The sequence below is a fragment of the Scleropages formosus genome, chromosome 24 (genome assembly GCF_900964775.1).
Source record: "Scleropages formosus chromosome 24, fSclFor1.1, whole genome shotgun sequence".
Lineage (NCBI taxonomy): Eukaryota > Metazoa > Chordata > Actinopteri > Osteoglossiformes > Osteoglossidae > Scleropages > Scleropages formosus.
This window is the reverse complement of record NC_041829.1, coordinates 4,649,802-4,891,112: the sequence shown is the minus strand read 5'-3', so window position 1 is coordinate 4,891,112 and position 241,311 is coordinate 4,649,802. Positions and strand designations below refer to the sequence as shown.

General features: G+C 42.0%; 2 protein-coding genes across 5 annotated transcripts; one reads left to right on the top strand and one right to left on the bottom strand.

The window, feature by feature from the left end:
* The first annotated feature begins 10,588 nt into the window (after positions 1-10,588).
* On the top strand, positions 10,589-58,524 carry pawr (PRKC, apoptosis, WT1, regulator). The gene is made up of 7 exons (XM_018755650.2): positions 10,589-10,878; positions 11,017-11,731; positions 45,914-46,042; positions 51,506-51,540; positions 53,563-53,671; positions 54,580-54,684; positions 57,330-58,524. Exons 2-7 carry the CDS (start codon positions 11,201-11,203, stop codon positions 57,414-57,416), a joined length of 996 nt encoding a protein of 331 aa, XP_018611166.1. The 5' UTR covers positions 10,589-10,878; positions 11,017-11,200; the 3' UTR covers positions 57,417-58,524.
* Positions 58,525-59,433: 909 nt separating this feature from the next.
* Positions 59,434-232,918, bottom strand: syt1a (synaptotagmin Ia). Of its 4 annotated transcripts, none has more exons than XM_018755923.2 (11): positions 232,564-232,918; positions 181,857-181,909; positions 152,719-152,795; positions 100,584-100,772; positions 87,562-87,737; positions 84,391-84,516; positions 81,499-81,666; positions 80,454-80,621; positions 75,977-76,094; positions 64,041-64,174; positions 59,434-62,841 (listed from the first exon to the last, which is right to left on the bottom strand). In XM_018755923.2, the coding sequence occupies exons 4-11, from the start codon at positions 100,744-100,746 to the stop codon at positions 62,635-62,637; spliced, it is 1,260 nt and encodes a 419-aa protein (XP_018611439.1). In that variant the 5' UTR covers positions 100,747-100,772; positions 152,719-152,795; positions 181,857-181,909; positions 232,564-232,918; the 3' UTR covers positions 59,434-62,634. The 4 variants fall into 4 exon arrangements, with proteins under 4 accessions (XP_018611439.1, XP_029104476.1, XP_018611438.1 ...); XM_029248643.1 differs by lacking the exon at positions 232,564-232,918 and adding an exon at positions 183,603-183,618; XM_018755922.2 differs by lacking the exons at positions 152,719-152,795; positions 181,857-181,909; positions 232,564-232,918 and adding an exon at positions 143,141-143,322.
* Positions 232,919-241,311: the final 8,393 nt, after the last annotated feature.

The following is a 241,311-nucleotide window of genomic DNA, read 5'->3' as shown; positions in this document are numbered from 1 at the left end:
GTCCTGCTGTTCTACAAATACAACTAATGGATCATGTTAGATCGGGGGTACATGTTGCCTTCCTGTTAACTTCAGTGAGCCTGGTCATTCTCTTCTGATCTCTATTGCATTGACAAGGTGTTTTTTGCCCACAGAGGCACCGCTGAGTGGATGTTCTTTGTCCATCACACCATTCTTTGCTCTGCAGTGTTCTAGTAATCCCAGGAATGTGGCAGTTTCTGATACCAGAACCAGTGTGGCTGGCCCCAAAATTCAAGGTCACTTAGTTCACATATCCTGTTTGTTCGAACGTTCGTTTGAACAGTAACTGGATCTCTTGCCCCTGTCTGCATGGTTCACGTACCAGTTGCAGCCAACAGGGGTCGAGCTGCCTTGAGTAAGAGCCGGGTGTACCTAATAAAATGGCCCACGTGTGCATATAAGTTTCTACTAGAAGTGTATTGTATACATGGCGGGGGTGTGGTGGCACAGCGGGTTTGGCCGGGTCCTGCTCTCTGGTGGGTCTGGGGTTCGAGTCCTGCTTGGGGTGTCTTGTGATGGACTGGTGTCCCGTCCTGGGTGTGTCCCCTCTCCCCTCCGGTCTTGCTCCCTGTGTTGCCGGGTTAGGCTCCGGTTCGCCGTGACCCCGCTCGGGACAAGCGGCTTCAGCCCGTGTGCGTGTGTGTATACGTATACAGAGTGGTCATTGATGTTCAGAATTTGGAGGGAAGAATAATTTTCAAGAATTTCTTTTGGTGGCACGATGGACGTGGAGCAACACAGCTCGACCTTTTAGTGCCCTTGTGAAGGAGACGAGGAGCCAAGTGTGGCAGTCACTGGACAGCAAACCCGTGCGCTGCTTTCTCTCTGCTTTCATTTTCCAGCCCGGGAACTGATATCGCTGCTGTGATCAGGGGACGCGTTCCCGCCCACTCTTCCGTTCTCTGTGTTTACATAACAGAAAAAAAGGAAAACCATTTTCTTAGTCTCCCAGCCAAGTGCGCCACACGTGCACATCCACGCTGCAACAGTCGGAAAAGTATTAATATTTACAGAGAGTGGACGAAACGCCGGAAACCAACATTATGTGGTGTTAGAATTCCTATAAACCACACTTCAACGTGAGATAATTTGCATTTAAAATCATAAAATGCCATTTGACGCTAACAGAACATTGAAAATTGGGGGAAAAAAGTGAGTTTATAATAGAGATTCGTTTCAAAAGTCAAACTGCACAGAAAAACTCGAGTAACATGTTTTATTTGTAAAACATGGATGTTGAAGCAGTGAAAATGCAGGTCTGATGAGTCGTTTCACACTTTGTCCTTCATCTGGTTCATCTTTCTCAATGGAATGGGCAACCATCTCATAGGAGTCATTGGTGCACTGATTTGCTCTATACGGTTATATCATGAACATGGCCTATATGATCCCATGAGCATGGGTTATAACATCCCATGGCTTTCCCAGATCTAAACATGACAATCATCACAGAACCTTCCAGAGTGCAGAACATTCTACCTTCATCCCCTCCCCCAAAGAGGAGGCTTTTCTTCCTGAGGGATGTTTCACAGTCCATCTACACACAACTCTTGTATGATTACATTCTTGGAAGGACTTGTGTCCCTAGAAATAGCTTGATTTTCATTCGTTACCTTGTTTCCATACTTTTCCTCACCCCATGTATTTGTGTGTATGCTTACTATTGTATGAGAGTAACTTTGATTTTTCAATTACTTTTTTCTTGGAACCGAGCCATTTTTAAATGATTTTGCATTCCCGGAGGACTAGACTATTATAGCTGTGCTGCTTAAGTATACCAGGCTTAAACAATGCTTTGGGGATAAGTGGTGGTATGTGCTGTAATTGCTCAAAGTCATGCAATAATCTTGTATTTTTCCATTTTCCTTCACAAGGGCGAAATTGCAGCCCATCTCCGTCTGGTTCGTGTCTCTCCTGACACACACATTCCTCAGTAATGCAGAACCTCCAGTAGATGTCGTAAGAAATAGGACCCTCACCACAGCGAGTGGAATGAGGGCCAGCAGGACAGCTGCTTTAATGATTAAAAATAGTAACCAGTTACAGGGTAATAACAGAAATAGCTGGACAAAATTGAAGTCATTAAAATAGCCTGCTTATTGTTTTCCGCTTTCACGATGCTGCAAACAGTGGGGGAATTACCATCAGTCCTCCCGTAGTTAAAGGTCCTGACTGCGTGCTGAAGAATCCTTGTCCTGCCTACAGATTTCATGCAGTGGTTTATTTTTAAAAGTTAACTCTTGAGTCATGTGATTAGATTTAAAAAAAAAAAATTTATTTGAAGAGAACAAGCAGTTGATGATGGATGGATAGATGGTAATTACAGTAATTCTTATTGCATGACTATAAATATATATGAGCAAATGCCAGTCCTGTCATTCTGTATCATGTAACAACATGTTTGTTGCCTTCTGTTCAGTGTTACATTCATTTATCAGATACTTTTCTCCAATGGAGCTTCCAATGAGCTCTATGTAGTGTTATGAGCCCACATACCTTGTTCACCAAGGTGACTTACACTGCTAGATACACTTACACTGGGTCACTCATCCATACGTCAGTGGAACACACATACACATACTCTCCCTGTCACTCACACACTAGGGGGGAACCTCAAGAACATGTCTTTGGAGTGTGGGAGGAAACCAGAGCACCTAAAGACTTACACTGCTAGATACACTACTTACGCTGGGTCACTCATCCAGACATCAGTGGAACGCACTCTCTCTGTCACTCATACACTAGGGGGGGAACCTCAACAACATGTCTTTGGACTGTGCTTGTTAATTTCTATCAACATCACAAATTAAGCCCAATTCAACAACAACGCAAACCGGCGCGCGCAGATTCCTCTGATTTTTGGCCTTTAAAACAATTTATCTGCTTTAACTGCCTACTTTTCCCTCCACTCCAATACCCTTTGATAAAAGTCAGGGCGTAATAACAGTAGACGGTTGAGAGATTAAACTCTCCGAAGTAACGGGCCAAAATAAGAAAGAAAACCGTCCCCGACGAGCCGTTTCCCAACACTCGCCGCCCACTAGAATTATTATGTCTCTGGCATCCTAATGGCTCCGGCTCCCCTGGGACGTCGGGGAGGCTGTTATCGTTGGACAGAAACGCGCTGCCTCCGGGCCTCTCCGGGACCGGTAGCGGTCTGTCTGGTTCCAGCAAGGCGAACCATTCCTGCCGCCCTGCCCTAGAGCCACACCCTCGCGAACCGCACCTACCCAACGTAAAGTGGCTAATCTCACAGCAGGCAGCGGGCTGCAACTCCCTCTAGGTGACTGCGGACGTGGAAGGCGAGATGCCGCTTCACGGGCGGAGGCGCCAGAAGTTTCTGGAAGCTGCCTGAGGGCACTAATCTCCTGGACAGCAGCCAAACTACCTTGCTGAGATCCTGGGAAAGAACACTTAGCAGGAGCTGAGAGCTTAACAAACATTTTCTAAAACGTGCTTCACCTGACATCGCATTTTAATTTGCTGCTGTAGACAATGAATGAGATGAAAATAAAAGCAATGATTATGAAATATGGATAAAATGCTCCTCCAGCGACTTACTGATTTCACGATATTACTAATTGCTCATTTAAATTTTTTAGATGCTATACTGATCAGCGCTATTGTATTTGACAAGTGGAACTTGCAGAGCGCTCCCCGTTCTTATGCAAACCTTCCGTAATTCATGTAATTCTGAAATAAGATACTTTCTGAGGGAAGCTCTAACATATGCACATTACTTTTTTCTTTTTCTTTTTTTTTTTTTTTAAAAAAAAAAAATAACTTTCAAAACACAACCCCTGTTCTCGTTCTTAAATCACGTATAAAATGAAGCTCTCATATGGGCCATTGGGCAGTCATCCTACTTTTTAAAAGATAACTTTGAGATGTCTGTGCTCATTCCGCTCGGGCCATACGGAGTGCTCGTTACAAGGACAAAAGCAGTCTTTGGGGTGAGTGTTTTAGGGAGTAGGGTTTCTGACGCAGCACCTTTGCCAAGAGCAATGTATTTTAAATAAATGTGTCCAGAGAACAGTCAGAAGTTGACACGAGCCCCACGGTACTGTGCTCACTATGTCAAACGTCAGATATATTTACATTTATTTATTTATCGGATGCTTTTTTCCATAGCGACTTCCAATGAACTCTATGTAGTGTTACCAGTCCACACACTTTATTCACCGTGGTGACTTACACTGCTGGATACACTACTTACAATGGGTCACTCGCCCTACATCAGTGAACACGCTCTCTCTGTCGCGCACACGCTATGGGTGAACCTGAAGAGCATGTCTTTGGACTGTGGGAGGAAACCAGAGCACCCGGAGTAAACCCATGCAGACACGAGGAGAACATGCGAACTCCACACGGGCCGAGTGGGGATCGAACCCATGTCCTCTCGCGCCACCCACCCGCTGTGCCACCCCAAGACTCGTTGCTTCTAGTGTGAAAGCGCAACCCGGCCCAATCCTTTTGAAACGTGCATCGATGGAAGCGTATGATGAGTTATGTAAAATGCTGATGCTGATGAAAGATCGTAGGAGTATTAGCGCAAGTCAGTGGCTCCTTCCCTGTTCGACAACATTCGTTCGTCAGAGTTTCGAGATGAGTGCAGTCACACCGGTACGTTCGCCTTGTACCATATATGATACACTGAATTTAGGAATAAGTTGAATTAAAGAGTTACTTTGACCCCTACATTACTTTGAGGAGCCTTTTGCGAAACAATAATATATCCCTGAGAGAAGTCACCACACAACTCCTTCAGTATTAAGTACGAAATATAAAAGTGGGATTACTTGCAAATTTTGTTAATTTCCAAAGTGGATTGACGACAGACCATCCCAACGCTTGTATTTTGTTATGTTTAATTAACTTAGAACGACATGTACAACATTTGTCAGCATCTGGCCACTTTCAGTTTTCTTTATTATCTAAACAAGCAATAAAAGAGCAGTAACAGAAACACAGCTTGATTTATTTGCTGGAGAGCTTCTGTAAAAGTCCTGGATACAGCTATAATAAATAGAAAATATGCTCTAAGACTTGTAACGCTGATATTATCCTTGAGCTACACTAAAACCGGTTTAAATGAGTGAAAATACAAAGATGTCATTTCTACAGATTCTTCTTTAACTGTGATTGTTGACTGATTTATCCCACAAACACGTACAATGCTTGTCATCTTCTTACCGAACACCGATGCTCAGAAACACGAGATACGAAGCGGAAACGCTGGAAATGAGTTGAATCGTGCTCATATTCTCTCTGAGCGCGTTTTACCGACAACTGACGTCTAGACCCGTGTGAAGAAAATGCTATTAAAAAGAAATGAAGACAACACTTGATCTGCATGAGAAGTCAAAGGAATTTCCCAATGTCTCGACACCCTTTTGGACGTTACCAGACAGCGTTACGTGATCGCGCCTGGGAAATATTGTACCCTTTTGACCTTCTGGCCTTGTTTTACGTACGTGGACATATTTGCAATATTTTGAGTCTACTATTTCCATCTCTGTTGCTGTGACCCAGAGCCGCTCACAAAACGCATGAAAAAACGCTCACGTCCTCAGTTCGCAACTCGAATGATGCTTCGATAGCGCAAACGCCCCACGTACGAGAAGGTCCTCGTAGAACATGAAGATACCTTAAGATGCCATCATTAAGTGATGATGAAGGAAAGCTTTAAATATAGAGAGGTGTAATTGGTGACTTTAGACTTTAATCTAGTCCTTTAGGGTATATACTATGTTTTACCATGTATACTAACGTCTTAACTGTAATCTGTTGAATCAGCGGAAACTTGATGCTCATTGACGTTAACTACTTAATTGCCTGTGTTCAAATGCGCTATAAAAATAAATAGAATTGAACTGAAGTGTGTATATGGCATAATATGGGTGATGATGTTCACTTCAGAGGTTAATAAGGGACACTGCTTGGGGGAAAAAGCTGCTGCGAATGCGGACGTTCGCATACTCTATGTGCTTAGTCCTTAGTTACTACGGTTAGATGCTGCAGAAGGTATTGTCTTTACGGTAAACTGCCTGAAAAAAATACGATCCCGTTCCCCTCGGATCACGCGTCAGATTTTTCACGCGTCTAATTTCCCAAGCGAATCACAGCACCTTTGTGTTTCCACGCGGGCTGATGATAGCGGTCACAGGTCTCTCTCTGTCAAGCTGACTGAACTGGTGAGCGTTTATGGTTGCCAAGACCTTAATTGTTTTATTGAAGTTGTTATTTGGGCCGGAAAAGAAATTACCTGTAATTAAGCGAGTTAGTGAGCGGAAAACTGAAAAGAATCCTGGCTGAAAAACCCTCTTGGAGTTTGAAAGAGCTCAAGAGAAGGATTCTTGTGCATGACTTCCTTCCCCAGTGGAATTTCTTGCTTTATTTATTGAAGCGTGGAATGTGCGAGCACGGTCTGTACGCAGTTACAGGGAGTGCTTTCGCTGGAGAGCGTTGGCCTCGGTATCTTGCCCAAGTCGTACAGCAGCGGCAGTAATTACTACCTTTTGCTCGTCGGACGGGTTGAACGCCGAGCGCCGGACCGCAGGCCCCGGTCCGTGTTTCGCACCGCAACGCGGCCGAGGAATCCGTCCCCGCTCGCGTTCTCATAAACTGGCCCGTCACCCAGTTTTAGGCCTCGGTCTGCTTTTTAGTCTCACACACACATAGTATTTGTATTATTATCATGTCTTCAACAGTTTTGTCCATCCCTGTGTATTTGCGTGCAGTTATGATCACTATTTGTTTATTCCTTTTTACTATTTATTGTAGGGGGTGCGGTGGCGCAGTGGGTTGGCCCAGGTCCTGCTCTCCCGTGGGTCTGGGGTTCGAGTCCCGCTTGAGGCGCCTTGTGACGGACTGATGTCCCGTTCTGGGTGTGTTCCCTCCCCCTCCTCCAACCTTGCGCCCTGTGTTGCCGGGTTAGGCTCCGGCAACCCCACATGGGACAAGTGGTTCAGACAGTGTGCGTATTTTCTTCAGACTTTGCGTTTTTAAGCAGCGCAACGCTACTCTGTTATGCGAAATGTGTCGGAATGAACATCCATCACGTGAAATTCCTCGTACGCGCGCACGTACTCGGCCAGCGAAGCGTCGAGGTGTTTCGTCTCAATCAAAGCCGGAAGGCTGAAAAGCGTGTGATGCAGCCCTCAAAGGGTTAACAGCCTCTGGGCGAAACCCTCTTACGGTCAGACAGCTCGCCAGCCTCCCGGCACGCTCTGCTTTCTCTCATCCCCGGTTTCTGACAAACTTCCTTCCTCGCCGTGGTTCATTTTTTCTGGCGATTCACCCGCGCATCCGTGCCGGAGATGGCGTACGGGCCTCGTCTCCTCCGCCCCGCTCCAGCGGCTGCGGCTCCGGCTCTCCCTCCGAGTCTCACGGATGTCCTCCAACCACCTGCCAAATCACAGCCACTCCATTCATTATGTCCTTTCACAGCGCCGATCAGCCCGGCCGAAGGGACAGGGTAGCAATAACAACGAAAAGGAAAAGACTGCTTTCGCACAACGTGGACAAGTGTGACTATTTTTACAGTTACATGTCACACGTGCATCTAGGTCCAAATATTTTACCGTTACACTTGGAAAACAATACTGCGGAAAGTAAGACGTTGGCGAGCAGAGTTATCATCAAATTAATGATTCCACTCCTTTCGACGAGCCTTCACGCTCTTCTTCTGCCTTATAACTGCTTTTATGGCAGTTCTCTTCGAATTTTTCATTTACGCCACTCAATCTCGTCAGGTCGCCATATATTTTTAACGGCGAGCTATAAAAGATGTCATAAAAGCGCTCGTTCCATCGAAGTAGCCGCTTGCAGGCCAGCGAGGTTGGTCCTGAAATGCAATATATCGGAACGAAGAAAGTAAAGCAAACATTGCGCTGGCTTCCGCAAACGACGGGCAGCAAGACGACCGTTCCGGGTCCTCGTGTTTTTCTTCCAAAAAACGGAGCGGAAAAGGAATGTCGAGAACGCGTCCGTGTTTTTAACACGACTTCGGTATTTAAATCGGGCGCTATATTTAGCCCGGCGGCCGAGGCTTTCTCCTTGCTCAGCTCCAGCAGACCGCGCTCCGAGAGGAGCCGCCGGAACATAGCTGCGCTCCTGGTGTCAACACCTGGACCAGGCGGCGAGTAACAATCACCAACCGACCACTTAGACTGTGCTAATTCAGTTAGACTGATAGCGTTAGAGCTCCATTAGGACACATATAACATCGGGGAGACGGGATAAGTGCAGCCCGGGGACGCATCGTGGACAGCTGCCAGCATGTAGTTATACTGCTGAAGTCATAGCGCTGCTTCAGTGATGTGTGAGATGGGCCAGCTGGTAGCGTTGTGGTCAGAGCTGCTGCCGTTGGACCTGAAGGTTGTAGGTTTGAATCCCACTTCCACCTGTAGTACCCTTGAGCAAGGTACTTACCCTAAAGTGACCCCGCCGTGTAAATGCACGCACGCTGTTTGAAACCGCTCGCCCTGAGTGGGGTTGCAGCGAGCCGGAGCCTAACCTGGCAACGCGGGTGCAAGGCCGGAGGGGGAGGGGTACACCAGGATGGGACGCCAGTCCATCGCAAGGCACCCCAAGCAGGACTCGAACCCCAGACCCACCACACAACAGGTGCAGGCCAAACCTGCTGTGTAAATAGGCACATAATTATCAAGACCTTAACACAGCGAGGAGTTTTGGAGAAAAATATCATCAGGTGATCTAAAGGCGGAGGGTTCGACTCTTTTGCGCTGAAGGCGTAGCGTGTGAACGAGGGAACAAAACGAGTTTAAAAATCCGGCCCTGACCGATAGCCACGGAGCCATCGGCCGAGAAGAAGTCCGACGCGTCGCCCGCAACGCCATTTAAAATTATACCTCCCAATTCCCAGAGCATCACTCGGGATTTTTATCGTATTAATCTCAAACGCACGGCTACGGCCCCGCATGAGCTGAGCGGCATTGAAAAGTACAAGCCGACTATTAGAATTTTTTTGATTTCCCCGGTGGATCCGAGCTTGTTGTAGGGGAGACGGAGCGCGGAAGTGCTGGAGAATATTGTCTGCTGAAAAGCAGCTGGGATTTAAGAGTCTCCGGCTCATTAGAGCGTTCTGTTTTTCTTGTGAACGCTTACTGGACTTGGGGCCATATAACTGACTCTGGGTTCAGGTCAACACACGATGTGGTCTTGGTGCCAAAGCCAATGAAGTTGACGGGCGAGGAATGTTGCCTGTTGTCACTTTGTAGCGAGCAGGAGCTCCGCCGCAATGCACGACGGGTAGATCTACTAGATGATCGCTCTGCGGAAACACGAAAAAGCCCCCCGAGTGAAAAACACAGTTACGTTCAGTTCTAACTAACACGCGTTTAAAATTCACGATGCAAATCCTTACCGTGACGTACTGCGAATAACCGCCAGAAGAGCACGGAACAGGATACATTCGGGGGAGTTGTTCTTACTCTAAGTCCAAGCAGCTTTACTATCTGAAATCCAGCAAACGCCTAGTTTATTCTGCTGATGGTTTCAAGAAATTTTAAAGCCGCAGAGTGACATCCAGATAAGCATGTGCTGAATAATGACTGATTCATCTCTTTTCCAGTTTCAGTGTTTAAGATGCTCGAAATAATCCATGTGTCTCCCTCCCTCGTTTCTCTCCACTTTTTTTCCTGTCGCTCCCACTGTCAGGCTTGAGACTCTGGTTTTGACCAACAAGACGGTCAAAGGATCTACACTCCGACACCGACGAGACCCCATCGCTCCCTACACCCTGGCAAGAACATTATGCTCCCCCAAGTCCGGCTACTCGGCGGTCCCACTCGCAAGAAGAGGTCGAAAAAACTAATGTCTAGATTCTCGCTTTCGACTCTTACGTGGTCGAATGAGCTCCCTCTGTCCCTCAGGACTGCTGAATCCCTTAAGCATTCAAAAAGGCTTTCAACTCTTCTCTTTCAGTGCCATTTCTCTCCTCATCTCCTAACAGCTCCATAAATTAACATTACATTCACATTTATTCAGCAGATGCTTTTCTCCAAAGCGACTTCCAGTGAACTCTATGTAGTGTTATGAGCCCACACACCTTATTCACCGTGGTGACTTACACTGCTAGATACACTACTTACACTGGCTCACTCATCCATACATCAGTGGAACACACACACACACACACTAAGGGGGAACCTGAACAGCATGTCTTTGGAGTGTGGGTGGAAACCAGAGCATCCAGAGGAAACCCACACAGACTGGGGATCGAACCCACGTTCTCTCTCACCACCTCTACGCAGCGCAACTCGCTCGCTGTGCCACCGTGCCAACATCACGCCATGTGTCAGGACCACCTTTGTATTTCCTGCCAGAGTCAGTTCTATGCGCAGTAAGTAAGTAATGTGCACAAAGACAGCGGTTTCATACCAACCAGCGGGATCAGGTCTCGTTCCTTTCCGCGCGCTTCCGCCCCAGCTCGCGCTTTTCCGCGCTCCCACTTCGGAACTTTCCGGACGTGTTCGCTACCCAGAGAGCTGCGCTGCTCATTCCCCCCCCCCACGAGCGAATCGGAGCGCGTGTGTCAGTCCGGCGGCGCTCGCACACCTGAGGAGCTGTTTCCACCAGCGGCGCGCAGGTAGCTTTCGTTCGGCAGTGAGCGCGTGGCAGATACGCGCGGAAACGTCGTAAGAAGCGCAACGGCCGCAGCCGGAGGTGTTTGTCGCGGACTCTCGACTCGAGGCGGGAGAACTTTGAGTTTGAAACTTTGTGAGGCGCGAGACGCGCGTGAGAAAGTTGGCGAACTCTCTGACTCTGAGGCGAGGCGAAGTGAAGTGAGAGAACCTGTTTGACGAAACTCCTCCTCGGACACGGACGCAGGAGGTGGGTTACTTACAACCTTGTAACGTATACATTTTTTTTTTTATCTCAACAAAAAAAACACACTTCAGGGCATTTATTAATGGCGTCAGCGCGTTTGTGTTGGTAAATTCTTTTCCGCGGTCTGTTTCACGGCCTCAGGCTCAACTCTCGAAGATGCGGACCGACTGACTGACTGACTGACTGAGTGCAAAAGAAGAAGAGAAGCGTAATTTTTTTTCTCTTTTTTTTTGTCAGAATTTTTGGCTGTTTTACGTCTTTTCTGTTGCTTTCCAACCTGCCTTGGATTGTTACAGCGCGGTTTGCGGAGTAAAAAGTGAGCGCCATGGCCACCGGTGGGTTTAGATCCAATACCACCACTGGCACCACAGACTTCCTCGAAGAATGGAAAGCCAAGAGGGAGAAGATGAGGGCCAAGATGCTGGGCGACATCGCCGCGGCGTCCAGCGGGTGTGCGGTCAATGTCTCGGCGCCCGGAACCAGCAATAGGAACCCTGAGGTGAACAACAATGGAGGGTCCTCCTCTTCCTCCGCCAACTGCGCTCCCGCCAACGCAGTCGTGCGCTCATCCTCCTCGTCCGCCCTGAGGAGGCCCGAGGACGATCCGCACCAGGGGTCCGCACCTAGGTGCGCGGATCCCCTGAAGAAGGTGCCCAGCACCTCCCAGCTGGAGGGCAACGGCAATCTATGCGGGGACAACGAGAAGGAGAGCCCCGCTCCCGCAGTAGGCTCCGGAAAGGGCAAGGAGAAGAGGAGCACGGGTCCCAGTGCCAGGAAGGGCAAAGGGCAGATAGAGAAAAGGAAGCTGAGGGAGAAGCGCAGGTCCACTGGTGTTGTCAGCATCCCATCGAACGAGGTGAGTCCGCTTTGCTGGCACCCATTCCAGGGATGAGCAGAGAGCCGTCTGCTAGGGTGCCTTCAGCCTGACTGAGCTGTCAGACCGGATGAGAGTCGCACCTGGAAACCCACAGCGGTTTCCTTCAGAATAAGCACTTCGGCTTTGAATCAGAAAGGGAGCTGAAGTTCGTCTTGGCCGGAAAAGTGTCCTTATTCTTCCTCTCACACTCAGCCAATTCAGAGTTCACAGCTTTTCTGAAGTGTCACAAAACAAAGAGATCCACATGATGCTACATTTTCGTTGAAATGTTTATCCGACACCTTTGTCCGAGGTGAATACAATGTTAGGTTTATACACTAAGCTTCTTACAGTTATTTACCTATTTTCACAGCTAGGTAATTGTTAAAATTCAGGGTTAGTACCTTTGGATTTTAACCAAGGACCTACTGATTGCACAGTGTCAGATATAACCATTTTGCTTTGAACGTTTGAATTGGCTTGAAATGTTTACTGTAGTTAAGCTTTGGATTGGTTGTTCAGGCCACCTTTTTCAGAGACCTGAGGGAGGAAAAGATGATTGTCTCATTGCATATTCAAAAAGAGGTAGCAAATGTATCATCTGATCAATTTTTTTTTAGTTTTGAACATTGTTTTTGTTGCTTTCCCTCGATATCTGGAAAGCGAGTTTACAGGATGAAGGGGTGGTAGGATGTTTGAGGCTCTGGAGCTGGCTTTGCACCCCACTGCTGCATGCTTTACCTCTTGTCAACTGGACAGGAGCCATGTGCTTCTGGACAGTTTCTGGTGCTGTTTGAGCCATACCTCTGAAGGCTGTAATATCCTGTCATCAGGCATTTGACAGTGCCAGACTGAAATGGTCACAAATTGGGCTTAAGCCAGGCTCTAATGCTAGGTTTTCATAAAAATGGTACATCGTGCCAATATCTCATTGTGCCTTGTAATGCTTATGATCTGCTGTGTGCTTAGGATGATGACTAATAAGAAATTACCAGCTATTTATCTTATTGTTTCACTGTTAAAAATGCAGACCTGGAGTTTGAAACCTTTGCAGCACTGCATGTATTGAAGGTAAAGAACAATGGTAAACATGTTTCTATCCATGAGTGAAAAATCTTTTTTTTTTTTTTTTTTTTTTTTTTTTTGAACAAAGGTGAGTAGATGTTTTAGGGCAATAGTGAGGCTAGGGGTCAGGCACTTTTACCTGTGATTTACAGGTAATTGCTTTTCTGCCAGTGAGACAAACTTTCAGCCCCTGCGATTTCAGGCTGACCTCAGACATTCCAGGGAAGTGTCCCCTTACGCTCTCACCCTTCCGGGTCTGAATGAGATGTGTCTGTTCTGTCGGAGACCTTTGACCCAGACAAAAAATGCGGATGGCACGAAAGACTCGCTCCCACTTCATTTGAACCAATAAGATAGGTAGCGCTCCTCCACAGCAAGGTGTGTGTCCATTGTTTAAGTCCTTGCACAGTGCCATGACTGGATAGCTATTTATACAGTCTCATCTGGTGGTTGTGTTTTATTACATACCAAAATCTCCAGGAAGAATTACTGTATTTTTAGTTTCTGGAAGGGTGTTTTGATTTTTGACTCCAGTAGACTTTTTCTTCAATGTGTGTGAAACTTCTGGACCTTTATAAACCTATTTGTCAGCAGGAGAGATGTGCTCCATCTGATACCCATCTGTGCTGACAGCCATAACAGTAAGCTTCCTCCGCAGCGGTCCTTGTATGTGCGTGCAGGCCTCTCTGCACCTGTGCCATGAATCCATGTATTTATTTATACATGAGGTGAAATACATAATTCACATTCCTGGGTAGAACTGTGCTTCAGGGTTCCTTGCAATCACTTCCTTTTCAAGGAAGTAACAAAAGTACTAGCTGTTAAGTTTATTTATTCATAACTTTACAGATACATTTAATAGGTGAAAGGGCTTTCTGACTGCTTTGTTTTTTGATCCATTTGGAATTATACAAAAAGCATGTTTTTATGGATGGCAATTAAATTCCCTGCAGAAAATCTCAGTTGTAAACAAGTATGCCAAAGTTGTGCTGTCGTGCTGTGACCTCAACAAGCAGACTTCTAATTTATATCTAGACTTCAGTGAGACTGCCATGAAAATAAATGTTTGACAGTGTAACCTAAGATACTAGCTGTAACATTCTTGAGGGATAGAAGGTACACCTCAGCTTATTAACATAATTGGGACTGAAAGTCTCTTCAGAACTCAATTTGTAAATACAACCACCCTGTCACAATAAATAAAAGCTTTTTGAGATGGATACTTTACACATGAATACAGTGAAGTACACACAACAGTGAGTGAGAAATGAATATAGATGGTGATAAAACACAAAGCAAGTACTGACAGAAAGGAGACTGAAGTAAAAACAAAAAATTTTTAAAAAGTAAATCAAACACTGGTGACTAGTGCAAAAAAAGAATAAAAGGTACTGTTAGCTCAGCACCCCTTCAAAAGTCCGAGGACTCATTGTAGAGCCTAATGGCTGTTAGAAAGGGGGGAAAAAAAATCTGAGGCTACAGATGTTCTTTGATTTATTTGCAGGCTAGGTTTTTGTTAAAAAAAAAAAAACTCAGGTAAATCTATATATAATTAAAAGTTTCTTGTAAGAATTTATTCACTTTCCATCAAATGCTCTCCTTGGAAAGGAGCACAGTGTTATAGAGTCTATCTTGGAAAATAATGGTTGAGGAGGGGAACACTGTGGTTGGGACACTTTTCCAGTAAAAGACTCATTTTGATACAACATGTGCAGCATTTGTCAACAACTAGTCACTTTCAGTTTGTTTTATTATCTGTACTATCAAAAAAGTGTGACAATAGCGATGTTCCTCAGTTTATTTGCTGGTTAGATTTTGTAAAAGTGTTGAATATAGATATAGTAGAATTTGCACTGCAAGGCAACAGTTTTGTTGTCTTTGAGGTACATTACAACTGATGTACGGTGGCGCAGTGGGTTGGACCGTAGTCCTGCTCTCCGGTGGGTCTGCGGTTCGAGTCCCGCTTGGGGTGCCTTGCGGCGGACTGGCGTCCCGTCCTGGGTGTGTCCCCTCCCCCTCCAGCCTTACGCCCTGAGTTGCCGGGTTAGGCTCCGGTTCCCCGTGACCCCGTATGGGACAAGCGGTTCTGAAAGTGTGTGTGTGTGTGTGTGTGACTACAAAATCCTGTTGAATGCTTTTTTTTTTTTTTTTTTTTTAAAAAAAAAAAAAAACTGATTTACCCCATCAATATTTGCAGTGTTTGTCATCTTGTTATGGGTCACTGTTGCTGAGACACATACCAGCTGTAAATACTGGTAGTGACTTCACAAGGGGCAGTTCCACACCAACCTGTTTGTGTGCATGTTTTTTACAGTCAATTAAGTTGGCTGTGGAAATGAAGGTGGCAATTGTTCTGAAATGAATAGATGACGAAAATACAGTTTACTATAAATAGCATTTATCAATTTAAAGTTAATAAATGGAAAAATGTTTTTATCTTTTCATATTTAGCTGAAGCTTTTCTCCAAAGTGACTTACAATGTTAAGCTATTTAAAGATTTTTGCCCATTTATACAGCTGGGTAATTTTACTGGAGCAATTTTAGGGCAAGTACCTTGCTCAAGGGTACTACAGCTGGAAGGGGTAATTGAAGCTGTGACTTTTGGGTCCAAAGGCAGTAGCTTTAATCACTATGCCACTATTTTCAAAACTTCGTAACTCAAAAATTTGTAACGAAGACCTAGTGTACTTTTACTCAAGTACAGCTAAAATGGAAGAATGTATGTTTTGGTCACTTTTTTGTTTTTCTTCAAATAATTTTTTATCCCTAGACACTATTTGCAGAACTGCATATTTTCTCTTTAATTCTCGCCAGTTAATTTACTCTTTTAAAGGGTCCAGATACCGATGTCTTTCTGCATCTAGAAACTTTTGGTTACCAGATCAGTTCTTTAAGTAGTACTGAATATTCAGCCTGTGTCTTCAGTGTTTAATACCATGTCAGTATTATTGGTGCCGTCCGTTCAGGTCAATTGAAAATATCTGTTTCTCTGGGTTGTTTACATGACACTTCCACTGAGAGATGAAGTAGCATCTTTGAATGAGTCATTTTTTCCAGAAGAGCTGATCCCTAAATCAGGTCCTTATAGCCCCTTTCAATCCTACTGGGTATTTGTCATATTTTATAGCTACACCAAATGCACTCATCTGGAGCCTCTTGTAAGGGGGGGGTGCAGTGGTGTGGCGAGGTGGGCCTGTGCCTGCTGTGTGGTGGGTCTGGGGTTCGAGCCCTGCTTTGCTTCCGTCCAGGGTGTCTCCTTTCCCCCTTCGTCCTTGCACCATATAGTGCCGGGTAGGTTTCGGCTTACCGTGACAAACATTGGTTGGTTGGGTAGAGTGTCTTGTATTCTCTCTATAAGGCTGGATGAAATTCATAAATGTACACCTTGTTATGTCGTTTAAATTTTGAATCCATGCCTTTTTTATACAAACCCAGACTCATGCTTACAAACCGATATTCCACAAAGATCATATTATCGATGAATAAACTGAGCTCAGCTAATCTCCATATGTTTTAAAATTCCTTTTTCTCTATTTTTTGTCCGATGTTGATTTTGATAAAAATTTGACCTTTGGCTACAAATGGAAAACAAATGAATTTGTTTGCTTTAGGGAACTGGGTACCCAGATAAAATAACTGGGAAATTTTAGGGTATATTCCTCTAAAGAGCAGCAAGGAAAACAAAAATGAAAAGTAAAATGATCAAGAAGACTAAGTGTTGTGGCTTTATTTTCAAAATACACATGTAAACATTGGTGATCATCAGTTACATTTTTCTAAACATTAAGAAGCCTTTTAGAACATATGTTATAGTGTAGTGACCCTATTGTTTAAATTTTTTATTTTGATTAATGACATTTGAAACTATGCAGCCTGTATCAGGGGAAAAAATCATGCTTATTAGAAGATTTTTGTTATATGAAATGGATTATCACAATTTCAGCCCCAAGTGTGTAGTATGTTTGTTCAGTTTTTCTCAAAAAAGCTGATGCAGATCTGTTTTGTTGTTTAGTGTGATGTGTTAAAAAATGGAACATGCCACATTTCAGAAGTAGGTAAAGCACACATGAAAATCCTTTATCTAGAATGAGATCTGTTAGGAATCCTGTTAAAAATCTGCAATGATCAAAACAGATTATAGGTCTGGTAGTTTAACCCAGAAATCACACAGAATTTTAACAGAAAGACAGGGTTACTTAATTTGCTCTTAAAAAGGGCATGAAATATAAACCAATAGTCATGACAGCCTTTTAGCACATGACATTCGTGTGTAATATAGTGTGTGTTGTTGTAAAAAAAAAAAAAAACTCATTTTCCTACAGTACTCCCTCAATGTGCCTGACATTGTGACAGTGGCCAGCCTAAATGTTATCACAGAGGACTGCGCACTGAACCAGTAAAAATAGATCTTTCCTGCCCAGCCTGTTTACACTTGCTGTTGACGTGAGAAATTACTTGCCACTCCGTCAGTGATGTAATGATGTAACAGCAGCTCCTCCCATCTGCTGCCAAGGAAACAACAGTTCCATTCTTATTTTCCTGGGAATGGTGACACATTGGGAGCTTGTGCTCTGCAAGTCAGAACAGCATCTGGCCAATTAAGAGAGTGCACAGTTTTGGTCTGAAAACCCATATTGTGGAAATGTTAGTGCATGTTGTTGGCAGGAGTAAAGTTTGCTTATAAGATGAGCAAGAAAACATCATGAAGGTATTACCAGTGAAGGGCTGGCTCTGGATGAGAAAGAGCATCATTAGTTGGCCTTTATAAATTGCAAGTGACCCTTAATTCTTTCAAGGGTTGTCCTTTGGGTATGGAATTTATGTAATCTGATAATTTGCCGGGGCGGTGCGGTGGCGGAGCGGGTTTGGCCTGGGGCCTGCTCTGTGGTAGGTCTGGGGTTCGAGTCCTGCTTGGGGTGCCTTGCAGCTGACTAGCGTCCCGTCCAGGGTGTGCCCCCTCCCCCTTTGGCCTTGCGCCCTGTGTTTCCAGGTTAGGCTTCGGTTCACCGCGACCCTGCTCGGGACAAGCGATTGTAGATGTGTGTGATAATTTGCCTGGGATTATTTTAATATTTTAATTATCAGACAGTTCTTAAATGTGACAATGTGCTATAGATATTTAACACACCAGACACAATTCCATCTAACTCTAATAGCACTGACTTCAATGTACATAATTTCTTTTGATAGAAATGGTAGATTTTAAGCACTACGATGAAATAGGCATCGATTCTTTGATATTTATAGGCAGTTTGCATTTTCATATAGGAGTCTTCGTGGTATCCATTTGAATGTGCATTGTTACAAACATTCAGGTTAGAAATTTTATGAAAATTTGTTTTTCAAAAATTTATTTTAAATGTATTTTATTTTTAAATTTATTTGTTGCATTGAGTATCCTCTGCATTTCTGTGTCCAATTTAATCTACCTGACTTGCAGTGTTTACATCATGTGTCTTGGGTATTGGAGGTCAATTACAGTATCATAAACATTGCAGATGTTTCTGGGATAGGCTCTGGAACACAGCAACCTTGCATAGGATAAACAGTCGATGAAACCCGAATAAGTTCTCCAGTGAATTTTTAAGTAATTAGAGCTTCATCATGAGGTTTTACAGAGCCTAGACAGAATTGAGGAAAATCTGTATTAAGCTTTTATTGATAATGACACAGTGATTTTACATTTAAATTTATTTAGTAGATGCTTTTCTCCAAAGCAACTTACGATGGATACTACGTAGTGTTACCAGTCCACCCACCTTATTCACCAAGGTGACTTACACTGCTAGATACACTACTTACACTGGGTCACTCATCCAAACATCAGTGGAACACACACACACTCTGTGTCACTCACACACTAAGGAGGAATGTGAACAGCATGTCTTTGGGCGGAAACCGGAGCACCCGTTGGAAACCCATGCAGAAACTGGGAGAATAAGCAAACTCAATGCGGACTGAGTGGGGATCGAACCCACGTTCTCTCGCACCACCCAGGCGCTGTGAGACAGCAGCGCTACTCGTTTTGCCACTGTGCCACCCGTTTTATGAACAAATAAAGTTATGAACAGACCTCTGGTCCCAGTTGTGTACATAAGTTGAGGTTGCTGTATATATATTTTTTGAATGTATAGTCTTGCACCTACAGTGCCACCACAAACAGCAGTCAGGCTTTTCTAACGAGAACATGCCTTCAGGAAACTGGTAGAAGTAGCAGAATGAGCTGGTAGGGTGTTGCAGATGTACATGCCTTTCTGAGTGTCTCTCTTGCTCTCTCTCACACACAGTGAGAGACAGACAGAAGCATGCATGAGGTCTCGGGGGACAATGGGGGGCTGGATTAGAGGCTGAGTGCTGATTTGCTGAATCCAGGCCGTGTACTGAACCAGCCGCGATGTAACACATTTGTTCCCCTGGGTGGAGAGTAAATGTAACTTGTTTGCTCAACATTCCTGTCTGTTCAGCGGCATTAGGTGAGACTAATGTGTGTGGAGATTTGTGAGTCAGCGCTAATCGAGCCACTTTGCGTGATTAGGCATTGGAGCTTCTCTGTTTGTATTCATTACAGTGGGGTAATGTTTCTCTCCTGGTCCGGCTGCGGCCATTACAGCCCTCAACCCCTCAGCAGGCAGGCTCTGCATCACGGAGCTGTCTCTTTGGACTTTGAACATATGCAGATGTGAGGCTGCAGTTTGCTATGTACCAGCAAACATAGGAGACTGTAAATAAATGATTCAAAGGCTATGTGCTTTTTTTTTTTCCCCCTTTGTCTGTGGGCAGGTGGTGTGTTGTCCATGAAAGAAGTAACGACTAATGGTGACCTGCTGCTTAGGCAAACCTGTTTTCATTCTGAAGTGCTTTGCATTCCTGTTGTTGAGAGGCTTTAGAGGAGCTTTATAATCATCAAAGGGATGTTCAGTCTGTGTGTCCCATTGCCGGAGGATTTTATTTAATTTCATTTGTGCATAATCTGAGAAACGTGCTGAATTTAGCCTTCCCTTTGAACTGGCCAACCATTTTTCCTTTCTGCATTCTTTCTTGGTTTAATTGTGCTGGCTTGTGGGCCTTTAATTTTGGGGAACTTTTTCTGTGCTCTTAAGAGAGTGAAGTACATGGGCCTATCTCACAAGTTATAGTCATATATCCTGGATAAGAATAAAAGTTAATCTTTGCACCCTGTTGTCTGTAAGGTTAATTTCTTTCAGTGTGTCTTGTTTTCTATTTTTGAGAGGGATAAACTAACCTGAGGGCAGAAGTAGTGTTATGGCCTTTATAAGTGATTCTAGGAATGAATATGGGGTACAGAGTAGGTCAGAAGTTTGACCGCCAGGTTACCTGAAGGAGGGGAACTGAGGCCGTGTTCTTCAGATAGAATTTTCTCTCTGGAACATTCCTGGTGTGTCTACCTAGAGCCCATTGGCGAAAGGGTACAATGCTTATGAAAAGCGAGGCAAGCACCCAGTGCCTAGATCCAGCCCACACCATCCTGATCCCCCATGCTGAAACTGGGTCATGAACCATCAGTATTGCTAATCCTTTTGGGTGTGTCCCTCATTTCTGTGCTGCAGGCGGGGATTGCAGGTTTATGAGCAGGCTGTGACCTTGCACTCCCGTCCTGGAGGATACTGGGAGGCACGAGACATGGCAGACCTAAAGACAACAGAAGCACAGAGCAGAACTCACAAAGATTAAGTCTTTTTCAAAGGTCCAAGCCGGCAACTCCAACTCAGTGGAGCGTGAGTTGCTGCTTCCACTGAGCAAACCTTTTTTTTGCTGAGGCCAGCTAGCGGAAGGAGGCTGCAGCCAAACACATGGAGAAAGGGGTGTTATTTCTCCACTGGGCAGAGAAGAAAATGGCAAAACAAACAGCAGCTGACTAGAAAAATGGCCAACGTGAAGAATCTTAACAATGTTGACACACCCATCTAATCTATAGCTGCATCGTGGCTGTCTCAAGTGGGTGTACAAGCATTGCAGTTTTGTTTCCTTAAATGGACACGTTTGGGAAGTGCCGCTGTCGTCATTCCTCCAACCCTGGCTTTTGTTACCTCGCAGAGCATGGCAATTTAATGACTTTCAGTGGTGGCTCTTTATTGTTATTTAGTTTGGTAGCTGACTATTTATCCAAAGCATAGCATGCCAATGTGTAACACACTTTTACTGAAACAATTCCAATTAAGCACGGCTCAAGGCTACACCTGGCACATGGACATGGAAACTCTTGCTCATAAGAGTAGTTCCATTTTCAGTCTATTAATCAGCTGATTGACACACATTTCTCTAACTTGTGGTTTTTCTACTGTAGAAAGTACTGGCTTAACTGTTGACCTTTAATTATGCACTCGGAGAATTGATGAAACATGAAAATACAGGAATTAATATTGAAGGACATAAAGTGACTGTCTTAAGACAATTTTAATCACGTCTTCGTTAGCCTGATAAAGTGAAATTATGAAGTGTGTTTCCCTCGAGGAGGAACTGTTGGCGTAAGCTCTTATACCGATGGGACTTGTTCGGAAACTTTTGTTTACTCAGCCAGCTTACCCAGTTGTCTGATTACAGCTGGTATTTAGATTTTCTGAACCTCTAGATGTTGCTGTCTTTCAATGTCTGTGTTGGAATAGACCAGTTCTGTTTTATTTAGGCCATTTTTCAAAGGAAATACCATGTCTTGTGCCTTCATAAAATCCAGGAAAGTATGTGCAGTGTGTCGAAACTGGAACAACCTATCTGTCGGTGCCCTGATGCCAAGTCAGTTTCTGAAGGCTAGCATACAAGTGTGATATGACCCCTGAAAAAGTTTTGCTGCCTTGGTTTTGCATTTTATTGTGAAACTGTTTATAGGTTTACCTTTACATATTGTGATGCATTTTCTTGTGTGTAGCATTTGCCAGACTATATTGTGCATTTACTTTTTGTATTCCTCATTAGTATTTTGCACCATACAATATATTGAGTTTAATGTCAAGAAGTTTCAATACTTTTGCCAGAAGGTCTACACCTGGAAGTTTGTCCATGAAAATGTCAAATTCATTTGTCATGGGTCTTTTGTGCTGAATGTGCTTGCACTGCCTTCTTAGGAAGTGGCGCATGCAGACTTGAAACAATATCACGGGCTCAGCCCTGTTCATTGGCAGGCATTAACCTTTCAGCACACTAGACCCTTAAGAAGACCTTTCGGCAAGTCTGGTGATCCTCCATTGCATAGCAGGTTGAATTTCGTCTCAAGAGGTGCTTTATGTGTCCATTGTTTCTTTTCACTGTTCAGAATCAGAACAAGTCTAATAAGAATAGTTACAGCAAAACAAATACTGATAAACTGATCACAATATTAACAAAATAACATTTGTAAATAGTCAAAATCACAGATTACCATAATGAGTCTGCTTTTCAGCTTCAAGCAATTTCCTTGTTTTATTGCACTGGACAACAAATGCTTTGCTTCCTAAAAACTTCTGATTTTTTTTTTTTTTAAAAATATAGACAGCTTCAAGCTGAATGCAAATGTTTTTTCAGATTGACTGTATGATGTACGAGTTTGGAGAAACATGAAATTAACTTTTATTGAATTTAGCATGTTTAATCGCATAATGATGTTGACACATTACGTTAGTTCATCTGAGCTTTTCCATTGTTCCAATGTCCTGGTGAAACCTTTCTCAGTGTTCCATTCTCAGAAAACCTTTGTTCGGTTTACAAGTAGTTTACGTGCTGGGCAGGTTCAGAAAAGTGTAGCACATGAACCAGTTTTCAACCCAAGAAAGATATTTTTGCCTCCTCTTTATATAAAAATCAGGCGTATGAAAATGAAGTGATGAATAAGGAAGGTGAAGGATTTCGATATTCGAGATATATTTCCAGGAATAACTGCTGCGAAGATTAAGTAGGGCATATCTGTTGCAATGATGGAAAAGCAGAATCAGGGCAACTGGAATCCATCAATACTGGCCGACTATTATTGGGCACTGAAATGAGAAGCATCACATGTTGAGCGCAAACGAAAATTAGGAGCAAAACCTTTTTTAGTTCAGATAAACTAATGCAATGCGATTAAACATGCTAAATTCAATAAAAGTTAATTTCATGTTTCTCCAAATTCTTATGTGATAGAAAATCTGAAACTACAGTTGTGTTCAGCTTGAAGCGGTATCAAATCACAAAAGTTCTTCAGGAAGCAAAATTTCTGAAAAAAAAAATGTGTTGTCCAGTGTTAATTGCATAGTAACTGAATAGTACTTGACTTATCTTTGGGTTCAGATTTGCCCCACTCCATCTAGTATTTCTGTTAAAACCTCATAAGTTAGTGCTGAAAGTAGTAATATAGTTCAGGGCCTGACATCAGCTTGGATTAGGATGTCCAGGGCAACTCCTTTCGTCTGCCAGCATGCCTGTGTTTATCTTCCCCTCTTCTGATCGATAGGTCACGCAGTACAAAATGTCTCCAGACCCTCTCTATCTGTGGGACGGGGAAGTGCTTTGGCTGGGGAATTTGCTCTTCGCAAGAAAGTGATAATGCCTAAAGCATGCAGGTGGTGGGGACTCTCTGTCTGCCCATTCTGTCCGTTCAGTCCTTGGGAAAACACACAATGTAATGTCCTAATTTGAATAGTTTCAATGAACATTAATTTTTCAGGGGCATTGCCAGCCTCTGTTTACCAAATGGTATCAAGCTGTTAATACGACTTAAAAAAGATTTCTATCCACCATGTATTTTTACACTTATTTATTCTTGTATTTTCTCCCTATTTGTGTATTTGTTCCTGTAGCCTTATGCAGTTACCTTCAGAATCTGTAACATTTTACCTATTTATCTAAAATATATATTAAAAAAAAATTTACACAATGCTGCTGGAAGTCCAGGTGTGTTAATTGTTTTAATGTCTGTGCCTCCAGTTGTGGGGGTTCATCCACGCCATTAAAAATTTCCATCCGACCAGAGAATCAGTCCATTGTTGTGGCTTTCCCTAAACCTTCCGGCCGTCTACCAGTGGTCACATTCAGACATTAATGAACCTGTGACTCACTGTCTCTGCTTGTGGCTGTACAATGACCTCAAAACAAAAGCGGTTTTAGTGGGATTGTATAGAATTCCAGTATTGAAGTGTAGTACTGGGGAACCCAATCCTGGTCCTCCAGGGCTCTGTGTGGCTTGTTCTATTTTTTCAGAAATAGACAAGTAAAATGTTCTTGATGCTGAAGGAAATTGCATGAGTGGCAGATGAGACTGCAGTAACAGGAAAATTAATTAATGAATCGTTCAAAAATGGTGGATGTAAGTAAAATAAGTAAAAAGCAGCTCTGATAGCTCAACACCCCTCAGTAAGAGGACTCATTATATAAAATGTGTTATGTATATTATTTTGATAGGCACCAGATTTACACATTAAACTTCAGGTGAGGTGGATAGATCATTCGCATGAGGCAACTAAAGGACCCTTAGATTTTCAGTGATACATTGGGTGAAATATGAGGGATTATTTTTTTGAAATCACATACCTGCTGAAATATTAACATGTCATAACTGTTCAGAAACATTCACACAATTCAAATACATTGACTAATACCTTTGTCCAAGGTGACTTCCAATGTGTAATACACTACAAAAAATATACACAAATGTACATGCAACACTACATAAATGTAACCAAAATTCCAACTAACCGGCTATAGCACCGAATAATGTTTTTCCACATACGAAACTTGAATTATGGGATTTTTTTCCACTATTACAGTGATGTATTTAAGTTCATGTAGTAGTTTAAGAATTTAAAAATATACCCTAGCATCTTTCATGAGAGTGAAGGTAGCAGAAGGTTGATGACAGCCTGTCACCTTCCTGTTCTCAGGGAAAGTTAATACATAATAGTGAGGTGGTTGAGTAGGCTGCACTGAGTGCATTGTTGATCATCAGCATGTTTTTGCCTTGAGTCAAACTGCACAGTGAGGGTGGTTTTCCTTGCCCAGCCACCTTCTTGCATATTTCAAAACAGGCTTAGGCACCTAACCTGTGGGGAACCTCTCATTGTACAATGAAGTCCTCGTCCATGGGATTTTACCCACCCTAAATAACAGGGGAGGCCCAGCTTGCCTGCACATGTAACGAGACAACACATTTCACGTTGTCATGCTGAAACAGCTGCTGTGATCTGTGAGTTGTGCAGGCTAGTACTGTGCCACTCAATGCTGATGTGTTTGTCTCAGGGACTGTTAAGGTAGATATATTTCCAATTATCAGCTTAATTCATTATTAACATAATTTGGGACATATAGTATGCTCTGCCAATTTTTTCATACACTGGATCCTCAAGTTACAAACACCAGTAGTCTGTTTATACCTCAGTTTGTTTAACCTCAAAGTTATGTTTGCCACCAAGTCACAATCAACAAAAGCTGAATAACACATGGGCTTTTCCACTTAACAGGTTTTCTCCTGTACAAACATCTGACAAAGCTATAATTAATTAAAAGTACTCTAACAGTTCCATCCATTCATTTCCTATTACCACTTACCTGTTGTAGGGCCCTGGTGTCTGGAACTTATCTAGAAATCGGAGGTCTCGGGACAAGGTGCATTCTGGATGTGGTGTGCCACTATACAGTATAATACTTTTCAGTTTTAGTTGGCTCAGTTTCCTCTTGCTTGTCCTAAACAGGGTCACAGTAGCTGAACAAGCAGGCCCATATTTTTCCTTCCCCCGTAACACTTTCCAGCTCCTCCGCTTTCCGGATCTCCAGGCTAGTGGAGAGATATGATTCCCACAATGAGTTCCTGGTCTACCCAAGGGTCTCCTCTCAGTAGCTCCTGCAGAGGCAAACCAGGGGATGTTCTGACAACATTCCCAAACCATCTGTTGACTCCTCTCAGTCTGGAGGAGCAGAGACTCCAAAGCTTTCCCTTTCTACAAGCTACTTACCCTGTCATGGTGAGCGAGCCATGTGATTCTGTAGAGAAACCACATTGATTTGACAGTGACAGTTGATTTGATACCATTTTAAGTAAATATCATAGTATGTCTCCATGGGAAAGTACTGTATGTGCTCCATTTACTTGGTTTCTGCTTCTCTTTTAAGATTAATTTTAATTCTGTTTTTACTGAACTGAACATAGTAGCTGTCAAACTTGAAATGTTTTCATATGAAAAATGATTTGTATATTTGCCACGGTGCACTGTTCTCTGCAGTCACTGCAGATAGTATGGCTTGGCAGTCATGTTTATAAGGGCTGCTTTAGTGCTCATCTTAAAATGCTGCTTTATACTTCTGTGAGCAGATCAGGTGAGACACACCTCAGAGGTGTGGTCTTTTCAGGACGCATGGCTGAGGTGAATACAGGTTGAAATGTGGCTTTTGTTCTCCCACTGAGCACGAAAATATGTAGTATAATTTGATCATGTAACTTGGCCGTTCACATGAATTATTAAAATTACTTTCTTTTAAAGCCCTGTAACATAAGATATACAGATTCATAAGCCTCTTTCCTTGTGTTTTGAATTGGGGACCAATAGAAAAAGATTTCAAAGAAAATTTGTAATCTGCCAAAGTGTGGAGACAGTACCAAAGCACCAGTGGTGATCTCATAGATTCAACCAACTTGTAGTCAGCAGAAGTACCAAAGTCGTCGTCTTCTGTGTACTGCCAGCCTGAGAATAGGAGTGTTTGGACCCACCATCTCTATTTGGGTCACTTACATATATAATTTGCATGTGGACAAATAAAATACATGTTCTTAAGAGTCACACATCTTAATTCTTGAGTGATAACATGAAGAATTCAGTTTGCCTATAATATACAACTGCTGCGTTTGTGTATAACTGAGTGTAGGCTGCTCTTTACGGCACTATTTTTTTTTTTTTTTTTTTTTTTAAGTCAGTGGAGGTGTCGTTGGAACTTGCAGTCTACTGGCTATTGTTGTTCATCTGTTGAGGACTGCTGTCAATGATAAGGGTCCAAAATTTGAATTTTAAGAAGCATGAGGGTCTCTGGTCTGCCGCCTCCTGTGGCAGAATGCTAGTTTCCTGCTTTGATATTTTTTTTGAAGGTGATTGGTGAATGTTCAGTTTCTTCATACTTTTAATAACTTCCTGCAATCAGGTTGTGAATGACTCAAAGATCTGAGTGCCATAATGAGGATCAGTTACATCATATGTTGGATGGTTACCTTGATCATCATGCACCCAGGTGCGATTGCTCTGTCTTTGCCAAGAGGTTGAGTTGAATGGCAGGTTTGAAGATGCAGGTAATGACTTATGGTGACAGTGTATGCATTTCAATTTTACATTCTGCTTCTTTTTAAGCAAAGCTTGATGAGAGCAAAGGCTCTTGTGAAGCAGCGAGTTTCCGGTAATAAGTATGCCTATTTCACATACTCATTTAAATGCAAATGAGTTTATGAGGTATGTCGAGAGTCATCGCTAAATGGAGGTTCAGTGTTGCTTTTCAAAAAGATGTTTTTGCTCTAGGATCACTTGCCAGCTGAGTAATTATGCCATTTGAACCTCACTGCTGTGAAACTGCATGATGTTGTACCCTTTTGCTGTTCAGAGGATACCCTCGTGTACAAAATAAGTCCCAGTCTTCAGTGCTCTTCCAGCAGTATACGGTTTAGTGACTTAAGCTTTAAGACATCAACCCTTTTTCACCCAGGATTACTATATGCAGTGTTAATCCATCAGTTATCAATAACTGTGTGCCCAGTACAGGTTTACGGTGACCTGGAACTTGTCCCTGAATTGTAGGATCGGAGGCAGGGTACGCAGTGGATGGTGTGTTACATCATCTCAGGGCAATCACACACGCTCATTCACTCACACAATCACACACTTTAGACTCTGAGAGGAACCTGAATACAAACATCGGGACATCATGCAAGTTCCACATTGAACCTTATTCAAACCCTCATCCCTGAAACTTGTGAAGCAGTAGCACTACCCGCTGTGCCACCCACTATACGTAGTAAACATGTCAGCAGTATATGCCCTTTCCTTTTGCAAACAATAATGGATGGTTGCCACCAAAACTTTTCTCCAGATTTTACTGAGGTCACTTTGTGTTCCCTAACATTTCACCTCTATGATGCCAAGTTCATTATTTCTTCCTCCTGCCTTTGTCATACAAAAAGTGATCACCCCCAGCCACTAAATATTTGCTTTCATAGTGTACTACAATGGCAGTAAATTGACTTTAAGACTAATTATTTCCAGATGAAGAGAGGGAAGAAGTTTAATTCAATGGATGCAATTAGTTTGATTACTTTGCCAGAAAAGGATAACAGTGAATACCAAGCAGCTGTCTTGTCACACTGTTTAATTTGTTTTTACAAATTATAAAAAAAAGCATATAGTTTTAGTTGTTTACATATTAATGTATTCATGTTGCTGCGTTGTATAGACCAGTGTTGAAAAACCCCAACATACAGCTGTTCCTCACATAATTGGGAAATTTATTTTGTGACATCACCCTGTTAGGTGAATTCCCAATGTGAGGAATTACTACCTTCTTCTGGAAAAACATTAATTGTTTGCTGGATGAAAAATATCAACTAAAATTAAGAAACCAAAATAAAACTCAATCTTCAAGATAATCAACTCCTCGCTTTCCTCTGGCTGCTTCCCTTCTACCTTCAAAACTGTCCTCATTTCACCTCTGGTAAAGAAACCCTCTCTGGATCCTAACTCAGTCCAAAAGTACTGGCCAGTCTCCATCCTCCCTTTTCTGTCTAAAACTGTAGAACGGGTGGCCTGTAATCAACTATCTGAGTTTCTCACCTGGAACCATCTCCTCGACAGATATCAGTCTGGATTCAAAGTTGGTCACTCCACGGAAACCGTTCTCCTGGCAGTGTCTGATGCTCTCCAGTCAAACAGAGCGGCCTCCCTCTCCTCAGTCCTCGTCCTCCTCCACCTGTCTGCAGCATTTGAGTTTGTCAGCCACCGGATTCTTCTTTCCTCTCTTGGTGAGCTTGGCATCGAAGGAACAGCAGTAAGATGGTTTGAGTCTTCCAGTCAGACAGATCCTATCAAGTGGTTTGGCGGGGCTCTCATTCTTCTCCCCTGCCTCTCTCAACTGGTGTCCTGCAGGACTTGGTACTGGGCCCTCTTCTCAATCTACACCTCTTCCCTCTGCCCTGTCATCGCCTCCTATGGATTCAGATGCCACTGTTATGCCGATGATACCCAGCTCTTCCTTTCATTTCCACATGGAGCCTCAGATATCTTCGCTCCCATTGCTGCCTGTCTGTCGGACATCTCTGCATGGATGTCTGATCAGCACCTCCAGCTCAACCTCTCCAAAACAGAGAGTCTTCACTTCCCAGCTGGCCTGTTCTCCTGTCACGATCTATTGATCAAACTGGACAACTCACTCATTTTGCCTACCTCCTCGGACAAGAGTGTGGGAGTAACGATTGACTTGAGTCTGTCTTTCTCTCAGCGCATTGAAGCCACAACTTGGTCCTGCAGATACATCCTGCATAACATCCGCAGGATCTGTCCTTATCTCACAATTGACTCAACCACTTGTCCAGGCCATGGCGATATCCCACCTGGACTACCGCAACTCTCTCCTGTGTGACCTTCCTGCTACTGCCATCAAACCTTTATAGCCTGATACAGAACGCTGCTGCCCGAGTTGTTTGACTTGCTGAAGCATTCCCATGCATCTCCCCTCCTTGTCGCTGTATTGGCTTCCTATAGCTGCCCAGATCAAATTTAAGACCCTAGTTACGGCCTACAAAAACATGAATAGAACTGCTCCCGGATATCTACAAAACCTGAACATCTGCTACACTCCAAACTTCTCTTCCACATCTGCCCACTTGGTGGTCCCATGCATGAAAAGTAAAGCATAAAAGTTCTCACTTCTGGCTCATTTGTGGGAGCACCCCCTCTCACTCAGAACTGCTGAATCTCTGTCCACATTTAAAAAGGGTCTTCAACCTCACCTCTTTCAGACTCACTTCGCCCATGATCTCTTAAGTTCATTTAATGTGTAAATGTTCATGCACTCTAACTTTGAGATTGTTCCTGTTAATGGATGAACCTTTATGCAGCTACTCCTGTAATTTAATGTAAATGTTCATATAAAAGAAAAAATTATTACTAGGATGGTGACTAGGAATCATTGATATTCGGATAAGTTTTATGCAGCTACTCGTGTGAATGACATTGGTTCATATGGAGGAAAGAAACTAACTGCACTGAAATCACGTCTGCATCTATGTCTCTGCTAATGTAAAGCACAGGTTGTATTTTCTATGAGATGTACGTCGCTTTGGAGAAAAGCATCTGCTAAATTATTTTATTTTTCATTTATCGTATGATCAAAGACATCTTCAACAACATAGGGCAAGCTTGAAGCTGTAAAATTGGCTTCATGTAGTCAAAGTTTAACATCTGTATCATTGATGTTCGTCACATCCGCTAGTGTGGGTGTGTACGTGGGGCAGCAGATCCAGCAGATGTTTTGCAGTTTGCTGCTGCTCTCCACATGGGCGTCCAGGGCTGTCTGGCTAGTCCCATTTTGTACATATGTGCCCTGAATCGGCCTTGCCCGGTGTGTAATTGGTTTAGGTGCTCCCAGCAGTGTTGGTGTAGTTGGCTTCCAGGCCGTTCAGAGGATGGCACTGGGATAAATCTGTGTAGCCATGAGTCACTGTCCTTTGTCCATTGCTTTTGCCACTCAGCTTCCGCCCAGGTCTTCGGTGACATGCCACCACTGCTGTCAAGCAGCTGCACCACGCACAGGTGCAATGGCCATTGAGATTTCAGGCGGAGTTGCTTTTGTTGGCCAGAGGTAATAGCAGTTAGGTGACTGTGAAGCAATGAGCTTTTATTGTTTAAGGAGTGTTTTGCTAATGCTATGCATTGTGCCTTTCTCCTGATATCAGGAGGAGGTATGCTGCTTACAACAGGTAGGTAATTTGTTGGTGCGGAGTGGATGCTAAATGAATAAATGTTATCACTGCCATGCCTAAAAAAGTTTTACATTTACATCAGCCTATTTTATAATATTTGTAACAAAATGATATCTAACTTTTTTTTTTTGTTGTTGATGTTATGCATTCATTCATGATCAATAACTCCTCAGCCAGTGCAGTGTCTTGGGTCTCCAGAATTGATTCGGAAAGCATAGGACATGAGACAGTACACCCTGTGCAGAGCCATTTTGATGATTTGTCTCGATGTTTATAGTATAAAGAATTGCATTTCACAAGATTTTGGCCTATGTCTTTCACTCTGCAAAACAGACATTATGTTAAGCGGCACTGTGTAGTGTTTCAAATGAGGTTAGATAGTCTTCATTTGATTTTAAGATTAAAGTGTGGTTGTTGCCTTAAGCTGTTTACAATATAAATAACTGAATTTATAATTATGTTTATATTGAAAAATGTTCAGTTTGTCTGTGTGCACTGCAAGATGCCAGGTTCAAATCCCTGCTCCTACTGCAGTACTCTTGATCAAGGTGCTTGTGCCTTGGAGAAAAGTGCCAGTTAAAGGAATGTGTAGTAATAATACTTTTAAATCTGCTATTCCTGTTGTGATTTATTTTTACCTTAATTAGTGTGTGCGATGGGGGGTGCGGTGGCGCAGTGGGTTGGACCACAGTCCTGCTCCCCGGTGGGTCTGGGGTTCGAGTCCCGCTTGCGGTGCCTTGCGGCGGACTGGCGTCCCGTCCTGGGTGTGCCCCCTCCCCCTCCAGCCTTATGCCCTGTGTTACTGGGTTAGGCTCTGGTTCCCCACGACCCCGTATGGGACAAGGGGCTCTGAAAATGTGTGTGTAGTCGTGTGCGATTGCTTGAGATTGTTATTGTGGCAGTAAGAAGTATGTACTTTTTTGTGTTAAAAAAGTGACTTGTGATAAACTGAAGGAAAGCAGCCATGTTTTCACCACAGAGAGAGAGTCAGAGTCTTTTGGGTTTTGACTCCTTGTATCTCTGTCCTGAAATATCTGATAGAAGAGGCTGATAGAAGCTGTTCCAGAACTGGTGTTCTGTTCTGTTGAAGTAAAATGACCACACAATAGGCATGTGCTGTTCTGCTAAATATTTAGCCTGCTGTATTAAAAAATGATTTATGTATGCTCATAAGCCACTGTAGCAGTTTTTCATTGTGTGGGACCCCCCTATATGAAAACTAAGTATAGTGCAAATTCTGTCAAATATCCTGATAATGTCCAGTAAGCCAGCTCTGATTGTTTCTAATTGTACATGCAGTGCAATGATGATGCAGTCTGTAGTTTCTCTGGTGGTTGGCATTTTGGTTGTTACTAAACTTGTCTGTCTTCACAACTCCTCAGAGGATCTTTTTTTGCCCATTTTGAACATTTAACACTTATATTTTTCATTAAGTATTTTCAAAATGTTTTTTGGATCGTTTTGTATAAATTCCCTTCTGAAGGATTACAAATTTTACTTTTTAAATTCTTGTGCTTTCTAGTCTGCTGCTTTGTATAAAGGAGCTTTTAAAAATTAAATCCAGGCTTTATAAATTTTGAAATTCCTAATTAAATTTATTAAAACGTTTTCAGGGTATTTTCCTTCTTAGCATTTTCTGTGTTTTTTGTGTTTGATTCTTTCAGTGTTAGCTCTTATTTTGGATAATTGCATTTTAAAGATGGTAGTTACACAGTGAGAGTGCAAACTTGTCCATGAAGACTCCATGCAGGGCAAATGAAGTTTGTCCTTATTGTGTTCTGGTGTTGCACTTAAATGAATCCAGATCAGTTTCAATTTAGTCATTGACTAAATATCTTCTTAAGTGGTTTAGTATAGTTATTATTATGGGCGGCACAGTGAGTAGCACTGCTGTCTCACAGCGCCTGGGTGGTGCGAGGACATGGATTCGATCCCCACTCAGTCTGTGTGGAGTTTGCATGTTCTCCCTGTGTCTGCGTAGGTTTCCTCCCACAGTCCAAAGACATGCTGTTCAGGTTCAGCCATAGTGTGTGAGTGACAGAGAGAGTGTGTTCCACTGATGTATGGATGAGTGACCCACTATAAGTAGTGTATTTAGTAGTATAAGTCACCTTGGTGAATAAGGTGTGTGGGCTGATAACACTACATAGAGTTCACTGGAAGTCACTTTGGAGTAAAGCTTCTGCTAAATAAATAAATGTAAATGTATGTAATGTAGTTGATTGTTGAAAAACAAGCCCAAAGGTGAACATTCCGCTCAACACTCATGCCTGCCATTAGCCAACAGTGGCATTTCTTTAAAAATACAGATAAACTGTCACGTTTTGCTGGCAAGTGAGTCAAAAGCCCCTCCTGACAATCTTTATTTGCCATTGTTTTTTAGGAAGTGTATGGAACCATAGAACCAAGAGTTTTGCAAGTGCTTTTATTATCATTAGAACATCTTAGAGTTTCCAAAAAGGTGACATTAAAAAAGTCAAACCTCATATTGCACATTATCAAATAGCACATGATGACCCAGATCATATGAGATCAGTGTTTTCCATCTGGGATTTTATTGCTTCTGCTGTTTTGTAAATCTCTGCTGAGGGCTGACTCCTTCAGTTTGAGTCACTGGGTAAGTATTTCAGTGAATGCAGTTACTTATTTACTGTTTTGCAGAATGTTCTTCACCAGGGGCTAAAATAAAACGTGCCAGATCTTTGTTTACACTGTATTAGTATGAGCCTTTGTTTCGGTAGCTGGAAAAACAAGGCAGTTGTGGATGTTGCAGGATGCTGCAGAACTGTGTTGCACTGTTTTTAACACGTAATGGAATGTGTGCTGTTGCTGAGTTTGTTTCATAGATCTGCTCCTAACAGTCCATGCTGCAGCTGCAAATGTAGCCTCATATGTATCTCTACCTAATCACATGTGTATCACTGAGAAAGTCTGTCATACAGGTAAATATCTATCTACATTTATATCTATATAGTTCTTATGAATCACCAAGACTGAGAAGTGGAGAAGTTGAAAGAAATCTCTGTCCTCCTGATATTGTGCAGAGCCACCACCTGCTCGCTTGATCCCATCCCGTTGTCACTCCTATGGAGGAGTTCCCCGCAACTCTCCACCTCCATCTCTAAGATCATCAACTTCTCGCTCCCCTCCGGCTGTTTCCCAGCTGCCATCAAAACCGCTCTCATTTCACCTCTGTTAAAGAAAGCCTCCCTGGATTCCAATCTGCTCCAAAACTACAGACGGATCTCCCTCCTCTCCTTCCTGTCTAAAACTCTAGCGCGGGCAGCCTGTGATCAGCTGTCTCATTTCCTCACCTAGAACCATCTACTCGATGGTTATCAGTTTGGTTTCAAAGTTGGTCACTCCACTGAGACGACCCTTCTGCCGGTGTCTGACACTCTCCAAGCTGCTAGAGCTGCCTCCCCCTTCTCGGTCCTCATCGTCCTCGATCTGTCTGCAGCATTCGACACGCTCAACCACCGGATTCTACTCTCCTCTCTTAGTCAGCTTGGGATCACAGGAGCGGCACTAAGATGGTTTGAGTCCTACCTATCTGACAGATTCTATCAAGTGGTCTGGCAGAGCTCTCGTTCTTCTCCTCTGCCTCTCTCAACCGGTGTCCTGCAGGGCTCGGTTCTGGGTCCTCTTCTCTTCTGGATCTACACCTCTTCCCTTGTTCTGGTCATAGCCTCCCATGGATTTAAATACCACTGCTATGCTGATGATATCCAGCTCTTTCTCTCCTTTCCACCTGGAGCATCAGACATTTCCGCACACATTGTCGCCTGGCTGTCGGACATCTATCTTCATGGATGTCTGATTACCACCTCCAACTCAACCTCTCCAAAACAGATTCTTCACCTTCCAGCTGGCCTGTCCTCCTGTCATGATCTGTCGATCAAACTGGACAACTCACTCATTTCACCTACCTCCTCGGCTAAGAGTCTGAGAGTAACGATTGACTCGAGTCTGTCTTTCTCTCAGCAGATTGAAGCCACAACCCGGTCCTGCAGATACATCCTGCGTAATATTCGTAGGATCCGTCCCTACCTCACAATTGACTCTGCCCAACTACTTGTCCAGGCCATGGTGACTTCCTGCCTGGACCACTGCAACTCTCTCCTGTGTGGTCTTCCTGCTACTGCCATCAAACCTGATAGAGAATGGAAAGCTGATACAGAATGCTACTGCACGAGTTTTAATTTGCCAAAGCGTTCCCATGTATCTCCTCTACTCATTTCTCTGTACTGGCTTCCTATAGCTACTCGAATCAAATTCAAGACCCTGGTTATTGCCTACAAATGCATCAATAGAACTGCTCCCAGCTATTTACAGGACATGATCAACTGCTACACCCCAGCCAGACCCCTTTGCTCGTCTACATCTGCTTGCTTGGTGGTCCCGCGCACAAAAGGTAGAACACGGAGGTTCTCGGTTCTGGCTCCGTTGTGGTGGAATGACCTTTCCCTCTCACTCAAAACTGTGGAAACTGTGTCTACATTCAAGAAGGGTCTGAAAACTCACCTTTTCCGGACCCATTTTGCCCAAGATCTCTTCGGCTCATGTACGGTGTAAATGTTCATGCACCGTAACTTCATGAGCATCCTCAGATAAGCCTTTATACAGTCGCTACTTCGGCATTGTATGCGATTGTTTGTGTATCTTATTATAAAAAAAAATGATAGGTTATCGGGATTCATCTGTCCTGCATTTTATGTAGCTACTTGAACGATGAACATCGGTGCATCAAGTGGAAGGTAACAGACTAGGTCTACTTCAGAGTCATATCTACAGCCACGTCTCTTTCTCTTAATGTAATGCACAAATTGTATTTTTGCTGAGATTTACGTTGCTTTGGACAAAAGCGTCTGCTAAATGAATACATGTAAATGTGAAGTTTGTCCACTTGTGAGGGAGATGAGCAGGCGGTGCAAAGACAGTAGTGTTCTTTCTGGGGTGTGAGGACAGATCAGGTTCTGTAGGTATTGAGGTGACAGTGTTTTAACTGTCTGGGAAGCCATAACTTGAGTCTTGAGCTTGATGCAGGAATAGAGGAATGCTCTTCTGCCACAGTGTTCTGTAAAATTTGAAGAGCCTTGCTGGCATTACAACTGTTTAACTGCCTTAGATTCTGGATAGGTGGTTCAGTAGTATGTTTTGCTGTTCTCCCACTCGTGTAGGCTACCAGGTTTTTCCCAGATGGCTCCTCTGTTAACATGGAGGGCTGGACCTAGAAAAGGAGAATAGGTAAATATAAAACCAGGTGCCGTTAGTGGCCCTTATCTAGATGGCAGTTGTGCATTTTATGTGCCTCTGTTTTCTCTGCAATGTCTAGGAGTGAACCGAGAAATGGCAGGTCCCTTCGCTGCATATATTACTTGAGGTTATGTACAAACTCTGCCACATCGCATGCTGCTGAGGAGAACCTAAGCAGATTCCTGGATCGTGTATTAGATAAAATAGCTTGTTTGACAGATGGCTCCCCACTGAGCTGGCAGAAAGGCTGGCAGCTGTGGATTTCAAAGCAACGCCTGACAAAGGGAGCCGGTTTGGATTTGGCTCCCTGACTATTGTTGAGTTTTAAATCTCTCTATTTGGAAGTGTTAAGAGGCAGTCCATTATAAACACAGTGTGTTTGTCTCATTTTGCACAGACGGTCATCGCTATGGTAATGGCCTCAGTTGCAGCAGAGATGAAATTCTTAAAAGCAGTGTTTAATCTCAGAGTGCCAAGTCCACTGTTGTCAGACATGGGTGTCCTGGTTGTAACCTGGAATTCAAGATGCTAAATTATTATGTGGTACAAATTTAGCAGTCTGCTGAGGCTACAGTGTTTATACACACACACTCTCTCAGCCTTGGTGATAATTATTTGCTTTACTTGTGTTGTTAATCACAAGAATTACTGGTCATTGTAATTTCAGTGCATGCTGGGATGGTATGATTTCCTGCCAGTTCATGGGTTTTCCCTTATGTGTCTGGGAATTAGTTAAATCAAAGTCTTTCTTTAGCTTCTCTGTCCAGTTGTGTTTTTCTCCTAGACTGAACTCTGACACTCACCGGCCTTTGAAAATGACTAAATGAATAAAAATATAACATTAAAAAAGAAGCTAGAAATTTTTGTTTCAAATAAAAAATATTATGTAGCCATTATATATATAGTATATATGTGTGTATATATACAGTATATGCATATACATACACACACACATTCGTATAAAATATTATATTACGAATACAAACATTATAAAATGTTGACATTCATGTTTTGGTATTGTCATTCTAGATGACATTTTACATCCAAGATTTATTTTGACTTATGACACAGTTTTAATGTGATGTCCTTGAATGGGAGTTTCCTAATGCAATTCACAGGAAAAAAAATTGAAAATGAAGGATAGAGCTACTTTTTTGTGTATGCCTGTAACTTTTTTTTTAAACACAGCACCCCTTCACCCCCAAATGACCATCTTAGTGGGGTTGTACTAACTCCATGCAGCTGTCTAGTTTCTACACAAATCGAATCCATGCACATTTGGATGCAATCTGGATGTCACGTCCTCATTGTTAGCCCTGTTAAATAACACCAAATGTTTACAGAATGTCAGCACATCAGTTGCCACCTCAGCACTTAGGAGGAGGGAATCTGGCCATTTTCTGCAGGTGTGTTCATTATGGTGAAATGTCCGGTCTTCAGCAAGACAAACCTGTTCTCTGTTGTCATCATAATTAAGTTTTTGGGAACAGCCGGTCTGGACTTCTTTGCTGTTTACTTATGTTTGAGAGCTAATGCTTTTCTGTACTTCCTGCACAGAAGGTTCTCTCTTTTTAATGAGAAAAAAAATTGCTTCTTTTTCGTGATTAAAAGGAAAGAGCAGTGACGCTTGAGTGTAGGATGGCAAAGCTTGAGAGATACTCCTGTATTCCTGAAGGGCAAAAATAGTTCTTTGCCCATTTACGTATTTGTGATTACTCAAGTAAAGGATTGGCCTTCATAGTCTTCGCTAGAATCAGAATTCAAACTTGGAATGGCTGTGTCTGTATGACTTACTTGCTGCTCAGTATGTCGACCATGAAATTAACTATAGGGCCTCGGGAAATATCAAGACAATGGCTGGTCTCTGGAAAGTTTGGATTTTTGGGTACCTATTTCTCATAGTAATTATTTTAAGGGACTTCCCCAGTGCTTAAATACTGTGGTTAGACAATGACTGTAAAATGTTTTAAAATTGGTTTTTAGATGTGATATGAGGTGTGTGTCACGTGTGACCATCTCATATACTTCCAGGTGAAGGATTGTGTGCGGTTGGTCTCATTTCAGGAGCTCTATAAATATGTATAACTGTGACCCAGAAGGGATTTATGAGATGCACTATAGCCAGCAGATGTCATTAATTATGTGTAATTTTCCTGGACTTCCTCATACAGGCAGTTAGTAAATGTCACCCTTCCCTTGTGCATTTATGGGTACAAAGGACATATAATTCACAGTATCCCACATGGTTTGTGTGTGGCCTTAGAGAAAGAACATTTTCCTTTCCTGCAACCACACACAGACAAAATGTGAAGCAAATAAGCATATTTTAAAAGAAATATGCAGTCTGTCACTGTTTTGACTTTTGTTTTTGCATAATTCATGCGTGCTAGTAGTGAATATTGTAACTTTGTTTAGTATGTTGTGCTTCAGCGCAAATGGCCTTTTATTTGTTGCATTTGACTCATTGAATGACCCCTGTGACTTTGTATTAAGTATCATTACATCCATCCATCTAGTCACCCAAGAACAGGAGCAAAATGATAAAGGGCTGCATTAATTACATATCAAAACAATATTTTAGAAGCTTGCTTAAGAACATTCTGTTGCTTTGATGAGGTGATGAACTTCACTTTAATTTTGAATTCAGTTATTGTAATGGTGTCACTCCCCTGCACTTATTGGTGCATATTATCTGTCATACTGTTAGAGAACAGGGAAGATTGTCGGAATGACAGAATATTGGTATATTTTTTTTTATGTACAGCATTTTGCATGAGGGGGGCGCTTGTATTTATAACTGTTAAGTAAGCTCTGTATATGTTTATATTGTGAACTCATACGGTGATTTGGTTGTTGACCAGATAATGGACTTTTTCCAAGCTTCTCCATCTCATTTCTTTGTCAGTATATTAGCCCATTGTAGTTTTGGTTGCTACAGAGGGCAGAGCTGCATGGTTTATAATGTTCAGATGTATAATGTATCAGATGTTTCCAGTTTGCCAGTGCTGTATATTGTGCTTTTGTCAGTCTGCTGTACAGACTTGTGCTTGAACTGTTAGCCTTTTGAACTGCTTCCATTTTTGTGTAAAAATGGTGTGTTTCTTTTTGGTTCATGTAGCGGTAGTGTAATAATGGCATCCACCCAGCTGTTTTTATAGTGGTTGATTTTGTTCTGTACATTTTCCCCTCTCCAATTTGCATCCACTTGATTGTGTTTATATGGTTGTTTAACATACAACATAGCTGGGAAAGCACATTTTTCTTCCGGAATAAATCAAATCAGCAATCGCAGCAACCCCAGGACAAAGTGAGCATCAGAGTTGAGTATCATCTTGCTTAATCAGGTGGTACAAGAAGATGGTGAATTATGGCTGTAGCTCAGCATCTCTTTGGAGCTTTTGAAAGCTCTGTGAATCTGGGACAGCCCCCATTTGTTGCAGGACACTTGAATGATAAAGAGTGTCTAGTCAAGATTTAACAAAGTCCCAGGCTAAAAATTCTGCACAAATAAGCCAAAGCTTGGTGTCTGCCATGTGCTGCTGCCAGTGCGTGCATTGTGAGGTGCACATGTGATCTCAATCAAAGCATGGAAACAATGAAGGGTTTTATCTGCTTCGGCATCATAAGCCGGAGTTTCATAAGACGAAGTTCCTTTGCCAGCATATCTATTCCCGTCTTTGGCTTTTGTTACCTTAATCCACTACACAAAGTAAATGCCATGTTACATTGTCAGTTTATGGTTCTATGCTCATTTCAGTCTGTTTTGGTTTGTAGAAAGACCACAGGTGTTGAAACCTTACAGATATAGGATTGATCAGTGATTATTTTGGGATGTCTGAAACTGACAAATCCTGTTTATTTTGAAGGTGAAGTATAGGGTTGGTCTTCTGTGGGTTCCTAGAGCATCAGAAGTTTTTTTTTTTTTTTTTTTTTTTTTTTTTTTTTATAGTGGAAATTTTTTAAACTTAGCTTGTCTGTTACATAAAGTTGGTAAATTTTGGTGTTAACTGAAGAGCCGCATACCCCTAGGAATGCCACAGATTCCAAGGATGTAGAGTTGAAGGTTGTAGAGTAGTGTTCTGTTGCATAAAGCTGGAGGTCACACCTTTGAGTGCTGATAGAAACAGAAGCGTTGGTCTGTAGATAAGCAGTCTCAGAGTGCAAAGTTAAATATTTATTCATCCCGTCTGGAGTCAGCGGCCAACTAGGAGGTGATCAGTTCTTTATTTTGGAGTCGCAGTGTTCAGTTTTCTCAATTTCTGTGTCTGCAAGTCAGCAGTGGCAAAGGTAGATTCTTGCCTTCTCGGACAACTTTGGCCTTTCAAGCAGTCTCCATTCATTTGTCCCACCTGGCCCAAATGTTGGGCATTGATAATTTCCTGACTTTATGAAGGCTGAGTTATATTCAACTTTCCTTCTGAGGCTGGCATAAGAATGTTGAATATAACGCTATACAGAATTACTGTCCAGGGCTGCAACTGCACAGATCCGTGAAGGTTGTAAAGCAGTGGAAGCATAACCTACCTTTCGCCACGTTTCCAAATTGCACGTAAACATGAATGTAAACGTGCTTCTGTTACACTGCACTTTAATTCCTTGAGCCACTGTGCTGCCTGTCTATTTCATAAGAAAATAATTTTTTGTAAGTTAGTAATGTGTCATTATCCAGGGTGGAAAGAATCCTTATTTTTAATGCATAGATATGATTCAGCCAAGGCATGTAAATATTGTTGAGCAAACTCTTCATTGCTAAGCAGGACCACTCGTGCCACCTGTGCAGCACAACATAATGCTCCTACCAGTCCACCTTAAGGGTGTTAATTTGCTATAAGCCTTTTAAAGCAGGCAATGTTAGGAAAAATGTAAATGCCTAAGCATGATAAGTAGGTACTGGGATTCATAATGTCATGATTCATAACTGAGACTGGCATGTTAGTTGATGTAATTTAGCTGATTGCTGAAAATATGGTGTTTTAACCAGCATTGAGCTGCATGAAAGTGAAGGAGGAAATATGGAAGAAAGCTAAAGAGGCACATAAATTAACTGCAGCTCTTTTCTACAAAACAGCCTCTTAACATCTGTTTTATAGGTGCAACTTCATGCTTAGAGCATCACCACTCTGCAGGACTTTGCACATGCATGTCTTCCATGTTTACATTGTGCACTGTACACTTTATACTTGTACATAATTCTGTCTCTTGTGTTTGCACTAATAGTTTTGTAAATTTGTAATTTATGTCTTTATAATTTATGTCATAAGCTGCTGGGAGGATTCACAGAGTAAGAATTTCATTGTATGGTGTAACAGACTGTTTACTGTACATATGACAACAAACTCTTGAATCTTGACTCATTGTTAAGTCACAAAATGCTGGTGTCCATAGTCTTAGCAAAAGCTTGACAAGTGCCATGGAGGGATGAATATATTGTTACCTAAAGTAATGTACGAGTTTTGTTGTCATTTGACAAACACAGTTGGCTCTTCCATCTTGAGCAACTAACATTCTTCCTATTATTTGGTGAAGTCCCTATCTGTACTCTTCAACATGGATCTTCAGCGTTCTCCAATTTCAGTGGGTCATCCGCTAATGATGCCTGTGATTAAAACTCTTTTGTGTGTATGTTTGTACTGTCTTCTTCTTAAGCCTTCCACACCTCCTGGGGTATTCCCTGCCAGCAAGGGTTCTCCAGGCGTCACTAAGAGCTGAGATGTCATGAAGTTTCTCTGTTGATGTTTCTGTAGCTGGCAAGGTTCTTACGGTGTGGGGTAGCTAGCCTAAAGCCCAACCCTCCTCCTTTCTCAGCCTGGCTTGGGGCTGTCCTGACGGAACTGATGCTTGTACTCTACAGCAGTGAAATCTCTTTAGGAATGCTGAGGATGCCTCTGCCAAAGCGTTCTTATACCCATGGCTATCAGTGCAGGAGATTCAAACTAGGTTGAACAGTGTTGAGGAGAGTAACTAGAGTCTGGTCTACTGCATGTTTTTTTATTTGTGTTTCTGCACCAAGCCATTAATCAAAAACACACCAAAAAAGAACAGAAGTTTAGGTCTGCTTACATTCAGCTCTTTCACAGTGTTTACACGGTCATTTATGGTGTTCCTGAGTTTCAGTGATTGGTAAGAAGATGGAGAACATTGCACATTGGATGAATAGTCTTTTAATGGCATTTAATACGAGTTTGTGGAAAGTATTGTTTTCAGTCAACGGCCATGATTGATTAGGAAGTTGAGGAAATTCTGAATTTTTCAGTAACTGTAAAGTTTTTGTTTGAAGTTAATAAAGATAATAAAGTGAGCCTTATGTATTTTTTAAATTTATTATTGCTTTTTCTTAGATTTTAAAGAACCTAACTGGTAGATAAGATTTCTATTACTTAGCTTTGATTTGTTGTGAATTAGTGATTAACTTTACATTTACAAGCAACCCAACATACAGAATTCTGGTCCCAGCTGTATTCGGAGTAGGTACATTGCATACCTGTTGCCATATTAATAATGAAAGGAACTGCCTCACTCTCTATGATCAATTCTGCGATCATTACTAACATTTATCACGGATCAGTGTAGTACACCATGATCTGTGCATCAATTTCTGAAACGATTTCTACTCTTTAAAGCTATCCTTCTGAATAGCTGTGGTGTTGTATATAAACTGATTTAGAACTGCCATGAAGCCACTGAAGTTGTGCTGTGCAGATCCTGTGTTGCACAAGATGACTTGACCATGCCTAAAAAATTTAGGTGTGGTATTGCATTGATGTTCTGAGTAGTTTGGCTGCAGTGATTTCCACAGTGAACTTTGATATTGAATGGGATTACGCTTGATTATCTGGGAGATCATGAAAGGAAAATCCTGAAGAAAGCTTCACCCCTTGAACCTTTATACATCCATTTATCACATAACAGGGTTAATTTTATAATTTTATGCATAAAATCAGTCAAACTTTTGAAATACTTTTTTTTTGTTTTTTTATATCAGAAAAGGCAACCTAAAATTAACTACAGAACCTGAATAAAAGGTATTTTTATGCTTGCCAGTAACACCAAAATATTCTTGTACCTTAATTTCTATATTTTCCATTCATTTATTATCACTAACTTTGTGTTCAGTGCAATGGAAGTCTGTCAGGGAAGCATAGGATATGAGGCAGAATACACACTGGACAGGGGCCTTTTGTCCTTTTTACCCACAGATGTTTATGATATATAAAAATAAAGTCAACAGGATTACTGTCTATGCCTTTTGCTCTGCACTGTTGTTAGAGGTGCTGTGTATTTGCTGGCAATAATGAACACTACATGATAATTTGTTTGGGACATTGACTTTATTTATGCTATTGTAAAGGAATCCATGTTATAAAAGCTGTTTATATGATTTGAATACCTCTGCTGCATCTTAATATATATTCATTTAGCTGATACTTTTCTCTAGTGTTGTTTACAATTTCAGGTTAAGTTAAATAGCTTTGTCAAAGGTATCGAAGTAGGTGGCATTTAGACCTGTGGGGGGAATGTTATAATGTATGGTGCTGCTATTTAACACTGCTGCAGCTTCTATTCTTACTTGCAAAATAAATGCAGAGTGTTGTATTATATGGACATGGACTATTTTAGTGACTTTTGGGGAAATGGGTTTTGGTTTTCAGGTGGGCTGCGAATGCGTTATTTTTCCCCTTACCAATTCTTATAGTATCTGAAAATTTGATGAATGCAATGTTTTCTGGAATGGGTTAGTTTTGTAAAATGAGGGGACACCTGTACAGTAAATAGGAATTATATGCAGTTGCTGAATTTATAAAAACATGTGAGCATGCTTTGCACAGGGGTAGACATGGTAGGCAGTGAATGAACTACCTGATATGGAAGTAGAATGACCATTTAACCCAGCAAAAACTTTGCTGTAAAAAATTATATGCCTATTACATTAAAAATGGGTATATATTTTCATAAGCTACTGTGTGGAACCCTGTGATATGAAATCTGAGTGTATTTAAAACAATATGGAAATGAAGCTGTAAATTGACTAGTTTTGCTGGCAAGTTCTATATTCCACATTTATTGAAAGCTTGGCCTGGTAACATTCAAAAATTGCTGTCAGTAAAAAGTTTTTGTTACTAATTTCTACTATTTAATTATTATGATTTTTATTATAGATCGAAGTTGCACCTATACACACACCTTCAGTAATCTGAAAGGCCTCAGTAGTTTCTTTTTAAATTACTCTGTTGATAAAAGGGCAGATTTTTCCAAAGACCAGAAATTTTAGTGTCAACAGACCTTGTAGGGTCAAGTCAGTGTTGCCATGCAAGTGTAAACAGGAAGGAGAGGGAGTACTGAGTCAGCTGGTGGTTTCCAAGATTCCACCCCCTTTACAGGTTTTTTTTTTTTTAAATCCTTCATCAGCTGGCTTTGGTTAGAGGAAGTTTACAGCTGAATTTCTATCCCAAGATAGATTTCACTGTCTAGCAAAGTCAGTTCTTGTATGTGTCTGTGGGTTGAATATATTTATATTTACATTTTTTTTCATTTAGCCAATGCTTTTCTCTAAAGTGAATTACAGTATTAAGCTACTTTAAAATTATTTACCCATTTGTAAAGCTGGGTAATTTAGCTGGAGCAATTTAGCGTTAGTACCTTGCTTAAGGGTGCTACAGCAGTATGTGAGATTCAAACCAGCAACATTTGGATCCAAAGCTAACAGCTCTCACTACTACACTATCAGGTGTACATAATACACTGAGTAATAAGGTTTCATTGAAAAAAGTGTCCATAAATGAAAAATAAAGGATTTTTTTTCATTGTTTTATGTGGGACTTGAAATGCTGGCATTCGAGTACACAGCTTTCTGAAATCAGCTTGATTTCGTGTTTCTAGGTGTTCAGTGCTAAGGCATGCATGTTTTGAAAGGTTATTTATCATTGCATCACATGAATTCTTTAACGTTGAGAACAGTGAATTCCATGAGTAAATTTTGTTTAAAAAATATTTTCCGGCTAGAGATTCCTTGCTGCTCTCATGCATATTTGGGGCGATCATGAGTGTGTAAAAATGTGGGCTATATGATGACTTTTTTTTTTTTTTTGGGGGGGGGATCTCTCTGTACTCTGTCAGATAATGATATTTATTTATATCTTTTTAAGCCATGTTCAGTTGTAGTATAGCAGATCTCCCATATACATAAACTATATATCTAAAATTTTCTAAAATATTTAAAAAATTATGAGCAAGCAAAGAAGTACTTTTTTCAGTAAATTTGATTTACTAAAATTCATAGAGTAGTGTAGAGTATTGGTGTCCTGTCCAAGGAATACCCTACTTATCGTTGTGCCTTGTGCTTCTGCGGTATGTTCTAGGCCACCAGGATCTTGACTTAGACAAGTGGTTAAGGAAGGTGAATAAGAGGGTTAGGGTCCCAGGGGCATAACCTTTATACATCTTAAAAACTGTCTCTTCACCTACTCTTCTGTGTTGTTTTATCTTCTTATGTCTCAGTCCTGTCTTACTTGTTTTGAGCATTGTGTTGGGGGCTAGATTTTACATTTACATTTAGACATTAGCCTGTTCTGTCATGATCTATCAATCATGTTCATGCACTGTAACTTTATGATCATCCCCAGATAAGCCGTTACACAGCTGCTACTCCTAGATTGTATGTAAATATTTGTTTACCTTAAAAAAAAAAAAAAAAAATTCTTTGTAGGAAGGTTAATCTATCCTGCGTTTTATGCACCTGCTTGAGTGAACATCGGTGCTTCAAGTGGAAAAAAACAAATTGGGTTTACTTAATCACATGTCTGCAACTATGTCTTTCTCCTAATGTAATGCACAAATTGTATTTTTGCTGAGATGTATGTCGCTTTGGAGAAAAGCATCTGCTAAATGAATACATGTAAATGGCTAGATTTTCAGAGAAAATCCTTGTGTTCCTCTTTTGGTGTGCTTCTAGAGTTTGGATGAGCTGGATGATGATGAAGGTGGTGAGAAGGAGAGGAAGACGGAGGAAGAGCTCACACAGCACAATACTGTTCAGAATGAGGCTATGATTGCTGACACCGGAGCAGCCCACTTCTTTCAGGTATGGCAGCCCCTTTCATTGAAATCCTACCCTGCCAAACTGTGCTCCATGTTGACAGAGCATGGTTTCCTTGCTCAGTCTGGAGTTCAGCTAGCAGTCATGTTATGTTTTGTAGAAATACAACATGAAACCCTCAGTTTGCTGCTACATGATCATGGAAAGCAGAGTTGCAGATTTTCCTACACTAACAGGTTTGCACAAACAATGTAACCAAACTCTGTCTACAGGGACTGTGGTTTTGTGCTGCCACTATGAGTTAAGCTCTAACACACATGTTCTGAGTTTTATTAATCATGTGCCAAATGCCTTAACTAGATACTCTGAATGCACTTTACTTCAGATCTGTACCTGCTCCGCCATCTGAAGGAGTAATGAATATCGACAATGTGTGTCTTAAATGTATTTTTGATCCCTGCTTCAAGACCCTTTCTCTAAAGCTAGAGGTTTAAAGAAGTGCTTTAGAGGAAGTGGACTTAGTCTTCTAAGTTGTCAGTCTCATTCTAACAAGCTGCAAAAGCTTTATATATTAAATGACTTTACTGTTACCATAGCATCTGGAGGTGTCTGCGTTTACACAGATATTTAGGTTTATTTTATGGTCTGGGTTACTGATTTTCATTATTTTTGCTGCGCAGACCCCATGAGAAGGTTTGTTATGTATTTTCCTGTAGAACCTTTGTCTGTTGATGTCCTTCAGCAAAGCACACATTCTGTTCTGAAGAGTTGATTGTGAGCCTCTCGTATTACTTGTTAGGATTTTGGTACGGTCATGTTCTCAGCCTCAGTTAAAATTTGATTTTATTGAGCATCGAGCATGAAATTGATGAGCAAAATGAAATTAGAGCGTACATAATTTGACTGTTCAAGTGAATTTCTTTAAAGCATTTATGAAACTCAAGTTTCTATTTGTTAGGCTTTCTTTGATTTACTGAAGAGCTTCTTCAAGTGCTGTCAAATTTAACAAAGGAACATTGATTTTAATGTGAATTTTCAAAAGGTGGAGAGGCCCGGTCTCACTGGTTTCAAGGAATACTATGTTTAATTCTGTTATACATTTTACATACTCCTGAGGAAAAAAAGGCTACATATTAGCCTAACATTTCCATAATCAAGTTAAGTGTAATACCCAGGCTTTATTTGTCAACATACCAGCAGATAGTACCAGACTGCTTTGGAGAAAAGCATCTGGTAAATGAATTAATGAAAATGTTTCTAAAGCTACTGGCCTGGCAGACTTAGACTTAAGCACATTTTAGCCTGTGGTATTTTGCAGATGCTCCTTCTGGCAAAATGAAGAAGCACTTCTTAAGCCAGCCATCGAGATATTCCTTTATCCAAAGGAATTCATCACTATGTCTTGGTACACTGGCACACAAAACGGCAAACTAAGAGATAATAATACAGGTAATAAAAACATGATGGGAGATAAAAAGGAGCACATATCTGTTACTTTAAAATGATTCTGAACTATTCTTTATTTGCTGTTTTTAAAGGTTTCCAGAGTAAGGAATTGTGTGATATTTATTGGAAGGGGAATTTAACATTTTTGGAAGCACATAAGGAAAAAGTCCTACAGTATTTCCTATTAGAATGCAGTTTAAATTGAAGGACATGTAAAGGACCTTTACTTTGTAAAGGTTCCAAGCTGTGTAGAGCTTTATAGGTAAGCATGACTGTTCTGAAAAACTGGGTTTTCACAATGCTCTGGATGTGTGTATCAGATGAGGCCGGAGTCAAAAAAGTATTCCTTTACTGAGTCTGTGTATGTGACTGTGTATGTGGTACACATCGTTCAATGCAATGATGAATTAAAGACCAGTCATTTGAAATGAAAAGTGTCGGTCCCCACATTACTCACTTTGTTGGAAAGTTTGTACTGACGACACTGGTAAACAGCCAATCCGGGGATCCCTTCCCTTGCTCTGCTCTTTGTTGCTGACTTTGTATGTTTATTCCGCAGATTGCTTATTTAGGTTGGTGCCTTTGTTGCAAGTTAAGTAAAAGGTAGGATCTAAGCAATCCACTGGGCCCTAAACACCAGGGATCAAGATGCTTGCTGAAGATTTATCACTAGTCAGATGAAAACATCAGTTATGACTCATATAAATCCCCAAAAAATGCCCAGTTTCTCTGTGCACAGAAGGAATACACAGTGTGTTTCATGTAGAAAAATTTAAAGCAGTTTTTCTACATGAAACACATTTTTCAACCTGTTAGATTGGGGACCTGTCATATGTGGGGAAAGTGTTAGTATGTTGAATTTAAAAAATGTAGAGTTTTTTTAGACGATGTTTAATCTTCATGTGACATATGCAGTTGTTAATAAGGCATTTAAAAAGAGATGTGTAGTAGGCTGTACGGCCCTTACAAAGGACTGGAAACAGGTTTTTTTGGTTCTTTGACTCAGAGATATCAGTAGAGTTTTTGAATGTTAAATTGTTTTTAGGCAGAGTTGTTCAGGGTTGTACTGTGAGTAGTGAATGAGTTGTAGTAATGAACTAAAGATAAATCAGTGAATTTCATTGCAGCATTCTTTGGAGCATCCTGAATTCATAACATAATTTTGTTCTTCCATTCTTCATTCCCTTGGGTGTATAATTTTGTACCTTGCTGCAAAAAGGACTTGATGTCTTTGATTGATTGACATCTATGCTGCTTGTTTAAATTCTCATCTGCCATAATGGCTGCATTACTCTTTGGCTTCATTGTGGTCTCTCTGGCTTTCCCTTCTCTGTGGTTCCAATTCAGACCTTCAGTCCCCATGTGAATTGCTGTCTGCACCAGCACTGATACATTTTTCTTCACCAGGGGAACAGACATTCTCTTCCATTACACCCCATGTGTTCTCACTTAGAAGGCATGGTTTTTCCAAAGGCATGCAAGCTGTACAGTGAAAACACTTTTCCTAATCCTGTAGTGGTTCTAAAAACAAAGTAATGCAGAACATTTGAGGACTTCATCTGCTTCCAATGTGTTACCTGATCAGGGGAATAGTTCAATCGTCCATGTAGTCCACCTTTGTTTCTGCTTGATTTCTAAACTGAGAAAATGCTCTTGTAATTCTCAGACGGTTAATTTAAATCCAAGGACCGTTTCCATAGAGATGGGAAATTGGCTAGCTGCATTGTGGGCCATTCTGGAATATTTTTTGTAAACAAAATTATAAATGGTTTTTAATTGGATGTGTAATCAGCAGTAGTTATATAATTGCCAAGTGCAAATAAGATGGTCTTCTCTGTTTGTAGTGAACATCCATGAGATGGAGAAGGACCTCTTTGCTCTCTGTTAATAAGAAATGCATTTGAGGACTACAGGAACATTTATTTCCACTGTTAAATATAAAATCAAAAATTTCTTGTTTGTGCTCTTGCTGAATATGTCTGGTGGAATCTGTATACTAACAGATTAAATTCAGAGTTTGAACACTTTGGAAATATTAGGGAATGTAAAATATGTTGTATTGTTTTATGCTGTGTCCCATCATATGTGAAGAGAATATAAATTTTAATGGACAATTATGTGACAAAACACTAAACCTTATTTAATGCATTTTTAAATATTTTATATTTATTTGGTTATATTTGGCTGCAGCTTGCTGCAGCAGATATTTCAGTTTCAATCTTTCATGGGTACTATTTACTGGGAAGAAATTCAGATGTCCTTAAACTGTATTAACTGTAAAATATTCTCTATGATTTCTGGATGTTGTAAACTTTCTTTGTAATAAAAGATATTTTATGGTTTATCTTAACAGATGTTTTTACTAAACTCTCAAATTTTAAGGAGGCCACTTACAGAATGACTTGATTTGTCACTCCCTATAGAATTTGATTGTATGGTGTGTTCATGTATCTACAATCACTGAGAAATGCACAAATCAATGGTATGAATGCCTTTCATCACTGTGCTTTCTCTGACTTTACCTGACTTGATGTTATTTTTGCAGTTCTTGCTGGTCTTGAACATGAATTGTGGTGGATCATTGTTTGACTGGATAAAATATTCCCACACTAAAATATTGTCTCAAGTCTTTACTTTATTCCAGTTAACAGGACAGTACGATGTTTCACAGAACCTGGTATTTCAGTGCCAGTCATGAACTAAAATGTTTTATTTAAAGAAAAAAAAAGGTTCTGCACATTGAGGACCAGAGTTCTTTTTCTGTTACCACTGTATGAAATGCATCAAGACTACACAACAAACTTATCTTGCTCACTTCTGTTGATGCAAGTTTCATAAATAATGATGTAGGTAGATACACAAAGAAGTGTGTTTTTGAGAATGAAATAAGCCCTGGTGTAAATTGACTATAATGAGGAACAGGCCGCATACTCCCCACACCTGGGTATGAAATATGAACACAGCTTGGATGTGCTCAATTTTAAATACTGTAATGCTCTAAGTTCTTGACTGTAAGTAGAAGTATTTGCACTTTGTATAAAGATGTCTGGAATACTTAGGTCATGAAGGACCCTCCATTAGCATAAGTTTGTGTGAAGTTCAGTAATGGTGTTAAACAATAACTAGCTTGACAAGGCACTGCTCTTGGTAAATCATTAGATGTGTAATGAAACACAGCACCTGTATATGCTCTCAATAGTGCCCCTTCACCATAAACATTGTTGCCATGCTGATAACTGGGCAAAGCACTTAGTCCTTTGTGTATCTACATTAATGTCTTAATTTTTCAACCTTGTTATCTAGGGTTGCTGTTACTTCTTTATATACATTTGAATATCAGTCTTTCATTATGCTACCATGCTCCCATGTAGTCTGATTATATTGGTACCCTGGAAGCAACCAGTGTTTCTGTGTATGCTATATTGGAACAGATGTCACCCCCAAACATTTCCCAGTTTCTTTTCATGCAATGTAGTATAGTATACCACATTGCCGAAGTGCACACAGAGTGAGACAGTTCTGCCGTGTGCTTATTTAAATGTAAACAACAAATAGAAATGTGCTTATTCCCTAACAGCTCAGTTAGTGTTTGACAGTAATACAAACGAAATGGGGTTGTGTAGGAAGTGGGCATGCTTCTGACAGAGTTTGTCAGCAAAGCAGACTGCCACAGTTCAGTGATTCTGTTTCTGGTATGCATACTGACCTTGAGGAATTCAGCCATGTTACATTTGCAAGATTTATTAATTTCTGTGTGTTATCTGGTTGGTATTTGATTCCAGCACATGAGTGCTTAAACGTTAACTTCAGGTTAGTTTTAGAAAAAAGAAAAGTAAAGCACAAATTCAATAAATGATCTGGGAAATGTTGGTATGTTTGAAAATGTACAACTTGAATGTTTTTAACATGAAGACCCAGTGTGGTTGACATTTGAATCCGCAAGGCAAATTCAGTTGTGTCCTTTGTTGCGCTCCATTGTCCCCACTTTAGGGTGTCATTTCCCCACAAGATCAGCCAGCTGTGGCTGCCACTCATTCTCCCTGTCTTGCTTTTGTTTTCTAGGAGACTCCGAGAGGGGTGACAGGCCGTTACAGGAGGTAAGGCTCTCGCACACATCTGTTTTCCATGCAGTGCAGAAATTCTGTTCATCACACACACTTCAATGATCACTGACATCGTTAGAGCAAATGCTTTTATAAAAAGAGCAAAAGGTAGCATTTACACCATTTCATTTATTATCCAGCCTGTTTTTACTACTGACATTTCACTGTAATTTTTCTCCTTTTATTGTGACAAAAAAAACTGGCATTAGAGTAGACAAACCATTAATTTTACAGCTCCTGTTAGTGTTTGTCACATCTAGGATCATTTTAAAACAGTTTCTTTTGTGCATCGTAATGTTGTTTTTGCCATAAAATAAAAACATAAATCCTATTCTAAAAAAAGGCCATTTAATTTATAGAAAACAAAATAGGCCAAAAAAAATGCTTAATTAACTGCTAATTTTTGACTGTAAGGAACAGCCTCAGATCTATCCAGTGAAAGCGTTTAAATAAGATGCAGCATCACTTTTCACCGATCAGCAGGTTTACTGTCCGCATAATTTCTCGGTTCCCTGTTTCACAGTGAGATGTTTAGAGGAAACGTGCTTTAGTGTGTGGCTTCTGTCCACATTGTCACTTAGCTTCCTGCTGCTGTGCTTTTGTACACTATTACAACTCCAGTCCTTTTATCTGAGTGCAGTGTGTGGTGTCCTTTCAGATGGAACTTGATGCAGAGTTTGGCACAGCTAGATTGTGCCTCAGCAACAGTGTGATTCAGTGCCATGATTTGTAATATAGGACGTCTGTGTTTTGCTTTCACACATTGCAGACTTCTGAATGATGAGGTCAAAATACAACTCCCTTGCTGGATTATTTTTGTGTGGCAGTCCGTGAGGGTCCACAAACCTTTGCAAGTTTGTGGAAAATGTCTGTCAAAACATCCCTTGTAGATAGCTCCGAAGGTGGCAGGGTTGGCCGATTTAAATCACGCAGATTGACATCATGATTTAAATATTTTTTTTATGGTAAGTTATATATCTAAAAACTATTTAACTATATAGCGTTATATAGATGTTGCGGAAAGCAGACCAGAGACCCGGGTGTGGATCCAAATGCGGGATTATTCAGGGCATGACAATACTCTGTCGGGACAAGCGTGGTTCAATCCGAGGCGCACACTGGGTCTGGGGAGAATCCGAAGATGTGGCCGATGACGCGAAGCGTGGTTTGATGCTGTAGGAAGCAGGAACAGGAACAAGGAGATGGGTGAGGGAATGAGGAGCAGGGAACTCGGAGGAGTACGGGTAAGGCGCTGAGGAGGAGTCATGAATCCTGGAGGGACGGTTGTCTCAAAGAGATTCCGTGACTGGGAAGGAGCTGGGGATGGTTTTTATAACTGACTACTCCGATTGCCTTCAGGTACTTAGTCAGGTGCTGCTGGTTGTGGCGCAGGCGTGGTCAAGACAATAGCTTATATAATTTCATATATCTTTATATAGCTGTATAACAAAAATTAAACTAATCGTGTCAACACATTTTCAGAAAGAACACAAATATTTTGATGAGTGCCATAAAAACAATTATGGAGAATGCTCAAGATTTTAAAAAAATCAAAAATCCGATTTCAAAAAAAAAATTTAATTTTTAATTTAAAAAAACAAAAAACCAACCCTGTGAGGTAGAAACTGAACACCTGGGTTGTCTGATTTTAAATCATGCAGATTTAAGTTTGTTTGCAATGTTTTAGCAGCGATCTAAGAAAGAAGAGTGTGTGTCTGTGTTGCACGTTCATGCTTGTATGTGCGTAGGTTGGTGTCAGTCCAATCCCTGAGTATTGAGGAGCCTGATGGCTTGGGGGAAGAAACTGTTACACAGTCTGGTCATGAGGGCCCGAATGCTTCGGTACCTTTTGCCAGATGACAGGAGGGTGAAGAGTTTGTGTGAGGGCTGTGTGGGGTCATCCACAATGCTGGTGGCTTTGCGGATGCAGCGTGTGGTGTAAAGCTTCAGAGGAGGGGTTACTTGCGGGGGGGGCTTTGGTCGGCATACATTAACATACCAAAATTCACCCTACAGCGAGGAAGAATCTGGGGGCAACAGCAGACATCGGCAAGGACACAGTCGCCAAGGCAAGGACACCAGCGGCACCGGCAGCATGGAAAGAAGGGTGGAGGAGCTCGAGAAGGTACAGTGTAGGCACAAAAAAAGTGGGGAGTCCCCATGCTGTATCCATATACAGTCACAGTGAGGACTGTGCATTTATACCTACGGAATTCACGCTGCTTTTGCGTCTAATTCTCACTTAAGGGGAAAATCCTAACGTGATTGTTGTTGTTTCAGTTGTTGCACATGCTTTTGCTTAAAGTGAAATACTGCATATGCTGTAGCTTTCAACTTTGAATTTTGTCCATTTTTCTAACTCAGATGTCGTTTGAAAATTAAGCTAATTCAGAAAGGGTTCAATAGGGGAAAACCACAGCTGAACCTTACATGTGTAGGTCAATTCCTAATCTGTCTTGCTGAACTTGTTGGCCTTTAACCAAGATCCACAGTCTTGTGCTAACATGGACCCTGGCTTAGGATCCTGACAGCACTAACTTCTTGTTTTGGTCTGTGATAGAACTGCTTCTTCTTTGTGGGTATTGTCCATGACTGTTTTTGTTGCGGAAAAAAAATGCTTTTCTTAGTTCTTAATCTTACTTTTTGTAGAACAGTCAGTCTTTGTGTTCCCATTCATTACGATGAGAAGTTGTGTTCTATTAAACCTTCCATGAGCGTACATTAAAGTTTGTTGGTTGACAGAAATGAAAACATTTTTACCACTGATTAATTTTTTAAAGTTGCTATGGATAAAGGAAGACATCAGAGTGGAAACATTTCTTATACCTACATCAGTGCGCAACATGAATCCTTCAGAAAAGCATAAATAGAACATATTTTGTCCAGAAAATGATAAAAATTAAGCATAGAATGAATTGCAAGTTGATTTGTTGCAGAGAGAAACTTTGATTCTAGGTGACGTACAGAATGAGCTGGTCGAGGTGGTACTAGTACGCACTCTTGACTGACGTTTTTTCCATTTTGTCTGTACAGGAACTTGCCATAGAGAGACAAGAAAACATGCTGTTGTTGTCAGCCAATAAAGATAAAGATGAGCTGATTGGCAAGCTGAAGGAGGAGATTGACTTGTTAAACAGGGTAAGTGTGTCTAAGGTGAATTTTCTTTGAATCATCACTGGGATATTTATTTTAAAATGTTAAAATAGCTGTTGATCACTGTTTGTATTAATTTCTTCTTTCACAGTTTTTCAAATTTTTTTATAACCAATATGAAATACTGCTAATCAAAGCATACAAGGTGTTACACAATATCCAAAAATGTCATGTAAAGCAGTTCGGTTAACCACTTAATTCAGCCGTCTACATTTTCAGAGAACTTCTAATGGGTGACACCATGTAATACTGTTTGTCATCGAGTTGAACTCTGCATGCTATGAGACGTTTTAAAAATACATGTATAATACATGCATGCAAGAATGTTTGTCCTTGAAGTATTCAGTCAGCCTGCATCACTAAGAAACTTGATTCAATAGGGAGGAGCTGGTCGTGTAATGGTTAGAGCTATTGCCATGTGCCTGAAGGACCTGGATTTGAATACCTCCTCATGATGTAGTATGCATGAGAAAGGTACTTGCTCTGAATTGATATAGTAAAAATGACACAGCTGTATAAATTAATGTATTACAATAATTAGTGTAATGTTGTCCTTTTGGAGAAAAGCTTCAGCTAAATAAATGTAAATAAGAGTACTGTACTCTGTTTACAGCCTTTGTGACTCCAGTCACAGTAGGGCACTGTGACCAGTGAAAGTACTTTTTTCGTATTTCAGCAATGATGAGCATTTGGTTGATGGCAGGAAAAGTGTTCACCTGTCTGATATCCCGCAGTATATACTTTAAGATCTAATTCAATGTAACTTGTAGTGCAGTTTCCTTGAGTACAAAACGCTTTATAAATGTCAAATCTGTAGCAGCTCTGAGCCTTATCAGGGAGTATCAGCCCAACAGACAAGAAGTTCTAGATGGCCGCCTCCTGTCCTGGGGGTGCAACAAGCAAAGTCTCTGACCTGCTCCTTGCTTGTGCGCCACAAAGCTTCAGAGAGCTACTTCAAGTCTTTTCAGCAGTGCTGTTTGCTTGAAAAAAATTGATATTTTTAAATGTTATTAAATTTAGTTGAGAGCAATTCTGCAAATGCTTTAGTGGTGATAAAAAGATTTTGACTTTTATGGTTTGTGGGTGCTTGTAGATGTGGTGGTTATTAGGTTCCGTCTGTTGCCATGTGCCCCACAGGCAGGTATCAGATCTTTGATACTAAGTGGTGTTAGTTTTTTCTTTTTTTTTTTTTTTTTTTTAATTATTATTTTGTGATTATTTTTATCCCATTTGTGTTTCTGGAGATTTACAATATTCTGTGAAATGATATTCTGTGATATGCAGTTCAGCTATTTGATATTTTTGAAGCAAACCTATTGTGCTTTTTATGTAAGTAACAGTTATTGAGAAACCAGTGTAACCTCTCCGTGATTCCTCCTAACCCAGGTGTTTGGTAGATTTAGAGTTATTGCATCATATGAAAGATTTGCCAACGCCTGGGGGCTCTGTTCTGGAGGTCCCGGGTTTGTGTGCTGAAGACCTACCCTCATTTCTAGCTATACAAACAGGACACAAGAGATAGGAGAGACACCATTCTTTGTATCTGCTATTTCTCTCAACCTATTCTATTTATCTGCACCAAAGGCAACATGGGTTTTCCAACATCTTATCTGAGGTCACTTGCATCATAAAGATAGACTGAGGAAAAACTAGTGGTGAAGGGTGCTGTGCGAAAAGTAGCAGATCGATGACGGTTGCAGGTGTTTCATTGTTACGTGGACATGCTTCCCCAGGATTCTAAGGTCACACAGAGAGGAGTTTGCAGTTTTAAATTGTCCCTTTGCTACCAAAGCATTGTTTAGTACAGAAGTTAAATTCACAAGAACACTTACTACTGCAAATTCTGTACATTGTCTGATGTTTGTTTTTCCTTTCTTTGTTGTAATCTAAAACATGAAGTATGCGTCAGTCATGTGGAAATTATTTGTAGATAATTGTGAGCTGTATTTTCCTTTGACAAAATACTGAACTTTCATGTCCTTAGCTATGATGCTTGTTGCTACAGCATTTCTTGTATCTCTGTCTGTTGTTTTTAGTTTATACACCTGAGAGACTGTGATAGAGATAGCACCAGGCTCACAGGAAGCTGATTATAAGAGAGCCCCATGTATGGACAATGTAAATGTAAATTTCCATAGAGATGTAGGAAGTAGAAAATGAGAATTGTATTTTTTTTTTTATTTAAGGCTTTGATGCTATTCCTTGATATCTTGGATTCTCTAGAGGTTAATTCAAGTTGTTAATATACACAATAGCTTTTTGGGAAAGCAGATCCAACTCCACCTTTTATTTTGCTGAGTGTACTTGAAATGTTTGTCATCCTGTTTGTGTAATCTGTTTATGAATGCAAAAGAAGAAATTATGTAGGCTTCTGTACTCATTTTCAGTTTTTGCTTTGGATAAACTGCATGTTTTCAATTGACATGTAAAGAAAATTCCAGTTCAACCTGGGTGTTGACCTCAGGTAGTTTGATTGTTGCGAGTATTTCTAGCTTTGTACATTAATCAGAAGTTCATTATGATATTCAGTGTTTTTCTTTCTGGGATTTGAATGTGCTACTTTGTCCTTACCCATTGCTCCTGCAGTACAATGGCATGATCCAGTTGCTTAATGTCTTTGGTTTCTGCAGGATCTTGATGACCTTGAGGATGAAAATGAGCAGCTGAAGCAGGAGAACAAGACCCTCCTGAAGGTAGTAGGCCAGTTGACCAGGTAGAACTGCAGTGGTCAAAGGAGCTACAGAGGAGCAAATGCCCCCTCCAAAAACAAACTTGTTTCATGTCTGTGCTGTTTGTTTGTCGAAAGAGGAGATCCTCAGAGGTGAGCATTTTGGATTGCTGTGTTTAGGGAGGTTACAGCAAGTGAAAAGTGTTATTCAGAAGGCTCTGTGCTTTTATGGGATGTCTACATTACTTTATTGGGTGATGTTTTATATGTATGATGTAAATGTGTTGTACAGTGGGTTAATGAGGTTTGTTTCTGATTAACCTGTAAACAAGGGGACTGCATACAAAGCACTACAAGTTTGTAGAAGCTGTTCAGATTAGCATCACTCTAATGCCTTGCACAGTGACCTCAGACTTGGAGTAAATGTGAGGGTATCTTTTTGTGATATTGACTCAGTGGAGTGACAAAGGTAAGAGAATGTGAATGCAGTTGAATGTTGTCCTTGGTTCTTTGGTGACATTCTGGCGGTGAGAGCATTGGCAAGAATGAAATTGTTTGATTAAAAAAAAAAAGAAAAAAACAAAAAAAAAACCAAAAACTTCCACCAACCAAAGTGTCATGTTTTTTACATTATATGAATCAGTCTGCAATTGTCATTCCTTTAGATGAAGTAGCCAGCTGCTTGTCATAGTTAGTGTGTTTATGTATTTATGTTCTTTTAAAGTTAAATTCTGGGTTTATAGTCCTTACTACATATGACCTAAGCAAAATGATTAATTGTGAAACTATTTGGGAAAACAGATGGGTTTCTAGTGGGATTAAAAAGGTTTTTACTGGGTAGTTGGCAGTGCAAAGGATATGTATCAGAGGGTTACAAATTGCAGTTATATTATGATGGATTTATGAGTATTTAGTTAGCATGAACCTGTATTTCATGTGCTTACAAGTGATTTCAATATTGACAAATATAGTTCAATTGAGCATGAAAAATAGAGTAAGCTGCTGTAGTCTTTTTATAATCATTTCAATCAAATCTATCTGGAATGCTTCTCTAGGTTCCTCTTGCTTTAAAGTAATATACAACAACAGGTGCATTATTTCAACATGCTTTGTTGCTTTAACTGCTTTAGTATTTGGTTACATCTTATTTTGTATTGATTGTGCTTTAAGTTCCAGCAATACTCTGTCATTTGCATATTCCCTTTTTTTTTTTTTTTTTGTTTTTCTTCCTCTTTACAGCTTCCAGGTTGTCTGGCTATATTATTTTTTGGTTTTCAAAAGACATTCCTCCTTAGAATAACACATGTACATAAGTGGACGTCATCCAATAAAATTTCAAACACATTTTTGTTACTGTATTTATTGAAGTTCAAATCGCATACCATAGTTTTATTTCTTTTTCTGTATTAATTGTGTATGCAATTGTTTTAAATGCTAAGTATCAAGATATTTGACAAAATGGCATTTCTGTATAGTTGTTTTTCAAATAAATACAGTGACTAATGTAACATTTGCCAAGAAACTTGTGCACTACTAGTGCACAGTTTTTTTTTTGTTGTATGGCTTTGTGGAATTGTTCCCTTTCATCAATTGCTGTAGATTCTCCGAATGCTTGACGTGTTTCGTGTTGCTCCTCTTTCATACGGCTGCGTGAGCTTGAGGCTCAAGTGTCTTTCAGAAGCTCTTCAGCTTTCCCAGGAATGTACTCTCCCACAGTGCCATCTCTTCCCTGCCCACTAGAGACAACCCTGGAGGTGTGTGGACCACCCAAAGACCATTGCAAGGGGTATGAATTTGCTGCCTACAATCTTTTTTACAGTCACACTTTAGCACCCCTAGAGTGGAACTGATTTTGTTTCTGTACTGCAAAAGATGTGATTTTAGTTTTACACTTGCAGTAATTTTTAAACACCCCATGCTGACAGAAATTGAACTGCTATGATGGATGAGATGTACTTTGGTGAAATGGAAAATCATGTTTTTATTAGTTGCAAAGTGACTTAGTCTTAAGTGTGCTCTTTAAAAAATTGAACTTTGCACTCTACTGACAAATAATAGAACACACATTGTTTCATACATTTATTTATTTAGCTTTTTTTTTCTTTGCTGATGAAGGTTTCAACATTTTGGAAAGTCGGTGTCATTCTGAATGAACTGTTTAGGATGCAACATGAAAGGGGTGAGGGGCTTCACTAAGAGGAAAAACAAAATAAGACAGCACTTGGAAAGGGTCCACATCAACAAGAAATAAAACATGTTTATTGAACATACTCTATATGAAGTTGTATAATCAATCACAATCAAGTAACCTCACAGAGTGACTCACTACACACAGTGAAACAAAATTGTAGAACACCATCAAAAATTAAGGTACACACAGCAATATAACCTCTTGGCTCGCTGTAATGGCAGGAAAGAACACCCAAGTTATTTCTACAAGTTACAGAGAAAAATTTTCCACACACAAACATAGTCAAGCAGGCAGTTAATATACACAAAGGCAACTAGGATCTTTCTACAGCATCAGATTCTAATACTTTACACAGCTTTGTCTGAAAGCTAAATGTGGCTTTTGTTAAGGAATGATTCTTCTTGGTCACATAACATTTATTCATTTTAAAGGTTGTAGGGTTTCCTGCATGTTTGGTGGACAACGGCAGACATGACATTGCACCAAAATGCAGGTAATGGCTTTTCTTCAGGTACTTAACACACCTGGCAGTCTGCCTATGCAAACCACACCATGTCCATTTACAGTACTACCTGATGTGTTTTGTTTTTCAAACAAAGTAGTTGAACATTTTAGTCCCCAGAATGCGCCATTATTTTTAGACTAATACTAAGAAAGAAAAAAAAAACCTATTTAATAAATAAGCTTAACGGAAAAAGTACTGAAGTCCCTCAAAGTGAATACAGTGTAAAGGCAATGTTTTTCCATGGGCCTTATATAGTACAGTATTTAATAGGTATACAATAATGGGTCTACGTGTGTTATGTTTATTGCGACAAAGTGCCACATCGATGTGGGCTCACAAAGGCAAAACAGAACACAGTGCGGTACATTGAGGCACACGGAGCTAAGAACAACAGATGAGAAAAGGGTCCATGAAATAACTCAGTAATAAAGAGCTGCAGTCATACAAAAAAGGATGTGGGTTATAGTAAAGCAATTATTAAATTCCAATATTTGGAAAAATATAAAAGTATATACAGTATATTTGGTGTTTACCAATGTATTTCCTGAAATATTGTAATTTGGATCTTTATGAGGAAACTGAAAAACAGAACAATGAAAGGCGCAAGTAGGTAAGAGGAATCCTATGGCGGTAATCTACCCTGGCTTGTCATGTGCTGTATCCTAACCAGCTTTTGGAAAAGTTTCCTCAGTGGGCAATGTTGTTGTTATGAACGTACAGTGTATTGCACAGTGCTCAACAAAATGCTATGTGATTGGACCCATGTGGGCTCAGCACTCTCGTTTCCCTGTGTACAGTCGGTTAATTCCTGAAAGGCCCACGGTTATGACACCTGCTGGTGCACTAGGAGGGAATGGCAGTATTTTCTACATCGGCACTACAGAACAAACGGTTTATCATCTATTAATCTACAATTTTAAGCGCACACAGCAATACACAAAGCAGTCGTCAAAGACTCCTATGGAATGACAAATAGCTTCATATTAGTGCTATCAACTACATAACATTTAAAAAGTCCTCCTCAACTAGCATCTAGTACACATATGATTCCTCAACGATGAAACTATTGTAAACCCTCCCCCACTTAAACCTGTAGTAAAGGACACAGACTATGATTCTCTCTATCATTACAGACCATTAACTCCTACGGTTTCTGTTAATCTGTTTTGCTTTAAAGAAACTCGCAATCTACCATGTAGAACAAAACTCTTGCATTAGTTTTTTGGTGTATTCATTCATTTTCTTTCTTTCTCCAAGATGTATCCCTTGACTTAAGTGTCTTGGGAATAAAACACTGCACTGAACTTGAGTCAGGCATCAAAAGAGCAAGGCCAGAATTGTCTCCTAACAGTTACAGTGCAAAATTTCAGCCACGGTGAAATTTAATTTTGGCAGTGAGATGGCAATAAAAGCAAAATCTGCTTTTCACAGCACTACTGAACAAATAGCTCCTAGGCTGAGCACACAGATGAATGTGTTTTCTTAGAATAGTCACTTCCCTGAAATTGGCAGTGTTTTAAACTGAGCTACTGTCAATTACTTCCAATTAGTGTTTCTATTGCAGGCAAGGGAATCCTATAAAAAAAGGAACTACAGAATAAGCAGAACTCCCCATCCCACCTTTCATGAAAGGTTCTTGAAAAAAATTATGCAGTTACAAAAAATACTGACATTATCTAGAAAATCTTCATACGGGCTACTGCATGTGAACAAGTAAAAAAAAAAAGTTAGTCTAGCTATTTATTTTGTTAAGACACAAGGGCAAAACCTTGTTTCAGATATTGTTGGGAATTGTACTCAAGGGACGGACCTGTTTGCTCAAAAGGAGGACCTACTTCCGGTAAAAGCAACTCAGTCTAAAAAGAGAAGCTTAAACAATGAAAGACTAGTCTTGTGAATCAATTTGGAGGAAGTCTCAAGGTAAACTAGTATAAAAAGTTTTAAGAAACCGTGTGCTTATCATATTCAGCAGCATATTCTCCATGGAAACATATTAGTTAATGGCCTTTTAAATCTGTTTGCCTCTTTTTTTTGATGGTAAGTAAACATACAGACTGACACCGTCCTTTGCAACTTGAGTATACCTCCACTAGCATCTTGTTGGTTGGAATTGTCTTCTCTGGAATGCAGTAAGATTTTTAATCCTGTTTATATATATATATATATAAGCTCTCCTATATCTCCATTTACATCATTTAAAATAGAACATCTTATTAAAAACATCAAGATATACACAGATTAGGAAACGCTAAACAACATACAAACACAAATTATAAATCATTTTGTCTGCATACTGATATATATACAACTGTAGTACAATAAATAATTTGTCATGCGCTATCTATACAGATCATATTGCTTAAAAGAAGGGGGCGTGTGGGCAGATGATTGGTTTTAGAAGGTAATGTGTATATGCCAGTGAAGAAGAGTGGGCTTTTAAAAGGGCCTATACACCTGCAGGATTTCAGCGGACGGGGCAAACGTGTACATGGGGGTGAGGACTCGTATCACTGAGGTATTTACAGATACTAGTTAAGGGACATTACCAGCACACATCTTGAAGGGCTTCCCTTATTTCTTGGCGGAGAGCAAGGCATCCACCTCCTCCTCAGGCTTGAGGACGTGCCACTGGGCGATGGGTCTCCGCGGGTTAGCCAGCATGTCCGACCAGTGCCGCAGCTCTGTGCCCGTGCTGTTGAGGCCCACAAACACCTTTCCAATAGCATCGTTCTTCCCGATCTTGTCATAGTCCAGAACGGTTACAACTATCTGCACTTTCTGTAAAGGGAGGGAGAGAGAAAAACATGCAATTAAAGGGCAGCTTCCTCTTTATCTTACAAAGAGTTTTAGAAATTTGCTTCACTCCAAAACATTATTTTATCCTTGCTATTGGACACTTAAGATGTATTATTCGAGAGCGCCAACAAAATGCACATTTCCATAAAACACTTTCTTAGGACCCAGAAAGGATTTTTTCTACTGAAACCTCTATTAGACTTTCGGCCAATTTCATCAGGCATAGTAATATAAGTGCACTTTCCTGTTACACATAAATGGTCCCGGCTCAAAAGAATAAAGCACAGTTCAGAAGGGCTTTTGTCTTGAAACATCATAGCAAAATTCATCTCCTCCCAAAGGAGGTAAAGTAGGCTGAAAATAAAAGAAGGGGCCTATACCAGTGATTATTTCACAGAGCAACCTATTCAAGAAAAGAAAAAAAAAAAAAACTTTTCATCTGTATCTTGCAACAGAAATTGATGAGGCATATTTCACTTTTCATTACATCTACAAAGGGGCAAAAAATGTATGGAAAAGCAGTCTCTCAGCGTGTACTAACTGGAAAGAGTCCATACATCACATCTTGATTTATTACATTCAATCTGCACTAAGAGAAGACAAGCAACCATTTCAGTGTGAACACATACCTAATTTACTGTATAATAGAACAGCAAAGTGGAATAATTGTGGTCAAGGCAATGCTGCCATGTGCATTAATTTGCTTTTTTTTTTTTTCCATTGACTGATTCACAACTGAGAAGCAGGAATTTTGGTTTTAATTTCCATGTTCCCCAGTAACATCCACCATGTCTGCTCATTCAGTTTAGAACTATTAATTATTGCACCAATACTCTTCCTCTCTCCTCACCAGAATTTAAAAATCCCTTACATTTGACCCCTAATGAATTCAAGGGCTTTCATGGAAATCATCTAGCAGGAATATGATAACTGAGCAAGTGTTTGCAAAAGGCGTGACAGCACTGAGACAATTGCACTAAAAACTACCCTGGGCAACCCTCTGTCAGTTCATCTACCTTTACACAGCTCTCAGCATTGTCTTTGCATGTACAGAAGTATTTATGCTGATATATAAATTGTAACAGTGTCCAACAAAGAAGGTCCTTTTTTTTTTTTCTCATGCAGACTCCGAAACAATTGTCAATAAATCCATAATTACAACTTCAGCATTGGAGCCTCACCTGGATTTGTTCAAATGGCACCTCAAAGCTGAAGGACTCATTGTAGTACGGGTTAAGGGTGTTTTTCTTAATTGTCGTCTTCTTTTTCTTCAGCCTCTTCCCATTCTGCATCAGGTGAATTTTGACATATGGATCTGTGGAATTAGCAAATGCATTTCAAATAAATCCAGCTTTTACAGGATCTGCTGGATTTTCATGGTCCTTCTCTGGGCTACTTCCTCCACAGAGTCAGCATCACCTGTAGAAATGCCACTGGCACAGTATACAACTGCAGGGAAGACCACACTCACTATAGGCTGGAAGAACATCTCCACGTGTGACCTGTGTATCCCAAAAGCCCTGAGCCTCCTCACAAAGTCAAGGTAATTCTGTCCTTCATCAAGCCTCCGATACACAACAGTCAGGTGATTCAAAATCCAGGATGTATGGTGTTAATGTACCAAAGAAGTTTTAAAAAAGAAGTCATCCACTCCAGTGTGGTCCAAGGTTTGAGGTGTGCCAAGACCAGCTTTCCTAGTAGCTCCGTGATGTATGAGCACAGAGAAAACAGGCGCTAGTCATTTACAGAACTGGAACCAAGCGAGATGTTTTCCACACCAGGAGGACCCTTTTCAGGCTCAAGCTGAACATACACTGGAAAACTCTGCACCCTTGGACTAATGCCATAAGTCTCCTCATCTCTTTACTTGATGTGCAGCAGGAGACTGCCAGTGCACACTACCTGCTCAACAAACACTCACGTTCACACCTCCAGAGGCAGCACACAATAAGTCTTTTAGTAATCAGATGTGAAGGTGGCAATGGCACAAACGGATGGCCGTGTATATAAAGGGTTATTTTGGGGACCAGCCTCTTGTGATCCAATGCAACGCCAGTGTAGCCAGGTGAACTCTGAACACCTGCGAGTTTTGTAGCACTAGCAAACATTAGCAAAGCCCCAATTCCCCTAATCTTTTACGCAACTGGGGAGGATTGACTACCTTGTGTGCTGGTGTAACAGCTGGTGGGAGGAGAGAATGGCTGTGAGCAGTTTGTTACAGCACAGTCCTTGCAGACACTTTGCTGACCAAGCACTAGCAAATAAACACATTCTCCATCATCTCCAAATATTGCCGCTATCCCCCCAACACTAGTCAACATCTTAATTTTTCAACAGACGTTACACGTGTTATGTAACCTCTTTTTATACGTGTCTTTTCATCAGCACCTGAGCGCACGGAACGACTGTGAGAACAGTACGAGATCAAAGCACATCCCCCATCGTCTTTTCATTTAGAAATTATGGCTGATGTATTTTAACATCAAAGGCAGAGCTCTCGCAGGGAGCGCTAACCATAATCTGCCATCATGACACATGGCAGCCTGACAGTCTGCAGGGTAGTGTCTCAGGGAGGAAGTGCACCCAACCAGGGCAAACACAAGGGCTACATGTGTAACCAGGTGCATCAGGAGAAAAACACCCTCTAATGGAGGTTCCTGTTCAACTCTTACAGCTCCACCCATTATCAAAACCACTAATTAAAATGTTTGTTTCTCATCATGGATACATGGCATATTTTCAACATACAGTATACGTAATGTCAAAAACTGATTGGTTCATTTTAGAATGAGTATTATGAAATATAGTAATAGAAGCCACTGATACCTACTGTATTGTGGGCTAAAGCTGGCTGGCGGATAGATCGCTAGAATCAAAGAGCAAACCAGATAGGGCACTCGGAGGGAATTTTTCTGCATTCTGATGACTGTGTGAACATTTTCCTTGGCCTCCCCGTTTCAGGTGCCTTAATGTCCAGTGTGACTGTACTGCTAAGATCCACAGGCAGAGCATCACCATTAAGAACTTCTGCACATCTGTGTGTCAACTGCACCCCCTACCCGTTCTTCACAAACACCCCTGAGCACTTCATCTCTCCCTCACATTTGGACCATCTAGAGCCTTTTTTTTCTCCTTTAAAGTCTCCACAGGAAAGCAATTGCAGAACATTCCTCAGCCAGAGAAGCAGCGTCACTCGGGCTCTTACCATATTAGGAGTGCGGCAATGTGAAGCTAAGCTGTCTGCTCCTTCCAGAGGGTCTCCAGCCCAGAATGCACATGCCTCCCAGCCAAAGGAGCCCACAGCGGGATCAGAACATCCGGGCTGGTCCTGGCACCTGTTCAGCCTGCTCTTCGTTCTGCACAATTTCCTCCAGCTTTGGCCCTTATCGGCATCTGTGGCTAATAATTAAAATTTCTAGGGGGGCTCAGTATGACTGATTTATTGTGACCTGTGGCACCACAAACCTTCTCTATGGCCGCTCACTAACAAAAAGCCTGAACTGAGAGCGGCCATTCGTGAGTTAATGTTAACAATCTCAAGCAACACCTGCTCAGTCCTCCAACAGAATGTCTTTTGCTGTCAAATTATTTGCATACACAATGTATTCATGCAGATAAATCTGACAGTCTCTGTGTATTTGCATTTCCTGCGATTAAACGTTACGTAAGTCCTACTCTTTAGCCATGGTATTTTTGCAGACAGTCATTTAACAGATCTCTTATCAATACAAATGGGTATATTAAAGAATTACAGCGCCCCCTGCTGAAGAGCTTTTGTACCACACTTGACCTGAAAAATGTACATGTTTCCAGGCATTTTACAATAATACTTTTATGTACACAGTATTCAAGTGCTAGCGATGTACTGCTCTTTCTTTATCATCCTTTAAAAGAAAAAAATAGAAAATGCATAACATCAGTTCTCCTCCAGTATATGATGGACGTCCAGTGTGCAATGGGGGTGGTTGAATGGTTGAAAACCTTGAAACATAATGATTTTTATCAAGACCAGTTTTAATAAAACAGCCCCGGACTACAAATCCGTCCCATTTCTGCATTACTTGCTTGAGAGCAACCCACTCGAGAAAAGACAAAGTCCTGCTCTCTCAGGTTCTAATGAGCAAACTGTACTTCGAGAGCCGACCCTGGTGAGCACATCCAGGGACACAGCTGTTAACCAGCACTGGTCTAGAGAACAATGTCTGACCTTCTGCTTAACATCCACTAAGTTGTGAAATGGAACAGTGCAGCTTCCTTGGGCTCAGATGCTCTTGCAGGCAACTGAGGCAGTCGGAACAAACTTCCAGTGAGCTGACTGCTCAACAGTTTCACATCTACAGCCATCGATGTGGCCCCAGTCCTCGGCAACATGCTGACCTGCTAAGTGATGAAGAGAAGTGCGAACGAAAGGCACTTAAGCGTATGGCCACTTACAGCACCGCTCGGTTAGTGCCGGAAAGCTTTGCTGGAACAAACAAGAGGTAAAAAGCACTGTGGCATTCATTCTGACTTTGTGTCTGGAACTTTCATAGCTTGTCCCCATCCTTTTGACAGCAAATTCGCTGTGCAACGGTCAACTATGGACACCACTGACCTGGGGTTTGACAGCTGCCGTCAAGCTCTTAGATGCAGGGGTCAAAAAGTCCAGACAAAAAGTGGAACCTCACAAAGCCAGAGCCGCCCACCAATCGTTCAGAGAGGCTGTGCGGTGATGTCTGGGCCACACAGGTGTGAGGATAGAGGCGGAGTCTCAGGATCAAACCAGGGAGTCTTGCGTGACTGCTACGGTGCTGTCCACTGGGGAAGGACGAAGCTCATGCGGAGGACACTGATTTGCAGAGGGCACGTTGTCAAAAGAAAGGACAACGTGTGGCTACAGTTGTTTACACTTGCTTGCTTAAATCAGGAACACGGGGCAAAACCGTGGGGTCACATTACATCAAATTAAAGAAACGAGTGGACTGTACTGAGGGATAGTCTCTGTCAACACCTCTATATACATAGAATCCAAAGGCCTTTCTACCCATAATGCTCCTAGGTAAACGCAGGTCATATGGATGACAGCAACTCGCTTTTTGCACGTTTCACATAACTTTGGAAAGCAAACAAAACAGGAGACGCTGAACCAAAGGTCTTTGGTGAAAAGTCATCCATGTGAGACGCAACGCTGAAAGACTGTTGTAAGAGTCCTGCTTTGCTCACGACAAACCGGCAATAAGGCAGAGCTGCTGCTCCTTTTCGTTCCAGAACTGTGGCTGCCAGCAGTAAGTCTTGCTTTATGTCCTGGAATAAGACTGTTTTGAAACCTTTTGGACACATTCAAGCGCTTCCTGCATTGTATTTCTCATATTCCCAGCCTGTGATGTTTCTTGATTTGTTTTTGGTTTTAAACTGTAAAATACACACAATACCTTCCGGTGACAAGTTGTTCCAGGTAGGTCCTTAGAAGATCTCACATCTCACTTTTTGCTGACCCCCATATCCATTTACTTAGAAACTGGTAAGTGCAGCACAAAAAAAGTATAGCCCCACTGTAGGAAAGACTGTCAAAAAGCTTCCAAACGACTTGTAATGACTTCACTTTGAATGGGGAACAGCAAAGGACAAATCATTACGACACTCCGATGTTGTTTCTTTCCAAAAAAAAAAAAACATTTTCCATTTTGATGAAACGGGGAGCAAATCAATAGCATTTGCAAGGAAAAATGGATTTCTAAATTCACAGAATCAGCTGGTTCGTGAAAGATTTTGATGGGACACAAAGCTGTTTGCCATTCAGAGATAATGAGCAGCTGAGGTGCTGAAGAGGTGCCTTTTCGATCCACGGTCATGAGCGAACTGTGATCAGAATGCAATCCACAAGTTTGAAAGTGAACCGTTGGGTGGAAAAATTGATTTTAGGTGGGGGTCCGGCTTCACACCTGCCTTCCTCTTAAGTGTTGAAGCTAATATAATGCCGCAGGTTTTCCAATAAGTTACTGGATGTGAGAGGATCCAAAGAACATGCCTGGTGTACCAATGCAATGTAATGTGCGCGGATTACATTTACATTTATTTATTCAGCAGATGCTTTTTTCCAAAGCGACTTCCAATTAACTCTATATAGTGTTATCAGCTCACACACCTTATTCACCATGGTGACTTTGCTAGATACACTACTTACACTGGGTTACTCATCATACATCGGTGGAACACGCTTTCTCTGTCACTCACACACTATGGCTGAACCTGAACAGCATGTCTTTGGACTGTGGGAGGAAACCCACGCAGACACGGGGAGAACATGCAAACTCAACACAGACAGAGCGGGGATCGAACCCACATCCTCTCGCACCACCCAGGCGCCATGAGAGAGCAGCTGTACTCGATGCGCTGCCATGCCATGTCTTCTGCACATAAGCAGAAGAGTCGCTGGAGTGTGACTCAGTCCCACTGTCATGCCGTGTGTCCTTGGCTCTGACTAATGAATGACAGGCTATGACATTTTTTGTTGGTTTCCTGCCGCTCACACAAAGTTCTATTCATTTCATGGCACCAAACTCTCTCCTTTCAACTCAATCAACGTGAAACCCATCTGAAATAAATCTTTACTCCACTTCTTTTATTATTAATGTGTGTGTGTGTGTATTTAGAGGCCTGAAAAACATTCTATTAGCTATCACTTATATTTACATATTTATCTAACAACTTAGTGTTAAGCTGCTTACAATTATTTAACCATTTATACAGCTATAAAGTGTCACATTGTTCTTTAGTTATGACAACATGTAACCCTTTGAGTAAAGGCATTACAGAAACATGGAACTGCTGATTTTCTGAGACCTTGACAGTCCATTCCAGTGGCATTTCAGAACCAGCCTTTCCCATTACATTAGCAAATATGGCATTATTTCTATGGTATTTATTATTCTTTAACTAGCTGACCCCTTTGTCCCATGTGATTTACATTGTTAAAATCAGCTTCACCCTGATTAGCTCATTCTCATAGCAGGAGAGGGTTTCCACTACAAGCAAGCAGTACTAACCCTAACCCTAACCCTACCAGATGACCAAAACAAAACCGCTTTGGACATTTTCTAGAGCTGAAAATAAAGGTAAAAGCAAATGACATCACACATCCACTAAAATACTATGCTCAAAACATACAATTGCACCTTCTCTCCTAGGGGGTCCTTAACCACTGCTGGACTTGCTTCCTGGACACACAGATTGTTCTAAGGGGCCTTGGTCACTTAGAGTCACCCCCCGGTGTCAGTCGTCAGCATCACAAAGGCAGGATGGGGCACCTGTGTGGCAGCCACTCCACAGAGTGCACTGCTGCACTGCAGACATACTGTTCCCATTCTTCTGAATCGAGTCTGATGTCTTGCTCCCACCTCTCCATATTGACAATGTGATGACTTACAAGATGAGCTATTCACCAGCTCGAGAGGCCTAAAGACAGCCTGGCTCCCACCTCGGCACGTCTTATTTACCAGGGCTTCATCGCTGCGGAGCTCCATGCTGCGCTGGCTGTCATTCTGGTTTTGTTGACTCGGGCGACATAAATCACTCACACACGCCACCTTCCCACGCCACCCCGGGGGCCTTTGGAAAACTCCATCAGCACGGACAGCGGCAGCTTTGCACTCCTCAATCACCTCCAAATTGCTTTCTCACTCTTCGCACCCATAAATCACTGGGACCCAAACAGCCCATGGCTCCTCAGCTCAACATACAGCTCCAAGCCCTTTTATGTGAAGCGCTGCACTGATACGGCAACAAGGTCTCCTAAAGGTGGAAGGATTTATTCACAAATAAGACTAATATGCCTGAAACTAACTCTTTAGATGCCCAAACGTGGCATTTGTTGATATTCATAAATGCACATTCAATATTAAAGTACAAAGATGTTTTACAAAGTTCTATCAGAAAACATTTCTATTTATTCATTTAGCAGACGTTTCTCTCCAAAGTCATGTACAAGTCTGAGAAAAGGGCGCATCACAACAGATGCGGAGATTGTTGAAGCAGTCGGTCCTATACCGCTGTCTGTCGCAGCACAGTAAACAGGTCGCAGCCTAGAGACGCTTGTAAGTCTGACAGGAAATACAAAGCTGATCATGACAAATGGGATGAAAGTTGATGTAGCTGTTAGATCAGGACAGTAGTGTGTTTGAAAGAGATTAATTTTGAGACCTTTCTCGACAGTTCAAAAGAATTCAGCAGCTCTGAGGGACAGAGGGAGCTCATGATCCCCAAGGTCTTCATCCTCTCTGCTCTCACTGCCCTAAGCTCTTTTCACACCCCTACTACCCTGACTTCGCTCCTCAAGATTCTTTGGCAATATCTGACACTTCAACACAGTGAGTGCATTAGAAGTCCACAAAAGCCAACAGTGCCATCAACAAGGTGATACACACCACTGACCTGGTAATGAACTAATAAACTCCCACCCAAGTTTTGCAGACTTGACCCTGTCCATTAGGAACACACAGAGCTAGCGGACACTAATGACTATTACTTATCACAAATTCCTGCATTACTGCCTTCACTGCTTCCGCTTTTCATTTTAGAACCCTGTGGGACTGGTGATGAGGGGGAGGAGGTTACACTATTACTGCACCAATATGGACCGAAGTGTTAACCAACAACCCGATTCCCTCAGTTCTTTCTATCAACTAAAAAAGTGACACGTTTAGGGGAGGGTCTATGTTTTGAGGACTGCGGCATTTCCCCATTAAAACTCTTGTGATCCTTCGACGGCACTCAACAGACACGGTTTCTTGCAGTGTGAAACAGACTATCTGGCTTTTAAAAAGCTGTGTTATTTTATGAATAAGTTCTTATATAAATAACCAGTTTGGGCAGTACCTAGTCTTTCAAAATATGGCATTAATTAAAAACAGGGACATTTACTCAATGCTCAATTTTGTGTTTCAGTTGATTCGTGATGAGCATAAGTAATTACTGTAATTATACATGCTACCTATTACATTGTCTGACTCATGCCTGAAGGCTCATTACAGTCCATTCTCTTAAGAACGATGACATGCCTTTGCTTTCAATTTGCGGTGATCATACAAACGCCCAAGTTGAGGGAGACTAATAAGTCTGTGTCATCACGGTCCATTTTTATGCCTTAAAGCATCATGGTGAATTTACACAAATTTCATTCTGTTTCGTGCCCAAATGCAAGACCAAGAACATGTTGCCCTTTTGTAAAAATGAAGAGGAAAAAAAAGATCTGCTACAAATTTACAAAACATCACCTTTTATAGTTCTTACTCTTTTTACATCATATCAGGTGTATGGAAAAGCATATGAAAAATGTAGCAATTAACAGCTGCGAGAGAGATAAAATAAGCCAGCTTCCTTCCTTCCCCTCGCATGGCTTTTGCTGTGGAGCGTGTCTCATCTAATCCTGCTTCCACTGACTCAACATTTGACGAGTCCAGCGAACATCTTTCAGGTAAGTCCACTACGGCTCAAGACCCTTTCCTTCCTATTTATAGCCTATTTATAGCCTATTTACGCTTACAGTAATGGACTGTTATTCCCTTGGCCCAGGAATTACCATATTATCACTGAATGTTGTTATAGCTGGTCCCCTCCCTCACCATTTACTTACAATGCCATGCATTTACATTTTTTTCTCTTTTCAATTATTACCGGGGTTTTTAAATATTCTGCTGAAGAAGACAATGTGCAGAATTCTTGATTGAATCAGTGGAAAATAACTCGATGGGGAAAAATGTCCATAATGTTCCACTTAATGTCCCCATAATGCCATAATTACATGCATATGAAAATGAAAACTGACTTGTTCATTACAGCTGAGCAAATATGCTATTAGTAATTAAATTTAAGGCCTTATGGCTTGGTTTTTCAGTTTCAACCTGAATTAAAATAGCACTCCATTATTATTTAAATCGTATGAAAAACTGAAATTTGCTACAGTTTAACCTGTATACACAGGGCAAATAGATTAAATATGTTCCCTATTAATCATGCAAAATAAATGTGGGCAAGAACAAAAAGGCCCCTTCCATTGCCGGACACTGTTTGAACGGTGTATGCTGTGAGATGCAGGAGCTTCGCCAGCCCGTCCTCCTGATGAAGAGCTGTGGAAATTTACCGGCTCGCGGACTACCTTATCGGGAGGGTAAATATAAAACATGTGGGAGATCAAAGTTACCAAAGCACTGTGATGAGTGCATAAGTGCAGTTACACGCAGGGTGGTTAAGGTCTGTGGGCTGGGTGGGTTGCCGTGTCGGGTGCATGCACGGCTGCTGCTGCCGTTGTCGTTACAGCTGCCGAGATTCAACGGCATGGTGAGGAGCTCAGGTAACTCTGCATCCATGATGGAACGTATTGGTAGCGTTGCAATCCCAGCACAATGTCAAGGTCTTCACTGTAGCCCACACAGGACACGAGTCCCTACTGTCACCTGACACGTCTATCCCTAGGGGCAGCGCTTGCTTGGTCCGGCAAGTTCAAGAAAATCTTGGACAGCAGATGGCACTGGGGTTAGTGTTGCCATCTTGAACTCGAAGGGCCCAGGTTCATGTCATACTGTCATACACCTCATACTGTACTTGATCAAAGTACTTACTCTGAACTGATACAGTAAAAATTACAGAACTGTATAAATCAATCATTAAATCAGTGTCAGATACTTTGGAGAAAAGCATATGTTAAATAAATGTATGCAGGCCATCGTGGAGGGCCTCAGAGAGGAGTTGTCCATCTTAATTTGCCTTCCCCTCCACTGTGCGGTGCTGAGACTAGCTACATCATGTTTTGTGTTTTAGGAGGATTTTAAATTAATTAGAAAAAAACAAAAAAGGATGTGACATTTAACACATCAGTGAGAATAAGTGTGAAACACCACTCCATTGTATTGCAACACTTCAAAAGAGCTGGAAAACAATTCATTTTAATCTTGAAATGTATGATGGAATTCTTAATCACTTTGCACGGATTTAAGCACATTTTGTATTGTAGACTGCAGATGTAAACATTTCCTCCTGACTCCAATGGGACTTTAGATTTTACTGATTTTTCCATAAGGCTCCTGCATGAGCAACAAGTACAAACGGACATACTACCTGCAGCTGGACAGAGGGATGGAACGTGGCATTCTTGGAGGTTAGCATACCCCCGTGCCACTGCTCAGGCAAAAAGATGAAGCGGCGAGTCACGAAATCACCAATAAGGACACCTGCTGAGTCGCAGAGGGTGAACGGAAGATGTGGTACCGATCCTCATGCAGGGTGAGAGATCTAGTAGTGCCTTTAAAAAAGAGGTCTGTCTAATCTGGGCTCCTCAAGTGGTCTTCTCTGATCATTACACAGCGCACAAGCAGCGAACGGCAAAGAGCGGGAAAGCCGAACGAGCATTACCCTCTGGGAACAAGGTGCTCCAGGTTTACCGTAAGCGTGGATGCGGCTGTGCTGTGAAGCAGCATGAAGTGCTTGTCCCTCCTGCAATGCCTCCCACACACACCGGCAGATTCACACCGCCCACAGGCCATGTCTGGCCAGTCACGGCTAAAAACCAGCGCAACTTTGCTAACTAAAACTGATATCATCATCATCATCATTCATTTTGCAGGTGCCTTTCTCCAAAGCGACTTGCAGTGCTGTACGACTTTATGAAATGAAAAAAACACCTGGGTGTTGGTGGTGGTGTAATGATATGGGGATTTTCTTTTTTGGCACATACTAAGTTTTTGGTACCAATTGAGCATCATTTGAACACCACAAAGTACCAAAACACTCTAGCCTTTCTCACAGCACCTTGTTGCTCCATCCATACTGTTCTGGAAGGAAAAGAAGCAGCTCATCAAAATCTGCAAACTCAAATGTGGATTAAATGTATGAATCCACATGGATGTAAATTTGGTTTTTAATGAAAATTAAAATGAAAAGTATAATTTTTACTAATCCGCATGTACGCATAAATTAAAAGATAAAAAGTACTATGTCATTTCAACTTCACACAGGAGAAATTTTTCTTTTCAGCAATTCAAAAAACACTGGTTTATACTCAAATGAAATATTAGTAAGAATATAAGCCTTATTTATATCAGTATGAGTATTTCAACTTTAAAACTCAAAACAAGCTACATATGTGAAAATCATGTTATGCTACACAAAAGACCACAGTAACATACATTGTATGCAAGGTTTTACAAAGTAGGTCTAATGCATTTCACTGCTTAACAGCAACAGATACACATATAAAATAAAGCTTATAACGAGTTGCGTTGCTTTGACTACTTTTCTTCCCCCACATCAAATTTGCATCTGCCGAAAAAGTGTTGACAAAATTTTGACAGATTTCGGTTCTGCATAAACATTTGGAGTTAGACAACGCTCGAATTCGAACTTCGTCACATCCCTAAAAAAAGGTCCCACCTGGTACTAGCTACTTGCGCCTAATAAAGTGTTCAGGGAATGAAGCAGTACAGCTATGACTGAGGTATAAAACGAGGTACAGCCTAGATGGAGCCTGTTACAGCACAGACTGCAACAAGAACATGTAACCGAAAAGGCACAAACAACATGTCTTTACATGGTGTCGCAAGGGCAAGGTACTCAAAGAAAACGTACACCGTGGAAGGACAAACCAGCTGCACTCACACACAGTGTGTGGACTTCCAAGAACCCCTCAGTGTTCTCCTTCGCAGAGTCTTTCTTTCAGAATAAACAAGAAAAAGCATTTGTGGTACATTTAATAACGCAAAAGAATTAAAACGGCTGAGCACTGGTTAGATGCAAGAGTTACGACAAGCATTAATGTTCTTTCCCCCTCGCTTTGAAGACCATTTCCCCCCAAGTTCCTTCCCAACCACGGTATGAGACTTTTTTTTCAGGGTAATTATGCTGAGTTTGAGTGATGTGAATGCAAAAAATGCTCAGCGCACAATGCTCTGCTTTCATCACGAGCCCTTGCCACCTATAATTTTCTTTCTCGCGACGAGCTGCTGGGGTTCACAGTGCCTCGGCTCTGGCCTTATCTGAAGCTACCAGCCAGGACTGGATTCCAGTCTGACTTACCATCTCCACAGCCTGATAGGCCATATAGTTGCTCGCTTTAAAAAGACAGTAAACACCCCCTACTATCTCTCACCTGATAAGCCGCCCACGTCCATCTTCTTCAGGTTCTTGGCCTCCAGGATGACAACGGTGAGCTTGCCGGCGGTGGGAACGTACCGCAGCGAGAAGCATATGTCACCCAGCTTCTCTTGCTGTGGGAGGGAAACGGAAAGGATGCGAGTGAGCTACGGTTCGATGGCCCACTGGCGAGGACCCACAGGTAAGTGGGCGGCTCACCAGTGGATGCTCAGCAAGCCCTGTTGATAACAAATACCTTTGTTTGTTGCAAAGCAGAAGCTTTTACACACAGAAACCTACACTGTTCGACATTCCTCACTTTGGTGGTTGGACATTTTTAAGTATGCAGTCCATGTTGCTTTCTCTACTCAAGCCTGAACCAGCAACTTTTTGGCTGTGTGATCCACCACTTTGCTTTCACACACAATAGTGAAGGGAAAATACTTATTTTTCTTGCCCTCTTCTTACAAGAATCCACAAAACAGAGCCATGTAACACACACTCGGATCAATTTAGAGTCACCAGTCCTCTTGTAACACTGTTTTGCGCATAAACCCACAGACAGGGTGTCTTGTCTTTGGACTGGGGGAATAAACTTGAGCACCCAGAGGAAACCCAGATGAATATGGGGAGAACATGCAAACTCCACAGAGACCGATTGGGGATCAAACCCACGCAGCCCAGGTGCTGTACAACACTTACGCCATCTGCTGTTCTACCAGGCCCAGTAGCGCAGGGTCTCATAACATTTATATTTTTTTGAGAAAAGAAGCATTCCTAGGTGCAGTTTTTTTACAGCAATGACCAGTGTTTTTCCATTCTAGGTAGGATGGACAGTGATTTCTCCAAAGTGACTTATAGTGTTAAACTACCTACAAATATTTACCCATTTATACAGCTGGAAAATTTCACTGGAGCAATTTAGGGTAAGTACTTTGCACAACGGAACTACAGGTGGAAGTGGTTTTGACTTGCCGAAGCGTTCCCATGTCTCTCTTCTACTCATTTCTCTGCACTGGCTTCCTATAGCCACCCGGTTCAAATTTAAGACCCTGGTTACGGCCTACAAATGCATCAATAGATATTCCTCCCAGATATTTACAAGACTCGATCTCGCTACACCACAAACAGACCCCTTCGCTCGTCTACTTCTGCTTGCTTGGTGGTCCTGCGCACTTCTGGCTCTGATGTGGTGGAATGACCTCCCCCTCTCACTCAGAACTGCTGAAACTCTGTCCACGTTCAAAAAGGGTCTGAAAAGTCACTTCGCCCATAATCTCTCAAGCTCATGTACGGTGTAAATGTTAATGCACCGTAACTTTATGATCACGCCCAGATAAGCATTTACACAGCTACTCCTGTAACGTATGTAAAAGTTTGTGTATCTCAAAAAAAAATTATTAGGAAGGTGATCAGGAATCATCAATGTTCTGAGTTTTATGCAGCTACTAGTGCAATGAACATTGGTTCACATGGTGGAAAGAAATGAACTGTACTTAAGAATTACACGTCTGCAACTATGTCTCTTTCTGCTAATGTAATGACACATTGTATTTTCATTATATTGTACATCTGTGAGATGTATGTCACTTTGGAGAAAAGCGTGTGCTAAATAAACAAATGTAAATGGGATTGTACCCTTTGGATCTAAAGGAAGCAGCTCTAACCACTACTTTACTAGCTGTCCCATTGCACTGGCTGAAGGGTGGCAAACATTAAAACTCACATTTTGCACAAGCTATAAAATATATAAAATACTAAACTGAAATGTGTCTAACTATTCATCTCTAGGGGCGCGGTGGTGCAGCAGGCTTGGCCGAGTCCTGCTCCTGCTTGAGGTGCTTTGCAACGTAACTGCTCCCCCCCCAGCCTTGCGCCCTGTGTTGTCGGGTTAGACTCTGGTTTGATGCAACCCTGCTTGGGACAAGTGGTTTCAGCCAGTGTTGTGTATGTATTTATCTCTATAAACTGCATGATATAATTACTGCGACAACTGTTATTTAAAAATCCATTCATTAAAAGTTATAGTAATGGAAAAAATTAGCAAAAGAATCTGTCACATACTCATCAAGGACAGTGATATTTAAAATTTAGAGACCACATTTTAACGACAAATTCACAGAGCCTACCTTCTCTGGCCACTTCATTAGGTACATTTAACTAATCCCAGGTGGAATGCAGTTTTGCCATCAGAGCAGACTTCCCTGATTTGCTGGATACATCGCAGTGCAGTGAAATATGTCCTCCCCTCTATCATAAATTATGTTTTTTAACATATGCAAGGACCTGTCTTCACTGGAGACTATGGCTGTCATAAAACTGAAATGACCTCCCCTGTTGGCTTCACATTCTGTCAGAGTACTCATCAACAGATCTGCCCCCAGGCCCTTGTAACTAGAGACGGGAGGCGGGGGATAGGGGTGGGATTCGTCACCTTACCACGGTACCCACTGGGTGTAATTTATAGTTGCTGCAGGCAGTGCAGCATGAGGCAGGCCTGTCAACAATGTGGAGCCCACTGAAAGCTATCCAGAAAAGCCATGCAAAGCCCACCGCGCGACATCTGTGTCGCAAATCCTAATGAGTTTCACTTTGGAAGGCCACAGCCATGAGTCTTTCCTTTTCACCACCACAGGGGAGCACGTTTATGGAAAGACAGAGAATCTTGTGGATTACAGAGAAGCTAGCCATGTCTGTGGGTTTATGTACATAAGCTAATGACATGCTGGACCTGAATCCTGGAGACACAAAGCTACACCCTTCTACTTGAACCCAGAGCAAACACAGTAACGGACAGTACGAGTACAAGTAATGTTCAACAACAAGAACGACATACCATAACATTTCCTCCTTCCTTTTAATACAGAGTAAAGTAACTCTGTAATGTACAAACACAACTGGAACCAGAATATTGTTCATAACTTATTCGACAAAATCAATAAAAGTTTAATAATGGAGATGTTCATCAATTTATTCGTCAGATTATTGAAGCTGTAGCTAAGGTTTTTACATCATTTTTAAATGACTTTCATTACCTTTTCTTATTTTATTCTATTATTTTTAATCAATTACTATTTTCATTTTTTAATTTCAAGTTACTTTTAAACTGAAGAAAATAACTTTTTTTCTGGCTCCATTTTGGTCTTTACCTCCAGGTAACTATCCCAGTTACTGACAATCAAAACTACCAGCATTTAGAGACACTACACAAAAGATGTAAAAACACACACACACACACACACACACACACACACACACACACACACACACACACACACTTTGAAACCACTTGTCCTGAGCGGGGTCGTGGCGAACTGGAGCCAACACAGGACACAACGGAGGCAACACAGGGCGCAAAGCCGGAGGGGGAGAGGACACACCCAGGACGGGACGCCAGTCTGTCGCAAGGCACCCCAAGCAGGACTCGAACCTCGGACCCTCCAATGAGCGGGACCCAGCCAAACACGCTGTGCCACCACACCCCCACTGAGGAAGTGAGTTACATTAATCATTCTATTTCAGTGCAGTTTACTGCGACCTTTCACCTGGGAGTGTAAATGTAGGTTATGTTCACTCCACTGGAAACACATTTTAGAAAATAAGCAATGTGTAATTTCTTCAAAAACATTTTTGAAAAGGTGAAACCCAACCACCTGCAAATTGAGGAGCTAGCATATAGCAGCATTGTGTTTGGATCTGTCCTTGTCGAATTAATGGAACTTTTTTGCCATTTTACAACCATGCTGCTGAAAACTGGCACTTCCCCAGATGAACACGAAATGGGGAGTGATACCACCACTGACAGACTTTTAAATGGAGCTCTATGGTGTTCCCAAATATGAATTAAATTATGGAAGCTTAAGACGTTGTCAAGTACTTAATCTCTGTATGAGGTGCATCTACGTTTATGTGATTACACCAGCCTCCCAACACAGACACTCAATAAAACAACAAATATGGATTATCCCTAGTTCATCTCTCACAGACAATGTATCATACAATAAAAGATAGGTGTCCACTGTTATCAGATATTTCACATGTTCCTCAATAATATTTACTTTGCCTGCTTAAAAAGGGTGGGGGTTTCCATGGCAGCCCAAGCCCGCATCACATGCACCATGACATTTCCCACTAAAATTAAATTCCATTGAAAGTCACACATTGATTTATGGCAGGATGAGACGCCTGCTGAGTTTGTGAAAGCTACAGAAGAATGACTTTTACATGCAAGTTCACTGTGGATCACTGGCTACATGGTTTTATTATTGCTGTTAATACTGTTAATACCACCCATCACTCACGTTATACTGACATTCCTGTAACATAAAGACCGTATTTCATACACAGTACTAATACATTCAACTGGGTGGTTTGCGAATTTATAAAATGTACAGAAATACACGAGTTCTCCTCAAAATGGGGTATAACTGAAGCACTGACAAAGGTAAATACTCCAGGATGGTAACCTATCCTGCGGTTGGTGCGGTGCTCACCTCCTCCTTCTCGGCACTCTCCAGGTCCCTCCACTCCTCTGTCACGTGACTGAAGTCCACCTTGTTCATGGGCACCTTCACGTCCCCGATGGCATCGTGCTTGGAGAAGCGGTCAAAGTCGTACACGGTCATCACCAGTGTCTTTCCCCCCAGCTCCGTGTAGGGCACCTGGCATGGGGGTGGTGGCAGATATGTTCTCAACTGATCAAACACATTCTTATGATACCCAATGACTGTTGCCTGGCAAGTTAACAACTCCATCATCACCCACTGCATTTAATATTGATCATTTAGTACTTGAAGACAAATCAACAGGAGAACTTAAAGGTAGCTACAGATAATGCTTTTCCTCATGTCCTTGTACTTCACATTATCAGCTTTACCACACGCTCATGTCAAGAAAATGATACAAATGCATTAAAAATTGGCTTGATACTTTGTACAGTAAGAATACTGCACAGCTGACAGTACTTCAGTGAATCCTCAACATCCATCTATCTAGTACTTATATGCGGTCTACAACAGAGATGTATTTTAATGAAAACATATTCTACGATGCTGCAACAAATCCATGGCTGTGTATGTGCTTTAGGCGACCATTCACAGAGCACACAGAATGTGGGATCCAACAGAAATGAACTAACCTAACCAAGCTGGCACCTCTCAGAGCCACACACGCCTTAGCATGTGTTACTAATACACCATTCATGACTGTGCAGGACCACCTGGATTATAGTATTCATATTATTTTTATCTGTGTCTACCAATGCATCTGCTATGGCAATGCAGCACTGGGCTAATCTGGCTAGTTTGGCAAAGAAACGGAGGCTATGAAACCTTGTGAATCGGCCACCTGGTGTTTGTCCTGAGCAGTAAGGCGCATATCAGACATCCAAGCACCACTGGTTCTCCATGCTAACTCGCTAACGAGGTGTCCCGAAAACAACACCCAACAGAGTAGGATTGTGTGTGGAAACGGTTTGGAATATTTGACTACAGTATTAGGAAGGAAATTAGGAAGACTGTTAAGAGTCGTAGGCCAAACCTTGAAGATGAACTGCTCGTTGAAGGTGGGGTTGAGGGTCTTCCTGTGCACCTTGGTCTCAAACTTTTTCTTCTTGTCAGGGAGCAGGTACACCTTGACGTAGGGGTCTGAGGTGCCGCCCATGTCCATGGCGGGCAGTTCTGCTGCCTGGATGATCCCCACGATGAGCTAGGAGGTGGGAGGGCACAAGGAAAGGACTTTAGTGGTGCTCACGTGGGAGGGCGGGAGAGGGGAGACTGCAAAGCTGTTCCCAGACTGCACGTTCACATCCTACTGAGCTTTAATCAAATTAATTACCAAGGCGGCTTATCTGGTCCCTGGAGTCGAAAACATGAGTGATTTTGGAGCTGAAGAGCTTTCACATGACCTTAAAAGCGGAGAGGAGACTCCCTGATTTGTCGTATGAAAATTGACTTGTCATACAGATTATACATTAGGTGGTAATTCCAGCCCTTGGAACAGATTATTTTTTCTACATCATTGCTATGTGTTGAAGTAAGAAGACTGTAAACCCTTGGAATGTAAACACCCTTCATTTGGGCTTTTATCTGCCCAGTAAAGGGATGCCTTGAAAAAGGTGAATATAGTGGTGTGGGTAGTTACAAGGCGCTGACTGACACTGCAATCACTGTGGCTTCTTCTTGCCCTCTTTGCTCACTCAGTTGAGGTCATGGAGTAAATCAAACTCCAATCAGACACTCCTCAGCAGACAGGCTGAAGACGGCTGGGATCTCCAGCTGCAAATGGAAGTCAAACCGTCTGCAAGTCCACCTGAAAGGACTTGTACAACCATTACAAAAACTGTCATAACAGCTTGCCGTTGAGCCTGGCCTGTGGGGAATGAGTTTTCCTGGGTGAAGGTGGGATGCAGGTGAGGATGAACCGCACCATCAGGTCGAAATGACTGCAGATTGCAATGTTCACTCACGAAGAGCACTGCGAGTTGGAACTCTGCTCCCTGCAGATGACCATGATGGTCCTCTAAGACCCATCTCAGTGTTCAGTGAGAAAACAAAAGGACAATTATGGCACAAGTTAGGGACAGCAGGTGGTGTAGTGGTTAGAGTTGCTACCTTCCATTCAAAGAACACTAGTTTCGATAATGCCTCTTGCTGCAATATTCTTGATAAAGGTACATTCCTTGAACTGATACAGTAAAAATGACCCACTTATATAAATCATTTTGAAGAAAAAGCATCATCTAACTGTTGTTGAATACATGTCCCTTTTTTTGCTCCACTTACTGATACAAAGCAAGCAGGCTGTGAGCACAACAAAAGAGCAGTCCCCACAGCGGTGTGCTGCTGAGCCAAAGACCTCCCCTGATGTTTCCGGCACTGGACATGAGCATGGGGGGGGGGGATGCTGCAGAGCACATTAGCAGGGTGCCCAGCCCATGACTCAACCCCTAGGGGCTACTGTGTGGAATTTCACATGTATGGCACCTCTCCACAGGCCTTGTAGACTAGCCACCCGGAGTTTGGCAAAGCTGCTGCATCCGTCCCTCCATCTGCTCCCACGGGGGAGTCAGTCCAACAGAGGTCAGTGATGTTCTGCAAGCAAATCTGAGGAGTCCCCCGAGGACTGCACCTAGTTATCCAGAGCACAATAAATAGCACCAATACTGCAGGTCCCTTTAAAACTGTTTTTGATTAGGAATACTAGAAACCAGGGCTAATGTGTCTGTACTCCATTAGAGACCAAATACATTAGCACATCTCTTTGTGTTATGTGTTAAAACTCTTTTCAGACCACCTTTGCTGCTGTACATCTTCTGGACATGGCCATTATGACTGGGATAATAGGAGTTACTGAATGGTTCTTTCAAAGGCAGACATGACCTTGCCCTTTAGGTCGTGTTCCGCCTTGAGAAAAGTTCATATGGACTGAGAAGCAGCAGCCTCTTTATTACTGATTTTGGGTGTTTTGTTTCCTTTGGTTGCCTCACAACGTCTGAGTGGGAAGGTCAGATTACCTTAAACATTTGCATTTATTCATTTAGGAGACGCTTTTCTCCAAAGCAATGTACATCTCATAGAAAGAACACCGGTTCTTTCTAAACAAAGCATGGACACTTCCTGTGCTCGAGCACAAATGTGAGAGGCTGGCCAATGATATCTCTTCATTTGCACTGCTGAGTAATTTTTATTGTATCAGTTCAGGTTAAGAGTACTACAGTAAGAGATGGGATTTGAATCTGGGTCCTTCCAGTGTAAAGGGGCAGGACTGCATGTGTATCCATTTCAATATGTTGTCAAATGCAAAACTGTCTGCATAACTTGCAATACTGGGTGCAAATGAATATACATCGGCGAGGTGCCCGATATACAGTATGTGGGATGCGTGGTGTTTCACACACCCTCCCGTCAAAGATACAACGCTTTAAAAAGCGCTAATTATGGAAAGTTCGGAGTCTGACTTGGGTAATGGGCGCCTGTCAGGTTTGTTTATGGCAGGGTGCTAGCGGCTGTGCCACACACCGCTTCTGTTATCTGTCAAAGAACATCTGCCGTCAGCAAGTCGACTCGCCTCTAAAGCCGTGCTGTTGAAAACCTGTCTGCTGAGAATGAAGGCAGATGGATTTCAACGACAAGTTATTCTAATTTTTTTTTATGTTGCTTTTCTTTCTAAAGTTCATTTGACTCAATGCAGATGTGTACTATGAATGCGATGCCTGTTTCCCGGGCGTATTCTCCAAATTAAGCAACAGCAACATTGTTAGAATTTCCTGCTGAAACAAAGCGAAAGAGCGGTTTGACAGGGAAAGAATGACAACGAAAGTGAAATGGCGGATGTACTTATGTCCGAATGAGTGACCATACTTACGAGGGAGCGGGGTGGGGGAAGTGGGGGACGGACACACGGACAGCAATCCAGAGGGCAGGTCCTTACCTGGTTTTCGGTGAAATTGTAATCCAGGGAGTACTGCAATTTGCCCAGTTTCTCCTGCTCCTTGGGCTCCGCCTCCTTTTCCCCGTCTGTCAGCCCTGTCTCTGCGTCATCCTCATCCTTCAAGGCCTGAAGGAGACACCCGCCAGCCGTCAGTCCTCAGGCAGCCCTGCGGCGGTCCCGGCCGGTCCCACTTTGGAGAGCGGCTCTCGGGGCGGGGGGGTCAAAGGGCTAAATAACAGCGGTGGTTATCTTCCTGACATGCTCAGTGATGCACTAGCCTGGCTGCTGACCCTCACAGTGTCTGTGGATGTTTTGTCTACAAAACAATTTTGTTTCGAGCATGGGGAACTAAAAAAATAAACAACACAAACAAAACCAAGCGGGCAGGCAGCTAAGAAGGAACCAAAAGGTAACGGCAAATGGATTCTCTCTTCAAAAACATACAATTCCCTCAATGTTTTTTCAAGCAAACCAATCGATGGGGAAATGTCAAAGATGGTAGTAAAGGAAATGGGAGATCCTCGCTAGCTGCTCTTTTGGTGGAGGGGTGGGGTCTTGTCAGTGGACAGCATGCAATTCAAAGAGGCAAAGACTGGGCTTCCAGTCCATTCAGTGTGAAGTCCACTTGAGGACATGGGACTCGTCCACATGCAGGGCATTCTTGCTCTAAATCACTCCCTTCCCAAACGCGGAAGCTGTAGCACAGTCACGTCGGCGTGGACCTTGGCTGTGTGCGTTACCACGCCAACGGAAGCTACCGCATGTAAGCGTCATGCCAGCAGAAGGTGTCGGTCAGGAGGTTCAACATGTGTCCTGGGAATGCTATTAGTTCACGGCTTGCTGGTGTGAAGGCAAAAGGCTGAACAGAATTGATCTCCTTTTCAGTGCCCCCCTTCAATGAAGTAACATCTGTGCCATGTGAAAACATATGCACACCACGCTTAAATGTATGTATGCAGTGGTGTACACATACACAGGTATGTTTTTCCCAATTACTTTGGAAGGAATATGTGCACACCAAATCTTTCAGTGTACCATTAAGGAGATGCATAGAATGATTCAACCCAATCACAACCATTTCAATAATTCTCTATTAGTTTAGCAACAGTAATGCTACGATCACCTTAACCAAACATTACCAAATAAGCCTCATGCTGCTTTCGGCAAGATTCTAAGCAAAGGCGCAGCGCATTTTGTTTCCTGAGGCACTTCCTCTGCAATCCGCAGTTTAATCATTGTATGCTTTTCTAAGAGGCACACAATCAAAATGCAAATAAAAGTTTTGGCACAAAAAGAACTGTTGAGAAAGAAAATCAATTAGGTTCAACCTTGTCAAAGCGCACCAGATATTATATATGTGCATAGGCAAACACACATATATATGTAGGTATACATGTACTGTATGCATAGTTACATATATGTTGTTGTATGGGAACTGGTTGCTGTCAAGAGGCTAAAGATCAGAGCAGCAGGCTAAGAAAGACCCAACAGCAATTTGGGACCTACCGCCAGTCACCAATCCCGTACAGTCACCAGACACAACACAGATAAGGAGGACATGGAAGGAAGAAACAGGAATTAAAACAACCACACACAACATCAGACGTCCCTGGTCATATCAGGAGGAATGACGACTGTAGTACCACTGTAATACCACTGTAAGCAGCGCACATCTGACTTTGTACACCTGATACTGTTCATGTAGGGCTGGGGTACAGGACAGCTTGAAAAGGTACAACTAACTGCAGTGAAATTCCAGTAGTGGTTCACCATGTCATCTTTCTACATGGCTGTAATTGACTATCTGTTTACCACAAGTTTGTTATTGAACATGTAGATCATGGGTCAATTTAAATATAATTTATTTCAATCATAACTTTGGTACTACGTTCTCACATTTTGAAATTAGTTCAGTTAATGGAGTGCTTAATTCACTTGTCAACTAAAGAACTGCTTGTCAGTCTGATATCATTTATATAGCAGATTTAGATTATGAATGCTGACTTTTGCCCCACTCAGTTCGACAGCCTCTTAACTTGGTTACTAAACATAACCCAGTCATGAAGCCAAGTAAAGACACTACACTAAATCGCAGAAGCTTCAAAATAGTAAAATTACACTATAGGTGGATCCAGTGTTAACTCATACACAAAAAGAAACATTTTATTCAATGCACTGTGAGTTCTCTGAGAATTTCTGTAACAAATGGTGCCATTAGTACAGGTCATCGTCTCTTATTTTACCTTGAGTTGCACTGGTCTGTCCTCAAAAGTTTAATTACATGGATTTTGTCGATTATTTCATCAGAACCGAGGCACAGCAAACCACACAAATGCAATTAGTATGGTAACCTGAGGTAAAATGTGTGTGTTCCACATAATGTGCTCGGGCATTAAAAGGAGGGATTGAACTAATTATCTGGCAATGATATAATTAACCAGCATTGCTTCTCTGGGTTAATACCGATTCTTTTAAAATTACACCAGACTCAGTATTGTACTATGTTGTAAAAAGCAGAGCCCATGCTGTGAGAAAAGACAACTGTAGAGAACATTTTCTGTAAGAGCTGTGCGAGAATTACAGTGCTGCTCTCAAACACAGTTCAGGCGTGTTAACACGCAAACGTCAGTCAATGCCAGGCAAACATTCCGACTTCCTTGGGGGCCTTTTATTTTCTGCTGCAATTAGAGTCAAAGATAGAGTGAGGTGCGCAGAACAGACCACCAACAGGCTGACGGAGGGGGCGAACACGGCTGGCCAGAACTAGTGCCGGCAGCCATGTTTGCTACCAGGACGCGACAAGTCCTTCGTTCTGCACCGAGTGCCAGCTCAGAGCAGAACATTATGAGGAATCTAAGGGATTCAGAGGACCCTCTGGCTGTCACAAAGTGACTCATTTTGCCTGACAGTAATCACCACGGTAACGTGTCTGTTTTGTTTCATCTGTTCAAACTGAGGGAAACTCTACACAAACAAATCAACAATACCAGAAGAAATCAGCGACACCAACATTGGCACGTACATTTAATGTCTGCGGAACAAATATTTGAAAACTGTGCTCTATGTATTAGATGAAAAGATTGTAAAATAATTGTGTCTATTCAGATCAATCTGTTTTTTATTGCAATTTTTCCATTTTTATTGCAAGCAGCCCGAGGTACATCCGTTTACCTCCATTTTGGCTCCGTCTTTGACGTCCTTCATGTTGATGGCGGTCTTGCCACCCTTGTCCTTGCCCTTCTTCTTGTTCTTCTTCTTGAATATGCATTTCTTGCAGAGGCAGAAGCAGCAGGTGAGGATCAGCAGGATAGCCACGAAGGCGATGGCGATAACAGCCCATGATGGCACTGCAGTGACGATGACAACATGGGATGATGGTCCAAAGTAAGCTCCTGGCTGTACATTTAAGATCAATATGTATACTTTCTACTATGCTCTTGGCACTTTAACTGGAGTCAACTTAAGTGAATGCCATATATGACATGTCCATGCCAAATCTGCAACAGGGTCTATTGTAACGATTAGAGGCAGAGTGACAAAGAAGAACTAGCTGTCTGGATGTGTCTGGAGTCTCTCAGTGAAGTGTTGGGTCCCTGAATCCTCCTGTGTTACCGCACGACAGGGATGTGAACTAAGATGGAAAGGGTTATGAATGAGAAGAGGTGAGCCAGGCCACTGACCAACAGAACACCCTCATCTCACCTCTCATCACTATGTGTATGCCTCATGTAGAATCAATAGCAGAAAAAATATGTAGAACAGAAATGCTGCATCTGATTCTGTATAAAGGTTTCATTTCTATGTGTTTGTGCTTAGCAGATGCACAGTCATTGTCCTGTACTGAGACAAGACAAACGAGGACACAGAAATCTCAAAGCCTAGCAGAAAAAGTGATACAATTGAATTGCATTACTATAGCGATCAATAAAACGGAAACCAAAAAGAGGACCCTATCTCGCAATTAACCATACAGTAACTACAGTATACAGTACTACAACACACTCCAGTATACACTGTGTAATGTGCAGGACTGCTGTCCCTCTCACACAAAAATCAAAATACAAATCTTGGTCAGAGATTCACATACAAATAGGTCAATGAACAGCACAGCTACATTCAGACTATGGACACCAGCTGTTTGACACCGACAGCTGTGCGTGCAGCGTTAACATGTCTGCTATACGAAAAGGAACCTTGACATTTGACAGGGAGCCTGAACTGCTGGTGATGGAGTCCATGACAAGGAGAGAGGTATCACAGTAATAACGGTGCCAAGCAGCCTGCCATGCTGTCAAGCACAGGGTGTGGCATACCCACAAAGAGATGCCTGAAAGTGCTGTCTTGAAAAGAGCAATTAAAACACACACAGGCACGTGTGCTGGAGCTCACGTGTAGACACACCACAGAACTGTTTCAATAGAGCTTAAGTGCAGAAGGCTGCAGTTAAAACTGCTGGAGTGGGAACACTGTGGCCCATGCAGGCAACCGTGGCGGAAATAATGAGGGCGGGAAGTGTCGACAGACTGTGCCATTCGGAGGGATAATAGCGGTTGTGTTGGCAGGAAACCGGGCACCCCCCGGCCGAGCAGCCGCTCCCCCCGTCGATACTTGCAGACACGAGGCCGCCAAGAAAAGCCATTGGTGGGGTGCGCTCACATTGCCATTCCAAAGGGGTTCAAGTGATAAAAAGACCAACAAAGCACCGAGCGGCTCACAAAAACGGCAGAAATTCCACGTGGCAAATGAACACGGCGTATTACAATGGAGCCAGCTGTGGAGCGCTGGGCAATTACAGCGCAGTCTGCATCACAACGCTCCCAAATCCTGCTAAACAATCGTTGCTCATCATGTGTGTCTAGGGGAGAACAAACGGGCGAGATAATAAAATGTCACGGAAGAGCAGTGTCAGACTTCAACTGTATCAGGGACACCGCAGTTCATATCTACCCAACTTTAGCTTTTGATATACAAGTGTTACTGTGTTACTATAAGTATTCTCCATCTCCCTGCTAGTCTATCCATCCCTCTCAAACTCTCTATCAAAGTGTATAGTTTGCTTCATCGGTCAAGAGCCTGGAGGTAACAATCGACTTAAGCATCTGCTTCTCTGAGCACTTTGAAGCCACAACCTGGTCCTGCTCAACATCGGCAGGATGTGCCCTTATCTCACAACACATTCTACACAGTTCCCGGTCCAGGACATGGTTATGTCCTGCCTGGACCACTTCATCGTCTTCTGTCTGATCTTCTGGGAGCAGGTGGGAAAGTTGAAGCTTGCACTGGAAGGACTGAGGATTGAATCCACCTCTACTGCAGGACCCTTGACCAAGGTATCTACCTTGAACTTATACAATGAACAAGCTGTATAAATGGGTAACTCTTTGTAAGGCACTCTGGAGAAAAGCATCAGCTAAATGAATAACGTAAGTAGCTGGCCTATGTCATCGAGCTTATCAAAGTGATCCAGAATGCTGCGGAAGAAGTTGTGTTCGACCTGCCAAAATGTTTCCACGTGCCTCCCCTCCTTGTCCCTCTCCACCGGCTTCCTGTAGCAGCCCTTACCATGTTCAAGACTTAAAAGATGGTCAAAGGAGCTGCATCCTGATACCCACAACACCTGATAACCCCCTACACCACAACAAGAATGACATGTTCCTCCACCTTTGGCTGCTTGGTGGTCCCACTCTTATCAGGTCTGATCCTCAATTTGAGTTCTGATGTGATGATATTAGCTCCTTCTGTCCCTCAGAATTGCTGAACCCCTTTCAGAACTCAAGAAGGGCCTTAAAACTCGAGTCTTTCAGACACCCTTCTCTTCTAATAGCTCCATGAATTTGCCTCACACCATCTGTCATGATCTTTATATTCCCTGTCTCACTCAATTACATAGGCAGCGACTAGTGTAATGTGCTTCAGCAAAAACAGTGGTATCAGTCAAACTGATGTGTTTTGTATCTACATCAAAATGCACTTTTGTTTGTGTACCTTAAAAAAAAAACTGTAGAAAGGTTATCAGGATTCATCTATCCTATGTTTTATGCACTTACTCGAGTGATGAACATTGGTGCATCAAGTGGAAAGTAACAAACTAGGTTTATTTAAGAATCGCATGTCTGCAGCCATGTCTCTTTCTCTTAATGTAATGCACAAATTGTATTTCCGCTAGGTGGGGGTGCGGTGGCGCAGTGGGTTGGACCACAGTCCTGCTCTCCGGTGGGTCTGGGGTTCGAGTCCCGCTTGGGGTGCCTTGCGACGGACTGGCGTCCCGTCCTGGGTGTGTCCCCTCCCCCTCCGGCCTTACGCCCTGTGTTGCCGGGTTGGGCTCCGGTTCCCCGTGACCCCGTATGGGACAAGCGGTTCTGAAAATGTGTGTGTGTATTTCCGCTGATATCTATGTTGCTTTGGAGAAAAGCATCTGCTAAATGAATAAATGTAACATGATGTAAATGCTTCTCTAGCTTTTATGACACCTGCCAAATGAATAAATGTAAATGTTAGTATATTATTCATTTACGTTTATGTTAATTCGTTTAGCAGACACTTTTCTCCAAAGCAACTTCCGATGAACTCTATATAGTGTTATCAGCCCACACACCTTATTCACCAAGGTGACTTACACTGCAAAAATACACTACTTACAGTGGGTCACTCATCCATACATCAGTGGAACACACTCTCTCTGTCACACACACACACACACTATGGGTGAACCTGAACAGCATCTCTTTGGACTGTGGGAGGAAACCAGAGCATCCGGAGGAAACCCATACAGACACAGGGAGAACATGAAAACTCCACACAGACTGAGCAGGGATCGCACCCACATTCTCTCGCACCATCCAGGTGCTGCGAGACAGCAGCGCTACTCGCTGTGACACCGTGTTGCCATTTTACGATTTAATTTGGTTCAGTATATTTATGATTAACATGTGAGATTCGACAGTCCATTTATAGTTCTAAACAAACTGGAAACACCAAAGGCCAAGGACTGCCACGCCACAAACTGAAAGACAAGGGGCGGGGATAGATGGGCCATGAACAACATCAATGAGTGGCTAAAAATGCTGAGTGTAGAAATCTTGAGAAACTGAGAGTGAAGCAGAGTTTTGTCTTGTTGCTGCTCAAACAAGACCTGATGTTCCCAAGACAACCTACCATCCTAACTAGGAGACCCCATGAAATATTAAACCCATTACTATGGAAAAACCTATGGATCTAAGAGTGTCTAAGATTTAAGTTACAATACACATTCTAAAAAAATGTAAAAATGAGTCATGATTTAATTTCCTCAAAAATGCCTAGGTAGATAGTGAAACACTCCTGAGCTTTCCTCATATTATGCAACGGATTCTTTAAATTTCTTCTACAGCACAAAAACAAAGATTTTTACTTGTTACTATTCCATCAGGCCAGAAACTCCCCTCATATGAAATGAAACCACTGTGACATGTATTTCTCTCCATATCATAATGACAGCTGAAGAAAACCCGTATCTATTGTTCCATCAATTTATAGTGACTTATACAGAAACTAATGATGGATAAAGGGCAAGCTGTCAAGCAGATCTGCCATCACAAAATTCATAGAGTCACCCCACAGAATCATTCTGTAGCTGAGATATGACACACATGAATAGAACTTTCACCACATGCCCATCATCACCTACACTAATGACCCTATGAGAACATCATCACTTCCACCAAAAGCTTTGTCCCATTGGGGTGGGTGACTGGCCTTGGCTCCGGGTTACAAGTAGACACCGTATAGGTTTTGTCTCACTGTGTCAACACAGGAGTGACACCGGATATCTCACTGCTTATTAACAACAGTCAAGAGATAAATTAATTGAAAAAATGTGCTACTAGTTGGAAACTACTTGGAATGTAACATTCTGAAATACATTTAGTGCAGCCATAAACTGACAGACTGATACCGTGCAGGCACAGACAACCAACTTTGGTGACCCTAAAGGAAAGTGAGTGAGTGTGTGTGTGTGTAAATAAATATAAATGTATACATGAAATAGGCGCAGTGGGTTGGACCGGGTCCTGCTCTCCTGTGGGTCTGGAGTTCAAGTCCCGCTTGGGGTGCCTTGCAACGGACTGGCGTCCTGTCCTGGGTGTGTCCCTTCCCCCTCCAGCCTTACGTCCTGTGTTGCTGGGTTAGGCTCCGGCTCCCCGCGACCCCGTATAGGACAAGCGGTTCAGATGGTGTGTGTATATAAAACAAATGAGTGACAAAAGACACCAGAATAAATATGATATTTAGACAAGTATATGAGTGCAAGTAAAACAGAAGTCTGTACCAACAAATATATAAAAATAGTAGTAGAATTATATGAATGGCAAAAAAGAAAGTAAAGAAAACTGAAAAAGGTAACAACACAAAAAACACAGAGCTGCAACTGTAGTGGTACAGCCAACTTGCATTATATCAGTTTAAAGTTTAAAAAAAAAAAAAACTGACGTAGAAAAAAAAATTAATTTCACTTTCATATTAAATACACTGCACAGAAACAGTCTCTTGTCGATGTACTGCCTGGAAGACAAGTTGACAATATTTCAGTTACACCTCATTAACTGGGCAACATGGGCTTCTATCTGTATCTATGTGACATCATCATCATCACCATCATCACCACCACCACCACCACTTTACTCCCAGTACTGTGGGACACCTGCTCTTCTCTAATGGCAGAAAAGTTTGCACAGAAACTCCCAGAGTGCCCTTCACCCAAGGTGCTCTGACCCCCAGCAGTTGTGAAAGCAAACATTTTCCAGTTCCGTATGGCTGACCCTGCAGTACGGTTGTGCAGTGTTGACTGAGGACCTTGCAGGGGGTAGGATGTAGCTTCCAGATGCCGCCACGCTTGCCATGCAATGCTCAGGAAGATTATCTCTAATAGGAAATGTCAGGTGTAGGGAAAGCCTGTATTTCAGACCCGAAAGGGAGATGACAAACCACTGTCACGGTAGGAGCCACAGTCATGCCTTTTTCGTTCTGCAACAACATTGTGCACAGAAAATGAGACTGAGCGCAGCAGGAGTCTAAACAAATTGACTCGCGCTGTAGCAACGCTCAGCACTGTTTCACTGGCGACAGGAACTTAGCTGAAATCGGTTACCAATCTGCGTCCCTTAATCATTCTCCATACACGTCCTCCCCCTGGGCCTCCGTATCATATATGGGTGGAACAGCTCCCATCCCTGGTGTGAACGCCACACTTTCCTGGATAAACCCTGGAACTTCAATTAATTGGCTTGCCAAGTGAGATTTCCATTACAATAAATGACTGAATGAATGAGTAAATAAATAATATAAACAAATGATTTAAAAAAACTAATTCCACATTTATCAAGTCAAAAGGAAACACAGAACACTAAATTAAATACAACAAAAACAGCCAGCGTGTGCAACATCAGAAGTCTGGTATCTTACAGTACCAGGCACTGCATGCTGCTCAATCAAAGGAACAAGAGCATTAAAAGGTCTAATGAAGCAGAAAGCATCACGCAACCTTAATACTACAAAATGTAAAGCACTGGGGCAGCACCTTGATTTAGTACTTACTTCCCCTAACATCTGCGCTCAAAAGAGCGTAAATAAGGTAAGAGCACATGAATGCATGAAATGACAGCTGTGTCGCTCCAGCTCTAGCTCATCCTGCGGCCACACAGAGATGCGAGTTTGTGGAAGCGAGCCTATTCCCAGCTACATCCTATGGTACGCACCATCGAACTGAAAATGGGATTCTGCAGCATGGCCTTGGCGAGGGAGTCCTCTTTCACAGCTTCGGAGGTGAAAATTAAATTCGTGCCATATTGGGGATTCTTAACGAGGAGGCAGCCCTACTGCCATAGCGCAGGTGTCTCTTTGTGTAGACTAACTGCTCCATGACACACCTATTTGTGTGCTAGCTGTGAATACCACAGAGCGATCGATTAGCTGCTGTACAGTGGTGTCTCCCAGCTTCTCTAATGGACACCTGTTCTGACATTCAGCCTCAACACACAAATTTACCATGGTATACATTAAGCTGATTAAAACTGATCTACACTAGTTCTTTGCGTTACAAATGTCTCAAATATAAGAATTTGTGGAGACAAGATACTTTTATTCTGTTTGAATTTTAACATACCTCAAACTTCAACATGTTAAAAGTCTTGTTTTAGCATGTATTGATATTAACGTATTTTTATTCATTGTATAGATAATAAAAGAAACAAAGTGGCAGAAAGTTGCACATACAGTTTCAAGTTAATAAAGGATAAGTCCTGTAATGGTACGACATCCCAGTCACGGTGTTTCATGCGCCGTGTTTCCAGGTTAGGTTCTGGAACATTGTGACCATGCACTGAACAAGTGGCTGTTGAAAGCTGAATAAATAAAAGTCTTAGAGTAAAATTTTAATTAATTATAGTGTTATCGGAAGTTTCTGCATAAGCTAGAGCATGAATACATCGAGGGATGTCTATATTAAGGTTTTGAAACTGTGGCCTAGAGGACTGATTTTGGGACAATTTGAGTTATGAAAAAACGTGGTCCCATTTGTGTTGGTAAATCTGAAAATACTTAAAAAATAAGAAAACCGTAATACAGCACACAGTAACTTTGCCAACTCTTGACATTTGACTCCATGTTGACCTCTGTCAAACAAAATTCTGCAATACCATGGATCCTCCATGTATTATAATTAAGGTCTTACTTGTAATTATAATTAATGGCTTTATGGTATGTGTAGCCGTGAGAAGGAAGAAGGCCATTATGTCACGTGACATAGAAAAATAATGAACACTGAACCGACAACAGAGATGCAAAGTGCCAGAGCAAGGAATGAGTCCTGAATTTTAGAGCAAGTTCCACAGCTTCTTGCAGTCAGTCCTATTAAAGAAAATATGTTCATTGGACAACAAGAGATAATAGATCTGAGTACTTCCCCAATCATGCTAATGAATGTGTGAACTGAGATAATTAAACATTCTCCCTGGATCATGACGGCGCCTTGGATGGACTGAGACAACCCGCCCACAGCCATGACTTTTACTGCAGTCACAATGCTGTACCACCTAGAAAGCAAAACTGATCAACTGGACCACCTTCAGTCAGAGAACAGTCACAACAGCATCATCTTCAGTACAAAATGAAACCCATGCAAGAGTCCAGGTGGATGTGTAAAGCAAACAATGGGAATCATTTTTATACACGTGCCATTTAGGCTGAGTTTTACCCCGTGGTAAACAACTACAGGCACTGCTTGCACTCCTGTGAAGCACTGAGTAGCTTACATGAGCAGTCACTCTTTAGTAGTAACTCAGTAGGTCATGGTATGTACCAGCATTAATTTTATACTCGCACAGCTTGAGATCTACTTAAGACATTTTGGTAATTTTCTGTAGGGCATGGCTGCAATGCTCCACTGACAGTGTAACTTGTAATTGTTCATCCCACAAATCCAACTCCTTAATGCTGTAGATCTCCCAGTACATGGGCAATTAGTCTAATTATGGCTTCTAGGATGACTGCTTTACGACCAGTGATATACAGTGCCAAAGTGCTGAAAATCTCACTAAAACCACAAAGAATAATGTACACTGTGGAAACACTACGATAAAAAATTACGCTGCCATTGCATGTTCTCCATTACATGTAGAGGTTCTCTCTTTACTCTATAGACATGTCTTGTAGAGGACGTGTCGCAAATAAAACTCACGTATTCCTCATTAATACGAGCCAAAGTACAGCAATAATTTAGTGCTATTAGGGCTTTTATATTCTCATTCTGAGTCCTGCTTTCAAAGTCAAAGATGCACGTCAGTGAATGGCGCACAAGGGTTTCTAATGCATGCAGCAAATGAAACATCCCGGCGCGAAGTGACCTTGGGGTGGTCCCCAGCGGGCCGGGAGCTTAGCCTTCCCGAGTCTGTTTGTTTGTTTGTCTTCCCCGCCTCAACACGGCGCAGGACCGGCGATGTGTCCGTACTCCAAGGGAGAGCAAATCGGGGGGTGGAGTGGGGGGGTCAACGCGTGGGACTGCCGTGATGGAGCGCTCCATCTGTCAGAACTTGGCTCTTGCAGGAGCTAGCTCACCCCCCACCCACCCTCATGCACATGGCTGAAGGGTATGGGAGGGGGGGGGAGCAGGCAGGGGGCCTGTGGGCTGAGAGGCACTTAGCCAGGAGAGGAAATGCACAGGACTGCTAAAGGAACACGGTCCCAACAGCAAGGCTTCAAATAACCAAACTGCTACACTGGCAGCAAATATTTTCAAATACTCAAATATTTTCAAATACTCAAAACGCCTTTTTTTCTTTAAATTCAAGAATGCAAACATTTTTGTGTTCTTTCGATCCAATGTATTTTCTTCACTTGTCTATTTTAAAAAATTTGTGGCACCCCAGTGCTAGTTGGCAGTAAAGAGCACCCAGCCGGAGTAGGAATATGGGACCGAATTAGTTCAGCTCACTTCCACAGCATGTACAGGTCATGTCTTGCGTTGCTGAGTGGTGGTGATCAATAACAGGACGAAGAACGCTGTACAGGTTTACTGGATAAATCATTAATCTATTGACATTGAACAAGAATTTGTAGAGATATACCTTCATTTTCATTTACTTGAACTTAGTTGATGAATGTTATAAATACTGTTTGTTTCAAGTTAATAAGAGATAATAAGAGTCTTGAGACGCACTGGTGTCTCACCCAAGGTTTTCCCTACAAAATGCTGTGCTTCCAGGACAGGCTCTGTAACACAGTGACGCTACACAAAACTAGTGATTCATGAAAATGGAATAAAAGTCCTACAGTAAATTTTTCACTCACAATATCTTTGTCTTAAGTTTTTACAAAAAAAATTCTCCATTAATAAACTGAGGGACTTCTGTTTGATTAAGCTTTTATTGTAACGTAGTGAGTAGGGGGTGCGGTGGCGCAGTGGGTTGGACCACAGTCCTGCTGTCTGGTGGGTCTGGGGTTCGAGTCCCGCTTGGGGTACCTTGCGACGGACTGGCGTCCCGTCCTGGGTGTGTCCCCTCCCCCTCCGGCCTTACGCCCTGTGTTGCCGGGTAGGCTCTGGTTCCCCGCGACCCCGTATGGGACAAGCGGTTCTGAAAACGTGTGTGTGTATAACGTAGTGGTCAGATTTTACAAAACTAGAGCCACAAACAGACTTCCAATCCCTACTGAGTTGGAATTTTGGGAACCTGGTGTAAAAACACACATTAATACCCACACTGTATAAGCTGAGCTGTGTGTACAATTAAAAAATGTTCTTGCATTTTAAATCAGATAACAGATAAAAAAAAAAAACCGTAAATCCATCATCAGTACTTTTAGTTAAACAAAAGGGATTTCAGACTAAGGAGTTTATACAGTGAGAATTCCTGTTCAAAGTAAACCTTTAGGGATACTGGTATGGCAACGGCGTTAAAACGTTAATTAAAACCTGCCACTCTCTTTGGAATGGGTGTGTACTGCTAGCCGACTGTGCAGCTGCAGCTGCCTGCAAGCCTGCTGCCCGGGGTCAACTGTCCGAGCAGTGCATGCGCCTGAGGTCTTTGTCCGGCCTGTGGCAGAGGGTCCAGGGCTGACTGCACCATAGAGCGACCCCCCACATGTTGTAATCATGTCGTAATTATGCTAACATAATTTTCCAGCCCACATGAGCGACCCACCACGACTGGCTATGTGCTAACTCCCCCATGGGCGGAGGGCTGCGTCGTTCTGCATGTATAACAGCAGCTGTCCATAATGAAGATTCACATAATAAAAAAGGATTTTCAGGAGTACGGTAACGCACCTTGTACCACCTCCAGCACTCCAGCACACAGCCAGGTAATCTGACTCCAAAGAGACGATTGTGGTTTTCCATTTGAGCTGATTTCTTTGACTTTACTTTTCTACGCTGCTTTTATGGTATGGTGCAATTTTCATCTACAATGTCCCTGGTCTGTGCATTTGCATATTAAAAAAAATAAGTGTTTAACTGTCAGACCTTTTCTTGAAATGAGGTCCATTTTGGACATATTTCGCTGCTCAGTGCTTGTCAATTTGAGGAAATCCTCCAGCAGCCACTTTGCATTTTGTGCGGGCAGTGTGATGGACAAGGCTTTGGAACACACAAGGAAATAACATTTAAAGATTTTTTTTTTTTTTTTTTGCATTTAGCCTTCCATACAATTAAGATAAAATGGCAGCCAAACTTGTGGGTTTGTAGACTGTTTGTTGCTGACAAGGAGTCAAAACAGGGTACTTCAGGTTGGACAGCAAAATGGTGCTGATTACAAAGGTCAAAGGTCATTCAGGACGTGACACTGAGCACTGCACCAAAGCCTGCAGAAGGACAAGGGACAAATGGAAAAAAGATCACAGAGGCAAGAGAGATCTACTGCAATTAATTGGTTTGGCAGCAAGCGGCATAGAGGTTTGAGCCATCACCTTGCACATGAAAGAACCGGGTTCAAGGCCCACCTCCTGCTGCAATACTCTTGATCAATGTACTTATTTTGAATTTCTCCAAACAAAAAAACTAGCTAGCTATATAAAAGAGCAAATTATGGTAAGCAGCTTAATATCATGAATGACTATGCAGAATAACATCAGCTAAATTAATAAATGTAAAAATAGATAATTACAACCTCAGCATTAAAACGAAACAGAAACACCGCATTACATTTGCAGAAGCTACCTGTACAAAGGAGAGAAATACAATGGTAACAAGAGCCGATTCAATGAATAGCAAGTGGATAGTGAGGACTGCTGAAAAGTATTCAAATAAAGTCACTCAGTTTTTTCCGTCTCTGTATGTTTTGTTTTTCTTCTGCAACAGCTGTTATTCTCACCTTGTTGAAAATGCAGAACACAAAGACAGGTTTGTCAAAGGTATGGGGGAAAGGGAAAAAAAAAAAAAAGAAAAAAAAAGAGCACAACACATCCTGCTGTTGACTTTTAAGCAAATCCTCCTCGAACTAACCAGACATCCTCTGGAGACAATGTACACTGATTGCTGGAGTCGTCAACATCCATTCAGGTACACCACCATCCAGCCATATGTTCTTTATTAATGAGTCAAGAGCACTTATTAGACACTATTTGTATTTTAAGACATCAGCGGGTCCTGTGCTGTGGGACACTCCCCAGTGGGACAGCTTTCATTGGCAAAGACGCTGGTTCGACTGACAGAGAAGAAAATAAAAATTCATACCAGCTGCATCAGTGCCTTTTGTATGCTCTGAAATTCAGACTGAATTTCTGCCCTGAAAGGTACGTGACAAGTCCATAATTTAGTGGCTTTACGTGCCATAACAACATACTAATTATTCATGAGCCAGTTTGGCAGTGAGTCATCTGAAGCGAAGTGCTGATGAAAATAGATGTCAGGAGGGGTAAACTTCTTCATTTATCTGGGTGTGGGCTACTTATGGCCACTGTGGGCAAAAAAAAATAAAAAAAAATTAAATTGAACACACTGAAAATGCTGTAGGAGCACGTCTAAAGCACCCAAAGCGACTGGTTTGTAGTAGCATGTGGTCCGAGAGACCCCTTGAACGATCATTTCTAATACGAAGGCTCATTACTCTGAGCGGCAGGAGACTCCAGATGACGACCCAGGGAATGGCTTCCATATGTTCCTCAGTACTTTATCACACCACCATAGCTCCTGTGACGGGGCTTCAACATAGTGCCCAAAAATGTTTCTGCCCTCCTCGATTTCATCTGCCAAATTATTTCTTCCACTGTCTGTGCCAGACCAACTGGCACTGGGTGCTGCTGTTTAAATAAGCCTTCATGGGGGTTTCATTTTTCAAGGCAATAACACTCCTTGATGAGTGGATCAATAGAAATGAGGATGGCTGCACCATAAACGACAAGAACAACGCAACGTGAACGTCAGAGGTGGCCTTTCCAGGAAACTCATCAGATACGGCCTGTCTGTTCACTGTACCTACATAGAATATTGAGTCTTGACAAGTTGCAAGAATCCTCTAATTGGGAATTTTTCTGGAAATTAAAAGGTAGATCAAAACACGTCAAGTCTGAAGGTTACTGAGCTTCAATGGTCAGAGCACAAAAGGTTCTTGTGGTTGACGGTTTATGTGGACTTAAATCCAGCAATGGGAACGTGATATGTGATGGATATTTATGCATCAGTAATGAGCTTTGCCAGTGGAGGAGCTCCTTCTGTACAGGATACTCACGTGGGATCTTGTGGAGCTCATTCATGAACTTGTTCTTCAGCTTGGAGAACGACTCATCCTGCGGCTTGGCCCCGGCCGGTTTGGTGACTTCTGTAGCATTGGAGCCGGTGGGCGTGGCACCTGTGGGCTGCTGGTTTGCCGTCATGGCTTCCCTTCGGCTCATAATCACAGCGTGATGCCAGGCAGAAGCTGGTGACAGAGAGAGAGGTATCAGAGGTTCAAACCCACCCACAAGCACCCTCCCCTGTCTGTACGCACACCTGGCAGCTGAGTAAACACCGCCAGGTTCCCCGGTCCGATGGCGCCACACGCCAACCCAGCAGCCTATCATAAAAAAGGCTTACAACATCAAAGCTGTATTTGTCCTAAGCTTATTTAACGCTCCACACACACTCATTATTAGCCTTATTAAACAGTGCGCTGGATTGTCTCTTCCAGAGGGAAGGACGGTGTTTCAACAAATTAATGCGTGCCATTCAAGTCACGCAAGGATAACACAGAGCAGTACCCAAGTAGGATGCAGACAATGGAACTTGTTGCTAGTTGCAGAGAGTTAGTTGACAGTCTTCGTCGCTATAGAAACACAGAGTTACTGCTCCACTGAAAGGCATATGGAGAGATGGGTGGATCTTCCACAAAGGGTGGAAGGTCACCCTGAAATGACACCCTGTTTATCTGCAATGGATGTGGCCTGTGTCTGATACACGTGCCCAAGCGCTCACATGCACTCTGCCATCTTCCATTATAGAAGCCCTAACGCACATATCACACATATGGGCAACAAGATGGCAGAGTGAGTAGCACTTCTGTCTCACAGTGCCTGGGTAGTGCGAGAGGATGTGGATTTGACCCACACTCAATTTGTGGAGTCTGCATGTTCTCCCCATGTCTGTCCTGGCTTCCTCAAGGTACTCCAGTTTCCTCCCACAGTCCAAAGACAGGCTGTTGAGGTAAATTGGTGACTTAATCACCCATACTCTATGAGTGACACAAAGAGTGTGTTTCACATATATATGGACGAGTGACCCAACAGTGTATTTGGCAGTGTATTGGATGAATAAGGTGTGTGGACTGATGATACTACGTAGTGTTCACTGGAAGTCACTTTGGAGAAAAGCTTCTGCTAAATGAAGTAACGTAACATAACACATATATTTAGCTATAGAACCAACTGCCAACCTTAAAAAACCTTTTACCAGATGTGCAGCTATAGCATATCCAGGTGAACGATTATAATTTTGTACCAAATGGAGTTCCCCTTAAAAAGCACTGAAGCATTTAAATTAGATGCTAAATAATTCAATATAGTGTTTTTTTTCATCTTACACAATTATCTTTCCGCTGCAGTAGAAAGACTACAACTCTATTTAAAGGCAAGCCTAAGACACAGTTAATGAGCTGAATAATTAGCACGGTGGCGACACCAACAGAGTGTCTCACCAAGGCTTTCCACTAACTTTCATACTTATTTTCTATTTTGACTTTCAAAGCAAATGGGTAGCATCCCTGCCTGCATACCTCCCTCCCTCTCTCACGGACGAGCAGCTGCCATTGCTGCTCTCCTCTTTGAATGGTATCCTCTGTGGCTCCTGCATTTAGAACAAGCAACACTTGGAGCCCCTGGATGCCGGCCAGGCAGCTTTGAAATGAAAAAAGAGTGCATGCGTCCAAAACGGGACAGCGACTGATGGTGAGCACGGGGGGGCTGGCCATCGCTTTACAGAGCTGGGTCTGTGTGACTCGCACCACGCCCTTGCACCCCTATCATTTCGTCTGGGAAATGTTTTGTGTCGTCCCTCCCCAAAACGACAGCTATGACTTCATTTGAAGAAGTGCATCAAAGGCTACACGTGTCATCCAACTGCATCTGTTGACAGGAAGGACACAATGGCATCCGCAAGTTAAAAACAGAGTGCTGGAAATAACATTTGCATTTATTCATTGAGCAGATGCTCTTCTCCAAACCACCAAACAATGATTATTGACCAGCATTTACCTGACGTCTGTGTCCAATTTACAGTGCCAGACACAATGAACTTGTGACAGTCTTTCACCCAACTATACAGTAGTGCAACGTAACACACACACACACACACACACGCAAACACACACACACGCATAGGCACACACACTGAACAGTCTGTCACCCATCGGGCTAAAATGCTACATGAACACAGGGATAACAAGTAAAGTCCACAGAGCTGGATTCAAACAAACCTCGAAATGCACAGCCCAGGTGCTGTGAGGCACCAGTCATACTTGCCACTGTGCCAACCACATCCTCGAACCCCTGCTTTTCTGCCCAAATTAAACCTCTTACTGTAGCAAACCAGATCGCGCCAACATTAAAGCAACATCCTGGCCAATGTCCAACACGTCTGTTTCTGTGCTTCCGACAACAGCTCTTGTTTTGAGCAGAGGGTCTTCATTTACGGTGCGGAATGTCACCCGGCGCACTGCCTAGCAAGGTGGTGTTAAATTATTCAGGCTGGTGTTCCTCCTCTGGCCAGAGCCCAACAGCTGTCACAGTTTGGAAAGGCCGCTAGTTCAGGCTGCCGTGTAGAACGGTCCCTTGCTGTATGTGTCACCCACCGAACACCAGGAGAAGGTTACAAAATCAGCGCTCACTGACGTTGGCCTCCGCGCTCTGTAGAGTCTCGGCCAACTCAACAGCATTGTCCTCCAGCACACAGCATGACGACACAATCCTCCTGTCATGTGCTACTCTTTACAGCCCAAACTGATATTAGCTCATGGCGTATGAATCAAGCACCCAGAAGGCCCCCTTCAGAATCCAATTGCCCACTGGAGCCTTCACCTATCAACTGCCAGTTTCCTCACACAAAGTGCAGCTGAAACGTGTCGCCATCACCCATACTTTCCGATAACTGTCCTGTGCAGATGGGCAGTTGTACCTAAGTATTTAGTGAACAGCTGTCTGTAGGAGACACTGTCTGGAGGTTAGGAACTGAAAACATTTTAAAACGTAGCGTTGAACTTGAAGAGCGTAGAATCCCTATGGAACACGATGCCTTTTGGTTTGGACAGGGAGTGCAGGTAGCGTTTCCAAGGGGAAAGAAAAAGCCACTGTGTTGTCATTTCATGTTGTTCAACATTCATTTGACCATGTGTAATGCACACCTGCCAAGCTGCTCTTCCACATTCCACAGCGAGAGCCATGACTCACGGGTCCTGTAAGGCTGCAGATACAAGAATGGAAAATAGAGGAACTTTTGGACCACGGTACTGCAACAATGCAATAGTGACCCTTCTGTTAAGGCAGTTCTGATGGCAGCTTCACCATGAATTACTGGGATGGGTCTTACAGCGCTTCAACCCTCTTCCTAGAGTTGAGCTGGAACACTTTCACTGCAGACACTGTACAAAACTCAGTGTTAAACAGCACCATTGGATTATTCATTCACTTTGTGACGGGGGCATAGTGGCTAGTGCTTCTATCATACGGCCAAATGACCCAGACCACCTGCTCTAGTACTCTTCACAAGCTACTTACCCTGAATTGCTACAGTAAAAATTACCCATATGGATAAATCACTATAAGCATCTTAACACTGTAAACTGCCTTGGGTGGGGGAAAAAACTCAAATGCATTTAAATGTAAATGTATGGACTAGGATTACATACATTAGGTATTCATTTAACACCTGGTTCACTGGAATACTGATCATGCTTCTTACTCATGAGAGTGAAGTTTACATTTGTGAAGTTACACTGATTCTAAATAGGATACAAAAGTAACTAAAGCAAATTTCACCACTAAACCAATCAACTCTTTTGAATATGAGCAAGACCAGCATTTTTCTATTGCATATCTCAAGGTAATCAAAAGCTTGCTAACATTATTATTCCCACACCCTGTCATGGCAACAGTCAAGGTCAAGTCAAAGTGAGAAGTATTATTATTATAGTTGTCATGTCCTGATCTAGTTTAAACCATAAATAAACCCAAAGAGATTTTTGGATTATAAGCGTAAATATTGTCATATAGACTTTTGGATTTTTTCCACAAATTCTTGTCTAACAAATGCATTAATATTTAACAGCCAACAGCAATGACTCGTGAACACTTTCACATTCTGAAAATTACCTTTGAAATGCAGACGGATTTCCAGGCGGGTGGGAGCTTATTGTTTTTATGAGACTTGAAAGCAACACTGACCTTTTGCCATCAGCGTGCTGTCTTCATCTAACTGATCATATCTCTATTTCAGCATACAGCCAATATTTAGGACCTTTTTCATCTTCATAAAGAGCTATCTCACCACCTCCCTGCTCATAAGGACATATCACACAGACCTCATTTCCTGATGCAGGCTGGGAAAATGTTGGTCTCCTATAGAGCAACTCCTGGCCAGCAACGCTGATGTACCACCGTCATATCGCAGCAAATCTGTCATGAATTTCCAGTAGTGCCTGGCTGGTTGCATCCTGTTCACAGTAAAAATCACCTTTTGCATGCGACTGCTAAAGCATCTGCACCTTAGAAGTCACACACATTCTCTATCCCTTTTAACTCTCATGTGAAAGGAATAATAAAAAGCAGAGCATGGCAAAATAATAAAGAGGGCTAGGACTCTTGACATCAACTGGCCAAGAAAAATGAGTAGCAACATGCTGTTTTTACGAGCGAAAGTCAATGTGAATCTTTTTCAACTGAGCCGACATCCTAAAGATACTGATTCCTGGAGGCACGGCACACAGTCAGGAAATCAGAGCTGAATTCAGGCTGCATCCCAGCACAGAGAGACACTTTGTTCTTTATTTCTGCTCAGATATGTTCTCTCTGCAGTTTGCCAAGCAGGTGTAAAAGCCTCTCCCAATTACGGAGCAGACAGATGGCCCAGCAGGACGCCCATCACACCCTCGCCTGGCGTCAGCGGTGCCCCCCGCCACTCTAACTAGGTCACGGAGTTAGTTTCCATCTCTTGTAGCTCCGCCCCTTTCTCCCATTCCCTATCTTAGAAACCCGGGGGTCGCAAATGCTGCATCAACCCAAGTGCTTAAGAGAACAGACAAAAAACCCAAACAAAAATATCAGACATTTTGCTCTGATCACGTGAAGCCTTTCTGTTTGCACTTGGGATGCCAGGAGCTCTCGTGTCACACCTTCTACAAATCCCACAGCCTTCAGGAACACCAGCGCTTGTGGTGTACAGCGCTCCTGGGCTAATTCCATTGGAAGAAATTAAGTTGCTAAATCCTCAAAAAAAGCAGCTGAGGCAATATCTATTGCAAAGAATTTCATCATTGGCAGACAATGAATTAGTAACAATAATTGAGAAGAAAATAAAATGAAAAGGAAGGACACCCACATATTTAAATGTCATCCAAATATTAAAATGTGTCTGTAGAATTTGGTTTGTACAGCACAACTGGCACAAACTCTTACCTAACAAATGCAGCTTCAGTTGTTTAACCATACAATCAGGTGCAACAATTTCTCAGAAAGTCTATCAGATGAAACTAAAGATTAAATACCAGATTAAAGATTTAACAATACCTGACAATAAATGAAGATACAGAGTCTTCTATGTGCATAAATGTAAAGGTTCCTGGTTTGAATCCTCATTTGAATCCTGCTCCAACTGTTGTGCATTTGATCAAGGTACCTACCCGGAATTGATATCGTAAGAATACGGTGCTGTATGAATGAGTTAATCATTATAAAGGTGGTTACCCAACATTATAATTTGCTAAGGGCTAAGGAGTCAGTTGTACAAACAACGAAAAGTCTGCAGTTTACTTCCTGGCATGTGTAGACTTTGTCTGTAATGACACCGAACTTTGGCCATGATGCTTCTTCAATACTTCCCCTATTCTATACAAATCCCATCTGCTGAGAGATGTTCTCGCACCATAGAAAATTTAAAGACTCCAGAAAAATCATTAATGCGGCCAGTCGTGTGAAGCCAGGGCTTTAACAGCCAATGAAACAACAGTGGATAAAAGAACCAATAATGTACATTTGTTTAATCTGGAATCAAGACGGCAACAAAAGTAAGAGTGAGACAAAACAAAACACCAGCCCCAATTATTGCCTGGGGGGGAGGCGCATCTTGAATAAATGCTACCGTCAGGATCAATACTTTCAGTCGATAAGAGCAAGCGGGCACTCCGCTAAGCGCTAGGGGGAAAGAGAACATGCAGCTAATCAAAGGAGCGGCTACACGCTCGGCATCGTGAGCAACCCTGGCACAGACCACTGAGAACAGGCTAGAGAAGAATCGAGGCAGAACATCTTGCCAAGAAGAAATCCTACTGTGACTGGGTAGGTGCTCGTGACAGTCAAACGGGTCAAAAGCTTGCTTCTTAAAAAACGTTTTTGGGAACAACCATCTCCAACGGAGCATGTACAGATACCTCTCCTCGGAAAAATGAAAAGCCTTTGAGAGAATAAGTACCGATAATTGCAAACAGGTGTGAAAAGGCTGAGTTAATCTCCAACTTGATTACAGCTGAAAACTCTCATAGTCTGTACCGTTCCAGACAATATTGTACTGTACTAAGACAAAAGGCACTCAGCCATGCACATATGCTCATTGAAAGGACACTTGTTTTGATCTCTAAGGAAACTGCGACAATGCAATTATGTTGAAATGAATGAACAACAACAAAAAAAAAAAGGATTGACGCATATAAAACAATAATGCCACATCCTAATAATTAGCTGCACTTAACAGTAAAACAACCATTAAGCAAATAAAAATGAAAAAAGGGTAAAGTAATGCAGGAGACCATTTGTTTAATATGTGGGAGGCTTTTCATTTTCATAATGGAAATATCTGTTTTTTTTTTTTTTTTTTTTAAATCATTCGCTCTGGCATGTTTTTAATCCAGGTTAGTTGTCCTGAGTTCTGTCATTAGACTCTGCTGTGTGCAGCACCACTCCATCCAGCCACAAACCAAGTCGAGAGCTTTCTTTACACAATACGGGTGCTGGGGAACTAGTGCAGGGGGCCAAAAAACAGGGGTTCCACATGTGCAGGGTGGCTGATACAGCGATCAGCTGAGATGCCCAGGCTACTCAAAACGTAAACTCCCATGTTGGAATGACAAGCAAAGCACAGAACAGATCAAATACAAAACAACATAGTGCTGCTTTAAAAAGAAAACAGAAAAAAAAAACACTAGCTCCTTAACACTGTCCACAAATTGGAGTGACACTCTGCTACTACTTCAATTTTGTTGTAAATCCTGTGACTGTGTCAAGCTTAATAACTCTCCTGATTGATTAGAAGGGCAGGTTCTGTAAAAGCCTCAGATAAAACTGTAATGATTTTTTTTTTTTTATAATTGTTTTAAGACTTATTTGTTGCAGTTTCATCAATCCCTCATCCTATGGAGGGTCACTGTTCCAGAGCCTCTTTTGGAAACAGACTGTTAGCAGGGAACACCGAGAATAAGATTTCAGTCCATAGACTTTTATCAGCTTGAAACAAGATGCACAGCATTCACCAGCACCTGGCCTCTTGAACTTTCTTTATTATCTGTACAATCAATAAACGTGTAATAACAGACACAATAGAATTTTTTGCTGGGTAAGTCTGGTCTTAGATACAACTATAATGAATGTTATTTTAGCTTTTTTTGACTTTCAGCAACATTAAGATTAAACCTTATTTAAAATAACTGAAAATAAAAATACATTGTTCCCAAAAATGCCTATTTGATGCAGATTATTCACTTTTTTAGCCCATAAACGTACAACTTTACAGTAACTATTATTAATCTATCTGAAGTTTTTCTCCAAAGCGACTCTCAATGTTAAGCAAACTGAAAACTTTGTCATTGTACTGGTGTGCAATAAAACAAAATTATAGTGGTACTCCTTGAGTTCTTTAGACAACAATATAAAACACAAACACTTAAGTATAAAAACAGAAAATTAAACAGTTTAAACAGATAATACAGTAAATAAATACAGTGTAATATAATAAAAAAATCAGGCAGTGTTAAACTGTTTCTATTCTATTCTATTAATCCACCTATAATTATTTACCCATTTAAACAGCTGGAGAATTTTACCGGAGCAACACAGGGTTAGCACCTTGCTCAACGGTAATACAGATGGAAGTGGGACTTTAGGTCCAAGGGCAACAGCTCTAACCACTACGTTACCATCTTCGTCATCTTGTTTTAATCACAAGTGAACGCAACAGACATCACAAGCTAACTGAATCAGCTTCATTCCACATTCTTGCTGTTTTCATATTCCCCAGTTTAAATTTTATTTAATTCTATGCAGTGGTTATTCTTTTGTACCCATACACTAGGCCAGTTCAAGAGGAATGGATGTGAAAAAGTTAAGAAAAAAATGTGGCTTTTGTTGGTTGGCTGACACAAGGACTGGAAAAAAAGGCTGATTCTGATACTGTTTCATGGTGGTTTGGTGCCTCAGGTGGTACTGGTGGTGCCTCACAGCTTCTGGGCTTTGTGGAGTTTCCATATTCTCCACATCTTTACATGATTTTCCTATGGCTGCTCTAGTTTCCTCCCACAGTCCTAACACGTGTTTCAGCTGAAATGTTGATTCTAAATTGCGTGTGTTACACCACTCTACTGCACAAATGGGTGAATGATTGCAGGGAAGTTACTGTGGTATATCTAGTACTGCAAAGCACTTTGCATTAGGATTTAAGCTAATGCAAGTTCATGTCAAAAAGGGCAACTGACTGGCTGTAGAAAAGCAAGTGGAGTTTGATCCTCAAAAACAATTGAAAAGTGAAAACAGACAAGTGAAAAAAACAACATCAAAAATGAAGAAATTTAAAGAAAAATGCTGTATTCGTAATCCGAACAGAATATGAGAACACGGTGTACACAAAGACACGTTCAAACCACAAAAGCAGTAACTAATGAAATTCCATGCAATATATGACTGAAACGCCATTGGAAAACAGGGACTGGGTGTCCATACAGTACAGGACTTTACCACTTTTCAGGGGAAAACCAGGGGTTATGAAACACAAGAACAGTCATTACACCAACCCAGCTGAGGGAACAAGACAGCTCTCATAATGGAGTGTGCAAAGGATCCCTATTTCAATTACAGACCACACAGTGCAGAGGCGGAAAGAAAAGGTCCATAGATGTGGGGGTCGTAAAGTACTGCAGATGGATTTGTCACTGTAAATCAACTTCAAATTGAAATTCCTCCCAGGTTTAAGAACTTCCTTCATCACCCTTCATATCTAGAACTATTTATCCTCATAATACAGAAAATGCCCCAGAAATGAAGATCTTATCAGTGGAGATCCAGAGTCCTTTCCCATCAGGGATCCAATTTGGAGTAAGTCGGAAACCAAAAACAAAACAATTATATTTTTATATATACACATATATGTTTACATACATACGTAGACATGCATATATACACGTATATATACTGTACATATATACATATATGTTTTTCTTTCACTCCTAATCTGCTTTGCTGCTGCTATTTTCATTTTAGCATGAAGGAGAGTGTAGATCCTGGCATGTCCTTCAGGCTGGGGTTTATTTACTCCATCTAAGGATAGAGAGGGTTACCAAATGGTAATGACTTTGCTAAAAGCACTGCGTTTAAATATCAAAATAATGAGCATTTACATTTCCAAACCAACGTAGTCTTATCATTGCTTACGACTAGCGTGGGAGGAATCTTTTTATGCAATCTCAACCCGTGTTTTCCAAACACCTCAGGCATATTCAGGGCTCCCGTTTGCATAAGAACCTCGGCCCCCTTAAGGGATGCTTGCTTTACAGATGAGTTTGTGTTTCGATGGAACCCTTGCTATCTTCGCTTCTTTACTGATGGATAATAAAGAGCTGCAAGGAAGGCATGATCAAGAGTCTTCCTGTCTGATCTAACTCTGCTGATGTGCCAAAGGGTCTAAATACAGCCTAATTCTAATCTCTTATTTTTAGAACACGTGGGAATGAATCTTTCTGACAGAGCGTCACTTTTTTAACTCAACGTCAAGCCAGATCAGACCATGCTGCTAGCAAAGCTGCAAGCTAGGTGTGCGTAGGGGGCCCTAAACAAGTCTCTCTTCAAATACAGCAGGAGGCAGGCGAAATGCGGACTGCCCTTGGGGTGTTTCACAGTAAGGTCGTTTCCAGGAAGAGGCCTGCGTGATGACCCCTGGAGAGGTTCTGTTGGCAGGGATCAGACTGAAAAGGGGAAAGACCAATGAGTCATGTCATGGCAATGTGGCTGGTCCTGCTCATTGCTGAAGAAGGCCAACCAGCAGACCTAAACAAAAGCCTCCTTGCTCTGAAAAACCTCAGAGAAGCAGGTTAAAGGACTTCAATGGCCTCAGCACACAAACATAAATCATGCTTCCCAAGGTTGACCTTCTTTTGACTGTTTATTCCAAAGGTAAAGAGATCCTCCACGAAACATGAAGAAAACAATGTAGATTGATATTGCTGTGTGATTTATATTCTGACATCTCCAGCGTCATGTTTTTTCAGGTATGGCATGGCTGTATAAGTGTTATGGAATAGAATGGGGATCACAGCTCTGAAACTCTAGCATAGCCATTAAATACTGAACTCAGTCCCACTCCTTGACATGGAATTAGTGCCTCTGACTAATGTACATGTCTCCTCCATCTCCACTAATATCTAGTTTTCATTTATTTACTTATATGTATTTAATTTTTTCTTTTTTTTACATTTTGCATTTACTTTACATTTATTTATTCATTTTATTATTAGCACTTATTAACTGGATTTTAATTTATCTGGATGGCCATGTCTGGTCTGGTCTAGTGTGATAAACTGAGACCATATTTGCAAATTTCCACAAGAGGATGTGTGAAACAGACACACAATGCATTGCAGGAACCATAGACCCACACTCTCAGATACAGTCTGGTACTCTATGGTCTCATGTGCATGCTCATGTATTTGTGTGTTTACAACCTGTTTTCCACCACTGGGGTTCGAGTCCCGCTTGGGGTGCCTTGCGACAGACTGGCGTCCCGTCCTGGGTGTGTCCCCTCCCCTCCGGCCTTACGCCCTGTGTTGCCGGGTAGGCTCTGGTTCCCCGCGACCCCGTATGGGACAAGCGGTTCTGAAAATGTGTGTGTGTGTGTGTGTGTGTGTGTGTGTGTGTGTGAGAGACATGTAGCTTTTTTCTTCCTCAAGCCACTCCCTACACATTATCATAAGTATTTGAAACGACTTTTTTATTTTACTATATAATGCTGTTTGTTCCATTTTAACACATTAAACCACTCTTTCCTTTTGATATTAGGCATTATTTAGGGTTATTTTGAGATGAACTTAAGCGGGGCATGAAACACATTGGTTTTTTCCCCCCGTTAAGAAAAATGAAATAGGTAATTTAATTTTATTCATCAGATTTTTCGATATTTGCTCCATTTTCAAGAACAAATTAGGACCAGATATGGGACAAGTGTACTTACATTAAAATTGTCCCAGCACTGTACAATGGAATGACAATTTTACATTTCCTCAAATACAACATCTGCCACCTATACTAAAACAGTAATAAAATAAAGTTGGAACATGCCAAGAATTATTGTGAATTCTGGAATTTAAGCACAAATCACCTCTTCAACACTACAAAACCATTACAACGATACAATACTGGCAATGTAAAGAATGTGAACTGCCTTTCCCCCCCAGTTTTAATTGGTACTTATTTCTCTGTAGTGGGTACTCAGTTTTCCCCCTAGAGCAGGCCAGTTTGACAGGATTGGATGCGGCTTTTGTTGGCCACTGATACAAAGACTGGCAGAGAATACCGCCAAGGCAGGAAGTGTCCTTCTGTGCGAGCCCTCCCTCCCCCACTCCCTCAGTGGCAGGACCCAACAGAAAAATCCAAAGTGACAGGGTCCTGCAGAGCATGTTGGGAATCTGCTCTGGTCCTATATAAAGAACACGATTGCGTAACATGAGCTCATACCAATGGAAGACATTGACAACAGCATGCTGCTAACTAAGCGGGGGAGTTGACTATTAGGTTAATTTAACTACTCACAGGGTGCACAGTTTTGGGGAGAGAGAGACAAGCTTTGTGTGAAGAAAACAAATTTAATTGAAGCTCTTGACTGGCTGTGGCCAGCTGCTAATCCCCGAAAGCAGAATGCAGTGCATGAAAGCCAACTTGAAAGCTTCTCCTTCTGAGCACTTTGCAGCATCCGCTCAGCCTAGGCAAGCGAGACTGACTCCCCTCCAGGTAATGAGTTAGATGAGAGGTCCATGTCGGTGCAGTTTCTGCCTAGGAATGACATTTGTGCAGTCCACATTCCCTGTCAAGATGGTCCTTTAATGTGTAACTTGCCATTTCCTCTCCATTATGAAGGCATGCACTGCACAACATACTCCCATGCCTCTCTGGAAAGTCCACGGAAAACAGTCACTACTCTGTATCCTTTGCATTATCCTGTATATCTGAACATTTTTCCCCCAAGAGCACTGAACATCAGTCCAGTGCAAAGTCAACGTAATGTATGTGAGAGGTGAGTCCCTCTCTGCAAGGCTGTTTTGCTGTACCAAATGAGCTCCGGGACACCCAAACACAGATTCATGAAAATGAAATGCTGCGATTCGGATTGTGAGGAGCATCTTGCTGTCCGATGAAATCCAGGAGGGCATGTGGAAGGGCTGCCTATTGATATGGGTCCTCCAACGCCCTTTGGGGGTTTCAGAAGCAATGGAGAGAGTGGGTTCAGATGGCCTCTAATGCAAGGTTACCGCCCAATCCTCACGGCTATTACTGTCCTTCTGAGATCTCGGCCACTGATTCAGAAGAGCATTGGTCTCAGACAGAAGAATACAAAACGTCAATGCAGTGAACAGCAGTCAATTTCCCCACACTGACTGTCTCTAACCCCAACTCCAACCCTACATCAGGACTTCTGGAGTGGGTTCAGATTGGAAAGAGGGCTGATAAACAGACCTGCTGTTCAACTTTTCCACTCATATTTCTCACTGGCTAGAAACCATATGTGCCCTCTCCCAACAGCCCCTAGGGCTGCATTTGCTTTGCGTTTATCAGCCCAGTTGGTCCTGCTCACGACTGTACGGCGACAGGGAACAGACTGCTGCAAATGTGCCAGACTGTGATGTAAAGTGCATGAAATCAGCTCAAATCCAGTGGGGTTGCCCCAGCTGCAAATGACAAGCCTCATAAGGTGGGTGCCACGGACAGCATGCCGCTCACATTAGCCGTGCTGGGTAGACGGCACCATCTTCATATAAGGATGTAAGCATCACGAAATCAGTACGTTTTGCTTTATTTGCTGCATGTTATCTTTATTTAAAGAATAAATAAGCTTCTTATGGGAAAATCTGCTAAACGTATGGGCCATCAAGGTCTTCGCTTCCCAGAGGTACAATATCAACATGAGTTATATATTAAGTAAAGGGAAGTATCGCAAAGGGAAATCAGCAATAAGGACTGCCCTGGACTCCCCAGCGTGACATCAATCTGAGATGCAACGCTTACTTGCAGGTGAACTGCTTTTCAGCTTTATTGGGGACCATTATTACACTCCTCCCCTTAAAAGCAAAAGCAAGAGTTTCTTGATCACCCAATTTTCCTGTTTGGTGAAAGTGACATCCTGCACAAGTGAAAGCAATCTGGAAATGGAGGATGAGATTGCAAACATCTGACATGGATGCTAACAAAGCTAGACGCATCAGGCATTATACTGACCAGGACACAGAGAGCTCGGTTATTTGTATAATTGAGATTTGCTCCACACATTGCAAACTGGAAAAATGCTTTGGACCTTAAGTCTGACAAGCTTCCTCAGCCGATCTGATCTGCATAAAAATGAATCTTTCATGTTTTGTTGATTGCAGTTGAAAGCAAAATATCTACAGCAAAACTAGCATCTGAGTCCTAGTTTCCAAAAGGTCTCTTCCAGTCCTCTCTGATTCTATGGTTTTCATTCAGTCAATGATTGGTTTAAAGAAGAGCTCTTTACAGATGGGAACAGTCACTATCATGCGCAGATGAGGCTTTTGGATGAACAACCACAGCGGAAATGTTGGATACACTGGATCAAAGCTCAGAGGTTCAGAGAGACTCAGAGCCGTGCATACAAGTCACTGACAATCATACTTAATAAAGCAGAAATAACGGCTATCAAGATCACAAATGAACAAAATGTGCATAAAGCGAGCTGTCCTTATGAATACTCAAGCCAGGAAGGTATGAATGAGAATAATTACATGATGAATTAATTTTATATCACATACTTTTATGGTGAGGAAATGAAGGTAATGGCAGTCATAAGTTATGCAAATCTTTCAGAGCTGGGTGTGCTGTCTATGGTGCTGATCAGCAAGTTTAGGGTTCTAATCTCTGACTCCCTCCCCCTGGGATCAGCCTTCGGGATCTGAATCCCTTCCTCTGTGATGGACCTTGGTTTTAAATCTTTACCCCCACCCTCTGCAACACCTGTTTCTCTGCTTCCAGCTCCTCGACCTTTATTGTTGTCCTCAGGGGGTGCTAATTTCTGTCGTCTGAAATCTCAATCTCTGTCCGGTTAAAAGTGATTCCGATCGAAAAGAATTACGCTGCTGAGCGCGGTAATTGGAGACAAGCCAGACAAGTGTATCTCAGTCAATAAGGAGTGCTTGTAACATTACGAAAGGCCTTTCACATCTGAGGGCGCAGTGAAGCAGAGGCTTGCACAGTGGAGCCCTTCTTGAGCTAGTGTACTGAGCTCAATTTTATATGTTAAATTAAGTGTTTTTCAAGAGGAATAGATTCCAGGAAGTATTTTGTAAGTCGGGTCTCTATGGCTTATTGCCTTAACAAATATAGAGGAACAATTCAATAACTAAACTACAGTAATTTCAGCATTACCATCCTACTACTGCGATCTAATGTTAAAGGTCAGTGGTGAAATTAGAAGTCAATTAATTGCATAAATACATGTTTCATGTAGTTTTCCTTTGTATAATCGATATAGAGTATCCAAATGAAAAACATCTCATTTCTATCATAGCAATTAAGAGGTAATTAAGGAATGATGTTTTTAATGGACAGTTTATATTCCCCATATAGAACTGAAATACCTAACCTTTTGTTAGTTTTTAGCCAAACAGTCTGTCTTTCAAGTATAGACATGGTCCAGTACCTCCTCCAGTGCAGGTGGGCAGCTGTTCATACGGGACAGAAGTGCCGGTGTACGTTAATGCCCCATAAAGAAATTGTTAAAGGAACCATGACAAACACCAATTCCTAAATGGAAATGATAAACTGAAGATGTTTATCTGCTCCCATTCTATAGTTTCACCACAATGTTAATTATCAATTATGAGTGATAATTAGAGAAAACCCCCAATGATAATGCAAATTATCAACAATCAAGTACTGTATGTTTTGGTTTAGATTGATTAAATAATGACAGCCACCAGTATTCCGTTTATGATAAAGCAATTTTTATTTTATTAATCTTTAGCTAAATTATTCCTTTGTGCAAGGAGACTAGCAATGTTAATCAACTTTACAGTGATTTACCCAGCTATACAGCAGGGTATTGTTATTTCACTTCAGCGTAATTACTACAGAACACGTGGGATTTTAACCCAAAACTTTCAGTTTTCCAAACAGCCTTGACCTACATTGCAATTTTCTGCCCTCCAACAATGAAACAAGATATTTGGACCAATTGTAAAAATTATTCTAGTAATATGTTTTCCCCAAATTTCAGATCACAACACCTGTTATAAGCACCTTACAATACACGAAATATACAAAATCAGTGTTAATAGGTCATATAAAATAATAATTTTTAAATTGCTACCAACATCAAGAACTGGGCCAGGCAGCCATGAAACTAGACAGATTTACTCAGAGAAGAACACCAAGTGCTGAGAGAAGATAGTGGGGCTGCGAATCACTTTCACGGTTGTCTGACCATCTCCTCAACTTTCCTTAGGAATGGATCACAGGCTTGACACTTATAGCCTGTTCAGAGATGAGAGGTTTTGGTGTGACATTTCTTCTGGCACAATTAGAGGGCAATTACAGGCCCCCCTTGCCGCCCACAGCAAAGGGAGGGGGTACCTGCAGGCCTCTTCCGAGGGCACTGAGTCACTGAAGCCCCACTCGGCCCAGACAGGTTCACAATCTACACAAACACTTGACAAGCACTGCCCTTTTCAACTGTAACGGACAAACAGGTCCTGCTCGTAGATTTATCATCGCTGTTTAGTTGCTTAGCTGACAATTAAGAATGTTACCCCTTTGATTCAGTAGGATATTTTTTACTAGAATAACTGATGTTAAGTAATGCACCGAAGGGCGTTATGGCAACCTTCAAGATGTCTCCATAACCACTGGATCATCTGTTATTTCACCTTGGCCCAATTATGTGACCTAGTGAGCTACCAGAAAGAACCTCAGGTAAGATGGAGGGTATGAAGAGAAGGCCAAATTACTGCTATGTAACTACGTATGGATATGTGCATTCATCAATATATGTATGTATCTATCAAATCCATCTTTGAATCCATCTAAAAGTCAACCAGGCAGCTTGTATAAACACACTACAGATCTCCCATGCTGTAATTCTATGAACAAACTCAAAATAAGAAATACAATCTCTGATATTACTGCCGCTTCTTCAAAAACTTTGTGCTAATTTTGAATTTTTTGTAGAAAAGCTAGAGGGAGAAAATAAGGATGAGTGCTTTAATTAATTATATGTACCTGAATGCCTTTTGGTGGTTTTAATTAGCAGAGACGACAAAGTGAGGCCAGACTGGCTGCTTCTCTGATGCCTGCCGTCGGTAAACAGCTAAGGGAGGGGTTGCGGTCAACAGCCATTATATTCCTGCAGGGCTGCGCTGTGGAGACTCATTTCCACTTTAATTGAATCCCAGTTGGTCTGACCTCAGAAAAGGGAGCAGGCTTCCCCCAACCCAGCACCACACAGCCCAGCCCGCATGGGGTCAGCAAAACTCAGAGAAGAACCTGTGTGTCCATGACTTGGCATCCAAAGGTGAGAAGACAGTAGGCCTTGGATAATTCGCTGAACTCTATACCACGGTCTGCATCATGGTAAGGCAGAATATTACTGTGGCTCCCTCCCGTTTCATAGACCAATGATTAGAAATAAGCCTGTGGTTCATTTTTAGGTCTTTTTACAGCAGAACAAAACCACTGATTGGACCGGGTGGATTTCTCCAGGAGAACCCATAGATGTTGTCCCGTAGGAGCCATTTGGCCCATATTACTGCACTGATCTGAATCCCTGGGAGGGTGTTGTGAAGAGATGGGGATATAGAATGGGCCATTAACATCCATAATATGCGCTCACCCATACATATTACAGCATCAGCCTTGGAGATGCTGGAAACACTGGAAACCTTGAATTCAGACTCAGCTTTCTTCTCAAGAAACCGACTATGAAACTGGCCTGTTCACTGTTAAATAAAGATATGTACCAAGACACAAAGTACATGCATGCATGCAAACACGCACGCGCACACACGACTGCCCGCTTCACTCCGAGGTTCTGCATATGGAATCCATTAAATATTTGATTACATTACAAGAGAAGCAGAATACGAGCATGTAAATCACCTCTTCCAGACTCACTTCGCCCATGATCTCTTAAGTTCATGTAAGGTGTAAATGTTAATGCACCGTAACTTTAAGATCATGTCTGGATAAACCTTTATGCAGCTACTTCTGTAATGTAACATAAGCATTTATATGGATCTCACAAAAAAAAAAAAAAAACACTAGGAAGGTGATCAGGAATCGTGGATTGTGATAAAGTTTTATGCAGCTACTCATGTGATGAACATCGGTTCATATGGTGGAAAGAAACTAAATGCACTTAAAAATCACGTGTCTGCATCTAAGTCTCTTTCTGCTCATGTAATGCACACATTGTGTTTTCTATGAGATGTACCTTGCTTGGAGAAAAGCGTCTACTAAATGAATGCATGTAAATGTAAATCTTAATGACACTGAATGCGAGAACTGTACACAGTGGTGTACCCTTCTGTACATGTCTCAGTTCAAAAATAATCCTGTTTCAATTTAAGAGTGCACCTGGAACATTCAGAGGATAGAAAATTTGAACGTCATTATTTAATACAAAAAATTCAATTTCTATTCATTTTACATAATGAAAAGAACACAGTAATAGCAGATTATGACTAAGTCAAACTAAAATGTGGTATTTTGACTAAAAGGGTAATGTTAAATTCTTCAAAACTGATAATTACATGGACGGTACCTGTATATGTCAATGCATAAATGACCTCTAATGGCCCACTTGGATAAATCCATTAGGTGACCTCTCCGAGGCCCAGGATTACAATACTGTAATTACAAAATATAAGAGATCACATTTCCTAAAGCACACATTCCAAAGGTAAAAAGAGATGATACTATTCAATTTGCAGTGCCCACTACCGTGTTTGAGGACCTGGGGATACTTATACTCTAGAAATGTCCAGAATATTTAAATATGACAGTGTCTTCAAACAGCACATGGAAAGAAAAAGAGATCAAATGGAGGGCAGGTAGACAGAAAGAGAAACAAAGAGAGAATAAAGGCAACAGAAGAATGACAAAATGAAGGAAAAAACACTGCTGGAGGAAGGAAGGAAAAAAACACTGTTATGGTCCCTCTATCAATTAATATGATTTCAGCAGTGGGCAGCTTATCCGTCAAGTTGTTCTATTTGAGACACAAAGGGCCTCGGAGTCAGGACATATTCCGAAGAAGTCTGTGTTCCACCAGATTCATTAATCAAACTGACATGCTTTAATCCTCAGACCTGGCTTCCCTGGCAATGTGTTTATTTGTGCTTTTTAAAAAAATCTGTAAATTACATTATTTGCATTGTTATGTCACAGCTGTCGGACACATCAACAGAAGTGGCGGACAAAGGCAGAAATCCATGACATTTCATTAAATCCACTGTCAAACATACGGCCACAATATATGCAAATGACTCTGGCTCGGTCTTGGCTGTCAATAAACAGTGGATTAATTTTAAAGGGAGAGAAACAATATTGGAGTCATTTGTTAAGGGTCCCGGCGCTGACTTTCAAGTGGATTTCAGAACTATTCTACAACTAAAGTGAAGGACTGTCAGAAGACACACATGACAGAGCCAATTCTTATTGTGCTTGTTGGCTTTAAAAAAAGAATGACAGTATCAGAATAAAATATGAAATATAGCTTTAATAAATAAAACTGAATGGAAAACATGAATTTTACACAATGTTGAACTTAAACCACATTTCCATAAACTTGTACTTAAGGCGAACTGACGACTGACTCAGCCCAACAACATGTGCAACATTCAGCATCTTTTTATTGACCATCAACCTTCTTGTTACCGACAAGGCAAGAATTATCAACACATCTGGTCCCAATTCTCTTTGAGTGTGCTTTACTGCCAATGGTTGAATGAAGTAAAGCTGGCCCACTTCATTCTGCAGCAAACAAAAATGTATGAAAATAGACAAGGAAATGCAAGAATAAATAAGTAGGAAAAAGCTAACTAAACCAATTCCATACCATCCCGTAAGTAACCATACTGACCTTGTGAAATGACAAAGGACAAATTGCATAACAAAAGCCTGCAGAAATGCATATTAGCCTGAACTGATGTCTTTGTCCATGGCAACACTTGATAAACACCTTTACAATGTTTAACCCATTTACACAGCTGGGTAATTGGTACTGTATCACTTCAGGGGAAGTACCTTGAACAAGTATACTGCAGTATAAGGTGGGATTTGAATTGGCAACATTCACGCTTCAAGGCAACGACTCTAAATCCTAATCCACCTTTCTGCCCGATGAATGCCATGTTAAAAAGCTTCAACATTTTTAAGTAGACATGTTTGCCCCACACACATCTGTTTCACATTTTGTAACGAGACAAAAGCAGCTCTACATTGGTAATTAACAGAAAAACTTCACATTCACGTTTGTTTACTTGATGAGCTGCTGCTTTTCATCAAAGCTATCACGTTATAAGCAGTTATACTCAGAGAAAGTGCAAGCAAAAAACACAGAGAGGAAAGACATAACTATGTGAACCCCTGTGGAAGTGTAGAGTTTTCACAATGTTACATTATGCTTTTTCAAAGGGTCCTGAATAAACAACAGGAACTGCCTACAGCAATCTCATGTTTCCTATCAGTTGATGAGTTCACATAATTAAAACTAAGCAGTTAAATTGGAGGAACCTAAATTACCGGGAAAAATCGAGATCAACAGCAAACTGCAGCTCGTTCTGTTTGAGTCTGATGCGACGACAGCTTCAAAATGCTTGATGGATCTTGTCCATTACACCCATGCAGAGCACAAACCACTATATACAGTCAGTGATGACACTGTACTATTCAGTGTTTCTTCTGATTTTAATCTAATTTTATTATTGCACCCTCTATCTTTCTAGGTATTTTTAAAGGTGCATTATAATTTCTATTATTGCAGAAGCAACAAAAAGAAAGGGAATCCTGATAAAGGAGTGAAAAAAATCATAACAGGGTCAAACATACGACTAATAAAGGGGAACACTTGAAATACAAGTTGTACAAGCACAGTGTCCGCTCAGTGGATACTGGGAGTTCTTCATCATTACCGGATTTCACGCCTCACGTTGTCGAATATCCCCTCAGTCACCATCCGCATCCAACAGTGCACTCCTGAGCAAGCTGTCACTCGGGCACAAAATAAGGCCACGAAGAATCCGCTGTGCAGAAGTGCTAGTTTCGATGGGAGACACCCAGCTTTGCCACTGGTCTCATAGACAAAACACTCAGGCATTCGCTACTTATTTAGTTTAGCTCCAGTGCAACTTAGAATGTTATGCAGCTGAGTAATTCTTACCCTATCAATTCAGGGTAAGTACCTTGTTCAAAGGGTATTACAGCAGTAGATGGAATTCGAGCCTTTGTCCTCTGGGTGTAAGGCAGTGGCTTTGACCACTATGCCACCTGCTGCCCCACATCACACTATTAGGTGTTATCATACTACTCTATATGTTACACATAAACCAGGGAGAAGCTGTCTAATATTAGAGACACTGATCTAAAATGTGTCCTCTATTCATTAATTTTCTCTGAAATGTTTACCCAAGTATAATATGTCACAATTTTCCTGACATATAAATTACACAGTGCAAACAGGCTGGACAATGCGCTTTCACATTTTCATTTAAAAAAAAACTCCTTGTTAAAAGTGAAGTCTCTGTTCTGTTTCAAACAACTAACACACAGCATAGCACAAATTGTAAATGGCAACATTCGTTCCGATGCAGAGCTCAACTGCAGTTAACATTTTTTCTACCCCTTGCGTACTGGACCCCAGCAGATATTATGTTCACTCTTTGCTGGGGAACACTGCAGTTGGTGCTATTTGTTTGAACACTGTATTTTAAAATGTCATGGAGAGAAGAGGAAACTGAGTCCAGTGTGTATTTGGAAGATCACATATGCAAGATCTGTCAGAACACAGAGAGCAGCATCTTACCTGCAACACGGCAGTAAAAATACCACGAGATCCAGGCAGCAATAACATGAAATACCTATCATTAAATGGTATGAGGGTTCAGTTGTTAGCTTGAGAAGTCCTATGTAGACAGTTCTAATGAACCCATTGTATTCAGAAATTTTATTCCAAATACAGCAATATGAGTGACACAAATGTGTTTGTCAAAAGGCTGGAGTCGAGTTTTTCTTAAATCTGTATATGAAACAGGCATAAGTCACCAGGAGCAGCAAGTATTTACCACAGCAAGAGAGATGATCACCTCTTTTCTGCCTCATTGATAACAGATTTATTTAAATAGCAGCCTGGTTTCGGCTCTATGAAGAACATTAAAGTGGAGAAACCCATTTGGAATACAAACCAGCTCTAGCTATTCCCCCTTCACAAAGAAATAAAGGGAAAAATAACAGTGATGGCCTACATTCACAAAGCAGTTATGGCATATCTTGGGAAACAGACTCCTAATGCACAAAGGTTGGGTCTCAGGTGAAAAGATGATGCACATGAATACATCCATTGGATAAAGAAAGTGGCAATGCTGGTAGTGGTGGTGTGGGGATAAGAACTTTAGAGTGGAGAAGTATTGTTTGAAACTGGAATACACCGAGTCCTCAAATTATGAGCACAACTGGGACCGGAAGTCTGTTCATAAATCAAATTGTTTTGTAAATACAAGTACTCCATCACAATTAAAGCGTCATAATACAGACGGTCCCCGAGTTTCGACAGTCTGAGATATGATTTTTTAAACTTTACGAAGGTGCGATAGCAATACACACTCTGTAGAAAATGTATTTTGAATTTTGATTTTTTTCCCAGGCAAGCGATATGTGGTACAATACTCTCTCAAGATGCTGGGCAGTGCTCCGCACCTCCCAGTCTGCCATGTGGTCGCTAGTGTATACAATCGATACTCTACAGCGTTCTGTTGTCAGCATATCTACGAAATGCCCATCCATGTCTCTTGCCATCGCACATGAACTAGTACTTTCGCAACTGATGACCTCGACCATCTTAAAGGATAATTTTAACCTACGATGATGTTTCGTAGGTTAGATGTATTAAATGCATTTTTGACTTAACGATATTTTCGACTTACGATGGGTTTATCGGAACATGACCCCATCATAAGTTGGGGACCGTCTGAACTACTGAAAAAAATTATAAATTCACTGTAAGACTTAATTTCACTTGCAATTATCACACGCAAAAATCTTGTCCCAAATCCCTGCTGTTTCAGGTGTTTTACTCCCAACTAATGGACACGAAGATGCTGAGAACATTCACTCTGCAGCAATCAAATTCAAGAAAAAATCATAAATAACCGTAAACAGAAAGTTTGAAAACACCTTTGGAAATTAATAAACATTTAACAGGAAGACTTTGTGTATTAGACATTGCAGAAAAACAGCAAAGCCTGACTTGAAACCTTCTTGGGATATTTGGCATGATATGCATTTCACAACAGCTTCATTTACAATGCAATATTGTGATCAAGCATTACAGATTCTATACACAAGAGCATACACAAACATTCTCAGACGGATGGCTAAACCAGCACAGCTAAGATGCAGCACGGGTCCATGCAGCAGTCTGAAATATCCTGTAAGTGTCCCTCAAGTACTGCCTACCAATTCCCTACACATGCTACTGCATCCTTCATAAATCTACAGGAAGACTCCATAACTTATTAGTTTGCCATGCCTCTGACACCTTCTTGTGACCTTGAAAGATGCTTCTACACTCAGAACCATAGCAAAAAAGCATTATAAGTGGCATAATAGAAATGAGACATCTTATATATTGACCCTAAAACATACAGAAAAAAATGTCAATTTCAGGAATTCAACAGTTCATTGTTGCAGGCCTTTAAGAATGTATTGCTACAAGAAAATCAAAGATGGTACCTAAGCAAGATAACCTTTCTTCTGTTAAACAGGCTATGTCTGGAGATTATCTTACAGCCCTGGAAAGGATTAGGAATAGTGACTTCAAGCCTTATTTGATTTATAACCAAATGGATTATAGATGTGATGCCCTCAACATTTCTACATGCTTGTGAGTTTGCTTAATGAACACCTGAATTTGCTGCACTTCAAGGGAATGTCACTGTACTCAAGCAACACCAACATCTACAACAGCTAAATGCTCTTTTAGTGGAAGAGTCTTGTTCAGTAGTTGATTAAAATGCAGGCTTCTCTTTGAATATGTTAATATATGAAAAACCTAAATTGAATCACATGAAAAAAAACTACACTTACTGGCCAAATTATTAGGTACACCTAGCTAACACAGGTCAGACCCCCTTTTGCAGCCCGAAAACGTACAGTACACAATTTCATGATGATTTTACAAATATGACAGTGCCTTAACTACAGTGCACTGTAAAAAGTGTTTGTGAATTTAACGGTAAAATACCGTAAAAATGCTACAGTAAAAAAAAAAAAAAAACATTTTACAAAACATACAAAAACCATAAAATTTACAGGGAAAACGAATTTGTTTTACAGAGTACTACATTTAACAGTAAAAACATGAAAATATGGTTTGTTTTAAAATGAACGTAGCAAAATATTATTTACTGTTATATGGTATTATTTACTGTTAAAAATCTTATTTTACAAGATCTTAGCATTTCCCTATAATTATATAGACTTTTTTGGCTTTATGTGCAGTGTGCACTTAAAGGGCATACCACAATATAGGACATAAGACAAACAATATGTGTATTAATATGATTTTTGTGCGATAACAGCAGCTACTGACCTTTTCTGTGTAAAGTTAACCAATTTTTCAGCTTTACAGTAAACCCTAAAACCACTGTAAAATCAATTTAAACTTTACAGTTTAAATAGTACACAAGTTTTAACAGAAAGATTGAAATAAGTACTTTTATAAAATCAAAGACAGCTCTCCTACACTGATCATAAACAACTTAGATTTTATTAAGATGTGGAAAACGTTTTGTGTAAAATTCTGAAAGTGAAACTTTTGAAAGTCAAAACTTGAAAGTCAAGTTTTCTTGTCTCTGCAATCTGTGAAATTTCAAGGTGAGGAAAAATTCCACAATTACTGAAAAGATGACAGTTAAGCATCATCCAATCAAAATACATTGCACGCTTTGGCTCCAATTGGCAAAGAGTTCGACAGGTTGAATACATTTTTACGCGGTGCACAACTTAACGTGTTGCATTCCCGCATTTAGCGGTGGTAATGGCTTTTCGGAGCTCACTTCTGAATCATTCGTAAGACTGACTGTAAGATAAACGTTATAAGGACACTTTGGTAAGTAAGATTTAATCATCGTAGCATTGCCGGGTTTGAAATATAAGTAGCATTCAGGTACCCTATTTTCACGACGCAGAAACATGTCTGAGCAACATTTGCAGTCGGCCTTGCAAGTTCAGCTAAGTCCTGTCTGTCCATGATATGAACCCAGAATTCGGGTGTTTGACACAGCGGTTCAATGTGTGTTTTTTTTTGTGTAGTTTCAATGTTTAACTGTCATTTCTGTGGAACAATGACGCAAACCTTAAGGGAATATGTTTTATACTTCACCGTAATGAACCACATTGTGTATTCAAGTGCGTCGCTATGGATTGCCACGAAACGTTTCGTACATATGGAGCATTTAAGGCTCATTTTTACCACAGACATAAAAAGACAGATTCACATGTTGCTACCACAAATGTCCTCACAATGTTTACATGTAATATATCTATGTGTCAGTGCCGTCATGTCAAAGCACTAACCACTCACTTAAAGGAACATATTGCAGAAGGACGTGCTATGAACTGTCCCGTGACAGGATGCAACAATACTTTCACTGTAAAATCATCATTTACTTCCCACATGTCCAGGAAACAGACAGTATTCTGTGGGTAGTCTAAGCGAACTTTATAAGGAGACAGCTTCTCAGTCCTCTGTAACTGAACCTGAAGTTTCAAGTCCAACAGAGAGATGTAGTGAGACTGATGAAGGTGAAGTACACCTTTCAGAAAATTTCCATGATCTGTTTCTCAGAAATATTTGTCTTTTCTACTTGAAATTACATGGGCAGTTTCTTTTGCCAGCTTCAACTATACAAAATATTGTTAAAGAGATGCAGAGTACACATGAACTGGGGCAGACATACACTTCAAACTGAATGCACTCCTGAAACATGATTTATCGTTAACAGATGAGGACATTGGTAGAATGTGATGCTGTGAAGGAGTTGGACCTATTCACCATTTGTCATCAAGACCAATGAGAACCGCTTATTCAAAAACTAAGGTTTTTAAAAAGATTTTCAAATACAGAGAACCTGTAAAGGTTTAATTAGAAAGAGATGAAACAAGGTCACTGAGGTTTGCCTACTATGTTGCTTTGAAAGAGACTTTAAAATGTTTGTTGGAGTCTGACCTATGGCAGAATTGTGTTGCACAGCATATATGTTTGCCATGCGCAGATGTGCTTTCTGATGTCAGTGATGGTCAGGTATACAGAAACAATGAGTTGTTCTTTCAAAACCCAACATGTCAAACTAATTCTTTATCAAGATGCATTTGACGTGGTGAACCCATTAGGCTCAGCAAAAAGCAAGCACAAAGTACAAGCTGTGTATCTTTCTCTGGCCAATTCACCACCTTAAATAAGATCAAATAGAAATCACGTCACTTGTAATGTTGTACCGAGAAAAAGACTTCTCTTACAAAAAAGGCCAGTTTCTTGTGACACAGAATGTGGACTCGATTGAGTTTGGAGAACTTGCACTGATTCTGATAAAAGATGAAACTGTTCCATCTTCTGCTGAGAAAATTTGTAGCAGAGTTCATTCCTGAGTACAATTTGCATGAATTGAAGAAACAGACCGAAATAATGCAATGTGTGAACATCAATTACCTGGCAGATTTCTATCCTTTAACATCATATATGATGAATGAAAAACTGGTAATTCCACTGAAGCACACTGTGTGGTCACACAAAGTGATTGTGGAACGATATATTTTCATACATGTGGTTTATTCATGTTAATTCTTCTTATTTGGTTGTTTTTCAGAAATGGGTGAATCAGAGCTGAACATTCCAAACATTATCAGCAGCATTGCTGCTGTTTTACCTGACCTCCCAGTCGCAACTAAAAAATCTCTTGAGGACACCTTAAAATCGCTTGGAGACCCCAGAAGATTTCAAATTTCTTGAGGAATCAGATCTGGTTGCTGCACTGATGCCTATTCAAGCCAGAAGATTTATTTAAGCTTTGAAGGAGACCAGTAAGTCCATGTATTTGTTTCAATTAAGACCTCAATTAAGTATCAAATATTTTGTTAAATTTTAATTCTAAAATTGTATTTCTCATTTTCTTTAATTTAACAGTGAGGTAAAACTGGTCACAGCAGTTAAAGAAACAGTTGACCTGAAAATGTAAAGTCTGTCATTTACTCATCCTCTTGTTATTCCAAACCAGCACTGGTTTGGAATGCCCTGAGGGTAAGTAAATGACAGAATTTACATTTTTGGTGAACTACCTGTTCCAACTAAGTACATATTACTTTTTTTTTTTTTAAACAGCACAAAGTTCAGAAGCCCTGAAGCAGTCTATTCATCTCCAGGATCTTCCCTGTCCCAGAGTTCTTCCTGCTCATCCCCCAGCACCTGCTCCCCTCCTACTGTTAACTGGGATGACAGCTTCAAAATCCCAAGGAAGAAGTTTCCTGAAGAATTAATGCAGGCATTTGAGAGACAGAAAAGGCCAAGTCCTTGCTTACGCAGGGAAATGGTGAGCATTGTTATTACATCAATGATGAACGTTTGTGCTTGTCCAAGTAAGAATTTACTGGAAGTTACCAAAAGGATGGTTGAAAAGTACCCAAAGTCTTTGTAAGATGTGACTGAAGAGTGTGATTGGTCCTGGATACTACTCCTTGGTGAAGCAATTTCAAGCCCGAGCTGAAAATGCGAGAAGTTCCAGGACACCAAAAAATAAGAAAGCGTGTTTGCAATTCAGATGAATGCGACAATGAAGAACTCCCATCTGAAAAAAGAGCTGCAATTCAAGATACGTATGGATGCATCAACTGGGAAGTTAAATTTATGCCCCTCAGTGAAACTGCTGAAAGTCAGCAGTTGTAAAAAGAACAGATGAAGAGTCTCTCACAAGCTGAATGGAATCAAGAGGTGAAAGTTCTAATGAAGTCTACATACTACAGTCAACGAAAAGATATCAACAAAGGAACAGGCATGAAAATCCTCACTGATGAGTGGCCATTTTTGTTTCAGGAGAATGGCATGGAAGTACACTTTAAAGAACTCATTGGGATATCACTTAGAGACCTTCCTGAGTAGCACTGAAAGAAAAGGAAAAAGGCTGCTGGACTTCATGAGGAAAGTCTGAACAACCAAGAACAAGCGTGTCTTACAGGCTGTCACAAAACTACATGTTAGAGAGAACAGAGGAACGGGTGCTCAGAAAATGTGACATACACTATTCTTCTCCTTTCCTATTTTGATGAGAAAGAGCAGCTCCTCTTTCATTATGCGGAAGAGACATGCCTCGCTGAGGATGTAGAAGAGTCAGAAAACCTACCCGTGACGCCATGCATTGTTGTGTGTGGTAAGTACAGGTTTTGTTATGATAGCACTCCCAAGCTTATACTGGTAGAATTATTACAATGCAGCTCTGTTTGGGTTAATGTGGATTAAATAATTATAGGAATACAACTGTACACATATTATATATATTGTTATATAACTATGTGTGAATGTATATACAACACTGAAATTTTGTTTTATCCACAGGACTCTCCTGCTATGTTGGTGTTCAATTCATGCTGAGTGTGGACCACAAGATTGTGAATGATGACATCCCTACTTCATCTCCGCTACCTGCCTGATGTTCGGTAGTTATTACTTTTTCAACATTCACTACCTTTCACAACTGGCCTCAGTGCTAGAGTTCCTGCAATGGTACGCAAAGTAGTTTTTTTTTTTTTTTTTTGGGGGGGGTTACTATGTAGGTTCATTTAAAGAGTTTTCACAGAATAATTCTTTTCCAAGGTGTTATTTTCAACATTAATTCTGAGAAGGGCACAAAAGTTGAGGAGAAAAACAACAAAAATCAAATTCCAGTGAACCCAAGAGTCTTCACCTTAATCTCAGACCTTTCTGATCATGAGTGGCCAGAGACATTGTAAAGGTGGACTGGTTTTGGACAGTAGACTATTTCTAAGTTCATGTTGCATTAACGGGGAAATGTGTTAGTGACTTGCGTTGTATCCACAGGATAGCAAATTTAACAGTAATCAAAACAGCTGGATTGAATTACATGTTTGTAGGTTTGTTCTATTTTGGTTTTTACATTGTGACATGCTGTTTTAAATTATTTACTGAGGTTATTTACTGATATAGTAAATTATGGAGTCTGGAGTCATTGTTTATTGTATTATGCTGTGCCTGATTCTATTCTAGTTTAATTGTATAGTTCTTAAATGTGCATCTGTGAAGGATTTTCCTCATAGGACGTTAAGTAGAACAGTGTCTTCAAACAGCCACTTTTCACTCTGATCTTTGTTCAGACTAACTTGCAGTGAACATTTTAAGAGGTTTACTTAACCTTTACTGTACTTAACTTCACAAGCTCTGTTTAAAGTGGCAGTGGAGTAGCAGGAGTAACATTTTAACTTCTCCAGTCTGAAAAGTCTGGACTGACTAGAGCATTCGTGTTTTGTTTAAACCACTGCCTGCTTCTGTTGAAAAACAAAAACGGAAAAATTCAGTAATACAACATATTCTGTTTAAATTCTCTGTCTTAATTAAAGATACTTGGAACCACACTGACGTCACAGTCTTTTATGGATTAGGTTTTGATTTAGGTTTACAAGTTTAAGATATGTCAATTAGTGTAACAGTAATCTTAATAGTCTTAACCTTAAATCAATCTGTGTTTAAATTGAGAACGAGCATTGTTAAATTATTCAAAAGTTTAAATTTGTCAACTGTACAATCTGTAGCTTATATTTCTTGAAGCTACAGCTTCCAGCTAGTGTGATATGCTTTCACAGAAATATCTGTATGAAATTTACAGTGCTTATTTGGAATTTATAATTATAGTTTTTAACCATATTATTACAATGTAAACCTTTTCAATCAAACAGTTATGAACTAATTATTACAACATAAACCTTTACATTAGACAGTTCTGAACTGTAAAATAGACAGTACACTAAGTGCCGTCCCATACAACCTAAAATGTTGCTACCCTATTTTTTAAGGTAAAGTTCTGGCAAACACAGCTGCTGATTTTTTACCATAAATTTTTTTTTTTTTTTTTTAAACAGTACAGCATGTGATGTCAGCATATCACAAGAAATACTGGGATTTAACTGACCAGGCAATTTTTTTTTTTAAAAAAAACTCTTCAAATATTCAGTTTTGGTGACTACTTGTCCACTGGAACCTCATCTTTTTTTTTTTTCTGAGTTCACAGATGATGAACCTGACACGGTCTTCTGCTGCTGTAGTCTATTTGCTTCACAGTTAAATGAGTTGTGTCTTCAGGGATCCCTTTCTGTACACAGCTGAAGTATTGAGTTGATACTGTATTTTTTTGCACTTGTGGTCTTACTGTTAGGTTTAAAAGAGTTTGGTCATTCTCCTCTGACCTCTCCGTCATTAGCACCATGTTTCCATTCACAGAAATGATGCTGAGTGGATGTTTTTGTTGTGTGAGACATTTTCTAACAGACAGAGTTACTGTACTGTCTCTGACATGCAGGAACTACTGGGTCTGGCAGCACCCACCAACCATACCGCGTTCAAAATCACTATCATCAAGCATCTTACCCACTCTAATGCTTAGGCCAACAGTTACCAAACCTTTCAGACTTGTCTGCATGTTTTGATATACAGAGTTACAGTCACATAATTTGCTGTTTGAAGGAGCAGACTATGTATTAACGAGCAGGTGTATCTAATAAACTGGCCAGGGAGAGCAGATGAATCCTTAAGTAAATGGATATAGTACTAGAAAAAAGATACTGCTCGCTTTACGGTTTATTAAAGTTGTTCAGACTACAAATCAGGCAAAAAATGAGCACACATCCTCATATATTCTTCCAAGCCATTGGCATTTGATCTTTATGACAGAACTTTATAAAGAATTGGAAAACAGAACAAACAGAAGCAAGTTCAGTACATCCTTTGCTGCTCCAAACCACATTCAGTCTGAGCTTTTGACCTGTGAAAACATGCCAGTCTGTATCAAATCACTAGTTACTGCATAATCATGACACCAGATGCAATACTTGGCACATTAAAAGAAAACAGGCGAAGTTTAAGAAATCTTCAGTACTTCCTGTTGAACTGAAAAACAAATTACACAGAAAGTAGTTGCCTACCAGACAGAATACATGTAACCAACATCTCCTTCTCTCAATATTAAGACAACAAAGGGTGACAAATTGAACCCAGCGGATCGACAAAACATCATTAAACCTACCGAGTACTGGCTTGTGTTGCCACAATTTTATATAATAATGCTTATTTTATATAATATTTTGCTTGAAAAATGTAAGATTTAATCTATATCAGCACAAATCTACAAATAAGGTGGTAGACTGTGTCAGATTCCCATTTATTCTGTAACAATGCATGCTCAACACTTGTGGAGGCCCATAAACTGAACCTTGAGGGTTCCTGCCTTTCACGGCAATAAGAGCAGGAGGAGACCTCTGCGTCCAGTGGTGATTCCAAAATGGAAAGCTATAACGGCCAGGCATTTGAATATAAGGAAAAATGTTGACTTTTCATACAAAATCAAGAAACATGGCAGCATTAGTGACAATATTTAGACAACACGTACAGAAAAACTTATATTTGGAGAAGGACGCAACCATTTTTCCACAGGAATGCTAACTTGGAAATTTCTTTTCTTTGGGCATTTCAGAGGTAACTTTGTAAGACTTCAAGACTCGACATTACAGTTTGCTCAAAAGTGTATTTGAAGGCAGACACAAGAGTGTTCATAATGTAAGGATAAGGAGGAGGCCTATATGTACCAGAACACTGTACGGTTTTGAAAGGAGCTTCAGTGTAACAGGGTTATGTGTCTTCCAACAGGGAAAGAGCCAAAAATGTCATACAGAACTAGCGAAGAAAGTGACTGACAGAGGCTGAACTTTTCTACTTAAACTTCTCAATTCCAATTTATTTCCACTAATTAATTAGTGTAATTAAAGAGCAAATAATGAAAAACAAAAAGTAGGGGGGAAAAGCAGAGAGGTTTCTCCCCAAGGGCAGCTCAGCTAAGGAAATGTGAAAGGAACCACTAAAATGTAAAATCGGGTAACCAGTCTTGCCGAGCCTGTGATTCAAAGAATCTGATTAGTTCAACCATGGAAAGAGGGAAGCACAGATGAATGAGACAGCTAACATGCTGCGTCTTCGGAACACCAAGCATCAGCATCGGGGGGGGGGGGACTTCGACAACCTTCCAGGTAACAAAACCACATCATCTCTGATCAGGGGAATAACAGAGCATTAGAATGACACTGTAATACATGGCACAATATTGTAGATTTATCATCATGTGGGAGTGAAACAGCACATATTTGGAGGAAACTGAAGCAGCATGATATTAGATTAAAGGCCTCCAGGTTTTCTTCAGACCAGACAACATCTAATTTACCGTGAGGGGATGAGACCTCGAGAAGGCACAGCAGTACGGTCTGCTGTCTGTTAAAGCTCAAAGGAAAAAAAATATCCTTTTTTGCAGTACATCCAACACCCACAGTGGGCGAATGCCTCGCTGATCATGCATTTATTCAGGCTCATAAGGGCAACAGCCATTTTTACTCATTTATCAAATGCTCAGTAAAGTGGATGAAATTAAAGGAACAGCTACTATACTGAGAGCAGGCTACTTCTATGGGCCTGTTGAGCTGAACCGCAAAGCACATCTTCTACACGTTTAGGCATATGACGCTCAATTTGCCACGGTGAAAAGATATCATAATTCCGAAGATCAGCTATAAAAATTGGAAGGACTACATTTTCACAGCTATAGGTGGAATCCGATTATAATGCCGACATCAGGGTTGCTATAGAAACCATGGATCTTACACAGTGCAGTCTTAATATCCCTTTGCATTCAAAAATATAGGAAACTACAATAAAAAGTGTTTTGCCAAAGTAACACAAATATATTTGAAAAACAGGCTGCAACAACATCCTAGATGGAACAAAAAGCGTCAACTGTAAATAACACAAGTGTGTAATCTATTTTCTTGATTTTCCATTTACAAGTAAACATTTACCAAAGGTTATGCATAAAACAAAAGAATACCTCAAACTTCAAAAAAAAAAAAAAAAAAAAAAAAAAAAAAAAGGAAAAAAAAATCTGTAAAATTCTGAGCTGTAATCCAGGTTGTAATCATCAAAATATATAATACTGTTAAAAGTTTTTATTTACATGATGTTTTTCTCCAAAGCAGCTTACAATTTTTTATATGTCTCACTAATTTTTACCAGAGGAAATTCAAATAAATACCTCCATTAAGAACACTACAGCAGGAAGTGGGATTCAGACCTTGATATTTCAACTGAGAGGTGACAACTTAAACTATCATCTTAACCTGCTGTCCCTGGATATAAAAATATTGTTCGCAAAATTCTATTAACATAAACACATTGCAGAAAGTCCACTGTCAAGTAAATACAACACTTTACCAGCAGAGAGTTACCTGTATCTTCAAACCCCTTCCCAGACTCGCAGAGACTCCCTTTAGAGAAACATCCCAACTCACTATAAGACATACTGTGTTTTCCCCCACCTCAACTGCAGCCTAGTGACATCATTCAGAATGCCATACAGCCTCAACAAGGACCAATATGAAGCATCAGCTAAACATACCGGGGCTGATCTCCAAAAGGGGGAGCAGATGGCATAGTGGTAAAAGCTGCTGCCACAGAACTTGTAACTAATGTAAATAAAATGCTTACTTACACTGACCACTGAAATTTTTTAACTTCCGTAAAGTCAGAGTTTGAATTGTTGCTCCTGAATGACACAGAACAACGGGAGATGTTTCACACCTTCAGTGTGTTTTGCTGCTTAGCAAAGCTGGGTGCTCTTGTTGGCCACAAGGCCAAGAACAGTACAGCTAAAGGAATGGACCACGCCCAAATCCCACCACATTCAAACTGTGCCAAATATGGTACTTGTAAGTGACAGAGGGAGGGGACCCAAGCTCGAGGCAGGAGTGGAGCATCAGCTGCAGGTTTCACCAAAGCTGCATTTTCATGCTTATGGGATACAGGGATGGGAGGGGGTGTTAGCTGTGGAAAACTGACAAAGCTGAGCGCAGAAGACTGATGCAACAGGAGCATTTACCATGAGGAAGCAGATAAAGCATCTGTGAACACACGCTGAAAGCTTATTTTCTCCCAACTCCTCTCAGAGTAAGAAGGCCTTTGTTTCCATCCCCTTCCTTCATTATTCTATTAAATTCCTTCATTATCGTGCAAATGTAGGGCTAAGATCTTGCCGGAAAGCCCTGCTTCCCTAAAGTGAAACTACGCATGCTCAGTGTCTTTATTCTTAATAGGCAAATATAACAGAAGACTTTTGTTAACCTTTACAGTGGTAAATCAGATTAATGTACTCGCCAGCAATGCAGTTCACAGGCTATGTGGACTGATGTAAATCACACAGTGGTCTCATTCAGTTCAGCCAGTGGTGCAGTAAGAAGTGTGGAAGCCACATCCTCTCAGCATCTTGGAAACACTCCTTTTAAAATTCATTTGATCTTTTATCCCATTCTTTTGGTCCATGAAACCTGAATACATTAACACAGTGTTTTATTCTTTATTCTACACTCTATCGTTACTTTATTTTCCATTTAAAGATCACATTCTGCAAAACAACAGTGCAGTAAAATAACTACTGGGTAGCCTGAAACAAAGTCTTACAAAACATTATGCAAAACCTGAAATGGGGAATCCCTGCAGATGTAACTGAAATAGCCGATATTCTCAGTACCAAGGGGGCTGGACAGATACTGTTACATCTAAGTATGTAATGATCTAATTCTTTTCTCACCCTGAATAAAATCACTGCTTTTCTCAAGATTTGGCTCAAAGGAACTGAAATCACAGCTTGAAAGACTACCTCTTTCATAGGAAACAATTACCCAGTATTATTAAAAACTAAATATGGACAGAGCAGTATCTAAAGATGCTGTAAAATAATAATCTAACCTCAGTGGCATATGGTAGAAGGTCAACTGCAAAATTTACACTCACTGGCATTTTTATTAGGTACACAAGACCATTCGTACAGACTGGTGGTGGTGATGTAATGGTGTGGGAATGTTTTCTTGAAACAATTTAGGTCTTTTACTATCTACTGAGCATCATTTGAAAACTGTAGAGTACTACAGCATTGTTGTTGACCAAGATGCCTCCCTTGTGGACTAGAATTTCTGAAATCAATACTTCCAGCAGGGTTATAGGGCAGCTCACATCTCAAGATAGTTAAATATTACAGTGCCTTACTCCACTGGCCTGCACAATCCCCACCTCTAACTCCATTACAACATCTTTGTGGTGAGGTAGAATGGGATGTTAGAATAAATATGTCATCAAAAAACCTGCAAAAACTGTGAAGCTGTCAAGCAACATGGATCAAGAACCCTGTTGCTAAATTCATGCTGCTCTGGAGGCAAAACAGGATGCCACCAAGTACTAGCTAGGTGTACCTAATAACACGGCCTGTGAGTGTACAGTGCAACATTCTCACAATGTAATTTAATGTTGGAGGAGCCCTGCTAACCAGTGGCTCAGCACTGAAATACACATACATTCCCAGCCACAGGCAAGCGAACACAGATGTACACTAGGACGCACGTTAATCAACTCATGAAAACACACCACACAGGCAGCATTCCAAAGAGAATGTTTGTATTCATGTATGAAGCAACTGATCTGCTTCAATGAAGGTAAAGGCATCGTGGTGCAATATCCCCTGACATCATGTCAACTTGGGCCACGGGCTCAAACCCTAACGGAAGGGGTCTGCTGATTACCACTGCCCAGGCCCTACTGCATGGCGCTCCAGGGTGTGACAGTGGACAAGTAGCATGCAACAGGGCATGATGTGGGGAGAGCTGACCAGAGGTGTCACTATCTAATACAACAAGCTGTGGAAACAAGTCTGCCTGCCCAATCCCTCCCCCAACAGCCCCCCTTCCTGCAAGCCACTGCCCTCACAAGGTTTAAAATGCATGACGACCGTACAAATTTCCCAGAATTCCCAGATGGATTTGGAATCACATTCTCATCACACATAATGTACAGGGTTCACGAAACAGGCAAAACCAAGCAATTTCCATAACATTACCCTACTGGTGACAGATTCTGTGGAGTTGATCAAAAAATACAACTGACACAAAAATTTTTTGGCCTTAACTGACAAATACATAAGTGACAGAGAAATAATTCATATCAATAAATGTGGGAAAACGTCAAAAAAAGGGATGCGATCATATGCTGCTGTACGCTCTTTTACACACAGGCTCCTCTGTCTACAATCCTCCTTCTTTGCCTTAAGTCTTGCTGCAGTGATGTCCCAGCAGCCCCTGGAAAGGCGGCTTCGGCAACGGATGCTGGAGTCTTAGCGACCTCCACACTGGTAATTCAATGAACCTGCGGATGAGGGGCATTGTAATCCAATATCTCACTGTACCTCCGTCACCATCCTGGTGCATCATGGGTAATTAACTTTCCCTTGGGGTTTATTGTATTATAGGTTTATTTATACTACCAGACATATTACAGGGATAATATTTCTACTACTGCCCTTGGCTGCCGAGGTAGAGTTAGGCAGTTAATTTGTCCTCCGGCTGCAGTTTCCAGATGAAACAACACTGCCTGCTACGTTTGTAATGGTGTCTGCACTTTTTTCTGGCCAATTCAAGAATTATACCTGGACACAAAAACTCCCCAGGGAAGCTGTTTCAGAACAATTCTACTTGCAGTGGAGCAGTGGTTAGCAAAGAAGTTGCATTTTCCTGGAAGAATCGACAATCACTAAGATGGCTGAAGTTTTCTGGAACAATGCAAACAAAATCTGTTTTGTTTAGTGCTGACAAAGAATGAATATATCTGCTGCACTCCTGCACTTTAATCATAGTCAGTCATCCCGAGAAACAGTGACTGGGAAGATTGTCAAAGCTCTCGCAATTGCATGACTGCTACTGACAGCCGGTGGCATAGTGGCTATAGCTGCTGGCTTGCCGAGTTCAAACCCTACCCACTCCCTGTAGTACCCTTGATCAACGTACTTGCCTTGAGTTTCTCCAGTAAAAATTACCCAGCTACATAAATGGATAAATCACTGTAAGCAGTTGGCAAGTCACTCTGGAGAAATGTGTTAGCTAAATAAATAAATCTAAGTGTAAATGTCATTTCTTTAGAAATTTTAGCCTGGACATGTCACATCCAATCGGCCTAAGTAGAGTGTTTTCACTTATATTGTTCCAACTGGACTGGGAACCCTTGAAGATCACAAAACAGAAATGGGATGTAAAACAGAAGAAAAGCAGCATTGGCTAGCTAGAGAAAAATGGACATGGGACATAACATGTCAGATAATGGGGAAAAAAGTTTGAAAACTTTTGACATTTATTACAAGATGTCCACAACAGAGTGGTAGAGAACAAATGAAACCAAAGAGCAAGTGTGAGCAAGTAACTCCAAATTTGATAAAGGGAACATGGGCAAAACATAGAGGGCCATTCTGCAGAACCTGATCTTCAAAGCAAGGGCCTCGATGATAGGATTTCTTGCAGCACAAAACAAAATCCCATAGATCTACTTTACAGAGTGGCCATTATCCCCACAGCAGGCAATCTACTGTTATTCTTGGCACGTCAATAAAACGTGCAAGAGAGAGGAGAGGGATGGGAAAAGATAACCACAGCTCTCACTCGGCACAGTCAATAATGTGGTGGCACATAAGATCTCAATACGAGTCGAACCACTGATAGTACAGTAATATTTAGTTAAGACAGTTCTGTTGGTGATAAGGAGCGCCAGGGTCCTCAGAGGTTACATATATGATCCCTCACTTAAATGCAACTGCCTAGACCGACAGAGGCAGTCACCATAGAGACCTGGTGGGAATCACGCCCTCCTTGTGCCCCAGCTCTATGCTGACCTGCTCACCCTCCTGTCTTGTCACCATCTACCACCTCTGAAATCTGGAGTTGGTGCACCCATCAATACTGCTTAAGAGAGAGGGACCAGTCTTGTTACAGTTCTTTAAGGGTCGCATAAATTCAAAAGACAATGATACGCAGAAACCTTCTGCTTTTCCTCCATATGGAGACACGTGGCCCTCATTTATTGGTTGAGTATGAAGAACAATGGTGCCGTACAAGGACATATTATGAAAGCACCGTTGAATGGGGGTGCGCTTAGCAACCGCCGTGTCGTCTCTAGGGATGGACAAAGTGCGAGGAGCGATGAGCATGAAGCACTGGCATTCAGTGGGTCTTCTATCAGGTTGCCCTACTGGTGTGGTGGCACTACTCTGGGAGAGACAGGATTGGGACTAGATTTAGCCAACAGGTTAGGGAAATTCTAATGAGCATGGAACCCATCTGGTACATAACAAACTAAGCAGCCCCCATGTCCTGCTCTGGGGGGGAGGCATTAACAACACGCTGCAATACAAAGATGACCACTGGAACTCACTGGGATTGAAATCATCCTACCAAACCATTATATCCCTTCTGACCACAACTACCAGATGCAATGCAGCATGGGAAGGTTTACCCTTTACAGGTGCATCCATGTGCAAGTATATACGCAATTTCTAATTTTGAAAATTCAGAGCTCAGAAGTCTGCGTTGAGCAAGGATACATCAGTTGCTCCCCAGAATCACTGTGTGTGGTCAAAGTGAAACCCGCACTGGGCCTTTTCTAAAGATTAAAGGGTCTCTAGTCTGTTAGAGCACAGCACAAACAACAGAATGTGGTAATACACACTCACACACAGCCACTCTGAGCATTTCTTAATACTTGCTGTAATTTGCAGACATCAAAACAACCCGCTACTGTGTGAATTGGGTTGATTCAGTGACCTGAGGGACACCAGAAAATATCAGAGAACACTTAGGATGCAATTACAGAGACAAATTTCCATGGATTGCTAATGGAGCCTGATATACAATACCATAAGTTATAATCAGTGAGCTTCACTGTCCTCTTTCACAAACTATATGTCTCCCCTATTTTCTACAACATAAGGTGTGCATCAAAATCAATAGGAGGCATCGACAAACTTGCATCGACACATTCATCAAACACAGTTCTAGACAAACTAGATTAATTGCACTGACTCAAAATATGAAGAGAAGCACAAACGTGTTTGGCGTGTCGGGGCCGCTACAGGCCGACTCCCAAGCACACAGAAAACAACTCGCACTGATTATCAATGAGTAGGAAGTGTGTAACAGGGACCTGCGTTAATGTGAGCAATGCTGTACGCAGCATGGAATCTCAACACCTGACAGCAATCAAAGCGGAAATGACTGGGCACACATTTGCGGTTGGCTGACTATGAGTTAACCTGAGCACACCCAAGGAATTCTACATTCACATTTACTCATTTATCTCCTGCTTACAGTGTTAAGCTGCTTACAATTATTTACCTATTTATACAGTTGGGTAATTTTTACTGGAGCAATTCAGGATAAGTACCTCGATGAAGGCCACTACATGAGGAAGTAGGGTTCAAACATGTGGCCCTTCAAGCCCAAAGGTACTGGCTTTAACCAGTTGGCCACCAGCTGCCCCAGAGTGATAAAATAAAATGATTAGTAATTGCTAAAACTTTATTTTAAACATTGACACAGAAATGTACCCAGACGCACTGAGAAGGATTTAGAGAAAGTGTGTTTCATCTTGAGACAAATGTGAAGTGAGGGCAACCTGGACGAACACAGCAGCATCTCAAGGAACAGACTGGTTCAGTTGTATAGTTTCAAAACGCCACCTGAGGTCATTCCTGCCATCAGCGATTCGACTCAGTAATGAATTGAGGTGCCCCCTTTCTGTTGAGCCTTTCACTTAATTGCATTCGCTGTTTATTTTTGCACTGTTTATTGCACTGCCTTCTGTCACTGCTTTGTTGTATAAATGTTCCTGTAGTTTCATGCCATTTCCTTTAGGATAAATAAAGTTTTTATCCATCAATCCATTTAAAGCACTTCAGAAGCAATTAGTATCAATGGAAGTGCAAAGAAACTGTGTAACTCAAAACTATGACGAAATTACATAAATTATATTTTAAAAAGGCTTCTGTAGAGTCATTTGTTGTTGGCTACATGATTTGAAGTTAGAGCCACAACACAGCACAGCCTCCAGCACCACTCTCTGGCAAAGGCCCGACTCTCCCCGCCTCAAATACGGATGGGAGGGTGACAGCAACGGAGCCCTGCCAGAAGCTGGGGGGTCACCTGCTCTAATGAACCGCCTGCTGCCGAAAGTCACCTCAAGCCAAGCGACTGGGGCGGCGCTGTCCAGTGGAGGTGGTTCTGAAAGTCACCTCTCTCTCCCAACAGCCAGCAGCATACAGCGTGAGCGGTGCCAACAGCCTGTGGACCGCGGAACGGATAGGGACCGAGTCGTCTGCGTTATGCAGATGAGGCAAAATCTGCGCTACTGCTTGCCTGCCTTGTTTGCTTTCAAACTGTCACGTGCGACGGCCTCCTCTGCAACAAAGGTAATGTGGCAGTGTTTGCGGTGTCACGCAGATAGGACCAGTCAGAGTATGACAGAATCAGCAATGGTGAAATATCTGTTCCTCTCTGTCAACATTTAAAAAAGGAGGGGGAAAAAAAAAAAACAAATACTGTGACAGGCCAACTTGGGTCAAAGACAGGAGTTTATTATAAAAAAAAAAAAAACTGCAATTTGTACTAACAAAACATCGTAAATTATTTATCTGTGACCCATGACAGCACTGAGAGTGAAAATGAATGTCAGATGAATTCAGTGGAGAGAGGCCCCGACACCCACAGTCACGTGATGGCAGCCGCTCTCCTTTGTAATATTTCAGCCCCCAGAGTTGAGGAGGAGCCAATCAGAGATCACGAGCGTATGAATCATCCCCCAACCGCACTGGAGCGGAATAAAGTGTAGTGTGCTCCTGTTAATGGCTTACATGTTTAAATGCACGCAAAGGGCAAAGCCCCTGCTGCCTGGAGTGGCCTCACCCACTTGGTCAGTGAGTGACTCCCACATCAGGAAAGCCCCACCTACCCAAGGGTAATTACAGAGTAGTTGGAGTGGCAGGAGGTGGGGCTGTCAGTCCCCTTAACTGCTGAGCCACAGCAAATAAAAGGGTAAAACACAAACCAGGAGGACGAAAAGGTGGAAGAGGCTCCTACATGGAACCCTATTAAAAAGAGCTAACCGGGGAGAGCACGTATTGGGCTTCATACTGTTCAGATGCCATTTCATCCACAGTGGCTCTTTACAGAGCCGTCAATGTAGCGTGCAGGGAAGCACTTGCTCAGAGACACGTATCGTCCTCAGTTCAGCTTCTGTCAGTTGTGCTGAGTATGGACGGCCAGGGAGGGGCCAGAGCCGCTGTGCTGTCAAGAGTGGCTGTGAACGTGATGCCGGACCCAGAGTCAACTTCTCACGGCGCAATCAATGCGTCTTTACAGCGATGACAAAATAACCAATGGAATCCCCAGTGACAGGAGAAAAGTAAAAACATGCTTTAACATTTAAAACATTCATATTTGTTTTTGTTTTCTACAAAGCGAATTACAACATTCATGACAATTATTTACCTATTTATACATCTGGGTAATTTTTATTGTAGGCATTTCCTGAAGGCTATGAGCAAAAACACCACACTTCAAACTTGAATCTGCAATATTCTAATTTGTAGTTCAGGATGGCTTAAAACTGAAATATTGTTTCAAAATTTATAAAAATTTATTTAGGTGACGCGTTTCTCTATAGAAGATTACAATGTTATGCTACTTACAATGATTTATCATTTCTACAGCAGGGTCATTTCTTTATCAATTTGGGTAAATACCTTGATAACTGTACAACAGAAAGTGGGATTCCAGCCTGGAAACTGAGTGCAAGGCAACTGTAACTACTGTAAAAAATAAATAAATAAAAAGAAGACCAAACGGTTCATATGAAGTGATCAATATCCAAACACAGAAGGGAAAGCGCAGCTGAAAACACTTCTGCTCTCACCAGGCTCACATCAGTCGGGGAGAATTAACACGCTCCAGCTCTCCGGGAGAGAACATGCTCGGCGCGCTGTGATTTCATTACTCCGCAAGTCATGACTAAATGACTGCGCTGATAGTGTTTTCTTTCCCCTGCTCACATCAGGTTACTGGGAGGAAAGCAGAGCCCAGGAAGGGGTGTGGGCAGTGGGTGGAGTGACATGCGTACCCCTCCCCACAGTGTCCTAGATGCTGTCTCTGCCACAGGCTGCGGGTTCCAGGCTCCTGTTCTCAACCTGGCAACCCAGCTGGTGCACAGCAGCTCCATGTCAGCTGTCCGAGACAAACTAGGGACAGATTGCTCCTGGAAACCAGTACACTAGTCTTTACTGGAAACTGGTATAGCTAATCACACTGGAAACCAGTATACTTATCAACACTGAAAACAGTACTCCAAACGTTGCCAGACCCCAGGGTACACACACTAGCATCTGCACACGTACTACAAACCAACATAACTCACACTGCTACAGAAATCAAAGGCAGTGATGCCGAGCAGAAAAGAGAAGTACAGACGGAGTTTATGTGACTGAGTTGAGGTGCGCTCTTTCACTACGTGTCTCCGCCAGCAGGCGTTGGACTGGACATGCGGAAGGGAGACATGGATGCTTCGGACAGGTACTGCTGAGGAGGACGCAACAGAAAAGCGGCACGCTGAGCGAATCCTTCCTCTCTCTCTCTCTCTCTCTCTCTCTCTCTGCTGAATGTAAGTCGGAGGCACCTTTACCTGAGCAGGGGTCTCCACGCTGAAGCTGGCACAGGGCTCGTCCCCAACTCCTGACTGCTGCGCAAGTGATCAGAGAGGCTTCCTCCACACGCCTGGCTTCAGCGAGCACTAATGAGTGTCTTCGGCTGGCACACACATGCACACTCGCTTGCTCTCCTCTCCCGCTTGCTGACTCCAGCTCCCTCCTCCTCCCCTTCAGCTCTCTCTCCCTCTCTCTCTCATACACACACACTCCCTCCCCCTTTCTCACTCTGTCATTTTACACACTCCACTGTTCTCTCACTCATTCTCGCTCACTCACACATACACTTCCTTACTTCCTGTGCTCTCCTCCCAACCCCCAATCTGTGTGTGTCTGGCTCAGGACCGCAACTCCAACGCATTCAAGGGCATCCCCCAGTATGTGCCAATGCTCTGCTCACATCGTGCTCCTCACTTGTCCGAGGGTGGGGGGGTTGGGCGGGCATCATGATAAACAGGTAGAGGACACATACTACATCCTTAAGCATTTGCATGCGCGTTGTATTTTTTAACTGGCTCTGCGCATTTTTCTTTTTTTAAGTGAGGAAAGAAACATTGCTCATTGTATTATATACTGTTCAGTAATCATATCCTGCTTTACCCACAAGGACACGAGACCGCCGCCATGGTGCCACTGATGTATGTGACTGACTGGGGCTGCACACTTCCTGTCTCCAACTCCGGGTGTGTCTTTGATCCCGCCCCTCTGCACTCCTCCTGGGTTCCAGCGGTACCTATACCAAGTGCACCATATGTGTGTATGGGTGTGCGCATGTGTGTTTTATTACTGCAGTTTGGCCACAGGCAGATGCTCCTAACAAAGCACCCTGGTCACGTGACCTTCGTTATAACTCGCTTGGCAGAGCAAACAGCAGACAAAGAGCAGCCAGCTGCTGGAGTTAATGATCACCTTGACAAAAGCTCCAGCTGTCCACAGGTGGGGGTGGGGGTAAGCATCAACTGGGGGGGTCAGTACCAGGGTACAGATCCCAAATGCACACACTGGACACACTGTGGGTCCCTGTGGGCCGTGAGGCTGTGGAGAGTTAAGTTGGGTGAAAGAAAAGAGGGGCTAGGCTGCGTCATCCGCACATTTTCCTGGCGATGCACAAGCATGAATCACGAGTGGTGCCCCCTCCAGGTAAACAATGGACTTCCACAGACTGAGCAAGTCAGCCCATATGTCAATGCCAAGCAGTGTTTCTCACACACGTGACAGAGCTTTTACAGTTGCGGAGGGGGGTGTCCTTACATTATGGCTGCAGATCCAAATTGCAGGACTACTAGTGCTTCGTGCTCAAAGGTGTACAAATGCAACTGCATGTGATGCGATGAAAATCTGGCAAAGAATCTATAGGGGTTCAATGGTAACACCACAGTTCTAAGGGAGTCAGATATGCACACAATGTTCACTGTGTATCTGATGGACTTCATATGTTGACAAATGTATGGTGTGGTCTATACCATTGTGTCCTCATGCTTAGGGAGTAGACAGAGCACTATAACATGAAAAACGCAGCTTCCATTGTGCTTCTACAGAGGGGAGGATGCAGGGTGTCTGAGGGGAAGAGAACAGCAGCTACGCTCATCTGACAAACAAAATTGTCAGCAAAATGAAGAAAAAAACTGTGATAAAAATACGTGCACACACCTGGGGTGAGCATAATCAAAACTCTACTTGTTCCAAAATTATCAAATGACCACTTTTGTAAAGATGTGCTGTTATATTGCACTAGTAACTTTTCTTGCATTTTTTTCCTCTATTGTGGCAACTCTTGAACAGTTTCTGAATGACAACTGTCCTTGAGCGTGTTAGGCAATTTTAAAACATCTTTGCCAATGATTTTCTCCCAAAATAAGGATGAAATGCTGAAAGCTGGAGAAGGAACAACAGTAAATACGATGAGGTGCCAAGGACCTCGAAGAGGTGTATGTGTATGTGCATACACATACACATACACGTGCCATTCCAAGCATTTCTTTGTGACCACCCGTGTGTCAGCTCAGCCCACTCGACAGAATCTGAAAGGGAACGAGTGGCGCTCCCATGGCCCGGCCCAATCCAGCGCCCTGGCGATGCCAGCTGCTTTCCCTCGAAAAAGAAAATTAACAACACGCTTCTCTCCTGCCAAGTTTCGACACAAGTCCCAGTCGCTGGCAGCTCCTCTGGTCTAATCAAACAGCCCCAAACTTCTGCAGCTGCTTCTACAGGCATGAAGATTGAGCCATCAAAGCAGGATGGGTCTCATTTCACTTTTCACTGGATTTAAATTTTATGCAAGGCTCACCTGGGTGCAAATTTTCATTTGTCATTTCATGGTGAAGAAATATTGTTGTTCCTCCAGAAGACTAAAGGTACCTTTTCAGTCCAGGATCCTTAAGGCCTTATCAAACTCTGGCATATTTTCCCACTGCAGCGTTAAGAACTGCCTGTATCATCTAAGGACAAAATGACTCAAACAATGACAAAAAAAAATCCTCCTATCTATACTGAGTCCCTGTGTTGCGATCCTTCTGGCTATGATATCAACCACAGGTGAAACACTTTAAAATTAAATGTGCATTTATGAATACCTGTTAATGGACTGTCAAGCACTGGATGGACCAAAAAAAAGTTAGCAATACCACTCAACAGAGCTATACACAAATACTGGGGACACATTAAGCTTGAGTGACAACTGGGGAGGTACATCACCCAGGGAGACTCACGTGGAGAATGGACATACATATGAGTGGGTGGGAGGACTCTGTTGAGAGGAAGGCACCCGGTGCCAGGTCAAATGCCTTCATTTCATACAGCAGACAACAGCCAAGATTCCACAGATTTGCTGACACACAGACAAGAAAGAGATCAGCACTGATAGACTCCAAGGCCAAAGATCCGTTTCCTTCACTTCCACCTTCCACTCTGCTCCTTGCTATCTGCTGTTTGCACTGCTTGCCTTGGTCCAACTGTAACACGGGACCCAAGCACTCAATGAGCACACTTATATAAAACCGTTTTCCCCCTCAAGCTGTGACAGTTATCAGCCTCAGAAGTGCACATTATAATCCATATACACACTTGAATGGACATCAAGATTCCACTGTTGGCATCCAGCTCCAAAACTGACAGAACACAGCCCACACCTTGCGCTGTTATTACCCACTGGTGGCTTAATATATCCTAAAGTAATACATTAATCAGTTATTCCTATTTATATTTAATCCTGCTGCTATTCTCATTTCTCAGTGCTCATATTACTGAGATGCAAATACACATCCTTGTAAATAACCACTATTTATAAGGCATTTACTATATTTCCTACAAACTTTGTTACTTTATACTTGCTCTATTACTACTTCAATGCTGATCTGTTATGGTAAATGTGATGTCCACCATATCCACTTCCTTGTATGTGAAAATGTACTTGGCCAGTAAAGTATCCTACTTATGCAGAAATGACATGACAGCAGGAAGTGACTCCTCCCGGCCTGACCGCACACCCAAGCTAATCTGTTGTGTCACCATGCCGCATTTTCCATTCTGATCCAAACCACCCTTGTCAGCTTCACAGTATAAAGGAAAAGTGACAGCATGAGGCAACTCTCCCTCTGAGTCTGAATACGTTCCATAGAAACTTTTCTTAATTATCAGTGATGATTTAATTACCCACTTCTGCCATAGCAAGGCAGCAGGAAGCCTGTTTCCAGCTTTGCTGGGCAGCTCCATCCTCTACGTTGCCCCATTGCCTTGTAGGAGCTGGTTCCTTTCTCACCAACCAGGTGCACCTTTCACCGCAACCGGTTTGCTGAAAAAAACATTTGAAAAATAGACGAGAAAGGGACGAGGAAGCAATGCAGAGGTGCCAGCTGAATGTGAGGTGAAGGACCTTTTTTGGAGAAAAGAAAAAGAACGGATGGATCTGATAGATCTGTGCCATGTTACCACTGAGTGTGATATTCTACGTGACAATTCGAGGGGGTATAAACTATTAGACAACTGTCTAGATTATGGTGGCTTAACGGGTAACGCTGTTGCCTCACAGCACCTGGGCTGTGCATTTGGACACAGGCTTGAATCCAGTTCAGTCTGTGTAGATGTTCTCCCTATGTTAATATGGGTTCACTCCAGGTGCTCTGGTTTCTTCTCAAAGATATATGTTTCAGGTAGACTGGTGATTCAGTAAACTGTCCACAACATGTGTGTGTGGTTTCATTGTTCCACTGTATAAATGGGTGAATGCTTCTAGGGAATTTTATGTATAAAACACTAAGTGACTTTAGAGAAAGTAATGAGCTAAATACTAGTATGTAATTTTTGTACATTAATTAGGAGAAAAGTGTCTTAAACTAATAAACAAATATGTACAAATGGATGATTATCAACCGTTATTTCTCCTGAATCCAAGCAAAATGTATTTCTCGTGGGTGTAAAAGATGTGCATCACTTTGGAAAAAACCGTCTAATAAATGAATAAATGTAATGTATATATAAATGCAGTGTATCTAGAGCGGTTCATCACTGCTTCTGGCCACATCCTCTCCAGGTCCAAAGAAGCTCTTCCGTGTCTCAGTTCAGGCATCATCCTCTCTGTCCTCAAAGTGCTGTGTGCACAACCAGAGGCAGCCATCGCCCTACAATCATCCCATTACAGTAACCTGCACAGGCATTATGGGAAGGTGACCCGTCTGACCACAGTGACTAGAAGTCATGCCCCCTGCCACACACACACAGCAATGAAGGTAGACAGAGGTGACCTCTGCTGCCTCCCATCTTGCTCGGGTCACTAGACTCTCTGTTTGCGCAGACAAAGGGCAGGGCAGCGAGCAGCTAGATGAGCACACCGAGCTTGAGGTCTGGCGTCACTCCGTGGATCTCAGTAGGGATTAGGGAGGATTTGGAACGCAATCATTACCGTTACTTCACAAGTCCTGGTAATTGAATTACCTGTTGCCCCCTAAACACAACACAGAATGATAAAAGGATGGAATATCGGAAAAGAGTGGACATGTTTATGGTTATACTAAAGGAATTCAACTAGTGGACAGTATTATAAAATGTACAGAAAGTTAATTTATGCTTTACAAACTGCAAAAGGCAACAGATGCACACATACAACACAGTGTGAGAAACTGGAAACACATGAGAAGTATATAGATATCACACTCAAACAGATAAAACAATGAATGGTTGAATAAATAAATGGAAAAAAAATTAAAAACCGTATTACACCCCACAGACAGTAAGAAGCAAGTATCCATGACGGTAAGAGGATTCATTATAGCGCTAACGTGATGGATAAGATATAGACAGACAGATGACAGGCTGTCAGATAGAACACACATAAAGCACTGTAAGGTGAGAAATGCAGTTTCCACTGTAATTCTACAAGGAGGAGGATTCAGGACATCTGAGGGGAAGAAAAAGGCAGCAATACTCATTTGACTCAGGACTCTGGATGCCTTTGCTGATTTCGGGGGTTTGACTGCTGTTCAAAAAGACAGGAGAGAGGAGGACAGCAATGAGGGGTAAATAATGCAGAGGGGAAGACTAAAGAACTGAGAGGATGCAAGGGGACAGGGAGAAACAATAGATGGCAGGGTATGGGCAATGTGACTGCTCTGCCCTTAACTCTACTTATCCTACACTTGGGTACACATACACAAAGACACACAAAAAAAAATGCTTGCATATGCTTTGAGACCAAAATCACAGTCCATTTAAAATGCTGCTCATTTGCACAGTCATCACACACCATGCCATATACTTACACCTGCCGACAAAGTGATGACAGATCTTGGGACTGGAATTACCTTTAGCTCTACAGCTAAGGCTTAAGGTGACATCCATCCACACTCAGATATGTAAATAGGCGCCAGTGTTACTCGCTAAGCCACCTGTCAGAACCCAGCAGCTTTGAATGAACAAAGATCAAGTATAACTGACATCATATTCTTTTCTAACACTGTCTTGGAAATGCCTCTAAATATCTCAAACTTTCATGCTTTGAATACCTACTAATTATTATGTGTGGAAGATCTGTCAGTTCACTCTGTGCTCATGTCCTGCTCCACCCTAGACCTCCTCCATAATACTGACAAAGAATTTTTAAAAAAGAAGGGACAAAGTGGAAATCCTGCTAAATCAGCAGTACTGGAGCTGGGCTCAAGCAGGGCTCGAAAAGTCAATGCACTTGATCCTAACTAAATTCTCCTCGTCTCCTTTCACATACCCTACAGGAGCATCAACTAAAGAGGCCTTAAACCAAAAAAGACTAAGTTCCCTGCCACTGTTCATTAACTTCCCCAGCATCAAGAATCAAGCTAAACATTATAGTTTGAACAAATCGTAACTTACTGAACCTGCACTGAGTATGTGGAAAAAGGGAACTATCAGTCAGCAGCACTTGTCCTTGTGCTTCAAAGCTACAAGTTTAAAGACAAAGCAGCATTAACTAGGACCCCCTTCCAATATAATTTGTCTTTTCTGTGAGCTTAAGCCCGACACTGTTAAGAATTTCACATTTTCCTCAGATGGCAGCGGCGCTGTCACACTAATCAAACCTTTAATTACCTGTCACTCAACAACAATTAAACTGAATTAATAGAAATCCGCTTTAGCTGCAGACCATGCATGCTAATTAGTGCAAGAACTAAAAAGCAATTCAAATTGCGTGGACACAAGCCGTGACGCTGTTCAGTATACTTTTCCACTGACGGAGGGTTCGTGGTACTACATGCAGCATGTACAGTAAGTTAATTATCTGATAGGATCTGTGGCAGTGTTTCGGTGGAAAAGGGCCAGGGCTGATTGCATTAAGTCATGCGCAGCACTTCGGCAGCATTGTCTCTGACAATGAGTGTGTATCTCCCACCCATCTGTTGCTGGGGCTCGCAAAATCTCCATCTGTTAAACTGTGAAAGGCCTAAGCTTCTGGTCGAGCATTCTTTTTCAAACCATCCGCCGGGTACGTTGTGCACAAATCAAGACAAGTGACCTCAAGGTGCAATTGCAGCATAGCTTAATGTTACCAAGATACCACAGTGAGATTTTAAAGGTGTTACACTGTACAGCAAGCATCACCAAGTGTCACAACTCCACCAGCTATCGTAACGGTTAGTGACGCTGGAACTATAAGCTGCCTAAATTCCCCATATCTTATTGTCATAACAGGCAAACGGATGCAAAAAACATAACATACTTATGCTGCTATAAATCAAAACATTACCTTAAGTGTCATAGCTCAGATTGGCTGGTTCCCGCTAAGCTATGCTGATTCAGGCTGTCATATATATTTTAGGTCCAGTAGAGGACTATAAACAACTTTACATCCTGCTAGTGGCAACATCATCCTGTGTGTTTTAGGACAAGTTTGATGTTTTTTGGTAAAGTAAGTCCTGCTGTGGCCCACTCTTAGCAGCAGCCAGAGAAGAGATTTCACTTTCATTGCTTGACATCTCTCCATCCTTGCACACCGGCTGCCCCTCTGCCTTCCAGCTGGGATTCCAATATGCTCCTAAGTCTTTGCAGCATCCGAGAATAGCAGACTCCATAATTAGCAAATGTATGACAGAGCGATAAAAAACAGGAGAGCTGTTCATTTGAGTGTGGAGCTGGGGGGGAGGGGGGATGCGGTCCCATCTTAGCAAGCAGTCACCCTTCAGCACAGCTCCCTTCCAGCATGTCACATGGGCCAGCCCCTGTCCAAGTCACCTTCAATGTGTCCTTGATGACACCCCCCTCCTCCTTCTCCCAGCACACACATGGATACCCTCCTCTTCGGTGGGCACTCAGTTAAAGCAAGGGGGGACAGCCGGACTAATGTAGGGGCTCGACTCAGCCATGTGCACCAAATTACCATGTTGACAGTCTCTTTTCTGGATGAACCACCTCTTCATTGTCCCTAGACAGAGGCAAACTGGAGGAAAATCATAACATGGCTAGGGCTATTGGGGTGGGGAATGCGGCTTGACAATTTCCCAGTCCCCTCAGCTCAGTGGCACCTTCCATCCCGTTCCACCCTTCCTGATGAAGAGGAAACCCGCCCCATACTCATGTAGCGGAGAGGTGCTCCCCAGTCGAGATGGACTCCCCAATTTACCTTAGTCCTGAGTAAATTGCTGTTGTTTCAGTGCGTTCACCGTGGCCATACTTTGGCCAATGGGAGAAAATAGGAGAGAAACTCTTTCATCTATCTAATGTACACGCCCCCCTCCCCAGCCCCCGCATTCTGCCACTTCGGATATGTCACGTGTAATAAGCAAGAAAAATTGCACTGCGCCTCTGGCATCCACTCTGTGCCTGGGCTCGGGAGTGGTTCCCGCCTCCTGTAGTGCAGTGGAGTCCCCCGTGCCGACAATACAAGCAACTCACGATGTATCAGCGAAGCATTGAGAGAAGATTTTTTAAAAAAAGAAACTGCATTAATTAACATCAGTATGTGCTCATAATTTCAAATGGTTATTAAATCAACAATGACAACAACCAAGCCATTTTGATCTTCACCACTACAGCATAATTTCCTGGTGTTACATACATCAGGCTTGTTTCAAACATTTAAATTAACAGCTGCAGTTAATACACCTTTTGCTCTTCATTTTTTGCCAAGCAGCAGCAACACGGACAAATTAAAATTCATTAAGCCATTAAAAATTAAAAACAGGAAGTACATTTATGGAGTGTCATTTCCTGTGCTGAATTTAAACCTCAGAAATAATCATACATGGAATGACAATACACCAGTGATGGTGTGATGGCACAACTGTCCACCAATTTGTGAAGTTCCATAAATAAACCACACCGCCATTTTCCCCTTCACTTGCCACCCTAATTTTGCAGATGAGAAGCTGCTATAATCTATTCCAGAGTGTATGATGTCCCTAGCTTTCTAAATCTCTGAGTGCATGCTATAATTTTGTATCTTGCCCTCCCAGAAAAGCAAAATCAATATTTCATTAGTGCAAGTCTTTAACTGGGGAACATCGTACAGTCACAGAGGAAATGTCTTTTTTTTCCAGCACCTCTGTCTATAGAGCTTCCTCATTTGCATCCCAATGCTCTATTTTCACTGTGTGTGTTATTACAAATTAAATTTAAATCTGCAAATGGCAGCAGGTGACACAGTGGTTACAGCTGTTGCCTCGCACTCAAAGAACCTAAGATCATATCCCTCCTCGTGTTGTAGTACACCTGAGGAATGTACTTACCCTAAATTGATACTGCTGGCACACATATAAATGGCTAAATCACTGTAAGTAGCTTTGTATAGAAAGCTAACATCAGAAGTTGCTTTGCTGTTCTGAAATTACACATGTATCACTTAAATTAATGATTAAATAAGCTATAATGTGGATTGTTTCCACAATTACGAAACCAAACTCTGGACAGATTTGCTGCAAAAGGTGGCAATTAACTGTAGGGAGCTGAGAGAGGAAGCTACGGGCTGAGGCAGTATGGAAAGCCTGCAGGTCGCACGCAGCAAAAGAGGCCGAGCACCTCTCCCGACCCGCTGGCATTTCTACGGAAACATGGCCCCTCCCCTCGCTGGTCAGGCTTTGAGAGAAGAGAGACTAACCTTTAATTCAATAGCAGCCGCTGCAAAAGCTTCAGAAATGCTGTTTGGCTCCAGTCAGTGCCTCGGCCACAAACTTCCTGTGGAGGTGAAGGAGAGATCAAAGGGTTATACACCAGACGGAGGGGCACGGAAGCAAAGCTGAATGACAACGTGTGGCAGAGCCCTAGATCTTTATCCTTGGATATGGAATAGGGATATTTCAAACTGCCTGCTCAGTACAACAGCAGTACGGGTGCAAATGCGCGTGACGTACTTGTCCAAGTCTTAAAGGTCCTCAAAGTCAGTCTCATCTTCGATTTCTATTTACCCTCACTGGCTATTCTATACACTTTCCACCCTCAGCTAGTTCCAAATAAGATGCTTCTTTTGCCTCCAGAACAGCACGGATTTAACAAGGTGTTGGACACATTCCAAGGATTCCACCTCACCCCAAACATGCTGTACTGGAATGAGAGGTGGGGACAGTGCAGAGCACTGGAGTAAACAAAAGGTACCATCACGTTTGTGGATCTGGAACTGATGTGTGCTTTGTGACACTGCACATTACCCTGCTGGAAGTATACAATTTCGAAAGGCTACACTGGCCTTGATGTGAGGTATCTGGTCAGCATCAATGTTTTGGTACTGTGTGGATTTCGAATGATGCTCATTTGATACAAAAAAAAAAAAAATCCTAATCTGTGTCAAGAAAACATTCTCCATACCATTACACCACCCCCACTGCCAGTCTACACCATTGGAAAGGATTACTTAAAGTGGCTGATGAGCACCTTGCTTTTTACACATATTTCCTTTGAAAACTCCAGGGAAAAATACACAATTCCCCAAAGTGTCCACATTTCTAGTTCAATCATTTTCCCATGCTAATACTTCCATGTTATGTCCAGTGTTCTTTCTGGCTGTCTGAATATTTTACGCATTTAATTGTTCATATTCTGTCAGGTATTCATCCAATAAACTTCATGAAGCAGTAATAAAATTGTATACACACACATTTGTTTGTATGTGTATCACCTATACAATATACAGTATATAACTGATGCTGTTCCTTGGCCTGATTAAGTTATTCCATCTCTGTGTATAAACTGTATGCACAAGCATACACACATTCATTTTTAGAATCTCCAATCAGTTTCACAGGGTAAGAATACTGAAGGCTCCTTGGCACAATTTACGCAGAGCCATTGCTGATGATGTGGTTTCTCAGCAGATTGACTGGTCAGACTCATTATTTTGAGGTGAGGGGAGACACGGCAGGAGCAGCTGGGGATCTCCCTTCCACTACAGATGCCTCCTGCTGGCAGACAGGTGTGTGTGTGTGTGTGTGTGTGTGTGTGTGCGTGCGTGCGTGCGTTTGCACGTGCACGCGCATGCGTGCGTGGGAGGGGGCTGTACCACCTGTCTGCTGGGCATGGAGTTGTGGTCCTGCTCAACACCAGTTCAATTTGCATCATGCTGTAACAGTTAGGATTAAGGTCCAAGTCTGAACAAATCATAGGTTTAAACCTTTCACTGCAAGTCAGTCATTATACTTGTTTACCTCAATCTTCTAAAAAATAAAATGAATGTACACTGTGTGCTCAACTTACAACTGGAACTAAAAGTTTAAGTAACCAATTATTCATAAATCCATGGAATAAACACAATACAGATGCTGACTGACTTATTCACATAGCAAATTCTGTAAAAATCTCAGAGAAAGTTTTAATGAATTAGAAGTAAATTAGAAGTATAGTAACACTGTTTGTTCCACTTTTAATGAAATGCTCATCCTGTGAAGGGTAACATTCATCATCTTATTGTTGATAGAGATAATTAGGAACACCAAATGTGCTGTAAACACTGTGGAGATGAGCTGAATTAATCCCATTCCACACTTGTACTCTGGTTGGGTGCTTTGTACTGAGAACTAATGTCTCGACATGGAAATTATTCATTATTCTTTAGGAGGTCCAACGTGGTTGACAATATCAGGATGACATGAATTGATGACAGTGACAGAAATACACTAAAAGGAATGTGTAAAATGAACTAGGACTAAGCCACAAGGCACCCAGAACAGACACAGGCACAGTTCACCAGGGAAAGAATGCAATTAAGAACTGGTATCTTTCACTCGGGCTCCCCTGCTTATAGACTCATACTGAACCAAAGACCCAAAACTCCAGATCACCTGTAAATCCCAGCAAATGTTCGCATTAAGCAGTTCAAGGACTGGGGTCACTCCCTGCTGATATTTATGAGACTTCACTTTGGAGAGACGTAGCCTTTGCGAAGTGGTCTATAACAGGGAGATTGTCAGACAGGTACACTGTTAACCTTGACATACTGAGGAGGTCATCTCTCACTTACCTTCCTCGAAAGGTCACCATCTGAAACTCCCAACATATACAGTACTCTGCAAAAGTCTTAGGCACTTCGATGTTTCACAAAAATATTTTAGATGGTTATTTAATGTCTTATGCATTAGTGTCAATTAGAAAGAGCATATTTTAGATTTCCAAGGATTCCTTTTTGCAAAAAGTTACAGTATTACAGTAACAGTTTGTATGTCGTTAAAGAAAGTACACACAGTCTGAAACTACTTATCCCAAGCGGGGTTGCTGCTAAACTGGACCCTAACCCAGCAACACAGGGCTCAAGGCTGGGAGGGGAGGGGACACACTCAGGACGGGATGCCAGCCCATTGCAAGGCACCCCAATCAGGACTCGAACCCCAGACACGCCAGAGAGCGGGACCTGGCCAAGCCCAAGGGGTTGACGACAATGGATGGTTACTAAACTTTGCAGGAAGTTCATTAATTAAGAGCATTATTTTTGGAGACATTCTCACTTTGCAGGTTTTTTTCCCCAAGCAATTGCCTAAAACTTTTGCACAGTACTGTATAAATGCTCATGCTTAGATGAGAAAGAGATGGTTCTACAGTCCTTGCATCCTTGAGAATTTCAGCACAGCACTTTTTCAAGTTTTCAAGTCATACTGGAGAGTTACGGCCTGTAGGTCCTAGAGCCTATAGATCCTCTGTGCTTTCCCAAAATGACACTGGTTCTGAGTTTTTCCACTGATTATAACCATTATAATGCTCATAACCGGGTTGCAAACACTTAACATCTCCAATTGTGATTAATCTCATGCTGGTTTCCAGAACAAAAAGTCAGTGCAATGGATGAAACACCCTAAAAACACCTACTTCAGAATGGCTACCACACACTCAAATTTAACACATTTCTTAGAAATGGGAACTTCCATTACATTTAACCAGTCACAACTTGTCTGGCAAATTTGATCTACTTTTTAGAGCCAAATATGAAAATACATTTAAATGATTCTCAAGCAGCTAAATGAAAACAGCACACTTATATAAGCAGTTCTGGACCAAAGCATTTGGCAAGAAAATAAGGAAAAATATTTCCCATTAAAACATTTGCATCTCTTGCATTGACTTTTCATTTGGACATTCATAACAAACGTGATGTTTTTTGAAAATGAGACGTCTAGTTACTTGGATGAAGTGCAAGGACATGTTCCATCAGAAGCCATTTCTAAATGACTGTACAGTATCAAAGAGAGGTGTTGGCTTTGTATCAGAATAAAGACCAAATAGTACACAAGACAAAAGGAAGAGGAAAGCCACATGGTGATAAATCCTACGAAGCTGCTGAAAGCAAGGTGATTGCGAAGGGCGGATAATGGAACAATAATCGCATCTCTTCAGCCACCGTTGAACAGAGCAACACAGCTGAAAACCGCAGTGGACTCTGGTCATTATATGAACACATTTCAATAGCTGGATAGAACAGAGGTCCTGCTGAAAAACTGTTGGGCCTGTGTATTGTGTTCTGTGTAGGGGCAGCAGCAAATGGCAAATCAAAATCGCTGAGTTTGCAAAATGAGCTGTGGGGCACTTATACACACACAAAAGTTAACATTATAGTCATATTTATTCATTTACTTGACACTTTTCTCCAAAGTGATTTACAGTGTTAAGCTACCAACAATTATTAACCCATTTATACAGCCAGGCAATTTTACTGGAGCAATTTTAGGGCAAGTACCTTGCTCAAGGGTACTACAGCTGGAGGCGGGAACTGAACCTGCAACCTCTTGGTACAAAGGCAGCAGCTGTAACCAGTACACTATCAACTATCCTAAACCTTTGCTTATCTAAACCTTCAAAAAAATAAAAATTGATGTACACTGTGCTCAACCTACAAACACATTTGGAGCCAAGAAGTCCGTTAGTAACCAGTTAATCATAAATCCAGAAAATAAAGGCTTTTGTTACTATGTTCACATGTACATGTAAACATCTGGCAGACACTTCTCTTGGACACATACACAAATCCTGAACCCCAGCTTGTTTGTATCACAAACATTTTAAGGTGTCATACAAATAGGAAAATAAGTACAAAGAGATCAACAATGAAATTAAAACTACCAAGTACTGAGGGACACACAAAAGTTCCAAAAGTTTATAAAGGAAATGGGTCTGAATCATTTTTCAGAAACTTCAATTCTGGAAGGGATTCGGCAGTTCTGAGGGACAGAGGGAGTTCCTACCTCCACATCAGGGTCAAGGCTGAAGAACGCTGTCTGCAGCTTTCAGTTTCTTTTCTTTTTTAAAATGTTAAATGCATCCCAGTGGACTCAGGGTTGCAGTTGTCATCAGAACTGGGTGGACACAGTTTGTGGGGACACATAACCCACCTCCTAAATGTTACATGCATGAACTAGCAGGTAAAAAACAAGTAGTTTTGGGTTAAAAATATTTACATGTATTTATTTAGCTGACATGGTTTTCCAAAGCAACTTACAATGTTAACATGCTTACAATGATTTATCCATTTATACAGCTTGGCGATTTTTACTGCATTAGTTGAGGGCAAGTATCTTGAGCAGGGGTTGGGATTTGAACTTGGATCCTTAAAGTTAAAGGCTACACCTCTAACCATTACGCCACCTGCTGCTCATACAAAGAAGATCTTTTGTAAGTTAACGCTCTTCTGTATGTTATTCATATTATTTACAGTCCAAATACACAGTACACTGGGTATTTACTCTGTCCTAGTTGACCGATCACCTTTCTTGCTAGCATCGTTCCAGAGATGTCTAACGCAGCTGTTCGAGTTCTGACAATGAACACGGCAACTCCCAAATGCAGATCCCTCAGCGTGCTGCAAATTCATACGGGGTCGTAGGCCACCTCTCTGCTCTGAGGAGTTTCATGACATGCAATACATCTGTATAGTTTGTGCTGCTATCACTGGGACTCTTTGGGAGGCATTCTGTAGACAGGGCACCCTTCCCTGAAAAATTTATTCCACTGTTTATCTGCCTCCTTCCTTCTTTCCACTCCTTTTCATTGCCTTTCATTGTTCTGCCTCACACCAGTGTGGAAACAGAACCCGAATGAGCCTCATACATATTCACAGGAATGAACCTTTACCATAGTGAGCCCTGCTGTGTCATTTCTTTTTTTTGTGTGCCACGCCAAGCTATGCCTGACTCACAAAGTACTGGAGTGGGAAGTAAAAAGAATGTGAAGCCTGGTGTTGTCTCCAAAATGCACCCTTAAAACAGCAAAATACAAAAACTGAAAGGGGGGGGGGGGGGGGGGGGGGGGGGGTTTGAATAAAATTAAATCCAAAATAAATCAATTTAAGAAATCTGTGCATTCCTCTGAATTGTTCTTCTCAAAAGGCTTTGTCCCACAGCCTGATTATAGCTATTTGAGTTATATTTACAATGATTTACCCATTTATAGAGCTGGGTAATTTACTGTTTCAATTCAGGGTAAGTTCCTTGCTCAGGGCTACTACAGCAGGAGGTGGGATGCAAAAAATGGGTCTTACAAGTACAAGGTGGCAACACTAACCACTATGCCACCTGCTGCCGCTGTGAGACATCCCTGGCCTGGAATTTAGCTGCTGTCAAATGTTAATCATCCCAGTCAAGTTATGGGCCAGAGCTACTAGATGGCATACATTTTATTTGTAATATCATCCAACTTTTGATGTGTATGTACAGAATAACATCTACATTTATTCATTTAGCAGACGCTTTTGTCCAAAGCGACGTAAATCTCAGCAAAAGTACAATTTATGCATTACATTAAGAGAAAGAGACATAGCTGCAGACATGTGACTCAAGTAAACCTAGTTTGTTACCTACCACTTGCTGCACCGAGGTTCATCGTTCAAGTAGGTGCATAAAACGCAGGATAGACAAATCCTGATACCCTCCCACCAATTTTTTTTTTTTTTTTAAATATTATAAGATGCACAAATAAGCAAATACATTGCCAGAGTAGTGACTGAATAAAGGTCGTATCTGGGGATGCTTATGGAATTACAATGCGTGAACAGTTACACCGTAAATGAGCTGGAGAGATCTTGGGCAAAGTGGATCTGGAAAAGGTGAGTTTTCAGACCCTTCTTGAAAGTAGACAGAGTTTCCGCAATTCTGAGTGACGGGGAAGGTCATTCCACCACAATGGACCCAGACCCGAGAACCTCCGAGCTTTACCTTTCGTGCGCGGGACCACCAAGTGAGCAGAATCTATTGATGCATTTGTACATAGTAACCATGGTTTTGAATTTGAGATTCAGGCAGATATAGAAAGCCAGTGCAGGGAAACGAGTAAAGGAGATACATGGTACACATGGTTATCCTTCTTTTAGCATCTTCTCATGATATCCAGCTCAACTTGAGCAAGGGCAACTTCAAGCAGCTGGGTATTGTCAGCCGACTGCAGCTCATGCTCTCTGGCCTGAAGGCCCCTGACTGCACTCAGAGCAGATAGGCTCTTGGCCGTGTCGAGCTGCAGGAAGATGGACGGGAAAACAATGGCGCGGACACATTACCAGATAGGAGCACCCAGAGCCTGCCAAGCTGACAGCCGTGATGCTGCAGGACTAATGTGGACTGAGGCGCAATGAGCCGACTCGCTCGTTCCCCTCTTGTGTCTGAGCTGAACTGTTATTAAAGCTGAAATCCAAGCCTGGTATATGACTTCTAGATTATTAGGCTGTCAGTGGACAGCTGCATCATGTCCAAATACATAAATATATCTCATATTCATTAACATGCACGTGAAAAAATGAGAATGCAGATAGCTGTCATTACCAGGTTAATTTCATGCAGGTATGTCAATGTTCCATGAATGGAAATGTTACATTTTAAATTCATAGAACTGCATTTACCAGAAGCAATAAATTGTACACAATAGAACAGAAGAAATGGATAAAATGCACTGCATGTGTTACTTTTTTATATGACAGACAAAAAATAATGAAGGGTTCCACTTCTTAAGTCTTACCTTGGTTCAACGCTTTCCTTTATGTACCACGCTGACGTGCAGCTTCCAAAGCCAATGTACTATGTACAAAAAGTTAGGTTTCTGGGGTCACCAGAGTCCTACTGGCCTGACACAAGGGACAGGGTACGAGACCCCGGAGAGCTCTAGTTCCTACCAGCAATGAAATGGCTCTTACAGGCCTTGCCAGGCATCCACCTCCTCACCCCACATTCCCACCAGGAAGCTACACATACATGCTGGGGTGCTTCTCACAGCAGCTGGCTGAAACCATCCCTGTGGTGGCCTCTAACTCACAGGGCTCAGTTTCCTTCAGTGAGGGATTTTATCTGAGTGTCTAGGGCCTTGAGGAAAAAAAAACACGGTGGGGGTTTTGGGCTAAGCTCGCAGCCATACTCTCTGTGATCTGCCCTTCCTGCCAGCCAGATGGGACCCTGGTGGCTCTGAGCTCTATCTCCCAAGGACTGAGGCTTTCTAAGAAAGGGCCACTTTTCATGTTACACTCACTCCTGAACAGCTCAACATTTTTTACCTCCCCTAATTTTGATTGCCAATTATTAGATGGCCAATACATCTAATTATTAGATTATTAGATGGCCAATACATCTAATCCAACCAGTGTGCATCTGCATGTTCAAATCTATATGGTCTTCTAGTTCATGGTGCTTTAATTTGAGCGCGCAAACAAAGGTGAGCATGAACGCTAGTTAACCAAGGCTCACACGGGTTATAAGTGGAACCACCACCGATACTGTTAAATGTTCAGGGGATCAACTCCACCCATGGAAAAACATCAGTGTGTGGCCAGACCGCTTGCATACATTGCTAACTTTGTGCTTGGAATTCTAACAACTTCAAACACTGGCAACTGAAATAGATGCACAGCATTGGCAACATTCCTCCACAGCATTGCAGTGTTTCATCACAGAGTCAGTTATGTCGGGAGCTGTAGGTCCAACAAAAACAAACATCTCAGAGAATGCCTAGGAAAAAAAATAAGCGCATCATCTTCATGCCACCAAGAAGTTTACAATTTATTCATTTAGCAGACTTTTCTCCAAAGCAACATAGATCTCATAGAAAATACAATGTGTGCATTACACTACCAGAAAGTGACATACATGCAGATGCGTGATTCTTAAGTGCAGTTAGTTTTCTCCACCATATGAACCGATGTTCATCCCACAAGTAGCCGCATAAAACTTGATCTGAATATCAACGATTCCAAATCACCTTACTAGTACACACACACACACATTTTCAGAACCGCTTGTCCCATACGGGGTCACGGGGAACCGGAGCCTACCCGGCAACACAGGGCGTAAGGCCGGAGGGGGAGGGGATATACCCAGGACGGGACGCCAGTCCGTCACAAGGCACCCCAAGCGGGACTCGAACCCCAGACCCACCGGAGAGCAGGACCGCGGTCCAACCCACTGCGCCACCGCACCCCCACCTTACTAGTAATTTTTGATATATATGTGTACATATATATACACATACATGTATACACACACACACACACACACACACACATTTATATTACATAAGTTTACAGAAATATTCCACATTCTGCTACTATTATATCAGTATGAGCTCTCAACATGGTAAACTAACAGGGTAGTCCTTGGAGTAATGTCATTCTGTTCTCATCGCTGCACATACATACTGCTTTAGTAAGATTAAAAGCTGAATGAAGATCATTCAGTTCAGCTGCTCTTTGAAATGTGGAGAGCATAAGAATTCCAAGGTATCCTTTTATTCTCCAGAAAACCTTCTGAGGCCTAAGCAAACATCACCACCTTGATCAGCCACTTCTTGTTTATCCTCTGACTTCAAGCGCTTCCGGTGATTCATGGAGTCCAGGGGCTTTTAAGCTTTACAAAATGGGTTTCTCAGGATATAAACTCTGACATTTGCCGATTTAAGAAAACTGTCTAACTATGAATGTGTTCTGATACCTTTCAAATCCCATTCAAACGTCTACAGGTCAGAAGACATTTACAATGACACAAAGAGGTTACAAAAGCTAGTGACTGCATACACAAAGCATATATGCACCAATCACATGAATACAGTACAGAAAAGGGCTTATGTCCACAAACAAAACATATGAACTGCTGAGAATATATTATACCTGGACCCCAACTTATGAACACAACTGGGACGAGAAGTCTGTTCATAATGGGATATGTACTAAAGCCAACCACTGTGTCACAGTCCATAATAGTTCAATAATACAGATATGGCTTGATTTATTCACAGGCCAGGTTCTGTAATAACCTAAAATGGATGAAACATATATTGTAAGTACCTATTTTTTCTACTTTCATCACCTGCTCAGCCATCCATCCATCATCCACCCAATTTAAATAATTGTTTGTCCTAAGCGGGGTTGCGGTGAACCAGAGTCAATCCCAGAAGAACTGGATACAAGGACTGATCGGTCAGTTTAGAGTTTCTTTTATTTAATAAATTTTTTTTTAAAAAAAACATTAATTTAGCTCACATTTTTCTCCAAAGCAACTTAATACATTAGGCAACTTAGAATGATTTATCCATTTATAAATGGGTACATTATACTGGGACAGTTTAGGGCAAGTACCTTGATAAAGAGTACCGCCAAGAGCAGGGGAGACTTCCACCAGAAACCTTTGGATGTGACGGCAGCAGTTCTAACCACTCTACTACCAGCTGCCTGTTATTTGCAGCATTCAAGAACCCATCTTAAAAATAGTGTACAAGGTAGGGTATGACACAGAATTTATTCTCATATTAACTTGAAACATTAAGTCTAATTTAAAATTACTGTAAAAATTTGTTTTCCACATCGTACCCAGTGTCAACGATTCATCATGTAAACAAGTGCAATGTTCAACATTTAGTAACTTTATTTGCTATTATCTATGTAATCAATAAAATCCTAATAAAGCACAACAGAGAACCTGACAGGAGCGGTAAGCAAATTAAGTTAGTTCAACCAGGTTCCAGATTCCCACTCTGTTTTGGGTGCATTTTGTTGCCAGTTAATGGGTGGACATGCAGATGCAGTTGACATTTGCAGAACAAAAATTTTATTTTTTTTTGTTAAATAGTCAAGCGAAGAAAATGCTATTAAAAATAAACAGAAAAATGTATGGAAAACATTCATAACAAGGATCTTGTGTATAGCTTTTTTTTTTTTTTTTTTTTTAAGAGCGCCTGTAAATATTCTTGACATGCTAATCTGCTCTACACTGGAGAAATACTAACATGTTGTATGTGCTGAGATTGGAAACAACTGGAACCAGCCATCAGCGCAGCTGTGTTACAGCAGAAAGAGCCAAACAGAGCAGCCGGTTCTGGCATAGCCCACGTCTTCCAAGGTCATGCAATGTCCTTCCCCCTCACAGTTGCAGCTCCATTTCTCTGCTTCCTTTCCTTCCTAACATGTCTGCTGGACTGCCCTGGAGTACTAGCAGGTCACCTCCTTGTCCTGGCATTAATGGACATAATGGAGATCAATGTCTGGGTGCAGGGGAACACAAATACATGGTGGCACCATGAGCAAACTCTGTTCCCCTCAAGAGATGATGAACTGGAGGACTAGCTTCCGGATATCGGACTCCCTCGCTGCGCCACCTAGTGGCACACCCAAAAAGCAAAAGTTTGCATTTGTCAGAAAAGGACAACATACATTTATAAACAAAATTCATCACTGTCTTCCTGGTCTGCTTTAGCTCTGATTTATAAAAGCAGATCAGATGAGGTAAAGCAAAGGAACCCATGGTGTATCCCACAACTCCTTTGGAAGAACACAGAGCATGAGGATAAATACAACTAGCCAATTTTGTCTTTTCTATAAACATGGGTATGTGTCATCCACCTCCGAGACTAACAAGTTTGTCTTTCCGAAAGACAAGCTCAATTCAAAGCAATAAACACAATTTCCCAGGGAAAAGATAAATATCACTATAACATTCATACTCATACTATTAATCTGTCTTCAGAAAATTATGCAAAATAAAGGTGTCACTGAATATTTGTGCCAGCAGTCTTAATATCTTCTTTTCATATTTCATTTAAGGGGTTAGACATGGTTACAAAAAGATAAGCACCATCACTGTAAGTGCATTATTAAGCAAAATGACACAGGATGACTTACAAGCTGCTTTGTTAAACTATGTGCAGTACTATCGTAAGGCCAACTGCCAGCGCTTTATTAGACACTCAATGTAGACAGCAGAGATAAAAACGCCCTAAATGTACAGCGCAAACAATTGAATTTCCACAAGGGTTCCATGGCACAAAATAGATCACAAAGGCCTCAAAAGAAAACGTGCAGAAAACGGCCCTGAAAGGCCACTTTTGTCCGCTGTATCGATTTGTCTGATGGCAAAATGTCATTTTACAAAGGCTGTGCAGATACGATCTGACCCAGTCATTTTCACAGAGATGTGTAATCTGAGAGGCAGCTCTCCTCCAACAGCCTGCTTTCTCACACCCTCTCCCTCCCACCGACTCCTCTCCTGCTCAGAGAGGTGTAAGCAACAGTCAATCCGTCCACCTAAAGCAAGCCAGCATCCTGTACTGAGGAAGAACATTGTCACTGGAGACATGCAGGTTAAGCACAGGAAAATTACAGCAGTGTCTCCTATGGGACCTCAACCAGGAAACTTCAGTTCATATGGTTAAATCCATGACCTGAACCACTGAACTTGGTGCTGACCCACTTTCTCTAGAAATATGAAATCTCAATCTCCTTTGGGTGGAATTAAAAAAAAAAATTCAATCTCTTATCTGTCATTTGTCTATAGCTGTGCCTGACTTGAATATACAAACCCCTTCTCTTAAGAAGATACTTATAAGAGGACACCACCTGTTACGCACATACACCTTGTCTGAACCACTTGTCCCATACGAGGTCGCAGGAAGCCAGAGCCTAACCCAGCAACACAGGGTGTAAGGCTGGAGGGGGAGAGGACACACCCAGGACAGGACGCCAGCCTGCCGCAAGGCACCCCAAGCGGGACTCGAACCCCGGACCCACCAGAGAGCAGGACCCGGTCCAACCCACCGCACCACCGCACCCCCCCTTCCACCTGTTATATTCACATGCATTCAGCTCAGATATAAAAGTCAGACTGTCATCTCAGTCTCCTCATCGCCCACTGCAAGACCCATGTATGGCTCATGCGCCAAACTAGCACAACACACAGGCTGCACTGCAGGTGCAGAATAATCACATGATAACAGTCAGATACATTTCTGCAAATCCCATCTATACATGTGCCCTTGACAGATACCTCAGTAAAGTGCATTAACACGTGAAAGAAGTTTTATCAGAACTACGCAAGGGAACAGAGAGGGGCAGGATCCATGAAAATAAATGATGGAAAATTTCTCTAAGTATGGAATTCAGTCAGAACTATTACAGTAGCATTGCAACTGATACAGACAAGGCTACAAGAGCACATGTACAACACAGCAGTGGCAGAAGACACTGGAAACACACTAATGGGTGAATGTACACTTTTGTCCTTGTCCAGGTGTCAAAACAGTAAACTGCATATAAATAAGTAGCAGCACTGACAACTCAGCTGGATCAGAATGCAATAACGGCAATGGTATAACTGGGTTATGTGCAGAGCATCGAGTAATGTAACCCTGAACAGCATTTGCAGTTAATATTGTTTTTCTGTTTAAAAAAAAAAAAAAAAAAAAATGTTGTAAGAAGATCATTTGTCCCCAGTGACAGATCTTCCTAAGATCATGTGCAGCAACGGCTGCAATTGCCAGCTGTGCTTGGGCACTGGGACCCCAGCTGGTCCCCTCTGAGAGATCTGGAGAAAGGTCCCAGAGAGGCAGCCAGGTGAGACTCAGGTGTGGCCATGGGGTCACCTCCCTTTCATCTGCACCAGCAGGTTCTGTGTTCGCCTCTTATGTTCTCATAGGGATAAGTTAGAGGACCTTGATGGTGACAAACCTGGGAAAGCTATCAGATGTGGGGGAGCAAGTTCGGCCCCTTTGATGCCAGCTGTGCTCAGCTTGATCACTAGGGACAGGGAGAGGAGTGGGTGGAGCCCCCTGCCCTTAGAGGGTTACTTCAAACTAGGCTTAGATACAAATATCCAGATATTTTTGGAGATATTTAGAACTTTGAGATATTTAGAAAAAGACTGATATCCTGGGATATTTAGAAAAATTAAGCATAGTTTTGAGTCTACTTTGAGGGTTTCTCTGCATTTCCGTCGGTTTTACTGAGCCGGCAAGCTAATCATCCAGCAGCTTTACTATTTCATAATGTATCCCACAATGCCTGGTGGAATCCAACATGGAGGATACAGATCATGAGGACAGGCTAACCCCCGAAGCTCAAACTTCCAGTACTACTACAGCAGTGAGGGAAAACTAAATCGTGTCCATTTAAGACCGTCTCAAAGCTCCAGGGTTTTTGAGAAGGTTTTTTCATTACTGGTCACCATATTTGGCGAACAACAGCATGAGGCTCTAGAAGATTCCAATGAGGCGGCATTGATGCTACGAGTTATCAGTCGCTGGAACAGGACTCAATCTAGTTGTCCGCTAAGCATTTACATTGACTACTGCTGTAATGATTATTAGGCTATCAGTAATGATTGGTCCAATGCTGATCCTTAGTGTATAAATCCAACAATAGCCAGCCTCTGTAAACATGTTCTTTGTTGTTTTCGATTTGACACACTTTAATAACTTTTCTGCCAACCCACTGGAACACCGGAACCTGAATCAGGCATATAAGTTCCGAGATTCAAGTCATTTAGGGCTGTCACGATTACTCGATTACTTTCAAGTATCCGGTTTAAAAAAATCCTCGAGTACAATTTGCTGTGTCGAGTACTTGGCAAAATGGCGGAAAGGCGGGGCTGCACAGACAAAGGTCCGTGCAAAAAACGTCAACGGTGTGGGGACACTTCACGTTACAAGAAAAAGAATAATAGTTGTCTGCAGTCTGTGCAAAAACCAACTTAAATACAATAACAGCACATCTGCAATGCTACAGCACCTGAAAAGGCGACATCCAGGCGTAAGACATGCTCTGCCAGCACAGTAAGTTCACTACTAGCTTTACTTTAATCATTCTGAATACTATTAATTTGCACGCCATTTTAAACACAAGACCGAACATGATATATGTATGATATATTTGCATCATAAAGAGTTTCACCACTTAAATACCCGTCAGAGAGCAGAATTTAATGGAACGTAGATGATAATAAACTGATGAAATGTAAAGTTAAGGCGTGAATATATATATCCATGTTTCAAAATGTTCACATTACTTTTCATCGCAATTTCATAACTCATAAATTCCCACTTGGGTTAGCATGTTTGATGGTTACTAATCACACAAATCAAGGAATTATAACCCTTACAAAAATTAGCCATGGATTTATTTTCAATTTTGAAATGCAAAGCATGATATGTTGTTGTTCACTTGATTCTATTTTTATCTAATTTATTTTAAAACAATTACTCGAGTACTTGCCAAAATTGTCTGATTACTCGATTACCAAAATAATTGATAGTAAGACCCTATTACTCACCTAAAGAATTGTCCGATTACTCGATTACCAAAATAATCGATAGTGACAGCCTTAAGTCATTACAAGTACATAATAAAACCGTTTTTATGCATTTATTTGTCAGTCTCATCCACACATAATCTTTAAAACAATATACTGTAGATATGTACGTATATAGATATTTAGGCATTTTTGAGGATATTTACAAAATTTTATGGGATAATTAAAGAATTTTGAGATATTTAGAAATTTCTTCAGGAATTTCCGGAAACATATTTAGGCCAATTTCAGATATTTGTAAGCCTACTTCAAACATGAATATATACCTGGTACAGGATAGGTGGGGACACAAGTTGACAAGAAGACATCTCCCACCTCCATCGCTTGCATTCTGCTGTCACTGGTTAATTAATTACAATTAGTGCAATAGCTGAATTTGTTCATAGACAACTATAGTATTAAAACACCTTTTAGGATGATTAATACACATTTTAGGGAATGATTTTGATTAACTCAAAAGTTTACCATTTACTCAGACAGGATTTACATAAATCTTCTCTTAGGCACACCATACCATACAGCAAGAGGGAAAAAAAAATCCTTAAACTGTAACATTCTTATGAACTACAAACTTCACTATAAAACTGAAATCAAAACTCCCTAAGTTCTCTGTTTTGGCTCAGGTGTGGTGAAATGAGCTCACACTGCTCCTCAGTACTGCCAAATCCCTTCCAGCATTTAAGAAGAATCTCAAAATGCATCCCTGTCAGTTACATTTTGCCTCCAACTGCTCCATAAATTCACATCATACCAGACTCAATTGTATAGCGAAAGACTTCTATAGTGTGCACCAGCAAAAATGGTGGTATCAGAAAAATTAGTGCTTTTATAACTATCTACAGCTTTTAGTGGTAACATGTACTTCTGTTTACTGTAAGTAGTATGTGGTTCAACTTCTGTTGAACATCGAAAAACAAAGCTCAGGAGAAATAACAGATGGGCTTTGGGAAGAGCTGCGTGACCTTGGGCTGCTACGCGCACCAGGCCCAAGGATCGCAGGATAGCCTGATGCCGCGGGCCAGGATAGAGGGCGCCGGAAATGGTGTGCGAGGCAGCAGAAGCGCGGTAAGCGAGCCAAGCAAGCCAGCATTCGTGCTAGGCTAAAGGCTAACCCCAGCCGCCCAGCTCTACCATCCATTCTCTTCTCCAATGTTCGCTTTCTTGACAAAAAACTAGACTTCCTCAGACTACCGCTAACTACCTAGCATGAAGTCAGAGACTGCTGTGTTCTCGTCTTTACGGAAACATGGCTCAACGACAGCACTCCTGACGCATCCATTCAGGTAGCTGGACTAACTGCGCATCACGCCGACAGGATAGCATCACTGTCTGGTAAGAGTCCTGGTGGCGGTCTGTGCGTTTACATAAACAACGAATGGTGCAGAAATGTTGTTGTAGTCTCTAGCTACTGTTCGTTGCTGGTGGAGTTTATTATTGTTAAATGCCGGCCATACTACCTGCCCAGAGAGTTTACCGCTGTGCTCACTGTCGTGGTGTACATTCCACCTGATGCTAACACAAGGGAAGTACCAAGTGAACTCTACAGGGCTATCAGCAACTTACAGACAGCACATCCCAATGGATTTTTCACTGTTGCCGGCGACTTTAACCATGCCAATCTGAAATCAGTTTTGCAAAAATTCCACCAGCATGTTGATCTTGCAACCTGTGGTACAAACACTTTAGAGCTCATTTACACAAACATTCCTGGTGCCTAGAAGGCTGCACCCTGTCCCTAGCTTGGCTACTTGGACCACATCATTGTTATGCTAATCCCAGCATCCTGAAACGTGCCAAACCAGTCCTGAAAGAGGTGAGAACCTGGTCTGAGGGAGCCATCTCAGCACTTCAGGACTGCTTTGAACACACAGACTGGAAGATGTTCAGAGAGGCTGCTACATACCATAACATCACAGACTTGGAGGAATACACAGAATCAGTGACTGGCTACATCAGCAAGTACATAGATGATGCGAGTTCCTTCAAGACCATTACCACACGTGCAAACCAGAAACAGTGGATGACTGCTGAAAACCCGAGACACTGCCTTCAGGTCTGGTGACAAGGCAGCGTACCACACAGCAAGGGTCAATCTGTCCCAGGCTATCAGAGAGGCGAAGCGCAACTACGCAGGATGAATCCACCGTCATTTTGTAAACTTCAAGGACACAAAGCACATGTGGCAAGACATTCAAGCTATCACAGACTACAAAGCTACATCAGTTGCCCATGACGGCGACGCCTCACTCCCAGACGCGTGGAATGATTTCTGTTTGAAGCACAGAACAACATGCCAGCAGGTAAGGCCACCCCAACTCCCACCGACCGGCTACTTTGTCTGTCTGCAGCAGATGTCAGGAAGACACTTCCCAGAGTCAATCCACAGAAAGCTGCGGGTCCTGACAACATACCTGGCCAGGTACTCAGGGAATGTGCTTTTCAGTTTGCAGATGTCTTCACAGACATCTTCAACATTTCCCTGAGCCAGGCAGTTGTCCCTGTGTGCTTCAAGACGTCCATCATCATCCCTGTGCCAAAAAATCATCTGTGTCCTGTCTGAATGACTACCAACCGGTTGTATTCACACCTATCACCTATCTCCACCAGCAGACTCTGGAACAGTTTCTTCCCTGAGGCATTCAAACTACTCAACACCCAGCTGCCTCCCAATGCTCACCTGGCACTGTCAATTACAGATTAACTGTACAACTGTTAACTGTTAAACAATTAACTCAGCACTACACTACAACTGCCTACAGCTCGCAGCCATACATACCCGTGTCCACGCCCTGTCCTGTGTATTTATCTATTGTCTTGTGCTATGTTCTGTGTTGCATCATGGTCTCCGCAGAAATGACATTTCGTTCCACTGTAAACAACCTGTATAGAGGAATGACAATAAAAACTACTTGAACTTCTGCTGCAGGGCAGTCATGTTTCTTCACCTTCATTTCCATGACATTACATTTACATTTATTGATTTAGCAGATGCTTTTCTCCAAAGCGACTTCCAATGAACTCTATGTAGTGTTATCAGCCCACACACCTTATTCACCAAGGTGACTTATACTACTAAATACACTACTTACAGTGGGTCACTCATCCATACATCAGTGGAACACACTCTCTCTGTCACTCACAGACTATGGCTGAACCTGAACAGCATGTCTTTGGACTGTGGGAGGAATCCCATGCAGACATGGGAAGAACATGCAAACTCCACACAGACCTAGCAGGAATCGAATCCACGTCCCCTCGCACCACTCAGAAACTGTGAGTCAGCAGCGCTACTCCATGAGCTACCACCAACAAATTAGTTTACATAAGGACAAACATCCCTTCAGTCGAACCATCATGACTGTATTCACAGGCCCTGTGCATTTACAATTCCATAAGCCATTTAATCTTGCTATCTTTTACTTCCTTTACAAAGACATAAACAAGAAAAGGAACTGAGGGACCTTTGCCCACAATACTAAACTAATCTGTGGTGACAAGGTTAAATGTTACTGGAAATCATATTAGCAGGATCAAAGCAAAAAAATGTTTTCATCTGCCTGTAGCTTTTTTTTGTAAAATTAAGGTGCATGATCCTTAAACTGCAGCACAAACAGCCGCTGTCTGACACATGCGCACGCTTTGAGTTTAAGCATCCCCAAAGCCAACTGCTGCAACAACATAACGATACTTGTTTAACATTAATTTTTAATGTCACTCCTGGAACAGAAACAACAATGGAGCATTGTTTTTAAGTTTTTCATGCTGACGTAATTCTGACCTCTGCCCCTAATGGGGTCATTTAGAGGACTGGTGTTGGGAGGATTCATGCTATGACTGAGGAAATTGTCAAGTCAGCTTTTATTAGCCATTTTTAAACTTTAAACTACATTAGTAGCTTCAAAACTACTGAAAATAAAAATGTCATCTCCACAACAAACCATTTAATGCCAATAAGCAATCCTGTAAGTATGCCCAGTCTTCATCAGGAAATCCTTTAAAATTATAGCTAATTCAAAGTGAGGGAAAATAAAAATAAAAAATACCTTCTCCACAAACCTCAGTATATAGACTGATTTATCCCATAAACATGTGCAACAATCCTCTTTTTTTTAAAAAAAAAAAAACTGATCACCAACACTGGGAACACCAGACAAAAGCTGTAGACAAATGAGCTGAATTAATGTGCTCTCACTCTGTTGGCCCATTTTACTGTCAGCTATTTGCTGGATATAGAAACAGGTCACTTTCAGTCTGCAATCAAAGAATTTTTAGGAAATGAACAAAATAAAAAAAAAAATCCAGAATTTTGCTTTTTTTTTTTTAAAAAAAAAAAATCAAACACAGGTAACATGAGGCAGCAGTGTATTTAAGAGAATAAAACCTTGAACTTGGTTCCATTGTTGATGCCTATTAAATACATTGCACAACTGGAGAGAACTGTGGGAATAATGTACATTGGTTAAAGACGACAGCTTTTACATTCTGGCTACTTTCCACCACAGACTATGTAGTTTTGTAGAGCTGCACCCTTAACTCCCGCTGTCAAACAACCTCCTATAAAAGTTTGGCAGGAGAACTGGTGTCGCCTCAGCGTGAATCACGCCCTCTGCATGACAACATGTGGCAGCCCTGCGAGATATGAGTCACGCCAGGTGTCCACCTCGCACTGGAAAACGGGTCTCTCCTAGTTGTCAACAGGGAGTAGGAGCTCTAATTCCAACAGACGAGAGAGTGTTTTCAGCACCATGGACAGGAGTTATGGAAGGAGCCTCCAGATGCTCTTTCAATGGTGAGCTGACTCAGAGCCATCGTTAAATTGAATATCAAAACATAATTTCAGCGTGCACTTAGAAACAATGGGGCCGTCTGTTACAATCACATTAATAACATGCTGGCTTTCAGGGGAGAGACTGCATCTGAGCTGCCAGTGTCCCACACATGTATAACAGATTGAAAATTACATTGCTTTTACTGCAAATGCAATGATTTCTGGAACCTTGATCGTAAACAGACAACCTAATACCACTCATATTAATACCAACAAGAGAATACATGAGGTGACTCAGTCAAATTGTACAGAAACAGTCACCTTGAAATAAATATTTACTTAATAAATCAATAGCATGCATTAGTGTAATACAGAATTTAGAAATTGCACAGGGCTGTTAAGAAATAAAAATGCATATAAACATTCATTATATTCTAGCATCCCTAGACATTCGCAGTGTTTTTTTTTGTCCCCTCATCATTTATGACATTCACACTTCTGAGAATAAGAGGAGCCAACAAGAGGAAACAAAGTAAGAAAGAAAACAGACTTCTTTAAAATGCATTAAGATCTTCACCTCCTACTCATCTCACAAAACAATCATGGCACACATTATCCAGCACGTATACAGTTTTGGCTTTCATAAAACTCTTTTAACCTTTTTCAATGTACCTGCTTTCCTTCACAAGTTTCATAAGTCTCTCATATCTCAGACCAGGGACAATTAATACTGGAACCAGAACTTGCTGCCTATAACTGCTTATCCAAGTTCATATAGTGGAAGCACATAGTACTTCGTTGGGATGCCAACCTGAAAGAGATCAGTTATGATGCTGTTCTATCTGACTCCCCTGAAACTTTTCCTTTGAAACATCCCATACAATGATAAGGACTGGTTCCTTTGTAAACTAAATTATTAATATATTGTTGCATGTAATGAAGGGATTACCTACAACAGATTACGTACGTTATCCTGTAAAACAACTTGTATAAGATGCTAGTATCATTTTAAGACATAGATAGACACTTGGTGTTTCAGACTCAAAACATTCGTGTTCCATTACAATTGGGCTATTTTCCTTCACTTTAATACGGTCAAACTTCTAACGTAACAAAACCAACTATACTTCCCGACTGCCTTCCACAGTGACAATCTCAAACGTTACAAAACATAAATTAAGGTAACTAGTATCATTGCTGAAATACCAGACTCGGTACTGCAAAGTCATTTAGCTCACAACTCTCCAAAACAACTACAAGTGTTAGGCTGCTCACAGTGATTTACCTATTTACGCAGGATCTTGCTCAAGAGTACTACAGCAGGAGTCGGGATCAAGAATTTTAATAACCTGTCTTTTCATGTTATAGTTACGTTCATCGATAAGCTAGTAATCATCTGTTGAAAATATTATAAAATTTGTCATCACTAAAATACCTTTTACTTTGGTATTTTATTTTACATGTTTCTTAAAATATATTCAGGCAATTAGACCCTCTCAACAAAAATTTGGCCGATGAAACAATTTCATAGCAACAATCAACCTTGTTATGGTAGGAATTGGTGTATCACCAAATGATACCTGATGTTTACTGTAAACTACCAGGCTGCAGGGACTGAATCCACATTTGGAATTATTGTCATCACAACAATATCCCTGTGGGGATAACAAGAATCCACCCTTCTCTATAAAACTGCCAAGGACACCACGATGCTGTCCTGCTCTCCTCAGTCGGTGAAGAGTAAGCGATAAGTAGACACCTGGCCCTCATTTACTACAGGCAGACAAAAAAAAGCTATCTGAGCAAAGTAAAGGTGATGAGTTACAAAAAGCACAAACAAAACTAAATCAAGAAAATGCTTTTCGAAGGAGACTCTGGTTTACAAAAACCAAACAATGGTTATTAAGTGCAAGTACATCAGATTATTCTCACCACATTTAGCAGCTGTTCGAGAAAGATGCTTGTAAAACATCAAAAACACACGATTGGACTTTGACTCTCCCTGTTTCAGTAGGTCATACTTCCCAGAAAGAGCTCATCATCCACATGAAGGTGCATCAAACATTGCACTCATCCAATAAATTTCCTGAAAACCTATCGGTGTTTGACATTTGGTCTTTATGCCCATAGGCAACTGGCTGACTGAAGTGTGAAACATTAATACACATTGAGAAATGAGTCCAAACATGAAATGCTGACTTTCTGGTGTGAGAGTGTGAAAGAGTACATGCCCAAATACTTGCCTTCACCTGTTCTTCGACAGCCAAACAACCAACTATGCACATAAGCAGACACCCCCTGGCTTTTCAACTTGGTCAGTGCTGCACCATCACATCAAACAGAATTGCGGCAGTGTAACACGTGAAGGTTCAAAGTGAAAACAGCTTTAGCTTATGATCTGCATTTTAAAACATATCCAGGTAAAACACATCAAATCACTACAAACATTTTGCAGTTTAAAAGACATAGCTGTTCTGTCCACATGAGCATGTACCTTTTCTGATGACATGTTTCTCAAAAACAGTTGATACCTATGGTTAAGAGTAATCTGATATACTTAAGTACAGTTGGGTTTGTGAGAGTCAGACTGTCCTTAGAAAAGCATTTTCTTTGCAGATTAAGTGATTTTTTTTATGAATTCAGTAACTCATCACTGTTACTTTTAATTATGTGCACAAAAAAGTCAACTTTTTAGACAGAAATACTAGAATTATCATACTCAGTCTTCTTTGTAGTAAACTACACAAGTCCACGCAGATTCACTTCAAGCAATTTGGGGAGGGGGGAGCATGTGTAATGTACTATGAAGAAACTAAGAATTAAAATGACCTTTCTAGTACTTTTGTCTAAAAAGTTGATTTTTTTCCATGCACATAATTAAAAGCACTTGAAGCCTGTCTTTCCAGGTGTTTCCACTGCAAAATGCTGCTACTGAAACACATCACCTGCTCTTCTTTTTGATGAGATGCTTTCCCAATGCCTACCTAATGTCTCTCAACAGCTCCTGTCCATCCACAGTTGCAAGGGGCTCTTGGAAGAGCTTAGTGGCTGTTCATGCTCATTGTGTTAATTACAATAAGTGTAAGAAACACGTGAGGACTAAACCACTCCCAGATGGGTGGAGAATCTACAGTATGTGTCTAAAGCCTGGCCCCATTTCTACAGATGGAACCTTTATGCATTCCAAAAAAACAAACAAACAAACAAAAAAAAAAATCTATGCTCAAATCTGCTTGTCCCATTTAGTGGAAGCCCTTCCTCTTCTTCCATCACAGAGTGGGTGGGACATGAGCAGGTGCCGATGGCCCTTCCTCCCGTTGTCATGGAGACTCTGCTCAGCCCCAGTAGGGATTACCTACCAATATGTATGATGTTGTACACATGCGTACAAACTCAGTTGCTCATACTGTCTCACATACAGTCATGCAATACCTTCATGCTGACAACTGGTTTACTTCCATTCTGATGGAAGAAGCAGGCACTATTGCTTAATTATCCTCCCTGGCTCTGGTAACGATGGTTTCTTCAGCACTGTCATGGGGAGCATCTCAAGCAAAATGAGGCCAGCACTTCAAACTGCTTCAGCTGTGAATAATGGCCAGTGCATTCCCTACAGCCCACACTTCTGAAAGAGTTAATTACTTATTGTAAGCAACGACTCCCTATTGGAAATATGCAAGTGAAAACATGCTGACCCAATACAGAGCAGCAAAGAGAAGTCAGAGGAAAAAAGTGTTAAATTTTTAAAAAATCTATACTAGATCTTAAACTTAAACACAGTTGGGACCACAGGTTTATTCGGAACAATTTGTTTGTCAGAAAATGCTTATCGACGTTCTTTGATTTAGTCATGGGTTAGTTTCTGTAAAAACCTCAGATGCAGCAAAAATGAAATAACTTGCTGTCAGACTTTGTTCCATTTTCGTCAACCGCTCATCCTGTGCAGGGTCTGTGGTTTAGAGTCGATAATGGAAATACAGGGCATGAGGAAGGGCAGACTGTCGATGCAACACGAATATCACAGGCTTCTCATTTTATTTTGTTTAATAAGCTTAAAATAACATGTACAATATTCAGCAGCATCTAAACACCTTCATTTTAATATCCACACAATTAATAAAAAGCATATAAGAGAGACATACTTTCATTTATTCACTGGATAGGTTCTGTAAAAGCGTCAGATATACTGTAATTTTATAAATGAAACATAAGCTGTTAGACCTAACATTTTTATTAACTTTGAGTTTCATTCTAAAGAGTTTGTAATTCAATTTAGGCCTTTTTTCATTCATTTAAATAATTAAATGAACAAAAAAGTATGTAAACCCTTGTAGCTGAAATATTTGTAGCATGAGCACCCAGTGTACTGTCAGAAAATTCATCAGAAAGGTAGCATGCTGAGATCAGTACAAAGTGATGTTACAGAAAAAATCATCAGATAATTATGTAGCATTCTCACACAAAAACAATCCTAGAACATAAATCAACTTGCAGGGAAACAAGGCCTGCCTGATCTTCGTCCACTCTTACACATCCGACTCGGCTGTACTTTCTGGTTGAGTTCACTCAGGGTGATGATTCATTCAGAGTTGAGAAAAGGTGCTTACCACACCAACAGAAAGACTAGGCCTACCACCATCAACAAGAACATGGAACTGCAGACCAGTGGGAACCTTAACTTTTACTAAACAGCAACCTGACCTTCTCTCTGCAGGTCAGCACACTTTGTCCATGAGCTAAAATGATGTGGTGGGCTCCCTGTATCACAGAGTCCCCCATGCCAGCTCCCACAGAAAGTTCATTCCTTTGCGAATAAACGCAGAACGTCTTGTTACGCAACATACACATAATTCAGGCTCCCACACAGAGGGCGAGTTACATCTGCATCACACTGACTCACTGCAGAGATGGGAGGTGAAAATCCTTGAGTGAAGATGCGCTCCAATTGATGTAGTCTGCATTCCAACAAGTGACTCCCAGTGGTGTCAAGGCCATAGCAGGACACGGTGCTGAATCTTGGTCCAAGCGCAAACAGATGACGCTGAAGAAACAGCTGGGAAGTCAGATGAACCTGCAGCATCTGGCAACAGTTCAGCACCCAGAGGGCTGAATGAGCATCCCTTTCTGCAGTTAGAGGCCTCAAGGTCAACTCAGGCCAGCCAGGGATCTACAGGAGTTCTGGGCAATATGTTCAAAGATTCACGCATTTCAAAAAGGAGGCCTTCTATTCCTTTTTTTAACACAGCCCGTCACAGTCTAAGGGAAGAGATTTGCAAATGTAGACTGAATACAATACTCCCACATGTCTTGCCTCCTCATCTCTCTCCTTTGGCTTCCTGTAGTTGCCTGCATTAAGTTCAAGACTCTCATCACGACCTACATGATGATCAAAGAATCTGTATGGCAAAATCCATAAAACCGGATCACTCACTACATCCCATCAAGACCATTAACACCTTCACCTCTGGCCCCTCCACAGCCCCACTCACATGAGGCCTAAAATCTAAAGTCTGTAGGTTCTCAGTGTTTACATTTATATTTATTCACTTAAGAGATGCTCTTCTCCAAAGCAACTTACAATGGATGTTATGTAGTGTTATCAGCCCACACACCTTATTCACCAAGGTGACTTACACTGCTAGATACACTACTTACAATGGGTCACTCATCCATAGATCAGTGAAACACACTCTCTCTGTGTCACTCAAACACTAGGGGGGAACCTGAACAGCATGTCTTCGGACTGTGGGAGAAAACCTGAGCACCCGGAGGAATCCCAGGCAGGCACGGGGAGAACATGCAAACTCCATAAAGACTGAGCGGGGATCACACCCACATTCTCTCGAACCACCCAGGCGCTGTGAGACAGCAATGCTACTTACATTGTGTCACTGTGACACCCAATGTTGACCCTTGTGTGTTGGAATTAACTCCCTCTTTCCCTCAGAGCTGCTAAATCCTTTTTAATACTCAAGAAGGGTCTCAAAAAGCATCTCTTTTGGACATAATTCTCTCTTATCTTACAGCTCCACAAATTTGCTTTGCTCCACCTGTATCAATCACCTTCATATGTCCTATTGATAATGGGGAGTTACCACGATTTTTGCTGAAGCAAACTGTATGAGTATCAAAGTGTTTCAACAGTCACGCGTCTGCACCTAATGCTCTTCATCAGCTGTAAAACATACTTGTGTACTCAGTTGCATGTCGCTATGGAGAAAAATGTGCTAAATCAAAAGCGTAACTGTAACAATGCTGGCATAAAAACATGTGAGCCATCAAATGGAGAAAGAACCGGTCCTCTTGATGGTCTCTGCAGATTCCAAAGCTGCAGACAGTATAGTTGAACACAAGCTACAACCACACGAGTGGGTTCAGGGATCTTAATCCAAATAGATCTTGCTATGCGACTCAAGTCTGATAACACCCACTGGCACTATGCATCAAGTCACTAACACCACATTTTTCTTCAGTTAGCAGCTGGTTTTATTTGTGTACACAGGCCACGTGTTTTGACGTTGTTACTGAGTTAAAGCAAAAAGTAACCAGGTACGGTGGAAACTGAGTACATTCCAGATACAAAAGTGCCTTTTATGCAACTTAAGTCATGAAAATTGACAGGTGAGCAGATTAAAGGAATCATACTCCAAAATGAGAATTTTTCAGTAAAGTCAGGTCTAAAATAGGAATGCTGAGTACATTGTGTCCAGTGTCTCTCACAATTTCAGCAAAAATCATAGCAGGACAGTCTGATGGGATTGTGACCTGCTTTGAACACATTTTACCACATGGAATCCATCTCACAGCTTCAAAAGGGGATCAACATAATATAGACATACAGTATGCCCCCCCATTACCTGTATAAATTTTCTAAATGTGCTTATTTACTTCTAACCTGATTCTAGTCTGACCGGTTTTTATCTCACTATGTTGTCATATGTATACTGATGAAGCCTTGTGCAGTTTCCTTTGGGATCGCTCAAGTTCTCCATTAAATCATTCATTCATTCACTGAAACCTCTGATCAAACCAACCATTACAAGAGAAAAAGTAACTTAAACCTAAACCATAACCATCCTCAAAGATCACTAAATATTTACTCTCGCAACTCTGAAAATGGGGGAAAAAAAAGCAAAAATTAAAAAAAAAGATTGTTAAAAAGTAAAGATAAGGCACCATCTATGAATGACAAAAATGCATGTGAAAACAAAGGGAAGCATTTTAGATTTGGCAGAGAACAGCAGGAATCAAAAACAACCTCCAATAACCAGCGAACTGGTTTTAACATTCACAACCATCGCTAACACTGTTAGTCATCCTAGACATGGGAATATATAGGTTGTCAGATCAAGTGCCACATTGGGCCTTGATATTGCACTGCTGAGTGAGATACTGAACCTGAATGGTTGACATAACACCCCCAGCTGTTTAAAATTGCAAGCCACTTTGGACAAGTGTTGGCTAAGCTACAAAATCACAATAAAATGTCATCTGCAGTATCATGTTGCACAAAGTGGGAGGGAAGGCACAGCATGAGAAGCTTTAAATATTGTGGAAGATGAATTAATCTGCTCTCGCACACCTACTTGCTCTTACTGCCAACGAACATCTGGAAATGCAACCGCAGCTAACACTCGTTCTGCAGCAAACAATTTTTTGGAAACTGACAAGTGAAAAAAATTTTAAATTTGATGTCTGAAAATTCATAACGAGTGTTCATAACATGAGGACCTGGCATAGCCATCCCAAAAGAGGCAGTATAACAGCCCACAAATGAGACCCCTGCTTCAGGGAAACAGCTCCAGCCTACCTACCAACCCTCAAACACACCCCATCAGGTTCTGAAAGTTTTATTTTGTGGAACCTCTCTCATATTTGAGGGGCAAAAATGCCATGCCTTTTTTCAATCGTAAGATTGATCTCACCCCAAAACAACTATGTCATTAGCATCGCAGAATTAATTTAAGACGTAAGCCTGGAATACGGATCACAGAATGAGCTTCCTGCTCGCAATCCCATTGTTTAGATTAAACCTTCTGATGCTCTACTGGGAGGAAAGAGGCACTTAACTGACTGCACTGGCAATATCTTTTTACGTGTTTATGACCTTATTATAATCTACTGCATTTACGGTATATCCAGACCTCTTCGGAGAAATATGCCGCCTGAATGAATAAGTCTAAATGCATAAACATAAATATACTGCATACACCTGCCAGCCCTTCCCCTGATGCCATGAAGCAGAAGGCTTCCACTCATTCTGATGAGGGCCTCTCCTTCTGGGGATTATCACACAAAGGATTCCATGGGATTACGACAGAAAGGGACAGGCAGCATTGCCTTGGGAGCCATTTTAGTGGCGGAGATATGAGATTTGCTCCGCAGCCTCCAGCCCTCATTAGCATCCAGGAAAAAGGAAAGTGTCCGGGTTAAACGAGAAGCCGTAAGCTGTCAGGTGTCCAGCTATATTTGGAATTCCATTTTAACAGCCATGCTGTGATGAATGAGCACATCTAGTGATTCCATAATTGTAAGGCTAAGGAAACTATACGACTTCCCACAAGACTTTGTTTCCCCTCAGTCCTGCACTACTGTCCCAACGACAAGGCAGAATACTTGTGTAAAAATTTACACTGGGTCCTCATGTTACGAACATCTGAGCAACAAATTTTCAAAGACATCAATATTTTTTTTTTTTTTAATTCAATTAATTGCATTTTCTTCATTTATCTATTATGCAAAAGCGTGTCACCTGTGTTTCAATGTCCAGCTTTCAGCTGGCAGTGCAGAACACCCAACAAAGTAGGGATGTCGGCTTATTTCAACTCATTTCCACAGTGTTTACAGCTCATGTCTCTTGTGGAACAGTGTTCAATTAGATGATGAATGTTTCATAAGTTTATGCGACAAATTGGTAAACAATGCGCATTAAACCGGAAATGGTTTATACCTTTTTAAAAATAAAGTCCTAGTGACAATAAAAGAAAAATACACAATGTCCAAAATTTTTAAAAGAACTTGTGCAATGAACAGATCAAGACAGGTTTCTATTGAACATTTAACAACGCATGAATAAAGATGCTGAAAAATGTTACATGATCCAAATTAACAAAAGACAAAAATCCTGAAAAAGACTGCTGCCCTGTTTAAAGCATTTTGTGCCTCATGTCCATGATATTACAAAAATGTAATAAAAATTCGAATTACAAATTCTTAATTCATTATAGCTTTCTCTAAGGTTTTTATTAAACGTACCCTGCGAATAAACTGAAGGACATTTGTATTAAGTTTTTATCTATTGTGTTATACTGCTAAAGTGACACTGGATTTATGAATAAATTGAGATTTTGGGTCCCACTGGTGCTTGTAACCTGAGGACTCGGTGTAATCTAATGTGTTACTGGACTCCAGACAGTGTCAATGATTGCATCACTAGAAAGCAACACTTACAATGTCTTTAAATTCTCCTGTCCAAATGTTCAGATCTTTCTTCAGTTTGTCCACTGAAAAGAAAAAAAGAAAGAGTAACACGTGAGTCATTGCAGAGGAGAGATGTGGCTCATGTAGGGGGACATATGGTGAAAACTTTAAGGTTAATGTAATTGCATCTTGGATAAAAGGAAACGGTCTGTAAAAGGCAAGTGCCATTGTCTGAGGAGGACCTCTAGAGAGCACCCATCTGCTGAGAGACACAGGAAGTGCAGGAAATGCATATAAGGAAGAGTAATACTCCATTTCACGGGCGGCTGGATCCAAGTTGTCCAAAGACGCATATAAAAACCTTGACACGAAAACCTTAAATGGCCCATATGTCTCACTCAAGCTGGTCTTCTCCAAGGCATATATACACTTACACTGTGTATTTAACTGCTTCTACGCGTCTAAATGTTTCAAGCAATGCGGAGACCTAAAAAAAAAATTCCAATATTCACGGAAATATAACAATTACTATTATTAATTTAGATGACGCATTTCTCCAAAGCTAATGCAATATGAGCCTTGTACACTTAGCTACTTACAGTTATTTAGGTTTAACACTTGCCCAGTGATTCCCTGTTGAATAAGAAAACACTGGCCTAATCTGAGCACTCAATTAACAATGTTTTGAATTACAACTACCAACTGGCCTGTGGGCATGTTGTAAAGCGCACCACTATTATTTTTCATTAATTAAAACTGCACTAAATATATATATATTTTTCAAATTACAGGACATGCAAGACCACGCTAAGCAGGAAAGAAAAAGGAAAATGCATCTGGTCACTAGAAAACAGATTTAATAGTGGCTGACTTGGATGATTACAATTATGTTTTATATATTGTTTCACATCTGTAAAATGTATAACTGTGTGATAAAAAGTTTAAATTATATAATTTGTAGGGAGACGAGCAGCCAGGGCTACAGTACCTAACTATGCAACCTAAGTAAGTTACAGGTCTGGGTTCTGCCTTGATACCCTGCTGTGTAAAAGAATATGACTCTTACTGTGAAGTTGATTACATAACATACTGAAGAAGCCTAAAATATACCATCACTATAGTCGACACATCGTTATATATAAATATGATATGAAGAGGACTCCGTCCATGATTCTGTACTGTAACTACTATCCATTTCAGCTGAACCCAGTTTTCTTCTCTGCGTGCGAGCAAATGTTTTCCCCAAAACTTATTCATTTTTGAAATTACTGACTCGTGAAGTCTGCGCGCTTGTCCATCTGACAATTAAATATTATTTTATTTACTGAGTCCTTACACGACTTCGGAGCTGTCCGTCAGTGGCGTCACACACACTCGACACGACACACACACAAAGCTGCGCTCACACAAGCGAACGGATTCGGTTACTAACTTTCCTCCGGAAATTTCTCTCTACAAATTCCTCAAAAACCTTCACTCATCGCCACACTTCACCTACATTTATTTCGAAAATACGTGATATATCCCACGGTATCGAGGAGTACTACTAGTACTAGTACTACTACTCCACTTTTTATATTTATGACGGGATTCCATAAGATGTCCAAGTCTTTCACCTGCAGATTTATAATAAATAATATCGACTGAACAAATTAACACAAATATATGTTACCGCTTTTGAAGCGCAAACTCGCACCAAAAACCAAACTCGAGTCGCAAAAGGGGACTGAAAACACATTTTAACCGCCCGGAAATCAACTCGCGTCGTAGACTCACCCGGCGTCGCAGCACGAGCGGTGCAGACAGCGCGTGTGCGCGCGCCACTCTCTCGCGACCCTCCCATGTGGGAGCGCGCGCAGGGCGGGGACGGCGGGTACGACGGGCACGACGGGGCTGGAGCTGGAGCTCCGCACTCGCTCGACGCGAATGTAAAATACCGCACACGAAACCGGCACGAAAGTTGCACACAGTAATTTACGCCTGTACAGTATTATAGGTGATAAAACAAAGGAAGTAAAAACAAAAAAAAAACAAACTATAACAGAGATAACATTACTGGCATCAGCAATTTGTGTTATCACATTTGGGTGTAAGAAAGAAGAAGCCAGGATGATGGATTACGTACAAAATAATCGAATTTATGGGGGGTTTTTTATGTGGGACAACGCAAACAACACCCATTTGGTTGTTTATTGGGATAATATGTGCCGCAGTACACGTTTATGTGTACAATATTATGTGAGCAAGGCTGTACGGACTAGTATGGTATAAATATTCACTTGTCCCGCAGCACCGAATGTGTTTACTGCTGTCAGACTGTCAGCGGCCCGGTCTGACGCACAGCGAGCAGAGAGCGGGACACACTCTGGACACACCCTGGACACAGCGAACCCTGTCAAAGAGCACATCTCTCTCTCTCTCTCTCTCTCTCTCTCTCTCTCTCTCTCTCTCTCTCTCTCTCCACCTCTCAACACACACCCCTCGGTCTCTCCTCCGTCCCTGTCTGTCTCTCAGTCCTTGTCCCCCTGTCTCACTCTGTCGATCAGCCTGCCTGTCTCTCTGTCCCTCTCTCCCTGCCTCTTTGTCTCTCTGTCTTTGTCCTCGCCTGTCACTCTCTCTTTATCTCATCTGTCTCTCTGTCAATTTCAGTTCCAATTTAGCGTGCTTTATTGGCATGACAATTTTTGATGGGCCTTTCTTGCCAAAGCCCTGTTTCAACAATGGTATAATGTTTTTAAATTATAATAAAAATAACAACAATAATAATAGCTTTTGTCTCTCTGTCTGTCTGTCTTTCTCTGTCCACTGTAAATTATGCACAAGGCGCGTTCATCATTCTTGGCCGGCGCGCCGTTTCGCAGTCCGTACGAACGTTGCGTTTGTGTCCTGAGCGCTCGCTGGAGCTGGAAGGATTGTGATGTTACACATGTTTTACATCATCGCTTGTTTTAATACCATTAGAGTTCAGCAAAGCACTGAGAGACTGTAGGAAACTGCACTGAGGCCATGAAGCAGTCAAACGAAGGTGACTTAGCTTTTCTACTCAGCTGGACCTAACAACTCGGTGGAGTTTTGAGGGTGACCTTCTACTGACACAGTAAAAGTAGGATGAAGGTGATTCAAGCCCTGTGAAAATGCCAGGAAGTGCTATCAAGACCTTTCAAATGCTTGTAATTTGTCGGTGCAAATCACCAGGCAAAGATAAAGTTAGGTTAATGACTTAAAAAGTACTGGCATTTTAAGCAAGTGACAAGTCATCTGGCAGCAGTGCTGTACTCCTCTGATAATCCTCTTAAATACTACCAAAAGGATTTGCTGAGGTTTCATGTAGACATACATGCTGAATTTATAGTTATTAATATTATTACTAAATATGGACACACAAGGATATTGACAGGCAGGAAACATGAACATTAAATTCTAGAATGCATTATTTGCATTATAAAAATGTGCAGGAACACATTTGTATTAATGTATGTAGTTTGGAGAATTACTACTCATTATTTTAATTAAGTGGGGGTGCTGCGGTGCAACGCATTTGGCTGGGTCCCGCTCTCCAGTGGATCTGAGGTTCGAGTCCTGCTTGGGGTGCCCTGTGATGGACTGGCATCCCATCCTGGATGTGTCCCCTCCCAAGTCTGTCTTTCTCTCAGCACATTGAAGCCACAACCCGGTCCTGCAGATACATCCTGCGTAATATTCATAGGATCCGTCCCTACCTCACAATTGACTCTGCCCAACTACTTGTCCAGGCCATGGTGACTTCCTGCCTGGACCACTGCAACTCTCTCCTGTGTGGTCTTCCTGCTACTGCCATCAAACCTGATAGAGAATGGAAAGCTGATACAGAATGCTACTGCACGAGTTTTAATTTGCCAAAGCGTTCCCATGTATCTCCTCTACTCATTTCTCTGTACTGGCTTCCTGTAGCTACTCGAATCAAATTCAAGACCCTGGTTATTGCCTACAAATGCATCAATAGAACTGCTCCCAGCTATTTACAGGACATGATCAACTGCTACACCCCAGCCAGACCCCTTTGCTCGTCTACATCTGCTTGCTTGGTGGTCCCGCGCACAAAAGGTAGAACACGGAGGTTCTCGGTTCTGGCTCCGTTGTGGTGGAATGACCTTTCCCTCTCACTCAAAACTGTGGAAACTGTGTCTACATTCAAGAAGGGTCTGAAAACTCACCTTTTCCGGACCCATTTCGCCCAAGATCTCTTCGGCTCATGTACGGTGTAAATGTTCATGCACCGTAACTTAATGAGCATCACCAGATAAAGCCTTTTATCAGCCACTACTCTGGCATTGTTTTTGTTTGCTTGTGTATCTTATAATATTATGAAAAAAAAATTGGTAGGAGGGTATCAGGATTTGTCTATCCTGTGTTTTATGCACCTACTTGAACGATGAACCTTGGTGCAGCAAGTGGTAGGTAACGAACTAGGTTTACTTGAGTCACATGTCTACAGCTGTGTCTCTTTCTCTTAATGTAATGCATAAATTGTACTTTTGCTGAGATGTATGTCGCTTTGGACAAAAGCGTCTGCTAAATGAATAACCGTAAATGCAAACAAATTTTTCAAAACACAAAAAAATCTACAGAAAAATGCATCTTCAAAAAGTAGCAACTGTATATATATCTGCAAAAATCGTCTTGAGCAATGGCTTTATCTAATAACAACAACAATAATTATGGTAAACATATTTTCTGATGAGGGTCAGCCAATGGACAAAGTGTACATAAATGTAAATATATGTAAATCTGTTGGTCTTAGCCATTTGCCAGAGGCGGGCAGGCTGGACTCCAGGGGGACAAGGCAGGGAAAGCTTGTCTCTCCTGCTTATTGGTGTCACTTGCGCTTGCCCCTTTTCAATCTACAGCACATCAGCTGCTACTGCTCCCCACCGCCCAACCCCCATCCATTTGTAGACACTGGCAAAATCACAGTTTTGAAGTGGGCAGATGGATCCTTCCTGCTGAAGCCCCCTTAGAAGAGACACACTGCTCATCCTGAACGCTGCTGCACGCTTTGCAGACTTCCATTCCCGAATGAGGGAGGCCAATTTGCACCCTTTTCCAAGCCTGTGCCTTCTCACGTGCTGTCATGATTGCACACTGATATGCCCTGCTTTTATCATTATTTTCTCTGCCTGTGCTCTGTTGGGTCTTTATTAAGGTCCTAAGAAAGAGAGTTTGAGTAGCTCCTGTGGTTCTTTAAAAACCAGAACCCCTCCGTAATGGCACAGTGAATAGGGCCTATGTTTCCCTGAGAGCAGTGATAATAATACATCTTATTTACTGCACGCGTGCAAATGCACAATATTTCTCAATAATTTTATCATGGGGGTGCTATCCTATAGTTTCAAGCACCCACAAATGTGTGACTACTGAAAACATCTAACCATAGAATTGTTTTATACAGCATGTAACACGCCTCAGGACACGCTGTCATTTCCTCTTAAATTAAAGGCAAAAATAAAGCTCATACCTGCAAAATGAGCAGAGCTATTTGTGAGCCTTCCTAGCAGAAATCACTTTAAACACTATTTGGTAATTAAAAATAAGATTGCAGGTGGACAACGGCATTAGAGCGCAAACAAACGGACCTGGCCGCATGCAAATAGGTGGCCTGGTGGCGACCTGCGTTTCAATAAAACATCATTCGCACCGAGCCCCTCTTTCTGCCTCTCCCAGCACCGGCTGTGGTTTTAAGGGTGTAGGACGCCATGCATAAACCATGGCTCCATTTGCACAGAAGCGCCGACGCCATAATGAAGCGGGTGCAGAGTAGCTCACAAAGGCAAAAACCACCTCTTAGTAGTGCGCGATCCGCGGAGGAATAATGAGCCGGAAAACTGTGATCGCACACTTCAGAGTTGCCCATATATCAAACTTCTTTACCAGCACCGGTAGAAAACTTTCCTAATGATTTCCACAGATGCAGCAATTAGCGGACTGATTTCGAAGAGTACCAGTAACGTCTCCGGCCCTGGAACTTTGCTGAGCTTCTCTTGATTTGCACCCGATTACCGAAGGGTGGGTGAAGCTCCGGATGACTTTGGGATCAAGGTCTTCTGAAGAAAGGGCATGTGCCAAATTACATCTTGTAACCGGCCGAGTTCGTGGGCTTAAATAACGACCCTTATAATTGGCTTTCTGGGAGCTCTTGGAGAAGAGAGGAGAAAGGGCTCACCGGGACAGTAACATCTGAAGCATCAGGCCTGTATCAAACCCACTCTGACAGGATCTGCTCCTGTTGTGAGGGAATGTGGGGTGATTAGCATTTTAAGTGGCTCTGGCAAAGTCTCCCCTACTCACTCGAACCTCTCTTTTTTTTTTTTCTTTTTTTTTTTTTAACGCTTCAGCTGTCTGCGGAACCAAGATCTCAACTCTGGCGCTGACACACTGGCAGAGCCGACATACACAAGAGAAACACTGTTTTTGTTGCAACTAAGACATTTAAGAAAAAGAAAAACTAATCTTTTAGCAACGTAGGCAGTTTCTCACAGTGACAATAATAATAATAATAATACAAAAATCAAAAAAATATAAGACGCTATTCTAGTGAGCCAACTATCAGCATTATGGAGGCAGGAATCCCTTGTAACCAGTATCTTTTCAATATCTAATTTCATTTGCTCTGATCCCACTCAATCTCATTTAAGATGATTTTATGACTATGCTATTATTTAATCTACCTGAGGGCTGAAGGTGGTGTAGTGTTTGCAGAACCCATTTAAACTGCTCCAGTAAAAATTACCGAAATATATAAATAGGTAAGGCACAGTAAGTAGCTTCCCAATGTAAGCCACTTTGGAGAAGCCTGCCAGATAAACAAAGGAATATAGAAAATGTATTGTGTTCAGTTTAAAGTGGGGTAAAGCTTTTACAGAAACATGGTGACTGGTCAGCAAAGCTTTGAGCAGTTCAGAATACTTAACAGTACTTGAAATAGGGTCCAGCTGTAAATTTATAATACGAGTATTAATGTATGGTCCAATATAAAACTTATAACGCCTTTCTTATTGCAGTCTCATTATATAATAAATGTCGCATTTTACAACTCAGAAAAGTGTTCATACAAATAATCAGAAGAATAAAAATTTCGTTAATTATTTGTCCGGGGGGGGTTGTCCTATGCTCACTTGGAATGGCCGTAACAACGAGGACATAAATAATCCTGCTGTTTCCTGTCTATTGTACTCTTAACAATTAACTGAGAAATTTCACAATTGCGCTTAATACATCACACTGTTTGTGGGCCACCTGTCAAAACTGATTACATTGTTTTGTTCAGATGTAATATTAACACACAAAAATGCACAGGAGATGACTGATGTAGAGCATTATCACATTTACATTTATATGTTAAGCATTTCTCTAGCAGATGCCTTCGTTCAAAGCTGCTCGGAAACCTGGAGCAACTCGATGGTACAGCAGGTAACCTCACAGCTTCCTGTGCCATAGGTTTGGCTGAATGTTTAAATATCATTCAGACTAGGTGGAGTTCACCTGTGGGTTTCCTTTTGGTGCTCTGGTTTCCTCCAACAGTTTAAGGACATTTGTTTCAGGTCAACGGCAGACTCTACATTGCCCTAGGTGTGTGTTCAACTGCAGGAATAAATGTATGTGATGTATCCACCTGCCCAAGAGTGTACTGCTTCTCACACTCTGTGCTTACTGGGATAGGGTCTGGATCACGGTGACCCTGCACTGGACAAGCTGTTGCTGAAACTGGACTGATGGAGAGACGTACTTCCAGTTCTTAATAACACGTTAATAGCAACAGCGATGGTAAAAAGAACACCAAGGGGCAGCATGTCACGTTGCGGGTAATATTGCAGCTTTGTAGGACCCTACCTCATGTTCCCAAGCAGAGTATTAGCTGCTGAAATTCACAATTCACATACTTGATCAATGAACCTCGGTGCAGCAAGTGGCAGGTAACGAACTAAGTTTGCTTGAGACTATCATATCTGCAGCTATGTCTCCTCCTCTTAATGTAATGCATAAATCGTACTTTTGCCAAGATGTACATCGCTTTGGACAAAAGCGTCTGCTAAATGAATAAATGTAAATGTACAAGCAGGAGCGCTTTGAACACAACTTCATTGACTCCCCTGAAAATAATTTGTTAATGGGGGGCGGTTCTTTATTTTGTATATCTGTAAATACAGGGCGTACCCTCGGAGTGTGACTAAGTCGGCGCTAATCCTGACATTGCTGCTGAACGACAAGGCGAATTAAACGCCATCTGCAAACACTGAAACGTTCCATGTCAGGAAAAGAAGCAGCATGCAAGCCGGGTCTGAATGTATATAATTTGTATGCTCTTGGCCTGGAGGTTACACAAATTGAACAGGCACGCTAGAAGACCATGCGCATCACCATCTTCCGAGGCAGGTCTCAGGTGTGTCTGTGAAAGTGTTTCTCAGACTGTTCTCCAACATCGAGCCTAGCAGACTCGCCTAGAACCCACAGGGTCAGGTTGTGGAGGGAGCAAACAGGGAGAAAGCATCTGATCTTTGATGCCTGCCTTACATTTCCTGTATCCCCTCCAAAATGATTCATCATTCAGTCGAGAATGCCGTCGAAAGCCACAAAGGAAGCATCGAAGCAATCACGACCTACCGTGCCTCTGGTTCCAGTTCTGGGACCAGCTGTCTGTGTGCACTATAGGAATTGTGGGTTTCTCTATGTCATCTTCCCCAAAGAAAAGCTCCCTAATTACCAGCATAATTGGTGCCATTGATTTTTAGAAGGGTACTGCTGGCGCTTGGTTATCTAATGGATTCGTCCTCATTGACAGAGCTCCATTAAAACACGATGTTCTGGCTTCAAATCCTAAATGACAAGAGCTCTCTATTGTCTTACAAATGAAATCCAAAAAAAAAAAAGAAAAAAAAAAATCACATTTTGGGGTTGTAAGATACGGAATATTCAGATTGTCTGTAAAAAGAAGCCATTTCTTTTCAGACTATATTAAGTGCAGAGTGACACATTGCAGTAAAACCTGGTACATTTCAAAAAGAAATCAGAAGAATAACCCAAACAGGTAGGCAGCGTGGGCCATGAACGGGCTGTTTGATTACACATTTGGAAGCTGTTTGTTAGAGAACGAAAGGTGTGGGATGTCAATTCAATATCTTGGGTCGCGTCTTCTACAACTCAGCAGATGTGAGGCGGTGATGCAAGTTCAGGCAAGGATGAAGATCCGGAGAGTTCTGGTCTGTCTGTGCCCTACATCTCTTACACTTAAATTTGTCTGGGAGAGATAAGGAGCCTCACATCTTAAAGCATCACCTTTGACTGAAACTTCCTGCTAACAGTATGAGAATAAACAAAAACGGAAGATGTGCAAGCATAATTGGAATCATCGAGTGGAACTTCGAAATTTAGAGTTACAGCCTCTGAGAACTTCAAATAAATGGTTAAGGACATTTTACCTGTGGTCTTATCCAGTCTGAAAACATCAGAGTTTCAGGTTTTTTTGCACCAGTATTAAATCTCCCATGTTGACTCCGTTTGGTCAAGTCTGGAGAGCAATCAAGAGTAAACCAAAGTCTTGCAGGGCAAGATGCAAAGGGGGCGTTGCCCCTGTACAATAATAAGAAAGGGAAAATTTTAAATCCCCAGGCCGATTAATTTACTCTGGACAACGGCATCTGATAGCAAATTAAATATTAATAATAAAGATTCTAAGCAATTATCATCTAGACCTTTGGAAAACAATTCCTTGTATTACTATGCATACGTTGTTTTGGTGCGTCTGATGTAAACAGGCAACATCTGGAGGTCTTTCCATGCTCCTCAAGGTATAAAAAAAAGAAAAATCAATTGCTTGGCCAACCAGCAGGTTCCTGTTACCGACATCACACATAACCTTTGAGTATCTTTCGCCAAATGTTACCGCACCTTTCATACTCCTAATTAAATGTCACTGGCACAGAGGGAGACAAGGGCTTTGAGAGACATGGATTTGGTGGTGGATTTCTTCAGCGACCTCCTCTCAGCCTTGTGACACGCTGTGTGGCAGGGTTCAAGTGGCTGCCCCCCCAACTCCTATTGCTTGGTTTAATCGAACATATATTGCTGTCTATTCTGGGCAACCAGGGGGCATAATCTTTACAGCTGTAGCCTTATAACTCGAAGAACCAGTGTCAGATCCCATCTACTGCTGCTGTACCCCGAAACATAGTACTTACTCAACTAATACAGTATAAATTATCCACCTGTGTAAATCGGTAGTTCAGCGAAAGTAGCTTAACACCATGAGTCACTTTGGAGAAAAGTGTGAGATAAAGAAATGCAAATAAAAGACAACGGAAGCACTGGCTTATTGAGAATGTTCATTTAGGGTTTCCCTACATGTGGCTATCTAAATCATCGTTGAGTCAATCAAGACGTCTTTCCAATGAGACGCATTGCACTTTGTCACCGTTATGCAAACAATGGCAGGAATCTCAGTGAGGCAGATGGTCTCAGGGGTGGAATGAGCTCATGTACAGTGACCTAACACAACTGTTGCTCTTATGACACTAAAGGCATTTTCAGTCAGAATGTGGGTATCTAACTGGTGACAGCAGAGCACGACCCCTGAACAGGAGGATGCTTTGTAAGCACGGCTCCACTGTCCCACTGCCACACTGCTTGTTGCCATGCTGTTAAAGGCCATGACCTGGATTAAGTCAGCGAGAATCCGTAACAAGGCTGTAAACCACGCTGATGTCCAGTTTTCACTGCTAAATTTACTATGGTCTGTACTGGAAGTTGGTGGCGAAGTGATTAGAGTTGCAGCCTTGCAATTGAAGGACCAGAATTGAATTCCATCGCCTGCTGCAGTACCTTCGATTAAGGTACATACCCTGAACTGAAAAGTAAAAACTACCCAACTGTATAAGTGCTTAAATCAGTTTAAGCAGCTTAACATTATACAGTACTTTGGAGAAAAGGATCAGAAAAACAAATGAATGTAAATGTTTTTAACCGCAATGTCCTGCTGATTCATGCACTTAACATCTGGGAGGTGGGGCAGATATCTCCCCTGAGCTTTTAAAAAGTTTAACATCCCCCCTCCCCACACAAACCATATTGTGTGGGGAGGGGGATGTTAACCATATGTCCATCATATTGTGATGAGAAGTACACCCGAGTCTACTGGAAAGCAAACTGATTCAACGGGTTCAACTATTGACCAGAGGGGACAGACACACATGTATATGACAAATTGCTCCTCCTACTGCGTGCTCACAAACATTGGAACTGATCTATTTTCAACTAATCGGAGCTTCACAGGGGTCTCAATGATGAGGCACAATAAAACTTAAAATGGTTCATTACATTTCTGCGAGAATCTAACCAGGTCGTTGTATATTCCGCTGTGCATCCCTTCGGTCTTTAAATACTCCCCGAAACTTGCTTACCTACTTGCACCAAAAAAATAAGACCATCCAAGGTCTCCATTATCCAATCCCAGTTAAGTGGAATATACCAGTAAGAGAGGTGTTTTCTACCAGAAACTTGTACCACTTGTACTACATATATGCCTGTGATATGGCCTGCTGTGCAAGGGTGGCACAATGAGTAGCTGCTGTCTCACAGCACCTGGGTGGTGCGAGAGGATGTGGGTTCGATCCCCACTCAGTCTGTGTGGAGTGTGCATGTCCTCCTTGTGTCTGCGTGGGTTTACTCCCACACTCCAAAGACATGCTGTTCAGGTTCAGCCATAGTGTGTGAGTGACAGAGAGAGAGAGTGTGTGTTCCACTGATGTATGGATGAGTGATCCATTGTAAGCAGTGTATCTAGCAGTGTAAATCACCTTGGTGAATAAGGTGTGTGGGCTGATAACACTACAGAAAGTTCACTGGAAGTCGCTTTGGAGAAAAGCATCTACTAAATGAATAAATGTAAATACTGATGTAAAACAAAAAAAAAGACATCAAGATGAATACTATAGGATGAGTACTATAATAAAAGTTCAAGTTCCAGGTTATGCTGACCCTCTGCAAGCCAGTGAAACTCTGAACTACATTTGTGCAACCCCTGTGGAAGTTAAAAATATATATCTACAGTGTATGTGTGTGTGTGTGTTTTAAATCACATGCACAACATATGCTTATGTTTAAATACTCCAAACCTGGGATTTAAAAAGGGAAATCAGGTCACAGTGAAGCAAAAAATGTTCCATCACAAGTCAGTAGTCTTATTATATGGAAAACAATTGTCCTGGCAACTTCTACCCCGTGCTGCTGTCCCACCGCAAAGACCTCATTATACAATATACTGTATCTGAAAGCTCATTTGGCAGATCACTTCTAGGAAAATCTGCTATCATTACCTATGAAAATTGAATCCGAATGTTTGCCCCGGTTAACATTTCCCTCTCAAAGACAACAAACTAATTACTTTAGACTTCAAACGCCAGCTTAGACAGAGCAGATGATTCACTTCCAGCTGAAGATCTCAGGTAATTGGACAGAAACAGGTAGCGAACACTTTCATATGCTTTCACACACCGCTGCATAATTATGCTTAAGGCACAAGTCTATTTTAGGTGTCATATTTCTCTACCTGTGATTCATTCCTGTATCTTTTAACAAAAATGGTACCTTGCGTTTGTCTGACACCATATTCGCTGCGGCATAAATAAAAATAACAGAGTAATTAAAACATATGATTTTTACTTTTACGCCATTTTATAAGTCAGAAATGAGTCTCGCACATTGTTTTTCAGCGTTATGACAGATGTTGAGATACCACAGCCAGTGCTGGACAGCACAGATGCGAGCATCTATAGTAATTCTTGCGTCGAGGTAAGAGGAGTAGTGGTTAAAGAACTGAACTTCGGAGCAAAGGAATAATAGTTTAAAGCCTCAGGCTAACTCAGGAGAAAAGCAAGCTCTGTCCAAGGCTGCAGCAGTCACACATTTTTGACATGGGTTGCTTAAAAGCACACACACACACATTTTCAGAACCGCTCATCCCATACGGGGTCACGGGGGAACCGGAGCCTACCCGGTAACAGAGGGCGTAAGGCCAGAGGGGGAAGGGGACACACCCAGGAAAGCGTTCCCTAAATTGCTATGAAACAAAGCCAATTTTAGAAGGTGTTAAAGTACAGAACAAGACCACTGAAATCATAGTTCTAGAGTCTGACTTCGGCTTTCATGTTCACCTGGGCAGCGATGCACCTCATTCATCCTGATGTCTCGACAACCTGTTTAACTACTTTCCTGAGCTCTTGGTGGTGTGAAGAGAACTAGAAAACCCATTGGCCTCCAAGACTGAATTGAGATTCCCTGGATCAGAAAAAAAAAGTTCTTACTCAAGACGGTGGCGTGGTAGCATGCAGCGGCCACTTCGAGTCCTCAAACATCCCGTGTAGTTATTGTGCTGTACTCCTGTTCTGTGTTTTCCTTGGTCTTGAGAGAAAGGACATTTCGTTCCATTGTATACAAGCTATGTAGAGGAATGACAATAAAAAATAACTTGGAAGTTGAACTTGAAAAGCGGTGCTAGTTTTTCAACAGCTATAAAATTCAACTTGAAATTGTGGTAGGGATTTAGCTGGCACATTTCTCCAAAGTGTTAACGATGATTTACCCATTTATAGCCCTGGATAATTTTTAATTCTCCAGTTTAGGGTACGTACAATGATCAAGGGCACTGCGGCGGAAGGTGGGATTCGAACCTGGCTTCAGCAGCTGCAACCATTACGCCACCTGCTACTAACGCCCAAGTGACACATCCCTGAAACAAGAGCGTGAATAAAATCCGTAACGAGCGAGCTGACAAGCAGCAGGGAAGCAGTCTTGTTTTAATTTCAAAAGTGTTTCATGCTATCATCATATTCATCTCTTAACAAGAGCAATGACACACATGAACCAGGACACCATCACGTCCGTCACTCCCTGGAAGGAGCCCGAGTACAATATCCTGCCTCCGGATATTGCTTATGAGTACTATGAGCCTCCATTGTCATCCCAACATTGTGCTTCAACGTTTCTGCTGTTATCTTTAAAGACACATTGGAGAATAGAGCGTGTCTACATAGCCCCCGACACCACATTAGAAAATCTTCCCAACAGGCTGACTGGAGACCAAGCCCATAGTATTGAGCTTGGCAGAATAAATGTGACACTCAGCCCTTATGAATAAGGCAATTATGATCTTCTCCTAGTCTGCCAGCCCGTTAATAAAACAACTTGCAATGTGATGAGGGGATAATAGATTAGTAGTGCCCCACTGGATTCCTATAAAATTTCAATGGCTTGTAGTTGAAAGTGATTTGGCCAGTAATCAGAAGCCTTCGCGATCTGCCGATCTTCTCGTTGCATGGTGAAAATAGGCAGTTTCTTGTATGAAGCACGGCAGTGCAAAGCAATCAATTTGCATCCAAAGCTTTGCTGCTCTTGAAAGGTAAAAAGCCATTTGGGAGCGGACATCGAAAGCTGATAATCATTCTGAGTTCAAAAGACATGATAAGAAAAGTCAATGTATTTTTATATTTATTCATTTAGCAGACGCTTTTCTCCAAAATGACGTACATCTCTGGGTAAACAAGAGTGCATCAACAAAGCTGATGAGCTTTCGATGCACATTACGTGAGCAGCTGCCTATAGAATTAAGTCTGATAGGAAATTAAAACTTTGATCATGACAGATGGTGTGAGGCAAATACATGGAACTGTTTGATGATCAGGAGAGAAGTGGGTTGGGAGATGAATTCCGAGGCCCTTCTTGAATGTTGAAAGCGATTCAGCACAATGCTCTTGTTGGAGTGCAGGGAGCTGATCGCGTTCTGCAGGTGTCAGCATGCAGATCTTCTGAACTTCTATTGGAGTGCTGAACTTACTATGAGCAGCCACAGGAAGCGTATGGAGAGAGAAGAGGAGGAGAGACACATGGAAATGCTTTGGCAGCTCAAACGCAACGTGTGCAGCATCATTCTGAATCAGTAGGAACATAGTTAATACCTGACAATGCCCACTTGTTTCAGACTTAGACCTTGGGGACATGTTGCTGGTTGAGCTGGAATATTAAAGCTCTGTCACTGTATCATTCCTTTCCACGGCGTATGCTCTGTGTCTAATTACTTTCCCTCCGCTAAATGCTCCATTTTGTTTGTTCAGTGAGCTGCGCAGAGATAACAGAACGAACCGTTTATTAATATTGAGGCGAGCTTCGAACGGTTTGGTGAAATTAAATTCGAAGCATAAATTCTGGTCCCAGCGCCCAATTGAAGACGGCGTGATAATTAAAAAGGGGCGAGACGTCCGCAGGGCCTTCGCTGTGTGGAGAATGACGCGTGCCGACTGCTGCGGGCTGTCAGGTCGCACCCTTCCCCTCCTTCAGCATTGAGGCGCCGTCTGCAAAAAAACACCTCCAGAACAACAACTGGAAAAAGTGCGCTGACAACCTTATTATCTTACATGAATGATGTCATGAGAGATTTCACATTTAAATCTATTTAGATACACTTGTTCATCATATATACAGCTACGCAACTTTTTCTGTAAAACTCAAGATAAGTACCATTCTCCAGGGTACTACTGCAGGAAGAGGGATTGGACCTTCATCGTTTGAGTGCAAGGCAGCAGCTCTAACCACACCACCACCTGCTTGATCGTTCTGAAAGGCATACCATTAATAAAATATTGCAAATGTTATATGTGTTTGACACAACACTATAGGCTTGACTGCTGTAAAACCCCTAACAGGTACAGATGAAATGCAGTCATTCCTTTACCATTTTCATCGCATGGGTTCTTTCAAGAACCCAGCATTTGTATCTTGAAGACGACGAGAGAAAAGAGAAGGGAAAAAAAAAGGAAAATATAGAGAATAACCACTCGGAGTAGCGACAAAGACTTTACGAAGATGCAGTCAAGGTAAAAGGGAGCATAAAAGAGCATCTTTTAAGTGAGTCCCAGTTGATTGGGGCCGGTGACAGTGACTAATCGCCAGCGATGCCTCGCGTTCGCAGCTGTTTGCCGTGGAGCGACCAGCAGGTATCAATCACGCAAGAGCAGCCTGGAAGAAGAAGCTCTCCATTATAATGAGCACCACAGCAAAGTCAAAGACCATCAGGTGTGTCTCGGAGGAAGGCTGAGAAGCATATTGTGCTGGTAGAAACAAATGAGCGCCTGTGGCTAATTGGATACGGTTTCTGACACTGACAGTGTATGCTCAGAAGGACGCTACCCGACAATGTTTAGGTGTTTCCTTTTAGGAAAATGCTATTGGGATATAAAAGATGGACTTAGACAAGAAAGTACTGAGAAGGTATGGCTGCTTTAGTCACATGATTATGAAAAAGATGGTAGAGCACACATGGGCTTTATGATTTTATTTTTTTTTCAGATGCCTTTTGGGCAGATGCCTTCAAAGTGCTTTAGTCACATTTGATTTATTAATTTAGAAGATGTTTTTATCCAAAGAAACCTACAGCAGGAAGCTATTTATATACCCATTTATACAGATGGGTTTTTTTACTGTCTCAATTCAGGGAAAGAACCTTGATCAAGGGTACTAGAGCAGGAACAAGGTTTTGAACCCTCATCCTTTGAGAGCTAGGCTGCAGCTCTCACCACTGTGTCACCTGGTAGTCAGAGCTGAGCTTAGAAGGTTCCTTATTCCGAAAGATGAACACCACGAAGATTATGATGATACCACTGCGATACTACAGTCTCTTCCTTCCCAGAGGTGGAACATGAATTTGTCACCAAGGTGGCCATGGCGAACCTCCTGCTACCAAGCAGGAAGATTAGAGTCCAACAGTGGCATCCGCAACTCATCCTTAGAAGGTTGCTTAGCCAGAATCTTGACCTTGTAGGATTTTTGAAATCCTTCACAGGCCAAACAGAGAATGCTATCTGGCAGAGGGAGTATGTAATTGGTACTGAAGACTCAAGCACGGTGGCGCTTCTTGTAGGACGAAAACGTTCCCCAGAGCTTTCGATCCATCAGCCATCTTGGCTGAGAGTGTGGTTAGGGATTGCTGTGCAGCCACTCGCAGCGTGACCTACTTTTTCCAGTTCCGCAGGTGGAACATCGATCAAGTGGTGTTCAAAAAACACCGTGGTGCGTGGGAGGCAGCGCTTAGGTGAAACCTTCTGGACTGAAGCTTTCCAAGCAAACCACGGTGCAAACAAGTGAACCTTAAACCAAAAGTGTGCACACAGCGATGGCACCATGAGCGTGAAACTTTGGCACATACCTAACTGGACACTGTCTAACATCACATACAAAGGGACACACTGTATGTGTGGTGTGGGATTATAACTGAGCACAATCCATTGCATGAGTTTAATCTGCACAGGATCGTCCAGCGCAATGTGGCAACGGGACTTGTACATGAGCGCCTAGCAGGTGCAATGTAACAGATGTAGATTTAACTATAAATCGACCTGATTTTCCTGTCTCTCTTAATATATTTAACTTTAAACAAAACCTGCGCTGTTTTCACAGCCCTGTCTAACACACCTGGAGTGCTAATAATATGGAATCACAATATATACAGTCGGCCCTCGGTAATCTGAAAATTTGCAAATAATTTTTTGACCCGCCAATGGATCGCCTAGATCCCACAGTTCTTTACCGTACTTAAGCTTTTAAAAGTATCAATTAAATAACATGTAATACTGCATAATACCCTGTGCTTTTATGATTAACTGAAGGTTGTAAGTTTTGTTTACATTTTGCTATGTGCGCGTTGTCTGCAGTTCATTGCATTAGGCAGCAAAGCTCAAAATATATCTTTTTATAATATGTTTCTGTACTGTATACAGTGTTGTATACATAAAAATAGAATAAAAATGCAAATTTTATAAGCTTTCATGAATTTTCAGCCTGCGAGAGTTTTCTGCGAGGTTGCAGAAGTCCAAAAAAAATTCCCATTTAATTATTGAAGACCAGCTCGGGAATAATCAAATTTGCGAATATGACACTCGACTATATTTCTCAAGATTTGTATAGGTATTATGAGAACAATTTAACAGGCTTTTCAAGAAAAAAATGTAACGTAAATACAGAAACGGGAATAAGAGGTTTGCCTGATGGCCGCATGAGGCCGCAGCAGCAGCGTGCAATGGTTCTGTTTACCCTCACCTCTGTTGTTTCGCTAAGCCATCTCTTGTGTACATGTGTTACAGCAGCACAGAACACATTGTGTACAGCGCCGACCTCCGACCCACTGCCCCCGAAAGTGTCGAGAGTGTTACTCACCTCCGTGTTTTTAACAGTCCAAACATATAATGGCTGCTGTTTTAAAATGTACTATAATTACACCTGTGTGTGTTTTTATATGATGGTAGATTTTTTATAATGTGGTTGCTGGCTGAAGAGAGATGGATTTTAAAAAATGCCCCAAATGGTGTTTGAAAGAGAATGACTTAATGTGAATATGTGTTTGGGTGTTTCTTAGCAACATTCACTAGTTTAGTCACTTGTGCACTCAGCACAAAAATATATTTATTAAAAAAAAAAAAATTTGATGTGTCTCAGATGTGAGCTGTGGTGGCCAACCCTTCAAATAAGCTTTGTGCAGCAACTGGATTTGGTTGATTCGGTTTGTTGTTGTAACAGCTATTTACTCTTCTGCTTGGGTAGCTGTTGGAAAAATGGAAGTGGCTCATCTCGATCGCCGAGTTCCGACCGGGTGCGTGTTTCTGGTGGCTAAAGGGAGAAACCCCATGGATGGTATGAATAAACATGAGGCTATTTTTACTCCCTGATTCAGATTTAACCAGAGCTCTCAGCCCTCCAATGTTACTAGGCTTGAAAGTCACCCTGCAAAAAAGTAAATAATAAAACACAATGCTATAAATGAATGATTTTGAGAACAACTCACACTCAGTATGCCAGTTCCAAAATGAAAAGAAGAAAAACCACCATAAGAATACTACAAGAGCAGAAACAGAGCATTACATTCTGCCGACATTCATTCGTGTCATCCGCAGACAGACGTAATTCAGCCTCTCTGCAGTATTAAGCAATCGGTAGGAAAAGACGGTTAAGACGTTGCGCCGGCCTTACAGACACGACAGTACAGCGTTCGGCAGAAACGTGACCGTCAGTGTAAACAGTGAGAGAAAGATCAATAAAGAAGAGTTAAAAGGGCACAGAAAGAAATGCGTACCCTCCAAACAGATCAAAGCTGGCTATTGATGATAATATACATTTCGGAAATTGCTTTTTTGATTCCTGCGAAATGACAAATACCATTTCTTCCATTATTTCAAAGGGATACCATATGTCTTTGTATTCTGACAGCCATCTTCTATTTCTTCACAACATCAGCGCTTCAGTTTCATTACAGCAGACTTTCCCTCTATATACCACCTCCTTTGATCTCAACCTTATAAAGAAGAAGAAGAAAATGTCAGAGGTACAGTGACACAATGCAAATCGGCATGAGGGTAATGCTGAATAAAGCTTTAGCTATTTCTCAGACAGCACAGCCGGGACTGGCAAAGTATGGCTCTCGCATAATAGCATTGCCACCCACTGACTGATTCTCGTCACACAATGCTTGTGTTTTGCTCGTTTGCTTGAATTTAAATGGAAAATTAATATCTGAAACGCGCAAGGCTAGCCTTTGACTCAAGCCAACATTGTCAAATGTCAGCCGCACAGGGAGAAAGAGGGACCGTTTCCGTGCACAACAGGTTTCCCGCGCTGCACGCGGAAACACAATATTGTGCTTTGCACAATAACCGCCGCGGTCTCGCAAATTAAGAGCCCGACAATTGTTGCTCGCAGTGCTCGTTAATATGAAACACTCGGCGAACAAATATTTTGCCTAATTTTCTCAATAGAAAAGTTCAAATTGCACAAGGGGCTCTCTCGTAATAAATGCTCTCGAGTGCTTCTTGTTTCGGATCCGTCAAACGGCGGTTTTAATTAGCTCCCCTGGAATTTCGATCCTGCGCTATACGATCTGCGTTCTGCCGACTCCTGCAAACGCGCGCACGCAGGGAAATGTCCACAAACGCACACGAAAACATTAAAGGATTAAGTTATATGAGAACCTTATTAATCCCAAAGGAAAGTGAAAGAAGCTACAGCAGCTCTACTCATAACATATTGACACAACAACGCTGGAACCACACTGTAAGTCAACAAGTACGTGTGTGTGTATGTGTGTGTGTGTGTGTGTAGAGTGTATGCACATATAAGCCCGCAGACACTCAGATGCAGATGGAAGCTCTCGCTTGCTGCACCGGGAAGATGTTGGCAGACAAAGCAGACGGCCCAAAAATGAGGTGCCGATAATTCGACACACAAGGCAAGCGTTTTGAGAATTCATCTCAAATATGTACATATTTAATCACATCTCCAGTTCACACGAGCTTCCTGTAAAAGTGCGTCAAAATCACTCTTGTACTTTTCAGGACTTCAATGCATGTGTGAGAAACGCTGTATGATTCATATTTCATATGATAGAGTTTTCCGGGATGACGCCGGATTACACCGGAAAGAGAGCAGTTCCCCTCAGTACAACAACAGATATACAACGACCACCCTAAAACATATTTAACTGCCCAGTTTCACTTAGAATAACTACAGACAGCAACAAACTTTAAATTGAATGACACGAGCCCAAATGGCTGGAGACATGGAGACGTTACCCGTTCCCCTGCTCGAGGCTCTCGCGTTCAGTCGACGGGAGAGAAACTTGCACAGCGGTCTGTAAAATTAGGTCTGTCCAGCTTTCACATACATGTGATTTATCATTTTATCTAATCTCACAAAGCTACTCGTAGCCTCCTTCCATAACATTACTATTACCGCGCACCACCGCTAACATCGATATAATCTCATTTTGCACTTGGCCAATGCACCTTCAGGCTTATTTTTATAACCATAAATGTCATACAAGTTAGAGACCTGTCATAGATGCCAGTGGGTTATAATAAAAACTCTGAATGTTCTGCATTTGAGGGGGTGTGGTGGTGCAGTGGCACAGTGGCGCAGTGGGTTGGACCACAGTCCTGCTCTCCAGTGGGTCTGGGGTTCGAGTCCCGCTTGAGGTGCCTTGTGACGGACTGGCATCCCGTCCTGGGTGTGTCCCCTCCCCCTCCGGCCTTACGCCCTGTGTTACCGGGTAGGTTCTGGTTCCCCACGACCCCGTATGGGACAAGTGGTTCTGAAAGTGTGTGTGTGTGTGTTCTGCATTTCCACTCAAACCTATTTTAATTCTTTAAAATCAGGGTTGGCAGTTTCTTTCTCAAGAAGCGGAATTCCATATCCTCCTTAAATCTAAACGTTCACGTACTTATTACGCTAAATTACGGGCAAAAAGGGGGGCAAAGCAGCGCAGCGGGTTTGGCCGGGTTCGTTTGTGTGTGTGTGTGTGTGTGTGTATATATATTATGGGCAGCAGGTGGCGTAGTGTTTAGAGCTGCTGCCCTGTATTCAAAGGACTAAGTTTCAAAACCCTGCTCCTGCTGTAGTACCCTTGATAAAAGTGCTCACCCTGAATCGATGCAGTATAAATGGGTAAATCAGTGTAAGCAGCTTCAAATTCTGAGTTCCTTTGGAGAAAAGTATCAGCTAAGTAAGTTTTGATGAATTAAAGGCTTTTGCCTTTTAAACGTCTGGCTATTTCTACCCAATGGAATGGATGAATGGGTCGTCACATTGTGGGAATGTACAAAATAGATGAGGTAAATCTGCTGGATTTTACATTAAAACTTCACTGTATTCTGAATAAACGTGGTTATAGCCCAGCCCATAAATACACACCCAAACACATTTCTGTAGTTATTGTTTTTAAATCTTTAATACAAGTGATAGAGGGGGGTGCGGTGGCGCAGTGGGTTGGACCACAGTCCTGCTCTCCGGTGGGTCTGGGGTTCGAGTCCCGCTTGGGGTGCCTTGCGGCGGACTGGCGTCCCGTCCTGGGTGTGTCCCCTCTCCCTCTGGCCTTACGCCCTGTGTTACCGGGTAGGCTCCGGTTCCCCGTGACCCCGTATGGGACAAGCGGTTCTGAAAAAACAAGTGATAGAATTACCTCCTCAGAGTGCCTGGGAGGAGCACCTGGATGTGGGTTCGAATCTAAGTCAGTCTGTATAGAGTTTGCCGTTTCTCTGTTTGCGCACGTGTTTTTTCCAGGTACTCTGGTTTCCACCCACAGTCGAAAGACGTGTTTTAGGCAAATTAGGGAATCTAAATGACCCTTTGTGCGTGTGTATGCATGTGTTACGTTGATCTGTTGATCTGTACAGATGGGTGAATGTTATCAGGAGTTTAGGGCAGTGTACCTAACACTGATAACAAGGCATGGGCGAGTTTACAGTAACGAGAAAAACAAATCAAGGAATAAATGTAATATACAAGAGTTGTCGGTACGTGGCTTTGTGTTCTACACACACAATTTCCTTTCATCCTGTCAAGAACAGAAGAAAAAAGGCTGAGCCACTGATTGCATATCTCAATCCCGCAAAGAGCAACATTTCCCCAGCAGGTGAGACTCCGGTCGGTGACAAGACACGGCCCACTGGGGGATGTTCGCAGCGTTCACTCGTGGCCCCGGCTACAGCGTCACTCCCGTCTCGGTCGAACTGATTAGCTCGGAAAAGTCAGCGTGGAGCCGGTGCTTTCCCGCGGCGACCAGGTGTGGCATGAAGCTCACACTCTCTCAGCAATGACACCACTTTTTGAGTTTTATTAAATGATTACGTGGCTGGGCGATGCTTCGAATAAGGAGAGCGACAGCAGGTGCGCCCGTAACTTTGATTTATTCCGATCCCAGGTGCCCGCTCAAACTCGGGCTTTCCTGACCTGTGGTTGTTTTTCAAGAGCAATTGTGCTCTTTAAAGGCTCGTAACAAAGTGCTACGGAGGGGGAGCCTTTGTTCCCGCAGCGGAGGACTCTTTCAGGAATCTAAATCGCACACATTATTTTATTTATTTTTTTCAATGGATCAGAATGGGTCACCAGCCCACCCGAAGGTGTCCGGCTCCACGCACTGTCTAACTCGACAGGAACGAATTTCTCCATTCATCATTTGCGGTAATTAAAATCTTTATTCAATAAATTACTTAATCCTAAAACTGCCATGGCAATAATAAAATTTTTAAATTAAATAATAAAATCAGTAAGACCAACTAATATAAAGATCGCATGGCAGAACCTTTAAAACACTAAAAAACCGCTCAAGATGGGCAGTCCCTTGGCCTGTTCCCAGGGTGTTACCATACACCTTACCTTGGCAGATATTCAGAGAAGAGCATAGGCCAGAGGTTCTCAATCTCATGGTTGTGACTCGGATAAGGGTCACAAGGGTGTTACTCAGGGTTGCGGGACGTTCTCAAAAAAATAAATACATAACGGTGTTAGAAAGGGATTACTTCATTCGTACAATAGGAAGTAATAATTCACTTAAAAACCCTTTTAAAATCATTATGCGCTGGTAATTAATGCAACAAAAGAGTATGAGCAAACATGCTATATGAAAGTGTTTGGTCTTTAAAACTACACACGCCAGTGTTTAGGACCACCGGTCCAGCGCTGTACTGCGGGATTTCTGTTTAGAAAGAGAACAATGACTGCAGGGTGGGTGAGGACAGGCGAAAGCGCGAGGGGATAACACGACGAGGAAGCCAAGTTGGAGGAGGTGTGCAGGGACGGCGAGCGCCCCCGATGGGAGAGGTCATAATGAAGGGGAATGAAGACTATGCACATTCTATAAATAAAACTGCAGCAGTAATAATTGGCTGTGGCCGACCGCCTGGCGACTGTGATTCATCCGAGGGCGCGCTCTGCTGACCCGGCTGTTTGACGACGAAGGTGCCTTGATGTCTGCGGAGGACAGTGACTCCAGCAGAAATAGCCCGGTCACATAAATCTCAGTGTGCCACTCTACTCATTCAGACCGAGCAACCTTATAGAGGAAGGGAAGGTATTTATGGCTTATTTTGTCTGTTCTATGAGCAATTCAGATCCTTCTGTGTAAGAGCTGAAATTGTCCATCGTGGGACTTTGCGTGGTGGGATTATCTTTGAAAAGGTAAAATCTTTTCTTGTGGACACTCATGTGTTCATCTTGTACAGCATGTTGGAAGCACAGCCACAAACACCAGGTGGGCAAGTGAGGGAAGAATTGTAGTCATGATGACTTCCTTTAATACATTTTATGCACTTTGTGAAATTTTAGCATGTGTTTACCAGCCTACCCTCCCCATCGCAGAGTGCAAACTGGGGGTTCAGGGACAGTATATAATCACAATAATATCGTGTATATGGTAATAAAGGCGATGTTGGAGAGGTGTGTGTGTGTGTGGGGGGGATAGGTAATGTAGTGGGTAGAGCTGCCACTTTGCACTTGAAGAACTCAGGTTTGAATTCCCCCCACTACAGTACCCTTGATCATGGTACTTACCCTGAATTGACCCAATGCTACTTAAGAAATTAACAAAAATCTTTCTCAAATTAATAACTTAAACATTTGTTACATCTGATACGTGAGGAGGCAGTCTATGTGGCGAACAATGTGTGTTATGAATTCGGAAGGCAGTTCCCTCAACCCTCTCACTTGCAGCAGGGATGGTAAGAGCACGCAGTGAGCTCCACGCTTAGAGTGGCGCTGATCGAGATTCTCAACTCCACAGCTCCTGATTCCCACAAGGGCGTCAGTGACAAACCACCGCAGCTCCATAACGACGGCAGAGTCCTTCGCTGGCACCCAGTGTCACACTCGCACATCATAATTTGTACAAGGCATCTGCAGCAGAAAAGCACCACTTTAATGTATTAAATCAGCCTCTTGCAAGGCTAATCAGTTTCATTTTAGGCATCTTGTATATTTTTCAGGTTCTCTCACATACAACCCGTAATTAAACCCCTTTGTGTGGGGTTCGGAAAAAGCGGCGTGGACCGAAATGGAGGAGAGACGTGGAGGACCGAGACCGACGACGACGTAGATGGGGGAGAGAGATGAATGAGTGATGAAGGACTGAAATAGGAGAGAGATTTATCAGAGATGGTTAGCAAGAGATGGAGGAGAGAGACGAACGAGAGATGGAGGAGATGTATCCATTAGAAGGGTGTAGGGCTCAAACCAGGGCCAGACACCAAAGCAGGAGATGGTCGGATGTAAGAATCCCATCAGTTTGGGTGCTCTATAATTAAACTTCGCAATTATTTTTCAAGCTCAGAAGACACTTTCCAACCATCTTGAGTTGCATACAACCATTTTCTATTTTCACATTTAATTTTGCACTTATTTATATCTGGAAGAGGCAAAACAATTATTTTCCAGAAAGCTTTTCTGGAGTTCTTTGGTGCCAATCCTCAAAAGCCTTTACAAACTGCTATGAAACATTATTACAGCTTAATACATTTAGCCTTTCATGTGGCATATGGCAAATTAAATGTCACCCGGTTCTGCAACACAGATTCCGAGCTTGCGTTAGAAGGCTTTGATTAGCTTATCAATCAAATAAAGGCACTGATGGTGAACCAGCTTATCTGAACCAACACAAAACTCCACCCTTTCTCAAGTTGGGTTTTATCCAGAGATATTGGTGGAAAAGCACACGAGTGCGTTATAGTGCCAAAACAGCAGGGGGCATAGTGGTTAGAGCTGTTGACTTCTCAAAAGACCCAGGTTCAATCCAAACCACATAGGACGAGATACATTCCATGAACTAACATAATAAATATTACTCAGCTGTATGAATGGGTTAATCATTGCAAACATTTTGGGAAAATGGGGCAGCTAAATAAATAAATGCTATGTGCCTTTCATTCCGTTTTTTTTTTTTTTCTTCATATCCTTATAGGCACTGGATTTCCAGAATATAAATATGCAAAAGAAAAGCAGGTGATCTTCAGGGTAATGAGGAAAAATTATGTGTGCGTGGTATCATTTCATTGACGCACTTGAGCTGATCTCTAATATTAATCACTGCGCTTGCAGTTTGTGACTTCATTACACAGCTGCATTAGAACCAATCAACCCAGTGAAGGTGATGAAATGAGCATCTTATCCTGGAGCTGGCGCATCTTATCCAAATGCATTATTTTTGACATTTTAATCACTGGAGTTTTTCCAGAAGTAAAATAAGTTGCCTTTGTTGAGGAGACTTTAAAAAACAGTTAAGGAAGAAGTGCACTTCCTGGAACGTCATGACATTTAGACGTCTCAAGCCAGGCCTCCACGAAGGCATTACACCTGAGTTCTTGCCAGAAATCGAGAATGGTGGGAGCGGGGGAAGACGGTGAATGAACCAATCAGAAGGCAGCAGACTAATTCTAAATGCTAGTAAAGGTCAGTGGTGTTGCGCTTTAATTGGAAACAAAGGCACCAGGTGGTACTTTCCAAAAGCATTAAACTGTTCACGCACTGCATGAAATTAAAGACTGTGAACAAAAACATGTAAACGTTGCCCATGCTGCTGCAGGAGGACACTGGGTACGATATGCACAGGGGAAAGAACAACAAAGTATGCAGGATTTAAATGATTGCTGATGCACCTCAACTCAGAATACATGCACATACATTTACTTAACAGACACTTTTCTTCAAAGTGACTTCCAACGAACTCTATGTAGTGTTATCAGCCCACACACCTTATTTACCGGGGTGACTTACACTGCTAGATACACTACTTACAATGGGCAATCATCAATACATCAGTGGAACGCACTCTCTCTGTCACTCACACACTATGGGGAACATGAACGGCATGTCTTTGGACTGTGAGAGGAAACCAGAGCACCTGGAGAACATGCAAATCCCATACACACAGAGTGGGGATCGAACCCACATCCTCTCGCACCACCCAGGCACCGAGAGACAGCAGCGCTACTCGCTGTGCCACTGTGCCGCCCACTTATTCGCACACTTGTATTTATTTATGAATATGATGCTTTTCAGCAAAACCGCTCCCCAGCGTTAAGCTACAGTGATTTGAACATTTTTACAAAAGGGTCATTTTTACTGTTTGAATTCAAGGTAAGCACCTTGATCGAGGGCACTACAACAAGAGGTGGGCTTTGAAGCTGCGTTCTCCAAGTCCAAAGGTGGCAGCTGTAGCCACTACGCCCCCTACAGCCCAGTTCTTTCTCTTTGCTGTGTCCGTATTGAAAAATAACAACAGCGCCACGTCTTCGCCGAACCTTACCTAACTCCGGGTGTTTCACTGTCTGACGCCGTGTGTCAAAGTTTGTCGAGAGCGCTTACCATCCTTGCTCAAACTTTCAGCGTCTCCACATTTCTGTCAAATTTGACAGCGTCTGGTGAACGCACCCCGTCTCAAGGGAGCAGTGCTGAGGCACTAATTAAAAAAAAAAAAAGACAATAAGCTGCGTTATTCCTCATTCTCCCTCAGCTACGCCGAAGATGCGAGAGCAGCGGCAGAGATGTAACCCCTGCGCGAGACTCCCAGAGGGCCGTTCCGCCTGCGCGGAGCTCTTGCTTCGCTCCCAGCCCGCCGCCCCGGCGATGTCGATCACTTCAATACCTGCATGTCATCTCTACCGCAGGAACACACGCAGAAAGGTCAGCCAAAGACATCATTATTACCTGATTACTGTAAATGGTGTTTTAATGTGGAATAAGATTATTGTCAACAGATGGTTGCTTATCAACAGATAATAACCACGTGTCTTTAGACACGAGTTTCTGCAATGATATTATGGCCTTTTTTCTCTGCCTTAGACAATGCTTTCATTTGAAGGGACTTTCAGTTTTGAATCATGTACAGCTCGATTTTTTTTTTTTTTTTTTTTTTTTTTTAAACAAAACGAGTTCCAGCGCGGTACAGCGCATGCGCCGCACAACTACTGTACCGTATTCAAGAGTACAACAGCTATGCCCATCGTGGGACTCAAAGCTGCATCCTTCAGATTAGTGTCCTTAACTACTGCCTGATGTGATCGATGACTGTCTTCATTATTCATTCAACATTGCAGGTGAGAATGCAGGGCCTCCGCACGCGTGTTACATCATTCACATCCCAAACAACAGGCGGGATCCGATGCTGAGTTTTTAGAAAGTGTTGTCTTCTGGCTACGAGCCTTTCCTTGTGTGTAATCAGTGTCGAAGCATCCTTTCATTCCATGGTGGACAATGTCCCGCCTTAATTGTCATATAAAGGCAAAAACACAATTTCAAAAATGAAAAGTGTAATTTGCTGAAGCCATGTTCCACTCATTATCGGTGCTTAGTAAACAAAGGCTTTGGCCGGTGCCGTGCCAACGCCGGAACGAGAAAGCCCACGCAGACATAACCGTATTAGCATTTTTGTAGTTCAGAAATGTCATTTGCATAGCTGCCGCCTCGGAGAATCAAGTATTGATTGTTCATTAGCACTAGATGAAGTAATTATCCATGAGCTAATTTATTAAAACATCTTCATCATCGCTGATACATACCCACAGGTTCTGCTCAAAACACCGAGACAAACGGCTGGAGAAGGCAGCGGCTGCACGGGAATCCTACTGCTGCCACTTGTATATAATGTATTTTTAATGTAGATTCTCAAGACACATTACATAAGGCATCAGCTACGTCACAGCAACTGGCTGGCTCTGGCTCCGGCTCAAGCTGCCGGCGTGATTCCCTTCACCGCGGTAAAGTACAACTGACATCAAGCGAGGATGATTAGAAAAAAGCGGCACGAAAACGAACAACTTATTAAATCCTTTAAAAACGCTTAACCAGAAATGCATCCAGATAATCACCGATGTCAAATTTCCTGCGCTTTGTTTTCATTCGCTGACAGAATCCGTCAAGTGTAAACACTAACAATATTAATCATCCATACTAAGCACTTGTGTTTATTTCAACAATTGACAAATGAAGTGGCGGAGGTTTTGCGTGATGTAGCTGTTGTTCACCGAAGCCTTAGAAGAAACGCTTTTACTCTGGCACGAAACACTCCTCAAAGCAAACTATGCTCTCGTGCTTGTACCGTGTTGGTAGCACGTTCACGGTTCGTTGACCACGGCGTTTTGAAAACCTGACGGTACAAACCTGCATCCGTTCATCCCATTTCAACGGCTTTATGAAAACAACACCCTCCAGCAGGGAACCTGTGCTGTTGAGAGGTTCGAAAGGTTTCCCGATCACCCCATCCGGAGCAGCACATCAGAGACCCCCCTGACCGAAGCACCGATGTAGTTTGTAATTCGCGTCTCGCGATGAGAGCATGCGGGCCCACCCACGGAGCACGACGTTTGGACCCGGATACCGTGCTGCGTTCACCAATGATTTAAAGCATGCATATTCAGCTCGCTGCTTTCGCATGTGTGCAAGATGCGCATACATATTTAAGAGATGGATTTTCATATGCGCAGGATGCCTCCCCTTCCAAAACCTTCCAGATTGTGCTCCCGATTAAAGGACGCCCTCCCAGATGCTTCAAGAAGATGCATCAGGTGTGGCCCTTCTGCTGCCCATCGACGTGGCGGCGCTACGAATGACCGTGCCATCGCCATCTTTCCGCACTGCACGCAACATAAAGCATCTCAACGATGGGGCCATGATTGTCACACGTTCAGAATCTGTTCACGAAGCCTTTTCTCACAGCTCGGTCATAATTGCTATTAATTCTTAAGTGACAGGCACACACACTTCTTAGACTAAACAGCACAGTTTCCCTCATTGTTAAAGAGAATATTTCCTGGACCTGCTTTCCGGACCGAGCCCGTCGCTCGGTTTCCCACGTGGACGCACCCCGACAGGCCGGTTCATGCTGCCTGCTGAAGGTGCTCCAGCTTCACTCTAACAAACTGGTGAAATGTGCCCGGGGCTCTCTTGTCTGCATGGTTTGTCACAGGCGCTTCAGCCCCTCATTATCCCTAGCAGAAGAAATACAATGGCATAAAGAGGCTGAAAACAGGCAGCGGCAGAGCACACAAGGGTCCCCGGGCCCCCAGCAGCAACCCTGGAAACATTCTCCAAGGCTCAGACACCCGGAGAAGGAAGCGAACACCTGAGACGTGACCTTCGCCGAGCTGCACGTCATTTACCAAAGATGCCCTGAGTCTCTTTTCCAGTTCTTCCGGGAAGATTTAAATATAAAATCATAGATTCAGTCCAAAGACTTGCATCCGGGGTGGACAAGGGTCCACACGCATGCCGTGATGGCAAAGATAATACAGAGAGAAATCAAGATGTTCCTTAACTCCCATCTCTGCGCTCCCAGGGCGTAGATAAGCTGACTGAAACTGATTGATGAGGACAAGGACTGGTAAATAAAGTCGAAAAATTGCAATGATGCAATAGCAGTGGAGATGACAGAAGATAAAGTCAAAAAACGACAGAAACCAGGGAGGCTAAGATCAGAAACCTGCACCGATGACCATTTGTTGGGAAGACGATGAAGCACAACAGGTACATTACAGGTCAGGTATGTTACACACTGGGAGCTATTTGTTATACACAGCACTTTTACTGTACGTTGACACTCAAACTGCAGGGACCATACGGATGAACACAAAGCATCAAGTTATGAGTCCCTCTTTCACGTTGAGACTCCTTTGACTATTGTGCGTTTTAGTTTCTCACAGAAACAGCGAGTAATAACTTGCAAGCAATAATATGATCAAACCAAGTTTGTGAGTTTTTCCACCTGAAATTTGTAGCTCCTGGTTTGTCCTCCATACCTACTGTCACGCATCATTCTCATTTCTACTTCTAGCTCGTGTTTTTTCTCCAGAGCGACTCAATTATTCATCCATTTATGTAGCTGGGTAACTTTATTATAAAAGTCCAGGGAAAGTACCTTCCAGGTGATTTTTTTCGAACCTGGGTCCCTCATATGGAAATCCACATCTGTAACCGCCGTGCCACCTACTGCAAGGGTACTACAGCTGAGCTGAGATTTGAACTTGGGTCCTTTTAGGAGATCAGCTTCTACCCAGAAATATTACATTCATTTCAGATTGATCAGTCTGTAGATAAATGTTATAAATATGGTGTTTCGGCTGGTTTTAACGGAAGGCTGTCATAACTCCGGTTCTTCAATACGTATGTTGTATTTGGGGGTTCTGCTGACCTGCCGCCATAATTGTTTTGTTTTTCTACTCTTTGATGGAAATAACTACACTCAAAGTTTCTTTTAAAAAAACATTCTTTTTTTTTTTGTTCTGAGCAATTTAACTGATGTGTTCCTGCGAGAAGTGCTCCCCTTTGTGATGGTTTTCCCCTATTTGTGAGCTCTCAACATCGGTCTATCCGCCCTGTGCAATTATGGGATGTCTTCCAAAGCTCCAGAAGTGTTAAATGGAATATTGATTCAGAGGAAAAGAGGCTGGTGTGGTATTTATCCCCATCCCCTGGAATACTGCGTAGATGCTTTCATTCCCAGATAGTACACTAGTTTATATAACTAGACTTAATAAAATGTTTCAGCATTTAATTTCCTGAATACGTGTCAAAAGTGTCATTTTGCTGAGAAGCTACATACTGTCTGGACTGGTATGAACCATGTCTAGATAGCGATCCCAGTCTCACCCGACAACCCCCGCTGTGTGTGCCGGACGTGTGGGGTGATGGGGAAGGGTGGAAAACAGACAAATTCCAAGATCTCCACCAAGACACTGAGCCGTCCTCTCGCAGGAACTCTAGTTTACATTTTTGACGTTTTGTGCGGGCAAAGTGAATTGCAACTCAGTGGGAGGCGATCTCTTGTAGAGCCTGACCCAGAAAAACAGTGACAGCAGGAACTGCTTGAGAGAGACCAGCATTACTCCAAATATAAATAACCCACTTTTCACCAGCTCCATGCATAATGACTTGGGGATGAGATGGGGAAGGGGGTGGGGGGGGTTAAGCACACCGGTGCTGTGGATAAAGGAATGCTTTGCCATTTCGAAGTGCATCGTAAGTCCCGTTTGTGCCACGGGATGTCGAGGTAGCTCAGCTCTGTTACGCTTCTCACGCCTTTATGACGCACAATAGAGAGACGCTTAGGGCAATTTCAAAACAAGGACACAGATACATTTACGAATGTGCAAAGGATTCCCAAAAAAGGGCTACCGTCACAGTTCTGGCCCTCATGGAACATCCATGTTCCGAAAACACGCTAGATAACGTGCATTAAAAAAAATGCTCTGTGTTTAGGTGCAAAAGCACTATAGGATGGTTACGTATGAAGAAACTAACTTTTTATTTCTCCACCTTTACAGTGTTAAACTGAGGAACGATGCTTTTGTTCATCTATGGGTTGTGGGATTTACAGTACCACATTTCATTTACATTTATTTATTCATTTTACACAAATGTATATATTTGTACTGCCACATATTTAGACATTTATTTATTCAGCTTATGATTTTCTTTAGATTGGATCATGTAACGTTTTACCCATTTATACAGGCAATTCAGGGTAGGTACCTTGTTCAAGGGTACGACAGCAGGGGGCAGGATTCAAACCGGGGTCCTTTGAATGCAAGCCAGCAGCTCTCACCACTACGCCACCTGCTACCCCTTTTTCTTTCGTGTAAAAGATTTACATGAACTTGTGTCCCCAGCCTCCCAGAATGGCATCAAGCTCTACAATCTCAGCGCCAGTTACGAAGTAAAAATGTACTTTGAGAAACGGAGCGAAAGTGGCAGAAGGACTCAGCAGCGCTGCAGATACTGAAGCAGGGAGACAATGCCTCCCCAAAAGCAATTAATGGCATTTTCCATGGTCCAACATGGCTAATCGGACCCACTTGTAATTACAGTCTGACCGCGTTTGCTCAAAATGGGAAATTATGAAGGGGGGGAGGGAGGTTCACAAAGGCACAGGTCCCGTTTAATTTCATTTGCTTCAAAGGTGGGGGGAGGAGGTGGGTAAGACACTGTGCAAGAGAGGGAGGCTCTGAGACAGCTGGGGAAGAGAGTTGGATCAGCGCCCACAAGGACAGCCTGACCCTCTGCACCCTAGGCAGTGGGTAGCAGGAACCCCAACAGGCTGATCCCGGCAAAGGGAGGCTCCACAGACACGGAAAACACTGCCACTGCCTGGCCCTCCGCCGTCCAGATTTATGGATGCTGACAGGCTGGGGCGGCTGCCATAAAAATTAGCGAGCCTGGTGGTGGACCTATACTGGTGGGCACTGACAGGCTCCGTTTCCCCCAATACAGGACGCACCTGGAGCCACGCTCCCCAGCCCACACTGGGTACTCTGAAGGTAACCCACTACGCAAACTGCAAGGTGACATCGCACAGGGTCCCGATTGAGTGGGGCTACTGCTTGGGGGGCAGGCTTGTAGTTAAGGGCAGTTTTAAATTCCACTAAGGCAATGGCATAAAAAATTTCCATGCTTTGATTTAAAGAATTAAGGGAGAGCTAACAAGCTTAACTCCGTATAACCATTCAAAAACGATGTTTGCAATTAGATATTTAGAACACGTTGCCATGACAACCTATGGTGGTACCATTGTGACAAAAAAACACTAGGTCTGTTTTAGGGAAATATACGGTCATCACCCAGTATTATACAACTGCCTGCATTTTAAGTCATGCATCCTTGTTTCTCTAAATAACACAGCACACCGGTATGCAATAATAATAATAATATTAATGCATGTTCTGCATACATACATAAATATCATGGCTCTTGTCAGCTGTGCAGGGAGATATGTGGAATGGTAGTAATGATAAGGCTTTATATTTTTCATCACAAAGGAATTGCAAAGCAAAGTACGTGACAGGGAGAAGGCTTTTGGGCAGAGTGTCACTAATGGTCAGGCAGACAGGGACAGACAGGCCTGGAATGCAGTCGACAGGAAGCAGTTGACACTTCTGTCTCACCGCTGCTTTGCAAACTGATTTCGAGAGTGTCCGTTCAACACCCAGATAGTAGGACCGATTGCTGGCCGCTATCTGTCCAATGCTGGACGTGAATCAACGACACGCAGGTCGAGGGCTTTGTGCGTGTGTTGGGTGTGTGTGGAGGTGTCACTCAGACCCTTTGCTGGCAGCTGAATGTGAACAAATACTCTCTTCCTTCACAGCCTGTGGGGCTGGATTAGAGTTGCCCCTGTCTGTAGGGTGTGCTGGGTTAAAGGGCCTTGATTTTCCAGCTTGGATGAGATGACTGCTTTCTGTGGCACAGTGAAATGCCTGCAGCATGAAGCGTGACATTCTCCATGTTAAGGGATAGCAACATTAATAAAATCGGAGTGAGAACTGGGCACAAAAAAGAGAGTATGATAATTACCTTAGCGACTCCAGCAATAATAGAGCATGTTGTCAGAGAGGAGAAGGTTATAGAGTCAATCTGTCCACCCTATTTATTTGGACTACAATTTCCAAAAAGGACAAGTGGACATTACACGTGGCACGTTTTTATGCAAATTTAAAATGTAATATGCACAGCAGGGAATGTAATGACTGCAGCATCTTTAAAAAGGCTTCGACACAGTAATGTGAATGATTGGGACAGCAGGGGGTCTACTGGAAACGATGAAGGACAAAATCTGAAATCACTGCTGCACCACTAAGTCTCACTTTCAGCAGTAAAGATCCAGCAGTAAGAATGGGTAAAATATATCCGAATACAAGCATCTACCAAGTCATAATAGCAATAGTAGCAATAATATTGAAAATAACGTTTATTTACACTGGATCCTCTTGTTTCAATGTTTGAAGTCACAAATTTTCAAAGATATGCTTTCCTGTTATTTATTTTAATTGTGTTTTTTTGTGTTTACTTTCTAGAATTTCTGCCTGTTGCAAAACAAGAGAGAACTGGGTTTCCATGTTCAGCTTTTAGCTGGCAGTAAAAAAGTACTAAACACAAAACAGAAACTGCAGAAAAAGTGGTATCATCTTTGTTCAAATTGCTTCCACAGTGTTTACAGCTCATGTCTGGTGTCTGAGTATTTGAATATTGTTATTTATTGGATGAATTGTTCAGCAATCAGTAGATATTTTAAGCTTCGGCAATATTAAAACACTTTTAATTTGTTGTTCAAATTAACAAATAAAAGTCCTGTGTTGCTAAGGACTGGCATCTAACAGTGTACCTGTTGACATCCACGGGGGCCATGCTCTGCAGGACTGCAAACCCTCCAACCCACATCTGCACTACATCACAGTCATGAATGTGGAACTGTGTATGACATCTCACACTCAACTGACCATTGAAGAAACATTCCGAATTCTGTACGTCACACGTCGCTTGTGAATACACTTTGCACTTGGGCTTCCCCCCAATCCACACCACATGTATTTGTAACAGTACCCTGCCTGACACCTTATGCTTCCAGCAATTCTTCAGTGGAAAAAGCTGTTATTGATAACGAATGTAAAAATGAAAGTGTTACAAAACATTGTTGAATTTATTATAGATTTCTGTGAAGTTTTTGTAGAACCTAACCAACTAATAAATGGCATACATCTCTATTATGCTGGTTTTACTGACTGTGACATAGTGGGAACTTCAAAATTATGAGCAAATTGATTAAGAACAGCTCTGCAGGCCCAGTGGCACAATTATACTACAGAGAGTATGTGGTCAATATTAATAATTAAAATTTATTTTCTGAATAAAGATTCTGAAACAGCTCAGTATTGAAACAGAGGGTCTGGTCTTTTCCGACACTGTTAAAGAAAATTTTAGGTCTGAGAAAAATCTTCGGACATACAAAGCACTGCACACTGCTAACACACAAGGCAACTGTTCTCGCGATGACTTCAATTATGTTCTATGTGTGAGGCAGATGTGTCCTTCCTGGGCATGAATTCTGAGTGTCATGTTAGTGCTTTGAGAGGCAGGTCTTTGGGATTCATTCCCAGGATTCATTCCCACGACTCATTCAGCAGCCCTGCTGTGTTGCATTTAGCCTGTGGTTGCCCAGCTGCAGGTAGCAGGCTACCAGCCAATGCGTCAGCTTAGTTGAGCCCAAGAAAGGTGCCAAAACGAAGAACCTGTTTTCAGAAGAGGAAATCAGGTGGAGGCATAAGCTAATAGCTGTACAATGTGGTGAGGGCAGGAGGCATCTCCATGCTGGAGCTCCAGATGGGACCACCATTGAACACAACCAGCACACCAGAGATACTGGTGAGCTCAACGCTTGAAGTTTCATGGTCTAACTAGGTGACAGACCAGGACTACAGGATCTGCCAGTCCTCTGGTACCACAATTTATTAACCTCAGCTTTTAAACATGATTATCCATTCATATGATTTATGTATTTTTTGTGAATGACTAGAGCTGTGAATTCAGTAAAGATGTGACCGAGGATTACTTCCTATGCATATCCACCATCAGAACCTCAAACTGTGTAAAGAACTTTTACGTGTGAAGGTGGCGTGCCTCATTTTAACAAACGAGTATGCAGTAATATGTCAAGTGTATCTGCTTGCTGGCACTTAATGTTGTGTAAATAATACTGTACCTCTATTAAAGTGACTGTAATTCTTCAGTGAACTCAGACATTGCAATGCAGTCACAATGTGAGTAATAATGAAAATTTAGAGGTGTGCTGTATAACTGACAAACTGATGAGAATTTAAAAAGACACTATGAAAAAAACTTGCGATTAATGCTAAAATATATGATAACATAGATGATAGCAAATGTACTGCTCATGCTTAGTCGTATTTTTGGATAACACCACGGAGCCCGTTCATAACACATAAACAAATACGGTACACGTAAGACTAAGACCAACGGGTGCTAGATTTGGTTTTATTTTCAGCCCTGGCATAGATCAGTGACAGTGGAAGGCACAGGAAATATGGATATGTCCTTCAACAACTTGAAAACCATCTGTCCTTAATAATCGACTTAATCTCTCCAAAGCCCATCTGCTTCTCAAGATTTGTTGAAATCAGCCTGAACTTCAGATGGCAGGAAAGAATGGGGTTTTTTGCAAACAAGCATAATGAAGTCATGAACATCTTCATGCAATTGAGCATCAAAGGGGCACACTTTTGACTTCAAGGTAAGCAATGAACTGATCTGGTGTAACTGAACAACAGCATTGTACACGGTCAGGTACGTTATCAATAAATTGAGGCTCATTGAGTGTTCTGGGTCTTTCAACACTATCTAGTTTCATCCAGGTCACCTGATCAGGTAGAACTAGCTGGAATCCACAGCTTATCTCTCCTGATCCAGAGCCATCTAGATGCCTTTTCTTCAGCCGAAATAAGACCTTTAATCACCGTTCTTTTCTGACTTCTTGTGTACCCAACTCACTGTAGCCCCTGTACATTGACTTTACTGCAAAGCCTCTCCAGCCTGCTTTCCTGCTCACTGCTCACCTCCTACTTCTCCATATTTTCTTAACATGGCCTTATCTTCATCAAAATGACTTGTCTACAACCTTCAGACAGCAGGATGATGTTTGATCCTGCAATCAGACCCTTTGTGATGATGACTTAATACTTCTACTGATCAAACCATTTGAAAAGACAACTGCCCATAATATATCACTTCTTTTCTACTGGTGTTTCCAGGTAGTGGAGGATTGCTTTGCAGGTTAAACAACAATGACCTGAAGAAATCCAGCAGTGATAGTTAACAAGCAATATTGATCTCAACTTCATCCCCGAAAGTATATGTGAATGGAGCCTGTAACAATTCCAAGTCCAGCTGGATGCCTTCCTAGGTGTAACCCCTAGCACTGGCTGGTCTCGGAGCCAACAAGCAGAACAACAGGACAGCCGGAGAAGGTCAGAACAATGACCTGGCCAACATCCCACAAGACCAGGGGAATAACAAGCTCTGGAAAAATGACACACAATGATGACAGGTCTTGGAACGCTTCAGCGCTTCATTTGAGATGGATACAGGAAAATTAGCCGGTCATGCCCCAATGGTCATAACCCTGGAGCCACTTAGGGGCAGAGTCAGTGTGGCTCACCTATGGATACAGAACGTTGAACTGCGTACCTCTCCTAAAATCTTCCTCTTCTTTGTGTATAGTCTATGCAAAAGACATGAAAATGATAATTCAACCATCCATGCATACAGTGGTCGACAGTCAGTTAGCAGACTCTCCACATATTACAGCTTCTTTAATTCTTTGCTAAAAAATTTTATGACAGTTATCGTTTTAGCATTGCATGTAATGGTTAAGATCACAAAAATTGTATGCATTTATATATGTATAAATTCATATGTATACACCTACAGAGTATTTGTATTGATTCTTCCTGCAAGCGGTGTCTCACATATCCCTTTATCCATGCATGACAAATAGGGGACATTAAAGTACAAAAAAAAAAAAAAAAACATATGCTGGACATAAAGGTAACAAAACTATGAAGCATGTCTTCATCAAAAAAGATGACAAAGGTTTTTGGGCTACAGTGGCTCATACTGGGACACATCATGTAACACTCATGGTAAAGATATGCTAATCATGGTAATACTCTGGTAACATGATGGGCCAAGAAATGTCCCTTTTGCATTTAGTTTGCACTTTTTTAATTGTATGTGTGTATTTAAAAAAAGTAATGGAAAGATAAAGTTGAGAAATAAATTTTGAAACAGCACTTGAACAAATTTCTCTACAAGCTTTTTGGAGCAGCTCACTGTGCTTGCTGAGTGACAGCTCACTTCAGTGGCACTGCCATTATTAAACATCATCTGAGTTCCATCAGCTGTCAGCCTTCGAGAGGAACAAAAACAGATTTCCTCTGGGATTCAAATTTATGCAAACAGGTGTGAGAAGTGATTTCTTCCTGTCCGTAAACGTCACTCTTAATGAGCCTTTAGTACGTCCCTTTATCTCCGAGGAAAGTCCTGGACTTTTCTGGACTGCCTTCAATAAGAGTCATTAACATTGTTTTTGTTATATGCAAGGAATAAGAGGAGCCACAGACCATTATAATTACGATGTTAGGAGGTTATTGCACTGATAGTGCTATCTCATTCTCTCCGCTCAATAAATTATTCATGAGAGATCTGCCCAAATTGACAGGGTTAAGGGTGAGAAATGCCATTAGTAGTATCCATACTTTTGCATTAAATGTTTAATGAATACTTTTCACCCAAGTGCTCACCTTGTGCCTAGCAGGAGAGAGACAGACAGAGTGGATCACTTTTTACAGCACTTGAAGCAAAAGTACCACACTGCAGTCTTTAAGCGGCAAGTCTCTCTATGTCAATATTGCCTTCTGGATGGTTTGTCTTTAAAGTATCTGCAAAATAAGCTTCCTGCAACGCGCTGACTGCTGCGGGGGCCGATTGTCAGTCAATTCGAGGCTTTGATCTCCAGCTGGTTGTGATCTTTAGAAATGCTGCACCGTTTTTCATGTGTTTTTTTTTCCTGTGTGCAATGCAAATGCACCAAAACAAATCACTTAAAAGAACAAAAGGATGTCTGCTTTTCCCTGCGATCCTTCCAAAATTTTCAAATTTAGAAAAATGATATTACATGTATTACTTTATGCAAATACACCAGGAACCAAAAAGGTGACTGACATGTGTTTACATATCTAACAAACATGCTTACATCAAAAGTATATGTCGGTTACTTGCATGATTTGAATCCTGCAGAATGACTTTTGGTCAATAACAGTTTAAGAATGCTGAAATATGAGACCTCGCTGAGATGAGCAGGAGGGAGACAGGATCAGATCCCAAGTCTGGGATCATATGGCATTGGACAGTCACCCATTTTCACATCAATGACATTCAAGTTGACTTGTGTTTTTTTCCCCACACGTGCAGCAGTCAGACCCTCGGAGGTCAGATGAACAGCCTAGACTGGTCTGCATAGAAAAATCTGTCAGCAGGCTTTTGATATGTTCCTACTGTTCAAGTGGAATCTACTGGAATCCTACCACAGTAAACTGATGTGTTGACAGTAATGGTGAGTGGAGCTTGTTCTGGAGAAGCTCAATTAACATATTCTTATACATTGCCTTAAATTGGTGCTTTGCCCTCATAATCCCTGGAGAGTCCTGAGTATGTGGCTTATTGTGATTCTAAAGAGTGCTCAAAAAATGAAGTAATATGTACAAGTAAATAAAACATCCTCCACACATGCTTTAGATATGTCAAGTTAGGCCAACTCAGTACATGAATTCAGGCAATGGCTAATTAATGCAATATTAATTCGCTACAAATTCCGCGCTTCTCCAAGAGCATAGTTTAGAACCCCTCTCTAATATATGTAATAATGTATGTAATGCCAAGCTGGAGGAGAGACCATGTGCCAAATTAAATTTTTGCTTCTTACATTTATTCATTTAGCTGAGGCTTTTCTCCAAAGGAACTTACAGTGTTAAGGTTACAATTATTTACCCATTTATGCAGCTGAGTAATTTTTATTAGAGCAATTTAGGATACATACCTTCCTCAAGGGTACTACAGCCGGATATCAAACCTACAACCTTTGGATCTAAAGGCAGTTGCTCTAACCACTACACTACCAGCTGTCACAAATTTTCCATTCTTATGAGACTTTTTACCCTAGGACAAAATAAAACGGACCACTGCAATTTTTTTTTTCTCCAGATACATTCTATACCCAAGAGCCTTCTGGGAAAAAATCTTGCTTTACAACTGGACTGACATGTTGAGTGTCTGGGCAGTACAACTCCATCCACCTGAACCCTGGGTCCAGGTGAAATCATGGCTTGCAGCCTTTTCTTTGGTTGTCAGGTGGTTAAGATATCGCTTTTCAGTCCATAATCCTGCCAAGCACAATGAAGCACAGAGAGGCCTGCTATCAGCTGAGAGGGTCAGCTGTTCTTATTCTCTTTGTCATTGTTATTTTTTAAGATACCAAAACAGATAGGCAGCAGTACACATGCAGAAAGATCTTGAGACATTCTGTCTCCATTACACTTCTATTTGCAGTTTCCTTTGGGATTAATAAAGATCTGATTTATCTATCTGTCTATTTGCGGTATCTGAGGCAGGGGATCAAATGATGCCAAGGAAAGGGTGGGACCGGGCGAAAAACAATGACATGGACTCTTCCATTTATATGCTAATCAGTCAATGACATCACTTCCACCTCAAGATACTGCTGAGACTCCAGTAAGGGCTCTGATTATAAGGTTTCCGTGTGGAAATTGACAGGAAAGAATTTAACTGGCTCCATGGTTTGGGCACACATATAGAATAAAAGAACAGACAAGGAGGAGTTGACAAACTCATCTCAACGAGGTCTCATATTTCAGCGTTCTTAACTGTTATTGACCAAAACTGTTTGAAGTCATTCTGCAGGATGCAAATCATGCAGGAGTTGGCTGTTTTGTCTGGATTTAAAACGCAAGGTTCTGGAACCATTTTCTCCAGCACATCAAAAAGAAGGCACTAACAAATAAGAGTGACATCAACGCAGATATCATTCACACAGCACACATTCACCTAAATTTAAAAAGCAATATATATTCACATATCCTATATTTTAGAGGGAACACTTTGAGTTTAGAAGCAGATCTGAACCATGAGAGAGCTGAACACCAAGAGCATGTGAAGTCAGCGTTGTGTAAACACCAGATAAAAGCTCAGTGACTTTCACCAAGATCTGCTTTGTGCAGCACATGATGACTACTCATTCCAACATGGTCACTTAAAGATTCTCCGCGTAGTATCAAAGGACAAATCATCTTCACTTTTGATAATAGCTGTTATGTGCTCTTGAGTTGATATCAGCCAAAGCAGTATTTTTTAAAACTTTGCTCATATTTCCTGAACTCAGCTGAATGACAAACACCTCAGGCCATCATAAGACCCCTATAATTTATACTTAATATTAAATTAAATTAAAAATTCCAGTAGTCACAAGAGGACCTGATGTGAGGTACAATAGAAACAGATGAAATTTTCTTGCCATATAATTATTTATTTGCTTCCACATGCTTTTCAGAGGGGTGAAGATCTTTACCCCATCATCAGCACCCCTAAGTGGTAATACCAAGACAATACTAAACAGATTTAAAAAAGCTCTGAAGATCATTAACTTTGCATCCATTCTGAGAAGCACAGGGAATGAGGGAGCTGTCCATCAACATAGTGCTGAAGCCAAATGTACGTACACTGGTTGTTTTTATGAACATTCAAATTCTGAATTTTCAGATGCAGATATTTTCCAGTTCACTTTTGTTAGTGTTCTCTTCACCTTTTTTTTTTTTTTTTTTTTAAGTCTATTATGGAAGACATCTGCATTTGTGCATCCAGTCATTAGTTGGCAGTACGTTTCACTCAAACAGAACAGAATCAAAATAGAAGGGTGAGATTGCCTTCATTCAACTCACTTGCACAGTTTTTATGGCCCAAGGAACATTGGACATGTTTGAGGTTGACCAGTTGACAGTCTGCACTGAACAAGGGTTAGTGGAGGGAATGTAGTCAGTGTCGGTTTTAATGCACATTCAGCTTGTTTCTCCCATCCGTGAAAGGACTGCCCTGTACTCTGAGGCTTTGAATAGCAAAGTGAATGTCGTAACCTCAACTGGCGCCAATCCTGACCTTTTCTTCATGACCCAGGACAGGAGAAAATGCAGGGCAAACGGAAGCCAGGGAAAGGGTGGGAGGGGCATTTGATCCAGAAAAAGATGCGACTCACTGAGATCCTGTAACAGGGATAAGCTAATGTGCATAAATGCTTCAATGACAAAGCTCCCACCCTCAAATCCTCCAACACATAACCGGCACCTTCCACAGCCTCTGCACAGCCAGCAAGCTGACAGGTTAGGGTCAGGGTTATGGTTGCGGAGAAGGATGAGTCAAGCAGGGCAAGAGCTGAGGTTAGAAGAGGTCACACATTTTCATTTATTATTTATCTTTCAGTGAATACCTGCTGGTTTACCAGCTGCTCCATTATATATTTTTAAATTGTATCAATTGTAACATCATAACCTCTAATAAGTGCTAGTAGTCAATAAAATTATATAATCACAACTGCTTATGGTAACACTTCGGTTATGGCAAGACCAAAGTTGATATTTTTTTTTTTTTTTTCCTTTGAGAAGTACAGACCACAGATGTCCCTTCAGTAAAAAGAGTTAGGTTCTGTACAACCTTCAGAGAAAGCTACAATAAATAAGAATTGCTCAGTAAAAGTTCTGACCCTGTATTATTAATAACTACTTGGCCAATGCAGTCACAGTGTAGGCGGTGCCACTCTCCTACTGTGTTCTATATGAGCGTGCTGTACTGCTAACTAACGGCTGCACACAGAAACACAGGTAACTTCTGTTCTGCAATTTTTTTTTTTTTAAATACAACAATGAAGAGACAATTAAAAATAGAGAGTTCAACAGGTAGTGCAGCGGTTGCAGGATTACATCCCACCATCTGCCGTAATAGCCTTGAAAAGGGTACTTACTATAAATTGCACTAGTTAAAATTATCCTAATGTAGAAATGGGTAAAACATTGTAAATCTCTTCAGAGAAAAGCATCAGATAAATATATAAATGTAAATAAATAAATATACTGGAAATTTCTCATATCTTTGAAAATTCCGAACTGGAATCGATGTAATAGAAAGAACCAGTATAGCTGGTGTTTAAGATGGTTCTCATTTCCTCATTTATTTAGAGTAAAAAAAAAAAAAATAATAAAAGTATACCAAGTTTTCAGTCTGTACTCTATTTCAAAAATATGTTCATAAAGGGGTCAGAGACCCTGTATCTCCCTCATCCCGTGAATGAATGTGTTCAGCTTAAAGCCCGCAACTTCACAGTGGTGAAGTGACACAGAGCAGTAATCTGTCATCTGGCACAATATCAAGACTAGAGCTTAAAAATCTGCTTCAGTGACACTGCATATGTGGCCAGTTGAGAGATTTTTAGGTTTTAGCTTGTTTTCTATTTTCCTCCCGTTTGTTTCAGCTTACTGCAGTGCCTAATCTTTTATACAGCATTAAATCTAATGTTAAATAACATTACAACACAACATCGAGGTTTAGCCACTGAGCTGGATAATGCAAAAGCAGTGAGTGGAATTTTCTGCTGAGATTCTTTGATAGAAGGTTCTGAAAACAAAGAAATAACACAATATTTCAAGACATAGCAAACGGCAAGTAATTTTCCAACATGTTTTGACATCCACCTATTTGTACATTCTCAGCATCTTTTTAGTCTGACACCTCTGGTCTTTGAGAAGAGGACAATGCCTGTGAGATGGTTTCTCCATCAGTGCCCGAGGCAATGCTTTCAAAGGAAGTGGAACACGAACAATAAGTCAAATCAATGTCAAAGGTGGGCTTGCAAAAGCCCGGTAAACAATACTTTTGCATCCGGGGGCAACCGCACGAGGCTGTGGGATCGATGGCGGAAGGGCCCAGATAAGACAGTGTCTTCTTTCTTACTCAACAAATCTGGTTTGCGAGCGCAAACCCGACGTGAAACAACACAAAGTAGGAGAGTATGGCTGAAGGGTACGTCTAGGATCACGTACACACACGTGTGCAGAGACAGGCACATGTGTACATATGGACACGGGTCTCACTGGTTTAACAGTGAGCTCTTCCTTGACTTAGTTTTCAGCTGTGCCAAGGAGCTCACCATTCACCTCAACTTTGACAGGAGTGAGAATGAAACGGAAGCACTCACCTTGTTTCAATACACACACATAATTACAGAAAAAATTAAAGAATATCCTATCGTCGTCAGTAACAATCTTTAAGGCTCTCCGTGAGGTAGCGTACTGAAGAATTCCCAGGATGTGAAATGTTGCCGTAATCTTGTAAAATTTGGCCTGATATAAATTTAGCTGAAAAGCCAAAGTGCAGGACAATATCACTCACTATCAATAAGCGCTCGTCCAATTCGAGGTCACGCTGGTTCAGAGTATATTATGCAAGCAGAGGGTGATATGGAAGGCAGCATACACTCTGGACAGGATACCGGTATTTCAAAGGGTAGATTCTCTCTCTTTCTCTCTCTCTCTCTCTCTCTCTCTCTCTCTCTCTCAAACACACACCTCACATGAAATTCACAGTCACAAATCTGCCTGAAATGTGTCTTTGGACTGTGGGAGGAAACCGGAGCACTCAGAAGAAACCTACATGAACACAGGGAAAACATACAAACTCCATACAGACTGTAAGGGGGTTAAACCCATACTTAGTCGCATTGCCCAGACACCGTGAGGCCCCAGCGCTATCCTCTGAGCCACAATGCTACCCAAATTTATAACCTGTGTAATAAAAAGAACTGCAAAGCATGTTTGATGGCTAATATGTGGGAAGTAGGGCATCAGTGATTCTGCCATCATGTGACATCCTATTGACAGTCCACTCCGCCTGACTCCATCCCCACTCTATCACCACCACACAGGCCATCTCTGATCCCACAACCTGTTTGTGTAGCAGATTACAAAAGTGTGCCACGGGAAACACGAGTGGTGACGTGCCTCCAGAGCTGCTCTCATTTGTACCTCCTCACCTCATGCGGGAACCACAGCAACCCTATGCTTCTCCTATTGCTCTCGGTAAATGCGAGAGAGGGCAGGCGATGTTTCCATGAAGGACAGTGGGTACTGAAGGGATTCTGCATACTCCTGGGACCAGAGGAAGGGGCAAACTGAGCTTTAATAGGCTCTTCTCTTCAGGGACGCCAAAAATACGTGAACCCACTCCAATCAAACGGTCCGGACACACAGATAAACAAGTAGAAAAATAGTCTCTCTTCAATTTTTTATTATATCTTTTTAAGTGCGAGACAGATTTGCTCTACATCGTTTGCAGAGCTTCCATTGAAACTGATTACTTATGCTGCTTTTCTTCCAGCTTATATTGCAATGCGTGTGAATAACTGCAGTGGTTATAGTGTAAAATAATGGTACGGGGCAACGGGGAGACTGAGGCAAAGATCTGGAGGACAAAGGAGACAACTCACTCAGGGAATGAGGTGCACTACATACAACAACATACAAGGACATGCAGACTGTAAAGAACATACTAATTTAAGGAGGGTCAGTAATATTCGGAGTTTGGTCGGGGGTGGGGTGGGGGTCTTTCTTACACCGACAGCACTCAACAGACAAGGACCTTGGTTTCCATGGGGACCAGAGAAGATGTTTGCATCCCAGTGGATCTCGGCACACGGCCGCACGCACTGTCCTTTCGCCGCAGCTGGAAATTAAAAGGCCCTCCTGTGTTCCTTCACAAAAACAAGGGAAGATATACCTTTCAGCAAGCAACCCTCCACAGCGGCCCCCATGGTGCTTAGCTGGGTTTCCCTATTATGAGGAGGAACTCCAGCTGGCAGCAGTCCACGAAAGATGGCCAATGCAAATTACAGCCAAGGTGGGAAGACCAACACTCCAGCAAGCAGGGCAGCTGGAAACTGGTTGATCTTCCAAAATAGTGTCCTAGGGCAATTTTCAACTCCTTTTAATTAATAAAAAGCATTACAGACCTCTTTCTGTTGGCCACATTCCTGTAAGCATTAAGAATTGTAACTTGGAAGGTGTGTGGATACAAGGAACTCCATGAAACACCATAACTGGAGCAGCCAGTTGATCCATTGGACCATAAAGCAGCTCATATTCTACATGAAAAAACATTTCCACTTATACCAGCAGAACATGCCCATGTTGTAATTAGGTCATGCCTTACTCAATCAATTTACACAATAAAACCATTCAGGGATTTAATCCAGAAAAATTTTTATTTCATCCTGCTATGAATAACATTTGTATGGTTATTATATACATGAGAATTTTACATGAGCAGTCCTATAAAGTCCAGTACAATAAATGGATTGTTGAAATTTTAGGGAAGTAAAGGAACAAATTATACTATGAAATAATGGCACAAGTAGTACTTAAAATATTTAAGGTTATAAGTGTGCACTTTGTTTACTTTTTGCCTTATGAAATTCACATTAAGTCCTTCCACTTGTTTCCATGTATTTGATGAGATAAAGGCTTACAATTCACCTTAAACAGCCATGTCTTAAAGAAGCTTCTTTGCAAAGGTTAGTGTATCTCAGGTTGTTAATCTCAGTGAGACACCGTCCAGGGAAGTGCAGACAGGTGAGAGTCTGAGCTTTCAAAAAGACATTGAAAAAGAAATGATACCAAACAGGCCAAACCCAGGGCCCTGTTGGAACAACACAACTCAACAATGCTATGAAGCACTCATTCATTATGCATTGTCCCTAGCCAATGTGACTTATTGATGGTCTTCGCTGGAGACCAGCCAGAACCAAACAGGTGCATTATGGGATGCTGGATTTTCTCCCTCCAATTTGGCATAGGCAATTTGCGAGATCATTTTCTGGACAGCGGGAACATGTGGATTACCATTCCTCGGCATGCTGATCCGACCCTTATTGCTTTCATGAAATATTAAAAATGTCCTCCAGCATACCTCTGTGGCTCCTGCTGGCCTTTAGTAATAATTAATCCTGCTATGCCAACCCTGCCCTTCGGTAAACAAGCAGGGACGAGGTGGAGAGCAGGTCTCCACCTGGGCCCCACTGGGGGCTCTGGGACATGCAGCTTTTATGAGGTTTTATAACTTCCATCACAGCCACTCAGAAACAATGTGATGGTGCCATGATGCGCTCATAAAACTTCAAAGGTGACCCTAAACCCAGTCCAGCATGTAATCTCGCAAACGCTGCTTGTCTACAAGTGTCAAATTACTCAGTGGTTTAACATTATTTACACCACAGTGTAATTTGTCACACATTTAAGCTGCTTATCTTTTAAACAGTAGGCCTTTTACACACCTCATAATGATGTTTACTGGTAGGAAAAAGTGGTGTCATTATTTTATCTTAACTTCGTTTTATACCTTATCAGACAGTGGTCTTCCCACTTCCCCGTATTCCACAACTTTGTCTTATTGAAAGATAGAGCAATCAGTTTCGTACGGAGACTCTAGGTCTCCGGAAGCACCGAGCCAAGAGACAGACTACTGTACATGAGGCGCACGTAAATACTTGTCCTGATCTTCGAGAACTCCTAGCTGGAGGAGTGGTCAGTGTTTATGGATCGACTGCTCATGTGAACAATGAAGTTTGATGCCTCTGGTCCAGTATTTAGTACGGCTGATGTGTTTTCCTGTGCTTGGGCACCATCGAACATGTGGCCCAGTAAAGAGAGGGCCCTATAGTACCCGAGCTCCAGAATATAGTTCCCTTCTAGTTCGCAATTTTCATGACCTACCCATTACTTCGAGCATTACTAAGTGTCAAAATTGTAGTTTTTAAACACTTATTTTTAAAGAGGCTGGAAATTGCAATTGGCCACCGTTTTGCCTGTGAAGCCAGACCACTGCATACAGCCCGAGGGAGTAATATCACCAGTAACTCAAACATGATCTTCTGCAAAACCGAAAAAACTTCTACTGAATAGGCAACAGTCCTGGTGAGGGTAAAATTGACAGAGGTAGACTTGGTAGTCCTTTAACCTGGATTTGGAATTTTGAGAACATGAAGGACTCTGAAGGCATTGACCAAGGACAAATCTACCACAGTTTAGGTGGTACGCAGGACGAAAGGTCAGAGTGTGTTTTCACTAGGTGTGTATCAACCTGTGTGGACAAAAGCAGAAACAACACAATGTTTGGAAATACTGACATTGCCATTTCCTTGCTTTAGGAAAAAGGAGTCACCCCTTTCCAAATGGCAGCGCAGTTTCTATTGATGCGGAGGATTAAAACCTGTAGCCATGGGGAGAACACATTTCATCTGGTACAGTCCCTTGGTATAAGACTGGATGCAGCGAGCATGGCTGATATACGACGACCGGAGCCCAAGCACCTCACCCTGATTCCATACTCCTCGTTGTGAAAATGACCTTGGACTGGCCAATGTGTGCTGGTTGCCCACTTCCAGTGTTTCTCAGGGCTGTAGCCATCAATCAGTCTTATTCTTCGGCACATCATCAGCTACACCACACAACGAGGACAAAGGTTAATAGACGCTTCAACCTTGCCTTGTCTAAATTGATGTTGATTTTTAGTTCATTTCTTGGTTTATCACCTTGCATGTCAGCTTCAGCAGAAAAAAATAATCCATATTTAATTTCGACTGAGAACAACAGCAGAAATTGGAACTGACGAGTCTTTCGCATCAATGTCAGAAAACACAATCTCAGCGGATGGAGCATCGCATGTGGAACTTATAGGGAGAAACTGTTGCCCAGACCAATTAAATGAATGCAGTTTCAAGTTTCTGATTTTTGCAATGATGCAATGACCTCTCTCTCTGGATATGTGATGTGCAACTCAAGAAAAAATTACCTTTGCAATAGAGAAGCTATATATGCCATGCATTACAGGCAATGTGCAATAAATAACACAATGAAAGGTTATAAACAAGCACCATGTGTCAACTTGCCTTTGGGCAACTGCTACGAGAATACGTTATCAATAATTTCAATGGATCTACAAGGTCAAAACACCAGGGGACAGTATTTTAGATATACAACTGCCCGAAAAACAGCTCTTTGGTCGCTGCAAGATATTTCTACCCCCAGCAACACAGCCAAAGACCGAAGCGTCAACTCATGTGAAACTTGCCCCTGCAACCACCCTTTCCATAAACTTTCCTAATTTTAAGGACACTTCCATCAAAAGTCCTAGAGCTCAGTGAAAAAATATATTCATACAAATGAAATTGGAAGTGCACATATGGAAACGGTACTGGAACTATTTTTTTTTTTTTTTAGTTAAGAACATCTGCCTCCTGTTGTGATTCTTGCTGCAGCTGTGCCAGCCACAGAAAAAAATGTCACAGAAAGAGAAGCGTAACGCAACCGGTTTAACAATGTGAAGGCAATATAGCTGGAACCTGTCAGCGGGGACAAAAATGCAGTGGTGTGGATGGAAGCTGAGAAGCAAAAGGACTGTCCCCAAGGAGCTATTATTGATTACCTGTTTCCACACTGATCACTGACCAGCCCCCATCCATGACTAGTTACACAATTGCTGCTAACAAGGAGTTATGTAAGACAGAAGCAGCAGCGGGGAAAATGTTCCCGGTAACCAAGCATTGCGCCAACTGAGGTACGAACTAATCCGAGTCGGGCAAACAAGCCCTCCCGCGGGGAATTTTGCACGCTGATGCTGGGAAAACTGATGAAAGCGGGGCTGTGTGGAACAAGGAGCAGCGGTTACACGAGAAACTCCGACCGCTGGTCATTAGCACATTTGCTCTGTGCGCATCAGTAATGGATGCGAGCTGAGATTTTCCTCCGAAAAAAACATATCATTTTTATATACTCTACGGCCTTTATTTATTAATCCTCGGCAGCGGCCACCGAGCAGGTGCGGCAGAACTGGATGTGGACAAGAGCTTGATAAAACAATTCCTTTACATTCAAGTATAAGCAAGTGAGCATTGTTGTGTTCATTTTCGATACCTCTGACGTTATGGGAGTTGCTGCACCTGCTGATGTTTAATCACACATTAAGAGCAAGTGAAGCTCATGAAGAAAGGAAGAGTTATTCCCCAGAGAGCTCTGGTGCCTCTGAAAAATTAAGCAGTCTCCATCTCCCTTCCCTGACAGAGGCAGATGTTACGATGTGATGATGGGACCCGGGGAGTTTAGCTCCGAAAGAAGTGGGCAGCTGAGACACGCTCCTGGTTGCCCACCCCCTCTAATCTCATTCCAGAATTCTGCCTCACTGCACGTCTGTCACCCTCTAGCTGCCCATGCACTCCAAAAAGCACAAAAATGGGCGCCAAAAGATGCCTGAAAGAAACACCGAGCCGGGGGGGGGGGGAACGGGGGGGCCAGGGCAAAGTGAACACGTCCCACCGTTTCACCCCCTCGGCCGGTGGTGCAAGCGCTAAGGTCCACGCACTCAAACACCACAGCGCTCCGCGGGAGAGAAAGCACCTTACCTTGTACGCCGTCTCGCCTGGGCTCCGCGTCGGCTGTGGCTTGCCGGCTTCGAAGGCGAGCACGTCCTCCAGGCGGAAGTGTGCAGAGGAAGGAGGTGGTGCCTGGTGACAGGGGGAGAGAGGCGGGTACCACTTCTCCTTATTCTCTGCCCAGCCCCCGGGGAGGCGCACACATGGCGATGTATTCTCCCTCCTGCAAAAAATAAATAAAATAAAAATAAAAAAGGAAAAGAATAAAAAAAAGCTGAAGCGATGGTGGGATCTTTGGCTTCTGAGAGCGAGAGAGAGTGCAGGAGAAGGCTGAGCAGCGAGGCGAGCTGAGGGAGAGACCCGAGACTGCTTAACGGAGCGTCATCACGTGGCGCTTTCTTCAGGGGCCCTGCATCACGGAAACCTTTCCTCTGATTGGCCCGGAGCAGGGGAGATGCCTGGAATATGGAATCTGGCAGCAGAAAACTGGGATGACCCTCTCGTCTTGCATTAGTGCGCACACCCCTCCTCGCGGTCCCTGTCCCCCAGCCCCTCCCCAAGGCAAGGGATGACAGTCAAGAGTGACATCAAACGGGATTTTTTCCCGAAGGGAGGCGCATCGCAGTGGGCTGGGTGAGCGCGTGTGGATGTGCGCGTTGGCAGGGAAGCGGTACAGTCCGTAGCAACCCCTCCATTTGCGCGCACGCACGCACACACGGAGGCAAAGGTCTCGCCGGAGCGAGTGTGCCACAGCACACCGTGGCACGAGTGATCTCCCCTGGCGATTTCGAGGATTCCGGCAATAACGGTCTGTATACGGGGCATGTGTTCGCGCACACAGGCCCGACATACAAGGGCAGCGGTTTGCCACATGAATAATTAATAACGTCATTATTAATAATGTCATTTGATTAAATTTCATTTCTGTCATTTTAACAGGAACATCTTCGTAACGGTGTCCATGTCTTACCAGGCAGGACATTTTCTTTATGAAAACATCTAAAATTATGCAAAGAAAAAAAACAGAGCTATATTAGGGACTGGATTTCCCAAAGGATTACATGGGGAGGACTGACTGTTTTGCCTCAACACGGTTATGAAAGTAAAATTAAACGTTTCAAAATTGTTTGAATTTTGAACTGATTTAATTCTTGCTAAGTACTCTAACCTTCCGAGTTGTATTATGCACTAATATGTATTTGCTTTTACTCAGTACATTGACTTTGTCTCAATATTATTACAGCCCTGCTGCATATTAAAATAGCAAATGATTTACTTAATGAAGAACCATAAGGAACAAGACTATGGCCCACTGGCATCCTGACTCCGCTAAGAAACAGTCTCAAGACCCAACGACACCCTGACCACGCAACAAGGCGTCCCCCCTCCGAAAGTGTGATCTCTGTGATGGAATGATGTAGAGCCTCGCGTCACCAGCTCCCCCAGGCCACCCTGTGATCTCAGCCTGACAGCAGAGCTGATAAACAACATGAAAGCACAGGAATGACAGAGGATCCATCCTTCTCCTCTTTCAGAAATCTCTAACCCCAGTCAGAAAGGTCAGATTTCCAAAACTCAGCAGTTCCGATGAGCATTAACATCCACCAGATTTTTATCTTATTTCAACTACGGTGAAGCATGGAAATTTACACAAATATGTAGCTTTAATTCACATTCATTTGCAAATTCAAGAGTACAAGAGCAGGACCCATTCAGAAATCTGGAACTGCCATCCTTTGGCCAGTGGTATCACCTGTGTATTACCTGCTAATCCACTGTACACTGCAAGTACCATATTTGATCCCATTTGTGATTGCTTGATGTTTTCTCATAGCCAGACTAGTGTTTATATAAAGTGCAGATGACTTATACAGTGCTTACACATCATCAACCAAGGCTCAGAGCTGATTCAAGCCTCAGGTATTTGAGCTGCATTATGCTGGCTCCCTTTGCAGGGCACCACGGTGCTAACAACTCACAGCATCTGCGCCCATGTTTCGTGTCAACAGGGGGCTGGTGTGTAAAGGAGGACTGCGTCCACCTCGATGTCCTTCAGTGACATCCTCATGCTTCCACACAACCACAGCTGGGAAGCCACAACCAAAATATATTCCCACAATGCCTCTGTACCACCAGCAATTTGAGCTTGGCTTCCTCTGAGCTTTCTCAAAGGCTCATTTTATTAAACAGATGGCGTTACGTGTACAAAAAAAAGATGCAGTTTTCTCACCCTCCAGTATTTAACTTTCGTTTTAGACGATTCTCACTCTTACAGGAGTTCTTCCGTCTTTTGGGAGGGGCTGAGGTCCTTTTCGCTGGCAAGTGGCACCATAGATATCTCAAATATTAGTGAGCCATTCCTCATGACCATGGTAACTGAGCTGCCGATTCTTCATTCTTTCAGCAGCATGAGGCTCAAGATGTTCCAGCTACACCGAATGTCACCATTACCTAGACCAGGGTCAGACCACTGCTTATGGGATTCAGCATGCTGAAAAAGTCTTTGTGGGGGGGGAGGAATTACTGAAATTGCTTCCTTCACCGTCCCCTTTGACAATGAAATCAGAGATGTCATAAAAACCGAGGGGCTGCGCTTTTTCTGCAAAGCTGTTATTCTAAAGATGATTTGAATCCATGCCGAATGCTGAGAGACCGAAAAGATGTATGACTCCTCATTCTGTCAGTGCACTGGAATTACAGTATTAGATGACGGACGTTTCATTGTCAAAAGGGACGGCATGAAACAGGTCTTTGTTTCTCCAGACTGTAGCACTTTTCTTGAACTTAACGTGCTCCAAGGCTCAGTACCGGTATCGACAGAGTGACTAGATTTCTGAGATGCTTGCTAGCGGGCACACTGCAGTGAGACAACTGAAATGGGCAGAAGCGGCGCCCCTTTACAGCGCTCAGCATCAGCAAGGCGGTTATTTTGAACCGAATTGTGTGTTCTTAAGACCTTTCTTGTGCGAGCTGATAGTTTGTTACGTGAAATTTACAGCACAAATAGCAGTGTCCATAAAAGGAGCTCTAGGTATATGATGGAAGTCTCTGCAGTTGTGACATCATTAATAAACACAATGTAATTATTAAACAGATATTGTTCAAACACATGTAACGGACATTCAAAAATAAATGTGTGTGGAATGCATCTCTCTTCTAGTCAGGGAAACAAAGTTAAATGTGTTGGAGAAATAATTTACTTTTAGGTATAATTCCCAGATTTGACAAATCCAGGCCAATTAAACAATTCTCTGACATGCTTTTGCACTTTTGAAAGATTATTGGGAGAAAAAAAATATTTCAGCCATTAAAACTTTCACGGCTAAGAATACAGAGGTTCAAAGCAGACCCCTGGGACACACAGAAAAGGGGTTTTCGGGACAGAACATTTAAGTTCTTGACAGCATGCTTCAAGATGGCTCTGTTTATGACTTTATTTGCAACGCTTCCTGCGAAGTCCCCGTGCTCCAATTACACAAAGCGCACTGCTGATCGGAGCATCTGAGGGCATACAACCCTCAACAGGCTCAATGACAGCTGAAAGCATTTCTTACAAAGCAGACCTAGACAGCTGAAGACTAATGGCCAGCAGCACCTGAACATGATGGATGGCAATCGTACAGTGGTGCACCGCTGCATGTCTGCAAATATTGGGCTTCTGAAAGTTTAGGATTTTAGAATTTTTCCCCACATATCTATGACGACAACTCTTCCATTACATTCATTTAGTATTACGCATACTAACATTGTGTTACGTACATTTGTGTGCGGTTTTGGCCTGTATGTCCCGATATGATGTGGGACGGGAGAAATTAAAGACAGATCAGATCAAATAGATCGATAACAACCACAACCACTTTTGGTCAGCATCAGGACCCGTGCGGCACCTCAGTAGCAGAGCGATTCAGCAGAGAGACGGACGGTCGAGCCATCGAAGGGAAAGCAGTGCCCTTGGAGGAAAGCAGAGCCAGAGACGGCCCGTCAGGAGCATTGCCAATCACGATTTTTCCCGGTTAAATGTTACGCGTAGCTAATTTGATGCTATTCCCCATCAAGGTTTCTCTTTTTCAAAACGGCATCAGTATGAGTCACCCTGTGTTTTCACTCTGCTCCGAACTCCACCTTCTAGCTGGAAAGGAGATAACTGTCTACAAATGGATTTATTAATTGATGTACCCCCACCCCTATCCCCTCCACACTAAAAGTCATCTAAGCCCTCGGAGATTGCAGCGCATTAATCCACCACAACCCCACTGGCTTTATTATTTCTGTACTCATTAACATGAAATAATCATCTGTTTCAAGACAGACTTGTCAGGACGGTGAAATTTGAATTGCACTGTGGTACCGCACCTCAGCGCTCCTGAGGACTGCTCTGCACTGATCTGTATGGATCACTGTGCATCTCGCATTTTCCGCCGGTGTTACATTACTATAGTTAGTTACATTACAATACTTAGATGCAGCGCAATACTGATTTGATTTGTTCTTCGTTCTGTAGAGCCGTATTCAGAACCTTGCTACATTCATAAAGGGTCTCAAAACACCTCTTTCAGACACATTTGTCCTAACAGATCCATAAATTTGTATGAATTTGCATTTCTCCATCTGTCACTATCATCTTCGTATCTCCAATCTGACAGAGTAAGGAATCTGTATGCCAGCAGAAAAAAAAGTGGCATCAGACAAACTGTACTTCGATAATCTTGCGTCTAAATCTTTGCTGTGCAATGTGCTTTATTTCGTTATTTATTTATTTTTTTAAACAGAATTTTACACCACTTTGGAGAAAAGCTTCTGTTAAGTGCATGAATGTAAATGTAACTGTGCTGAGGTACACGGCTAGGAGTCGCAGAAGGTGCAGGCTTTGGCATTTGCTTATGACAATAAAGGAAGGCACCCGTCTTTATCCGCTGGTATCTTCAGCTCATAATCCATCAGAAAACAGAGTGTGAAATGGAACGATGCATAAATTCACAGGGTCTTGAGGCTGCACACTCGCGATCGGCCACCGACGGCGAACGGGCAGACGCTACAAACGTCCCGCATCCCTGGGGGAGTACGGCTTCTCCTCATGTGATGCGCAGCCAAGGTGACCTCAGCGAACGAGCGGGTCAGCCGGCTCTGCTCGCCCTCTCCGAGCCGAGTAATCACAATAGCTTTGATTTGCTAATGCGCCCCATTCGCATACGGACTCTCTCTGCCTCATCTGTATGGACCAGGACTCCTCACCTCTCGCAGATTACTCCTGCTAATAGTTTCTGCTGCCGTGGTGGAAATTGAGTTCTGGTGATGGACTGAAACGGAAACGAGAGGCCGACCCATGCGGTTTAGGGTGGCTAGGGCTCGGTTGCACTTACTGCATAAAGATGAGCAAGGGACCAGGTAGTCTCCTATTACTGTTATTCATTTTGCTGATGCTTTTATCCAAAGCGCCTTACAACGTTAAGCTCCCTAGAGGCACTTACCCATTTATACAGCCGAGTAATTTTTTTTTAGCGGAAGAACTTTGGGAAAGTACCTTAGCTCAAGGGTATTACAGCGGTGGGCGAGATCTGAACCGGCAGAACTTCGGATCCAAAAGCAAGAGCTCAAACCATTATACTACGAGCTGCCTCATTACAGGTTGGGCCTCATAAGGTGAGCGGACACTGTTCAGACTTTAGGAACATTAATACCCTATTTGTGTATCCAGTGTGTCAAGATCAAGCATGCACCAAACATATTAACATTCTCAAACATATATAAATATTCAAACAACTGTGTACTGTTAGATGCAGAAGGCATAATAAATATTCTCAGAATTAAATGCCTATAAAAATTTGCATGTCTCAACACAGGTGTTAAATAAAATACCGCAAGTGCTGCTCTGAGGATCAGCAGCATTACACGCACTCTGAAAAGTCACGAGTACGTTCAGCTAAAGGAGACGGAGACATTTCCTGCAGTTTTAAACTGAGTTACTGAGCAATGACAACCGGGGGAGATATTAATTATCAAATGACTGACGAGTCGAAAGGCAGATGGCAGGCACAGCTCAACGAAGGTGAGAAGTCGCAACTCAATTGCATATTTGTGTAGAATGCGCCTCGTCGCTAGAAACCACACGCTGGCGAGCCTTGCCAGGGTGGAGCTTGACTTGATCGCGTTCATTTCAGCTTTAAATCGCACCGGCAGACGCGCACGTCCCAAAGAGCAGCTATTACAATCACATTTCATTTTAGCGCTCAGCCTGTGGCTCCAAAGATTTTTAAGGTGCTGCTCCAATTGAAAAGGCAGCCTTTGAAATTTGTCACAATCAGCGAGGCTATGTCTCCAAAACAGCACTTGGCTTTTACCTCTTTAAACACAACTTTTAGGCCTCGTGCTTCTCCATGCTCACCATGGCCTCAGTATTGACAGGTTTACAATATGCAAGAAGTAGCTTGGTAAGGAACAATGTGTTTTGATTATATTACTGCAAAGGCACATCACTCCCGACTGTATCATATTTATATGTAAAATACTATTTGTTTTAGAGGACAAGTGAAACATTACCACTTCCACACAAAGATGTTGTCAGCTTCCACTTCATATTCAGACTACTATTCACAGCTCAGTTATTCGCCAGCCATTCATACCAAGCCCAACGTAGTAAGTAAAATAAATAGAACAGAATTAATAATAATTCATGAAAATAATTCAGATTTTCAGCACAGGCGGAAAACATTGTTCGCTTGAGCTGTAAAGGTTTATTTCTCTTTCACATCATTAGAGGATCTGATCTGCCTCTGGCAGAAAAATCATTAGTGGAAAAAATCTAACGCTGTAAACTACTTTGGAAAAAGGTATCGGTTAAATTAATAAATAAATATACCTTCAGAAAGACCCATTCCTCAAAGACCAAGTTCACTTCAGGACTGTTGTACTTGTGAAACTGAGTAGAATTGTACTGCAGGAAGTTTAGGAAGTACACAAAGTACTACTGACTGCGCTGAAGCCCAGCTCGTACACATTACTTACCACTACCACCATACTTAGTATAACACCATAAATGCCGATACACCTTCTAATAAAGCAGCTGTTCCCCATGTAACCCAAACCGGCCACAAAAGTGTACTTAATGAAATGAGATTTATTCTTTGCTCAGTGTGATTTTGAAGGACCTTTGAGGGTCTGCAGTAATAAAACCTATTTGATTTCTTGCTCGCTCATACAGCTTTAATGAGGATTTGGGCTAAGACAAGTGAAGGAGCATACATTGCGTTCCATGAATTAAATTAAAGCTGAAGTGCTTCAGTGGATTTTCCAGAGCCATGTAAACCGTGTTGTGTCCACAGTTCGCCGCTCAGCATGGGGGCATCGCCTCGTACGGTCAATCAACACTGACACAAAGCTCAAATGATGTTGAAACTACATGGCGGCAGCATATCGTATCAGCTCAGGGAAGGCTCTCCAACTTCGACTCCACAACAGCAGTTAGTTTCTGGAAGGTTCTGGGTTTAATGCTTGGTGTGGGATTCCTACGACTGTACTTACAAACAAGGAAGCTCACCAAATCCAGGCAGGGGGTGAAAAGGAAGAGAAAAAAATTAAATATCAAGCTGAATGTCACGCTGAGATAATTAAATGTCATGTCCCACTACAGCAGATGGACAGTCTGACTGAGTATCTTGCCACCGCAGTGCTGGTCAAGGCTGATCATGGTTCACATACTTGGTTTTTCACTCCTGGCCATTACAGCTCCCACTCCACTTGGAGCCACCCTATATTTAGCAGCTTGCACTGTCCCCATCGTGTATTCGCCAGCGGGCTATATTTGGAATAAGCCTCGTAGTTTCATGTAAACGGAGTTGCGCTGATACCCACAAGCTGTTTTCTTATGGTTTGGCTCCAGATTCAACACAGTTGTCTCCAAGTCTGTACTACTATATTATTAATTTTAACAGCTTCGAAAGCAGCGCAGGACAGGTACGGCTATCCTTCGTCAAGAAGCTGGTCACAGTAAATGTCACTTTGGAAATAAGCATCCACTAAGAAAAATACTGTTAGCCACTGATTGCACAAATCTTATGTACCGTGGTGTTACGCTGCAGATACACCCTTACTTACAGCTGATAACCAACTGCCCAGAATACAATGCTCAACCCTTTGTCCTACAGTTGTACGATCAGGACACCAACAACAATTACTGGCCCAATAACGTTCAAAGGGCTTCAATCGCAGGTTATTCTGGGAGCAAAATGCCATTTTGGCCCCAGTTTCATTGGCTTCCCAAACCATTAATGTGGATGGTTTAGGTCATTAAAAAAGCTGGGGGGAACTGTAGTGTGTGCTCAATTTTCACACTGTGCTGTTTGGTGAGGAGCACAACTTCTTGTCATCAGTAAATCATCATCCTCACAGGAGGTCACTGTAAAAAAGCCATTAAATATTTTAGAATGCAACACACAGTACGATATTCATACTTACACCAGCGCTTTAGAACTAAACACCACTTGAACTGGACATGACGTGTCTGAAAATATAACCACTTCATCGTAATCAATAAAAGCTCCATAATTGTGTTTTTTCATCTTGTTCTTTGTGACTGAACCTCAGTAACACCAGACGTGAGCTGTAAACACTGGTCCACCCATCCACCCATTGTCAACAACCGCTTGTTCCGAGCGGGTTCGCAGCAAGCCGGAGCCTTACCCGTCAACAGAGGGTGCGGGGCTGAAGAGGGAGGGGACACACCCTGGACGGGATGCCAGTCCGTTGCAAGGTACCCCGAAAAGGGCTTGAACCGCAGACCCA

What these genes read in the sequence shown, in the direction of transcription:
- pawr (XM_018755650.2), top strand. Translation starts at nt 11,201, where the DNA reads ATGGCCACCGGTGGGTTTAGATCCAATACCACCACTGGCACCACAGAC. An exon ending in TCAGCATCCCATCGAACGAG is followed by an intron (nt 11,732 to 45,913) that starts GTGAGTCCGCTT and finishes GTGTGCTTCTAG; the next exon opens with AGTTTGGATGAGCTGGATGA. An exon ending in GTGACAGGCCGTTACAGGAG is followed by an intron (nt 51,541 to 53,562) that starts GTAAGGCTCTCG and finishes TTCACCCTACAG; the next exon opens with CGAGGAAGAATCTGGGGGCA.
- syt1a (XM_018755923.2), bottom strand. Translation starts at nt 100,746, where the DNA reads ATGAGCCGAAGGGAAGCCATGACGGCAAACCAGCAGCCCACAGGTGCC. An exon ending in TGAGCTCCACAAGATCCCAC is followed by an intron (nt 87,738 to 100,583) that starts GTGAGTATCCTG and finishes TCGTCACTGCAG; the next exon opens with TGCCATCATGGGCTGTTATC. An exon ending in ACGAGCAGTTCATCTTCAAG is followed by an intron (nt 80,622 to 81,498) that starts GTTTGGCCTACG and finishes CCCCCATGCCAG; the next exon opens with GTGCCCTACACGGAGCTGGG.